The 288,358-nt window shown below is 45.2% G+C and overlaps 1 protein-coding gene and 1 pseudogene across 1 annotated transcript; both read right to left on the bottom strand.

Moving 5' to 3' along the window:
* Nucleotides 1-109,627: 109,627 nt before the first annotated feature.
* On the bottom strand, nt 109,628-273,191 carry LOC147697050 (uncharacterized). The gene is made up of 3 exons (XM_086936103.1): nt 272,029-273,191; nt 133,681-133,780; nt 109,628-110,140 (listed from the first exon to the last, which is right to left on the bottom strand). The coding sequence occupies exons 1-3, from the start codon at nt 273,189-273,191 to the stop codon at nt 109,628-109,630; spliced, it is 1,776 nt and encodes a 591-aa protein (XP_086792229.1).
* Nucleotides 256,064-256,164, bottom strand: LOC147697051 (U6 spliceosomal RNA; annotated as a pseudogene).
* Nucleotides 273,192-288,358: the final 15,167 nt, after the last annotated feature.

Here is a 288,358-nt window from a genome sequence, read left to right as displayed (position 1 = left end):
TCGCGGCGAGAGCGCGCTTTCGCCAGGGCGAGACCTAAAACAGCTGCAGAGAGACGTGCTGCTTTATTCTTTGGATCGGCCTACCTGATAATACATGCTATCGAACATTAAAGACCTATAGTGGGCTTACCAAGAACTTACAGGGGGTTCGAGCCCACACACTGGCTTACAATTGGTTGGCTTTATTGTCAATTTCATCCTCTTGCTTATTTGATCGCTTTCTTACCCATCTTGTGTTGTGTTTGTACCTCCCCTGGAGCATAGCCTCTTTACTATCCTCTTGACTGGCTGACTTGTGTCCTTCCAATGCTAACTTTAAGGGAGCTACTTTTTTTTTTGATTAAGCACTTAATCAGAGTGCATATGTTTTACCCCCCACCCACCTGTGCTCTATGTTTGCTCTACCTCTGCTGTGGCTGTTCACTCCCTCTTCCATGTACTTCTCCACCTCACCCTCCATGCTCCGTATTACTGTTTCTCTTATGTGCTTCTCTCCCTGTCTCCTTTGTGTGTTTTCCACCTGCCCCATGATGTTTTCATCCTGTGTCCCTTCCCACTACCTGTTGCTTTCCTCAACTTGCTCCCCCACCCAATCCTCCCTTGCACCTCACCCCTGCCTCTCTTTTTTTTAAATATTTTTTCTTCATGTTTTTTTAGGGAGGGCCACAAAAGTGCTTTTGCATACTTACAATGTCTTTTATTTTTTTTAATTGACCTATCTAAGTGGTGCCTGTCATCTTTGATCGGTCAATAAAAATTAAAGAAAATGGAGCGCACATCATTCTGTAGGCAGGCATATGTGCATTGAAGCATGCATGTACCTACTGAATGTCAGAACTGCAAGCTGGCACATCATCAAGCCTTTTTTTTTTATTCTAAATAATACCAGCAAAAAGCATTGCTTTTACCGATGCTATTCAGCATTGCAAAAAAACATTGGCAAAGTCAGTTTGTTCGAAAGGGGAGACCTATGGGCTTTGCTGATGCTTGTTTTGTTTATTGGTTCTATTTTACCATCTAGGGATACTTAAATGCCTGAAAGCATATTTCACTGTCATGCCATCTGCTGATCTGCAATTAGAGTTAAATAGAGGCTTTAGGTGAGCTGGGTTATAAATCGGCTGTCTGAGTCTCTAAAATGCCCGTAATCTGAGGAATAGCTGTGCTACCCAACACCTAAACCTGCAAGCTCTCTCTGTCCATTTTGCCATAAGTACAAACCTGGTAAATCTCTTGGCTGGGGCTTGTGTAAGGAGGGAGGTTTCCTGTAGAGCTGATTATAATGTCAAGTGGTCACATTAGGCCCAGGCAGAAACAGCACCATTTTACATTTTACATTTTAAAGTCAACATCTTTCCTAAAACGTTGACATTTGTCACACATTTGCTTGCATGCTTGTATGGATAATGGGTCATGTAACAAGTATGCTTACATTTACACATCTTCCTAGGCATATTATCAGAGCCTTGAACATTCTGCACGAAAGCTAAAGTTCACTGCACAAAATGATGTGGATTATTATCGTTCTCTCATTTTTGTCAGTATGGAATCAATAATGACAGCCTGACTATCACTGTACTTACATGAAAGCATATATTCCATGTAACAGCACAATGTTACCTGTTAACTTGCTAGGTTAGGAGTACAGGATTCAGGCCAACATATCCCAATGGTGTGCGTAGAATCAGTCTTGCACAGTTTTGACGTTTATGTTGTCAACAAACCACAGTTTTACTGAGAAAGTATGAACCGGACGACAATAAGGGGAGTGGGGCAAGTTTGAAGCTGAACAAGAGTATTGCTCCAGGACACTTTGGCAGATCTTGGTGCGAAAAATGCAATGTTGGCTCATCGCTTTCACAATGTCTGTGCAAGGCGCTTTACTTGCATCCCTACTGAGGTTCAGACTCACTTGCAATACTGAGTGGAATTACTAATTTTAGGGTTTTTGGTTCTCTGTTCAGCCCTGCCGTCAGTTGCCTGATCCTGTAAGGTATACATAACTAATAGGACAACTTTACTGTCCAGTGCCAGGACCTATAAACTCTTTATAACCTCCTGACTAATTATCTTCTAAATGACTATAGCTCGTATGATATTGGAAGTCATATGTTTGCTGTCCCAACCCCCTGTCTCTAAGATGATATATTTGCTGCTAGATGCCTGCACATGAAAGGCCTGTTTGACTTCCAAAGGGGTAGATCCGGTGTCATGGGCCTGAGCTTGAAAAATCTGTGAACCCTGAGAGATAGCTGTGTTGTGAGATACCTAAATATACAAAAATTCAGTAATGTGAACGATTGCTCTGCTGTCAAAGGCCAAAGCTGTAACAAATGTGTAGCCCAAGGGTTAAGCATCTGAGCCTGTAAGATGCCATTAACCTGGGGGATAACTCTGTTGTAACAAACCAAAGCCTGTGAGCTTTTTGTAAATAAAGATGTAACTGTACTCTTAAAGCCAGAATGTTAGGGAATGATGTAAACCTAAATATGGTCCTCCCTAAATGCGTCATGTTGTAAATTGGCCGCATTTTTTACGCCAATACTGCGTCACAAAAGTGATGCAACAGTGGCGCAAAAGTGTCGCAAGGGGCTTGTAAATCTGTCTCTGAGTATATTTTATAATTTTTAAGCATACAAATACTTTCTAAAAGTAAAAGCGTAACAGTGATATCCCTTTCAAATTAATTATTTTTTAAACTGCAAGTGCTAGTTGACCAATGTGATGCAGCTCTGTTGTTTTAGAGGTTTTCCAACTAAGGGCCTGATTCTGATGCAGTTAGGAAAGCATTCCCACCTAGGGCCCGATTACGATGCGGTTAGAAAGGCTCCCTAGCCGCATTTGCTCCTTACGAATCGGACCAGGAGTGTGTCTTCCCAACTGAGGGCCCAAATACAATGAGGTTAGGAACATATGCTCATATTGCAGTCAATGGGAGTCCAACCAAATCGTATCTTGAAGCATCCGGATGCATTGTACGTGGTCGGTCAGACTCTCCCGATCCGAGTGGGTCGGAAACCATTTTCAAACTGATTTGGTCAGGAAGCTTTCCAAACAGCATCCGAATCGGGCCCTAAGTGTTAACTAATACGGGAAAAACAGTGCTACCACCTGTGCGGACCAGACTATTTCACTACCCCAGAATGAGTGAATGTTTGATGAAGGAATAACAAATTAATAATGTACGCTATCATGGAACAATTTGTCCTGGCGCCAAATTCCTTAAACTAAACAGTACTCTTTGTCATGTTAAACTGGTGATATCTCCATGGCCCCGCCACCTCTAACCACTTCCTCCACACACTCTGATACCAAATACAACTCTCTTTGCATTCATCCATTAATAAGTCACATGAGACATCGACTGACTGCATACCAGATTTGTTTGTCACCCCATTAAGTCTATTTAATATGAGTTTAACTTAATTGGGCAATAGTAAAACCTATCAGTTACAGGTGATAACTGTGGTGCAAAACAGCATATTAAAAAACAGCTATAATTATTTTTTAAGCATTGCAGGGGTTGTCTGATTTCATTGAACTAATCTTTTTAATTTATTTCGCCCATTCATCAAAATTTTGTAAGGCCATTATTTCAAATATGATTTGCGCCTCTTTAACGCTTTTCCAATTCATTACATTTCACACTGTTTTATTGTATGTGTTGAGTTTCACACTTTCCCTTACAAACGTTTCTCCTAATCTCTGATTGACAGATCGGTCTGTACTAGCTAGGTATGTTTGCGAAAAGCTGTGATTGTCAAACACCTTTGAGAGATCTTCTGCAGTTACTAAACATGGTTAAGAAATGCTGCTCTGTGATTATTGAACGTACCCTACAAAGGCAAAGTTAGCAAAGTGATTTTCTCCAACAGTAGATCACCATCCTCACACAAGCATCTGTCACATAGATACTGAAATTGTTAGATAAACACCAGTACACTCAGGTGCCCAGCACAGTACCAAAGGCATACATCTGACAAAGCGAAGTTCCCTAACAGAACAATGCAGTCTTCACATATTAGACACACATGGAAAATTATCAAATATTAGCAGTAGTGGCTGGCAGGGAACGGGAGTCGAGGGGCGGGTGGGGATCGTGCGGGAGAGGCAGGAATTACAACAACAAAAAAACACTTACCTCCTCGCTGTGTCTCTCCTCAGTCATCTCTCCTACATCGTCCCTCGTCCTCTCTCCACTGAAACAAGGAAGCACACAGCCTCCCTTCCCTAAGCCTATGACAACACTGCCTTGCAGCATTGAGATTGGTCTTAGTGCCATGGCTCAGCGCTAAGACGGGGAATGGGAGGGTAGGCTTGTTCCTCGACAGGCTGTATAATGCAGCCTGTTGGGGAACATGCACCGAGCGCAGGACTGCATTGCCGGCCCGAGAGGGCAGGCCAAGCAGTCCTGCGCACTTTGAAGGGCAGCCACCATTACTCCTTCTGGACATCACTGGAGTCCCAGCCACTCTCAAACTGGCCAGATTTTTTTTTTATAACAACAGAAATAACTTATGCTCTTATCTTGACATTATTTTTACACTGTTCCGCGAGCAGTAGGACGACGCTCCTCCACCTTATCAGAGGAGCCGCCTCTGAATATTAGACAGTCCACCTGGGTTGTATTACAGAACCACGCAATACTCAACAACGCAGTCTAAACAATGACTGGGTCATTACCACGCCTTCCTTTAGCATGCAGTCGTTGCTCACTTTGCCACTGGATTCAAGCTAGCCTGTCTGATGAGGGGTGTTATCACAAAACCGGTCCCAAGATGCTTGTTTTCGGTCCAGGGAAGACCTGGCTTGGTGAGTCGGGCTGGACTGTTCCCATGAGGCTCAGGGTCAAGACTTATTTGCATAAGGCAGGGTCTGAACTGGGGTTGCAAAGTGAGCTAAAGAACGATGATGGATTAAACCCAGATCTGTGACTGGGGTGACTGTCTGAAAAGTTTCAGTGCTCCGTCCATCAACTCCTTGTCTTTGCTATGGAGTATGTGTGCCTGGCAATGGCAAAATGCTCAGGCTGGCCTATCAGTGTCTCTCCAGAGAATGGCCCCTAACTTGCTACCCCAAACAGCTTTAAGGCAGTCACTTTCCCAGCTCAGAAACTCAGGGGTATATGTACAAGGAGTGGCGATAACTACCGCTAACGCGAGTTAGCGGCCGTTTTCTTACCGCCGTGTATCGCTGAAAACGAATGCCTTGTTAGCTACATATTAACAAGATGTAGCTATCTAGCGATAGCTTCAGGTATCAGTGGTGAAAACTGCTGGGAACATTAGCGTGATGGCGATAGGAATTCCGGCGTTAGCAGGCGAAAACTAACAAAAGGCCCATTAGCGGCAAAAAAATGCACGTTAGTCAGCTCAACTTGAGTTTTTTTTGCCTCGATTAGAAAAAATAGCCTATCAGCCGACTTCCAATAGAAAATAGGCAAAAAAATGAAATGCAGAATGGAGCAGCCAGGGGCAAGTGCAGCACATATCAACAACCCCGTCAAGGCGCCCAACATCCAGGATGACCAGGATGAGAGCCTGGATGCCTCGCTGGACCTGCGTCTGGAGCCTGGATGCCTTACTGGACTTGCGTCTGGAACCTGTATGCCTGGCTGGAGTCTGGATGCCTTGCTGGACCTGTGTCTAGAGGCCAGAGTGGAATGCCGAGGAGCTGTGGATTCCATGAGCCGTGGCGGTAGACATTGAGGTGTGACGATCGCCCGTACCTGGTGGTGAAGTCTGGCAAGTTGCATGGAGATACGTTACTTAGCTGTGTGAGAAGACCGTCTTGCGCCTCTTGGAGCTGTGAATGGTATCCGCGCTTCTGTGCACCAACGTTGGGAGGTCTGCATCACATATTATGATCCACCACTACACCGGGATGCACGGAGGGGATTACCAACGCTGGGCGGTGACTCTCTGCAACACAGGCCAGATGATGTTGAGCTGTCAGGAGGCTGTGGAGGGTGCGGCCCCTGAGCTGCACCGAACTTGTGTGGCGGGAGCACTGTAACTTCACGCCTAAGAGGGCCCTGCTGCGTCAACTGCATTGGGAGGTTCACCAACAGACTAGTCGGCAACTGCTGAACCCAGGCTTGTGAAATCCCACCTGGTTGAGGATCCTGCTGGCTGAGTCACAGATTTGGATAGAGTGCTACGGATTGCGCCAGGGTGTCAATGTCCAGGTAAGGAGAAGGTGGGACGTGTAGCGGAGTAGGCCCGGGGGTCAAGTCGCCCAGGCCTAACATCTGTAGATGATGCACCCCGAGGGCGGCTCTTCCGCTATAGCGGAGGAGCGTCACCCCACTGCTTTCAAGCTGTGAAAGAAGAGGAAAAATGAACACATGATGATAACTTCCTGATTTAATTGTGCTATGTTTCATTTGCAGGAGGGAGGGTGGATAGGGCTGCTCCACTCACAGAGCACGGCAGGGGCAGAGTGGCATGCCCACTCAAATGCGCAACGACTGTTTGGTCGGCTCACCCAGGCCGGCCAAAGCAGTCATGTGCACTGTCCTGTTCAAAATGCAGGTTGCATTACAGCCTGCATGGAGAACATGCCTACCTCTTCAATCACTGCTGGAATGCCTTGTCCCGGCGCCATAGACCAATCCCAACGCCGCAATGCAGCGTTGTGATTGGCTTAGGGAAGGGAGCCTGGCTGCCTTCTTCCTGTTCCTGGAAGCAGATTCAGGAGAGCAGGAGCAACGAAGATACGGGATCTGGCTTCGAAGTATGATTTGTCTCATTTACATAATGACAACACCCGCTCATACATACACACCCACGCATCCACGCCCCATCCAGTGTACTTCCCAGCGTTTCCCACCACCCAGCTGCCCGGTCCCCCTCCGCAGCACTTCTCACTGGCAGCTGCTGTGCGGCTCTGCGAAGCGGGTGTACTACTAATGTGCCAAAGGTATGTATGAAGCTCCAACGCATACCATTACATCACATTCCATAACAATGCAAACTAACACTAGGCATATTGCAACAGTAGGGAAGGTGTTGGATAGCGAACATATAAATGTAACTATTCCCAATTCAGTGAGTACAACACTACAACTTACCCTTGCACCCCAAAGCAAACCCTGAACCCAAAAATTCTTCTTTGAGCCCCAAAAACACACCCTCAAATTCATATTTGACCCAAATGCCCACTCCTATTTTCACAAGTGACCCCAAAACACCCCCCAAATTTTATCTCCGACACCCAAAAAGCGATACCCACCCTAAAACTTGAAAATATCCAATTACTGACCTCATAATGCGTTGTAATGTAATGCGATGTACAATCACCTGCATTGTTGAGGATGCATTGTAAAGGCATTAGGATGTAATGCCTGTGTAGTAATGAACGTTTCATGTGCCAAAGGCCAGCCGTAGGCAAGCCCGTCTGCATCTGTCTGCCCCTGGAACGTGCTCAGCACCAAGCACCCTTCCTCTCGCACACTCCACTGCTACAACGCCAGCACCCTCCTTGTCATCAACCCTGGGCGCCACATCGCCTGCCAGGAGCAACCTCTGTACCGGACATCGCCATCACTGACAGCTACTAAACCACCTGCAAGGACCACCCTGACCATCCAGGAGGCATTGTCATCACCTACAGAAGCACACTCCGACTGACCACGCACTCTAATGACTCAACGCTGACCATGGAACACCTCAACTTTCAGATCAGGGCCAACCCCAAGCCCATCCTCTGCGGCACCCTCATCTGCAGGCCACCCTAGGCCATGGACCCCCATTCTCCGATACTATTGTAGACCTCATTGCACCCCAGGCTCTCCCATCCACCAACGACGTCCGACTCGGTGACCTCAAGTTCCACCTTGACAACCCCAGTGACCAGAACACCAACCCCTCCTGGTGAAGCTCCCCAACATCAGACTCAAGCAGCTCGTCACCACACCAAGTCACATAGATGGACACACAGTCGAGCACGTCTCCTCAGCCAGCAGGAACTTCAACTACAGCCACACCTCCTGGACCGACCATCAGTGTCTATATCACGTCTTCACCATGCCCACCGCACACCATCACTATCATCGCCCCCCTTGCAGCTAGATCAAGGCCACCGATGAATGTCTTGTCAACTCCCTAAGCACCACCACTCCGCCAATGCTTACAGACAATGACACAGCAGCGTGCAACCACCACCGGTGGCTCTCCAACTGCACTGACACCCTGGCGCCCCTCAAGAACGGCTCTGCGTCAGTACCTTACGCCTGTCTGATGGCAGGTGTAAGGGTGACGCAGTACCACAGGGATAGGCTGGCCCCATGTGTTGCTGGAGTTGTGTCATGCTTGCGACACAACTGCAGCAATGCATGACTTTAGCGCAGACAGATACGTCAGGATTCCAGACGTATCTGTCATTACTTGCGTCACGGAGCGCTGTCCAGTGAATACAGCATATCCATGGAGTCTCAAGAAGGGCGCAGTGAAAAGCGTTGCAACGCTGTCTTGTCACAGGGCTTCAACACATTTCAAGGCTGAGACCCAGGAATGAGCACTATCTTATTGATGGTGCGCATTCATGCCCTGTAGTTTTGTCACAGTGCAGTGCAGCGACATTGCTTGCAGCGCTGTCCAGCACCAAAACCTGCTGGAATTAGGCCCCACATGTTATTTCCATATTTAAGACCAGCTATTTTCTGGCCTTAAAAAACTCCCTCTAACTGCAGTTAGAGGCACTTTTTTTGGTCCTCCTACCTTCAAGAATTCCCTTGTAAATATCGCGAAGTGGGGTTGGCGGATGTCTTTGCACGGGAACGCCTCCCTTGCATTTCATTTTGGCTAACAGAAGTGGCGATCTATTCTATGGATGTTTTCACCGGAAAACTGCTGCTTTCAAGAGGTTAGCGACAGCTTGTACATATGGCGATAAAATGATTGCCCCAAAACCGTCGAAAAAGTGCTGCTAATGCGGCATTAACTCCTTGTACATATGCCCCTCAGTTTCCCCATACCTGTCTTGTAGTCTTATCTCAGTAAATATGTATTGCACTGTTTGCTGGCAAAGGAACACTTATAAGACAAGGACTCTATTAAGCAGCTTAGGAGGTGCACCATCCAAGTCCTTCTGAAAAGAGGTATTTATAATCTAAGTAAGCTGAGTCTTGTTTCAATTCTTCCCTCCAAACAGACAACCCCTGACAGATGGGTTGATGGGTTTTTGGTTCACGCAAAAAGTGGAACTAAATCTCAAACCTATCAGAAACTCTTTCCTTGTGTCTTAAATAACTCCACACCAGTGGGAAAAAACTTTCCTATTTACTGCGGCATCTGACTAGCATTTCAGTGCAATGAGAGCAAATCAAATTTAACCCCTTCGCTGTGGGGTGTTTCCCCCCCTGCTGTGCGGGGGGGAAGGGGGCCGCGCGCGGCGCCGCCATGCTGGTGACGAGCTCAGCTCGTCATGAGGCGCAGCGGAGCTGCATTCATGACGAGTGGAGCACAGAAGTGTGGCTCAATGGTTAGAGCGGCAGACCCTGATGCAGAGGTCTAGCCCGGGACCAGGGTTCAATTCCCCGCCTCGGCGGTTCTTGGGCTCAAAAATTCCACAGACCTGATAATTCTCGCCTCTGTGCCTATTCCAATCATGGAGTCCCACTCTGCAACTCTGGGCAATAGCTTGCTTAATCTCCACAATGGCCCCCACAATGCTAAGGATGCCTGGCCTCCACCTTGGGGGTGCCCAGGAGTGGACGCCTCACAGGGAAAGCCAGGATGGGTTCCACAGCGGTATTCGTACAAGCGCCTTGAGACCCTTTTGGGTGAGTAGTGCGCTATACAAGTATCAATTTACATTTACATAACAAAGAATTGTGATGAATTACAGTTACAGCTGACAGCAGGGTACTGTGATGAGGAGGGCAGAACCATGAAAGGGCTCTGTGAGTGTAAGAGTGACAGCAGGGGTCAGAGGCGTGACACTGGGGTAGAATTCCAAAGCAGTATGTTTATTTTCATAGTGATGCTCAAAGCTCGTACTGTGCAAAAAGAGACTTAACAGAGTACCCTAATGAAGCATTTTTGCAATGTTGCGTAATGTAAGTAGTTACTTTTTTCAGAGACAAAGAAGTTGTAAATGCTCTTTACCAATTGGTTACTATATTATTTTTTGTTGGGGTCTTTATGGCTGCTATTGAATTTTTTATGCTGCTATACAGATCTCTGGTTGTAATTTCTGCCACAAAAACTGAAGTTGTTTGAGTGAGTGAAAGAAAGATCAAAACAGTATAGAGAGTTTGTGTGGGGTATATTAGGGAGAGGAAAAGTAAGCGGGAGGGGCTGTAACATGGAGCACAGAGGTGTATTTCGAGGATTCAAGATAAAAACAACTAACTCTACAGTATTCCCTTACCCATTACCGAGACAGCACAAATATCCACTGAGTAGTGCAAAAGGCTGCTTTAAAAAACAAGCATTGTCAAAGCCATTAGGTCTTATCTATGCAAGAGCTGTTGGCTTTGACATTTTCTTTTAGCCATGTTGCATGTAACTGGCTGCCAATAGCGATTTTTCTAACTTTTAGCCACAACACATAAAACATGGCTAACATGGCTAAAATACGTTGTCGTAGGCAATACCTTGTTTCCAATTCCAGCCTCATCTCTTACGCGGATGACACTCAACTGATCCTTTCTCTCACCAATGACCCCCAGCACCGCCAAAACTAACCTACACGAAGGAATGAAAGAAGTTGCCGAATGGATGAAACACAGCCGTCTGAAACTGAACTCAGATAAAACAGAAGTCCTCATCTTAGGTACATCCCCCTCTGCATGGGACGACTCTTGGTGGCCGGTAGCCCTTGGAAAAGCACCCATCCCGACAGACCACGCACGGAACCTAGGCATTATCCTGGACTCTTCACTCTCAATGAACAGACAAGTCAGCGCCGTGTCCTCATCCTGCTTCAACATTCTCCGCATGCTCAAAAAAACATTTCGTTGGATCCCCACCGAAACCAGAAAAACAGTCACCCATGCTCTGGTCACGAGCCGACTGGACTACGGAAACACCCTCTACGCAGGTACTACCGCTAGACTCCAGAAGAAACTCCAACGAATCCAAAACGCCTCAGCCAGGATCATATTAGACATCCCGCGCAACGAACACATCTCTGACCACCTGAAAGACCTCCACTGGCTTCCCGTCAATAAGAGGATCACTTTCCGACTGCTAACCCACGCACACAAATCACTCTACGACATCGGACCAGAATGCCTCAACTCACGACTGTCCTTCTACAACCCCTCCCGCCAACTACGCTCTTCCAGCCAAGCCCCCGCCACTGTACCTCGCATCAACAAGACCACCATGGGAGGCAGATCCTTCTCATACCTGGCTGCTAAAACATGGAACTCACTCCCCACTTACCTTCGCCTTACCCAGAACCACCTAGCATTCAGAAAGCAACTTAAAACGTGGATATTTGACAAGTAATCCTCCTCCCCTCCCTAAGCGCCTTGAGACCCTCTGGGTATGTAGTGCGCTATATAAATTCTTTGACTTGACTTGACTTGACTCCTGCCACGAAGGCTCTGATTCACAAAGAGTAAAGGTAAGATAACTCCAGAAGCAATATTTTTCCTCAACTCTGAGTGATCTAGGGGCATATTATCAAGGGGGTTTATCTCCACTTTTTTGGCTTTAAAAGCCAAGAAAGCGGAGATAACATTATCTCCCTATTACCTAGCTGCCGCTAACACCAGTTAGCGACAGCCAGTAGGAGATAGCGACCATCTTGGGCCTCACTTTGCATGTCAGTGATGTTTATCACTAATGAGATGCAAAGTGGGCGTGCCAAGATGTTAGCGACTGAAAACAGTCGCTAACATCGCTATCTCCTATTACCAACTTTTGGAGATATTCGCGCTAAGCGGGAATATCTCCAAAAGCTAACACCTGCCCTGAGCAGTTCTTAGCCATGTTATCCAATGGGAGGTGGATAGCATGGCTAAGAGCATTAGCTCACTAATGCATGAATATCGCTGACTTTTCAGCGATATTCATGCTTTGCGACGATTTTTACCGCATTTGCGTTAAACCTTGGTAATACCAAGGTTTATTTGCGGTAAAAAGTGCTGCAGCGCTGCGGTAAATGTTTGTCTCTAACCAAGCAATAGCGATAATTATCGCTATTGCTTGGTAATATGCCCCCAAATTTGTTCTACAGAAAAAAAAACATCTCCCCGTCATTAGAGCCAAAAATGGTCCTCATGAACTTTTTCTTTGTGTTTCAACAAACCAATCTCTTGCTCTGCACAGAATCACTGCATTTCCTTCGCATGCACGTCTAGCCTTTTCAACAGCACTCGGTTTTCTCGCATCTCTTCACTCTTGTCTTTGCACCAGTTCGATCCACAAAATGCAAGCCCCCATTCACAGAGATTTTAATGCTTTGGCTCTTTCTTCACTTTTTTTTAAGAGGCCAACTCCAGACTAATGCATTAAATAATTTTCCCCTAGGTGTATCACAAGACAGCCACAGTCAGTAAAGCGTGCCACCAAACTAGGTATCAATTGACAGCATTGCATACCACTCTTTCCCCACCATGTTACGGCTATCCTACCACATACAACCCAGCTGTCTTCCAAAGGGTCTGGTTTCAGGTTGTTTGGCGTACCCCCTTATAAAGGATTGCCCCACTATCCAAACGGATCTGATGCTTGCAATTGGACACCCAACATAACCTGCACAAAGGAATAAATTAACCATACAGCTGCATACTGAAAATATCACACCAATCCCATTATACTGTGCATTAATGTACCTCTTGCAATAGCATGACGTTCATGTTCATATTGACCTTATGGCAGCCCTTTCCCCAGTCTGTCAGTGTCAGCATTTATTATTGCCCCAATCCTAAAAGAATGAGCCCCAAACCTCTCAGGTGATAAACTAATGTATATTAATGCCGCCTAGAAAACTTGTAAAACTTGATCCAGGGCCAGGCAACTCTCACTTTCATGCTTATACACCCCATAGGTGAGATCCAGTCTCGAGACTACAGATGACTGCCAAACCCTAACCAGGCACCTGACATTATCTACAAAATGGTGTAAAGGTTCCAGCTTTTTTTTCAGCCGCTTGTCTACACCTCCAAAGTCAGGAGGCTCCCACAGCCTGCACCAGACCTTTCTTGTCCATTTGCTTCCCCTGTTCTTTCATTTACCTACACCCTTCTATCTTTGGCTGTCACCTTCTCTCCAACAAAGTTGAGTGTCTGCTGATAATTCTCAGCTGCCTCAATGCTATCCCAACTCGCCAGTCCCCGCTTCGCCAGCCAGTGAATGTGCTTTGATAACATTAACATATTACCTCATATCTTTTCTCTTCACCCCCACCATAACATTTTCTTATTTCCGCCACTTTCATCCACTTTAGTGTTTCTGAACATACAAATTCCTTCCTTCTAAGGACCACAACTGATGTGTCTGTCTGTCCACCTGCCTCTAAGTCAATTAAATCAGCTGGTGTTTAAAAAAAACAAATTCCTAAGTGCCCCAACCGATTGTCAGGCCTCTTCACTCAGATCAATGCCTTACAGTCATTAAGCTGGCTAATGTCTGCTGGTGGCATACCCTTCACAGCTTTGGTTGGCATGGCTGATGCGAACGGTGGCCGGAAACACCCCCTAGGCCTCCATTCGTGTCCTTGCGTGAGACATCCATGGCGAGCTCACATCCTGACCCTACATTCTCATTGCGGATTCGCACTAATTACTCCGCTGCAGATCCTAACCAATGCAGGCCTTTCACCAGGCCAGCAGTTCTGCCTGCTCCTACTCGAAGCATACAGGTGAGGGAAGTTTCTCATTTATTCCTCATAAATCTTTGCTACGTCCCACCTGGAACTTATCGCTCAAACTACGAACCTCTTTCTACCCACAGTGGTGAGCAAGCAATCATGCCTGACACCACCCTGCCAGACGATCCTCTTCTCAGTCTACAAAGGTTCACCTACGCCTATTATAAAGTGCCCAACGCACAGAGATTTTCTTTTCCTGGCCAATGCGTTTAGGGCCACAGTGACTTTTACAGAATACTTAACACTCCCTAGGTTAGTCCACTAACCAAAATTGCCCACTAACAGCTAAAAATAGTCCTAACACCTACCTAATCTAACCACTAAAATACCACCATCACAAATGGTCCTCCCCGAAATAACTACAAAATATTCTAAACTTCCCCGTGTTCAAACTAACGACATAGAGGTACCGTGGCACCAATCAATCAATGACTCAATCAGAGCATTTGTAAAGCGCACGACTCACCCGTGGGCTTCTCCAGGCACTGGGGGTGTGGGGGGGGATGCTGCTACTGCCTGAATAGCCAGTTCTTGAGTAGTCTTCTGAAGGATAGTAGGTCCTGAGTCTGCCGTAGGAGGATGGGGAGGGTGTTCAAGGTTTAGGCGGTGAGGTGGGAGAACGATCTCCCACCGGCGGTCGCTTATTGGATGCAGAGGACGGTAGTGAGGGAGAGGTCGGTGGAGCGGAGCTGGCTGTGGGGGGTGTAGAAGGTGAGTCATCTGTTCAGGTATGCTGGTCTGGTGTCGTGTAGTGCCTTGTGTGCGTGTGTGAGGAGCTTGAAGGTGATCCTCTTGTTGACGGGGAACCAGTTTAGGTCTCTCAGGTAGGGAGTGATGTGGCTCCAGCGAGGGATGTCGAGGACCAGGCGTGCAGAGGCGTTCTGTATGTTTTGTAGTTGTTTCAGGAGTGTGGCCGAGGCTCCTGCATAGAGGGCGTTTCCGTAGTCCAACCTGCTGCTGACGAGGGACTGGGTGAGCGTTCTTCTTGTTTTGGTAGGGATCCACCTGTAGATCTTGCAGGGCGTGCGGAAGGTGTTAAAGCAGGAGGACAAGACAGTGTTGACCTGCTTTGTCATGGAGAGAGTAGAGTCGAGGATGAACCCCAGGTTGCGTGCGTGGTCGGTGGGTGTTGGTGCTTTTCCCAGTGCGGTCGGCCACCAGGAGTCATCCCAGGCCGAGGGGGTGGAGCCAAGACTTCTGTCTTGTCCGAGTTTAGCTTCAGGCGGCTATTCTTCATCCACTCGGTGACAGCTTTCATTCCTTTAGGGAGGTTGGTTTTGGCGGTGAGGGGGTCCTTGGTGAGGGATAGCATCAGCTGGGTGTCGTCGGCGTAGGAGATGATGTTGAGGTCCTGTAGTCAGGCGACGTGAGCGAGCGGTGCCATGTAGATGTTGAACAATGTTGGGCTGAGGGATGAGCCCTGGGGTACGCACCACTAAAGAACCCCAATAATTCGGCTCTCCTTTTGGCCCTGATTCAGACCATACCACCTACCTGAAAAACACTGGGAGATACATTGTTTACCCTGCACTCTCTAAGGCACCTATGACTGCTAGTAGGGACTTTATCCTGTACGTGTTACTTTGAAGCCTGAGACAATGGTGTATTACAATAGAGAGTTTTGAAATGTGCACAGTAAATGACAGAAAAACATTCAAAACATAGTCCAGACCCATTAAGTCTCTCTCACTTACACCAATTCATTTACCACTTGACCCCTGCAGAGTGTCCTAATATCCATGGATGAAAAAGTTAGCATTTACAACTACAGCTAAAAAATAAGCATACCTCTGGCAATTGATCAGTGAGATCTATCCCGTCCAGGCCTTGGTGTTAATTGCATTAGATCTATTAAAAATTAGGGTCCAGGCGTTCTGGGTGTTGGGGAACCAAAACAGGTACTGTTTTCTGCGGACACAGGAATTAACTGGAAACTCTCTGAAATGTGTTAAATGACAGCCTTGGGTTCACCATTCTAGAGTTCAAACCCAGCACACCAACTTCAGCACACTGTGACATCTTAAGCAGGCTATTAAGAGGGACCCTACGTATTATGTAGAGAACACTGTTAAAAGCAGTTTGGCCACATCCTCTGTCAACATAACAAAGACCCTCCTAGTCCCATGCTGTCCAATGGCAGTTTGGACCAATTGCCTTGCCCTAATAGCAACAGGAAGCATTGTGTCCGTCTGCCAGGCAAGGAGAGTCTCTGCATATTTCCACACTGCTGGTGTTTGCATGGCATATATCAGCAACTGTGCCAGCTGGTAACCCTGTCTTCCAGATGGCAGGAGCGATCGGTGTACCATACCATGAGTCAGGACTGTTAAGGATTTTTTTCGATCAGAAAACCGCCAGTTCGGAAATCTGTACCTGTGTGAGGTCGATGTAGTCATGACACAGGGCCAGCAAGCACTGTTCAACAAAGAAACAACTCAACAAGAGTCATTTCATGAAGTTTTCAGATAGTTGTGCTTCGAGTGTTGCTGTTGAGGTTCTGCATCGCTGTTCTTCTTCAGGGCGAATCAGTGACTTAAGTCCTTGCAGGTGACAACTTCTGTGACTGTAGATCGCAAGGTCTGATTCTAGAAGAGCCAACTTAGCCTACAATCATTCAGAGGTCGGTAAACTGAGTAGCATAAATACCATTACATTGGTTAACAATAACACTATTATTACAGTGCTTACAAAAGCAGAGGTTGCCCTGTGCTTTTTACACTACTGTAGCCTGCTTGGATACAGATTTGTTTATTTATTTATTTGAAGAGTTTTATATAGCGCTGGCTAGACCTGGAGGTATCAGAGGGCTTTACATGAGAACAGATTAGTCAGGCAGGGGTCTCATGTATTCACATTCTTCTCAACCAATTGCAGACTTCAAAACAGTCAGACATCCTACACTCACGGGCACACTCTCTTCACTTGGGACAGCCACATCATCCCAGAAGAGTCTCACTGACACATTACTGTCTAATGACTTCACTGTCTTTCTCCACAAACTGACCATCCACCTTCGGTGCCTTGTCAATCCCTCCCACCAGCTCCATAGATATACCAGCTTCATTATTCTCCACTGCCACACTCTGGGGCATATTTACAAGCCCCTAGAGCCACCGGAGCATCACTTTTTTTGATGTTCCGTTGGTGCTCTATGAAAGGCCATATTTATAAAACCACGCAAAGCCACCCTGCTTTTTATGACCTTCTAAATACGGCCCCTTTTCACGCGTCACTTCGCGGGAAAGGAGCATGCAATGGGTGTTGCTGTGGACGTTCCACCCCAACACCCATTGATTTTTTACGCTGCCCTAGATTTACAAGGATGTGTAAATCTGAGGTAGCGCCAAAAACGAATGCCATAGAAAAGCAGACGTTAGACGTTAGAGTGGCGCAGCGAGGAGAAATCCTGCAGCACACATAGAAGGAGCAAATTGCCTTTCATGATTGCTTATATGCAGGAAGGTATACCTTCCTGCACATAAACCATCATCCCTGTAATGCAGACACCCATGCACCATGGCGCAAGCATGTCTGCTTTGATGCTAGGCAGCTTTTTTAGCTCTGGCACTAAGGAAAATAAAGGGGTGCGCCGTACTCTTGTGAACTCGGCGTGTCCCTGCGTTTATTAAATGGTGTGGCTCTGCTAAATTCCTTGCAGCCCTGCACTGCGTCATTTCTTTGTAAATATACCCCTCTATTTCTGTACAATCCACCTCCACACCAGACCTCTCTCCATCATCCTCCTGCTCATCATCTACGGCCTCTGATGACAACATCTCATACCCAGCAACCAACAATGCTTGTGGGAGTGACCTAGAACGCACCTGCCTTCCCCACTGCCAGACCTTCTTAAATCCAGTTTAGCAGAGTTACAATATATGTTTACAGCCTTGGCTCAGAAAACATGGTCTCACAATTTGGGACCAGCTAAGTGTACTTAACTCTAACCAACTGACCCAGATGTCCATCACACCGTGCAGTAAACATTCCATGAGCAAACTATACCTTTCTAACATACTCACATTGTTCCAATTTGGCTCAACTGATTTATCTAGTTGGCACACTTATGGGGTTCAGTACACTTCCCCTCATCAGGTCAAATGCAAAATACCATGTTATTCTAGTAGTTACTACATAGCATGCTCTCCACATCTTCCTTAACTGCCTCTTCTGATCTCAATGCATCCTATACACAACTCCATTTACTACTCAACCTGTAGATTAAAAAGGCGTAGATCTGTGCACTTAAGTCCAACCCCATTTCTTTCCCCTTAGTTTGGGGTTATATTTCATCCTATTATAAATGACTACCATGTAGATGCAACTTTCTTCAGGACATCCTCCTTCAGAAACTTTATCACAGTTTTGATATTCACACCCTTCACTCCTCCCGGCTCTGGTCATGGACTCCCGAGCAGCGAGCACGGGGAAGTAGGTGAACCGCCTGATCTCGCCCTGACAACTACTATGTTGTTACCGGCATAGCGCCCCCTTCCTGCTTGATGCAGCTCGAGTTGAGCTACAGCACTGTTTTAAAGCACCCTCCATTCTAGGCGTGCGTCCCAGAAGCTGATTTTTCTTCTGGTTGTCCAAGGATTTAGGTCTGGGTGTGTCTTTTAGGGGGCACATACCACCCACTTCCTTGTTTTGGTCCTGAGGAATACCGGAGATTTTCCCCTGATGGTAGAAACGTGTCGACCAACACATAATGTAGAGATAAGTGGACCGTAACTTCCCCACTATTATCTCAACCTTATCTTTTAATTTTGTCCAGTATCTTTTTTATTAAAACTCTATACAAAAGAATACCAGGACATTTTTAACACTCACATTCTTTTTTGTTTGCACCCCACATTTCACTACCAGCTCCACTGCAGTTGCAGGTGTTGAAGCACACCCAAGTGACGCTAGGCCACTTGGGTGGGCCCCGATGATGAAGCAAGTCACCACTAGGTGGTGAGTGAGGGGTTTCCTAACAAAGGAACAATTCTTCCTGAGTTCAGACAAGAGCCTTCACATACCCTCATCGGGTAGTACTCCTCCATTTTGTTCTTTTGATCCTTGACCAGGGAATCAGGAGTATTTCCCGTCCGACGTTCACGGACACAACTCCTTACTCTCCTACTTGTTTTCCAAGCATCTGCTAAAATAGTCTATCAGCATAACTACAAATTTTGGGACACTTCATCCCACTTGGACCATATCTATAACTCTCTTTTCTCACCTTTAGCCAGCTAACCAACCTAACTCCAAATTAAAAATGTCTTCTGCCATATCATCACCGGCCACCAGAAATAATCTCTGATGCCTGTCTTCCTGCACATAATATCCTTGTATCACATAAGACCAAACTATTATGCTTCCTCACAACCCTTGGGTGTAGGCCAATTCCACCATGTTTAAGGGAGAGCCAACTAGCACTTTACTACAGGTGAGCAGCGTTAAAGTGCACAGAGTCAGGAGGGCAGCAAAAATGAAGTTTAGTAATACAGGAGGGTAAAGGCTGTTTGGGGATAACCCTTCAGAAAGCACCAAGTTTAATATTAATAAAAATAATAATACCCACAAAGTCAAACTGATCCATGATTCCTTTCTAGACACTAATCAAAATGTTGATTTAAACAATAGACTGCTGAAGAGAACCCACAACGCCAGTACTCTATCCTATATTGGACCTCTAACAAAGGATACTGATGTAGGACAAATCGGGTTCTCCTGAGGACCCATCTCAAGCCAGAATAAATCATTTAGCCCCAGAGGTGATAGCCGCACGCCTCATGGCCATGTTTAACAACTTGTTCGAAGCTGGATATTTTTCCAATAGACTGGAAGAAAGGGTCTATTCTTCCATTGTTAAAAAAAATCAACCAAGGTACTGCTGACCCTAAAAATTATCAACCAATCACACAACTACCGTTTCCTGCCAAATTGGTCCAAAAAATCGTCAACCAGGAAATAACTATTTTTTTAGACAAAATGAAGAGTCTTGATCATAAACAGTTCGGATTTTGTAGTCATCATAGTACTGAGTTGGTGTTGGTTACAGCTATGGAAGAAATTAGGCAGACAATATATGGCGGTGGAAATGGGGCTTTGGTCCTTCTAGATCTTCCGACCGCATTTGATATGGTTAATCATGCTCTCCTAATTGATAGCTTGTAATCAATCGGGAACAAAGATAATGCACTTCAGTTTATCACCTCCTTTCTAGCTGACTGTATCCAGACAGTCTCTCTCAGTGAATTTACCTCACAGGCCTTCTCCCTGCCTTACCAGGTTCCTCAAGGCTCATCCCTGAGCACCACTTTATTTAATCTTTAAGTTACCCCACTTGCGGCTCTAATCAGGTAGTTTGTCTTTTCTTTTTTTTCCTACGTGGATGACACGCAGATTGTTGTATCTATCACTGACAATCCGGGAGCCACTGCAGCTCAGTTCCACGATTGCATGCTTCCTAGTGGGAAGTGGAAGACCAGTAACTGCATAAAATTAAACTCTTCAGAGACTGAGGTCCTGTTGTTTGGCAATAATCCCTCTTTTTAGTCGAACAACTGGTGGCCCCAGGAATTGTGGATTTTACCTATCCCCAGTGACAAAGCAAAACACCTTGGAGTAATTATTAACACTAAACTATCCTTTGAAGGACAAATAAATCATATCACCTCATCGTTTTTCTTCATTTTGAAAACTCTAAGGAAAATGTTGCCTTACATGCCATCAGGGCTGTAGAAGATGGTATTTACTACTCTTATCTCATCCAAAGTAGACTACTGTAATGCACATTTTATTAATATTTTTTTTTAAATTTACATAAGTTACGAACACTGCAGAATGCCACAGCCAGGTTATTGCTAGGCATTCCACAGTATATATCCACATCTCAAGCATTGATCCAATTACATTGGCTCCCTATAGATAAACACATTGGGGCCGATTCACTAAGACTCAATCCTAAACTTACTACTGTTTTGGTATTCACAGATTGCACTTACTACTTTTGGCATTCACAGAATGCACTTACTACTTTTGGTATTCACAGAATGAACTTACTCATTTTGGTATTTACAGAAGTTAGGTCTCCTAACTTTAGGACTCCTAAATGCCTTCTGTGAATACCGAAAGTCCTAAAATTACGATTTTTCTCGATTTAGTAGTAGTAAAGTTAGGACTCCTAACTTTAGGACTCCTAAATGCCTTCTGTGAATTCCGAAAGTCTTAAAATTAGGATTTTTCTCAATTTAGTAGTAGTAAAGTTAGGACTCCTAACTTTACTACTACTAAATTCAGAAAAATCCTAATTTTAAGACTTTCGGTATTCACAGAAGGCATTTAGGCGTCCTAAAGTTAGTAGTCCTAACTTTACTCATACTAAATTGAGAAAAATCGTAATTTTAGGACTTTCGGTATTCACAGAAGGCATTTAGGAGTCCTAAAGTTGGGAGTCCTAACTTTACTACTACTAAATTGAGAAAAATCCTAATTTTAAGACTTTCGGTATTCACAGAAGGCATTTAGGAGTCCTAAAGCGAGGAGTCCTAACCTCTTTGAATACCGAAATGAGTAAGTTCATTCTGTGAATACCAAAAGTAGTAAGTGCATTCTGTGAATGCCAAAAGTAGTAAGTTCATTCTGTGAATACCAAAACAGTAGTAAGTTTAGGATTGAGTCTTAAGTTCATTCTGTGAATCGGGCCCACACAGTTTAAGGCACTCTGCATTGCCTTCGGACCACAACAAGGAGTTGGCCCTGAGTATTTGACACAGCGTTTCCAACGCGACACCCCAGCATGCTCCATGCGCTCATCCACCAGTGCCAATCTTGTAATCTCTAGATTTAAGAACGCTAACTGGGGTGGGAGAGGATTTATTTTATGTACATCGAGGCTGGGGAACTCACTCCCAACAGAATTAAAACTTAGCTCTTCAGTAAATAACCCTGGCATCTACCAGAGCCTCTCTTGCTGTCCGTGTCCGCTTAGCGCCTAGATACCCGCGGGTGATTGTCGCGCTTTAGAAATACTATTTCCATTAATTTGAACAATAATAGTAAACATAATAATTTAATATTAGCAAAAACAATAATACTAATAATAATAAAAATACAACTACTAATAATAATATTAATCATCGTTATCATCATCATCATATATTTTTATATACCGCTTCATTCCGCACTTCTGCTGTTTCTAAGTGCTGTAAATAGCTGATGGTAATATTACGCATTCATGGCATACATGAAGTACTCACTAGTGAAAAGTGAAGGGTCAGAATGATTCCCAAGGATCCAGCCCAGTTTAGACGCTTAAAGGGAACTGGATTCATAGCCAGAACCAGAAAGAGAAGGGAGAGAAAGAGAACTCTTACCTCCCCAAGGATGAACCTGTTCCTGGCTCCACGTGGAAGCGTATTACAAAAAGGCTTATCCAGTTAAGGACCCTGTACTGAATTCACCTTTAGTAGGAAGCATGCTCTCATTAGGAATGGAAATCATTGAGAGCAATGGACCACAGAGAAAGAGGTCCAACTGCTTTCAAGCACATTTACCCACTGAGGAGAATATCAATGGGAGGAAGGTTTCTGCCCTAAGGGATACCGGCACCTACATGACATTGGTTGAGAGCAGGTACCTCAAACCCGAGGAGATTCTCTCTGAAGCCATTGGAAGTGGCCTGGTAACCAGTGGGAATGACACAGAATACCCGCTTGAAAGGGCTGAAGTCGAATTCAATGGCAATCAAGTCAAGGTTGACATAGGGGGCAAGGGAAACAGAATGATGGCTTCCTGCTAGGCAATTACCTGATTATGGCCAGCTTTGTCCAAGGGTAAGTTGCCAATATGGCCTGAGCAACATCAGCGGTGCTGACCAGTGCACAGGTGGCATGTGAACCTCAGGAAAAGGTTGTGGTTGTTCCTATTATGGAAGGCCCAGAAGAGCATAGTGTAGTGGGACTAGAGTGGGCTATGAGTAAGCACCGGCTGTGGTGCCAATGGCCTCTACTTCACACAGGGATGAGGATAAAGCTCTAGAGATGGGTCATGTGTTGGAGTCTGGGTCACTGCCTGAGCTTCAGGAGCTGTTAGCTGCTGGAGGACTGTCCTGGGAGCAGTTCCACCAGGCACAAAAAGAGTGTCCTATTTCACTGGGCCTATGCAATGTAGCCCAAGAGCAAGTTGCCATATGAGTGTTTGACAAACACAAGATGGTCTGAGACAATGTGCTGATGTACAATTAATCAGAGGATCCAGACCCCAAAGCCAACAAAAGGCTGATAGTTTTGCAAGCAAACAGAAACTTTCTATCATCAATAGTTTATGAGGTACATTTAGCAGGGTCCCTGGACATCAAGAAAACTAAGGACATTTTGGAACTATTGTTCTACTGACCAGGTACAGACAGAGATGTAGAGAGGTTTTACAGAACTTGCCTAACTCGTCAGATGAGTGTCAAGTATGGAGGCCATACCAAGGCCTCATTGATACCTCTATCCTTGTTCTGTGTGCCATTTGAGGGGATGGACATAAACAGAGTGGGCCATTGTGTACCTCACTGCCAAGGTCATAGCAAAGGCCCTGCATGCAATGTTTTCCAGCATTGGATTGCCTAAGGCTGAGGTTTCCAAATGTGGAACTAATGTAATCCCTTCATACATAAGGGTGATGTGGGAGCAAGCTGTATGACTTGCCTATTCTCCAGTGTGTACCACACACACAAATCAATAAAATTATGTGATGCTTCAACAAGAGTCTAAAAAGCATGTTGGGAACTCTATCCAAGAACCTCACAAGGAAATGGGATTTCCTCCTGTCATGACTCATATTCACCTAAAGGGAAATCCCACGTAATGGAGCAGGATTTCAACCCTTTACACTTCTGTTTGGGCATCCTGTCCACTGAATTTGGACATGGAGGGCATGGAAGTACTCCTGAGACCCCAAGCCGTGATGTGTTAGACTATGTACTGGGCTACAGGAAGTTGATTTGCAAGCTAATAAACAAGGCAAAAAAGAATCTCCAGTTTGTCCAAGAGCTGATGAACTAGTATGGCGGAGAATGTAACACCAAATGGATAACAAGAGGGTCTGAAAGAATTGGAGCTTCAACCAATTTTGCCCTTAAAATTTGAAGGACATTTGGACTGGTCCCACCAGAGTGATCAGACTACCCTGAGGGTCAAATGGGTGTACTTGGGGCTCAGTTTTGGGCTTAATAATAATGCTAAGCCCAAGGATACCAGTAGTAAAAAGCTTTACTTAATACAGTCAGAGCCCAGTAACCCCCGTCTGACCTGGAACTCCTAAAAATGTTCCAACCATGCTTGATATTTTGGTGCAACACCCAGTCCTTCTACTGTTGATTAAAATGTTTCTATAGAGGATTTACATGTTGATGTTTTCTTTATAAAGGTATTTATGTGCAACAGTATTCTTTCTTCTGATCTGGATCAGGTCACATGGGCCAAATTTCATATTGAACTGTAGCACAACAAGTTAAAATGTATTTAGTAAACTCATATGGTAAGTATGTTGGCTGGTGAATGTGAGACTGGTCACAAACAATCAATTGATCAGCCAAACAACATAATAAATGAGAATGTTGCTGAATGCACTCCTACCAGAAGAGGAGTTTACAGATGTTCTGAATGCTGTGCAAACTGATAAAACTCTGGGCACAAATGGCCTACCAATTGACTTTTTTTTAAAAAGAGTCATCATAATGAGCCCCACATTTACTGTTATTTTAACATACTGGCACAAAGTATCACCTTCCAGAAATATGAGGGGAGCAACAATTGCTGTGATCCCAAAGTTAGGTAGACACCCTAATAGATGTGCATATCTTTAATAAATGTTGAGATTAAAGTACTTGTGAAAGTTCTCACAAACTGTTTCCACGTAGTATTAGCCTTTCTCATCCATAAGGACTTAAAGAGCTTCATGCCAGGCAGGGGAACTTGACATTGCTTACAGTGTGTATCAAGCACACTGGCACATATCCAAGACATACCTGAATCCGGTGCATTATCACTAATAGATTTCAAAAAGTCTTTCTATTCTTAAGACTGCAGTTCATGCAGAAAGCCCTTTATAAAATGCGTTTCAATCCCATGTTTGTGATCTTTGCACAAGTCCTTTACCAACAATCTTGAGCACAAGTAGGGATCAGTGGAGTGGTGTCCTCTCCATTTACTATTGAGAGTGGTGTCAGGCAAGGTTGCCCACTCTTGCCACTATGTTCACATTGGTGATGGAGCTCCTTGCTGTATGGATACTGGTGGGTGTTTTGGCACACCGAGTTATAGTGGACAATAGAACAGAAGATATGGTTGGCGTGTATGCTGACGACATGCTGCTCTTCCTATATCATACCAGATGGGAAGTAGAGCTACTGGGCCACAGAAGAGATATTCCAGGACTGACACTCCTAAGTTCCAACTGTTTTTCTTAAAACTTTGTTGTGCTGTAATGGTCATGCTTTTTATTTCATTGCATATTTATTGTTAATTCGTTGATATACTTGTCCAAATAATCCATACACTTACAAAACAATGTAAATCCCAAAAATACGGACTGCTATCCTCTCAGGTAATGTGAAAAGAAATGGTTCTTTCACATTCTAAACAAATGCCATTCCCAACACATTTCGGGTAGGCCTGCCCTTCATCAGGGAGAAATTGCTGTAAAACCACACAAAAAATGAAACCAAAATGAGCATGTGAATGCATCTAACTAAGAGTAAAGATCTGGAAAACCCCAAATTAACTCAATGGCCAGCTATACCGAAATTCCTTATGTGCATCCAATACACAAACCCATCATAAATGTTTATAAAAATCCACTCTCTAACCACTAACACCCCTGTGAGAAACCACATCCACCTTACACCTGTTAAAATTTGCATAACCAAACTGTGAAAAATGTGTATAGCAAAAACATGATGATAATCTCTGCGTGTAGACAGTGACTTGACCCAGACAATATGCTGGTGTGTGATATGACCAGGGCCACTGGATTTATGCGGCAGGAGAGTGTCAAATTATGCAACAGGGTTGACTAAATCATGTGGCAAGAAAAGGCATATTATATGGGGTAATGCAGCAAATTTTTTGATAATATTACTTCATTATTTTCTAATTTTTCCACTTCTTAACACTGACGGGGCATAAGTTGTTTAACATTAGTACCAGTTTTAAACCAAATGTTGGAAATAAGCATACAAGCCAGTGGTTAATTTGTAAAAAAAAAATAAGTTTTGGGTCTCTCGTCAGGAGGCAGCTTGCACCAGTCCATTTCTCCTATTAGCGCTACCTAAAACAGAACCAAATACTATCCACGAAAGTTGGGAGAGGATGTGGTATAATGGCCAGAGATGTTGACTTCAGAGCTGGGAAACCAGGTTTGAGTCTCCTTGTCAGCTCAACATCCTGTGATTTTGGGCAAATCACTTAATCTCCCCGTAAATCAACGTGTCTTAACTGGTGCTTATGAAAAGAACCGGTGTTGATGATTAAGTGTCGGTGCTGAGCACCGGAAACCACCGGCTCCAATTAAGCACTGATACAAGTCCTAACATACTTACTTGCCTGAACCCCACTGCCAAGATACACAAAACCACTGTGCATGCCTAATTTGCGCAACAACGCTCTCTGTACTCGCCACAATTTAAACCGCAGTGCATCTAAACTGAGGCCAAAATGGCATCTTATGCTTTAGCCATATTGGCACGCATAAGCTTTATCCAAAGTACGGGGTAAATTTTCAAAAAACTTGCGCTGGGTTATCATCAAAAAACTGACACTAACCAGTGCAAATTGGTTTTGTTTGGAATTTGCTTACGTTTTGCGCTGGAAAGTACCCTAAAAGTAGCTCAAACTGCTTTGCGTTACTTAGCACCAACGGGACATTACATGGGTGGTACATGGCTATTCCCATGCAATCACCCATGCCTTTTAATGTAAAACCTCATGTACAAACAATTGTAGACAGGGTTTAGCACCAAGAGTTAATGCCGCTTTAAAGGAGGCGCTAACGGGAGAAATGTTCTTATTTCTCCTTTCTTTTCCAACTTTGCCAGCGTGCTGCACTGTGCACTACACATACAAATTGGGATATGCTTTAAAACTTTTCTAGGCATGGTATTATGTACAGGAAGAGTACCCTTCCTGTACAAAATCTATGCTAGACTCACACCCTAGCACTAAGGCGCTAATGTGTGTGCATGGTGCTCAGCAGCTGAATTCATCGCCGGCGCTAGGGAGAGAGGAAGAGAGAGCCATACCTCTGAAGATATGGCACTCTCCTGCTCCCACCCTGTCACGCAACTCAGTGCAGCCTCTTTGGGTGCTGGGCTTCGTTGCATGCAATTTTTTTCAATCTGCCCCTACCCCTATGTATTTAGAATGATGTCATCATTCCCCCAATAAAGGTAATAAAATAGAGCTAACAGGTGCTTCATAATGCTCGCAATTCATTGGAGAGAATGCAGCTGGTTCCACATGCAGTGCAGTGTAAGTTTTTGGTAAATTGTGACTCATAAGGGGACTTCTTTGTGATTTTGGCCACATGTGGATTAATTGTGATAGCTGCCGAGCTGTGTAATAGTACTACTCTATGCAAAGGAAGACTCAGGCCCCCCAGTTGCCTATGAACTAATAATCTAGAAATGTTCAGCCTCTGTTTTGTATTGCCTCAGATAAAGGTTTGATAGCTCTAGCGACAGCCCTTCCTCCCATTCCTATGTGACTCTTAGAGTATATCCATTGGTATCCCTTCCTTTTGTATATAGAGATAACTCTAATCACTAGAATATGCAGTAGACCTTTGTACTTTCTACCATTGCTATGCGACTCTTAGAGAATATCAATTTGTATCTCTTCCTTGAGTGACTTTACTACTTGTACATTTGCAATTTTTCTTTCTATTTGTATCTCCTCCTTGTGTGACTTTATATCTTGTACATTTGCAATTTTTCTGTGTGTATCTTTTATGTAACGCATGTAATCCTAAGTCCTTATGTTTTTCAACTGGTTCTTATGTAAAGCGCTCTGACACCTTCGGGTAAAGTTTGCGCTATATAAAATCGCATTTAATAAAATAAAATTTAAAAAAACTTTATTCTACTCCATAAAATCAAATGTAGCTAAGACCACTTTGCAAAGTCTGCTTTGGCTCTAGCTATAAGTGGATCTATATTGTCGGGTATCATTCCCTCCAGCTCTCTATTAAGGTATACTCCGAAAAAGTTAAGTACTTCTGGCTTCCATTGCAGCTTAAATTCAATAGTGGATGCTTCTAGTTGTAACATGTGACATAGGCAACACTTCACTTTTATCCCAGTTAACTTTGTAGCCTAATATGTTGGTGAAGTTTGTGATGATCGACATGAAAGCTGGAAAAGAGCTGTGCAGGTCTGTAATCATGAGAAAGATATAATCTGCATAGAAAAGTAGTTTGGAAGGGCAGCTGCGTGGAAACCCCAACTACCTTTGTCAATTGGCATTTGGCTAGGGGTCCATCACCAGGAGGAACAACAGGGGTGATACAGGGCATCCCTGGTTTGCGTCCCTTCAGACCTGAAAACAATCTTACATAAAAACTCCACAGTTGCCCTGAGCAGTGGGGGCCTCGGAGAGCCAATTGACTTTGGCGATAAATTTGTCTCCTAAGCTAAGCCTTGGTATGGTGTTAAGCAGTAGATCCATTCCATCCTGTTGAATGCCTTTTCGGCATTGAATGATAAAGATGAAGTCCCCTCCGGTACATCTGGAGATAGCCATAGAAGATGTGCCACTGTGCGCAGCTGATTACATGGTGTTCTCTCTTTTACGAAAGCCACTTGTATGTGGTGGATCAGTTAGGAATGACTTCTTCAAGCAGATAGTATCTCTGTCATGATTTTAACAACCGTATTAAGCAGGGATATCGGACGGTAGCTACTACATAACTCAGGGGTCTTGCCTGGTTCTGGTAGGACTGTGGTCAATACGCTGTTAGAGAGGGACGATAGGCAACCAGTCCGTACTGCTTCTTTGTATGCTTAGTACAGGGAGTCTAGTGCTAACTTTTTGGCCCAGTTATACAATTCTCCTCTGAAGCCTTTTTTGCCAGGAACCTAATTTAAGGGGAGGTTGGATATGGCTTCGGCCATCTCATCTTTGGCTGTTTTCCCTTGTAGGAGTCCCTGTCCTCCTCGTTGTGGTGTGGTAGGCCTATCGTAGCAAAGAACATATCCTCTTGTTCCCTGTCCTCTAATACCTTGGAACTGTACAGTTTTATGTAATATGCGTTGAACGCCAAAACTATCTCTTGTGTTTTCCTAAGCAGGTAGCCATCATTATTTCAGATGGCAGGGATAACCATCCTTGCCTCCCTTTGCCTCGCCTTCCAGTTTTCTCTCTGTTTGTATTGATCAGCTTCGAGTCTCTAAAGCAGAATTCAATCCTGGCAGTATAAAAGTTATTAAGTTCCATGTATAGTTTTCTTAGCTGTTGTCTTGTCCTTTCAGTGGGATTTGGGCTTTATGTCCGAGTCTTGGATATAATCTCCTATTCTAGGATGAATCGGAGCTCAGCCTTGCATGTGTTGGCGTTGACAGTGTCGCACGTGATCAGTCCTCTTATGGTGGCTTTGGTCACTGCCCAGAGGGTTTGTGCCAAAATCACTGAGGCTTTATTGTCCTTCAAATAGTTTACATCTTAGGTTTTCAGACACACCTTTTTGGTAGGCATTTTGTAATGAGAACTACTATGGCAGTAAGGGCCACATGCATCAAGGTAAAATTCGGTCACAAACGGGCAGATTTGCAGAATCTGCCCCTTTGTTACCGCTATTTTTGCATTTGGGATGCATCATCCAAATGCAAAAATTGCAATTTAAGTAATAGCAAAATTTGCTATTACTCAAATTGCGAACAGTCATTTCTCTGGCCCTGTTGGGCCAATTTCACACTACTTGGCTTATTTTACTCCAGCCACCAGGAAAATTTTCAACAGATCTCCAGGCCTCCAAAGGGCTCACTTTGCGGGGACCTGGTTTTAGTGGCTCTTTGCACTACTCTTTTCCTCTCCTGGCTCCTGGTGCTCCTCTCTTAGAAAGGGGGGTTTCTTGTGCTGCTCCTCTGATACCAGCCAGAAGGGCACCTACTCCCACACTCCCAAGACCCAGAGCCTACTCGAAGACTCTTACAGAACATTTGGGGTGGCAGTGGAGTCCAGATGTTCCCCCAACTGGTCTTCAGTGGGTGTAAGGGGGCCAGCCCCACTGGCTCTGGAGAGACCCATCTGGTTCTGGGGTCGGCGGCAGATAAAGTACTTAGTCCATCTTTGTAAGGTATCAGGTGGTTTCTCCGCCCAGCTGTCAATGGTTGTGTTTTTGACACATTTCGGGTCCAGGGTCTTATTCACTGTCTCTCCCTTGTGCAGGGGTTTATAAGTGGTGGTGGAAAGTTCTAGAAACCAGGCAGATTTTCAATACACTGCGCAGTTTATTTCCTTTTCTTCCTTGCATCACAGTGTTCAGTTCTGAGGAAATTGCCTACCCCACCAGTTGAGAAAGCCAAGATTCCTGTGACTAGTCCCAGCTGTCTTCCTCGCAGGTGTGTAGAGCTCTTCCAAGTAAAAGGCAAACACTGGAGAAGCCAAACTGGTCAGCTTGCATTCACTACAACGGAAGCTGACCCAATAGCAGTAGGCTTTAGAATCAAAGTCAGCCCTAAAACCTTGGGGGAGCCAGTCAGTACAATGAACATTTCCTTCAGGTATGTCCCAGCTCCATGACAACAAAGATACAAGGCAGATGTCACCCTGGGTTTGTGAACTGGGGTCCAGATGATCACTTGCCCGATCAAGTGCTGTTGCTGGCTGGTGGCTGAAGAACACATGATGCATGCGCTGGACAGGAAGACCATCTCTTTGTTGTGGTTGTGCTGTCATGGGCATGCCCTTGGCACCAGTCTTTGTTTAAAATGACACCTTTCTCACACTACAGACTGCCTTGTTGGACAGTCTGTGCAGAGACTTTTAAGGCATAGGCAAAGTGGGCTCTGGCCCAGGGCCCCAGCATTTGAGAGGGGGGTGCTTAATAGAGCCAGCTCTGTTCTGTAGTGAGTCTTTCCCTGATGACCTTGAATAATTCCTAATCAGGCTGTTTTAAATACTGTTTTACTTTGATTTATTTATAATATGGTTGATGCTTGGCAGCCTTACTACAGACATTTTGCAGAGAAATGTCGCGTTTTTTTCATGCAACATCAATAAAATAGTTTCTTTTGGATCACAATCTCACATATGAGAAAAGGGAGGGGGTCATAGAGATTATGTGCTGTAACAATAGTGAGCTGTTGCTATGTTACAATATTAAAAACACGTCACTATCCCTGAATATTAGATGTAAACACATTTAGAATTTGGACTAATGTGACTGTGCACCGTCAGTGACCAGGCCAAAGATGGCATGAAAGAGCTGCAATAAAATCATAAATTCAAAGCTGGTCCGAATAGGGGCCCCCAAAATCCTTAAGATATCCATGAGTCTGTGACCTGTTTGTCCTGAACAAGTAAGCACAACTGATGTGAATTCTTACTCAGACCTTTACAATGGCTTCTATATAGCAAGAAATGAAGCAGAGGCGGGAAACAGGCACTGAAAGTGGGACAGCAGCTAGTATTACCACTAAAGGTTATGGAGCATCCTACAGCCTTCTGTCTGGGGGAAGGTAGTCTCATCTGTCATGTACCCCTGCACTTCTCATGCACCTCACATACTACCAGGGTGAATTAGAGAGCCAATCATAGTGAGCCAGTAGGCTGTTTCACTATTGGGGTGTAAGTAAAAAAGAAGGCCTGTAACCACATCTGTTAATCCGTTGCCAACAGCTGTGAGTCATGTTATTATACCCTGATCCCTATGATGGAAGTCATCCAGAACAATACAAGTGCTATTTAGTGGTGTACACCATTATTCAACAGTGTCTAGCATTCTGATAGGGAGCAGTAGGAAAAAATCATATAGAGACATTCAAGGCAGAAGTTTCCTACACAGCGAAATGTACTAGGTCAGTCAGAATGACAAAATGAGGAGCAGGTTATATTAACTTGCTTTCTGATTCTTTCCGCAAGTGGCTCGATATACAAATTGAAAAGGAGTGGTGACAGGGGACACTCCTGCCTTGTCCCTATCTTAATTGTTACAGCCTTAGAGAGATTAGCATTTACCAAGATTCTGGCTGTGGGCTTTTGATATCGAGCCACTTGCGGAAAGAATCAGAAAGCAAGTTAATATAACTTCTTTCAAGTACAGAGAATGGGAAAAGAAATGATCCTTATATGCTGACGATATGATGATTTACACATCTGATCTACTTACGGCCATTCCAATAATATACAGACTAGCACAACAATTCGGACAGATCTCAGGATATGAGATTAACTGATCAAAAACTGAATGCATGGCTTGGAACATGAACGTTAGCCTTCCAATCATGAAAAAAGAGATAAGATATTTAGGCGTTAGAATTGCACAAAATATTGAACACATACCCAACACATATCTACGAAGAATTGATAAAGAAATTACAGATTCTTTAAAAGGACGGGCGTACTTACCTCTGACATTAATAGGAAGAGTAAATATAGTCAAAATTATGCTTTTACCAAAACTCATATTCCTGTTCCAAAACATACTGTTAGCTTTTAAGGAGGAGGGTCTAAAGAAAATACAATAAAAAATTAACTCCTTTATTTGGGCTTCTAAAGGTAAAAGAATCTCATGGAAAAAACTACGAAGAAAGAAAAGTAAGGGGGGATTATGTGCACCTGATCTAATTTTTACGCAAGGGTATTTCTAATAAGGGCAGGTAAAATGCTTATGAATCAGCCAGGCGACTCACATATAGGGAAAATGTTTAAAGTGATTGTACATGACATAAAAGGTGGTGATTATGCCTTCACGTACAAATTTGGAGACCCACGCTTCTTCAAGAAGGTACGCCTGAAGACGTTAAGAGATATAGCGACAACCTGGTCCAAAATTAGAAAGCTTTTAAAGTTCAGATATTACAGCGCCATGGCACCTATCTGGGAATCCTCGGGATCTCCGGAGTGGACCAAAGACACACTGCCTATTCCTTTAAATTCAGCCGGGATCGAACGCTGGGCTCAACTCATGCCGGATGGCTCTTTGTTAACATGGCAAGAACTGAAAAATATTACAGACAGTAAACTATCGAAATTTAAATATTTCCAGATAAGAAGTTGGGGCCAGGAAAATGGTGCAAAGGTGGGTGGCTCAAATGACTTGGAGAATGCCTTAAACATGAGAATACAGAATAAGAAAGAGACAGCAAATCTATATTGGATGCTGATTGACCTAGGCGACTTGACTTTACCATCCTTGCTGTGGGGAGAATACTTGCCGAATTCCAGCACAGAAGAAATCTGGCAAGTATCTTTTGGTTTATTAAACTCTACAGTATACGCTGCCAATTTAAAGAGAAATCATCTCTTCTCTCTTAACAGAGTATACTGGTCCCCTCTCAAACTCTCTAAATTCACGAGAGGTCCGATACCATGCTTTCCGAAGTGTCAGCAAGAAAAAGCTGATGATATACACATGTTTTTAAAATGTCCAAAGCTACACTGTTTTAGGACTCGGTCATTGAAGGTATGAAAGCCAGGGTGGTTTTGACATACAGGTGAGCATGATTTTAGTATATTTTGGTATTTTTTTTAATTATGAATTGCTATCCCATGATATAAGTAAGTTGTCTTTTTACCTAATTTTGCTTGCCCTTAGTGAAATCTGTAAATCTGGGATTAAGAGTTCACCCACAACTTTCTTAGAATGGGTAAATTCAATATAATATTCGTTAAAATTGGATAGGGCTATTTGGAAGAATAAAAAAGACTTTTGGCTGCCATGTATGGCCTGGCTTGATAAAATGTGACACTAAAAAACCATCAGTCCAATGATTATGCCTTTGCACAGACTTACAATTCGGGTCAGCTTTATGGGAAACTCAGAAGAATAGAACTGACCATGTACGAGAGGCTTGTGTAAAGTGCATCTATTTAGATCAGAGTTTCTTGCTACGGGTGCCAAACTACCGAATGGGGGCCTGCAGAGCAAGAAACAATAAGTGGACTCTGGGTACATCTAATGGCGTATGAGGACTTACAAAAAGAAAAAGAAAACGAGGAGCAGGTTGTCACACAGCCTCAGACATGTCCATGAGCTATTAATGCTACTACATTTCTTGGTTTACATTTACTGATGCTCAGGGGTGATCTGGAAAGGGTCTGACACACTTCTTGTGAAAAGCAGCGAGTCTTCTAAGACCCCCAATGCTGCCCGGTGCAGGGTTCACCTCTAATTCACTTTGGGTTCGCTATCAAAATAATGAGGCAAGCGCTGGAAACTGGAAGACAAGAAAAGGGTTTATTTCTCATGAGGAGACCATGTCAACTGCAGACACTAGGATGTCTGAGGGAGGTGTTCTGCTGGTATCTCCTTCGGCTCTTCCTTTTATACAGGTTTTACACAATGCATTTGTTTCATCAACATGGTTAATCAAGCTTGGAGTCCCTGCCCTTGGCAGGTTGCCACACAAGTCCAACAGTAATTCTCTTCCCACCCAGGTCAAACAGACAATCTTATCTTGCAGCTGGACCTTGCTTACGGGTCTAAAACATGTGAGACCGGTCAGATCTAAGAGTCCTTTCTGTCGATAAAAACAGGTCCCATTGTTGGTAAAAACAAGTCTTGCTGTTTACAGTGCAATAAATCATGTTGCAAGGGTCTTTTTAGTTTCTGGAACCTGTTTGTGTAACTAGGTGCCGTGAGGGGTAGCGTGTCCAAAGGTTTGCCTGCAAACAGAGATGAATGGAAAAACGCGATTGCAGCAGCAAGTAGCACAGAGGTTTGTCGTGACAATAGAATTTATAGCCCCCAGCACACATATCAGGCTTGGTCATAGGGTCAGAGGGATGCTAGTAAGGGCAGAGTGAAACAAAGGTGACCAACAGAGTACAAAATGGCTGTGATGGATTAAAATGACTGCAGCTTATATGCACATAGAAATTTCCAACAGACAACATGGCGCAGGCAATGTTCACAATTGTCATTTTGCTTTTAACAGTCTGACCTCTGTTTCAAAATGGCCATGGAGTGCAGTATCAGTAACAGAAACCACTCTTGGGAGGTAGACCCATTGAGAGTTGGCCCTCGACAAAGACAGACTGTGCAGCTTCCTGTGTGGCTAAAAACAAAAGGCGCCCAGTTGTGCAAAATCAATACAGTGCACTACTCATATATTGCCTGAAGACCACTGACTATTCATGGAAAACAGAGAGTGGTGAAGGATGTGTGAAAAGGAGGGGTAGATAGGATATAGAGAGGAAGGGAATGAGGGATGATAGTATAGAGGTCTATGAGAGCATGAGGAAGGCTTTTGGAGATAACTTAAAAAGAGAGAACAGAGTGGGATGAGAGGAGAGAGGTGGAGAAGTGTAAGAAAGAGCCACAGCAAGAGTTAGGGCCTATTGGCAAATATGTGTTGAATACACAGGAAGGAAGATGCAGGAAGATTATGGAAAACTTATCTGAAGTTATTTCAAATGAGGTGTGAGGAGCTGGTTTTATTTTGCATTATAGTATTTGTGCATTTGAATTTCCCATCATAAATGCAAAATTACAAAATACCGAATGCAAAGAAAAAGCAAGAACAACATGATGCAAACACACACACCTACCTTAAATACACTTACTATTGTGATAAAGGCATGCATGGTAAAGGCATATTTATTTGTATTTATTTTGAGAGTTTTATAAAGAGCAAAAAGGCCCCAAAGGTATCAGAGTACTGTATAGAATAATAGGCGATTTACGTTCCATACTTAAGCAGAAGAGAACATCTTATCGAGAAGAAATAACATTGCCCGATGATGGATGATGTGACATATCTTATATCAACATTTCTTGACTCTAGGGGCCAGATGTACAACCTTTTTTTGCGGTTGCATATAGATGATCGACCTGTTTGCGACCACAAAATTGGTCTGGCCCATATACAACCTCAATTTTACAAGTCGGTAACCAATTACCAACTCTCAAAATAGGGTTTGTGACTCGTTATTAGTAAGGGGCGTGCCAAGGGCTCCCTTCTTAATAGCGAGTCCAAATGGTATCTACCATTGTTTTACGACCGATTTGGGGTCGCAAAACACTTGCAATTTACCACCTACTTCAAGTAGGTGGTAAGCCACTCGCAAACGGGAAAAGGTCACCAGGGGACCCCTTCCCCTTTGTGAATGGGTGCGAAAATATTTTTTAAGAGCAGGCATATAAGGAAAACGGACTTAAATAAAAAAGCAGTCGCAGACAGGGTGGTCTGCTGACCCCAGCAGGCCATCATCCCTGAGAGTGCTAGCCATTCCCAACGGGGTCGCAAATAGCACCTGCCTCATGAATATTAATGAGACAGGCAAATTGCGACCCCATTAGGATTCGCTAATTGTGTCTGAGACACTGTCTTAAATTGCATTTTGCAAGTCACATATTGACACAATTTGCGACTCGCAAAATGTAAGGGTCGTACATCTGGCTTATGACCTCATCCTCTGATCAAGGTTCGGTTGCAATGATGTTGCCAATTGTGGTCTAAAGTGCCGTGTGATGCTGTGTGGTTACAGTGCTGACTCACGGTCTAGTTCAACCAGGGAGGAATCTGTTAAATAAAATCCTTTTTACCTCCCTTTTGAAAACCATGATCGGTGAGTTCAGTCAAGTCTCCAGTGGGAGAGAATTCCATGTTTTGCATGCCACGCCTGACAACGCATATGGCTGCTAAAGGCATGAATGGTAAAGGCTTTGCGTTGTAAAGGTATTGTGGTAAAGGCATTGCGTGGTAAAGACGATGCTGTAAAGGCTGTCTCCCCGCATTACTTGTGTGTGAATGTATGTTGAACACAAACACACACCCATATATTTGGGTGCTTATGTTGCACAAAAAGTGATGGTACAAAAAGTCCATATTTCTAAGAAAACTGTGAAAAATAAGCAAAATATATCACACTTCCCTCTGCAATACGGATTTAATTATCGCAGTGGAGAAGTGTGGCTCAATGGTTAGAGCGGCAGACCCTGATGCAGAGGTCTAGTCTGGGACCATGGTTCAATTCCCCGCCTCGGCGGGTCTTGGGCTCAAAATTCCACAGACCTGATAATTCTCGCCTCGTGCCTATTCCAATCATGGAGTCCCACTCTGCAACTCTGGGCAATAGCTTGCTTAATCTCCACAACGGCCCCCACAACGCTAAGGATGCCTGGCCTACACCTTGGGGGTGCCCAGGAGTGGACGCCTCACAGGGAAAGCCAGGATGGGTTCCACCGCGGTATTCGTACAAGCGCCTTGAGACCCTTGTGCGCTATACAAGTATCAATTTACAATTTTACATTTAATGGCAGTCTGACAGTCTATCATGTTATGTTGTGTTATGTTATGTGGATTGGTATAGCGTTCACCCACCCAAGAAAGAGTATCCTAGCGCTGTAGGATGTTCCTAATGGGATGCAACTGGACAATGGACATGAAAGAATGGAGCAGAGAAGGTTAGGTCAGCCAAGTTTTGAGCATCTTTTTAAAAATAGAAAAGGAGTCCTCCAAATCTGGAAAGACGGATTGCCAAAGGTAAGATTTTCCCAAACTGCCAACTTGTTGCAGTACGTGCTCTGTGTGTCTCCTTCTCAGTTGCAAGCGCCTTCTAATTCACTTCTGCCTTTCTTTGCTTCGCAAGTCGTTCGGTAACAGGTCATTAATAAATGATGAAGATAAATTGCATATCTGCAGCGAGCACATTATGTATCATTAGCGAACGCCTGTGTGTGGTGGCGGTCACGTCAAGAATGCAGAGACGCGCGAGCTTGGCAGCCTCTGGGAGCTCGCGCCGCACTGCAGGAAGAATAATAGAACGTGGGGCTCGCGGTCTCTCTGACGTCTCCACCCACGAGGGTTGGATAAGCAGGGGTCTCTTTACAAGCCCCATTCGCCGGCCGTGTGTCACTTTTTCCCATGTTAAATAAAGTGAGCTACCGGCGGGGGAAAGGCCTTGTAAGTATTTCTGTGTGAAAACAGGTTTCACATTGCTTAATTTGTGCCGGTGGTGAGCGCCACCACTTATTTTTAGGAATCAGGACCTTATTTTTTTCAATTGAATTTGCCCCAGAGCAAGAGAGAGAAATGCAGGAAAAGGGAGATAGAAGGATTAGAAAAATATAGGACAACTGTGACAAAGGAAAAAAGTCTGAATGAAAAAGAACCGTTAAGATTGTGATAGAAGCAAGACGTATAGGGTGTGGGAGAAAGAGGCTAGAGATAAGATTAAACCGCCTTTATACTTGGCAACCTCTGCATTCGCCGGCACCAGAGGTGGACTCCTAAGAAAAAGTTTGGACCTCTGCAGTTATCTTTTTCTTTTTACAAATTAAGCAGTTCTTATAGACTGACAAACACAAAGGGAGAGAGGAAAAGGTTCTTGGGTTGTCAATTTTTATGTGCAGTATTTGCTCAAGTTGCTTCCCTTCTTTTGTGGGGTTACTTCTTATTGAGTTGTAAATTGTATGTTGAGCTGTGTGTCATCTGAGTTTGTTATTTTATTTGCCTAAAAGTGAGATCATTTTTTGAGAGTTTGATAACCTCGTTAATGCAGCCATTTCTAGGCATTGTGAGTATTCTATGGAAAATATTGTTTGTAGACGCACATCATTGCTTTAATTGAGACCACCAGTCATCTATTTTCTGTACTTTTTACTGCTCCTATGACTCAAGGTAAGGATGCCAACTTCATTTTTAGCCTTCAGTTTCAGATACCTTCAAATTTACAGAGCATTTTAAAAGTTTCAATTTTACATTTCACTTTTTTATATATTCATATGTACTTTATTAATCTACTAATATTATTTATTTTTCTAAACAGTCATGGACCTCCTGAGTAGTCATTACGGACCACCAGTGGTCCATGGGTTACAGGATAAGAACCACTGTTCTTGGCTTCTCACATTCTCCATTTCTGAAAACAAGGACTATCTTTTGCATCACTGATGTCGGGAGCACTCTAGTGCCAAGTCCATCTGTTTTCCCTAATAGAAAATGCAATGCTTAATTTGAGGTAGTTGTTTCTGTTGCTCTGCAGTGGAATTTAATTGAGTGGCTTCTGACACATGGTGGCACTGTTTGTCTAGATTACAGATTAACAATTACTAATTAAATTCACATTTAAATGACTAATGACTGCTTCAAAGCCATTCTTATAGCTTTGGGTGCCTGGAATAGTCTGAACCAGGCGCGCAACACCCATTGGGCTCACGGGGATTCAGCCCCCCCGTCGTGTGTGTCAGCCCGGGCTGACACAGCTTCGTGGGCTAGGGCTGGCTAGCATCTAATTGCAGCCGCACCCGAGTAGTTAACAGGTCTTTAAAAGACCATTTAATTGTAAATGAGGCTTTTGAGAAAGAAAACCCGGCGCAGACCTGCTTACATATTGCAACTCTCTTACAATTAGGAAATGACGTGGGTTAGGCAAGTTCTGCCATAAAAGTGGACTTGTACATTTGGTGAGCTAAACGCATAGTGACGATTTCCTCTTTGAATATGCAGCACATCTTGGTAAATATTTGATGGCGCTTTGGTTTCACTATAGTAGAAGGGCTGACATAGTTTCCTTCGGTAACTGTTTTGTCTTTGGGACATTTTAATTAGAAGACGCGGGGGATAAGGTGTAAATAAATGACAGTATAATCTGTGCTGTGCCTGCCAAAACATCACATGAGCGCAGGAATGTAAAACTTGCAATCTTAGTGGCTGTGTCTGTAGCAGTGAGACATTATTCACTGAGATGATGGGGGTCCATGTCCTGTACCTCAGTCGTGCACATTTAAGTTCACGAGGAGTGGACACGGTAGCAGTGGAATAGTAACATTTCTGAGTCTTCCACGCAGTGCTCAATTTCCCGCTCTGACAACACGGAGGGAATTCTCTTCTATAGCACACACTGCATATTAAGTCACATCTCAGACATTCTTATTTGTATAATAAAAATACTTAAGAAAACATTGGCTGAGAGAAGCTACTTATTGATCTGTTAAAGGTTTTCTAGTGTGCCCTGATGGGTTCGGCCTGGCTCGCTGACTGGTATGTGTGATGTATTCACAAGGCCCTGTGGCAGCAGAAGGAGCCTCATATGCCACCTGAACATAATGTAAGGACATTGGCATTGAAAGAGATCTCTTCCTGTAGGAGAAATTGACAAGTTAGCAGGGCTCATACATTGCCCTGCTTCTTCTCCCTATTCCTACGACTATCTACAGCACTCCAATGCCTTACTAAATAAATGCACAAAACAGAAGAGCTTTAAAATGAACTAAACAAGGATTTCATGATATGATGTTCTCCTTTCTCATAAGCGGTCAGGTCATTCCATATTGTGATTGAATGTGGTATCTCTCACTGCTTGAATCCTGCCTACCTATCAGGCCACTTCTCACACATGCACTTCTACAAAGGGGACTCTTTGCACTGGTCTTATGTGGGTTTGTAACACCAAAATATGTGTTTTTAGTGCCTTCTTAAAGCAAGTTAAGTTGGATGGATAGCTCAGCAATTCTCTGTGAGAGTCCAGATCTTACTGACCGAGTTGATTGGCACTGTCACTCTCCTCAGAGCATCGCAACACTTCTTACTGAAGTAGCTGTGAGAGCTTTATATATGGTCTCAATCAATCAATCAGATAGATGGGCCTGGGGCAGAATAAGTTCTGAAGCCTTAATTTTAAAGTTGACTTGTGGGACTTTCAAAAACAATTTATCCTGAGTTCTTAGATTTTTTATGTTACAGTAGAGTGAGATTCTGCTGGATAGATAGAGGAGGACCAAGTACATATATTTATCCTACAGTAGTGTATACATGTATACATCCACCAGTCAAGTTTGAATAGGATTCCATCTTATAACTGGTAACCAGGGAAGGGATTTAGAGCTGCTGCTGTACCATGATCGCTTCTACTCAACCCTGAGACAGGTGAGACATTTTGGGCCATCTGCAACCGATTGAGCCGTGAAGCTGGAGGGCCATTGTAGATGCAGTTATATTAATACAGTCTCAAGTTAAGAACAGCCCCGCAACTTCAAGGCAGAAGAGAGTGAGTGCATGACGTGTCTCACCTTTACTTGTTGGTAGCAGCAACTCTTAATTACAAGCCCTTGCTTACCTAGAGGCATGATCTGTGTCACATTATGGCCTTAGATACTGTCTCTGTCTCTTACACTAATTGTTTGGGGAAGTTGCGCGGAGGGTGGCTCTCTCCTTGGTTCCAATTAGGATTATAAATGTCTGGGGACACAAAGAATTCACAGCTTTAATGTTCCTTAGTACTAATATACTACATATTTAGGTGCTTTTATTACACAGAATGCAGTAGTATACGAACCCATATTTCACAGGGATTGCCATTGAATATAGATTTCAATTTCAATTCAATTCTTTATTTCGGCTTTGTTGCCATAAAAGAAATTATTCAATACATACAATAAAAACGACATAAAAATGAACAGCATGGAACATAAAAACCAATAGTTAAAAGAATTCATTTGTAATAGAGACAAGTATGCACAACAACTATAGGATTCTGCAGTGTCCCCCCACTAATTGCTTAAAAATTTTTTTGTCGATTCTGTCTCTGGAGTTGATCCCATTTACAGATGATATCCCAGTTTTTTTCTTTGGAAAAAGATACAGTGCAAGAATCTACTAACACTAAATACTATGGCTTGAGTTGTGTTAGTGGATAGGATTCTCAGGGCCTGTGTACATGATCTCACGCCTAGCGCAAGGCATATCGGTTTTATCCATCTTTTCCTGGCTTGTGCATATACTGGACAGAAAAATAGGATGTGTGCTCATTTTCTTTTTGGGGGCCTCCACACATGGGGCAAAGTTCGTCTTTTGCTGGATTTAAAGTATTTGGACCATTGGTCCAACGAGCCAGGGTTGAGGCTATTTGGAGATTCCCATATCTAAATTTTAGAAATAGGGTTTTTGCGAGTGGCGGTTCTATTTCGTCCAAAAAAGTCTCAAAAAGCGGCTCATCTTTGAAAGTAAGGAATTTTGTTGTTAAGGTCCCACCATTTGAGGCACTTTTGATCATGTTTGTAATGTAAGTCCAGAAGGCCCTTTTTAATAATTGTTTCGAGGTAGATGGTAATAGGTCCGGGTTCTCCCAAAAATCTTTCAAACCATTGAATATAGATTTCATCATCAAAATGATATCCACCAAACCACTCTGCGGAGCTTTACATTGTGAAGAATATTGAGAGTATGTGGCTTGGAGGACCACATTATGCAGCAAGGTTATCTAATTTGTGTCTAAAAAATTGCAATTTAGATGGCACATTATATATATATTTTTTAATTTTTAGAGTTTTATATAGCACAAACTAGACCGAGACATCGAGTATCAGAGCGCTTTACATGAGCACCAGTTTTGTTACAGATGTACACATTCATTTTTGTTAGGCAGCGGGAGATTAAGTGATTTGCCCAGAATCACAGGATGTTGAGCATGGTTGCTGAGACTTGAACCGGGTTCCCCAGGTCCAAGGTCCACCACTCTAGCCGCAAGGCTACATCATCATTAGCTAGAAGCAACATTCTTTGTTAATTCTAAAGAATAGGTAGTAAAATGATATGGCAACTGTGGTAAATCTATAATTATGTGGTAAACCCTGCAGCCATTGTATCACATAAATCCGAAGTCCCTCACCATTGCCCACTGTTATATCAACAATTTTTTCATGCAAGTATATAAAACCTAAACATTTTAAACAGGGTTTACAAGCTAACTACCCAACACAAAGATGTAATATAAAACTACATAACACTAATGTGTAATATGTAGCCATCTCTGGGCTCTCTCCCGGCGTGCAACACCCAATGGTCTCAAAGGGCTTCAGCCCTTCCCCCTGTCGTGTGTCAGCCCGGCTGAGACAGCGTCCCGGGCACAAACACTGCCACACCCGAGTACTTCACAGGTCTTTAAAAAACCATTTGCTTGTTAATGAGGCTTTGTTGTTTTTTCACCCCTTTTTAGAGAGCCCCTGCATCTCCACTCTGCATACTGCTGGAAGAATTAGCCCCACCCGAAATTTTTTCTTAGCCCCCCCGAGAATTCCCTCCGTGTTGTCAGAGCGGGAAATGTTTGAGCACTGCGTGGAAGACTCAGAAATGTTACTATTCCACTGCTACCGTGTCCACTCCTCGTGAACTTAAATGTGCACGACTGAGGTATAGGACATGGACCCCCATCATCTCAGTGAATAATGTCTCACTGCTACAGACACAGCCACTAAGATTGCAAGTTTTACATTCCTGCGCTCATGTGATGTTTTGGCAGGCACAGCACAGATTATACTGTCATTTATTTACACCTTATCCCCCGCGTCTTCTAATTAAAATGTCCCAAAGACAAAACAGTTGGGCTGACACACACGACGGGGGGGGGGGGGCGCTGAAGCCCCGTGCGCCCAATGGGTGATGCCGCCTGCCCCCATGAGTGTCCCCAAAAACTGAAAATCCTAAGTGTGACTTTCCATTGCCAACACACTGATCTGGAGATGATTTTTTTCCTATGCACAAGAAATGTGCCCTGGTAGTTTGGGTTGGACTGTTCATCTTGAGGCAAGGTTTATACCGTCATGTGTTTAATCCCACCTAGCATAACATGTTGAAAAAGAGAGGCCTTTCCACTTTAACTCTATCACCATCTTCAGATGGGGATATCTTTTATCTTAGTGGAAACATGCACATCTTCCCAATTCTCTCTGTTAGAGCTTTCTTCTTCTTTTGAGTGACATTTTTTAATTTCATAAAAATATAAACAATATTGGACTGATTCTCTCTTTTAAAAAAAAAATCAATCCCATTTAACTAGTACTGCATTCTTCGTGAAACCAAGTAAAAAATATTATGCTCTAGTTGCCCATATTGTTCTCGGGAGACCATGATACTCCTTCTCTAATGTAGATCGATAATCTCCCCACAATCAGGTTGACCTGCTTCCAAAACAGTTTACAGGCTCATCAGGTTGGCATGAAAAAAAGAATATTGAAGACCTTCATCATATTTCAATGTGTCCCCATTCATAATCCTATGATTATTGGTGTGCTCTATTTGCCCCAGTTAAATTAAATCCTCACTAGTCCAATGATGGATTATATCACCATAATGCTGTAGGATCATGGTCACTCTCCTCATAAACCAGCTTTTCTAAATGATATATTTAGGGCAAATGGTAGAACTAACTAATGTATTACATATCTGCCTTGAAAGGGTCAGAGTGCAACCCATTGGACTCGCTGGAACATTAGTAGGCCATCAACAATTTGCTATGTAAAGATCAGTTTCCAGTTTCCACAGATCAAATTAATTTCATGTCCCCTTATGCTAATTTACCACTAATCCTTTTTGGGTTCCGGAGTAGAGTGCTACTCGCCGAAAAAGCGCTTCAATGCCTCATCAGGGGTAGTAAGCGCCATATAAATGCAATTACAACACAATTACAATACTTTGCCTCTGTTTGCCATCATAGACTGAGCTGACAAGACTATTCTTAATATTCCAGGTATTTTACTCCTGATATCCACTGTGCTATCTTACTATGCAGGGTCCTCTTACATTTTAATATAATCATTGACAATAATGACCAGCACATTTCATGCTCTCAATAAAGGCAGAAGTGCCCTGCTTATGATGAGTTACTGCTCAGGTGAGTGCTATTCAGATACCTGTTCTACGCCACTGTAAATATTCAAAAGATGTGCAACAACCCCAGTCTTAAATACTTGAGTGATAAATTAAACACCAGGACTAGGAAGTCGAGATTTCAAAATCCAGAGACAAACTAAAACAGCATTGTTTGGCACAGTCATCAGCTCACATATTAAGGGATATAAAGATGCTTGCAAATTGGATTAACAACTCCTTCTTCTGAAGGCAAATAATCTGAAACCTAGTCCAAATGATTATCATTAGCAACTTGTTTTGTTGCAAGTTTTACACATTAGGGCCCGTGGCATCATTTCATAAATACTCTGGTGAATCCTGGTTTAGCTAGAATAACATGAGAGCTAAGTACTTGAGAGAGAGAGAGCCTGCTGTGGCAATCGCTTCATGGGGGATTAATAAATGAACTAGCAACACATTGGCAATGAATCCCTGTTGACTCACACATTTGAGACCCATCCATTTCAGATGTAGATGTATCTAAAACATTCATGTCCTCTCCTATAATCTGTTAAGGATATACTTAAATTGGATTTTCCAGATTTATAATTTACCTATTGTCAGAATTGACATTTGAAAATGTGTTTAAAATATGATATAATGAACCAATCAGCATTTGTAAAGCGAAGCACTGTCGCCCTGGGGGTATCTGGGCCCTTAACAGTACAATACCCAGGACGGGAGAGACTTCAGCCTGGGCAACAACATCTCTAGAGCAAGTATTCTCAATAATGTGTAGTGCCTGAGACATTTCCTTCTTTCATTTACTTCTACCTTCTAAAATACTTTTCATGTCTCAGGGACGTTACAGGTTGGCAAACCCCACACTGTTTCTTGTCAGGTTAAATTGTGGTGTAGTAGAGCTTTCTGGTTATTTTTCTGAGTTATCACTTTTCTCCTTTGTTATTTGCTTCTATTTTTTCAATATTATGGATCTAAAATTGTTCAAAATAGATCCTCTTTGCTACTCCGGGAAGTCATGGTGACAATCCAGACGGGTTATACTGCAAACAACGACCACTAGATGGAAAGTAAAAGCCACCTCTTATGGATGCAAGTCTGTGTGTTCAGCTTATGTTTTGTGTTAGTACTGTTATCACTTGGTTTACATGTTAACGTAATTTGTTGTGTAGTGTGAGTTCATTAAACATATTCTTAGTTACCCCAATATGACCTCAGGAAACTTAATTCCGTTTGGTTTCTTTAAAAAATGAACTAGGCTCATGAAGTCATCTATTGAAAGCCTCACAGCAGACATCTAATTCATCATTTGCTCTACTCTCCCAAATGATACTTGGACAGTATTAGCAAAGTCGTTGGTATAGGACACTTTTTCCTTGATTACACATGCCCTGTAATTATCCTTATTGCTTTCCTGCCCCTGAATAACCACTACCGGGCACCCGAGAAAATTCAGGGGTGTGGAAATAATGGGGACCACAAGATATTGAGGAAAAAGATGCTGGATTCCTTGTTTGTGCAGTGAATCTCACATTTTCCTTTGTTTTCAGATGGAGAGTTAGATTGCTTTCAATATCCAAAATCTCCATGAGAAAAACAAAAACATGTAACTTGCAATGGGGCCAATACTCACATTACCAGGCTCATTGGGATTCACGGACCACTTATAATGGCAACTCCCAATAGTGTCTTTAGTTCTTGTATTAAGCTGTTTATTTAACCGCATCGCTGCGGCGGTTATTTTTGCGCTATGTGGCTTTTTTCCAAAAGCCGCGTTACATGACGAACTCAGCTCGTCATCCGCACACGACCACCGTGGCTGATGACGAGCTGAGCTCGTCATCAGCATCGAAGGGGTTAAGCCTGAAGAGGTCTGAAAGGCGAGTGGGCCTCTTGTATTTCCCTGGCATTGATAAAGGGTAGGTTTCCTTACGCTTTGAAATTTCAAATTGAAATATGTTGGAGCAATAAAAATAATAGGGAGTAGTTATGTACAACGTCTACAATACTAATTGTAAGCATCCCTAAAAGATGCATCCATGCAGCTCAAACAATGTTTTTAACCAGATCGGCATCTAGGAAGAACTTCCTTCCAAGATTCAGATCTGTATAAGAAAGTAATTAGTCATAAAAAGCTTCATAATTAAAAGTTAAAACAAGGAAATGCGGAGGGATGGGCACGTTCTACCACACACTTCGGGGGTGTCCCTTGATCCAGATGTTCTGGGAGGTGGTCAACATGGTGGTTGGTGAGGTATGTGGGATTGCCCTAGCGCTATCCCCCAAGATGTGCCTGCTGAATACATGGGATGCCACAGATCTCATAAGTTGAGTATGTATGTACAGCTTTGGGTTCAGGCTATATACAAGGGAGACAAGGATGTTTTGTTTAAAAAATTTTGTTGCACGATCAATTCAAGGTTAAGGGAGCACTGGCTTGTTGGGGGGTGGATTGGTGGTTGTGCAGCTGGGGTGAGAGGTGCACCATGGTAGATAGAGTTTTCAGTTTGAAGGTGGTTTAAAATCGAGTGCAGCTATAGGGGGAGGCAGGCACGTGTTGGCAGTTAAGAACGTGCATCAGGACCATTCAAAAACACGAGAGTGAAAGCAGCTGGATTCATGAACTAACAGCTAGGAAAAGAGAGGAAGCAGCGTGCATATGGAGAGCAGCACGAGGAGGTTAGTTCGGAGGAGGTGGTTTGTTAAGAACTAACAGTGAGGGACATGGTTTAAGAACTGATAGCGAGGGACAGGGTGCAGATGGGGGAAGAGGGAACAAGGGAGGATTAAGATTGGAAATACAAGTCTTTGGTGAAATGGGTGGCATTACGAATCAGGGTATTGGTTGGAGCAGGGTGGTTTAATTTTACAAGCAGCACAGGAATTTTATTGGGTGAGGGTAGGGGTACGGTATGTTACGGGGGTGTGGGTGACTGTTAATTTAGAGTTCCGGGCGTGAGGTATTTTTCACAAGGACTGGATCAGCTAAGCTGTTTATTTTATCTGTTGTAGAAACCCCTGACGAAGAGCCAAAGGATACTCGAAATGCATTGGGTACTGAAAACCATGCGCCTACTTCATAATGCGATTAATTTGCACGTATCGTTGTAAAAAGTCTGGAGTGACATGCAGCCGATATCAGAAGTGTTTAATAAAGATTACAGATTCAATCAGACTGTCTCCGGTGTGATGAAAGAAAAAAGCATATTGGAGTAACAAGGAATGGAATACATTTTGGTGATATTGGATTATTATGGAGTACCTGGATTAAATGGACATAATTGGAGGGAGCTGTTCCCACTTTCTGCAGAGCGGCAGTTGGAGCACTAGAGGAGTGCTCCTTTCTCTGAATTCTTTTGAATTAATTGTGGCTTGAGGCGATCCACTGATACTGACCGCACGCACTCATAATGTTTTCATACATGTGTCTCATTAAGAGGAAGAGTGCATTCTCGCTCATGACTGTTCTATGCCACAGATCTCAACCACATGGTCCAACTATGGGCAGCCACAGGCTTTATATTAGTGAAGCCTAACATTGCACATAAATGGGGGTCTCCGAGCCGCCAACGATAGTTGAATCGGAACGAGATGTTGATTGGTGCATGTTCGCTAAACGAGGGGTCAATACAAATATAGAATGCCCCTAGAAGTAGGACAAGGTATGGGGGAACTGGAATACATATCGAGGCAACATCTGCACCTCCCCGTCAGCACAAGGACATGGACCGGAAATGTTAAGTCAGGAGATGATTCTTAGATGAGGGAGTGGGAGGGGGGCAATACATGAAGATGTCTAGTGCTGGAATGTAATCAGCTGTTCAGGATTTGTTGTGATGCATAAGTTTTGTTGTAATATGTCACTCTAATAAATGCCAGTAAAAGAGTTTTAAAAAAAGTTAAAACAAACAGTTCAGTCCTACAATGTTGAACACATTGATAAGAAAATTCACTTCAATTATGTAGGTTGTAACACTGATTCAGAAACCCAAGAGATTCAATCACACGATAAACACAGATAAAACTTTGGACTTGTCCCTCTCTGCAGGGTCACCCCCAAACTTTTTGCTTTCACCCGCCTGCTTTTTTAACCCATTTTTATTGACTATTAAGACTCTGTGCACTTTACCACTGTTAACCAGTGCTTAAGTGCTTGTGCTCTCTCCCTAAAACATGGAAAAATTGACCTACACCTGATTGGCACAACCAACATTTAATTGATTTATTAGTCCCTTGACAAGTGGTACTTTATGTTTCCAAGATCTACAGCACTTACTGGGCCACCCACCTAAGTAGCCTTTTTAAGCATCTCAAGTTTGCCATTGCAGTCTGTGTGCAGATTTAAACTGCCATTTAAACATGGTAAAATAAACCTTTTGCCAATCATAAACCTTCCTTTTTAATACATATATGTCACCCGTAGGGTAGGCTCTCAGCAGCCAATAGGGCAGGGTGCATTATAGTAAAAAAGCTGGACATGTACTTTTAAGTTCTAAATGTCCTGGTAGTGAAAAACTCTTACATTAGTTTTTCACTACTGCAAGGCCTTCCACTTCCATAGGATAACATTGGGTTACCTTATTATATTTAATATGTGCTAACTTTTGCTTGGGAACAGGTAGAAATACAATGTTTGTTCTCCAGAAAATTGTAATCTAAAACCCTCTTTAATAGTAAAGTTGGATGTTTAGTTACAATTCTGAAAATGCCGCTTTTAAAAACTTGGCACTTTATTGTACTACTGGCAACAGGGTGCCTGCAGCCTGTATCCTGTGTCACATGCCTAAGAGTACTTGGCAGTTGATCTTTGTATATTCCTCTCAGACAGTATCACAAAGGGAGACTGGGTGTTGGCAGCATGGCCAGCCTGACAAGATGGCTTGGGGAGGAGTTGTCACCTACCACACTTGCAATTCAATAGAGACTGCCTCCTACATCCACAAAGAACTTCACACTAGCCTTTTGTCACCCAACCCATCCCGAGACCAGAACAGTAAGGGGGGAATTCCAGAGCTATCTGGGAGGGGGAAGACTCCACAAGTTTCTTCCACTTTCAAAGCTGGCGCCATATATAAAAATAGGACCCTCAGTCCCACTCTTCTGTACACTCCAGGACCTGTGAATACTACAGAAGAAGGACAGCCCTAATGCAAGAGGACTGACCTGCTGCCTGAGGCCTGCCATGCTGTCTGAAAAAGAAGGCTGAACCTGTTCCCTTCATCCAAGTCTACTCGAAGTGCCTCCAAAGATCAGCTGAATGACCTGCTGATCAGAGCTACAGGGACATAAAAAAATCTTCAAAGGCCTCTCGGCAACTACCCAGCTGACCTACTGCAACTGGACCTGCAACTGGACCTGCCTGAGTCCTGCTGGCTCTGCAAGAGTGAGGCCCTGATCCCCACGAGGCATCTCCCCAGGACCAGGGCCCCTGGTTGGCAGAGGAGTGCGTTCCTCCGGAGAAGAAAGATAAATCCTGAAGTTTTGGACTAAATGAAACAACAAACAGGCCAGTTCGTGTTGAGATCTTGCTACATGTGACACCCACCAATGTGATGCTTCAGTGCACCAGACTCTTCATGCTACAGCAACCACTAGCAACTACTTGAGCAGCAGCTTTCCCAATGTGAACGGTTGCAGCTGCCCTAGTTGAGAAAATCTCACCGGGGTGCCATCCTTGCACCCTAAAATTGCACTAGGTGACTCCAATTCTCGCTCGCCAACTTAATGTTGGCGAGCTGCTTCAGAGAAAAACCTCTGCCACGCAGCAGTTGGAGGAGTTTTGCCAGAACGTTTAAAGCTGGGGTTTGGAAGGAAACTCTCAGCTTTTCCCTTCACCTTCAAAAAAAGAAACAGGCTGTATGATCAGTTGGCTCTGGAAGAAGTCGACCTCACAGAAAAGGTTGCTAGAGGGTTGTATGTTCAGGGTTCTCATCAGCATATAGCAATACTAAGATGTAAGATCAGCAGGCATTTTGATTCTGTAGTGGCTGCAAAATTTCAGCAATATATATCAGATTACTATGAATATGGCGAAAATATGGGCGGCTGCTGGCAAAGCGAATTCGGCAGCGAGAAGTTACAAATCAAATATTGGCTATAGAAGATCAGTTAGAACAGGTGTTTGAGTCTCCAATTGATATTCTCAGAATATTTAGGGAATTCTATGAGCTATTACATACCAAAGAGACAGACCTCCCGGAGGATGGGTATAAGGAGATTTTTGGGGATTTGGACACGGCTAAAGTTAAGAAAGAGGAAGAAGCCATGTTAGAAGCCCCAATAATGCTGGAAGAGTTGCAGGAGGCAATGTGCTCATTAGCACATTAGCAACAAGGAAGGCCACGGGTCCTAATAATATTACAGTGGTATTCTAAAAGGATTTTTTTTTTTCAAGAAATCCAACAAGATAAGCTATTGATATTTCTGCAGGCTCAAGCTGGGACAGCTCGTACTTTCTGGGAAATTAATAGCATTATTATTTTTAGGAAAAATGGGAGACGTGCTTCATTACCAGGATCATATAGGTCAATTTCCCTAATCAACTGCAATGGTAAAATGTATGCAAAAGTGTTAGCTAATAGGTTAGGGAAAGTCATTGCTCCTTTAGTTTCATCTCGCCAACCTGGTTTTATTCCAGGAAGAAATACGGATCATGTTTGGAGGGTAATTACGCTATTCGACATTGCACAAGTCAAAGGGTCACCATTTGGCCTCACCCTATTAGATGCTGAGAAGGCATTTGACCGTGTGTCTTGCCAATGTTTGTGGGCGGTTTTACAGTGGAAGTGCTTTGGTGATAAATTAATCAAGGCCATTAGGGCTTTGTATAAGACACCTAGGGCTATCATTCGGATAATGGGACAAGAGTCTGAAGGTATTACCATTTAAAGGAGTACTAGACAAGGGTATTATGTAGACCCTTTTTAAGAAAAATTAGAGACAAGCATGCGCATTACATTTTTGGTTGTTAATCAGGTCGAATATAGGGCCATCGACTATGCAGATGATATAGCGGTCCTCACTACTGATCCATCTACTGCACTTCTTGAGACTTTAGCTAGGCAGTTTGAGACATGTTCTGGGTACAAGCTGAACGAAAGTAAAACACAAATTGTATGCACAGAGAGAATTGTATTTGAGGTTCCCCGGGTGGTTACAGAGGCAATGTATCTTGGTGTAAAACTTACTGCAACCCTGGATAGGATGGTAGAACTGAATCTGGCATTGCTATTGGGCAGTATTAAGTGTAGTTTGGATAGAAAGGATCATCTACAATTATTTCTTTTCGGTAGTAATAAGGCACTAAAAATGACCATTTTACCAAAGATATTATACATCTTTAGCATGGTGCTATTAGAAATTAATAAAATACGGTTATCTAGCTGAGAGAGTATATGTTTTAGATTCTTATGGAGGGATCGAAGACCTAGGAGAGCAGCGAAAGGGCTGATCAGTTCAGCTCTTTAGCTTTATTCGATTTTGGTTTAAAATCATAAAAGCGTACAATTAAAAACAATCATAATAAAAGTTACATACAAAAGCACAACATGGCAAAAAGATAAAACATTTGTCCAAGCTGCAGGAGTACGTTCCTTGGTCTCGTAGGAGAATTCATGGTTTTCCAGACCTATGGCCAATGTGCATTGCTACGGGGTGATTGAAGACAGAAAAAGCCATGGCCACACAATGCACGGATACTTCTAACCCTCGAGTCAGCTGTCTCTGCATTTGGTTTTTGGTCGAGAGGTGTATGCCATGCTTGGATAAAAATTGTGTAGATCCCAGATGGATATAGGGCCATCACCTTCACGGGCTGATCTTGCCGAGTATGAGGAAAAGTTGATTAGTCCCCAGTTTTACTTTCTATTACTGGGCTTCTATGTTACAACATGTGGGTATTTTGCTCACTGATACCCCGGGTGAGACAAACCTGCAGAGATTCCTAATATTTATGAATTTATTTTGAGACATGAAGCTAGAGGTTATCTGGTTAAAAATAGAGAGCCTAGCTATTACAAGAAAACTAGGTTTGAGGTTTTAAAATCTGCATATAAGTTTTGGCTATAAGTTAAACGACAGCTTGTAATCCGAAAGTGACCATATACACTCCTATGACGGCTTCTCAATCATCCCAGCAGTTTTTCAGGATCAAGTATCATCCCAATGGGCACAGAGTGGTGTGACACTCCTGGGAAATCTGTATTTAAAAGGAAAACCTTATTCTGTTGCTGGATTGCAGGAATAATATGGATGGCGGCAGCGGAAAGTGCAGGTAAGTGAGTTGGGACGAGGCGGGGGGATGTCGACAGAAAACGGAATAGGTTGAATTAAATAAATAAGTAAATCCTATTCGATTGTCTGTCGACACCTCCCCCACCCCTCCCGCCCCGCCACACTGGCCCACCACACTTACCTGCACCGGACGCTGCTGATGGATTGGTGAGGAGTGATTTTACGTTTCTAGGGCTTCAGGATTTTCTTTTTGAAAACATGAAGGTATCAAATGCAGTAATCCGGATCCCGCTGGTGGAAGCAATAAAACAGAAAGCAAATATTGGTTTAATATATCAGCTATTGCTACAGGAGTTTCCAGATGACGTGGAGGTACAAAACTGCAAGTGGGAGAATAGATTAGGGGTGGAAGGGGCCTTATATTTATGAATCTTTGGAGTTAGGTAATAGGGTTCTTTTAACAACTAGCCTGAAAGGCCTGCACTTTATGATAGCTTTTAACTTATATCACGCTCCGGCAAAGGTTGCGAAATGGGGAGGTAGGTTTGGAGGTAAATGCAATAGATGTAGGGCTCAGCTGGCGGATTGTCTCCAAATCTTTTTTCATGCCTCAAAGTAGACATTTTTTTACAAGAGATTGGGAGATTTTGGGGATCAATTATAGGGGCACAGATACAAATTACTGTTCTAGTGATGATTTTGGGGGCGAATGATTGCATGCGCAATAATTAAATGGTGATGCATGGGACATATTTATTGTTTGTGGCTATGGCAGTCACAGGGTTATGCATCACGTCTCAGTGGCTGAGTCCAGACCCCCCTACCTTTGCAATGCTCTGAGCCAGGCTATTAGCAACCTATAACATGAAAAGTCTCTTTGTATGATCTCAAAGGGTCTAGGAAAAGAGGTTGGGGACATTGGAATTAGGCCCCAGGATAAAGCCTAGTGGGGAATATTAGATTTGGGGTCATGATCTGGGACTTAATTCCTGCCTATTGATCTCTTAGGTATTTATGGTGTTCGTTTTATGATGTAGATTCACTTACACTTTTGGAGTGTGTAGGTTTTCACTCTTTTTTAACCTATTCCGCTAACCCAAGTATGGCTGGGATGTAAGGAAAGTTTCTACTGCTATGTATGGCATTGTATTAATTAGATATTGAGGTTTTATTATTTAGAATATAAATGGAATGCATTTTGGAGATTCTGCTGTTCACATTTATCTATTTTGGATATTTTGAACTTATATGATTGAAAGCAATGAATAAAATAACACAATAAAATACATGGAGTAGGCAAAGCTCATTGAACTCCACCTGGGGACTGGAATTGATCGCCCACCCCTAGCGGCAACGCATGATCTGCACTTCACACTATAGCATCGACAGTGACTTTTGTGGTTCAGACTGGCAAGTGTTGGACTGTGAATGAGTCCAGCCGACTCTTTCCAGCATTGTGCGAGTTAAGTTTGAATTTGAGGCACCGTTTTGTATTCAGTCGCCATTTTGTACTATGATTGAAAGTAAGCTTATGTCCCATACTGCCTGCCTCAGCAAAAAGCAGCCTTGATTGTTTCTCTTTATTATTCAAGGTTGATCTTCACTGCACTAATGAATAGATCATTCTGTTTTTGCATGCCTTTCCCCGTAGGTAGCCCTGCTCCCATTGTCAGAGAGACGGGCACGGGCAGAGTAACCTTGACACTAAGATAGCATGTACCCGATCTTCGGATGGTAGCTCGTCTTTCTGTACCTCCTTTGTTCATCAGCGCCCAGACTGGAAAATTCCAGTCCTGGTGGGTCTTTAGGGGTGTTGGAAATGCATATCTTGTGTTACCATGTTGACGGGGTTCAGTCCCTCTACAGCATTCTAAGGAGGCTGGTCAGATTGGACTCAGCTCGAGTGTATGACTAATACAGAACTTTGGTTTGTATTCTCTACTGTCTGACCGACTCTTCCTTTGTATGAGAGATGGTCTTGAGGGACCCGGTGGTCCTAATCGGGTCACTTCCTTCACAAGGACTGTGGCTATTGCTTGAGAAGGGCTCACATCCCCTCAACCAACACCTCAATTTTTCACATAATAATACAATATGTCATACAATGAATCAAACTAAAACATAAAGTTAATCATTCTCATTTCTAGCCCCTTTTTAAACTAAGTTCTCATCCCTCTGCCATGAACCTGTCTGACTGGTTCAAAGAGTTCTTTTAGGCAGTCATCCCACTCCCCTTGGCTTGAGGTAAAGCTGAGTGCCTCACTGAGTTCTTCCTGTCACTATCCTATGTAGGTTTTAGGTCAAGCTGTCCAGACTGATGACATCACATTCAGGACAATGAAAAGAAGCTGCACCTACTTTCAGGATGTGTAAGGTGGGGCTATCCTCAGCCATAGATATTGATATGGAAGTCAAGGTTAAGATCAGGAAATATCCTAAATGTCCGCGAGTAGGGGGGTTTGGGTCCAGAATATCAACTCTGGAATATCATGCTACCTTAATATCATAGCCCAAATATTGATGACATCAATATTGACAACTAATGTTATATATATATACACTTTCAATATGTAAATACATGTTCAAGGTATATAGAAGTGGAGTTAAGAATAGTAAATTTATATCGCTCTCTGGGCACTTACCTATTGATATTTTTGTCCTCAATATTTGGGCTATGATATTAAGGTAGCACAATATTCATACTCAATATTATGTTATATAGTCTGGGTTATTTTGTGCCCTTTCTCCTACAGTGTGGGATGCTGCCTTTCACCTGGCTGATGGGTGGGAGATGGGAACAGGTGACAGCATTTTAGCACAGTGAGTATTGCAAGCTGAAGTTTGGACAGCAGGTGTTACCTGCCAGGATAGTAGATAGCTGCTCCTGTCTCTGACAGGGCTCTCTAAAACATACCCCCAAATTCAGCTCACAGCTGAAGATTCTGGGCCTTATTTATGAGGCCCTACCAGCACTATTGTGCTGCACAATGTACCACTGGCCCATTTATAAGGCCACTTAAAGCCACATTACATTGCTTTTCATGGACTTATAACAATGTACCCCTTTCAAGCAGAAACATGTGTGAAAGGGGCGTTCCTAGGGGTTTTGTTGGGGGCATTCCCAGCAACATCCATGGCTTTTTGACACTGCCCCAGATTTACTAGAAATCGTAAATCTGAGGCAGCGCCAAAATTGTGTGGCTCCCCAGGGGAGGCCTAGGGGAGGCACAATGAGGAGAAATATCTTTTGATTGTTTTGGTGCAGGAATGTTTACCTTCCTGCACAAAAATAATCATCCCGCAATGCAGGAAACCCTTCCACATTGAGATGACAGCTACAAGCTGAGATCAAAAGAAGCGCTCTGCAGTTCTTCGCTGTTCTTCACTCCCCCACTTGTCACTTGGGGCTCCCAGGTCGTTTGGGAGGATTTCTGTGTAAAACTCTCTCTTCTGCCACTGCGGAGATGACAAGCCTGGACTTTCATTGGTCATTTAATCGGTGGAATTTTGTCCACTAACCTTCTGACATTCCACCACATGCTTAACCCCCTCGACGCTGATGACGAGCTCAGCTCGTCATGAAGTACACCTCTCGTACGCTCATGACGAGCTGAGCTCGTCATGAACAGTGGGATTTTCAAATCTTCAGCGCACAGCGGTAAAATGTGCCGCACCAATGGTGTTAAGCTTTGCTGTCTCCATATTGCAATTATCCAAATCTATTTGCCTATTTTTTAGAAGCATTTTTCTGCAAGTAGGTTTCTGTTTCTTTATTAGTGTTCATTTGTGTTTTTTACCTCCTTTCAAATAAATGTGGCAGCTGTCAAATGCTCTTAAGGCTTTTACACATTGGGGCAGGAGAAGGGGTGGCAGATTTTCTTTATTTCACTAACAAGTAGAAACATTTAAGAATTGTCACCGTTTATATGCATTTTGAAACACTTGAAGACTTGGTGATTAAAGCGCTGTGGCCCAAGGAAGAGTGTGAGAGACTGGGACCTTAACACTCATTTCAGTTTTGAGGGAGAAATACCAGGACAGGACTGATGTATTACATTTCCCATCATCTACAGCACATATATTTACCTCGTTGTCTCACTCCTTTTTTTTGTGCTGATGCATCTTGTTTGCAATAGTATTCATATAATTTCTCTTTGACAATTACTGCTCTTTTCAACACTGCCCACCTGACTGAGAATGGTACTACAGGATCAACCTAGGATAACACACACACATAATGGAGCACATGCATCAAGCAAAGGAATTGTGATTCCTTAATAATGATTATTAAGGAATTGCTATTAAGGAATCGCAATTCCTTTTGTATGTAGGTTTCGCAGAAAAAATTGTGATTCCTACACATTCCCTATTAGCGAACCGCAAATTGTGATTCTCTGTTAGGGAATGCTTTCCTATTCATTCCTATGGGCCTAGAGGCCCTAAGGAATGAATGGGAAGAATTCGCAATTTGCGATTACTAAATAGGTAATCGCAAATTGTGAATGCAATGCAAGGGTGCAATGGGGCCAAAAGGCCACCCTGATGCACCCCCAAAAAGGGTATTTGTGCACATGTGGTGCACACACATGCCCTAAGGACATGTGTATGTGTCACATGGCACCTAGAAAAATGCAGTTTTGTGCATTTTTCTAAGGAATTGCAAATTACCATCAATTTGAAGTTGATGTTAATGTGCGATTCCTTAATTCAAAGTCGCATTCTGAGAATGCTTCTTGTATTGCATTTAGGGAATCGCAAATAGAGGTTCCCTAACTGCATTCACAAAATAGGTAATAGCAAAAAGTGCAATTACCTATTTTGCAAATGCTCTTGCCGTGGATGCATTCCAAAAGGCTATTTACCGGTCGCAAAGAGGCCAATACTGCGAATCAGCCTGTTTGCAACCGGTAATAAGCTTGATGCATGTGCCCTTTATCCTTTGGTCCGGATACATTGTATATTAAGGGGAAACTATATTGAAGTCGTTGGGCTTTCCAAAGACAATGGGCCCAATTCGCAATTGTAAACGAAGATGAAAGTCTAACTTTACGACTTTCAGTATTCACAAAGGCCATTTACGAGTAGTAAAGTTAGACCTTTGTCTCAATTAAAATGAGACAAAAGTCTTAACTTTACTACTCGTAAATTCTTTGTGATTACCGAAAGTCATAAAGTTAGTTTTTTGTCTCAGTTTACCTTTGTGAATCGGGCCCATAGTTGGCAGTGAGACACTTTTTGACCAAATTCACCTAAAAAATGCAAGACCTTCAATTCTCTGCATACCATTGTGAAAGAACCTTTGCGATCTGTGTAAGGTGGATGTCATATCCTTATCCCGTTATTTTGTGTATTACGTTTTTCTACTTATCATTCTTGAAAATAGTCTTTCCTTTTTTTCTGGTCTACGGTTTTTGTTTTCTTCGATAGGGCTAAGGTTTGGGAGGAAGAATCCCATGAGCTTGATTTCAGGCAGTTCTGATTGGGTAAACCATTTCTCACATCTAGAGATCAATTTCCGAACTTAGGGCTTGATTTAGAGTTTGTTGGACGGGTACTCAGTCACAATTGTGGTGGATGTTTGGAAGCAACCCCTTCGCCAAACTCTAAATCAGGCATTTAATCTTTGTGAGCAGCCGTGCAGGTAAGAGCGGTGGTGCCAGGTGGGATGAGGGTAAGGGGGAAATTCAACAGATGACGACGAGGGAAAATTAATTATTTATTTAATTTTCCCTCGTCATCATCTGTCAAAATCCTCACCCCCGCCTGACCACACCGCCCCACCGCTCTTACCTGCATGGGCCACGGCTGTTTGTGTGCATGAATAACATTTTTATATTGATTTAGAATGTGCCTACATTTTGCGTTCTTGTGGATGAAGGAGAGCTTTCTCTGAACCTATGTTCGGCAAACAAAGCAGGCAAAGCACTGGCAGGGTACCTCAAAGCCAAACAGAGGCAACACTCAGTGGTAGTGATCACGGACAAGAGCGGCAGGACACACACGAATAACAAGGGAATCCTGGAAACTTTCAGGGCCTTCTATAAGGAACTCTACATAGCAGACAACTCGCTAGCAAGTGACGGTGGCGCCAGCCTGCTAGACAAACTAGACCTGCCCAAGCTAACGGAAGAACAGAAAACGGCACTAGAGCAGGACATATCCGGTGCAGAGGTGGAGATGGCAATAAAATCCTTAAACCAAAACAAGGCGCCAGGGCCAGATGGCTTTAAGGCAACCTTTTACAAAAAATTCCACCCCCTCCTAAAAGACACCATGGTCAGGGTCTTCCAAGCATGCGCCACGAGGGGACGCATGACCGACTCGATGGCAGAGGCAAACATCATCGTCATCCCTAAGAAAGGGAAAGACCCACAATATGCAAAGAACTATAGGCCTATCTCACTAATCAACGTGGACTGCAAGATATACGCCAAAGTAATGGCATCAAGACTAAACACTTACCTCCCCCACCTAACACACAAATCACAAGTAGGTTACCTTAAGAACAGACTCTCACAAGATAACACCAGACTCCTCTGCCATCTCATAAACCGCACAGCCAACAGCACGGAAAAAGCAGTAATGATTGCACTGGACGCTGAAAAGGCTTTTGACAGAGTCTCATGGCCATTCCTCAATGAGATATAACCAGAGGGGGGAGAGAGAGAGTCAGTGGATTCAGTCTCCCTTGGCAAAGCGATTAAACAAAGTGGAATCCACTCAGGGAGTGGTGGTGGTCCCTAAAGTGATGGGGAACACACAGTGTTGTTTAAATGCCCCTCACACACCAACAGGCCCCTTGGTGTCATGCTTCATCATCGGGGCCTTCGCACCCCTCTACGGGATGCGGCGTGCTATGACTCACGACTACGTAGGAGCACTAAGCAGTGAACTATGTGAGGGGGTGTGTTTCTAAAGAAAGTGTGAGTGAAGTGAGGTGAAAAAGTGAGTTAAAAAATACCTGGCACGTAGGAAAAAAATAATTTATTATGTCCTCGGCTGGTATTATTAAAAAAAGTGCAAAGTGGGGTTGTAGGTATACGTATTAGGGTATTACAACCACTTCAGAGTGTCAACATGTTTCGGAGCGCAGGGGCTCCTTCTTCAGGACAAGGATAAGCACGTATTCTCACCTTACTCACATGGAAATGTAAAAGTGTTAAAGGAAATTACAAAAATGTGTGACTTCATCGGAGCGGCGTTGAGGGGAAGGCAGGCGACTAGCTATGCAGTAACCGTTGCTTTACTGAGCAGTATGGAAGGATCCCCCCAATACCACGCATAGGCTCATGAGGTTATCAGACTGAGAACAATAAGTTCTCTTCAATGCCTATTGGGCGCAACTGAACTCACCTATACAAAAACATTGTTAGGTACATTACACATTTTTGTAATTTCCTTTAACACTTTTACATTTCCATGTGAGTAAGGTGAGGATACGTGCTTATCCTTGTCCTGAAGAAGGAGCCACTGCGCTCCGAAACATGTTGACACTCTGAAGTGGTTGTAATACCCTAATACGTATACCTACAACCCCACTTTGCACGTAGAGGGGTGCGAAGGCCCCGATGATGAAGCATGACACCAAGGGGCCTGTTGGTGTGTGAGGGGCATTTAAACAACACTGTGTGTTCCCCATCACTTTAGGGACCACCACCACTCCCTGAGTGGATTCCACTTTGTTTAATCGCATTCCTCAATGAGTGCATGCGCAAGTTCGGCCTAGGGGACAAATATAGGGGGATGGTCATTTCTCTCTACCAGAACCCCCGTGCACGAGTGGTGGTCAACGCATCCACATCCGCAACGTTTACCCTACAAAGAGGGACTAGGCAGGGTTGCCCCCTCTCACCTGGACTATTCTTACTAGCCCTAGAACCACTCCTCCACATGATCAGAACCAACCCGCTAATAACTGGAGTTCGCGTAGGAGGTCAGGCGTTCAAGCTAGCAGCATACGCGGACGACATCCTTATCACTACCCACAACCCTAAACCGTCAATAGAAGCTTTAATGTCCACCATTGAGGAGCATGCCCAAGTTTCGGGCTACACACTAAACCGCGACAAATCGGAATGTAAACCGATGAACTGCCACACCACCAGGGAGGTGTTGGTTGAGTCAGGCCTGGCATGGCAGATAAAACGGCTGAAATACCTAGGCCTCCTCTTCGACAGAGACCTAAGGACAACGCTAGACAACAATGAGGAAGCTATGCTTAAAAAACTGAAAGGCAAACTGGAGGAGTGGAGCCCGAGATACATAAACTGGTGAGGTCGTGTAGAGACGATAAAAATGATGATCACACCTATGCTAAACTACCTGCTGTGCATGCTACCGCTCACACTAACTGCGGATTTCCACTGCAAGTTAGACAAAGCACTCAACACATTTTTATGGGGGGGGGGAAGAGCCAGAATCAGCCTCTCAAAACTAAGACTGAAGAAGGAACTGGGAGGGCTCAACCTAACTAATTATAAGGCATTCCAAACGGCTTGCCTTGCGAAACAAGGCATACACTGGATCTCCCCCACACCAGACTATTCGCCAGTATGGATGGAGGTGGAGAGGAACATCCTAGGGGGGGGAAACCCCACTAATGGCGCTAACAGCCAGCAAACACCCAGAAACAGAAAACGCCATCATCAGGAACACCAAGACAGCCCTTCTCAGAGTGGACAAAGAATTGGAGGTCAGCATCAAAAACTCCAAGTGGGAATCCTGGTGGCACAACCCCAGAATAACATGCAGAGGGGCCGTACTAATGAATGAGGGTTGGTGTAGCAAAGGGATCACAACACCGTCACAACTAGAGCTTAACAATAACCCGCTCACTTTTGAGACGCTGCAGGAGACACACTCACTGCACAACAGAGACTTCTACACCTTTCTTAGCACCAAAGCAGCAATCACCAGAGCCAACCTTTTGAAACAAAAACCCTCAATATTACAGTACACACAGAACCTAAACAAAGTGGGACAAAAGACAGCACACATCTACAAACTCATCACCCCGCGCACTACAACGCTCAACAACAAGACGCTAGCATTTTGGGAGCAGGCATACAGTAACCCACTCACCGAAGCAGCTAAAGCCAGACTATGGTCATCGGCCTCAAAAAACAAAGTAACACCCCAGCTTGCCCAAACGAAATACTGGCTGTTGCACAGGCTACATTGAACACCAGCCAAACGAGAGACAGTGGGAGCTAGGGATAACGACACCTGCTGGAACTGCCAGAAAGCAAGGGGAGACCTGGCACACATTCTATACGACTGCCCCAAGGTCAAGGCATTCTGGGGCAAGGTCCATGACTTTATAGACACACTCACGGGCAACCACTCCACACGCGGCCTACCAGGCATCACCATGGCCTTCCTGGATACAACACTCGACTCGAAAGAAAACAGCGACCTGGTAGATGTTCTGCTCACTGCTGCGGCCAAAACTGTCCTAGGCAACTGGAAGGACACGGAAAAGCCTCTTTCAAACGCTGGTTTACTTGGGTAACCTTCCTGAGAGGGGCAGACAATATAACAGCAAATTACCAACCAGCCAACCATACAGCAAGAAGGGGGATGTGGTCGGCCCTAGACGCCCACCTGGAACAATACCCCCCCTTCCCCCCCCCCCCCCATTTCTTCTTTTCTTTTCTTTCCTTTGTATCCACGGTCGCTAAGCCAAGCAAACGGGTCAACTGCATTATTTTGTATATGCAAATTATATTTTCAATAAAATTACTTTGAAATAAAAAAATAAAAAAATAAAAAACCAAAGTTCTTATTACGTAGGTGAACAAGTTTGATGCTCCACCGTTCAAATGACCCACAAACAGCAGAACCCCTCTGTTACACTCTGAGAGTAAGGCACCTAAGCATGCTGTAAAAAAACACACAAACCCTGTTGGGTCATCACAGTATAAGTCAGTAGCAAACAATGACAGTAGGTCTCAAGCAGTGCATTAGCGGAATTCAAGAACAATTTTCAGTGCAATAGACTTATACAAAGAAATCCTTAATTATTTTACCCAGAAAGTTCACAATGATCATTACAGAGAATTGCCGTCCCTCATGGTTTTTTTTGCCCCTAAAGTAAATGCTGTACTCGAAAGTATCCATCTCAGCTCACCAACCTTCGAAAAAACCTTCCAATACTCCTAAATGGTCCCAGAGTAGGGCTGACAACAACTTTGCCTGTGGCACGTATGCATTGCTGTAGCATCATCTACACTGGTTCATCTTGACCTTCTTCGTCAGGCTACAAAGACTACAGAACCAAGAGCCTTGAATACATATAAACCTCCGGCCTCTACAAATGCATCATGAAAGCACTCCCCAGTCTTCCATTTCACTACAGGTTCAAATTTATGAATACATTAACTGATTTAACTGGAAAAGTGCAGAGCATTCTGCTTCCTCCCTAAGGTGGTCAGTTAATTTGTCTGGTGGGGGCTGCTTTATTATGGTAATGGGGGTCTGGTGGCTCAGTGCACTAAAACAGCCACCCAAAGTTAGAGACTCTAATCCCAATGCCTCTACTCAGCACTTCACCTTTCTGGGGTTGATAAGTAAGTACAGTTGAGTGGGTTAACAATATTCATCCATTATAGTTCCAAGATGCCCCTGATAATGATCGTGGCTCTACAAATATGCCAGTTATATGATTTCACATTCTCTTTCTGGAGTCAAGGTCTTTGCCCTAAAGTAGCAACAACTCTTTACTTCCACATTTTGCTACTTAGGACACTCACTTCTGTCTGGTACATATTTTATTTGAATTCTCTCACTGATAAGGACATGGCTGATTAAAAAAGTTGAAAGTTTTGGTCTCTGTGGTGAAGGGATTCCTCTTTCTGTGGCTGGATTTCCAGACATCTCCTTGGTTATGGCTTTATGTAAATATATTAGACACATCAAGGGATCATGCTCTCATCTTCTTTCTTTGGGATTCTTTGCAGTCCAGCTCTGTATACTTGTGAGTAGGGGATGGTGATAAAACCTACCTCAGGATTTTCCGGGTGGTGCACCCGTGCATACGCCGCTTAGTTAGTTTAATGGAAACAGCAGCAGCTTCCCTCGCCCTTTCCAGATCCATTTCTCCTCTCGTTGTCCCTGGGATCGCAGTGTCGTTAATGGACATTATTATCCTGCCCCTCACCTCCGCTGGCAAGTTTATTATTCAGAACGGATTTTGCACTCCAACTTCGCATCAGGGGCGTAACACAGGGCCCTGCAGCCCCCGCAGTGCGGGGGGGGGCCACGCGCTCCAGGGGGCCCAACACTCAGCGGAGCCTTCATGAATGGCGAGGTCAGGCACCTCGCCATAAATTCAATGGTGCACGCAGCCGCGCACACCACATCCATGCGGCCTCTTTATTCATTGAATGGCTGGCGCAGGGGAGTAACACAGGCCCCCCCTCCCTCCCTCCCTCCCTCCCTTCTTGAACCTTGAACCCTTCTCCGTGGTGGGGGCCCCCGGGCCCGTCCTCCAGTGCAGGGGCCCCTTCACTCAGCTGAGCCATCATGAATGGCGAGTTCAGCCATAAAGTCGCGCACACCACATCTAGGCTGCCTCTTCATTCATTAAATAATGCCGAGCGCACGCCCGACGGCCTCTTAATTAATTACATGGTACATGGTTGGCGCGGACGCCCGGGCCCCGGCCCCGCCTCTGAGGCTGTTTATGATTAAATGGTGCATGCGCGGAAGCGCGCACAGTTTTTCCGGCCGCGTTTGCGCCGTCTTCTTTAGGGTAACAGTTAGTGTAGGGCTGGTGACCTGTGACCACGTGTGACTTTTGATACCCATCCCATGACACAGCCAGAGACAGGCCTCTGCTGGTAACTTGCTCGCCTGCTTTGCCCGCCGGCTATCTGCCTGGCTCGTCCTCCACCGGTTGGCTCTCCCTTGTCAATCTGCTTGAAGGGGAGTTCCGGCGGCAGCCGAAAATGTGGAAACCTTTCCCCTCTTCATATCTGGAGCGAGGCCCTGTTGGTTGCAGTCTGTTAACTCCGTACTCTACAGGTGTGACCGATGTGAGCAGAGAGGTGAGGGGGCAGGGGTTCAGACTCAGCTGTGCTGCCCGTGGCAGAGAGCGGGGAGGGGAACAGCGTTTTTGTTGTGGGCCGTGGTGTGTCTCTTATTTGTTCGGTGCTTGGTTTAGGTTTTATTGCTGGTTTTGGGTAAAGTTGACGTAATGACAGTTGTTTCCCCGAGGCAGCAAGTGCTGCTATGGAGTACTTTTTTGGGATGTTTACATGGCACCACCATATTCGAATTCTAAATCCCCTGCTATGTGGTGAATTGTTTAATTCTTCTATTGTGCTTTAATTGAAAAACACACGCACCTCTATACCATATTGCTAGTAATTACAATGTTAGTCATGTTAAATTTTTAATTTCCAGAACTTTGCTTGCCCATACATATAGCTGCATTGTACAACTGCATGTGCCCAGATACTTTGAGCTGCTCAATTGTTAGGACTTTTTGGAAGCGGTTTGTTCTCAGTATGATTGCATTCCATTAGATCCTTCGGACCTTTCAGGGGTCTCAAGAGGCGTGTATTTAGTGGCGCAAAACCAGTGGCAGCAATAAAGCTTTCTCACACCCCTCTGCTTAACTCAAAATACCTGAACCTGGGGCCTGGCTACAGCAACACACAGCCTCCAGGCAGTCCCCCCCAAATAAGGACACTAGTTAAGTGCCCTTTAATTTCTGGTGCTTTGTCACAGTTTGAAGGTTTGTTTAGAGTTTCTCGTTGCACAAATTAGTGTAATTTCTGCTATTTATATGTTTCCCCCATCTTCAATGCTTGATGTTACTTGCATAATCGTTCAATGTCACTCATAATTACATTGACATTATGAAAATGTAACATAGGCAATCTGAAACCTTGGCAGCTATGTATTTTATTTCGGAGCAGCCGGGCCGGCCAACTCGAGGGCACTGGGTGAGGGAAAGGACCCTGCTGCGTCATGCAGTCAGGAGACGGCGGTCCGGTGAGAGGGTGGTCCTCACCTGTGAAGAGTCACGCCTGCTCAGTAAGCCTGGGGGAAGAAGAAGAAGAACAACACAAACCAAGAGGATTGTGGTTTGGGCTTTCAGGAACTGTGCTTCAAGGGATTCTGGGGGGAGAGACGATACGTAAGTGATCAGGTAACAGGAAAGTGGTACATTTTCCAGTAAGGGCACATCAGTGCCACACACGGTGAAATGCTGTTTGCTGTATTTGTAGCAACAGTTGCAGAATGGTCATCCTCACCAGTAGTGGGGGCTGTGTCTGGTAGAACCAGCGGTATGGAACTGTGCTGCTGCTGCATCGGGGTTTCACGAACTTTCGCCCACATCGATGTCTGCTGTTGACATTATGTCACTGTCTGTGTCGCACCTGAGCTTTACTTGACCATTATAGTGGTTCTTCTGGTGGATCACCCATCCCAGACTGGGTTGCTTTTGATTGCAAGCAGACACCTACTGAGATTCTCAGCAGATGGCGCATTGAGTGTACAGCCTTATTTCCAGGTAGGGGTGCGTTGTGCGTTGTACGCTTCTTGAGAGCATGCACTTATCTGAAGGTGGGCATTATGTATCCATAGGTGGCGCGTGTTCACACATCACTCCTCTGGAAGTGAGCAGCTGAGCTCTGCACACATCGCCTCTGTGTACATATTTTTTTTCAGATTGACACCTTGTGTATAGTGAATGCTCCTCAGTTTATGGACACTGTGTGTCCGCAGCACCCTCTGTAAAGGTAAAGTGGGGCGCACCCTCTTGCTAACGAACTCCCTGGGACCTTTTGTTATTCATAGGTGGGCACACATTTCCAGATGGGAACCTTTGACATTGCAGTCATCTGCATATAAGCATGCTGCGTACGCAGCGCTTATTCACAGGTGTCCCACTATCTGTGCACAGCGCCTCGCTACAGCCAGGGCACCTCTACTACAGAAGGTGCATCCTATGTAAACCACAACTCCCTATAAAATGGAACCTGCACCAAAAGGGCTTTAAAAAGATAGGGCACTGTACACCATTTTTCCCTTACTCTAAAAACCTTTCTAAGGTGAAGGAGGGCCAAACATGAAGGATGGGCTCTCTGGGTGCCAGAGAGGGGTGAATAGAGAGTGAGAGGGGGTGAACACAACAAAATGATGGCAGCTACAATTAGACGATAAGTAATGGGGCTTCCCACCCTTGATGGCACCTACACAGACTGGAAGCAGGGTGGCAGCAAAGGAGAGGCAGACTGACCATTGCCCAAGAGGAGGCGGTATCCCCATGCCAGGGAGGGCACATGAAGGTCGTCCGAACTGGGATAGTACAGGAGGAGGGAGATTCAGTCCGAGATTTGGAAGTGTGACAGGTGAGGTCTAGGCCATGCATGCATGCAGGATGGCAATCCATGCTGGTGTGAGTGCAGGCAGGGTTAGTGCATAGTGATGGCACACCAGACGCTGCCGGCAGTAAGTTTCGAAATGTACAAATGTAAAAAGGGATGGGTAAAGAAAAATTGAATTTTGTAAGGTATGGAACTCGTCAAAAGCTGTATGAGGTAGGGTAGTTTGGCTAGAGACTAATGAGGGTCTGCTTGTGCTACATATGTAGGGATTTATTTATTTATAAAGTTTCATATAGCGCACTTGCACATTTGCAGGCCCGGGGATTTTTTTAGTTTGCAATGAACGTTTGACATGCCTGTTTTAATTAAAACATCAGTTTATAAAGCTAACAGTGGTACCCAGAAAGAATGTGTAGTTCTCAGAAAAACGGTGCACAAGGAGACCGCTATATATTCATTGTCGGGTATGAGTGTTTCACGCTGGATTAGAATTTTCTTTGCATTGTGATGTTTGTCATTATACGTACCAAAATGCAAAAAAAGGAAAGAAAAAAACCAGACCAAGGCGAGACACAGTGAATAAGTAGAAAACACTTTACCCCGCCACCCCCACCCATTACAAGGCACTAGGGTAGTGCCCTTTCATTTCCCTCCCTACATCCCCTCTGACTAACAATCTACTCCTGTGTTTCTGGGCCTCTTTTCTCAGCCCTGCATACAAGGTGCTCATGAATGACACTATTAGGCAATATCATGAGAGAGGGGTGTAGGTGGTGTACTGACTTGGAGCAAGGAAATAGAGAAAGAGAAATTAGGGGAAACACCTTGATAAAGGGACAAATAGAAAAAGTGATTATGAGCGAAAGAAAAATTAAGGATGTGAAATAGCAGATGGGTATATAAAGAAAAACTGGAAGGAAAGAAACATGAAAGGAGATAAGGGAGAAAAGGCAGGATGGAAGGGTGAAAGGAATGATGAAATAGTTAATGAATAGAGTAATGGAAGAATTGATAGAGGGATTGTTGAAATGATGGCTGGAAGAGTGAAAGATCAATTGTTTCAAGGGTGAATGAATTGAAGAATGAAGAATAGATAGATGGGGATGAGTGAAGGATGTATAGTTTAAATAATGTGTAGAGTGATCCATGGATATAATGATTGATGGATACATGAAAGAAAGGCTATACATATGTATTTATAAAAGCACTACAGTCTTCCGCTTGCATCAACCTATCGGGGATGGTGCACAGTAGTGGGAGCATGTCCCACTATAAAAATGCAAACAGCCCTGCGTCATGGTCACACACAGAGGAAAGCTCGCATTCTGAGATATAGTTGCCGTAGTAGTTCATTCAAAAGTTTATTCAAAAGACTGATGTGTTTCTACCGGAACGATCTTTGTGGTGTTATTTTTGATATTTATATGTATTGATCGTCTTCATTGCTTAATTTTACTCGCAAGAAAGTGTCACTCATAGTCGTTGAAATGTCACTCACACTGAAATTATGAAAATGTCACACATGGCATTCTGAAACCTTGGTAGCTATGACTCCAGCAGCCCCGTTTTTTAAGCCTCCAGAGGCCCCATCAGGGCTGTAGCGCACACAGGCAGCACTACACTCTCTCGCCGGCATTAGTTGCACCATTGAATTGCCTCATAACAGTCCTACTTCATAAATTGTACATTTACTGCTGTAGTATCAGAATGCATTTCATGAAAAGGAATATAAAGTAGGGTTGCCAAAAGAAAAATGCCATCCATGTGCTTAAAGAACCTGGAAAGACCTCGTCTTGGCACTAAATAGGGTTATAAAAATAAAAAAGTATGCATTCATTTGCAATGTGACTTTTCTGTCTTTGTTCCCCTTAATTATCAATCATGGATCTCGTCATTCAGGCAGCCCCAGAAGACAATTAAAGTGCATTCTATTTATATTTGCTATTAGAAGTATGCACAGATAAGTGCTAAAAATATGGGTTTAAGTGACTGCTTGTTTTTGTTGGTGGGGCAAAGTGGTAGGTGGTGTGCCCGGCCCCTGGGGGGGGGGGGGGGGGCCTCATTGTACTTTGCAGGGGGGCCCCCTCAAGTTTCGTTACGCCACTGTATTGCTTTTCTCTTCAGATGTGATAGGTTATTGATGAAGATGAGAATTTTGTAATCCCATTTTTTCTTATTGCCGGATGAGAACTGTAGCACGCTCTGTCCATATTTACATTCAAAGGGGCAGATTTACAAGCCCCTTGCGCTGCCAGTATGTCACTTTTTGTGACGCACTGGCAGCGCATTTCTCCTCTCCTTATTTACAAGGACAGGAAAAGCAACCGTGTGGCTTTTCCTATCCTTGTAAACACGGCCCCTGGAACCAGACACATTTCCAGATTTACGAGGAATCCTACACCGGGAAATGCGTCGGTATGCTATGCCACCCTAGGGGTGGCGTAGCGAGGCGCAGCAAGAAGAAATGTTTTGATGTCTCTTCATTTTTTTCCACTTTCAATGCATGCGGCATTCTACAGCACGCATTGAAAGAGGAAAAGGCCTGTAGTGGTTGTTTTCGTGCAGGAAGGGGCCCCTTCCTGCACAAAAAGAATCTCCCCATGAAGCAGTCATCCTTGCACCATGGTGCAAGGGTGCCTGCACCAGAGCATGGCAGCTGTTTGTGCCCCAGTACAGGGGAGAGCACAGGAATGCAACATATAATTGTAAATATGTTGCATTCCTGTGCTCTGAAAGTGCTGCAGCGTGGCACAACCAAAGGGCTTGCGGTGCTGCGTTGCAGCACTTTCTTGTAAATCTGGCCCTCAGTCTCTATGGTTAGATTCTGTGTTTGATTTTTGAAAAAAATATATATGTGTTTGTGTACATAGAAATATATATATATGAGGAGAGAGAGAGAGAGGGGGGTAGACAGAGAGAGAGAGAGAGAGAGAGAGAGAGAGAGAGAGATATTCCAAAAGCCAAACTCCAGGCTGAAGGAGAAAGTCACGCACACGCCCTACAGGTAGAATATCCAACATTGTTTATTCAGGCAACACACTCAGCACTTTTTGACACAGAATACGATAATACTTTCATCATGGATATAGCGTTTGATTTAACTTTTTGATGCATCTTTTCCCATTAGGGCGTTCCTGATATGTTCATGATTTATGTATATAAAGTATTTATTTATTTTATTTTGATCCCGTGCAGATTGTTCTCTTTGGCGGGTAATCATGTAATATCAGTTCAACCAGGACCTCTGTCTTATTGAAGTCACTAGGAGATGAAGTACGCAGATAGACATATCAATGTGTTGCACTTGCAACAATGATTTCAATGATGATACTGTATGTGGCTGTTCACTGTGCAGTGCTACACAAACTGATTAGTCACGTCCTGTATGTCATCTGCCCCCTACTTTGTATACAGAGGATTTTAATGGTTGATTATCTGTACCAGTTGGCATGCATTGTGTTGCAAACTATCACGTTATTTTGCTTTTTGACCAGACCTATGATATGATGAACTACATTTCAATATGGCGCCTGCAGTTATATTCACTTAATTGTCCTCTGTTTGTGTTTATGCACTTGACTCTTTATTTAATGTCCATTGTCACTTTTCATTTTCGCTCGTGATCAAGACACTTCTGCGTCAAAACACGTTGAGTGTGTTGCCTGAATAAACCCTGTTTGATATTCTATCTGTTGGGCGTGTGCATGACTTTCTCCTTCAACCTGGAGTTTGGCTTTTGGAATTATTGGGGCTCCCACACCCGGTCACGCACCACTTTTGGGGGCCGAGAGCTCTGTGGGACTTGAAATTGGCATCTATCTATCTATCTATCTATCTATCTATCTATCTATCTATCTATCTATCTATCTATCTATCTATCTATCTATCTATCTATCTATCTATATCTATATCTATCTATATATTACCTACTGGCGGTAGTTATAGTTAGGACCTAGTTTCCATAGTAAAAGCATTTTTCGACTTGGTTATAACTTTGGCGTCTTTTGAAACATCATCATGAAATTTTCCCAAAAAAAGTGTCAAGGTAGGTTGGGGGTGATCTGTACAGTGGGGACTGAGAAATCGGGTCATGAAATAAGGGTACATTTGTAATGTTATTCCCATTGAAACCTTTGCCACGCCTACAGCCAGAACCGCTGAATGGACTTACACCAAATGTGTCAGGGAGGTAGATGTTGGTTCAATGAAGTGCCGTTTTTGTTATTTGGTGTAAATCCATTCAGTAGTTTTTGAGAAATGTAAATTTAAAATTATAGTGATATATTTGGTCATGGATATTTTGCGACAGTTTCGTGATTAATAGCGAATGCACGCATTGGCAGGACGCAACCTGAACAGAAAGTTGCAGCTGCCATTTTATCTATTGAAAACAATTCCCAGAGCTAAAGTTTTCTATGGAAGCAAATGTAAGGCGTCCGGTTGGAAGTACTCTAGCCCAATATTTCAGAAATGTAAGTGTTAGTGACACAATTTATGTGTCCAGAATTGATTTGTTTAATTTGCAATGACGCAGAGATTGCCAGCGCAGCCTCTCGTGTACACTTGCGGGGATGTTGCGAATATCATAGTGAAACAGTAAATATTGGTGGGAATATAAACAAATATATAATTGAATCATTAATACAAATGTATATTACATTCAGATTCTGACAAATGTTTTTCTAGAATTAAGTGGTTGATTAGGATGGCACAGGTGGAGGGACCGACCGCAGGGGTAGCAGCGGTCCCTCCGTAGCAATTAGGAGGCGACCGCCACCCTGGCAGTCACATCCCATATATCTTACATTGCGGCGGGTGCTGCATTGAGCAGCACCCGCCGCAATGTAAAATATGCATGTTTAACTTTGGCATGCACAACTTGGCAGGCACCGCGTGGTGCCTGCCACCTTGTGCATGCCAAAGCAAGGGGGTACCCTAGGTACCCCCCATATGACCCCCCCACCCCCAACAACATGGGGGCTCGCAACGGGCCCCCAAACACAAAAGACCACATGCTTTTCCACGGCGGAAAAGCCGCAGTGGAAAGGCATGTTTCCTCCTGCATCATAATATGGCTGGCGGTGTCTTGTAGACACCGCCACCATATATGGGTACGCACACCGCGGATCAGTGGCGAACGGACTTGCTGTCCACCGCTGATCCCACAGCCATCCTAATGTGGCTGGTGGTGTTGTCGCAGTCCAAGGTGGTGAATCCGCATCCTTCAGGCCGGCGGTGGCTTCCGCTTCCCGCCACCGACATTGGCCCCGCCCCTTTTTCTCTTCTGTTCCCTCCCCGCTCCCGCCTCCCAGCTGCTCCGCCCACCCGCGCACTTCGCCTTAAATGGCGACCGTGCGGACGCGCAGCGGTCACGCGCAGCGGGCGCGCCGATTGTGCGCCGAAGGCGCGCCAAAGGTAAGCCCGTCTACGCCCGTCCGCGACCGGATCGCGACCAGCGCCAGGACCCCTGGCCCACGAAGACCCCGACCGACCCGCCTGACGTACTCCGCCGCCACCCTCACCGCTCTCAACACCGGCCGACTCCCAGAATGCCATCAAGCCTCTCCACGACGTACCCACGGACCCTTCAGCTGCCACGCCTGCAAGTTCACCTGCATCCGGACCTGCCTCGCACCAGCACCCACCAAGCCGAACACCAGCAGTACCCACCTCAAGTGCATCCTGCTCAACACCCGCTCCATCCACAGACATGCCATCGAACTCTGGAACCTCCTCGACACCACAGCTCCAGACGTTGCCTTCCTCACGGAGACCTGGATGAACGCCTCTTCAGCTCCCGACATCGCCATCGCCATCCCAGAGGGCTACAAGATCGTCCGGAGGGACCGAAACGCCAACCAGATGGGAGGAGGCATCGCCATCATCCACAGGAGCACCATCCGTCTCACGACCAGCACCGACAACTCCCTGACCACCGCCGAACACCTGCATTTCCAGATCCACACCAACCCGAACACCACCCTCAGAGGCACCCTGATCTACCGACCCCCTGGACCACGCACACAATTCAGCGAGGACATCGCCGACTTCGTCAGCCCACATGCCCTCCCCTCCGCTGACTACATCCTCCTGGGAGACCTCAACTTCCATCTGGAGAACAACAACGACCGCAACACCAGCACCCTGCTCGACAACCTCACCAACCTGGGACTCAAGCAACTGGTGTCCACCCCCACCCACCTCGCCGGACACACACTCGACGCTGTCTTCTCATCCAGCAAGGACATCAACTTCAGCCACACCACAGAGCTTCAATGGACGGACCACAGCTGCGTCCACTTCACCTTCAAGAAAACAACGACCCACCACCACCAGCAACAGACCGCCCGCAGAAGCTGGAACAAGATCACAGCAGACCAGCTCGCCACCTCCCTGAGCCAGCACCCTCCTGCCAGCTCAGCGAACCCCAGCCAGGCCGCCGACAACCTCACGAAGTGGATCAGCAACTGCGCGGACGAACTCGCCCCACTGAGGACCCCGCCCAGCAGACCCGGCAGCAAGAAAGCCCCATGGTTCACCGACGAACTCAAGAGCTCCAAGAAGAACTGCCGAGCCCTCGAGAAAGTCTGGAGAAGGGAACCGACACCGGACAACAGGACCTCCTTCAAACTTGCCACCCGGAAACACCACCAGCTGATCCGCGCCGCCAAGAAAACAGCATTCAAGGACCGGTTGGACAACAACGCACACAACTGCAAGGAACTCTTCAACATCGTCAAAGAGCTTTCCAACCCCAGCGCAGGAAACAACGACATCACCCCATCGCAAGACCTCTGCAACTCCCTGGCTTCATACTTCCACAACAAGATCGCGGACATACACAACAGCTTCAACAACCAACCAACGCACACCATGACCGAACAACCACCCCCCACCACCACCCTCCGCGCCTGGACCCCGATCAGCACCGAAGACACCATCCGCACGATGAACTCCATCCACTCCGGATCACCGACCGACCCCTGCCCTCACCACGTCTTCAACAAAGCCGACGCTGTCATCGCACCCCACCTGCGAGACATCATCAACACATCCCTCGACACCACCATCTTCCCCGAGAGCTGGAAACACGCCGAACTCAGCGCCCTACTCAAGAAACCAACAGCGGACCCCACCGACCTCAAGAATTACCGCCCCATCTCGCTCCTCCCGTTTCCAGCCAAAGTCATCGAGAAGACCGTCAACAAGCAGATGGCCGCTTTCCTCGAGACGAACGGATCCCTGGACCCCTCACAGTCCGGCTTCCGAGCCAACCACAGCACCGAGACCGCCCTCATCGCCGCCACCGACGACATCCGAGCCCTGATGGACAATGGAGAAACAGCGGCCCTCATCCTCCTAGACCTCTCCGCGGCATTCGACACGGTCTGCCACCGCACCCTAGTACGGCGCCTCAGCAACGTCGGAATCCAGGACAAGGCGCTGGAGTGGATCACCTCCTTCCTCGACGGGAGAACACAGAGAGTCCGCCTACCACCGTACAAGTCAGAGGCCACCGAAGTCATCTGCGGCGTCCCCCAAGGATCATCTCTGAGCCCCACCCTCTTCAACGTCTACATGGGCCCCCTCGCGGCCATCGTACGCAAACACAACCTCAGCATAATCTCCTACGCCGACGACACCCAGCTGATCCTCTCCCTGACCAACGACCCCGCCGCCGCCAGAGCCAACCTGCACGAAGGGATGAAAGAGGTAGCCGAGTGGATGACGACCAGCCGCCTGAAACTGAACTCGGACAAGACGGAGGTCCTCATCCTGGGCTCCTCTCCCTCCGCCTGGGACGACTCCTGGTGGCCTCCCGCCCTGGGCACCGCACCCAAACCGACAGACCATGCACGCAACCTGGGCTTCATCCTGGACTCCTCCCTCTCCATGACCAGGCAAGTCAACAACGTCTCCTCGGCATGCTTCAACATCCTACGCATGCTACGGAAGATCTTCTGGTGGATCCCCACCGAGACCAGGAAGACCGTCACCCAGGCCCTCGTCACCAGCCGACTGGACTACGGCAACGCCCTCTACGCCGGGACCACCGCCAAGCTCCAGAAGAGACTCCAGCGGATCCAGAACGCCTCAGCCAGACTCATCCTCGACATCCCACGAACCAGCCACATCTCCGGACATCTGCGAGACCTTCACTGGCTCCCCGTCAACAAAAGAATCACCTTCCGCCTCCTCACCCACGCACACAAAGCCCTACACGACCAAGGCCCGAGCTACCTCAACAGCCGAGTCAACTTCTACGCTCCCAAACGCCACCTCCGATCAGCCAACCACGCCCTCGCCGCCGTCCCCCGCATCCGAAGAGCGACTACAGGAGGAAGGTCCTTCTCCCACCTGGCCGCCAAGACCTGGAACTCCCTCCCGACCGACCTGCGCCTGACCCAAGACCACCTCTCCTTCAGGAAGAAGCTGAAGACCTGGCTGTTCGAGCGGTAGCGGCTCCCCCCCCCCCAGCGCCTTGAGACCCCACGGGTATGTAGCGCGCTTTATAAGTGTCACTGATTGATTGATTGATTCACCGTCATGCTAATCGGCCCCTAATTTGGCAGTGATTTATTTAGTGTGATGGAAAGAAATAATTATGTAGTTATAATTTTTGAATGTTTTGGTTGCTATTGAATTCCTGCTTTTGCTTTCTGCTTTCACAACGTATCCACAGAGATCGCGAGTACTGACTTCATTGCGATCTCCGGCCTCATTGCAAAAATGGGAAAAAGGTTTTAGAGATGGTTGTTCTAGAAATACACTAGAAAAACCTGAGTTTGAAATGTACAGTAATAAACCCCTAGTGTGTAAAATACTATGATATGTGCGCATGTATGTGTTTTTAACTTTGTGGAAAAGGCTCATTCGCCGCAGTTAAAGGCATCATCGTGACTCCCCAAATAACCGCGAAAAGGGAAAATAGGTCTTAAAGATGGATTTTAAAGAAACCTATTACAAAAACATTAGTTTAAACATGTTTTTAAAGAACCATGTATGTATTAATATGTTTAGCACAATGCTTACAATGGAATTTTCTAGTTAATATTTTTGGATATGTAGGTGGCCGTTAAATGTCTGCTTTTGTTTTGCGATTTTGCAAACGTGTTCATGACCATCAACCATATATAAATACATACACAGATAGATACACATATAAAATAAGGGCTTCCAGCCAGCATGCTTCATTCATTCGTCTGTTGTGTCGTTTACACTTTTGTTCTGCTGCTACAACATATCGCATGGGACAGTATGTCAGCCCTCTTCCATCATTAACTAAGTTCGCTGTGAGATCGATATTAAGGGCCAGATGTAGCAAAGGGATTAACACATTCTGTGTCCATGGGAAAATTCTTTAGTACATATAGTACAGACCCACAGCACATCCACACAAGGTTTTTCATTTCATTAGCAAGGACTGCAATATTAATGTGTGCTCCATAAGGCCCAAAATACTTTTGCTTTTCACCAATGTCTATTTATTTTATTGGCGAGAGACAGTAACTCCTAAAACATTTACAAAAAGTGTGACAAAACAAAAGAACCATTGACGGAGCCAAAAGACTGGACGTTAATGCATGGCCCATTGGCTAGGCCACTCTTTGTTCAGTCATGTGTTTATATATTCTAGAAGTTTGGTTCATACATGATAAAAGGAATGTTTCCATTTTTTGCACCCTACAGGGCAGAACTCGCTCCTTTCTGATGCTTTACTTCTTCATCTTCCTCATTTTTTTTATTGTGTTATTTTTAACAACTTATTTAAGGAGTTTATATAGACAACATGGTAGGTGCAATGGTCCCCATAAAACCAATCTTTAGGTGAAGATAAGACTAATACAATAAACATGACAGCATTGGCAGTTCCAAAATCTGTAGTATAAAAATAAGCTTCTTAAACTTAAGAAGAGTCATTCTTCCCTATTTCTAATGTCCCATGCCTTCATTCATCCATGGGTAATTAGTCTTCCAAGAGAGATGACTTTTCGCAAAACCCTTTGTTTACATTAAAAATTAACTTTACAGTGGTTTCATCAGCCATCTGTCTAATGGTAAGTCTATTAAATGGTATGTGTCTTGAAGGGCTTTATCAAATTTCAGGATTCTATCATGGATCACAGCAGAAAGTTTTTGCATGGTAAGAATCAACCACATCTTAGTCCACCATATACATAGTAGAGCAGGATGTTAAGACTTCCCGAAAGGGGCTATGATCAGCTGAGCTGCTAAAATCATATGCATCATGATCTTGCCCATGGGTGTTGGTAGGGATTATCTTTGTTTCTCTTTTGAATTACCAAACAATAATTCTGAAAGGCTGGACTCTTGGATGAAACCAGTGACCTTAGTGATGAGTTCTAATATTAATTTTCAATACTCCTTGATTTGGGGGCATGGCCACAACATATGGGACACAGGGCCAGGCTTAGAGTTTGGCAGATGGGTAGTCTGGCGGAAATGTGATGGAGTCCTACTCCACACTCTAAGTCAGACCCATAGTTCCTTGCTCACCACATCCCCTGACACTATTAGGATCGAAACATTGTCCTCAGCAACTTGAGTTAACGGGTCTTCTTTTTAAAATTTTTATAAATGTCTTTTTATTGAGAACCAAACAATAGGCTTCACAAACCACGCAGTAATGACATGATGAGGTTACAGCACATAAACAGTTTGCCTTAATGCCTCACAACTCGATTCATTACAGAGTCCATACATATAGGTTTGGCGCTCCAAATGCATTTAGATAAATATGCACAGTACCCTTTTTTACTCTTTTACTATGCGACTGCCCGCCCACTGATAACATAAGCCCTATCCCCTGTAGGCCCTCCAACCGCCACACACCTTTTCCTTATTTTTTAGGGCAGCCTCTTGCTGTGTAAACCACCTATATGCCCTCTGGCATCTGTCTAGGTCCGCCTACAAGTCTTCGACCACCAGTATGGCCGAAGCCCCACATGTTCTTGCAATGTTTCGCTTTGCTTTGCCACCGCCAGTCTTAGCCAGATTTATTTTGACTTGGGCCAGTCTTGTTCCCTTTTTATTCATAGGAGTGACCATTTGGACTCAACAGAGATCTCTACCTCCATCATCCTCACCATTATTGATGTAATCTGGGCCCAGCAGACACTGGACTTCTTTTTTAACCAGTTTTAAAATATGTTATGACCTTCAGAGAGGTACCTTTCTCTCCTTACGCTCTTTTTCATTCAGACTGGTTCTGAAACAAAGCAGGATTAGCTGTTCAGCTAGAGTAGTACACGGGCAGGTGTCACCAAAATCAGCTTCAGCCCATGTAATACTGCCAGGTAGCAGCACAGGTTTGTCATGCACTTTTTGTGATTCCTTAAGCCCTTAAAATCTAATGATGCAAGGGACCCAAAATTAGCAGAAACCAGGTAAAAAAAACTAGCAACTTTAAGTATCTATGAGCGTAAATGAAAACCTGATGCACTCTGTTATATTTCTAATCTTCCTTTATGTCTTTAATGCCAATTTTTCTGATTAATTATCATTCTTTTATTGATTTTTCACAATATAACAATGCTCTTGTCAATATGTGGTTTTTGATGTTAGTCACTTTCCTAAGTCCAAATTGGCATGATCTTCAATTTGCTTGGATCATTCACAAAGGCTTTCCTTGTGTCATGGTCATGATACTTAAAGGTCATCATGCCAATATGTGGAAACGCTATTATGACTGTGACCGATCCACAAATATATTAATTAAAATTGAAGCTCAAGGTTTGTGAGAAGAGTGCAATCTACAGTAGCAACACTTTCTGCGGGCCCCAGCAATCACCATAAAGGCAGTTGTGAATGTAAAACAGCTAACAGCATTGCCAAGAAAACAAGATGGCCTGGTACCAGCTCTTGCTACTGAAGGAAGTGAAACCATTCCTCCCAGGAAGTGACTTCAGAACTACTGTTCAAGCACTCATAGTCTTGCAGCTGGAAGGTGGAAACACGCCTGTTCCATGGCCTCCCAAACTACACCTTGGACAATCTTAACCCCTTCGATGCTGGTGATGGAACCATTCCGTCATCAGTCACGGCTGAGCTGTGCTGATGACGGAATGGTTCTGTCACAACCACACCCAGTTAAGGAAAGTGCAGCACCAGGGGGGAATCGGGGCAGCAGCCATGGTGTTAAAAGCATCCTACATGCCACAGTATGCCTTATTCAGGGCCTGAATAAATATGTTCACATCCCAACTCTCTTGATGGTACTCCATTGGCTCTCCTTACAGGCCTGCACCATCTTCAGAACCAGCGGCATCAATTACAAGGGCATTACGACCTGCACTGTTGCCTTTTTGAATGACAATCTCACCATTTCTTAGCACACCTCCAGTCACGGCATCTTAACACTGAAGACAAAGAAGTGCAGAAAAGAAAAGAATACAATAGGCACCGCCCAAAAGATCCCTTTCCACTGTGGAGCCCCTACAAGGTTCCATACTGATTCCTGTCATTTTGAACTTCTAGATGGATATGCTTGGTACCATAATTACAGATAACAGCATTAAGGGCCCGATGTAGGTAGGCCGTTACCGATCGGTAACGGCCGAAAATACAGATTTTCGGCCCTTACCGATCGGTATACAGCCATCGAGATGTAGGGCAAAGAAAATCGTCCAAACCGATTCGGAATGACTACCGAATCGGAAATAATCCGATTCGGAAATACCCCGATTCGGAAAGATAACGAATCGGTAACATACCGAATCGGAAAAAATACCGATTCGGTCCATGTACCGAATCGGTAGTGACACCGAATCGGAAAAAACCGATTCGCTCCATGTACCGAATCGGTAGTGACACAGAATCGGAAAAAATACCGATTCGGTCCATGTATCGAATCGGTAGAGACAGCGAATCGGAAAAATGCAGAATCGGATAACCTACCGATTCGGTAGAGTTACCGAATCGGAAAATCTCCGATTCGGACAGATAGAGAGATGTAGGGAAGCACAGAAATACCGATTTTGGCTCAAAATCGGTATTTCAAAATCGGTATTTACCATGGATTACAATCAGGTGGTAACCAACTCCAACCCATAAAAATAGACCCAAAATGCATTGCAACTTGCAGGATGGCTGCTTTTTATGTCATTGCAAGGCGGCTACGGCTACAGCAGGAAGGAGAGAGGGAATGGCAAAGAGAGGAACAGGTCTACAGACAGAGGATCACCCTGTTCATGCTCACAGAGGCAGAGATCCTACAGAGGTACAGGCTGGACTCAGACACCATTCTGGAGCTCATCAGGGACCTCAAACCACTGTTGGACCACCCCACCCCAAGGGCACACGCCATCCCAGCGCACGTCCAGGTGCTATGCATCCTACACCTGCTTGCGTCTGGCAGCTATCAAAGTGGAGTAGCAGCGGTAGGTTGGGTGACCCAGAGCAGCCTGTCAAGGTTTTTCCACAAATTCCTTGACGCCATGATACACAGGATGGACCAATACATCTCTTTCCCTGCAACCCACGCAGAACTGGTACAAACTAAAGCTGACTTTTACCAGATGGCACAATTTCCCCAAATCATTGGCTGCATAGATGGCACGCACATTCCGATTTGCCCCCCAGCTGACACAGAATACATATACCGCAATAGGAAGTCTACGCACACCATCAATGTTCAGGTGATCTGCAATGCGAAGTGCACCATCACAGACCTGGTAGCAAAATTCCCAGGGAGTACCCACGACTCCTACATTTTTCAACAGAGCGGCATCTATGCACGGCTGATGGCTGGCGAATTTGGTGAAGGATACCGCCTAGGTGAGACACATCATCAGACCCCCATAACACAAAGTAGCTAAGTGAAATACATGTATGCATGTGAGTAATGTTACCCCTTTTCCTTCTAGGCGACAGTGCATATGCTCTCCGCTCATTCATACTCACCCCCTACCTCAACCCCTCTACACCCAGCCAAAGGAGGTATAACCGGGCCCACAAAAGCACAAGGAATGTAGTTGAACGGACCTTTGGCATTTGGAAAAGCAGATTCAGATGCCTGCACAAGAGTGGAGGTGCAAGGCAGTATACCCCCATCACCTGCTGCAAGATCATAGCTGTCTGTGCAATGTTGCACAACCTTGCGGTAAAGAAGGGCACTGAGGTGGAGTTGTCAGACTACGAGGACCATGACGACGACGTTGCTGTGCCACAAACACAACCTGCTGGGGTGTCTACGCCAAGTGATGGCAGATACAGACGTGAGGAGATTACAGAAAACTATTTCTGAGTGAGTACAGATGCACAGACAGGTAAATGGTTGTGAGGAAAAGAAATTTTTAATAATGTTGCAACACCGTTACTGCACTGATGTGCAACAAAAGAAAATGTTAACGAAAAGTAGTTCAATGTCAATGGTCCGGGTTGCCTCACCCGCCCTGGCAAGCCTATTTTTTGCTGCGCTTAGCAGCCCCACTGGGGTGTGCCTCTCCCCCTTCCGCATGTCCAGCAGCTTCAGCAGAGCGCCTGGTGCTCCGGCGCGGCTCTGACACTGCGCTGGCCGGGCTGCTGCGGCTGCTGCTGTCCCCAGCCTCACCCAGGTCCAGGGCTGGATTAGCCACAGTGTTTGAAATAATCATTGCCTCCATGGCGGTCGTTATGCGGGCCATGCCCCTGGTGACCTCAGCGGTGTTCTGGGTCAGGCTGGCCTCCATATTTGCCCCACGTTGGCATAGTTGTGCGGTAGCAGCAGCAAGGCGGCTTATTGATCTATTGTACATGCGGGCATCCCGGCGGCGAGAGTGCTCGTGCTCGTCAAGTTTGGTACATAGCTGTGTGATGGCTGTGGTCACACGGCCAAGACCTGCAGCAATTTCCTTATTGCTTTCTACGAAAGTCTTAAACCCCTGCGCCATCTCTCCCATTTGCAGGTTATGCTGCTGCAGCTGGCGCTGGCAGGCCATGATGGATTTCGCCTGCATGCGCTGTATCTTCACCATGCTGCCCTCCAGCCCTTGAAAGACGCTGCCCTCCCGTGCCGGAAGTGCAGTGCTGGAAGTTGTACGCCTCCGGGGATTGCTGCTGCCCTGCTGTGTGGGCTGGGGTGCCACTGGTGTTACTGTGTTGGTAGCTGGGGCCTGACCCGCTGCTCCCTGGATGGGGTTCAGTGGAGCCACAACAATACTCCTGGCAGGAGATGTGGCAGGTGCAGGGTGGGCCGTTGTTGGTGAGTTCTCTGGGGAGAACAGCAATGGGGGAGTGCCAGATATTTGGGGGAGTGAAGAAATGTGAAGGAAAGTCCTAGGTCTTCCTCATTTCCCTGGGCAATGGTGTTGTCATCCTCCTCCTCCTCCAGGCCTGCTTGACTAGTGCTTGGCCCTGCCACCGCACTGGAAGATGTTGCTGGTGCTGGTGCCTCAGTTGCTCCTGCTCCTCCGCCTGATGGTGCCCCTAGGTATAAAGAAGCATTTGTGAATTGAGTGCCAATGTATTACAGTCACTACAATTAAAGCATTGCACATGTCCTTTCATATACTTTGATTCTGTTCCACTGTTTTTTTAATTATGCTTCTGCACTGCCATTTTTGCCTACTTCTGCTGACTACATTTACCATGATGCATTTCTCTTGTCTGTTGGTAGCAGTACTGGGCTGGGGTTTGGCTGTGCATTGTGTCTAAAGGGGAGGTGTCTGGTAGGGTGTGTCATGATGCGCATGCTTCTTACCTTTAGCTGTAGCACTGGCTGAGCTATCCAGGTTCCCGATTCCAGACACACTCTCCCTCTCAATGGTGGTCGCCACTAGTTCCTCCAGCTCAGTGAGGGGTGGCGCCGGGTTCCTGCCTCCACCAGTCAGTCCAGCTTGCCTCTGCAGCTCTGCCATTTTGCGTTTTGTTAGGCTGCGGATATCATAGAACCTTTTTTTTAGGTCATCAAGGCTCCTGGGGGTAACACCAACTGAGTTAACTTTCTCCCCAATCTCGCTCCACAGCCTCCTCTTTGTGCTCTCCGGTACAGTGAGGGACAGCCTCCCAAAAAGCTGCCTGTGCACCCTCACCACCTCCTCCACCAACACTTGCAGCTCCATGGTACTGAATTTAGGTTTTCTCTTGTGGCCAGCCTTCTGGCTCTCACTGCTGCTAGCCATCTTTCTCTCACAGTGCTCTGGATCCTGCTTCCACTGCTGCTCACTGTGAATGTTCAGCTCAGGCTGCCTCTCCAGAAAGTTCTTAATGAGCTGCACCTGCCTGGGTAGCCACTCCCTGCTTGGGTGGGGGAGGGTGGATCCACCTCATTGGCTGTTGTCTCAGGTTTCAGTTTGACTAGCTTGCCGATTCGGATTTTACCGGATCGGATTTTACCGATTCGGATTTTACCGAATCGGATTTTACCGAATCGGATTTTACTGAATCGGAATTTTCAATGCATTCCTATGGGCCTTTTGGCCATGGGGGTGTATTGCGATCACCGAATCGGTATTTGCCGATTCGGTATTTGCCGAATCGGAAAATTCCGAATCGGTGGTAGCCGATTCGGTACATTCCGATTTGGTGGATGCCGATTCGGTACGTATCGAATCACAATACCGATTACGACCGAATCGGTATTTTTCCGATTTTTTTTTCCTACATCTCGTTTTCCGATTTCAAAATACCGATTCGGTGCGATTCGATATTTTCAAATCGGAAAATGCGTTTTACCTACATCGGGCCCTTAGATTCACCAATATGCTGGTGATAGACAACACTACGTCTCCTCTGTTTTAGGCAGACAACTCTCCACACACTGCCTGCACATCCTCTAAATCTAAACACATCCAAGATAATTCTTGTTATTTGCCAAGAACAAAGAACAGTACAAGGCGGTTCAATGACATGAATCTTTGTGGCTTTGAACCCCATCGTTCGCTGAATGACAAATCTCCTGGATTTACTCTGGATAACAACCTTAGCCTAAAAAAACACAGAAAAACAAAGTAGGCCGGGTACCAGCTCTCTCTTCTAAAGAAAGTTAAACTGTTCCAGAGAGTGACTTCAGAACAGCTGTTCAAGCCCTCGTGGTCTTGTTTCTTGATGGTTTTAATTAGCAGTCGGTGTAACTCACAGAGTTTGCCTCCGCAGAATTCCGTCAAGTTACACAAAAACTCTGCGATATTCCGTAGAGTTTCGCCAATGGATGGAAAATAAGCATGTCGTGCTGTCCGCACTGCAATTTAGCACTGGTAGTACGAGCAGTGTTGAAAAATCAGCACGAAGGGCACCATGCGGTGTGCAAGAGCGCGTGGTCATTCAAGTTGATTTTGCTGCAGTTCGAGTAGAAAAACTACCTCAGCTCCAGCATGTCTACTCGAAATGCAGCCCTCTGACTGCGACCATGACTGCACGCATTAGAAAATTGTGCTAAGAGACGCCAAATCTTACTCCAGCTCACATGTTGGAGGCTTCATGGAAAAAAATCAGCCACATAGCGATTGGCAGAATTTGGCCAGCAATGCGGAGTCAACAAATTCTGCCAATTCATCCCACCCACCCCTAGAGGTAATGCCATGCAACATAGACTCTCAGACTCCACACTCACACCCCTTAATTGCAGCCCACACACAGCAGCATGTCTCATCCAGGTCCTGCAGAATAATGATTATATTCCTGCATTCCCATTAATATGGAACTCCATTGGCTTCCCTTATCAGCCAACACCATCTTCAAAACCATTTACACCATTTACATAGCATTCATCCCCAGCAACCACGCTTAACTTGCAGACAGGATTCCGTCATCCGGCAACTAGGTGGTGCTCATGCAAGTCCCGTGAGGTCCTCCCTTTAGGCCTGACCATGCCTTTACATTCTCCAACACACAGCATATCTTGTTCCACGTTGTATTCTAGCCCTGATTTTCCATTTACTATCCCGGTGCATTGTGGGACATGTAGTCTCTTCTGCTGCCAGACTTGCCCCGATCATGTACTGTTGGTAGAATACAGTTTTATTTTCGTAGCATGATTCCTGACTCCTATAGATACACTGTCTCATTCATACTTGCCTCCTATAACTGTCGCACTCTATTCCATTCAGTACTTCTTTTCTGCTTTCCCTGTTGCCCTCAATGTGCCTGCTGCCTTCCATAGTCTTCACTTCTCCCAGTTCTTGTGTAGCCTTCCTTTCATTGGTGGTTCTCTGAATCCCTGCACCTGGTCTATGTCTTGCACCTGGCTCAGTCTATGCACCTGCACTTCTCCCCTCTGCTTTCAGCTATTATCCCGGTGAGCCCAGTAAGAAGCTGGTCGAAACAGTCTTTCTGAATGAGCCCCACTTTTTCTGGTTTGGTTTTGCTGCTCTAATGAAAGGCTTGTTCATTGATTCACTTGTACCTTGGTTCCCATTTAATTTCTTCCTCTCTTCTCCCATCTTTATTACCTTGCCTTACTGGTTCTGTTTCTTGCTGCTGCCTCACAGCCCCTCCTTGCTGTGTTTCTAGTTCTGTCGATGCACCACCAGGCACGGCCCGTGCAGGGCGTTATACCGGGGTGGTGACATCAGAAAGGGGAGGGTCAGGGTGGGGGGTTGTAAAGTGCAGGATATGGACCATTACAGGTAAGTACCGAAAAAAAAAAATGTTGTTGCCTACGCTGCATCACCAAATGTGACCACAGCAGGACCACAGCTGTCCACCCAAGCAGTATGCTGCTTAAGGACTGCCACACCACTGCCAGGGAATGGAGGTTCCCTGGTGGCGGCGGCAGTGCCATGCCAGTCCGACCGCCATAGTCATAATGGGGCGGTCGAACTGCCGGGCGGTGGTGGCTGGAATGCCACTGCCGCGCCCTCATGAGTCTGGTGGTCCTCGGATCGCCAAACTTGTAATTAGGCCCTTATTCTCCCCATACCTACAACAATGAATGTGTCCTTGTGTAAAGGAACTGGTGCTAATATAAACCGCTCCAATACCTTTGGGGGTGTTAGCACCATATAAAACTGTATCAACAAAAAAACACACTCATTACCTACCTAACCCAAGTTATTGAGGGTCTTTTACTCAAAGGGGAAAGGGGAACCATAGAGTTTTGTTTTAAAGAACCCTCACTCACCAAGCAAGTTGGTGAAATGCTTCATCGTTGGTTTCCCACCGTGGCTGCGAATGCCTCCAGGGTGTGCTTCGATGCCTGATTACAGAGGAGCTGGATTATTTGTGAAGTGAAAGTGTGAGTGATTTATAATTGACTCAAGGCCACCTACCTGAGGAGACATTTTAATACTGGGGCCTTGGCAAGTTCTTAAAACAGTGGGGGATACCTCTGAGACATTATTAGTCTCCTGCACCTGTTATCATTTTCAGCATGTTTCAGCCATGCCTACTCAGTGCCCATATGGGTCAATATGGCTTTCGTCAGGACTGAAAGGAAAGGCTGCATGCAAGCTATGACATGTGGAGTAAGCTTACATTCAAACGTACAGTGAAGGAATCACATCTTGCGACAAATGTTGTTGTGTAGGAATTCTTCACAACATGGGTTGCTCCAAAGGGGTGAACCCTGTTGTCACACTTTTATAAAGGTGTCTCACCCTCCGATTAACCTCGTACTCATGGGATGAGGAGTACGAATCAGAGAGTGAGACGCCTTGATCAAACAGTGGCCATTGGCGCCAATATGCATTATATAGAATTTTATTTTCCCAAAACGGTTTTCCCAGCTCAGCCAATGCATTTTTTGTATTGTACAGGACTTCATTGTCTATCTCAATATCAATGTTGTGGTACACTTCTTGGGATTAGATACAGAAGAAGTATATTCTTTTGAGATATGGATTGGGCTGTACTTAATATATGGAGATGTCGAACACAGTATTGATATTGAGATATCTTGTGGTGGATTAAGGTAGATTAGGATATGGGTGGTAATGGTGTTTTTAGGGTTAAGGTGTGGGTAAGGCAACAGGGTCATAAGGGTGATTTTAGGGATGGGTAAAGGTATAGGGTGGTAAGGGTGATTTTAGGGTTTAGTAGTATAAGGTAGTAAGGGTGATTTTAGGGTTTATGAGTGGGTAAAGGGTATAGGGTGGTATGGTGATTTTAGGGTTTAGGGGTGAGCAAGACAGGTCTCGACAAATCTAATCCCCCACTCACTATGACAAGTTAGATATTATAAGGGCGAGCAATATTTAGGGCCTACTCAACCGTTCTGGTGAGCTGACAAAGACCAGGTGCTCGGTTCATTCACAAAGTGAAGGAGCACTAAAGATGTATTTTTATCTTGTCACATTTATTCTATGTTTAGAGACAGAGGTCAAAAGTCAATTTACATCTACAGTTACTTTCCTTTCTCTGACTGCAAAACTGCCTGACAAACATGCTGTACAAAAAGTGTGAAATTAAAGGCTGTAGAATGTCATGTTTTATTCTAACATATAACACTTAAATAGCTAAAAATGTAAATGTACAAACATTTCAAAATAAATTTCAGTAGCTATGAAACCCCTTGTTTTGTAATTCTGTGTGATGAAAGCAAATATTGAATAAAATGAAAACAAATCAGAACACTTTAATTGGTGATGCGCAAATGATAAATATTTTTGCTGAAACCCAATTTCCACAGATTATTGTTTATGTGCTATATCATTTTATAAGTAAAGCTGCATGTTGGTGGGAACGTTTTTGCCCATTTCAATGAAAAATATGCTGTCTTTAAATGACACTGCATGCTTTAGTAGTATATTTATTAAAAGTGAGTTTTTAAAGATTACCTGAGAAACATTCCTGCCCCTGCCCTGAAGGCAGTGCTATTAGTGAACTAAGAGGCAAGTCAGGGGTCATTTGTACCCTATATTATATTCTTATTAATTTAATTGCGGGTTTCTAACGCGCTAGAATCTACTCCCAAAGGAGTATCTCTGCGCAATAGACCGCTGGGGAACCCATCCTGGCTTTCCCTGTGAGATGGTCCCTACTGGATATCTCCAAGGTGAAACCAGGCATCCCCGGCATATGTGGGGGGCCGTTTTGGATATGAGGCAGGCTAATGCCAAGAGTTGCCGAGTGTGATCCTGGTTAGAGTTGGCACCGAGGTGAGAATTATCGAGTCCGCTGACCCTGGTCCACGACCCTGCCGCGTCGGGAATTGAACCCTGGTCCCAGGCAGTCCTCTGCTCCCGGGTATGCCGCCTCTAACCAGTGAGCCACACCACTTCACATGCACGGAGAAAACGTTTAGTCTATCAAATTAAAAAAAAGTGTTTTTTTGTACAGCAGAAATGCTGAATTCACATATTGGAAGGTGCTCTTATATGTTATAATGAAGAAAAAGCTGGCTCTGTAAAATAAAATATTTGCCTAGGATGACATAATGAGACCAATTAATTGGTCAAATAAATTACAGTTAGGTCGAGTTGACTATTTACGTTACTAGACCTGCAGATCCAGTAAAATGTTTATGATTTTTCAAGGTCTGTAAGGGTTTAGGGTGGTAAGTGTGGTTTTAGGGTTGGGGGTGTGTAAGGATATAGAGTGGTAATGGTGATTTTAGGGTTATGGTGTGAGTAAGGCTATTGATTGGTAATAGTGTTTTTAGAGTTTAGGACTGAGTAAGGGAATAGGGTGGTAAGGGTATTTTTAGGGTTTTGGGGTGGGTAAGGGAATAGGGTGGTAAGGGTGTTTTTTTGGGTTTAGAGTGTCATTAGTTCCTTTAAATCTATATAGAACATGCATGTTTAGACAACATAAACTGTGGGACTGGTGTCCAGACTGATTCCAGACACCCCCACAGGATATGTTCGCCTGTATACCAGCTCACAATGCCACTATGAACTCTTCTCACCAAGGAGAAATTAGTTTTGGGCAACTATCAAACATGACAACCCTGACCCCTCAGGGATCGTGGAAACAGTACAGTCCTTTTCGCTCAGTCACTCATGCCCACTTTGTCTCATAAAGATACACAGAATAAACCATGGGGACGTTTTTATTGAGCCAGAGTCATTCTAATGTAAAACATGTGTGCTGCAACAGCCATAAGTCAGCTAGGTGAGAGGGGTTGACCCACAGCAGGTTAATTGGTCCAGATAGTTGACTTTTTCTTCTTCTAGTATCTCATCTCTTAAGAAGTGTGCAATCCAAGTGATGAAGGCCAAACGATCCGACAAGGACTGAGGGCTAGATGTAGGTAATCACAAATTACCGATTCTTAAATACCGAATTTTACCGATTCAGTATTTAAGAATCGATAATTGTGATGTAGGAAATAATTCGGTAAATTTTACCGATTCAGTAAGATTCCTTATTACCGAATCGGTAATACCGATTCGGTAATAAGGAATCACCTTCCCATTCATTCCTATGGGCCTGGAGGCCCAAAGGAATGAATAAGAAGCCATTCACTATTACCGATTCGGTAAATACCGAATCGGTAATAGGGGGAGCATATTCAAGGGTGGCAGGGTGTCACATTGACACCCTGTTGCACCCCTGAATGGTGCATGTGTGCACATGTGGCGCACATACATGCCCTAAGGGCATGTATGTCTTCCACATGGCACTTTTAAAAAATCACAAAATTGCTTTGTAAAAGGTATTCGGTATTTACCACCAACTTGTAGTTGGTGGTAAATAACGAATCCTTAAACCAAAAATGCATTCATTTGAGTGTTCCCTACATAAGATTTAAGGATTCAGTAATTTACCGATTCCTTAAATTAAGGAATCGGTATTTTACTGATTCCTTAATTTAAGGAATCGGTAGATTACTGAATCCTTAAATCCAGCCTCCTACATCGCAAAGGGCTAAATACCGGTCGATAACGGCAAATTTACCGATTTTCGACCGTTACCGACCGGTATTAGCCCACTTACATCTAGCCCTCAGTTCCTTATGTGATGCCAACTCCATATATTGTTCTGTCTAGAGCGATTGTCCATCCCTTCGCATTTTTGTTCTAGATTGAAGTAATAAATATTCTGGTGTTCACCTCTAGAATTTGGGCTTCATTTCTCAAGTTTGGGACTCTATCTGGACTGCAGGGTTAATTGTGCTGATTTTTTCTGTCCGGCAATCTACCTTTTCATTTAATTGTTCAAAATTTTGATCATGCTCCCTCTGAGTTGTTTTAATTTCAGAGTCTTCCTTGAGGGTGAGCTTGAGCATTTCCTATGCTGTAGTGATATTGGGCTCATGTTTATCTAATTTAGTTAGACAGCTTCAAATTTGGTTGCACCGATTTGCCCTGTTGTGTATTAGCCTTCAGATACTTGTAGATTTTACTAGATTGCCTATTCAGGTCCGATTCTTCCTCTATTCCACTGGTACAGATGGAGTCACTTAATTGGCACAGTGGTCTATACCATGAATCTGCTTGGAGCACATAGGTTGGATAATGAAGTGGTTGTTGTTGGACTAGCTTCCTAGCGTTGTTGGATAGATTACATGCATCTGTGGATCTAGCCATTCATCTACCTGTTTGATCAGTCAGGAGTAACAAGGGTGTTTCTTCTTTTGATTTACACATGCCTTTGTCTGTTTCCATTGTCAGGCTGGCCCAAACAGTTAATATCATTGTTGTGGGTAGTGTGGGAGGCTTTGAGTGCATAAGAACCAACAGGGAGCAGTGTTTCAGCAGTGACATTTGTACTCTAATCCTCATTAGCTGGTTTCTCAACGCTATTGGAGTCATCATTGCTGGGTCAGAATGAGTTATCTCTTTCAATTGTAACATCTGTGGGAAGTTCAGTAGGGCACGCCCACTCAAACCTAATCCTTTGCGGGACCCATTGCCTCAATTGCCAGTGTTGCCACATTTATTGCCGTATGGGCAAGGGCATGGAGGGTGTCCGGCTGAAGTACCTTCCGATGCAGCATGTCTGGGTTTCTATCAGGTGTTTGTTCATTAGTATCTCTTGGAGGTGAGCATGCCGGTTGCTTGCTGGCCATAGGTTTATCATATACCAACATACTAATACTGGGTGGAATTTTCTGAGGTGTTTCCTTCTGTTGATTGGTTTAAAAAGGTGGCTCAATTAACCTAAGTGAATGCAAAGTTTTCATCTGTTTCGTACTCAACCCCCCTCGATCCGAGGGAGGTTCCGCACCTGCCCTGTGCTGCCCCGCTTCATCTTGGTGCATATCACTTCCACTTTGGGGTGACCCATGCGGATATTCCCTAATTGTACCTAGCTGTCCTGCCTGTTTTATGCTTTATCGCACTTGACGTGATCCGTATTTCTTTGCTTCTACCTACTGACTCTTGTTTAGTTGTATCTCTCCTTCCTTGCCCCTTCCCTCTTTCAGTTACATCTCCCCTTTTTTCTCCTTCGGCTCCTCTATCCTACTTTCCTGCAAGTCCCTTTTGTTTCTTACTCTGTTCTTCTTCCTCCTCTTTCCACTCCTAGTCACCTCTTCACCTCCTCTCCTCACCCCTTTCTGTGCTTCCCATGTCTCCCTTCCCTTCACGTCCCTTCTCTGCTCTTTACCCCTTCTATTTACTCTGTTGCCCCCTTCCACCCTTAACTCCTTCTCTAGCATCTTCGCCCCTTCTCCTACTCCTCTAGCCCGCCCACTATTCCTCTGTTTCACTCATTCCTCAGATTTCACCCACTCATCACCCTTCTTGGTCTCTGTCTCTATCTCGTTCTCCTTGTCCATCCCCACATCTCCTTTCTTCTCCTCCTGTCCCCCCTCCTTCCCTTCCTCTTCCTATCTGCTATATTCTCCATCTCCCTTTATTTAATGTACTTTCTCTCTCTCGATTTACTTTTTGCCAGCAGCTATGTGAAAAATAGGATAAAAAAACAGGCTGCCAGAAAGTTATATCAAAGTATCTGGAAAAAGTAAAATAACAGAAAAGTGAACACAATGTCGCTTTAATTCTCAGCTGGCTCACAGCAGGCACAGAAGCATGAAAACGAGCACACTCCCACTGCCAGTCTCACTATAAGAGCGTTTGGATCAGAATACCTGAAAAGAAATAGTAGAAGAATCAATGGAAAGCAGCCTTACCTGCCAGCTACAACGCTGTGCACGGCTCCGGCATTCATGGAGAATCCCTTTCATGTACTCTGAAGTCCTTATGTAATGTAACTGGTTCTATTGTAAAGCGCTCTGACAACTTCGGGTAAAGTTTGACTGTGGGAAAACGCATAATTAAATAAATAAATAATCCCACGCATCGGTTCAGGATGAATTAACAGGGATGCGCGGCAGTAGTGAAAGTGAGCGACCACAGGCGAGATTACACGATCAGGCGTTGAAGGGGAGGGGGAGGGGGGGGGGGTTGTTGGGACCATTACGCCCTGCTTTCTCGCAGTGTGGGAAGCAGAAACATAAAATGGTATTATAAATACCATTTTATGTTTCTGCTTCTCGCACTGCGAGAAAGCAGAAGGGTTTGGTTGGGGGTGGGCAGTCCTGCTCCAGGGCAGGAGAGGAGTGGCTTGCCCACTGTTGTGGGCGCTGCCTGTTTGGTCGGCCCCAGGGCGGGGGAAACAGTCATACGCGCTCTCCCTTTTCTCTGTGTAGAAAGTGGCCCCCCATTAGACGCCTGTGCGGTCGGCGTTCCAGCCAATCACAACGCTGCCATTGCAGCGTTGTGATTGGCTTAGGGGAGGGAGGCTGCCTGCTTCTTGTGAGGAACAGGGAAACGCAGGAGGGCACGACGCAACGCGGGACGAGACCGGTTCGACGAAGGTAAGTTAACTTTTTTTATTTTTTTATTACACCCCGCGCGACCCACCCGCGGAGGTGGAACCGAAGGTGTGGAACACCCACAGCGGCAAATGCTCACCAGCACACAGTCTCCTGCGTTTACCTTCAAAGTTCGAGCATCATCAAGCAGGATACGGGCTTTCAGAAGAGAAGGAGGAGGTGGTACCCATACATGGGCGTCCGCAGGGGGGGCAAGGAGGGGCACTTGCCCCTCCTGGAGCGCCTCTCCTTGCCCCCCCTGCACACGCCCATGTGCACAAATGCACAGACACCTATTGTCTGTAATTTTAGGCTTTGCAGGGAACAGAGCTGTTCCTCTGCAAAAGGCCTCAGCTCCCTGATGGGGCAGCCTAGCACTCCTCTGAGCACAAGAGCAGCCCCACCCCGCCCATTATCATTCTGTGTGGGGCTGATTGACACATACAGAATGACAATGGGTCAGTCTGGGCTGGCACAGCATGTGGAAGCCTCCTCCAGCCTCAGTCCAGGGCAGGGCATTCTGTCACATGGAAGTGCAAAAACACCCATGTTGCTGCTAGGTGAGAAACCAGTTTGCCAAAGGAAGGAGATGAAAGAAGAAGGAAAGGATTAGAGTTATAGTATAGCAGCCATGGTTGTTTATTTTATGCAACTAACAACCATTGACAAAGCCAATAGGTCTGGCTTGTTGTAGGTGGAATGTTACTTGTTCTAAGTGTAAATTACTTGTTGTATTATATATCTAGATGCAATGACAGAAGCAACAAAAATACCAGTCGGCTGGCACATTATATTAAGCAGAGATTTTTAGCTTATGTGTTTTAAGCCACGCATTTTATTACATCATACACCCTTTTGGAAAGACCCCCTAGTTTTTTCATCCCACTTAAAGCTCTGGAAACAATACCATGTCACAGTCGCCCCACGTCAAGGCACTGTGCATCATGCATGACTCAGGCCTTCCACTTTTTCAGTTTGCCTATGTGCAGGGGCATAGTGAACCCTGCTCCACTCCACCCCTTGCTTTAGGAACTACAGCGAGGGTGGAGTTCTTGATGGGTCTCATAATTAACCTCTCCCATGCTCATGACGAGCTGAGCTTGTCATGACCGTTGCGCCGCGCCCATGCGGGGATAATTCCCCTGCTGTGCTGGGCGTTCCATTGGAACGGGGGTGGTCATGACGAGCTCAGCTCGTCATGAGCACACGGCCACCGTGGCTCATGACGAGCTGAGCTCGTCACGAGCACCAGGGCGCTGCACACACCCCGCTTCCCCACAGCACAGCGGTGGAATTAGCCCCGCAGGGAAGGGGTTAATTAATGTCAAAAGGTGAGTGAGTAAGTAAGTGAAGGGATGGGTGGATGGATGGATGGCTGAATAGATGAGTGAAATGATGGATGGATGGATGGATGGATGGATGGATGAATGGATGGATGGATGGATGACTGGATATATGGATGGATGGATGGATGGATGGATGGATGGATGGATGGATGAGTGAAAGGGTGGATGAATGGGTGGATGGATGAGTGAAATGATGGATGGATTGATGAATTCATAAGTGTAAGGGTGGATTGATGAATTGATAAGTGAAAGGGTGAATGGATGGACGGATGAGTGAAAGGGTGGATGTAAGGCTGGATGAGTGAGTGAAAGGGCGGGTAGATGGACAAAAGGATGGATAAATGAGTGAAGGAGTGAAAGGGTGGATGGATGAGTGAAAGTATGGATGAATGAGGTTCAATGGATGGATTCATGAGTGGATAAGTAGATGGATAGGTGGATGGATGGAAGGATGGATAGCTAAGTGAAAGGGGAATTGAAAGAGGAAGGGGGATGGGTAGCGTTCAGTTTTTGGGATGCCAGTGGGGTAATTTTAGGGTTCAGGGTGGGTATGGGTTTTGGGGTGCCAGGGCAAATGTTAGGGTTCAGGGTGGATATGGGTTTTGGGGTACCAGGGGTAATGGTAGGGTTCAGGGCGGGTATGAGTTTTGGGGTGCCAGAGGGACAATTTTAGGGGTCAGGGAGGGTATGGGTTATGGGTTTTGGGGTGCCAGGGGGCTAATTTTTGGGATCAGGAATGTATGAGTTTTAAGGGGCCAGGGGGGTAATACCAGGGTTCATATGTGTGCTCTAATTGTTGTCCAGTTTGAAATGTAGAATTCACCACTTTTTTATCTCAGCTTGGCCTGAGCATTACCCGATCCTGATTGTCTACCATTTTAGCCCCGCCCCTATTGATTAACATTAGCCACGCCCCTTTGTTTGCCAGGTTAGCCCCCCCCCCCCCCCCTGGAAAAATTTCTGCGGATGCCCATGTACCCACAGTCAGAATTTAGAAGGGATCGGCAGTTAAACCTTGAGCAAGGCACCAAGTCACACATATAGGAGGCCCCAGCGGTCAAGGGGCCTCCTACGGGGCTTCCGGATTTAGCCTAGATCAATCAATATCTGTGAGAATTATGTGGGAGAATGAGGGCCCCCTCTTCACATTCGGCAGGGTGATGCTCCATCATTTAGCCCTAATAGCAAGCCACACTTCAGCAACCCTAACTGCAGCCATCCTCCTCCCTGAAAGTGGCTCAGAATATGCAATGATCTTTGATCCACCTAAGAAAAAAAAATACTTTTCAAACTCATCTATGAAAATATTTTGAGATATTAAAAGTTTGCATGAGAATCAAAGCAGTACTAATTCACTTGCTAGTAAAGGGGAAAGGAGAAACGATTGTCATCACAGATAACCCAAAAAAGCAGGGCTTTAAGTGGGCCGGGTCTTGTCAGAGCTCAGCGTGACAGTTTTTAAAACCAGCTACCACAACAGGTCCCTAACGGGCTCTCCATTTTTACCCTCAGGGTGAAAAACAAACAAACCCTTAACTCTGCAATAGTACCACTAGTCATTGCCTTTGATGTAACTACAAACAGACTCGTTTTCCTGTTTTATATAGCACAAACTTGGAGCGCTTTACATGAGCACCTGTTCTATTACACAAGGGCATATTCATTTTTTGTGAATCACATGACCTCAGTCTAAAAGCTGTTTTCTTAGCTTAAAGATCGGCTGCTCTAGCCTTAGCCACAACTTCGCCCACAAGACTGAGTAGCATCTTCAATATTATATACAACGAAGTGATAGTTGTTGCCTATCCATCTTAGGCAACTTAAAACCACTGACAAAGCCAATAGTCCTGGCTTGTTGTAGGTGTAATGTTGCTTGTTGTGTTCTATATCTGGATGAATGGACAGAAGCAGCAAAATACCAGTGGGGCAGCACACATGCTAAGCCCAGATTTTTAGCGTAAGTGTCTCACCTCACTTAAAGCCCTGCAAAAAAGGCAACTTCAATACAAAAACAATTCATGTGTCTTCTGTCACTACTGCACATCTAATATCTAACATGCAATATCTAGCATTTCTTGAAAGAACACCAGATATAAAGATTTTGGCAAATGACTCCACCATGCATCATAAGCATCCTCATTGTCCGCCCGCATGCCCTCCCCTCCGCCGACTACATCCTCCTGGGGGACCTCAACTTCCACCTAGAGAACAACAACGACCGCAACACCAGCACCCTGCTCGACAACCTCGCCAATCTTGGACTCAAGCAGCTGGTGTCCACCCCCACCCACCTCGCCGGACACACACTCGACGCAGTCTTCTCATCCAGCACAGACATCGACTTCAGCCACGCCACAGAGCTTCAATGGACGGACCACAGCTGCGTCCACTTCACCTTCAAAAGAACGACGACCCACCACCACCAACAACAGGCCGCCCGCAGAAGCTGGAACAAGATCACTACCGACCAACTCGCCACCTCCCTGAGCCAGCACCCTCCGGCCATCTCAGCAAACCCCAGCCAAGCCGCCGAAAACCTCACGAAGTGGATCAACAACTGCGCGGACGAGCTCGCCCCGCTGAGGACCCCGCCCAGCAGACCCGGCAGCAAGAAAGCCCCATGGTTCACCGACGAACTCAAGAGCTCCAAGAAGAACTGCCGAGCCCTCGAGAAAGTCTGGAGAAGGGAACAAACACCGGACAACATGACCACCTTCAAGCTTGCCACCCGGAAGCACCACCAGCTGATCCTGCGCTGCCAAGAAAACTGCATTCAAGGACCGGCTGGACAACAACGCACACAACTGCAAGGAACTCTTCAACATCGTGAAAGAGCTATCCAACCCCAGCGCAGGTAAACACGACATCACCCCATCGCAAGACCTCTGCAACTCCCTCGCCTCATACTTCCACAACAAGATCGCGGACATACACAACAGCTTCAACAACCAACCAACGCACACCACGACCGAACAACCACCCCCCACCACCACCCTCCACGCCTGGACTCCGATCAGCACTGAAGACACCATCCGCACGATGAACTCCATCCACTCCGGATCTCCGACCGACCCCTGCCCTCACCACGTCTACAACAAGGCCGACGCTGTCATCGCACCCCACCTGCGAGACATCATCAACACATCCTTCGACACCGCCACCTTCCCTGAGAGCTGGAAGCACGCCGAACTCAGCGCTCTACTCAAGAAACCCACAGCGGACCCCACCGAACTCAAGAATTACCGCCCCATCTCGCTCCTCCTGTTCCCAGCTAAAGTCATGGAGAAGACCGTCAACAAGCAGCTGGCCGCCTTCCTGGAGACGAATGGATCCCTCGACCCCTCACAGTCTGGCTTCCGAGCCAACCACAGCACCGAGACCGCCCTCATCGCCGCCACCGATGACATCCGAGCCCTGATGGACAACTGAGAAACAGCGGCCCTCATCCTCCTAGACCTCTCCGCGGCATTCGACACTGTCTGCCACCGCACCCTAGTGCAGCGCCTCAGCAACGTCGGAATCCAGGAGAAGGCACTGGAATGGATCATCTCCTTCCTCGACGGAAGAACACAGAGAGTCTGCCTACCACCGTACAAGTCAGAGGCCACCGAAGTCATCTGCGGCGTCCCTCAAGGATCCTCGCTGAGCCCCACCCTCTTCAACGTCTACATGAGCCCCCTCGCGGCCATCGCACGCCAACACAACCTCAGCATAATCTCCTACGCCGACGACACCTAGCTGATCCTCTCCCTGACCAACGACCCAGCCGCCGCCAGAGCCGACCTACACGAAGGGATGAAAGAGGTAGCCGAATGGATGACGACCAGCCGCCTGAAACTGAACTCAGACAAGACGGAGGTCCTCATCCTGGGCCCTTCACCCTGCGCCTGGGACGACTCCTGGTGGCCCCCCGCCCTGGGCACCGCACCCAAACCGACAGACCACGCACGAAACCTGGGCTTCATCCTGGACTCCTCCCTCTCCATGACCAGGCAGGTCAACGCCGTCTCCTCATCGTGCTTCAACATCCTGCGCATGCTTCGGAAGATCTTCTGGTGGATCCCCACCGAGACCAGGAAGACCGTCACCCAGGCCCTCGTCACTAGTCGACTGGACTACGGCAACGCCCTCTACGCCGGCACCACCGCCAAGCTGCAGAAGAGACTCCAGCGGATCCAGAATGCCTCAGCCAGACTCATCCTCGACATCCCACGAACCAGCCACATCTCCGGACATCTGAGAGACCTGCATTGGCTCCCCGTCAACAAAAGAATCACCTTCCGCCTCCTCACCCACGCACACAAGGCCCTACACGACCAAGGCCCGAGCTACCTCAACAACCGAATCAACTTCTACGCTCCCAAATGCCACCTCCGATCAGCCAACAACGCCCTTGCCGCCGTCCCCCGCATCCGAAGAGCGACCTCAGGAGAAAGGTCCTTCTCCTACCTGGCCGCCAAGACCTGGAACGCCCTCCCGACCGACCTGCGCCTGACCCAAGACCACCTCTCCTTCAGGAAGAAGCTGAAGACCTGGCTGTTCGAGCAGTAGCGGCACCCCCCTCCCCCCAGCGCCTTGAGACCCTACGGGTAAGTAGTGCGCTCTATAAATGCCATTGATTGATTGATTGATTGATTGATTGTTTGTTTGGTTCCTCAATGGAGCAGACGGACGGATGGACCACTGAAATGGATTAATAGCCTCAACCTTCTCTGACCCAGTCCTGTCAACTGTTGACGTCAAAGATCCTAACATTGTAGAAGCCCCAGTGATGCTCTTCTCCTCTTACAACATTCCACCTATTTATTAAATTCATAACAGGTTTTTGCTAGTGGTGCATAGGAATATAAACATGGGACATATGAACAAAATGATAAAAACAACTAACACATTAATTGTTTTGAACTGGAGTGAATGAAGGACATAGAGATGCCTTGAAGAAAGTTGTAGAATGTGAAGAGAAGAAGGGGGGATGAGGTATCAATTGGGGGATGCTAAAGTTTGATTCATTGGAACTAAACTCTGGAAGCATGAAGGACACATGGATTAAGAGGTGCAATGAATTCAGGGTGGTTGATATGAGGTATGGACAGCAAGAGGGGGCATTATGGAGAAATGAGAGCACACCAAAACTGGAAACAATGCCCACATGCATCAAAGTCAATTGCATTCGCGAACGGTGCGAATCGCAATTTTCGGCCGTTTGCGAATGGAATTGACTAATTTGGAATGCATCATGCATTTCGCAATTTTAGGAATCGCAACCATGTTGCGATTTCTAAAATTGCGATTGCATTTAAGAAATCGCAATTTCAGATTTCTTAAATGCAATGCATGATCATTTTTTTAATTGCGAATTCGCAATTTGGAAGTGGTAAATTAGCAGGAAGTTGAACTTCATGCTAATTTACTAAAAACTTTCAAATATGCACAAATTGCATTTTTGAAAGTTTTAATTTACACACACACATGCCCTTGGGGCATGTGTGTGTGTAAATTGCATTTAAAGTTACATTTCAGGGGTGCAGGGAGGGGTTCTTTGGACGCCTCCTGCACCCTTGAAATTGCATTCACATTTTGCGAATTGCAATTTGAAATTCGCAAAATGTGAATGCCTTCCCATTCATTCCTATGGGCCTTTTGGCCCATAGGAATCAATGGGAAGGGTTTTCCTTAATTGCGATTCGCAAATTGTGAATCGCAATTAAGGAAAAATACCGAATCGCAAAAATAAATGCGAATTGTTCATGCATTGCAGTTTGCGATTTCTAAATTGCGATTCCTTAATTTTCGCAATTTAGGAATCGCAAACGGGTGCAATGATGCATGTGGCCGAATGCCACAACTGGATTTAAGGATGAGATGTTGAAAGTGGAGTTTGCTGTGAAAGATGTTGTAACCAATCCAGGGAAGCAGTTGCTTGGGTTTTGTGGGAGACCTATGCAAGCTATAGAATAGATTGTCTGCAGATTTGTGAATGGAATGAAAGAAAGGGAGTTTGACTAAAATGAATGGGCATTCATCTAATTTAGGAAAATTAAAGAGTCTGGATAAGTTGTTAAAAGCTGACAAACACCTAAAAGAACGGATTCAAAATGTGAAACTGATGAGAGTGGGAAATAAAGCCACTGTGTGTGGAAAAGTTAAAAATCCTCCAAAACGTAATGTATGTAGTGTAAGCAAAAAAGAACAGAAAGAGATAAAATGAAGAACAATTAGTAACATTTTCCATTTGGTGTTATTGAGCTGGAGAAAAGGTGAAGTCGTTCATATAAGAGAGACAATCACAGAGGTACCAATGAAGAGATGGGCTGAAGATGGGAAAGATGAGACCACCTTGGAATCACCTTTCTGAACATAAGAAAAGAAACTAAATGCGGAGATGCACCATGAGAAAGAGGTAAAGCAACTCGGCAAAATAAATGGTTTAAGCACTGGCTCCGTATGGGAAATGACAGAGCAAAGCAAAGTTTGGGAAAAAACAGCCCAGGCAGAACACATACCGATGCAACCTAAGATCAAACCTCGAAGTGCCCAGAAAAGAAAGACTGTCACGAAGAATAAGATAAACATTCAAGTCAAAGGAGATAAAAAGTGAAGGAGAATAAGGAAAGTGAAGAGTTTGAAGATGGAACCAAATGTCAGGTGCTGGTGACACACACTAGACGGCTTCTGGAAAAGCTTAAGTATAAAAGCTAGATGGAAATGGTTGCGATAAGAAAAGAGCATGAAAGGAACCACTATTATGGGAAGTTGAGACAAAAATTGGATCAAAATGCCATAGCATGGAGGAATGGGTCCAACAATGTTTTCTCTTGGAGAACATTAGTATGTTCAAGACATGTTCAGAGAGATTATATAGAGAGAGGTAGTCAAAGTTAGGGAGGAGAAGTCCCCTGATTGAGAGGCAGTGATCAGAGGTTGCAGTGATCAAGCATTCAGTAGTTTGTCTAATAAAGAAGGACGACAAATTGAATGCTTCTGAAAGCAAAAATCAGGTTACAAGAGCAGAGAATGAAAAGGAATTGAGATCCTGATGGTGATAGACCACAGTGATACTGTAGCTGTAGAAGAAGTGTCATATGGTTACTGCGTTTCTATATCTTGTGTTAAGTTAGCATGAGTTTATTAAATGTTTAAACGACATATTTTCCTTCGGCTTCAGTTTACACACGACACCTAATTGTTATTGTAGCTTTCAACCTAGACGAAAGATGTGATTTATTTGAGAATAATATGTTATTGCTCTGATATCAGTCGTGCTTGGTACAACTGTCTGCACACTGAGAACTGCACCCTCTAAGAATACCCTAACACAAGGTTGCTGAGAGCCTGATCCTCGCACCACATTAGACATAACACAAATAATGTTGCTGCCAACATTGGGCTCTACGCGGGTTTAAGATAGAGTTACAGGGAATGAATCAACACACTTGATGCTTCGCATGCAGAGAGCTGGTAGCTGTTGATGTGATCTGCTCCTACTGACCATTAGAGGTATGGGCCCGCCCTGCTAAAAACCCAAATGAGACCTTCTTAGATATAATATAATATGCTGAATAGGGTGCGCGAAATATAGGTGATACAAACTTTATATAGATTTTGCATTATAATATGCTATCACCGTTCGCTTACTATGGACTAGTGACTATGCTGTTAACTCTAGTTTTTATAATATGTATGTTGATATTATATAAGATACTGCGTTTGAGAACCTTGCATTGAGAAATAAATATTTCAAACTTGCACGTGTGTTCTTTGACTCCCAGTTTTTGTTTGAAATGATTATATAGCGAAAGAGTGTTCATGTGTTCCACGATACCTGAGGTACCCTAAGTTCATGTTCTGGATTGTCTAATTCATTGGGAAGTTGTTAGTACCAATGAGACACTGTAGCTAGCTTGGTAAGGGGATTTCTGATACCAAAGTGAGTTTTTGGGACACCCTAACTCACCCGGTTCTAGATCTCTGTGCACAGTTCTGTGGGAGAACGGAAACCCTGCTACAGAAGGTGAAAGGGGGGTGTGGGGAGAGGTAGAGTTAAAAGACAGAAGTAGATGATCCAAGAAGGATGACCAGAAGTGAGCTGTTGGTGAAGAGGAGGGTGTTAAGGAAATATAAATTCAAAGACAGAACCAGAAATGCATGTTGAATAAGAGTTGGTAACAAATATATAAACGAAGAATAAATAAGAATGGAGACAAGGGGTGCAAGATGCAGACAAATGCAATATTGACTCCACCTTGGTATATCATGTTACGTACTACAAATCTGACCAATGATGTTCTACCTTCCTCATCTGCATCTTGGTTGTATGCAAAAACTTGTAGATTACACAAAATAAATTATATTTTAGATTACTCTGAAGGGTAGGAGACTTGGTACCAACCTTAGGCCACATCACTGGTGAGATTGAATTCAGATATTTGCTTTAAATACTTGTTACTTTATTTGGTCTCCCTTGAATTCTATTTCACGTTAACACTACAGTGTGTAGATGGGTGCATAATGTGGCTTAGGGGGGATTGGTTATTTACAACAGGTCATCCATCCTGTGACATCTATAACTGTCTGATGCAAGAAACATACATTTCATCTGCATCACCACTCCTACGTTTCGTGGACTCACTTTTAGATATTTTTGTAGACCAAGCTAATAAACAAAATGAAAAATAGCTATAATTATTTCTAAAAATTCCAAGTGTTGTAAATTCCCAAAATTAAATTGGCAGCAGTAGAGATGTCAAGATGGGATCACTGACAGAACATCGACAGACAAAATATCGAGAGGAAAAAATATCGAGGTCAAAATATCGACTACAAAAATATCGATTTCCTATCTTCAAACAGGTAAGTACAAAAATATCGACTCCAAAATATCGAGTGTAAAAAATATAGACTGCCAAAATATCGAATTTTTTAAATGTCTTAAAAGTAAATTAACAGTAATATAATAATAAATTAAATTAATTTAAACTTATTTCAAATACTTAAATAAACGTAAAATTGAGAAATAATTAATGTAACTTTAAAAAATATATATATTTTTAATACATATATATATATATGCATATTATTTACAAAACATATACAATATTTTTACCGTAGGAAAGCGAAAAGGTTACATTTACTGTAACGACTTCAGTGCGTGCAACAGTAGGTAAAGTGTTGGATAGCGTAGGTGTAAAAATTACTATTCCCACTCCAGTGAGTGCAACAATAGGGAAAGCGTTGGATAGCGTAGGGGTTAAAATTACTATTCCAACTCCAGTGATTGCAACAGTAGGGAAAGCGTTTGATAGCGTAGGGCTAAAAATTACTATTCCCACTCCAGTGAGTGCAACAGCAGGGAAAGCGTTGGATAGCGTGGGGGTAAAAATTACTTTCCCACTCCAGCGAGTGCAACAGTAGGGAAAACATTGGATAGCGTAGGGGCAAACATTACTATTACCACTCCAGAAAGTGCAACAGTAGGGAAAGCGTTGGATAGCGTAGAGGTAAAAATTACTATTCCCACTCCAGTGAGTGCAACAGTAGGGAAGCGTTGGATAGCGTAGGGGTTTAAAATACTATTCCAACTCCAGTGAGTGTAATAGTAGGGTAAGCGTTGGATAGCGTAGGAGTAAAAATTACTATTCCAACTCCAGAGGGTGCAACAGTAGGGAAAGCGTTGGATAGCGTAGGGGTTTAAATTACTATTCCAACTCCAGTGAGTGTAACAGTAGGGTAAGCGTTGGATAGCGTAGGAGTAAAAATTACTATTCCAACTCCAGAGAGTGCAACAGTAGGGAAAACATTGGATAGTGTAGGGCTAAAATTTACTATTACCACTCCAGAGAGTGCAACAGTAGGGAAAGCGTTGGATAGCGTAGGGGTAAAAATTACTATTCCCACTCCAGTGAGTGCAACAGTAGGGAAAGCGTTGGATAGCGTAGGAGTAAAAATTACTATTCCAACTCCAGAGAGTGCAACAGTAGGGAAAACATTGGATAGTGTAGGGCTAAAATTTACTATTACCACTCCAGAGAGTGTAACAGTAGGGAAAGCGTTGGATAGCGTAGGGGTAAAAATTACTATTCCGACTCCAGTGAGTGCAACAGTAGGTAAAGTGTTGGATAGCGTAGGTGTAAAAATTACTATTCCCACTCCAGTGAGTGCAACAGTAGGGAAAGCGTTGGATAGCGTAGGGGTTAAAATTACTATTCCAACTCCAGTGATTGCAACAGTAGGGAAAGCGTTTGATAGCGTAGGGCTAAAAATTTGTATTCCCACTCCAGTGAGTGCAACAGCAGGGAAAGCGTTGGATAGCGTAGGGGTAAAAACTACTTTCCCACTCCAGCGAGTGAAACAGTAGGGAAAACATTGGATAGCGTAGGGGCAAAGATTACCATTACCACTCCAGAAAGTGCAACAGTAGGGAAAGCGTTGGATAGCGTAGACGTAAAAATTACTATTCCCACTCCAGTGAGTGCAACAGTAGGGAAGCGTTGGATAGCGTAGGGGTTTAAAATACTATTCCAACTCCAGTGAGTGTAATAGTGGGGTAAGCGTTGGATAGCGTAGGAGTAAAAATTACTATTCCAACTCCAGAGAGTGCAACAGTAGGGAAAGTGTTGGATAGCGTAGGGGTTTAAATTACTATTCCAACTCCAGTGAGTGTAACAGTAGGGTAAGCGTTGGATAGCGTAGGAGTAAAAATTACTATTCCAACTCCAGAGAGTGCAACAGTAGGGAAAACATTGGATAGTGTAGGGCTAAAATGTACTATTACCACTCCAGAGAGTGCAACAGTAGGGAAAGCTTTGGATAGCGTAGGGGTAAAAATTACTATTCCCACTCCAGTGAGTGCAACAGTAGGTAAAGCGTTGGATAGCGTAGGGGTAAAAATTACTATTCCAACTCCAGTGAGTGCAATAGTAGGGCAAGTAAATACTTAATATTTAAATATAAATAATATAAATAGTAACACCAATTTCAAATTAATTAAAATATTTTACAATTGTGTAAAATATATTAAATAATCAAAGTAAAATACAAATAAAAATTATTTAATAATACAAATTACCTACTACTAACAATTATTTACCTATTAAAAATAAAATAATTAACAATTTTAAAGTATTTTTAAAAATTAACTCAATAAATTAGTTAATAAAACATGTAATTACTTACAATTAAATTACTTCACAAGCTATTCCCCAAAAAACACACAACCCACTACAGAAATGAATTTATTAAAAGTAACATAATTATCAATTAATCAATTACAATAAATTTATAAATATATATTAATTAATTACAAATTAATAATTAATTTACGATTAGTTCTAAATAAATACCAATAATTAAATTAACATATTTAACCCCTTAACTGCTGCCGACGGCCAACGGTCGTCACGAGCACTACCTCCCCAGTGCTGCGCACGACCGTTGGCCGTCGAGCCAGCATTCGTTCTTCGAATGTTCAGCACTGGGCACTGAACGTTCGAAGCTCTGATGAGGTTAAACAATTATAATTAAATTACTTCCCACCCTATTCCCCTATAAACCCACAACCTGCTACAGAAAATAAATTACTAAAATTAACATATTAATCAATTAATCAATTAAAATTAATTACCAATTATATTTTAATTAATTGCCAATTCATAATTAATTAACAATTAATTCTAAATAAATAACTATAAATAAAATAACATATTTAATTAAATTACTTCCCACCCTATTCCCCTATAAACGCACAACCCGCTACAGAAAAAAAATTACTAAAATTAAAATATTTATCAATTCATCAATTAAAATTAATTACCAATTATATTTTAATTAATTAACAATTAATTGTAAATAAATAACAATGAATAGTATAACATATTTAATTAATTATAATTAAATTACTTCCCAACCTATTCCCCTATAAACCCACAACCCGCTACAGAAAATAAATTACTAAAATTAAAATATTTATCAATTAATCAATTATAATTAATTAGCAATTATATTTTAATTAATTACCAATGAATAATTAATTAACAATTAATTCTAAATAAATACCAATGAATAGAATAACATATTTAATTAATTATAATTAAATTACTTACCACCCTATTCCCCTATAAACCCACAACCCCCTACAGAATTATATTACACAAAAAATAAAAATGAATATTAACTTACCTTAAATTCGATATTTTTGTTATCTATATTATGTCTAGTCGATATTATGTCCAATCTATATTTTCGATTCGATATTATGTCTAGTCGATATAAAAAACTCGATATTTTGTCTCTACCCCGTCAAGATGATCCCAATAATGAAAATCTGTACGTTTTGTTTTTAAAGAATTGCAGTTATTCAGTTTAAAGTTTAACTGGCTTAGAACTGAACAGAAAAGGTCATTCATCTTGGAAAGATCAGATTTGCCGGGGCGATTTATACTGTGATTAATCTGTGAAATAATAAAATAGCTAGTTCTGCAGTAGCAAGTGGAAAATTTGATCAAATTGCCATAAAAAAAGAAATGTTTCAATGAGTATGCAAAAATGATTTTCAAAATATCAGAAAAAAATCATTATCAATGTTGTGAATACGTTCTGCATAAACCAGAATTTTGGCTAATCAGAAATTGGCGTGCACTTACCTAAACTAGTTACCCTCCATTGTTACAAATTCCCTATTACTTACAATGTCCTAGAAACAACTCAAATAAATATATAATCAACAAATTACATTATCTTATCTTTCAGAGAACATAAATTTCAAGGTAGTACTCGTACACATTTGAAGGTGTCACATTTGTGGTGACGGTGGTCACCGGGGGAAGACGTAACCCTTGGCCGCAGGAGTGGGCCTTCACTAAGTGAATAACAGGACACAGACACTGGACCTACTATTCTGGGCCGAAGACCCCGAGCGGTCTCGCAACCCTTTATTTATTCCCTCGGGCGAGCCCACCCTCCGGATGGGTGCGTGCGTGTGTGAACGGGCCGGGTGGCTCCGTTATTACATCCCTCCAATCTTTCGGATACATAGGTTCTTCTCTGGGGAGCACTCAGATCTTGCGTGCACACCACGCATAGTCTTTCAGTCTCTGGCTGGGGGTCGGATTCGGCTAGAGACCATACTTATGGCTCTGGTAGTTCTAGCTCACTTCCGATCCTGCAGGCTCCTCGGGGATGGTCTCACACACCGCAGGATCTTCCCTGACCTTGGTCGCTTCTGGTTCTCTCCGAGGTTGTGTCAATGTTTCCTCCTGTTGACTCCGTGGGATCTCCACGGGGATGGCTTCTTCTCCACACTCTAGCTCTTCGGCCGGTAGATCATCAGTCCCCAGGTCCCAGGGGACTCTCTTAAACCAGGATGTGTTTCTGGTGACCACCCGGGTGCCTTGCACGGCCGATACCATGGTCCCTTGGGTGTTGACTACTTCCCACACTTCAGGTTCGTATGCAGTGCGGTACTTACAGTTTAGATGACGGTCTTTTATTATTACTTTGTCACCAACTACAATGTTCATTGGTTGGGCTCTTCGAGCCTGGCTCGCCTTGTCGTTGGACGACTTCCTACTTCCTTGTGTAGCAGTCTGATCCAAGTCCGGTGGATTCCAGGACGGGTCTGCCGGCACACAGTCCCTGGGGGCCTTTCGAAACAGCAGCAGGGTGCACCGGGTAGTACAGTGAGGGGTCTGGCGATAGGTGCTGAGAAACTGTGCGTGGCACTCCTCGGCATCATCTCCTTTGTCTACCCCGATCCGGAGGGCCCGGTTCATGGTTCGCATGAACTGCTCTACCTCGCCATTGGCTTGGGGCCACTTTGGGGTGATCTTTCTGTGCCCTATGCCACAGGATGCCAGGTAGATCTGGAACTCTCTGCCCTGGAACGGTGGCCCGTTATCTGACCGGACCTCATCGGGCAGGCCTACCATTGTGAACGTGCGATCCAACACCGCCTTTACGTGGGAGAACGCCGTCGATGGCACCACTTCCACTACCCGAAATCTTGAATGCTGGTCAACGAGCACCAGGGTGTTTCGTCCATCTAGAAACAATCCGAAATCAATGCTCAGTTTGGACCATGGGTCCTGGCAAGGGGTCTTCGGTGATCACCGGGTGCGGCACCGGGTCCATGATTGTCCCGCCTTTGTAAGGACACAGATCGGTTCAGATATGGATGCCAGGTTGGGGACGAACCGGCTGTAGTACAAGGCCATCCCCAAGAAGCTCGAACTTCAGTGGCCTTTGTAGGTCTTGGGGCTGAACGGATGGCTTCACCTTCTTGGGATCTACGCACAGCCCATCCCTGGAGAAGATGTAGCCAAAGAAATCCACCGACTCCCTGTAGAAGGAACATTTCGCTCGGTTTAGAGTGAGTCCATTGTCTGCCAGGCGTTGCAAAGTGGCCCGGAGGTGTGCATGGTGGTCTTCAAGAGTCTTAGAGAACACAGGTATGTTGTTGCTTAAGTTGATTATTCCAGGCAGTCCGGAGAGCGTCTCCCTTATGGCGTTTTGGAACACCTCCGCCAACGACGAGATGCCGAAACTCAGCCTTTTGTAGCGACGTAGACCAACGTGGGTGGAAAACGTGGTGATGTTCCGGCTGTTGGGGTGGAGCTCAAGTTGGTGATACCCTGCGTTAAGATCCAACTTCATGAACCATTTTGCCCGGTCCAATTAGCAACGATGTCATCCATCGTAGGCGTGAGATGATGCTCCCTCTTCACGGCCTTGTTTGGTAGGCGCATGTCGACGCACAGTCGAATGGCCTCTGGTTGTTTCGGTCTTGGAGCTACCATGAGGGGGGAGACCCATGGGGTCGGGCCAGACACCTTTTCTATCACCCCCAGGTCTTCAAGCTTCCGAAGTTCTTCCTCCACCTGCGGCTGCAGGTGGAATGGCACTCTCCGGTACCTCAGCGCCATGGGCCGGACTGTGGAGTCCACGTGCAACTTGAATGTCTTCCCTTTTAGACAACCTAGGCCTTTGAACAGCATGGGGAAGTCCTTGAGCATCTCACGTGCATGCAACTCGTGTACCTGGTTGGCAAAAAATACAAGCTCCAAGCCCTCTGCCATGTGGCAACTAAGGAGGGTTCCTCTCTTTCCTTCTGTTATGTGGAACCTTGTGCTCCGACTCCGGCCATCGCTGGTGATCTCCACCTCCATGACTCCTCGCAGAGGGAGCAGCTCGTCGCTGTCATACGTGTATATTTTTGCTTTGGATGGTAAGAGGGGTGGACGAGGTACGAGCTTCTCATATTGAACGCTGTCCATCACATTGACCCAAGCCCCAGTATCTATCAGCGCATGCACCGGAGATCCTGCCACGGTGATGTCGCACATAGGCAGCGGCCGTCTCCTGGAGCCCTCTCTGCCAACGAAAGACACGAAGAAAACATCATCTTCCTCCGTCTCAGGGTCGAAGCTTGTCCGTGTGTTGTCACCACAGGGGCCGGGGTCCTCCAGTGTCAGCTGTCGCACGCCCGGGGCAAGCCCGCGCGGGCTAGGGATGTTTCGCCACCCTCCTCAACTCCTACAGACTTTGGTGAAGTGGTTGAGCTTGCCACACTGTGAGCAAGTTTTTTTACTCTCGCAAAGCATTTTCCTCCCGTTGGGTGGTCCATGCACAGTTGCTGCGCATGGGAGCCTGTGGAGCTCTCGCACTCCCTTTGGACTGGGGAGGCCGCCTTCTCCACCTTCTCCACCTTAATCATGGACGTTCGCTGCGCAGCTGTGGGTCGATTCAGTGCCGCTTCCATCTCGTCCGCTGGGGCATTGGTCAGTTCGTGGGACCTGGCGAGGACCAGTATGTTGTCGAGGGAGATGCCCGGCTGCCGTAGGATGAGATGCCTCAGTGGAACTGACCGGCACCCTTGGATTAGTTGAGCACTTATCTCCAACCTTTGATCGGGCAGTGTGCAGGAGGTGGCAAGTTTCCTTAAACGGGCATAGTAGATATCTATTGTTTCCCTCTCGTTAATCTGGAAGTCGAAATGGCAGTTCAGGGCTGCGACCGCCCCGCATAGTCATTGTCACCACCCCTGTCCGGCATGGTCTCGAACAGGTCATAGAGTTCAGCTCTGCCATAGCACATGAGGAGTGATCTCTATACTCTCCCATCTGTCTCCCTCACACCTACAAAGTAGTGGTCCAGACGACCGATCCAGGAGCGCCATCTTGCCCCGGCGGTGGACGGGTCAGAAAGCTCACTAAATGGCGGATGAGGGACGGCCGTGCCGTGGCCGGGGTGGAGCAGGAGCATGTTGGGCAGCCAGGAGCGGAGCATGAATCTGGTGGGCTGCGTGTTGTGGAGCGGGGGCCTGGAGCGCGGCTTGTAGAGGCGCCGGCGCCGTCGAGAGGGCACCTCCGCTGGCGGCGGCCGATCAATCATTGTTCCTGGGTGCAGGCGGGCCTGGCACAATCTCCTCGATGTCACGGTCGTCGTCTGCGCAGGCGTACTTGGCGCAGGTGCAGGCACGTGCGACTTTCTCATCTTAGTGTGCGCCTCTGGGTGAGGCCACGGGGCTGTGCGCAGTTGCCGGCGTGTCTCGGCACTGGACAGATGAGGGCCGTCCGGGTAGGCCTCGCTGTACTCTCTATGGGCGCACCTGTCTTTGGATCGAGGGGTGAGGCGTGGTGCAGGCTCGGGCAGTTCAAAGAGCTGGGCGTGGCCTCGCCGCTGGGCCCATGTGCAGTTGAGGCAAGCCACAAACGTGGTGGCAGACAGGAGATCCCCCGATCCCCTCTGCAATGGGGAAACGCTGCTGTGTACTATGCCCCTTCTCCTGAGGTCGACGTGTTGAAAGCAGCCTCCAGGTGTGCGCGTCGGTGGGGGCGTGAGCCTGCAGGCAGGCCCCAGCTCGTGGGGGCCTACAGCTTCCCCGTCCAAGCTCTCGCTCCAGATGCGCTACGTCGAGCCCGTGGCTCCAGTCACCGGCTTCGCAACGTATGAGTGGGAGCACGGCCGGGCAGCGGGACAGTACGGGTCCCTGTAAGCAGAGGCGGTGCGGCACAAGAACGGCAGCGCGCACGATCGCCTGCCTCCGCTTGTGACAAGCCTCACCTTTGCGCCGTTCCGTGAGCGACGGGCTGCACATCCTAGGACCTGCACCCGATGGGGTGCAGGCAGTAGCAAACTCGCGGGCTGGCACCAGCAGCCAGGTGAATGTGGCAGCTCCAGCACGGACAGCGCGCACCGTGGACACAGAGACCTGAAACCACCGTGCGTCCGCCGGGTCGAGGCGTGGGACAGACCCGCCTCATCGCCAGTGTGGTGACGGCGGTCACCGGGGCAAGGGGCAACCATAGGCCGCAGGAGTGGGCCTTCTCTAAGTGAATAACAGGGCACAGACACTGGACGTACTATTCTCGGCCGAAGACCCCGAGCAGTCTCGCGCCCCTTTATTTATTCCCTTGGCCCTCTGGGTGAGCGCGTGCGTGCGTGTGTGAACAGGCCGGGTGGCTCCGTTAATACATCTTTGAATTAAAACGAAAGTTCCTTCAAGTTCCAGAAATTCGGATATTTCCGATATCTACAAGTCACATCACAGATAATTCAGTTTCTTTTACTCGTATCCTTTCTGGTGATGTTATGAAACTTCAGCTCCCCTCAGGCAACACGTGTTTGGTGGCTATGCCGCATTATCAAGGTTTAAAATCAGTGCCATATTTCTTGGTCAATTGCTCAATACTTAATCACAAAAAGTCCATGTTTGCATTACCACTTTCCTAATTACTTTTATATGCAGCTATTTAGTCTCTCTATATTGATATGATAACACGTTTCTGTCTACTTTGTTTCCCATGACGTCATAATTGTTATCCACAACGTTTTCCAACAAGCCCCAGAAACCCTTGTTAACCGCATGCGCGCTAGCTGGTTTTCCCGCTGCGCGCTGAAATTTAAAAATCGCGGGTTATGTGACAAAGCCAGCTCGTCATGCGCGCAGCGCAGGTAACGCCCATGACGAGCTGGCTTTGTCATCCGCCTCGAAGGGGTTAAAACCTTTCTGGTCCACCAATACTTTGAGAGACATTTGGTCTCATGCAGATTTCCATGGCTGCCATCCATAAAGGGGCACAAAGCATAATTGTGTTTAAAGGCTTGGCTGAAGAAAAGATGGACTTGCATAGAATGAGCCACTTTGAAAGACTAGCTGACTTCAAACATGTCTGGGAACCAATGTCCCCTCTAATGTTTTCCTTTATGTGCGGCAACAACGGTGCTTCGTGCACTACAGTCAGGGCTACGTGCACTGAAGACAAACAACAGCGTAATATGCAAGTATATGCAGCATGCAAGCTACCAAAATCAGTGGCATAGCAAGGGTGCCATCGGCCCTAATCTAAGCCAGAAAAAAATTGACCTCCCCTCACCTTTGGGTTGGCATTAAAAGACACCCATTACAGGGGCGCAATGGGCTCCTTGCCCCTCCCACCCTGGCGACATTGAATCTTATGCCCCAATCATTCTACATATCATTCCTCTTGCTTCGCTATCTTCCTGAATCACTTCTCTTCTCCTCGCACCTTTTCTTATCCCTATCCATTTTCACTCTATCTATTGTCCTTATCTCGTTCCTCCCTTTTTAAAAGTTTTTGTCTTGTCTCCTTTCACCTTTTTATCTCCCCCACTTTTCTTTCTCCATTTCCACTCTCCTCTACTTCTTCCACATCCTGCCTGGTCTCTTCAATCTACATCCTACCATTCTCTCTTCCCCAAACTCTTTCTAATCTCCCTGTTCTCTCTCTCATCTCCCAGTGGTTGGGGTTAACACTACTAAAGAGCTTCTATTTCCACTCAACAATCCCTTTTCAGCAACATTAAGATAATTGAAGACCGAGAAAAAAATCATAACGTTATAACCTATGCCATGCAGTTTGCAAGCAGTTTTTTGATAACAGTTCATAGGTCACGGTGCTATATTAGGATTGTAACTATAGGGAGTGGTTGGCCTGTATTAGAGGGGTGGATAATCCGGCCCTAAACTCATCCCCATGGCACACTACAAGCAAGAGACTCTGGTCTTCATTGGACGCGACCTCTATTTCTTTCGAACCACCATGAGGTCCCTTCAATTATGTATGCACATCATATTGCGATAGGCAGCCCTGGCAAACGCATTGTTTGTTGAATCCATTCTGGTTGCACAACTAGGCTCGTAAGCTTTACAGGCGCATCAGTACAAAGTTGGCATATAGTCTGTATAGTTTCTAGAATTGATTATCAATTTAAGCCCACACTGTTATCATAAACATGTTGTATTGTGTTATTGCTTTGCTGTAGCTCGGCAATGACCCCATGACCAATCATTTAACACTTTACTTATAAACCCATATCTCAAATATCAATGTCAAATGTATGACTGTCAAATGCTAATCAATGATGACGTTGTGGATCTGATCTCTCTTATTTTTAGTTTGTTTTCTTATTTTGCTATTTTCTTATTTTGCTATTTTCATACTTTCATATTTTCATATTCTTCTTATGTTCTTTTTCACTCATTGATTACCGTAATGTACCCACATGACTGTATCGCATCAAAGCCTGTACATTTGCTTTCTGTTTAATGAATAAAAATGATTTGAACACAAAAAAAGGATTGTAACTATGAATTGCAAGCAACAAAAGGATCTCAGTGACAAAAGCAATAACCCACCAAGCTGGTCCACATAAATACAATTCTATGATTTGCATCATACACGTTTTTTGCAGCAGGCATGTTAACCCTCTGCACTATTTTATGATAAATTAAAACAGTCACTAGAGAAAGATCCATCTCTATCCTGCAGGAACATGAGTCACTTTAGTTATCTTTACATTTTTATTGGTGCCCGAAAACAGCTGAACTCACAGCACAACCCTAAAACCAGCCTTGCTTGATAGGCATCCTCAGGGTTTAAATTAAAAAAAAAGAAGTGGGGGGACTAACCAAGTTAGGCAGAATGGGTGTGACATCAACTGACATGACATCACATGAAGTGACATCACTGTGGGTAACATCACAGGAAGTGACATCACGACCCGTGAAATCGCATGTTGCATCACAGAAAGTGGCATCACAACCCATGACCTCACAGGAAGTGACAGCAGATCTTAAGACCTCACATATGTTTAGCAGGTCTATCATGAGTACATTTGAGCACATTACAATATTTAACAAATTCGATTTTGCATTGGGGTTTTGCCAAAATATGAACGCAACCCAGACACAAAATCTGGGCCATAACTTATACATGTTTTTTAAAACCCTGCCACAAAGAAATTGGCAGCAAGGAGAAATGTTCAAAAACACAGGAGCTTAGAGGGTAAAGCTAGTCGTAGGTCGCCCTCCACTCATAATACCACATACGAATACAAGACCCAGACCTGTTAGGCACATAAAACCCTATCCTTCTGTAAAGGACATACCAATTATCGCAACAATATTGCAGAAAAAACACTCCCCTATCCTTAATTATTTGGGGTAGTAGGTATAGCCCTGGACGGTGCCTTATTTAACAAACGCTTGTTCCAAAAACATCAATTCAGTTGTGAGACACAAACACTTCCACACTTTAGAGTCACCCGTGTTACATAAATGACAAAAAAATATGAGTGAGAGCGAGAAAACACCTCACGGGCGCACCACCAACGGGAACCTGGCAGGTACTCACCAGGATTGCCCTGTTATCATCATTGGTGTTTTCAAGCTCAGAAAAGGAAAGGAAAAGTGTCCAGAGCACACAAAGAATTTGTGTAAAAGAAAATATGCAGTGAAAAAAGAAGATCAAAGTAGTGATCTACACAGAGTCCAACAACATGTAAAAACACATAACACACAGCAACACAGATATATCACTTTATTCTTTTTCTTGTGTTGGGTGTGAAACTCTAAAAATAGTAAGTGAGGTCACTAACTATCCAACCATCACTACTATACTTGCCAAGAGATCCTGAATTCATATATTTGAAGGAGCTCTTGTATGCGTTAATAAAACCAAAAGAGGTAAACAAAGTACTTGCCAAGTCTTTAAACAAAATAATTCAGTTCAACCAGTTTATTTCACACTCCCCTGGATTGGCCTCCTGAAATGCTCCATTCTTAAATTAAAGGAAGCAGCATCCCCTTTGTGTTTGGTGCGGGTCCTGGGCATCCTGAAGCGCAGCCTGCCACACAGGAAAGAGGAGTGTTCACCCCTGCCAAAAGAGTTTTCACACCTGCCATGTGATATCGGCAAAATGTCCTTTTATTGTCCCTTCTCGTCCTGCAAGTGGCCAGGGCGCCTTCAGAGACAGTCTGGGCGCAGGAAAAGGCAAGGCGGTGCGCGTGCATGCGTGCAGCCTAAAGGGAACATAGCTGGGAACTCAGGGCTGCATCTGAGAGTCAGGGGTTTTTGTGTTTTCAGAGTCTCTGCCCTTTGTATTTCAGGCATTTATTGTTGTGCCGAGCAGGTCATGAGTCTGGGGTCCATTCACTGGCTCATGGTGTTGCAAAATTCACAGGATGGGGTTCACCTCAGCTTCAGCAAAGTGGAAAGCTCTGACCAGGCACCCATTTGAGCTTGAGCAGGTCTAGTGGGACAGACACCTGGGCCTGAGCTCCCTGAATCAGTCACACATTGCTCAGGAAGGGGTTTCGCAGACAGGGAGCGGGCTCTCCTCCTCTTACAGTTCAGTGGAAATCTCTCACATCAAATTCAAAGTTTCCCTTGCAAGCTTATGCCCTTAATTAGTCAATTGGATGAGGAGAATGATGGAGCCGTCCTTGCAATGACCTAAAGTAACAGATGCCAAATGCAGATTGCCAACATGCTGGACTAAAGTAGAACGCTAGCGGAAAACCAATGTATGTAGATCTTTTTCAGGGCCTGTGAAAATATTGAAGGGACCACTGTAAATTCTTGCGGTAGAAGATTCAGGAAAGTTGTGACCCTCCGAATGTGAAGGAGAAGAGATACTGACTTTCATGAATGGGGATGCAGAAGAAAGCAGAACAAAGATCAATCATGTACAACATTGGGCATTTACGGGCATACAAAAAAGGATGGCGGCAAGGTTGGGGACCACAGGGAAGCTTAGGATAACCACATTATTAATGACTTAGGGTCCTATATGAACCTGAACATGTTTGCCTTCCCCGCCTTGCATATTGAAAGAATCGAGGTATTATATTTACTAGCAATGGGTAATAAAACTGCTTGCTTCATCAATTTGCTATTCCAAAGCGGATCCCTTCCTGTGCCAGGTACTGGGGTAATCTGAGATGAATCTTCTGAGGGACAACCTTCACTGGTTCCAATAATGATATGAACCCCACATCGTTGGCCCTAGTGGACCACAGAATATATGGTAACTGCCAAAGTAGCTCAGTTTAATCAGGAATCATGTCAGTTTTAACTATGGTACAATTTAGCTAAGACAGAATGCCCTTGCCTCATATATTAGTTGGGGAAGTTGGGCTGAACAAAAAGGAATGTTTATTGCTAATGAGTCCTAAGAAATATAGTGAGGAACTTGTTGTTTGAAAATACTGAGTACGTCTGAGGACATGCCCGAGAAAGGCAAAGAAGGGGATTCAAAGGTTTTTAGAGCTGACTGAGTAGCCCCTTTGTCAATGAGACAGGTAAAATGCATTCAATTAACAACACAATCTTTTCATCAACCAGGATTAAGGTATTCATGGCACAGTCAAAACCTCGTGGGCTGTCCTAACATACAGGATAAGATCTTTGAGCGATTTGAAGAAATCCAGACTGATCTTGGATCAGTCAGAGGGCTGGTGCATTAGATGCAATGTTAGGATTGTTCTGTTTCCAGTACCCAATCTGTCTGCAGACAAAACGTGACCTGCCTGCTCCTGAGGCCTAACCTACCTCTCCTCCTCCTTTTTATTTCTCCTTTTGTGGGACCTCAACCCACACTCTAATGATTCTACAACTTCAGTAGCATCAGTTTTGCTTCTACACTCTCTCTCTTCTTCTTTTGTGATGCTACACAATGGTTAGCAACCGACACCAAATAGCGAGTTAATTAGTCTGCCATCTCATGCAGATCTTCATCAAATGGCTCCAAGCATTTGTTAATAAGCTTTGCTAAAAAGGCAGCGCCAACATCTTCCTAAGCCATCACTGTAGGATGGGCTATGCCTAAGTATCTCTCACACACATCCTTAACTCTGCCTACATACTCAGCCAGTGCTTTGCCTTTTTGTGCCCACAATTTAAGATCTTAATGCAATCAGTTTTAGCAGGGCACAAATGTGCAAGTGCATTAAACTGCACATCCTTTGCTTCACACAACTCTCCTTCATTAGGAGGGCAACTCTCGGCCATGGCAACTTCTCCACCAATCTTTCCCTCACCTCGCTCGGCACCAACAATTGCAACAACTGATTGACATTTTCCCCGTTAGGTCTGAATACTTAAAACCCACTGTGCAGTTCCTCTCAGAAACTAGTGGGGTTTTTCAAGATGTTAGGGAATTGTTTCTTAAAGCTTAATAAATCAGAAGTGATCCAGGGGACATGAGCAGTAATTTTCCCCTGGCCTGGTTGTGGGGTAGTCCCTCAAGAGAAGAAGGATAGGGGGTGTGGCTTCGGCACCGCTAGAGATGGCCGCCTGACGGAGATGCACTGCTGCACTGGGACCCGTTCTTGTCCTGCAGGTGCGCTCTCCGCTTCAGGAACCGTCTGAGATTGCAGCAATCCATACCGGAACATGTCCGGACTCCGATGAAATACTTTTTGTCCTAAAGCGCGCAGCACTTCAATTTCTTTTTGTCGCGGACGAGTTTACTTCAGCGCGTCCGCCATTTTAAACAAACGCTGCAGAACGCGTTTCAACATACATGGAGGCAAGTTTTCTCTCAAGTCCCAGAATGCTCTGAGCTTTACACCAATACTTATGGGGCAGTGTCCCGGTTATAACAAGAACATTTGGAATTAATATATCAAGGTATGCTGAACACCTTTTTTACTACGTTATTCTCCTCAGAATACCTGCCATGTTCTTTTGTTTGGGACTTCCTTTCATTTTTATCCAACTCTTTTGCCTATGGACACTAACTCTCTCTTAAAACCTGGCATTAAATGCATGCGCCTTATCTAAGGTCCATATACCTTTCTGAAATAGAGCGCTCCTTGCTGTTTCTGTTGTTTCCTGCCAAGTTATTATGCCTATTTTAGCTGCAGTCTTCAGAGCTCTGCTACTATCAATTCCAGAGGTTTCTTATCAATCCAGCCAGGTCACTCCTTCAACTGACTGATTATTGATTACTTCAAAAATCACCTGGCTTTGTGAGACAAGATTGGTGATCTTCGCCTTCTCCTGCACATACCACGGCTACATTTCCGATTTTTTCAGCACGTGGTTAATATTTTAGCTTCTCCATTGCCTGTTCCTCTATAATTTGTTGGTGATACACGCACAACTCACTGTTAGTCAAATCATTTGCTGATTCTTTTGGAGAATTTTTGATCACAGCTTTTACTAAGCTTGTGCATCGTTTATTCTACTATCTGAGAGACAGTTATTGCGCAAACCGAAATTTGTTTTATGTTTCCTCACAAGATAGTCCATTGGTAACTCCTCCATCTTTATCTACACCAGACTCCTCTTCTACTGCATTGGAGATGGCTAGAGTAACTTCTAATCGCAGCTCCTCATCACAATCTGCTTCAAATAAATCTTCTCCGTTTACCTTGTGGGGTGGTGTGGCTCACTGGTTAGACACGGCAGACCCGGAAGCAGAGAACGGCCCGGGACCAGGGTTCAATTCCTGACGCGGCAGGGTCGTGGACCAGGGTCAGCGAACTCGATAATTCTCGCCTCGGTGCCTACTCTAACCAGAGATCACACTCGGCAACTCTGGGCATTAGCTTGCCTCATCTCTAAAACGGCCCCCCACATTTGCCGGGGATGCCTGGTTTCACCTTGGAGATACCCAATAGGGACCATCTCACAGGGATAGCCAGGACGGGTTCCCCAGCGGTCTACAGCGCCACGATGCCTCAGGGCAGCAGTGCACTTTACAAGACACATACATTACATTACCTCCACATCGAAACGTTTGAAGTATGACCCTCCATCTCCTGGCAAATCTTCATCTTCCATCTCTATGGAGTTACTTTTGGAGGAGATACGTGCTTTGCGCCCATTTGTGGAAGAAACCAACAACAAAATGCAATTTCTCGAAGAAAAATGGTCTGCAATGGAAAGTAGAGTGTCTTCAATGGAGCAACAAGTTTCAGAGATACACGACAACTCTCAGCGACTCTCATCTTTAGAAAAAACAGTCCAGAGCCTTCAACAACATACTGAAGATTTAGAAAATAAAAATAGGAGGAACAATCTTCGTATTTATGTTTTGCCTGAGTCTCTGGAAGGTGACGACCCTGTATCTTTCTTCTCCTCCTTTCTTCCAAAACTCCTGGATGGGAAACATCCTTTACAACGCAACTTTTACCACGCAGTGCTTTTACATCGCAACTTTCACAACGCAAACCATTACAACGCATTGCGCTGGGGGGCGCTCTAGGATAGGGAATAGATTTAATTTACTATCCAACACCTTCCCTACTATCCACGGAGACTGGAGTTGGAATAGTAAATTAAACTATTCACTATCCAGCACCGCTCAACACTATGCGTTGTAAAGGCATGCGTTGTAAAACTTGCGATGTAAAAGCATGCGATGTAAAAGCATGCGTTGTGATGTCATACATCCCTCCTGGATATGCCATCTACTACTTCACTCAGCATTCAAGGAGCTCACAGGCTCGGTCCTCGTCTGTGTCTTTCAACAGCTCCAGTTAAACCACGTGGTGTCATCCTTCTCTTTTTGAAGTTCACTGATCTGCTTTCAGTTCTCTCTGCAGCTAGATCTAAAAGACGACTCTCCTGGCTTGTTCAGAAGGTGTGTTAGACCTGTCTGGCTTTTTGACGTAGTCCCTCCTATTTATTATTTATTTTGTCCCCTTTTTGCCCCTCATACCCTTGATAATTTTTCGTCCACTGACTTTTTATAGGTGTTGGCCAGGGGGATAGGTGTTCTTTTTCCCCCTCATAATTTTTCACCCCAGGCCCAGAGGCCTGTTCTGACAGGAAAGTTGGAACCACACAAAATGGTGGCTACCAACTGCCCTAACTGTCACACCCAGAACTTGGCCATAGCCTAGCATAGGGCGTTCTAGAACCTTCTGGTCCATTCTGGACCACTGAGGGTCAGCCTATATAAGGCGGAATGCGGGGCAGCCATTTTGTCTACCTGAGAGAGTCAGCTGGAGGACAGGCTGTAGCTTAAGGTGGGGGTAGGATAGTCAGAGATTTGGGACCTATTGATTCATCGCCCTTCCTTCCTTGGGTTACTTGGCCTGTCCCTTCTGTGTTGGATTGCGGGAGACCCTGGGCGCCTGACCAACCCTTAGTTTGAAAAGTAAGGGGTGTAAGGAGGAGAAGGAGACTGCAGCGCTGTGGAGTGCAGTCCTCTGCCCAGTGGAGAAAGACTCTGTAAAGACTTTGCGGTGTGTGGCTAAGAGGAAGAAGGGTTCCCCCCTAGCCTTTCCAAACAAACCTCCACCTTCTCTCTCATAATTACTTTCCCCCCCCCTCCTCTGGTAAAATTCCACCAGTTGGTTCCAAGCTGTTCGAGGACCTTAGCAGGGGAAATTCTGCTCCAGGACGTCGTGGGAAATAGTGCCACCAAGCAGCCCGTCTCCCAACTCCCTCTCCTTACCCTCACCCAAGTTGGGAGCCAGCGTGTATTGAAGGAGGCTTTCGCGCCCCTGCCGGGTGCCCTCTACCTTCGCCTCGGTTGTTCCAAGACTGGCAGCGGAGGCGCTAAAGGAGGCCGCCGTGTGAAGTGGATTAATTCCGCTTTTGCGCGGAAGAGTGGGAGAGTAGCGTTCCACCCTGGCGCCAGTGCATTGAGGGCAGAACCGAGGGGAGTGTCCGGAGCCCTGAGGAGAGGCGGCGACTGCAGGAGAGCTCCGCGCAGGACCGGAAGAGGAGTGCGTCCTTCGTTCGTACTGCGGTGAGCTGAGGGGAAGCGTCTCAGAAGACGGTGAGGTGAGCGCCCCCAGGAAGTTAGGCGGGAGGAGCGATAGATCGGCGACGGGAGCGGAGAACTCCCTATCGCCGCTTACAGTGACTGTGTGGCAGGAAGTTAGGCGGGAGGAGCGTCGGATCGGTGACGGGGGCGGAGAACCCCCCCCCCCTATTGCCGGTGACATAGACTGTGTGGCAGAGACCTCGGAGGAAGCGGAAGCCCTTTCCCCTAACTGAAGCCGGTTGTCTGAAACAGTAAGGAGGAGGGAAAGTATAAAAGTAAATCGACATTTCGGTTGGGCCTTGTTTAGAGTGGTGTTTCACTCCTCAGGCTTGGAGTGGGGAAGACTTGTGCCCGAAGGTAAAGCTGCCCTTACCTAGCCAGACTGGTGAGGAATTAGGAGCCTGTCAATAGTTGATGTCTGGGGGAGGTTGTGGGCATATCACCTGCTTAACTTTGGGGAACAGCTGTGGTTGTTATTTCCCTGTTGAATAATGCTGCAAGTGGTAACTGGGGATGACATATAGCTCTGTTCACAGGTGGAAGGTGGGGAGTTGGAGTTGAAGGTCTGAAAACGTTCGCCTGTACCTGCATAGGGGCCAACTCTAGAAAGTGATCCCTTGTGCTTCGCTTTATTAAGAAAGTCAAGTCCAACTAAATGCAGTCTTTGTTAGCTAAGAACTAGGAAATGTGATGTGGTGCGAGTAAGCCGAAAAGTGAAGTAACTTGACATCTGTAAGGAAATTCATAATTCTACTGTGAGATGTAATGCAATGAAATGTCTTAACTCAGCTAAATAATTAACACAAGAGAGCAAAGAAATATTATTTTTATAAAGCAGTAATTATTTTTCCACATTTTGGTGTAGCGTTTTCCTTTTTGTGTGCTATTGCGTGGTTTTACTGTTGGGTGGTCTCCAACCTTAACACTGTGCCTCTGAAATGTATGTCTTGCCCTAGGCCAGGCTACCCCAGGTTCTAACAGATTGGTGCCTAGCGGTGGGATACTGACTTGGTTGCAGCTACTCAATAGTAATTCAACGTAATACACTAAACCTACACCAGGAGTTTTCTCCTTGCGGCCCTCCTAATTTGTCTTTTTGATTTTTCCAAATTTGTTCCTGGTGGTGGGTGGAGGTGGCTTTAGGTTGCCCTTGCAACTCTGAAATTTCTGGTGTGTTATCTAGGTTTGCCTGACTCAAAATGGAGTTCGCTTTGGAAAACCTAGAGGTCTATTCCGTGTCACAGCTGAAAGTGTTCTGCCAGCAAATGGGGGTATTTTTCAAGCATGGTGCCAGGAAGGGGGAGCTCCAGACCAGTCTCAGGGCTTGGGTGGAGGCACACCAAGAAAGGAAGGAGGAGGATGAAGAGGCAGACCAGGACACGGTGGGGGGGGGTAGAAGGTTTATTCCGCTCTGAGGGGGAAAACTTACTCCCAGGACCAGTGTCCTACTCCAGAAGGGGCAGTAGCGCCTCTGGGGGAAGCTTAACGGAAGCCGAGCTCACCGATAGGAGGGAGAAAAGACAGTTGAGATGGGAGTTGGCCAAGTTGGAGCAGGAGAAGGAGGAGATGAGGATGCTCCATGAGTTTAGATTGAAGGAACTGGAGCTCCAAAGCCTGCGAAGGGGGTCCTCTCCTGGAAGGAATGGTGGCAGCGAACCAAAGGAGACAGCCAGGGAGTCCAAACCCTATTTACCGAAAGACCTGATAGCGAGCTTCAGTCAGGGGGACGATATAGCTAAGTGGCTGGCTGCTTCTGAGGTCTCTCTAAGGGTTCATGGGGTGCAGGAGAAGCACTGGGGGGGTGGTTTGTACAGGTACATGCCTCCTGCTGGTCGGGACACCTTGCTGTCCCTGGAACCAGAGGAACAAACTAACTACCCCACCATGAAGCTGGCGTTGTTAAGGAAGTTCGGGCTTACCCCAGAAAGGTACCGTCAAAAGTTCAGGGGGAGCCACAAATTAAGCACCCAGAACTGGGTGGACTTCCTTGACTACGCCAGAAAGGCCTTAGAGGGTTGGGTCAAGGGCAGTGAGGTGAAAGATTATGAGGGGCTGTACGATCTATTTTTGAAAGAACACCTCCTCGAGAAATGTTTTCCCGAGCTGCGCCAACACCTGGTGGACAGCAAGCTGACCAATCCCCGGAAGCTTGCAGAGGAGGCGGACATCTGGGCAAGTACCCGGGTGTCCTCCAAGGGGACTGGAGGGGATTCTCAGAAAGCCGGACAGGGCGCCCCCCAGAAGAAGGAGGGGGGAGATCAAAAGAAGGAGTTCTCCAAAGGTCCCCAAAATAACTTCCAAGGGAAGGGAGCAGGATTCACCCCTAAGGCGAACCCACCCAGAAACCCTAATCCTGGCCAAAGCCAGCAGCCAAGGGTTCTCCACTGTTTTGAATGTGGTGGTGTTGGACATTTTAAGGGGGATGTCAGATGCCCAAAGAGACCACCCCCTCCCACCGGAGGAAAGTCACTGGGAGTAGCTAGTGTAGCGCTCGGGGAGGAGCTGCCCTTAGATAAGGGGGGTGAGTGGGCGGGTGTCACCTTAGTGTCCCTGGGAGAGCGGGAGATGGTTCCAAAGATCCAGGTGCCCCCAAATACTACAAAGTATGGGCAATGGGTCACCATCAATGGCCAGAGAGGGGAGGCTCTGAGAGATACAGGAGCCAGTATGACTATGGTGAGAAGTCAACTGGTGTCTCCAGAGCAGGTTGTTCCTAATGTACTCCACCCCGCCGCGATGGCTGACGGCAGAATGGGCCACTATCCAGTGGCTGAGGTTCCCTTTGAGTGGGAGGGGGTTGCAGGTTCACTTTGAGTTGCCGTAAGCCCTGCCGTGCCAGTCGATTGTCTGTTGGGGAATGACATGGAACACAACACTTGGAGAGAGGTGGAATACCGGACGCATTCTGCGATGCTGGGTACACCTGACTGGGCCTGTGCAAGCACACGGTCTGCGACTGCCCGGAGAGGGAGTTCGCATGGGTTGGAGCCTGGAACAATGGCCCAACCCGCTGCTAAGAAGGGACAGACCCGGAGACAGGAAGAGCCTGCTCCGGCTTCCACACCCCATGTGACAGATCGGCCACCTGCGGTGGTGGACCAGGAGTCCGTGGAGGGGGAAGTAGACTCTCTGGAGGATTTACCCATCCCTGCTGAGTGGCATGTGGAGGGAGGTCCTACCAGAGAGGAATTCTGTAAGGGGCAGAGGGAGTGCCCCACCCTTGAGGGACTGAGGCGACAGGCTGAAGCCCAAGCAGCAGGTGATGTTACGGGACACTACCATATTTACTGGGAGGATGGACTCCTCTACAGTGAACCCAAGGTACCCTTGCCTGGTTCATCAAGGGCCTTGGTAGTCCCTCAACAGTACAAGCCTTTCTTTTGGAATTGGCTCATGCCATACCCCTGGCAGGACACTTAGGCCAGGACAAGACCTTTGCACGGCTTGTCCTCCACTTTTACTGGCCTCAGATGAAAGTGGCGTCCAACACTTACTGTCGGACATGTGTAACCTGCCAGGCCAGTGGGAAAACAGGGGTGAAGCTAAAGGCTCCCCTGGAACCACTTCCAGTCGTTAGCACACCCTTTGAGAGGGTAGGCATCGACATTGTAGGGCCTTTAGATCCACCAACAACAGCTGGTCACAGGTTTATACTGGTTCTGGTGGATCATGCCACACGGTACCCAGAGGCAATTCCTCTGAGGACAGTCACTGCACCTGTAGTGGCAAGAGCCCTTATGGGAATCTTTACCCGAGTGGGATTTCCCAAGGAAGTTGTGTCTGACAGGGGAACCAACTTCATGTCAGCTTACATGCGGGCAATGTGGAAGGAGTGTGGAGTGACCTACCGGTTCACCACTCCTTATCACCCCCAGTCGAATGGACTGGTTGAGAGGTTTAATAAGACCTTGAAGGGCATGATCAGAAGTCTGCCCGAAAGCCTGCGGAGGAAATGGGACGTCCTCCTACCCTGTTTGCTCTTTTCCTACAGGGAAGTGCCCCAGAAGGGAGTGGGCTTCAGCCCCTTTGAGCTTCTGTATGGGCACCCTGTACGCGGTCCTCTCAGCCTGGTGAAGGATGGTTGGGAGAAGTCTCCCAGGAAACCCCCCCAGGATGTGGTGAGCTATATGCTGGCCTTCAGGAGCCAAATGGCGAAGTTGTGGAAGCAAGCTTCTGACAACTTGGAGGCCAGCCAGGCAGTCATGAAGGAGTGGAATGACCACAATGCTCACCAGGTGGAATTGGAGCCTGGACAGAAAGTGTGGGTGATGGAGCCTGGAGAGCTTAGCGCCCTCCAGGATCGCTGGACAGGCCCCTTTGAGGTGTTGGAGAAGAAGGGTAAGGCCACATACCTGGTGGACCTTAAGACCCTCGACAGCCCCTAAGGGTGCTGCATGCCAACCGTCTCAAGCCCCACCATGAGAGGCCCGAAGTCATGTTGATGATGGTGACTGACGGGGAAGAGGAAGCGGAAAGCGAACCTCTCCCAGATCTATTCTCGTCTCAAGAGAAGGATGGGTCAGTGGAGGGAGTGATTCTCTCTCCTACTCTAACTCCTGAGCAACGGGAGGACTGCCGCCAGATCCTGGAGCAGTACTCTTCGTTGTTCTCCCTTGTCCCGGGAAGGACTCACCTGTGTACCCATGACGTGGACACAGGGGACAGCCCACCAGTGAAGTCGAAGACCTACCGGCTGTCCGACAAGGTGAAGGCTAGCATCCATGGAGAGGTTGCCAAGATGCTAGAGCTGGGTGTTATTGAACCTTCCAACAGCCCTTGGTCCAGTCCGGTGGTGCTCGTGCCAAAAGCCGCACCACCAGGCACCACACCTGAACTGAGGTTCTGTGTGGATTACCGAGGACTGAACTCAGTGACAAAGACTGATGCTCATCCGATCCCTAGGGCGGATGAATTGATTGACCGGCTAGGAGCTGCCCAATACGTGAGTACCTTTGACCTCACTTCAGGGTACTGGCAGATCTCCTTGACAGATGGAGCAAGGGAAAGGTCAGCCTTCTCCACGCCTGAGGGACACTTCCAGTTCTGTGTGATGCCCTTTGGGCTCAAGAACGCCCCTGCCACATTTCAGCGGCTGGTGAACCAGGTCCTCTCTGGATTGGAGAGTTTCTCTGCTGCTTACTTGGATGACATTGCTGTCTTCAGTAGCAGTTGGGAGGACCATTTGCAGCATTTGCAAGCAGTTCTCCAGGCCCTGAAACAAGCTGGATTGACCATCAAGGCCAGCAAATGTCAGATTGGACAGGGGTCGGTTGTGTACCTTGGACAATTGGTGGGTAGGGGGACTGTGCAGCCCCTGCAGGCAAAGATTGAGGCAATCATGGCCAGGGAACCCCCCAAGACACAGACTGAGGTCCGAGCTTTCCTGGGCCTCACAGGCTACTACCGTCGCTTTGTGAAGGGGTATGGTACTATTGTAGCGCCCCTCACAGAGCTCACCTCCAAGAAACAACCTCGACGGGTAGTTTGGACGGGAGCTTGTCAGCAAGCTTTCGAGAAATTGAAGCAGGCGATGTGTGCGGCACCGGTCCTGAAGGCCCCAGACTTCTCCAAGGAGTTCATTGTCCAAACAGATGCATCAGAACATGGCATTGGGGCAGTGTTATCGCAACTAAATGAAGAGGGCCTGGATCAGCCTGTAGTCTTCTTATCCAGGAGACTGCTTCCCCGGGAATAGAAGTGGAGTGCCATTGAGAGGGAAGCTTTTGCGGTGGTGTGGGCTCTGAAGAAGCTGCGGCCATACCTCTTTGGCTCGCACTTCCTGGTTCAGACTGACCACCGACCCCTTCGTTGGCTGATGCAAATGAAGGGGGAAAATCCCAAGCTGTTGAGGTGGTGCATCTCCCTACAGGGAATGGACTTCCGGGTGGAACATCGGCCTGGAGTGGACCACGCCAATGCAGGCGGTCTCTCCAGGTATTTCCGCCTTAGTGATGAGGACTCCCAAGGGGTTGGGTAGTTCTCCCCACTTTCAGCTGGGGGGGACGCGTGTTAGACCTGTCTGGCTTTTTGACGTAGTCCCTCCTATTTATTATTTATTTTGTCCCCTTTTTGCCCCTCATACCCTTGATAATTTTTTGTCCACTGACTTTTTATAGGTGTTGGCCAGGGGGATAGGTGTTCTTTTTCCCCCTCATAATTTTTCACCCCAGGCCCAGAGGCCTGTTCTGACAGGAAAGTTGGAACCACACAAAATGGTGGCTACCAACTGCCCTAACTGTCACACCCAGAACTTGGCCATAGCCTAGCATAGGGCGTTCTAGAACCTTCTGGTCCATTCTGGACCACTGAGGGTCAGCCTATATAAGGCGGAATGCGGGGCAGCCATTTTGTCTACCTGAGAGAGTCAGCTGGAGGACAGGCTGTAGTTTAAGGTGGGGGTAGGATAGTCAGAGGTTTGGGACCTATTGATTCACCGCCCTTCCTCCCTTGGGTTACTTGACCTGTCCCTGCTGTGTTGGATTGCGGGAGACCCTGGGCGCCTGATCAACCCTTATTTTGAAAAGTAAGGGGTGTAAGGAGGAGAAGGAGACTGCAGCGCTGTGGAGTGCAGTCCTCTGCCCAGTGGAGAAAGACTCTGTAAAGACTTTGCGGTGTGTGGCTAAGAGGAAGAAGGGTTCCCCCCTAGCCTTTCCAAACAAACCTCCACCTTCTCTCTCATAATTACTTCCCCCCCCCCTCCTCTGGTAAAATTCCACCAGTTGGTTCCAAGCTGTTCGAGGACCTTAGCAGGGGAAATTCTGCTCCAGGACGTCGTGGGAAATAGTGCCACCAAGCAGCCCGTCTCCCAACTCCCTCTCCTTACCCTCACCCAAGTTGGGAGCCAGCGTGTATTGAAGGAGGCTTTCGCGCCCCTGCCGGGTGCCCTCTACCTTCGCCTCGGTTGTTCCCAGACTGGCAGCGGAGGCGCTAAAGGAAGCCGCCGTGTGAAGTGGATTAATTCCGCTTTTGCGCGGAAGAGTGGGAGAGTAGCGTTCCACCCTGGCGCCAGCGCATTGAGGGCAGAACCGAGGGGAGTGTCCGGAGCCCTGAGGAGAGGCGGCGACTGCAGGAGAGCTCCGCGCAGGACCGGAAGAGGAGTGCGTCCTTCGTTCGTACTGCGGTGAGCTGAGGGGAAGCGTCTCAGAAGACGGTGAGGTGAGCGCCCCCAGGAAGTTAGGCGGGAGGAGCGACAGATCGGCGACGGGGGCGGAGAACTCCCTATCGCCGCTTACAGTGACTGTGTGGCAGGAAGTTAGGCGGGAGGAGCGTCGGATCAGTGACGGGGGCGGAGAACCCCCCCCCCTATTGCCAGTGACATAGACTGTGGGGCAGAGACCTCGGAGGAAGCGGAAGCCCTTTCCCCTAACTGAAGCCGGTTGTCTGAAACAGTAAGGAGGAGGGAAAGTATAAAAGTAAATCGACATTTCGGTTGGGCCTTGTTGAGAGTGGTGTTTCACTCCTCAGGCTTGGAGTGGGGAAGACTTGTGCCCGAAGGTAAAGCTGCCCTTATCTAGCCAGACTGGTGAGGAATTAGGAGCCTGTCAACAGTTGATGTCTGGGGGAGGTTGTGGGCATATCACCTGCTTAACTTTGGGGAACAGCTGTGGTTGTTATTTCCCTGTTGAATAATGCTGCAAGTGGTAACTGGGGATGACATATAGCTCTGTTCACAGGTGGAAGGTGGGGAGTTGGAGTTGAAGGTCTGAAAACGTTCGCCTGTACCTGCATAGGGGCCAACTCTAGAAAGTGATCCCTTGTGCTTCGCTTTATTAAGAAAGTCAAGTCCAACTAAATTCAGTCTTTGTTAGCTAAGAACTAGGAAATGTGATGTGGTGCGAGTAAGCCGAAAAGTGAAGTAACTTGACATCTGTAAGGAAATTCATAATTCTACTGTAAGATGTAATGCAATGAAATGTCTTAACTCAGCTAAATAATTAACACAAGAGAGCAAAGAAATATTATTTTTATAAAGCAGTACTTATTTTTCCACATTTGGTGTAGCGTTTTCCTTTTTGTGTGCTATTGCGTGGTTTTACTGTTGGGTGGTCTGCAACCTTAACACTGTGCCTCTGAAATGTATGTCTTGCCCTAGGCCAGGCTACCCCAGGTTCTAACAGTGTTGTTATCTCAAGATGTCTCCAATGCCACAGCCTCCAGAAGGAAAGAATTTCTGAATCTTCGTCCTCCTCTCTGAGCTATTGGTGCTAGATATGGTTAGTTTTACCCATGCATCTTCAAAGTGACATACCAAAACCAAACATGGACTTTTCAAGACCCTGCAGAACTTAAGAATTTAATTCATATTCATACTACCAATGTTATGGAGACCTCTAACTCTTCAAATGGTTGAGTATTTAATCTCTTTTCTTTGAAGAAGTTCCTGTCGATGTCTTTTCACTGGCTCTGTTTGTTAAGTAGTAGTTTTGTTCTCTGATATTTTTAGATGTTTCTTACGCAACATGTATTCTTCATGTTTGTCATATTTCTTGTTACACGCTAGCTAGTTATATATTTCTCTATATATTATTTTAATGTTAATTGTCTCTTTTGTTTACTCAAACAGATTGGTTTCTGTTTCTTCAACTCGTATGCTCCCTTTCCTATTTCCCTCATCCCAATGCGGTTGGACTCCCCAGGTTCGGGGGGTTTCATCTTGTCGTGCGTTGTCCCTGCCCCGTTATCTGTTTTTTTGTTTCCCTCAGGTATGTTATTTTCAGTTATCCTTTATGGATATGTACTGTCTCTTGTATTTTTTCTCTCTTTCCTTTTCCCTTTTCCCTTTTTTCCTTCCTTCTACCTTTCTTCTAATGGTCATACTCTTCTTTTTTCTTCCCTTGTTCAATTCCTCTCACTTTACATATGAGATTTTCATCTGTTTCTTCTCATGTTCCTTCTCTTCCCTCCCTTTTTTCCTCCTCCTTCATTATCCTTTTTCCCTTTTATTCATTTTAATTCTCTTGATGTTCCTATTTTTGTAGATTCTGTTTCTTCTAGATTTTTAATGTTTTTACATTCAGAGTTATCTCCTGGAATGTAAAGGGTTTTATCAATCCTATTAAAAGACGGAGAATCCTTTCCCACCTCGCTTCTTATAATCCTGATATAGTACTCTTACAGGAGACCCACCTCACAGAAACGGAATCACTTAAGTTAAAAAGAAACTGGGTGGGTACGGTTTTATTCTTTCCATCTACTAATAAAAAAAATGGTGTTGTCATTCTATGTCATAAGAAATTGAAGTGTAAGTTTTATCGCAAGAAAATGACATGGAAGGTAGATGGATATTAGCTAAATTGTCAATTAATTCTGTTTCTTTAACTGTTTTTAATATTTATGGTCCTACACAGCCTGATTGTTCTTTTTGGCCTTTGATTACGCAAAAATGTATTCAACTTCGAGATTATTTGTTTATTCTGGGTGGTGAATGCAACCAAATTGTAGACCCTTTTCTGGATCGCAAATCTACAGTCCGTTTTATTCCCAATAAGACTCATAAGCACTTCCTTGACACTATTTCTCAAACACATCTCATTGAGTCTTGGCGTCTTTCTCATCCTGATACTCTTAACTATTCTTTTTTCTCTCCTCCTCATGCATCCCTTTTCCCCTCTAGACTACATCTTTCTCTCAAGCTTTGTCTCAAAATTCAGTGTCTTCCTCTATCGAACCTATAGTTATCTCTGACCACGCTCCAATTGTAACAGACCTTGATTTACTCCCTCCACATCCAAAATCTACCCGATGGCGCTTCAACAATTCCCTTCTAACTGATCATCTATTCTCCTCCTCTTTTCGTTTCTTCGTTAATGAATTCTTTCTTCTTAATTCTGATTCTAGCACTTCCCCCCACATTATCTGGGATTCTTGTAAAGCTACTGCACAGCGTTTCATTATAGACTTTTTCTCTAAGAAAAACAAACGCTTTCTTCAGAAACTGAAAACTGTATTAGCTCAAATGAAATTTTTGGAGCATGAATTTTATACATCTTCACAAAGTTCCATCTCACCAGAATTGATACGAGCCAAGCTTGAGTTTAACAAAACTTCTACCGACAATGCATCTTCAATACTCCTTCGTAGCAGTGCTCGTTATTATGGCGGTGGTAATAGGGCAGGGAAACTTTTAGCAAATTACCTTAAAACACGTAAAGAACGTACTCTTATTGATTTGATTTACTCCTTTGAAAATTCCCTTCTACATAAAGATCAGGAAATACTTGATGAATTTAAACTTTTTTATCAAAACCTTTACACACCAGAATCTCCCCCCACTCCTCTCATCCAGACTTATCTTGATAAATTCCCTACTCCCTCTACTTTCCATCTCAACCTTCTTGACCTTGAAAATGATCTTTCCCTTAATGAACTTTCCAAAGCTTTAAATACCCTCACTAAAGGGAAAACGCCTCTACCAGACGTTTTTTCTGTTGTATTTTACCTGCATTTTTCTGACTTGTAACTCCCTAAACTTTTAATGCTTTTCAACTAATTTTACTCAACTGGTAAGACAGAAGGCACCTTTCAAGAGGCAACTATCTGCCTCATTCCTAAAGATGGTCATAACCCTCAATTTTGTAAAAATGATCACCCGATTTCTTTAGTTAATGTTGATTATAAATTATTTGCTAAGTTGCTTGCTTTACGTTTAGATCCTCTCATGCCCCATCTTATTAGTAAAGAACAATGTGGTTTTGTTAAGGGCAGACTCACTTACAATATTTCTTGTCTTTTTCTCACGGTTTTAAATAAAGTTTCCTCCCTTTCTATGCCTCTGGCTGCTATCTCTGTTGATGCATAGAAAGCTTTTGATAGAGTAGATCGGTCCTTTTTGTTTGCATCGTTACGCTGGCACGGTTTTGGTCTTAAATTCATATAACTTATCTCCTTATTATACTCTGCTCCTAAAGCCTCGGTCCTAGTTAATGGTTGCGTTTCATCTTGTTTTCCTCTGCAAAGTGGCGTTCGTCAAGGCTGTCCCATTTCCCCTCTTCTCTTCGTTCTAGCCCTTGAACCCTTTTTGACTTCTGTCCGTAATAATGATTCTATTTCCAGTTTCCCTTATGGTGATCACCAATTGAAAATTTCTGCGTATGCAGACGATATTCTTTTATTCATCTCTGCTCCTGAAACATCTATTCCTCCTTTACTATTTGAATTTAATTCCTTTTTGCAGGTTTCCGGTTACAAGATTAATTCAGACAAGACTGAAATTCACCCTCTCACAAAATTCTGTCTTCCCCATTTCTTCTCTTCCACTGGATTTGCTTGGAATAGCAAAACAAATTAAGTACCTAGGCATATGGTTCTCCATTTCCATCACCTCTTCCATTAAACTTAATATGTCTGCTGCCTTATCTCGAATTGAGAAATCATTCTCCTCTTGGAACCCTCTTTTTCTTTCTTGGTGGGGCCGATTGGATTCGATTAAGATGATGATTGCCCCAATTTTAATTTATATCCTCTCCATGGTCCCCGTTCACATCCCCTCTATCTATTTTAAACGTATTGATTCATGCCTTTCTAGATTTCTCTGGAGGAATAAAAAATCCTGAATCGCCTTATCTTCTCTTCGGAAATCAAAATCTAATGGTGGTGGTCTTTATCATAAATCCTTCTTCTTGCGTCATGCCTCAAGATGGATTATATCAGATCCTTCCCCATTTACTCCTCTTTGGCTCTACGTTGAAAAAATCTTAATATTACACTTTTTCTTCAAAGAAGTTATATGTTTTTCTGCTAAGACGTCTCATACTTCCCTCCCCTTATTTAGACATACTTGTTCCCTCTTGAAACCTTTGGTCCACCCCACTACCATTTCCCGTGAATCTTTCTTAGACTCTCATATTGGGCATAATTTGCTTATCCTCCTCAATAACAGACCCATTTTTTGTAACGTGTGGAGATTAAAAGGTATTTTATGGGTAAATCAGCTTTTTGATGGAGTTTCACCTTGCTCCTTTCCCCGATTTCAATCCTTGTTTCATTGTCCTCGCTCCTTTTTGCAGAAGTTTACCACTCTTATGGCGATTATTCTTGATATATACTATTCCCTTCCCCATTCATCTTCATCTGATATCCAAAATCCTATTCTCAAAATACTTCTTACTCTCCCCAAAAGTTCTCTTATATATACATTATTTTCAGCTCCCAATCCAGATCACGCTACATCTAAATTGGAACTTTCTTTGGAATCGGATCTAGGATGCGACTGATCTATCATCTTTTGGGATAACCTTTGGTTCAGATCTTTAAAAATTTCTCGCTCTGCTTCTCTTAACCAATCTATGTTCTTCCTTTATCACAGACTTTATCTCACCCCTGCTTCCCTAGCACGCTTTTCTTCCTCTGCTGACTCTAACTGTTAGACTTGTGGTTCTTCTAATGCTGACCTCCTTCATCTTTTCTTTCTCTGTCCTTCAGTTTCCAAATTTTGGGAGAAGTTTTGGTCTTACACCTGTCGGCTGTTTACAATTTTCATTTCTTATTCTATACCTCTCCTCTTTGCTGGAAGCCTTTCTGACTCTTTAGATCTTCCTCCACATGACCATGGTCTTTTTGACCTAATGCTTGCTTTGGCCTTTCAACACATCTCCTTTAAGTTGAAAAATCTCACAAAACCTTCCATACAACATTGGTGGAATACTCTCTGTCATTGCCATAGACTTGATGTTGCTTTCGCCTCTTCTTACAAACCAATCATGAATAGGGATCTCTTTTGATTGCCCCTTACCACCTATCTAGACCGAATTGTTTTAAAAAATACTTCTCATATAACTTCTGAAAATATGAAACCCCCTTGAAAGATTTTATCTCTATTCTTCATTATCTATCCTGTTAAGCTAAGATATATATTTACTCATTAGATGATTGATACTTCTTCATTTACAGTATTTTACCTAGTATGTTTTTCTCTGTTTTATTTCTTTATACCATAGTATTAGTATCCCCTCTCCTACCCCTTCTTTCCCCTCTTCTGCCCTCCCTTCCCTCTTCCCCTTATTTACACCTTATATAAATCCCACAAATTGCTTTTTCTCTTTTCTTCCAGATATCAGCCAATTCCTTGGTTATATTGTTGTATTTGAATTCTTTCTATATATTGCTGATGTCTTTATGTATTAATAAAATTGCTAATAAAGTTTTTCAAACAGAAAAGAGCAGAAGGATAGAGGAGTAAGGGTCCTCATCATCAGTGTCACCTGAATGTACAGAAAGGAAACACCTTTTAGAAAACTGTTCTGCAATCTTTCTTAAACTTTTGAAAATAGAAGTAGTGCTTTGGTGTCATGCGATCTTAATGCCAAGGGACAGACAGTGCTGTGGTCCTATACTGATCTTCAGAATTATATCAGCACCTTGTCTGCTTGCTTGCACCCCTCTACTGGGATCTTTAGTGACAGTCAGTCTTATTGCTGCGCTCAACTGAGTATTAGTTCTTTGTGTTCTACAGACTGTTGATCCCACAAATGCTGCTCCATTTCCGGGTGCATCCGCGATTGCATTGGCACCATATCCAGCAGATCCTTCTGTCATTGATCATCATTCTCTTTCTCTTTTTCTGGTAGTTCAGTGGTCTGGTCACTTTTGGATCACCCTAACAAGGGATGTAATTATTCCTTTGGTGCCATAGGGGGTCATCATATGAAGTCTGGTCCAGAGCTCACCTGCCTACTGCTTGAGGTGTTGATTTTCTGCCACCAATGCACCATCTGTTAAAATAAAACACAACATGTTGGGAGGCCAGCCTTCTAACTTTTCTTTAATGCAAAAATAGCCAGCACCACATATTAAGTAATCAAACGGCAATTGACATTTCAACCAACCGGAGCGCATAATGCTAAAATAAATCGCATTTAGTACAGTTTATATAAGCCTTCTCTCACCAGAAGTCTATGGAACCTAATCACGTGACAAGCACTTGTCATATTAAGTAAAGCTTATCTAATGAGCAGATGGTAGGCTCTGCTCCTGGATGAAGTGTGGAACGTCCTTGAGGAGATGATATAATTCATGAATACAATACTGAGATCATTATTCTCTGTGAATCCGGCTTCAAGTTGACAAAACTAAAAATTAGGTTAAACTTTGAAAAAATGTGCAAATGTACTACCACAAATAAAATGGCTTCTTTACCTAGTAGAGCCATGCAACTTAACAGCAAGTATAATTGAGGGTAAAGACCACTTCAGATCAAGAAGAAATGACTTCCACATTTGACTATAAAATATATCGGTACACAGAGGGACACACATATTTATATTTATAAAAAAATAACATAAAACTACTTAAGATCAAATAATTATGTCTTCACACCAAGCCAAAGAGAAAGCAACTGGGAAGAATGTTTTCATTAATCAAGAAAGAACATTGGAGAGTCAAAGACAAAAAGATGCAGTCATACTTCTGACCAGAAACAATGCTGGGTAGAGATTTGGTGGTGCTATTCCCATGATCTGCAGAAAAGCTTCTGGGAAAACAAAGAGTAAGTATGGTTTCACCATTGAAACTTAAAGGAATTGATGTAGGGGCACTACTAGGAGTGGAGCCTGGATTTCATTTTACTCAACAAAGGAAATCTCACATGGCCCAGACAAGGACAGAAATGCCGGAACGTTTTCTTAATTCTGTGGTTGGTGGTGCACAGTTGTTCTTAGCTATTGAAGCGATTTGTCTGGCTAACTCCTCCATGCTAATTAGCTATGCAACCCACAGTGGTTGGTGTTAAACTTCTTAAAGGGACAAGTGGATTTCAGTCATACAATATTGATCAATAAGAGTTCTGTGATGCCTTTAGATGTCTCAGGTTGCACATGTACAATAGTGAACAGATTAGCGTGTGTCTCCCCTTCGATGACAGGTGTGGGAAACCCACTGAACCCCAATCATGATAGATATTGGGGATTGCATTATCCATGAATGAAAACATCCCAGTAAGTGTGGGTTGGATTATTTCCTTCACCTTTATGCAAACAGCCCATCAGTAGTTTCAACAGGATAGTTTAGAGAGGTCCTCATATCAGCCCTGCTGGTGTTGGCAATGGCCCTGGCAGAGTGCAGACAACATGAATAAAGAATCTACATGAAGTAAAAGTCATAACAAGGTTTTTCTGTAGGTGAATTTGTAGAGGGATCATTAATAGACGACCCTCCAGATAGAACGCAGGCACAAGGCCTTGTCTTCTCAGGTATTGTTTAGTGGAGTGCTCATCGGCTGGTGGTTGCTCGAGCAAGGAATGGTCAAGGAAGAGCGCTTCCCCAGGCAACCTGACTGAAACCTGAGAACCAGGGCCACAGGTAGCTCAGTGATCTCCTTCCAGTGCTGCAGGAGCAAACATGGTAGAGCGGTCTGTCAGCAGAGGTATGTGGAGGAGACCCTGGCTGCCGGGCCGTGGCCCATGCCTGGGAGGGGACCAGTGTGATAGGAAGTCATCCTGAAATGGAACCCACACTCAGACAGCATGATTCAAGGGAACTGTATTGATGTAACTTCCGGAGCTGGACCCAATGGTCCCCTTGCTGCCTAGTCCCTCCTTGCACAATCCTGACTTGTCTGGGTTTTGAGTGGCTGAGGAACAGCCCACCCTGGATGGGAAGGAGCTGGAGCATGAGGGGACCCCTGCTCCTCTCAACAAGGACACTATGATGCTTGAAGAGCTCCTGGTGCAAATCCAAGCAGTTGAATATGGTGTTGCATTGAGGGGTGGGAGGATAGGTGTCCTGGATGCTTTGGCTTCCATGCACCCACTCCAGCAGTATTCATCTGAGTCACTTTGACATTAGGAAGAAACCTGGATCCTCCGGCATCTCCTAATAGAAGGGGAACACTGCTCACCTGCATGGATTGGGCTGCCATTTAGGCAGGTGACTCTTACCCAACATGTAGGGGTCATGTCCAGGCTTCAACCAGATGTGGTGTTGGCCAACTTGCAGGCAGAGCAGCTCTTCCTTTGTTGTCAGTTACTTGTGTGGCTAGGAAGGAGTTTAAAGACTCATCCTGCCAACGTGTGCATGCCTGCTTAGGTGGACTGTGCAGAGCTGCCTTCCTCTGCTGCCAATGGGACTGCTTGCCTGCCTGGTGCCATGGAGTGAGCCTCCCTGGGCTTAATTTGTAAAGAAATAAGTGTTGGGTCCTCATCTGGAGGCCACTGCAGTTTGCACCACACATTGCCACTGTACTTACACAACTACTAGCCATCACACTGAAGTGTGACAATTCAGACTGTTTGAGGCCGCCAAAGCTTTAAGAATGGCTTAGGTGGTAGGTATTAGTTGGTTCTCCTGTATACTGAATTGACAAACAGTACACAAGAATACCACCAGCATTCATGGTTTCCCTCTTACATAGAGGATAAACGACCAACCTGTCCTAGGGGTGAAATCCTGGGGCTCCAGACTGAATGCCACATGGGACTGTCTGCAGGGTGCCACAGCTGCCTGTGCGCATTGTCCTCGGTGATGCTTCTGTGACTGGCTGTGAAACTAGCCTATACCTGTAGGGTGTGGGCCTGGCACAGAGGTGCGCCGCTGGCATGCATGATCTCCATCTCATGTGGTAGGCAAGAACCCTGCCATTACAGGGCACCTGGCCATGTGTGGCTGTCTGTGGCATCCCACAGGTGCGCTCAAGCACTGCCTTGGGCTCTCTATCTGTGAGCACAGCTAGGATGCTGCGCCGCTGGCATGCATGATCTCCATCTCATGTGGTAGGCAAGAACCCTGCCATTACAGGGCACCTGGCCATGTGTGGCTGTCTGTGGCATCCCACAGGTGCGCTCAAGCACTGCCTTGGGCTCTCTATCTGTGAGCACAGCTAGGATGCTAGCCATCCCTTGTGGGGTGTGGTCTTTGCACAGATGTGCACCTTTGGTATGCCTAGCCTCTCTCTCATGAGGACATCTGGCACCAGGCCCATCACAAAAGTGAGACCCCTGAGCACCTAGCGATGTGCTGCTTATGGCTGTCTGTGGTGTCCTAGGCTGCCTGTGAGCACTTACTTAGTGCTACTTCTGTGGCTAGGGCTTGGAGGCTGCCCAGCCCCAGGGCTTCAGTCTCTGATCCGTGAAATGGCATGCTGCCACAGCCCCTTGGTGTCCTCCATGGCCACCTCCACGTAGACTATGTGTGACCTCCACCCTGCACCAAGAGCAGAATGGTGAGACACACTCTTTTTGCAGATCAATATGATGATTCAGCGACCCGAGTGTGCACTGGCGGAGCCAAGCCAGTTGGTTTCCCTAGGGCCTTGGGAAGTGTGTTGAGCAGCTCCAGTGGGCCAGTGCACTCTGATCAGCAGCTCCAATGGGCCTGGACTGTCTAGTCAGTGGCAGGCCATGAACATCTGCTGGTGGCTGATTGACCACATGGCTGATGGACCAGCCTGCATGGTTATCTCCAACTTCATGGTCCTCCTAGGTTGTCTAAGCCCCCCAAAAGGGGGTCCCCATAAAAGAGGAGGAAATAGTTACTTGATTTTCACAGAGGGCATAGGAGTCTTAAACCACCTCGGCCTGGGTTTCAGGAAGGGGATTGCAACCCAATCATTCAGACCATCTCTAGGCACAGAATCAGTATAAGCACATATAGTAGAACTCGTGTTACCCTTGATGAACAACAGTAAGCAGCTCTGAATCTTCTTCACTACTCAGCTGCCTACCATATGCGGAACCACACTGCCCTTCACTGCCGGCTCAAGAAATGGTACAGCCCACATGGATCCAGGGAAGTGCAGGCCAACAGCAAAACAGTATGACAATAGCCCCCAAAACGCCACTCAGGGAAGCTAGGACAGGCAAAGGGTCAAAGATATAGAAAAACATCCTGGTATCCCAAGCCAATTAGGGAAAGCGCAAGTCTAGTCCACAGGAGACACATGAGGAAGGGCATGTACTCAGAAACAGGTCAGCATCCATCAACGAAGGTTCATAGCAACATCAAGGAGAGCAGCTTCACGCCCAGCCTCCAACCCTGTAGGGAGGAGGGAAGAGCAGGCCAATCACCACAACCAACATCACACACGGCTCGCAGCAGTCTCAGCAGGGCGCAGTGGTTGCACCCACTGCCACCCAAGCCTAGGCCAATAGACCACAGTGGAAACAAAAAACAAAAGGATTCTCCATCCAGAAATAAGAAGCAGAGTAGAACTAACTTCAAAAGGAGACAGACTAAACAAGCATTGGCATAGTCAATAGGTCTCGCCTTTGGGAACTTATGTGTTTAGCCAAAACTTTTGGCTATGTTGTAGAGCATTGTGGCTGCTGTGTATTATGTTGAAAAGTTATAATAAAAAGTGTTAAGCATTTTTGTTACCTTTATACAAACGAAGACAACATTATATACAACTGGAAAAACTGAGTAAAAAAAGATTTTAACATTTTTCCTTTTTTTGTACTTGCACTGCTGGCAACTTCTTCCTGCCTGTTCTCATGCTTGTTTGTTATGGGGGAGCGGGACATAAATAATGGGGGAGTGGAGGTTGGAAAACAGTAATTTAAATAGAACACGAGCAGCAGACAGACAATAAGGGAGAATCAACAGATGCCAGATTCCAAGGGCAGACTGACGTGATACTTAGGTGGTGCGCTGATGCAAAATGGTGGTGGTGAATAATGTTTGGTGGTCAGGTGGCGACACTATATGGTGTGGATTGGAGGTACTTAGTGGTTTGTGGAGTTGTGAAGTTGAAATATGTTGTTTGGTGTGTAATTATGCGGTGTGTATTGGAAATGTGTGTAGTTGAATTGTGTGGCCTGGAACTGTGGTGTTGAGTAACATTATGCTTAGTGAAATTGTGTCATGGTGTGGAGTGCATTTATGTTGATTGGTGGTATAGAGTGCATTTATATGGAGTGTATTTATGTTGCATTGAGTGCAGTGCAATTATGTGGCGTGTAATTATGTGGCACTGAGTGGTAATATGTGGAGTGTATTTATGTTGCATTGAGTAGAGAGTAATTATGTGGCGGTAATTATGTGGCGGTAATTATGTGGTACTGAGTGGTATGTGGACTGTATTTATGTTGCATTGAGTAGAGAGTAAATATGTGACATGTAACTATGTCACACTGAATGGTATTTTGTAGAGTGTATTTATGTTGCATTGAGTAGAATGTAATTATGTGGCATCTAATTATGTGCCACAGTGGTATTATGTGGAGTATATTTATGTTGCATTGAATAGAGTGTAATTATGTGACGTGTAATTATGTGGTACTGAGTGGTATTATGTTGAGTCTATTTATGTTGCATTGAGCAGAGTGTAAATATGTGGCATGTTAGTATGTGGCACTGAGTGGTAATATGTGGAGCGTATTTATGGTGCATTGAGTAGAGTGTAATTATGTGGCTTGTAATTATGTGGTACTGAGTGGTATGTGGGGTGTATTTGTTGCATTGAATAGAGTGTAATTATGTGGCGTGTAACTATGTCACACTCAGTGGTATTATGTGGAGTGCATTTATGTTGCCTTAAGTACAATGTAATTATGTGGCCTGTAATTATGTGGCACAGAGTTATAATGTGGATGGTATTTATGTTGCATTGAATAGAGTGTAATTATGTGACATGTAATTATGGGGTACTGAGTGGTATTATGGGGAGTGTATTTCTGTTGCAATGAGTAGAGTGTAATTATGTGGCGCGTAATTATGTGGCACTGAGTGGTATTATGGGGAGTGTATGTTGTATTCAGTAGAATGTGATTAAGTGGCGTGTATTTATGCGGCACTGAGTGGTATTATTTGGAGTGTATGTTGCATTTAGTGCAGTGTCATTATGTAGCATATAAGTAAGTGGCACTGTGTGGTATTATGTGGAGTGCATTTGTGTTGCATTGAGTAGAGTGTAAGTATGAGGCGTGTAATTATTTGGCACTGAGTGGTATTATGTGGAGTGTATTTATGTTACATTGAGTAGAGTGTAATTATGTGGCGTGTAATTATGTGAGAAATCACAATTGTCAGACTCTACAGAAATGTATACATTCTCGTACCTCATGCCAAGTGCCTGTGGTCCTCCTCTAACTGGGCTGGGCTAAGCTGAACTCAGATTTTAAGGGCCAGTGTGGTGCGACACAACGGTACAACAGTGCTGCAGTAAGATTGCTGTACTAGCCAGGTGCTGCAGATGAAATGAGGGGTGCACGGGCTGTAGGATGTGGGGGTGTGGACTGCACAGCCACGTAGTCTGGGGGCAGCTCGAGCGGCTCAAGCTGCCCTGTCCTGTTCTGGAGATGATGGCGACTTAAACTACCCCTTGGGCTGGCCCGAGACCACATGTAAGCAGACTTCAGGGCACCTGGTTCTGCGCAAGCAGACAGCTAATACCACAGCCGATGACCTAGGGGCTGCAAACAAGCTGCGGGCGTATGGGGCATAATGGGCTAATAGTGGCTGGTACCAGCGAGCTTGCCTAGTCAACTTCATTACCCCCTAAATCAACAACCTTGAGGTGGGGAAAGGGCACAAACACTGCCGAACATTCCAGCCAACCTCTGACACAGCCTCGACAAGGCTCTGCGATGCTCCTCCACAATGCTGCTCCGCTGCTTGCTGGTGCACGTGTGCCTCAGTAGAGCATCAAACACTAGTTTGAACAAAGCATCCATTTCAGATAGCTTACTGGTGAACTGTCCCCAAAACAAGTGCCGGGCTCTGATGCAATGAAGTGGGTCGCTGCTAGGAAAACATAAGTGCACCAGGGCCAGTGTGACCACCATCTGTTTCCAATTAAAGCGAACGCGAGACAAGGGCGCGATAATTGGAAACAGACGGCGCAGCTGATTACTCCCGAGCACCCTAGGCCAGGGGAGAGAGAAGGCGGGACATGCACTGCCTTGGGCCAATTGCGTGCTGTCTTTCTTAGAAAGACGCATGCAAAGGCCAATAGCTAGAGATTTTTTAAAAAGCACACGCACAAGTGTGTGTTTCGAGTTTAAAGCCCTTACTAAAAGCCTCGCAGAGCAGCGCATGCACGCTGGATCAGGCGAGACCTAATAAGGAAGATTCAAGGTAAAGGCGACCTCGCATTTTTTTATTCACCTGGTATGCATATTTTAAAGATGTTCTTAGCACTTTAAGGAATTGGTTCATCTTCTTGTAAAGAGGAACAGGTTAAGCATAATCAGCCCAAGCATCTTGATCAGAAAGGAGGAAAGGAGAGAGTGGAGGCAAATAGAATGTAGAGAGTGTCGCTGGTTTGTGATGTTCCCCTGCGTGGTTTCAGGATTAGCATTCTTTGCATATCTGGGTTGGATCATGATGTGATGAACTATAGGATATCTTAAATTAGTGGAATGCAAACTTTCTCTGTGAAGATCAAGACGTTATGGATGGACGAAATTGATATGGTTAGGTATGTGATGTGCAGTCAGGTTTTTCCTCGTTATGTATCTATTGTATGTTTCCTTATTTCAGATAGGTATGATGTGTAGGTACATTGTTTCTTTAGTGAAGGATTATTCATAAATGTAAGAGGTCATGACAGGTCTGCATCCTAATGGGTTGGTCACACCCAAGCAGATATTGTTCTCGCTCTCTTTGGGCCACATGTAACAACCAATTTTGCGTCGCAAACAGGCTGATTCGGAGAATCGACCCATTTGCAAAAGCAAAAAAGGATTTTTACATGTATCAAATCTTATTTTGTGATTCGGTAACCTGTTAACGAATCGCAAAATGGGTTTGAGATTCGGTATTTGGAAGGGCCGTGTTTAGGGTGTCCCTTCAAAATAATCGCAACGGTATGCAAGAACATTTTATGACTGTGAATGCAGCCGCAAAACATTTGCAATTTACCACCAACTTCAAGCTGGTGGTAACCCATTTGCAAATGGGAAATTATGGCGAAAACGTTTTTTAAGAGCAGGCAGAGATCCCATGGATCACTGCCTGCTGTTAAAAAAGGAAAAGAATACTTTTCATTTTTGTTTTTTAAACGCTGTATTAACCCTTTCGCTGCGGCGGCTATTCCGCCACAGCGCTAAGTGGGCGGGGCGGCCGCATGCTGGTGACAGAACCGCTCCGTCACCAGCCGCGGTTGAGCTGTGCTGGTGACGGAGCGGCTCCGTCATGACCCGCCCCGCTCATTAAAACTGCCGCGCAGGTGCGAAATCAGCGCCGCGCAGGTGCGGCGGCCGGGCCATGGCGGAACCGCTCCGTCATCAGCACAGCCCAACCGTAGCTGATGACGGAGCGGTTCCGTCATCAGCAGGGGAGGGGTTAAAAAAATATGCTAACTTTATTTACAAGCAGTCACTGACATGGTGATCTGCTGACCCCAGCAGGCCACCATCCCCGTGATTTTAGCAATTCTTAGGGGGTCGTAAATTGCGACCTACCTCATTAATATTAATGAGGTAGGTCGATTTGTGAGCACCTACGAATCGCTAAATGAAACTCTTTGAGTTTCATATATTTGGAATAGTGATTACCTAATTGCGATTAGCTGAAAATCGCAATTAGGTAATCGCTATTCTAAATCTTGATACATTTGGCCCTTTGTTTCTTGTATTTTGGGATGGGTGTGGTGACTAGGCAGACTTTTATGCTGGTGTCTCTATTTATTTAACCAAGTATGCATGGAAAAAAGAGGTGCTGGAAAAGACCTGCTGGCTGTGGCCAATCTCACTTTGTCATTCCACAAGGTGCGTTAAATGTAGTACAAACTGTTGAATTCTGGTGGTTGTGTATGTGCAAAAAGTAGCATGAGGTTATGAGTCAGTGCAGAATCAATGTAGTAGGCGATCAATTACCAAGCAGGGAGGAACAGTGCAAGAGCTATTGGTGCATCAGGCAAAAAATATTTACCTGTGGGGCAATCTTTACAAACTTAAATAAGGTAACTCCTTTGAACTGTTTCAGTAATTTTGAGCCAGCACCAGTTGACGCCAGTGCTTAAATTGAGCGGGTGGGGGCCACCGGCAGTGATTTTTTGGACCTGGACTTAAATTTCTGCATCAGACATGTGAGAGGGAAAAACTGTCATAAAAGGAGAAAGCAGGAACCTGCAAAAGTGAGATAAAAGGGTAGGGTCACAGGTCTTAATTTGTTTTAAAAAAATATGTGCTCGGCTCTCGTCAGGGGGCCACTTGGACCCCCCACTGCGGCTATCAGCACTGCCAATAACAGTACCAACACAACAACTAACCATCACATCCTACAAGTGTGACAATTCAGACTGTTCCCGGCCCCCAAATCTATAATAAAGGCTTGGGTGGCAGGTTTTAGTCATTTTAGTGCACACTGAATTAATAAACAACCGCTGGTGTGCTCATACCCAAATAAGACACACAGTGCCACCATGTGGCAGGCTGCCATAAGTGCGGGTGCTGAGAATTATGTGCCGATGCAGAGCACCGGAAACCACCGGCTCAAATGAAGCACTGGAGGGAGTGTCTGGTAATGGATTAAAGAAGCATGGGGTGGATGCAAGACTATGCAACCTTAGTACTGGGTGCGCTAATATTACGTTTTGGGCACCGACACTCGTTATTCTTTTACAAATTAAGCACTGGTTTGGGACCATGAAGCTGCTGACCAACCTCGCCTTAGGAAAGAGACGGCCTGTGGGGGGAGGGAGAGCGGTTGGAAGAGAGTGGCCAGGGTCAGAGTGAGGAACGGAAAGCAACATATCATAGGACCAAAGTTTATTGTTTCCAGGCAGGTTCTTATTGATAGGATTACCTTCATTAACTCAAAGCCGAGGGAGCAACAGCAATAACCCTGTAACCCTCGAGGAGCTAACGCAAGATTGAATTTCCAGCTTGAATTTAAAAAAATCAAAGACACAATCCTCTTATCGTTTGGCTTGGAACAATTTCAACTCTTGATGAACTTGCCTCCTGCTCAGCGCACATGCAGGTCTACGACTATCCATAGTTACCTTCTGTGGGGACATTAGAATTAGAATTCTAATGCATAGGGTACTAAACACTGTGAATTACACCATTTAAACAAATAGAATGATCCTATAAAGAGAACTCAAAAGGATAAGCCTGGGTATTCGTTCCAATGTTGATCACACAATTGCTAATAGGATTTTAGGAGGTTCCATAATGTCCATGGAGGGGAAGTAGGTGAGTGGAGGGATACAGTGAGGCAGTGGAGGGCTCTGGGCCAAGTCCAATGGGGCTGGAAAGGGTGATGAGGGAAGGAAGCACAGGGAGCAGAGAAGCTGAAAACCAACAAGAGGAAGGGATCAGTGGAGTTAACAGAGCACTGAGGCTTCGGGGGGAAGAGGACAAAGTTGGAATCCAAGGAGAGCTGGGCAGGGAGGCCCGGAGTACATCACTTCCGGGAGTAAAAGGATGTAATTGCAAGTTCTGCCAACCATATGCTTCTATAAACTGCACTGAACACCTCAGACTAAACCTCAGCCAGTTGCTGTTGCATACATTACAATGGGGTCATTGGGACCTTAAAATGCAGGAGATTAAGTGTAGAAATGCAGCAGGTTTCTTTTTATTTATTTAGAAAGTTTGATAGAGCGCGAACCAGACCCTTGCGGATATCAGAGCGCTTTACAAGCAATGAAATTTATACAGCAACAGTACACAATAACAGTATATATTAAGCGGTAAGAGATATACAACATAATAAAGAAGTACACAGTACAGAAATACAGACATGTGTGGATATAGTGTGCATAAATAAAACAGACAAGAGAGGTAGAGAAAAAAAAAACTGAATCCTAAGTTGAGCTAAATGGGATACAGAGAAAGGTGCGGGCCGAGAGAGCCAAAGTGCCATGTAGATTGTCTGTTTGCATCTATATAGGTCGTGAATTTCAGTGAGGCTAATGTGAATTTTTCCATGAGAATCGCCTTTACTTCCTTTTTGAACAGTACAGTAGATGTGGTAAGTCTGGTTGCAGTGGGTAGTGCGTTCCAGATCCTAGGGGCCATCCCTGAGAAGGAGCGTTTGTAAGTTTTCGCCTTATTAAATCTGTGTGGTTTCAGTAATAGGCTTTCTGCACTTCTTGTGGATCTCTTGCCTCCCGAGATAGACAGTTTCCGAGAGAGATATCTGGGTGCTTTATGGTGAATGGCTTTGTGGGTCAGGCATGCTATTTTTAGGTGAATTCTGGCTTCCCATGGTAGCCAGTTCAATGCTTTTAGGTCGGGGGAGATGTGGGACCTTTTTTTTGAGCCCGTGATGAACCTGGCTGCAGCGTTGATGGTGGCTCTTAGAGGTGCTGTTGTGGCTTTGGGGAGACCGCAGAGAGAGACACTTCCGTATTCAATCCTGGGGATAACTAGAGCTTGAACTGCTGTCTTGAAGTCGTTTTTTGGCAGGAAGGGTTTAAGTTTCCTTAGAATATTAATCTGAAAATGTGCTCCTTTTGTTGCGCTGGCAATGTGTTTATGCATTTTGAGGTTGCCATCAAGGGTGATACCCAGAGATTTAGCTGAGTCAATGATTTTTGGTCGCATGTTGAATGCCGTGAGGTGTTTGAACCAATCCTGGAAGAGGGGAGTTTTAGAGGGTGGAGCTATAAGTAGGAATTCAGTTTTGAGTGCGTTAAGCTTGAGATGGTTCTCAGTTAGCCATGTTTGGGTGTTCAACAGTGTTTGATTGAGTAGTGTGACATCTTCAGGAGTATGAATCTGCAGATAGAGTTGTGTATCATCTGCGTACATGTGAAATTGGACGTTGGATGCTTGCAACAAGACAGTAAGAGGTTCCATGAATAGATTGAAAAGTGTGGGAGATAGAGCGGGCCCTTGTGGGACTCCAAGAGTTACTGGTACTGGTTTGGAGAAGGAGTTATTGACCTTGAATTTTTGGGTCCGGTTATGAAGAAAGGAGGTAAACCAATTGAGCACTGACCCTGATAGACCCATTCTGAGGTTCAGTCAAGTTCTCATGTTTGACCGTATCGAAGGCAGAGGAGAGATCTAGCAAGATGAGTAGGCATGATCCATTCTGGTCAAGTACTTGTAGCGCCTCATCGATAATGTGAGTCATGGCTGTTTCGGTGCTATGCCCTGCTCTAAAGCCAGATTGGTGATTGTCAAGGAGGTTGAAGAGGTCCATATGTTTTGTCAATTGTTGGAGGACGCATTTTTCCAAGAGTTTGGCTAGGGTAGGGCTGTTCGAAATAGGTCGATAGTTGTTAAGATCCATCGGGTCAGCTGTGTTTTTTTTTAGGATGGGTGTGACTTGCCCTATTTTGAGGATGTCAGGGATGCACCCTTGATGTAGAGAGCTGTTTATGATCCGGGACCAGAGCGGCAGGATCAGAGGGGTTAGATCTTTAACTGCGTTAGCAGGGAGAGGATCGGTGGTATGATTGGCTGGCTTGCGGGTGCTCAGAATCTTGCCTACAGCTTCTTCAGTGTATGAGTCGAAGGAAGACCAGGCTGCATCATTTTTTAGTTGGAGTTTTGATGTTATTTGTTGTGGTGGAGTTGGAGAAGAGGGAGGTATTGTAATAGGAGGGTAAGACTGTAGGACTGTGAGGTCATTGAGAAGATCCCTCTTGATGTTTTCTGTTTTGGTGTTAAAGAAAGCAGAGAATTCTTCACAAGTGGGTTGAGTGCCTGAGGTCTCTTGTAGTTGTTTAGGTTCGTCTCTAGATTGTGATTTGATTAATTCAAACAATTTTTTGGGTCTATTTCTTGCCTGATCTAGTTGGTGAGAGAAAAATTTGGCTTTAGTGCGTTTGATCTTTCTGTAATAGTCTTTTCTCTTCCTTCTTAGAGTTTTCAGGTGTTTGGCAGAAGGGGCTGATCTCCAGAGATGTTCTGAGGTTCTAAGAGAGCGTCTATCATCGTTCAGCAGGTCATTGAACCAGGGTTTGGAGTTTTTAGAAGGAACTCTCTTTAGTTGTAGAGGAGCGGCTTCATTCTAACCGTAGTCATTGTGTTAAGATAATGATTGGTGAGGTCATTTACGGAGGAGAGGTCACCCAGAGGCAGGAGTAGTTTATGTGAGTGAATAGGCAAGGTGATGGGCTTGAGTTTTTTCAAGTCTCTTTTCCAAATTTTTGGTTTAGCAGATTGGGCTGCGTTAAGTTTCACTGTTTCCCTGATGAAGAAAGTGATGATGTGGTGGTCTGACCAATCACAGGGGAGGATTGAATCCAGCTGGATGGAATTGTTTGGGGAAAATATTAAGTCCAGGATTGCACTTTTTTTGTGTGTGGGGCTGTTGCAGATTTGGGCGAGGTCAAGCGCGTCAATGAAGTTTTTGAGACTGTTGACCGTTGAATCATCGTTGTCATTCCAATGGAGATTGAGGTCGCCTAGGAATATTTGGGTGTTTTGACGTCCGATGATGTATGATGTGCAGAGAGCAAACTGGCGTACCATTACTGGTGATGTCGATGCACATGTATTCACAAGAGGAGAATGTGGGGGATTTGGCTCTGTTTACTGATAAGTTGCTCCTGTGTATGCATGCTATTCCTCCCCCCACTTTTTCACTTCTGTCAAGTCTGATGATGTCATAGTTAGGTGGTACCAAAATGTCCAGAAGGGGTGAGGAGGATTCAGTAAGCCATGTCTCAGTTAGCACAATAAGGTCCAGCTCGTGAGAGATGATAAGGTCGGCGACATCTACTGCGTGTCTAGCCGCCGATCTACAGTTCAGGAGGGTGCATTTGAGAAGGGGTGTCGTGAGAGAAGATGTGGGATCAGGTGTGAGTGTGATTCTTCTAAGGTTATTATCACTGATTCCTCTATTGTTGTGAGTGGCGGGTCTGTGTGGATTAGAGGTGATAGCCTTAATCGTGTGTGTCGTGGTGCTAGGGGAGATGTGAAGGGGCTTATAGGAGAGTAAGAGGGAGCAGATATCTTTCTCGGAGAATGGGTTAGTGCACCGGATAGGGCGGGAAGGGAGGTTGGGGGATGGGATGGAGTTCCAAGAGAGGCGATTGTGCTTGGGAATGTGTGAGATGTGAATAGGGGGATAACTTGATCTAGCCTTGTACACCGATCTGACGTGCGTTGGTTGTCTAGCAATCATCTTTTTGACAGTGTGGAGTTCTTCTTTGATTTGTAGGAGTTCAGACATAATCCTATTGAGACTGATACTTTCCGTTGTGTGTATGGTAGGCCCAAGAAGAGTAGTGGGTGATGTTGCATGGATGGGTGGAAGGGAAATTAGTGTGGGTACAATAGGTGATATGGGTGGTTGTTGTTGGTAAATCGCAGTAGTAGGTGGAGCTGGGAGCGGAGTGAGGACAGGAGGGGGGGTGCGTTTGGGATCGGTGTGGGGGAGAGCCGATGTGTGTGCCAGACAGTGTGGTGCGGCCGGGGTGTGATGAGTGTGTTGGTGGATGAGGCGTAAGGGGTTGGGTGGGAAGTGAGGGTTGATCTGAGGGTTGGTAGATAGCGATGGGTTGGGGTGTGTCGGGGGAGATGGTAATCTGGGAGGTAGGGGCGGGTGGGTGCGATGCCTGAGTAGGGAGGGAATGAGGTGGGCGATGGGTGGATGATGGGGATGTGTGTGCCAGTATTCGATCTGTGTGTTGGGGTCGGGGTGTGTATGAATGTATTGGTGGGTGGGGAGTAAGGGGTTGGGTGGGAGGTGAGGGATGAGGTGTGGGTTGGAATGTCATGGTGGAGTGGGATGTGTAAGGGGAGAGGGTAGTCTGGGAGGTAGGGGCAGATGGGTGCGGTGTATGAGGGGGGTGAGGATGAGGTGGGCGGGGGTGGATGATGGGGATGTGGAGGAGGCGTCATATGTGTTGGCGGAAGGGGTGGATTGGGTAGGGGGGAGTGTAGGGTGGAGGTAGGGGGATTGAATACATGATCTTTAATGATGAGGAAGATCTTCTCGAGTAAATTTATACTGTGATTCGTGGATTGCATGGGGATAGTGCCATTATTATTGATAGAAATTGTTGCTGTAGCTTGGAAGAACTGTGAAGGTGCGAAAGAGATAGCTTGCCCATGTGGGGATTTTCTGGTGGAGGAGATCGAAAGTAGTGTAAGGAATGCTTTGCGCCATTGGACTCTGCGTTTGGTGTGGAAAATTATGTTGGTTGTAATGTGTCCCTTGTGCTGGGAAAAGTAGGGGTCAGCGAAGAGGAGTTCAGGGTGAAGTTTTAGGAAGTTATGTTTGAAGCGTTTAGAGGCTTTTTGTGAGAGGTGTGGAGGGTAAATGATATTGAAAGTATGTATGCCTAGGGGTTCCATGTTACGTGTAGAGCAAAGATAGTAGTTATGTTATGTTATGTTATGTTATGTTATGTTATGTTATGTTATGTTATGGGTGTCTTATATAGCGCTCGGCTACTCCAAGGAGTGTCCCGGCGCTTTCTGACCCATAGCTGAAAACAAAGAAGAAGATAAGAAACAGGAAACAAACCGATCATTGAGTATACAGCCAAGTTTTCAAACCCTTTCTAAAGGCCAGCAAATTTGGGGTGCAACGGAGTTCCAGGGGGAGGGAGTTCCACATCTTAGGAGCAAGATGTTTAAAAGAGCGTCCCCCTATCCTAGCTTTCCTAATGATGGGAACAGTTGCCAGACCAAGGGATTCAGACCTGAGGGATCTTGTGGGCTTATAGAAAGTAAGCCGTTTCTGAATGTAATTGGCCCCGACAGCATGAGGTGCCTTGTGGGCCAATGTAAGTGCCTTAAAGATAATTCGTTTCCTGACAGGAAGCCAGTGAAGGGTGAGTAACAGCTCCGGTGTTCTAGCATGGCGAGAAAGGCAAAAAATGACCCTCGCAGCTGAATTTTGGACCACTTGGAGTTTTTGCACCAGGTAGTCCGGGAGACCCAAATATAGAACGTTAGAATAATCGAGCCTGGAACAAATTAAGGCCTGAACCGTTATCCTCCGATGGACCAGAGGAAGCAGAGGGAGGAACTTTCGTAACATTTTCAGGAGACCGAAGCATGTGCCCGTAAGGCCTGTTATCTGGGACTGCAATGATAGATCATTATCAATTTTAACCTCGAGATTTTTTGCCACAGAGGAGGAAGATGACGGAGGAAACATATTCACCGGCCACCAGTCCTGCCAAGGCGGGTCTGCCTGACATCCAAAGAAGAGCACCTCTGATTTATCAGGGTTGCACTTGAGGCTGCTTCACTGAAACCAGTCGAAGACAGCCCCAAGGCAGCCACGGATGCTCTTTCCGTCGAACTCAGCACCCTTTTTACAGGTGAAGAGAAGCTGGGTGTCATCGGCGTATGATATGATCTGGGCTCCAAAAGACTCCGCCAGTACCGCCAATGGAGTCATGAAGATGTTAAAAAGGGTCGGGCTAAGCACCGACCCTTGAGGAACTCCGACCTCCAGCGGCGGCACTTCGGCGGAGTACGGGGGGGCCCAGACCACCTGTCGACGACCCGCTAAATAAGATCTAAGCCAGCTCAACACCGTCCCTCTAATACCGATCTCATAGAGTCTGCTCAGGAGACCCTCATGAGGGACGGTGTCGAAGGCCGCCCACAGATCTAACATCACCAGCATAGCTCTTCCACCTGAGTCAAGAACTTCCTTGATGGCTTCATTTACTTCGAAGAGAGCGGTCTCAGTGCTCAGATTGGAGCGAAAGCCTGACTGGGTGGGGTGAAGCAGACCGTGAGTTTCCAGGAAAGTGGAGAGCACAGAGTGGACGTGCTTTTCCACAATCTTTGCCAAACCCGGTAAAAGAGATGTTGGCCTATAGTTTGCATTCTTCTCAGGGTCAAGACCAGGCTTTTTCAGAAGTGGAACAACCATTGCCTGTTTCCAGGCCAGGGGGACAGTGCCACTCGCCAGAGATAGATTGAGAACAGGATTTATTAAAGGGTTCAAAATCTTGGCGGTACTGGCCAAAAAGGTAGCAGGACAAGGGTCCAGAGGGGAGCCTGACTTGATCTTGAGAAGGAGATCTAGAGAGGTGGAAATAGACATAGTTGGAAATTCCGATAAGACAGGACTGGACTCAGTGGCTAAAGTTGATGGGTTGCTATCATTGAGAACTGTACTAAGGCCAGCGGGGGGAAAGGAGTCCTGAATCTGTTTAATTTTTATAGTAAAAAAGTTGGCGAGCGCAGTGACCCATGGTTCGGAAAACTCGTGCTGAGCTGCACTAGCTTTGGGAGAGACAAACTCCTTAACAATAGAAAAAAATTCTTTACAGGAGTTGGATGCTGACTCAATTCTAGTGGAAACATAGCTCTTTTTTGCAGCAAGAATATCGGCATGATATAGCTTAATAGATGCTTTGTAAGCGGCCTTGGCTTCCGCATCATATTGCTTGCGCCATAGTCTTTCGGCTAACTTACAGTTGCGCCGGGACAAAGCCAAAGACTCGGAAAACCATGGCGCCGAGCTCCGCTTGGTAGATGAACGAGCCGTAGAGAGTGGGGCGAGTTCATCTAACTGCTCAGTCAGCCATCTCTGTAGCGTATCGAGGTCGCTATCCAAATTACCTGAAAGAGTGCAAGGGTGTTCCAGACAGGCTTGGGCCAAACTTTCAGGAGTGACCCTATGGTATGGTCTACTGGGGTGCCTGAGATGGTTGGAGTTTATACAAGATGATTTGCTTCTACCCTGAATTTGAAAACAGATCAAAAAATGGTCTGACCAAAGAACAGGGATGGGGCAGGTCATGGCAAGGGGGACAGTGGAAAACACTTGGTCCTGACTGTGACCCTTATCATGAGTCGCACCCGACAGATAGGGAGTGAGACCTAGGGGGGCAGTGATGTCATTGATTTTGATAGCATCACCGTCCATCTCATCGTCCATATGAATGTTAAAATCCCCTAGCACTATGCAGTGTTCTACCTTCAAGCAGAGTGTAGTAATTACTGACTGTAACTCGTCAAAAAAGGGACCCCGCAGGCCGGGAGGTCTGTAAATCAAGAGCCCTGAGAAGGATTGATGGGGGGACAAGGTGATGGAAAAGACAAGGGACAAGGGTAGTGTGGGTGCCTAGGGTCGTCGTGGGATAGGTTGTGTGTGCCCGGGACTTAGATGAGGTGATAGTGATCAGATCAAATCAAATAGGTTAATTTGATTTTAAATAGTGTAAGCATATAACCATATAAAGTCTATATCATAAGTTTTAACAATGTAGTAGTGAGTAATGATGATAGTGGAGAAGTGAGGTATGAAAATGAGAGGAGAATGAGGGTGGGCGAAGAAAATGAGAACAGTTCAAAATGGCCGAATCATTCGTATGACTTGAAGCCTAGGAATGTAGTCCTTTGTTAATGTCCAGGACTTGTGAGTCTGAGGTTCCGTGAATTCTGAACCTGGGTCATAATGGTCGTGGTTCTGTTACGAATTTGGTAACAGCGAACCGTAAACAGTGAGTTCAGCAAGTATGAGTGTTTTTGTCATGTTACACCGATGGATTCCCTGTATATTTGAAGATTTCGTTCTGTACCCTCGGGTTCCATTTTGTGCATGGCAGCCATTTTGTGGTTGCCCTCACATAGGCTGATGACTGTGGCCAAACGAGTCTTTTGGACACATACAACTTAGCTTGAGTTTGTGCTGACTTCTGTTTGACCTGAGTGAACTGACCCTGTTGCCTGAAGCTGACCTTGCCAAACCAGTTCTTGCCCTTTAGCTGATCAAGATTAAGGATCAGAGCACAGGACATCGTAAAGTTTTACCACACACAGACATGCTGTGGTTCTGAAAATTCCAGACCCCGCCATAATGGTGTACCAAGGCCTAAACTCTCGTGCAGAAAATATCATCATACCACGACGAATTTGGTATCAATAGACCGGTAATGATCAGGACATTATGCCTGTGTATTTGTGTCACGATCGAGTGATGCTATCACCCTTAAATCACTGTTCTTGTCCTGAGCCCACGGCATCCATCTTGTGTCTTGCCCTCATATAGTCTATTGAATAAAGGCTGAATATTGATCCAAAGGACACGTCCACCTTTCTCTGACTTCTCCATGACCTGAACAGGCTGAATCTGCCTACGTGATGTTGGCCTCACCAAACCAGTCCATGCCCTCTAGTCAATCTATATTAAAGATCTGAGCAACTTGTTGTGTACATTGGCCTGAGCAAGATTAGAAGGCCGAATACAGTAGCCATGCCTGTTTATGACCCACAAGCATCCCTTATCCTACACTTCTATCTTCCACACCTGGCTCTGTTTCTCTGCTCCTGGGCCTTTACAATGGGGAGGTGACTGTTTATATGATGGGGAGGAAACCAGTTCTATTGTGAGTTTCTCCGGCCTGCACAGGAAAATATGTGAAGTTTGACATATGTTCATGATGGAAGATGGGTTGGTCAGTTTGGGCAAGTAGAATGGAATTCATAATTATAGCCTGCTTTGTTATGGTACCATGGGAGCGACCTACAATGATGTGTTTCACAGCAAGAATGTGAGCCTAGGGCCAAACTTTTTGTATAAAAAGCCTGCCTGAGAAAGCTCAGGCAGGCTCCCTCTTTCAATTGTAAAACTACGGTTGGACGACGAAGCCTCATAATTAATTATAATAAAGATGTCTTTTAATTTTACAGATTGGCTGTCAATTCCTTTGCTGCTTTATTATGCAAACTGCTGGATAGATCCCTGGTGGGAAGAGTGAGTCATTTTCTACTTTTCTTCAGTTGGCTGCCCAACTCGGGGCCTTATCATGGAGTGGTTATCTGCAGGAGTGTTTTGTCAAAGGATGGAAAAACTGCTGGGGAAGACAAGACAGAATTCTACCAAAAAGAGGTACTCTGGGCACAGGGTTTTCTGGGGAATTATCTGTCTCTGTGGCCCAGTATGTTTTTTTGATTTTTCTGACTTAAAACTCTCCTAAAGATGTCACTCCTGACTAAGGAACCCATTCTTTTTTTTGCTGTAAGTAATTTTTTTTAACAGACTGTTAGTGCAGTGGGGGAATTGACAGTTACAATTTGGATAAATATTTTTGTATATGCAAATTGCAATTTGTATAGGCAGTTGAAGAGATATTTTCTCCATCTGTTTTAGTTAAAGAATAAAAATGGGTTGCTCCCAGTCCTTTTTGGTTCTGAGTCCTTAGTTATTTATTGGTCGCGGAAATGTGACACAGTCCTTGGTTATTTATTGGTCGCAGAAATGTGACGCAGTCCTTAGTTATTTATTGGTCGCAGAAATGTGACGCTTTGGTTTGGGTACCGGTACATTTGGTTCATTTGGTAGGCCTTTGGTTGCTGTGGTTCAGATTATCGTTGGATAATCTTCCTCAGTATTGGTTCCTTAGTTTTATTTGAACACTGCAGTATTCAAAAACCGTGGGTCACGTACATTTGCGTGTATATCGTTGGAGATAGCCCCATGAAGTTTGAAACCCGACTAGTGAGCGCAGATGCCTGGTCGCGGTATTTTGTTTTGTATTAGTATTGACTAGGTTGCAACAAAGGATTCCCGGTTGGAGGATTCGCATCTGATACCTCCGGTTGGAACTCCAATTTATGAGCTCTCTCTAAAAGGTCTGTGAGGCTGTCCCTTTTGCAGCCTTCTGGAAATCTGTTGAAGAATTTAAAAAAAAAAAGAGAAAAATAGGAACTAAAACGTTTTTGTTGTAAATATGGTTTACAACTAGTATTGGCAGGTTATTTTTTAACACAGTCTGTAGGCTGTTCCTTGTTCCTGTCCTAAGTGTTGACCTACGGGTTAAAATGTGTGTTTAAATGTCTATGTTGTTTATGGGTTTTGTTGTAAATTGCGACGGCGCTATGTACAAGAACGGCGCTATGTACAAGAAATGGTTAGAGCGCGCTGTTTTGTGTGTCCTGAGTGTTTGACCCCCCTTCTGTTTTGTGTCTGGAATGAGCTCAATGTATGTATGTGTATGGGTCACGTTCAATAGATGTAAATAAGGCTCCAAAGAAAAAAAAATGAAAAAACGAAATTGCCTGCTCAGTAATCTCACGCATTCCCAGTTAGGCAGCTGCACCTAGGCTTGTGTGTTAAAATATATCTAAATAATAGGCTAGGGATGTAGTGAGCGTTTTATATGTAGAACAGTCACAAATAGCAATGATTAGGCTTCATTAGGAGAAAATAATTATTAATTATGAAACATAATTATTAAAAACAAGTGCTACAACAATCGTTTTTTAATATTTGTGAAGCTTAACACTCATACTATGACCCCCTAGCATTAAAATGTTTGATTTAAGTTATGTTGTACCACGAAAATGACCAAACACTTCTGTGCGCAATTTCCCTTACCCTAGGCGCAAACAAGCTCATTTCTATAAGGTAAAAATAATTATTTTCAAATGTATGACTCATAAATTAGGTACTATACATTCTAGTAATACCCATTATGCAAAAAAATTGTAGGATATGTATTTCTTGGTATCTAGAATACCAAAGTCGATTTTCAGATAAATAGACTGTTTTGAATAGTTTCAGGGCCCCTTTTTAAAGTGTCTCTTTAGTAAATACATATATTTAGATCTTAATATATATGTTTGCAGGTTGTGCCTTCTTATGATTCAGCGAGTCAATGTGTCATAGAAATTGTTTTAAATATAGTGAAATATTGCAGGTTAAACCTACTGGCCTTGTCAGCTTCAGTTACCACGAGCAGGGGACTGGCAGAACCTGTATAACGTGTTCCAGCAGTAGCGGCCGAGATGCTATCTTGTAAGGCTGTCTTGTTGACATTTGTGACCTTTTAATTAGGGCCTCGCCTGTGGAATGCAGCATGACATGGTTAAACATGCATCTGATGCTAACTTCAGCTGCCTCTTTGTATTTAAATCCCTGCCCCTTGCTCCGATAAATTTAATTCCTGCTCATGTTTATAATTTAAAAGTATCTTCTTAGAGCGTTACAAATATGACATTAGCTGGGATGGGATTTTCGTTTTTGGGAACTAAAATGAGCAAAGGATGCAGGGCCATGTACAGCAATGATGATTGCATTTTAGCCAAAGAATAAATAATAGCTCCAGCATGTTTCCCACAAAACGCTTGTTGTTCGGTAAATTATGTCATCAACACATTTATCTCAAATTAGAAATACGGCAGGGCTGACACAGCATTGCATCCCGCTAATAATAATAAAAGGAACACTATTTAATTTGTAAAACTGCAGCCTCATTTGTCAGTGCCCTGAAGGATTTTAGAGCCCACACGTGGTTTGCATAGCTCCCAGTTGCTTTCAAAATGCTGCACACAAGCGCTTTATATGAGATGTAGTTGATTGTATATGATTTAAATCTGTAACCTTCATTCATTGCAGGCTGGCTTGTTCTCATTTGCCGCATTCACATTACATCTGCGTTAAAAGCGCACATCTGAGATAATAAACAAATAGGAAAGGTATTCCTCATGCAAAATTGTAGCACCTGCACTTCATGTCTTACAAATTAAGCACTGTGTAAAATGAGGGAACATGATTTCAAAAGGGCAAATGCAAAAGTGATTTCTTTGAAAAAAATCAAACATTCTGCTAAATGATCTGTAGAACTGGTATATGTGTGTCTCCATGCTAGGAACTAATTTTTTTTAGTTAAGTTTATTTGACAAAAAGAAAAACGAAGTGTTACATTAAGTTTTAGATAGGCAATAAGTAGAAGCCCTTCCCCAAAATTCTGCAACTTAAAGGCCTTAGGCCTGAGTGAGAATGGGCGTTTTTGCAAGGTACATGGACAAAAAGTTACAGGTAAATAATGAAAAGTTTTTTTTGTATGTCACATTGTGTCATGTTTTGTAGTCTGATAAAAAGGGTTATAATTGATGTTGTATTATGAGAAATGTGTGTGTTGTGTATCTTTTCTGCTTCTTCCTACAGATAATTCATGGATTAATTCACAAGACACGTGAGTTGGCTGGTTGAAGAGAAATGTTTTTTTTGCGTAATTTCTTCAAGAAAAAATGTGTGTGTTTATGTTTCATTTATACATTTGGTCCACTGAAACGCGTTATTTGACACAGCGACATTATATTTTACAGCAGAGTATCAATTACCTGATGCCCTGCTGTCAAAAGAAGGGAATACTTGACAATTGAGATTGGGCTGCAGGTTTATAGTATACAGTACATGTGCCATGGTATTATGTATGACCGTTTTTTCATATATGCTGTTTGTTTGTCTGGGCTGTTTTTCCTTGTGCTTGATATACAGCAAGTATATCTTATGGCTTGAGATGGCTTGATATGTGTATTTTTTTTAATTTTTGTGTGTATGTTCTGTTCTATGGTGCTACTTTGAATTACAAGTTCCCCTGTGTTGTGAAGGAACGCATATGACGATATGCATTGTTTCACAATAAATTGGATGAATATTGTATTAAGATAAATTTCACAGATATGGACCTCATACTGTGAGCGAGTAAGGCAGCAGTTTTTCCAGTGCATGCCTAAATTTGGCTGTAATGATTTTTTTAAGAAAACTAAAATGATATACTGTATTAAAGTGTGCTATCCATTCTTAGTCACTTACTGCCTTTTTCCTTAAGGACAGGCAGCTCTGCATTTATGTATTCTTGATTGGGCCTAAGGATGGAATTATAGATCCGTGACTAAAGGTGGCCTAATTTCGATATCGCATTTTTTTTTTATCGCACTTTTTGATTCCTGAATAAGCCTATGGATTCATTTTTTCCCTGAAGAGACAACTGAACATTAGTTAGAATTACCGTGTAGGGTATAGATTGTCAGCGGTAGAGTTAAATTGGTGTAACATTGGTCTTTCATGTATCCCTGTGCTCTTGGTGCTGTGTCACATGCCTTAGGCCACCCAAGCAAACTCTTGTCCTTCCTATAGATTTTTCTTTTTGCTTTTTTCCTGACCAATGTTGCATCATGTTTAGTTATTGAAGATTTTTGTTGTGTTCTACTTCCATTTTCCCTTCTCCATCTTCCTTTCACCAGTCAGCCCATTTATTATTATGGGTGTATTGTTCATGTTCACACTTTTAGACTGCAGTGATGTATTAGGAACCCCCCTTATGCTACATACCATTCCCTTTTGTGTGACCAGACTAGTTTTCGAGAATTTTCTTTAGGCCCACTTCAAATGTCTTTTTCAGACTGACTGTCAGGGTAGTGATAGCCTGGTTAATTGACCCAATACAAGTTTTCCATCTCAATAGGAGATTTTCCATCTCAATAGGAGATATCTCAAGTTTACATTCTTTTTAGTACGGCATATTTTTATGTCTATTTTTAATTTTTCAGTTCCCTTCTGTTTCTGCTGTTTCAATTTTTTAATAAGATGTGTTCTAATCATGCAGATACCAGGACTCTCTAGTTCTTGTCCTCTTGTCTGCACAGTTGATCATTAGCCTTTGTATTACATAGCGCACTTGATACACATTGTTTTAAAAAGGGACTTTTCTTCATGTCCTTGATAATGTGTATTATGCCATTGCTCTATTTGAGATGTTCTAGATAAGGAGTTTAGGAACACCTAGGCTTCATCATTAAGGAGAATATGTATTTACCCCATTAAATAATGTATCCTATTAGATAATGCCACTGTATGAGGGCATCCATTTAGGTTCCCATGACGAATTGCCACTCCTTTGCAGATTGCAGGCCACTTGCTTGCAGCCCTCTTGTCAAAAAGCCAACCCATGAACTGTTTTTATATCTGACTTGAAGGAAACTAACAATTGTGTTACACTTCCTATATCACTAGGTTCTGCGGGAATCTTCCAGAGTCAAAAAGGAAGAATGTTACCCTGCAGACCGGTGATCAAAAAAGCCTGGTCCCCATCAGTAAACATGGCAGACGACTACAGACTTCTTGGCCTTGCAATTCCTGGCAGCAATCAGCAGCATGAACAGCAATCAGCAGCGTGACAGCAATCAGCAGCGTGAACAGCAATCAGCAGCGTGAACAGCAATCAGCAGCGTGGGCAGCGGTCATCAGCATGGACAGCGATCATCAGCGTGCCTCCAGTGGTACCTCCTAAGCAAGCCATTTGTTTCATCAGAAGGCGTTGTAAAAAGAAAAGAAAAAAGGAGCTGATTTTCTGTTTTGCCTCGGAAGTTCAGTGCAAAGATGCGAAGGATCCCTGCTTTTAATGGCAGGACTGTCATCCACTTTGTTCAACTTGTTCAAACTGTCATGTGCTTGAACCTCTGGCAGCGCGCGGTCCCCTGACCCCCTTGGCCTGAGTTTTTGGCCTTTCCCCACACACACCTCTTTTCCCTTTGCTCCAGCAGAAAGGCAGTGCACCTGAGAATCCAAGTTTGGAAAAGGCACTACATTCCGGTGCCCATGAGAAGAGCAGCTTGATCGTCCTCTGACACTAAATGATGAGTGTTGGAGTCTGAAAGGAGCTACTGATCTTGAGAGGTTGATTCTCAGTGGTGCTTGTTTCTGCACAAGATGTTTTGTGCCCTTGATCAATGAAGAGCACATTTCCTGAGGTGTCACAGAGAAGAGACACTGGTGCATTTGTTTTAAGACATTGAGACTTTGAATGAACTGTGGGTGTTCCAGGAGGGCACTCCTACTGAGCATGAAAAGGCCTGGATCAAGAGGCCCAACGCGAAGAAGACACTGGAAGCGGATTTGATGGATAATAGAAGCCTGCCAGGAGAGGCTTTGACGGACTCTGGGTATTTTCTGTGAGCTTGCATAGAATTGGAGTTTGGAAACTAATTTTTACTGCTTTGCTGGCATTTGTTTTAAAGTACTATTCTGTTTAGTAAAAGCAGAATGAAGTCTCTCTGTGGAAGTGTATCCCTTTTTCATCTGAGAGCATTGATCAGGAACGCCACTGTTTCACTTGAACATATAATAGATTACTGAAATGCATAGGAAGCTATATAGGATGTTATTAGATAATTCTAGGATTTGCCTTCTGTTTAGGATTGTGGAAAATTATGATTTCATTCGTAATAAGGGGCACTACGTCCTCCCGTGGTCTATATGTTCACAAACGTGTTTTCTAGTGTTATTCTAAAATGACATTGTCTTTTATGGGTGGGATTGTTTTTGTTGCTACCCAATTGACATCTGTACCCACCTCCCAACCTATGTCTCTTCCTACTATTACTTCTTTGCATTTGACTTTTGCTTTTCCTTTTCTCTCTTGCTTTTTCTGAAATTGTATTATGGTTTTCTGTTAAATTTCTTGATTGGTTACCATTTGCCAGTTGCAGGGTCACGTAGGAGTACAAACGGTTCAGTTTGTGACCTGAGTAGTGGCAGTAGGCCTGCAGGACTTGCAGTGTCCCTATGACCTGCTAATAATCACAGCTGAAGTACTCTATCAAGATTGCGTGAGCGACATTAGAAAATGGAGATTGTATTGAGGAATGACGATAAAAAGCAAGAGATGAAAAACAGACATTATAGAATATTGTTCTCTAAGTGCGGTATAGCTCTATCTATTTTAATACTTTTAAGTATTTTATTGGCTACTATATTTTGGTTTGTTTCTTCTACACAATTGACGTCTGCACCAACTTCCCAACATACTCTTTCTTTTTCTACTGTTTCTTCACATGAGTTTCATATTTTACCTGAACATACATTGGTTAGGCCAGAGTTTACTGATAGACCCTTCTGTACAGCTTCTACATCAACACTAGAACACCACTAATTGTTGGGTGGGTGATCTTATACCACATACTACAGATAGAGGTGTTCACTATTTGGTCCTGCCATATATGGCCTTTGTACCACTACGTGTGTAAGAAGACTTGTCCCGAGAGAGTTGCTAAGTAGTAAGATAATACTACAGCAACCCCTTGATGATCTGATAAGTATAGACCTAGATTCAGACTGACATGGGTTTAGGTTATTGCCTATATAAGGGCAAAAGGAGCGTCTGTGGTTCTGAAAATTCCAGACCCCGCCATAATGGTGTACCAAGGCCTAAACTCTCGTGCAGAAAATATCATCATACCACGACGAATTTGGTATCAATAGACCGGTAATGATCAGGACATTATGCCTGTGTATTTGTGTCACGATCGAGTGATGCTATCACCCTTAAATCACTGTTCTTGTCCTGAGCCCACGGCATCCATCTTGTGTCTTGCCCTCATATAGTCTATTGAATAAAGGCTGAATATTGATCAAAAGGACACGTCCACCTTTCTCTGACTTCTCCATGACCTGAACAGGCTGAATCTGCCTACGTGATGTTGGCCTCACCAAACCAGTCCATGCCCTCTAGTCAATCTATATTAAAGATCTGAGCAACTTGTTGTGTACATTGGCCTGAGCAAGATTAGAAGGCCGAATACAGTAGCCATGCCTGTTTATGACCCACAAGCATCCCTTATCCTACACTTCTTTCTTCCACACCTGGCTCTGTTTCTCTGCTCCTGGGCCTTTACAATGGGGAGGTGACTGTTTATATGATGGGGAGGAAACCAGTTCTATTGTGAGCTTCTCCGGCCTGCACAGGAAAATATGTGAAGTTTGACATATGTTCATGATGGAAGATGGGTTGGTCAGTTTGGGCAAGTAGAATGGAATTCATAATTATAGCCTGCTTTGTTATGGTACCATGGGAGCGACCTACAATGATGTGTTTCACAGCAAGAATGTGAGCCTAGGGCCAAACTTTTTGTATAAAAAGCCTGCCTGAGAAAGCTCAGGCAGGCTCCCTCTTTCAATTGTAAAACTACGGTTGGACGACGAAGCCTCATAATTAATTATAATAAAGATGTCTTTTAATTTTACAGATTGGCTGTCAATTCCTTTGCTGCTTTATTATGCAAACTGCTGGATAGATCCCTGGTGGGGAGAGTGAGTCATTTTCTACTTTTCTTCAATGCCTTATCCTACTTCTATCTGTTTCTGTTTCCTTCCTTTATGGTCTATTTATGATGTGGGTTGTGGTCCTTTTTATTATGGGTTTGTCCGGCTTGTCTAAAGAAGAATGTTTATCTTGGGTTTGTTTAATGATTAATTATGGGCTGGACAAACTGAAAAATGGGTTTGTCATCATGCAATGCTTTTTGTCGTGGAAACATGTGAGTGGTCAAACTGTAAATAAGGACTGTTTGCCTGAAGCACAATTTTTTGTATAAAAAGGGATGGCTTGCTTTGTAAAGTTGAGCAGTCTCCAGAGAACATACACCGTGTCGTACTTCTAGGACCTCTGTTACTGGCTGCAGCTAATAAATTTGATCTTTGACGCCACCAAGAAGTATCCCGTGTCTCTGTATTCTAAGACAGGTGAACCCGAAGACTTTGGGCGTGCCCCTGGCGCCGCTGGGTTTAAATCCCGGTTCTTCAGTTGGCGCTTCCAACGTGGGGCGACTTCAGTGGTGCCGGTCCAAGCCTGAAGATGGTGAGGAGCTTCGTGTGAAAATTCTGGAGGAAGGCCTACCACTTCATCGACCCCTGTATGTCGTCGTGGTCTGAAAGTTTTTGCTGCGAGGTTCCCCGCTTTCCGACGGCTACGAAGGACTGCTGCCCTGACTGTCGCCCTGTCTTGGAACCTTTTGATGATTTGTATGGCGAGACGATAGATGGGTTTTCTGGCGACGTCATCGATACTTCAGTTAAGTATGAGTGGAGCGTCTCCCAGTCCTTAGCTTTTGGGTATCCCTTGGGATCTTTGATTTGGGACTTGCAAGCTCCAAAGCCGAGGGACTCGTGTATTCGCGAGGCTATCGTATTCGATATTCCCTTGAAGTTTGAAGCTAGACTAGTGAGCGAAGATGCCTGGTCTTAGCAGACTTGGAAAGATATTTTGTTGTGGTTGTAAAAGGGATTCCTGATTGGAGGACTCGTGTCCGGTGCCTCCGATTGGAACTCCGACTTATGAGCTCTATTTGAAACATGGCGTGGGCCCCATCACGTATAATGAAGTGTGGATTCGCTACACTAGAAAGGACGGTGTCCTAAAGTGGCCCCAATATGGTAGTTATGATGCGGAGATTTTAGTTAATCTAGAAGTTAAACTGTTCAAGAAGAAAGCCCGGCCGGCGATGTTTGACTCTTTCCACCTCTGGCGAAAGGAAGCCAAACAGAAAGAAATTAAATTAGCAAAAAGAAATAAAAGAGAGAAGGGTATCTCGATAATGCAGGCTGCTATACAGTTTAAAGATATTGAAGAAGAACAAGCGAGTGAGCAGTTGCACAGGCAACAAAAAATGGCGATTGATAAGTGTTATCCAGCTTTGCCACCTCATCAGCAAGGTGCAACAAAGGACCTTTAGAAAGATCCTTTGATGTCACATTTGTTGAGTTCGCCACCCCCTTATGTGCAGAGTGCTACAGCACCTCCGCAACCTTTAGTTGCGCAACCTCCGGTTGCTTTGCCTCTTGTTGTCCTACAACCGCCAGCTCCTCTTCAGTTGGCTCCTATTCCTTTGGCGCAGCCTTCTCAAGGGCCGCCGACTTAGCCACCTACTCCGCCTCCAATTTCTACGACTTTTTCTCCTGTACTTGCTACTTCTTCTGTTACTGTTCCTACGTTGGTTTACTCTCAGTCTGCTTTGTCTCCTGTTCTCTTGTCAACTTCTCCTTCTGTTCGACAGAGAATGACTGATACTGTTACTGGTCTCTTTTCTCCTTTCTTTGGGTCATTGAGTGTGACCCCAGTTTTAGCGCGTAAACAGTTGCGTAGCCAATTGCCTGGTCCCGATGAGCGGGAAGTATTGGATCATTTAGCGCGTAAATGGGTTACCCATTCTTTAAGATATGATTTAGAGTCCGTTATGGATGTCTTCCGTCAATGGGAAGCACCGAATCAGAGGTATGTTTTTAATAAGATGTGTACTTTCCTTAGTGAAGAATGGGAAGATGGTGATCTAGGACAGACTCCGTCTGAGTTGTTCCGTGTACAGTCCGAGTTTGCGAAAGAAACTATAGTGGGTTTTGATGTTGAAAGAGCAGTTGCGACATTGTTGTCGTTTAGGAGCGAGTCTCCTTCTCAGTCGTTGTTTGAGCCTGATACTTCAGTTAGGAGAAAAGTGCGACAATATCCAATGAGAGAGGTTCCCCCAGTTTGGAGAGCAGGAGATGTAGCCGCTAATCCACCTATTCTGCCTCATTTTCAGCGTGTTTGGGTACATGTTCCATGGAAGCGAGCTGAAGTTTTGGCCCTTAAGCAGACTTTGCCTGATCCTCGAAAAAATCCTGCGGGGTACTATAAGGAATTATCACAGACTGCAGATTCATGCGTTATGAATTTAACTGATATAGACATGTTGTTTGGAAATGTAGTTCCTCAGCCTTTATGGGGATTGATTTGTCATACGGATCATGCGCAAGAGTTAGGTGATACATGGAATAATATTGGTGCCGCAGATGGCCGACAAGTTGGTGGTGCTAAACCTGAGCCTTTAGTTGCAGAACTTCCTGGTAGGATTATTAATTATACGAAAACTTTGATGCCTGCTATGCGTGTAAATTGGGACAAATTGTCTGCATGTAAGCAGAAGAAAGACGAAAGTTTGTCTGATTTCTTCACTAGGTTTGAAGAGACGTTTATCGACCATAGTGGTCAGGACATGAGTACAGAAGGTGGTCAACGGTTGTTCGTTGATAAGTTTGTGCATAATTTGCTTCCCGGGTTGTGTACGAAGTTGAAGGATTCTGAGAGTTCATGGGCTGTTTCTTCGTCTGCACAGATATTGGCTACTGCACAGTATTATGAGAATAGGGATAAGGATGAGAAAGATAGAGCCGACAAGAAGACTAAAGAGTTGAAGACGAAGGTTCTTTTGCAGCAAGCGTATCCGCCTCGTAGTAATCAGCGCGATTATCAGCAACCTCAAAAGTTTCAGAGAAACTCGCAAAGGTTTGAGTCTTCTCAACAGCGTTTTCCTGTGGGCCCTAATCAGTGTGCGTATTGTAAAGAAGAGGGTCATTTCAAGAATAGTTGTCCGGTTCTGTTACAGCTCGCGAATGGTGCTTCTGGTGTGAGAGGTCGAGGTGTTCAGCAAGCTCCTAGAGGTAGAGGACGTGGTGTGTTCCCCCAGAACGCGCGTTCCTTGCCTCCACAAAATTCAATGAATTGTTTTGATCAGCAGAATGGTGCATCTGGTAGGACGACTCAGTACTATGCGGACGACTACTGTGTCGAAGGTGAGAATATGGACGGTAATAATTGCTAGGACAGCCATAGACAAAAAGAGGGAGTTGTTTCAGTTCCAGTAGATCAGAGTGGACCTTATGTTGAAGTGATTACATCAGGTGTGTCAGAGCCTTTTCTGTTGGATACTGGTGCTGCGAAGAGTTCTATTATGCACTTTAAACTCCCTGGCGCACCTTTGTCTGGCTTGACGAATGTTTCAGTAGGTTTTTCAGGCGCCCCGGTTAGTAATCCGATTTCTAGTCCTTTGCCTCTTTCTGTTGGACCTTGTGAATTTGAAGCACCCCTTATTCTGATGACAGGTTGTGGTGAGAAGTTGTTGGGATTGGATTTGTTGAAAAGATTGTATGCAACACTACATTGTTCTCCTTCAGGAGTACAGCTTACATTAGGTAAGAGAGTGATCTCTCCGATGTATTTATCTAAAGATCGACTTCCAGTAGAATTGTCTTCTCTTCCTGATTCTCTTTGGGCTACTGGTCCTAATGATGTGGGTCTCCTGGAGATTCCACCATATGTTGTAACATTGAAAGCGAATGTTAGATTGCCTCGTATTCCCCAATATCGGATTTCCAGTGATGGTGAAAGAGCACTTTTAGCGATTATCTATGGTCTGATTGAGAAAGATGTGACTGAAGAAACGAGAGGTAATGTGTGCAATAGTCTGGTTTTGCCTGTTTTGAAACGTACTGATTCTTCTCAGCCGCCTGTGTACAGGTTTGTAATCGATCTCCGCGAGGTGAATAAGATTGTAGTTTCGCAATTCCCAGTTGTGCCAGATATCACTGCTTTACTGACTTTGATTCCAGCTTCTGCTACTTGGTTTTCGGTGATTGATTTGAAGAATGCTTTCTTCAGCATCCCGATTGCAGAGGAGAGTAGAGATATTTTTGGTTTCTCTTTAGGAGGCCGAAGTTTCCGGTTCAAGCGCGCTCCTCAAGGCTATTGTGAGAGTCTATCGATCTATAGTCAGGCTTTGAAAACACAGCTTGATATGATTGTCTTACCTGATGGTGCTGCCCTTATCCAGTACGTCGACGATTTGTTAGTGGCTGCTGATAATGAGGAGATTTGTAAAGAGGCTACTTTGTCGTTGTTGCGTCATTTGTCTGCTTTCCACCATAATGTGTCTCTTTCGAAGTTGCAGTATTGTCGACAAGAAGTGACCTACTTAGGTCATCTCTTATCGAAGGAGGGAAGAAGATTGACCCCAGAAAGAATTCAAGCGGTTGCGAAAATGAGTGTTCCAACGACACAGAGAGAAGTGCGTGCTTTCCTGGGTATTACTTCGTATTGTAGACAGTGGATCCCGAATTTTTCGCTTCTTGCGAAACCTTTGATAGATCTTACTGTCAAGGATACCCCGAATCCTCTTCCATGGACTGATGAATGTCAGAAGAGTTTTTCTGAATTGCGTGATGCGTTGTGTTCGGCTCCTGTGTTGGGTACTCCCGACTACAGTAAGCCTTTTACACTCTATGTCCACGAGAGAGAGGGATGTGCATTGTCAGTTTTGACACAGCAGTTCGGCGATAAGCAACGTCCATGTGCGTATTTCTCGTCGACTTTGGATCCGGTAGCTAGAGCGTTGCCGAGTTGTTTGAGAGCTACAGCGGCAGTGGCTGTCTCTATTCGACAGTCCGCTGGTTTGGTGGTGGATAATACTTTGATTGCAATGGTTCCACATGCAGTGGATACCTTGTTGAATAGGACCAAGACACAGCACTTAACTAGTGCTCGATTGTCAGGTTATGAGTTGACACTCTTAGCGAGTCATGTGCACATAAAGAGATGCAATATGTTGAATCCAGCTAAGTTGTTGCCGATTTCAGTAGAGACAGATGTTTCTGAACAGCATGATTGTTTTCTTAGGACAGAGGAGGAAACGAAAGGGAGAATAGACCTTAGGGACACTCCTCTTGCGAAGTGTGATGGTACCTTATGGGTGGATGGTTCGTGCTTTAAGCTTCCGAATGGTGATACGACTGCGGTATATGCTGTTACGACTTTGCATACGATTCTTGAAGCTGCACGTATCCCACATAATTCAGCTCAAGCAGCAGAGTTGATTGCATTAACAAGAGCGTGTGTGTTGTCGAAAGGGAAATGAGTGACTGTATATACCGACAGCCAGTATGCCTTTGGTGTGGCTCATAGTTTTGGCCGCCTGTGGAAGGAACGTGGGTTCCTCACGTCTCATGGAACTAAGATTCAGCATGGTCAGTTGGTGAATGAACTTCTTGAGTCACTTACCTTGCCGCTGCAAGTTGAGATTGTGAAATGCAGTGCACATAAGAAGGTTACCAATGACGTTGGTCGTGGTAATGCGTTTGCGGATGAAGTTGCGAAAGAAACGGCGAGAGATGTGATGAGTCGAATGTATGTTGCGGGTCCGGCGAGATGGGTTCCGGATAGAAGTATGTGTGAAGATACGATAGAAAGTGTGAAGTCAATTCAAGCTGAAGCTACAGAGAAAGAGTTGAGCGTATGGAGAGAGAGTACGGGTAAATTGGATTCAAATGGTTGTTGGGTTGAGTTGTCAGAGCATCAGCAATGGTTGTTACCTGATGCGTATGTGCTTCCAGTGGTTACAATGGCACATGGAATGGCTCATATCAGTGCAAAAGGGATTTGGAAGTTATTAGCTCCAGTATGGCAAAATGCAGGAATTCCTAAGTGTGCAGAGAACTTGGTTAAGAATTGTATGGTTAGTTTGATGTACAATCCTGGTAAGGGAACTCCAACTCCAGCTGGTCATTTTGTGCCTCCGGAGTATCCGTTTGAGGTTTTGCAGTTAGATTTCATCCACATGGAGAGGTGCAACAATTTAAAATATGTGCTCGTGGTTGTTTGTGCCTTTTCGAGATGGGTAGAAGCATATCCCCTGAAAGATAACACTGCCTTGTCCACAGCTAAAGCCCTTGTTAAGGAATTTTTCCCTAGGTATGGTTTGCCGAGAATGGTCTGGAGTGACAATGGGAGTGCATTTGTGAGTCAAGTGATGAAGAGAGTGTGTGATGGTTTAGGTATCCAACAAAAGTTTCATGCTGCAAATCACCCCCAATCAGCTGGTTTGGTAGAATGCTATAATGGCACCCTTAAGCTAAAATTAGCCAAGATTCAGGCGAGCTCCGGTCTACAATGGCCCGATGCCTTGCCGTTAGCACTTCTGTCAACGAGGATGACTGTACCTTCACGAATGGGACTTAGTCCGTACGAAGTGGTTTTTGGTCGCCCGGAAAATATATGGGGAGTGCCGCGGCCGACCAAATTTCGTGAAATAGAGCACCCAGTATAGCTTGATTACCTTTACGAATTGACGGCTAAATTGCGTGTTTTGCACCAACAGGTACATGATAAACTGCCACAAGCATCTGAAGATCCAGGACATGCTATCGAACCTGGCTCTTGGGTTTTCGTGAAAAACTTCCAGCGGACCAAGAACGATCAGCCCCGCTGGAACGGACCCTACTTGTTGCTACTGTCCACACGATCAGCAGTGCGCGTAGGCGCGGTAAAAAGAACTGGTAGGCGCGGTAAAAAGAACTGGATCCACGGTGTACATTGTAAGAGGGCCCCTTTGCCTCTGCCGTACGACCGGTGGGTCCAGGATGGTATTCCAGACTCTGAGACTGAAACCGTGCCTCGTTTTCTGACTTTCAGCGATGCACGTTTGATTGGGACGAACTCTAAATGAGAAAGCGACGATCTTCTGCAAGAAGCTGTGCCTCCGTCGAATTGTTTGGACACTTCCGAACCTGAACTTTTGTTCCGTGATCAGACATTGCCTGGCAAAGGCCGTTATAATTTGCGACCAAGAGTCGTGGGACAAATAAAATGAAATTCTTTCTTTGAACTTATGTTCTCTCCTCCAAGAAACTGTTTTGACTGATTTTTGTTTTTCGAACCGCCATCCTGGTTCAGCTGTAAGGTCGCGGTGTAAAGACTTGGGAGTGCAAGCCGAAGACACTAGGTCGACGGTTCTGGTTGGTCTAAGGGCGTTCCCTGGACTGACAGACGCATTCCTTAGCACGGAACACCCAACCGCCGCGAACAGCACGGTTAGAGGATGGAGTTTTTCGAGATAGAGAGACCTGTTGAAAGAATGAGCTTCAAGATCAAAATGTGTACAGTGATGCGCAGAAAATGTTTCTTAATATTATGTTTGTTGATGTTATTTAGTTTAATGATGTTTCTGATGGGATATATAATATTCTCTTTTCAAGTGACGTTTGTACCCACTACACAACCTATGCCTCCTCCTACTGTTTCTTCGCATTCTTTTCACCCTCTGCCCGAACATGAATCTGTTAGAAGATTGGAATTCGCTAATAACTCCTTTGTTCAGCTTCTGCACCAACACCGGCTAGTAGTGAACATGACTAATTTTTGGGTGTGTAGTCTTATGTCACATACTACGGATAAAGGTATTCCTTACCTGGTCCTGCCGTTTACCTACAATGGTTCTGTGTGGGCATACAGAACGATGTTCATCTATGCTCGTGAAGTCTACCCCCTACGTTCTGTGAAGGATTGTCCAAAGAATAGTGCTCTAGTCAAGGGTATAGTCGATATGATTCGAGGAATTAGTTCCTATGAGACTATCCCGAGAGATGAGACACAAGCATATATTGGATGGAACGTTACTGGATATGGAGTTAGTCTGAGTGAGAACCAGCGAGCAAAAAGATCCTCTCCGATTTGGATTGTGCCCCATCAGGGTCACTATTGTCTGCAAGGTAATGACAAGAATCCGAGAGCTCAGTTAGGGAAGAGTGTCTGCACTGAGACGTATGTTTTTGCGTCCCAGACTTCCCCATCGTTTCTAGCAGCTAAGGGTACCTACTTTGTCTGTTACGATAGAGCGTATACATGGTTGCCCCCTGATTTCTCAGGCACATGTTTTGTTTCGTTCCTGTTGCCTCCTACGTATACAGCTGCGGCAGATTACCACAAGACGAGAGTTGTTAGAGGTGTCTTCAGTAAGGAAGATACTGCAGGACAAGAATTAGGAGATTTCTTCAAGGGTTTTCTGCCGTTTTGGGGACCTATGGCTAACAGCAGGAACATTCGACAGTTGACGAGAGTGGTTGAGTCCACCATAGTCAAAACTGCCGGTGCCCTTAGTAACTTGGCTGCTGAGCTCCAGTCGGATCGCCTTATGACTCTTCAGAACAGAGTTGCGTTAGATGTCATACTTGCAGATAGAGGAGGGGTATGTAAATTGATTCAATCGCCCTGCTGCATTTTCATTCCAGACAACGCTCCGACGGTGTACCAAGCCATTTCCAAGCTACATAAGATCTTCGAGTCTGTACATGTGGACGAAGGAGATTGGTCGTTAACTAGATGGTTTTGGGAACTGTTATCCACGTGGGGATAGAAGATTCTGACGGTCATTGGTGTGGCTTTAGTGATTCTTTTCTCGTGTTGTCTTTGTGTACAGTGTGGTCCCGCCATATGTGGCCTTTGTGCTACTACGTGTGTAAGGAGACGGCCTGTCTCAAGAGAAGTACAGAGAGATAGGATGATGCTACAGCAACATCTTGATGATCTGATGAATATAGACCTGGATTCAGACTGACGTGAGTTTGAGTGATTGCCTATGTAATGGCAAAAGGAGGGTCTGAGGTTCCGTGAATTCTGAACCTGGGTCATAAAGGTCCTGGTTCTGTTAAAAATTTGGTAACAGCGAACCGTAAACAGTGAGTTCAGCAAATATGTGTGTTTTTGTAATGTTACACCGATGGATTCCCTGTGTATTTGAAGATTTCGTTCTGTACCCTCGGGTTCCATTTTGTGCATGGCAGCCATTTTGTTGTTGCCCTCACATGGGCTGATGACTGTGGCCAAGCGAGTTTTTTGGACACATACACCTTAGCTTGAGTTTGTGCTGACTTCTGTTTGACCTGAGTGAACTGACCCTGTTGCCTGAAGCTGACCTTGCCAAACCAGTTCTTGCCCTTTAGCTGATCAAGATTAAGGATCAGAGCACAGGACATCGTAAAGTTTTACCACACACAGACATGCCTTATACTACTTCTATCTGTTTCTGTTTCCTTCCTTTATGGTCTATTTATGATGTGGGTTGTGGTCCTTTTTATTATGGGTTTGTCCGGCTTGTCTAAAGAAGAATGTTTATTTTGGGTTTGTTTAATGATTAATTATGGGCTGGACAAACTGAAAAATGGGTTTGTCATCATGCAATGCTTTTTGTCGTGGAAACATGTGAGTGGTCAAACTGTAAATAAGGAATGTTTGCCTGAAGCACAATTTTTTGTATAAAAAGGGATGGCCTGCTTTGTAAAGTTGAGCAGTCTCCTGAGAACATACACTGTGTTGTACTTCTAGGACCTCTGCTACTGGCTGCAGCTAATAAATTTGATATTTGACGCCACCAAGAAGTATCCCGTGTCTCTGTATTCTAAGACAGGTGAACCCGAAGACTTTGGGCGTGCCCCTGGCGCCGCTGGGTTTAAATCCCGATTCTTCAAGTCCTATACCTATGTTTAGTTGTAAAGGCTCTGATCCTCTCTCAGTTTTGTTGCACAGATATAAAGGTCTTTGTTTGTGACCATCACCAGAAAGTCCTATTTCTATGTTTAGTCTTTGGAGAGGCTATGTTCCTCTTTCAGTTTCATTAGAGTAAAGGGAATCCCAACAAAACATCAAAACAAGCGGCCATTTTACAACTATGTAGATAGGTAGGTTGGGGAGACATCAGCCACCATATAAACACATAGGGCCATCTTGGTCCCCGATGCCCGGAATAGTTCAGTTAAATTGTAAATAAGCAAAAGACCTGATAACAGCAGACCGGTCAATATACAATCTATGAAACATAAACTGAAGGACAAGAGAGGGAGAAAAAAAGGAGAGTTAATCCCTACAGTTCAGGATCTATCTCAAAGAGGAGAGAAAGGCAGCGTAGGGGGAGGGAAGAAGGATTCACTTGCCTTTGCTAAAGTCGGAGACTCCTATTTTGTGGGAATGTGGAGACAGTACTGCTGTGCATCAGGCCCGGAGCGTGAGTGTTGAGCTCATTAAGCCGTCAAGCGTTGTCCACAAAGGTCAGGACAAACTGAGGAGGGAGAGCTTGTCTTGTACAGAGCGTATGCAATGTTCAATGTATGAAGTACCCGAAGTAGGGTCTGTCTCCGTACTTAATGACCAATATGCAATTTATAAATTAGTGTCCCTGGGTCTCAAAATGACCCATCAATGCTTAATCTTGTCCCCACAATGGTCTAGGTACCCTGTGCCTCGTGTGGACCAAGTTCGTTGGTGCTGGTACGCTTCGGAGCGCCTCGATATGCCGTTCACAGCAGGCCCTACTAACTCTCAGGCATCCCGCGTGAGACGCATACACCTTCAGCAATGCTTCAAACAGTGGTACGGGTCATATCCAGCTTGTGCGGCTCGTACGGCGGGATGAAATCAGCGTACTGAGTGCTGCGAACCACATGAGGCGTACCAGCAGCCGGGTCGCAAGCGCACAGTTCTCGTGGCAATGTCCTCTTAACTTAGTTACAGTGAACTGTAACCTGTTGCTATGGGGCATTTAGTAAAGGAGCGACAAGCAGGTAAATGGGCAGGCAGGCAGAGCGACCACAGCTCGTCCCTGGTATTAACTTTGACGAGCATGGCCACCATTTTGTGTGCAGGCGCATTATCCCGTGTGTGCTGGGTGAGCCTCACCACAATACAGGCAGATCCGCTTTCCTCCGAGTCAGCTTTGGGCTCTGGTGATCCTCGTGAAGCCACAGAGGTGCAGGCGGCGTAGCGCGGTTTCAGCGTTGTGGGGCCGCCGGAGTCTCGTGCGGGATAACATGTCGGCAGTAGCAGTCATTCGAAAATATAGTTAGAAATGAGGATACAATTATTGTATTTTTATAGAAAAGATGCTGTTGCATGCCTCCAACATCCAGGGTTCACACTCTTCCTCTTTAAGTGGACATGTGAAAGGATAGAAAGTGGTAGATACCCTTTATGCAGTGCTTATTTTGTGCCGGTGTTTGTAAGTGGCTCCCACCCACATTCATTTTTGCAGATCGGGGCTTATTTTTCATCGGACTTTGACCCAGAGCACGAGGGAGAATTCAGAAAAGGGAGAAAGAAGAGAGAGATAAGTAAATGGTGACAAAGGGAGAATTGTTGAAAAAGAACCTACAGTAACGAAATAAATAGAAAGGGACTGGCGCTCCATAGAAGGAAGTGGCATGAAGTGTAATAAATACCAGAGATCCTTGGCCTTTGGTAGTGCAGTTGGAGGGCTCCTATGAACTACATTCGGCCCCTGAAGGTATTTATTTATTTACTATAGAAATGAAGTTCTGTCTTCAAGTATAAGACAAGCAACAATAAACGTACGTTTGGGAGAAGGGTCCAAAGGCTAGATTAACGACCCATACAGTCACGTGCCCTAATACTACGTTTTATGACAGAAAAAGGTGTCTGTGGGGCAAACAAAAGTTAAGGATTCCACTGTGTGTACTGGAATGTGGCGCAACCAAGGAAGACTAAGTAAGCAAATGGTGCAAGGGTGTGCAACAAACAGCACTCAATTCCTGAATTTGGAAAAAGTGCCCATCAGTTCCCACACGGTACCGCCCTATTCATCATCTGGGCTCTCCTTAACCCAGGAGAAAGTGTGGTCTGTCATTAGATATTGTTATGACAGACAGTCACCTCAAGGTAAATAAAGAGTTGTGTGATGGGTGGGACCGGAAAAGGTTTTGTGCATCCGGGTACCTGGATTGCAGTGCATAGATGTGTAGTGAAAAAATAGTGTAGTATTATAAAATTGGGTAGAAATTGAGTAGAGATAAAAAAATGTATGATTTCTCTCAACTCTCCCAACAATAAAAATGAGTGATGAACTAGCAGATTTAACAAAATATCTGCAAACCAGTAGGGTCAACATGTTTCAGCATATGTGACTATGGATGCGCCACTGCTTTCTTCAGGACCTAGATTTTAACAGCTACTGCAAAAGAAATAGAAAAATATCACCTGTATATTTTCAGGTCTTGCTCAGTCTCCTCCAACGTGCTAAAGAAGAGAATGCGCCCAAACAGGAAACACAGAGAACCACAAAGAAGTTAACAATTTGAACATAAACATTTGGTTCAACCATTTATAGTGTCATTACCACTGCATATCTAAAGAATGTGGTAATTAATTCCACTATCCCAATTCCAGCTCGCTTACCTATTTTGTAGGAGGAAATTACATCACCTCACCTGGCTGCAGCTCAGGTGTGTGGAGCACCACTCTGGTGAAAAAACAAGACAAAACACACAAGACTCACAATCACATATCACATGTCGTGTGTGGCAGCCCGGGATGAGACAGATCCCGGGCACACACACAGCCAAACCCGAACGTTTCACAGGTCTTTAAAAGACCATTTGAATGTTAATTAGGCCTTGATGTTGTTTCACTCCTTGTTGGAGGCCCTGCAGCTCCACTCTGCCTACTGATTAAAGGTTCAGCCCCCCCCCCCGAAATTTTTTCTTAGCCCCCCCCCCCTAAAATTTGGCTCTAGTTGCACCTCTGACGTACCATACAGATGTGACAAATGCATTTTATATGGATAGCTCAGTGGGTTAGTGCTTTTGCCACAGAGATCCTTTTATTTTTTTTTATTTATTTATTTATTTTGAAAGTTTTATATAGCGCGAACAAGATCTTTGCAGATAACAGAGCGCTTTACACAGGCAGGTGGAAGGGTAGGGGAACAAGGGGGGATAGTAGGGAGGTAGATCATCAAGTTCATGTACATAGCAAAAAAACACATTACGTATAGTACAGGTATGAGGTAGCACGGCCTAGATGGAGCGTAAGCAATCAAAACGCTGTGAATAATAACGACATCGATAAAAATCTGATATGAAGTAGCAAGGATCTAAGCACTTTAGACTAATATAAGTCCAGACACACGTACATAGGAATATATAGGCTGTATCATAACAGAATACTGATAATACTGTTCGCAATGTAAATCAAACAAATTGTTCAAGTGTATTTAGCCATAAGGATACTTTTGACTTCTTTCTTAAAAAGAAGGGAGGAAGAGATGAGCCTCGTTTCAGGAGGAAGTGCGTTCCAGATCCTGGGCGCCATTCCAGAGAAGGAGCGTTTGTAAGTTTTTTCCTTCCGGAATCTTCGCGGTTTCAACAGAAGATTGTTTGTGCTCCTGGTAGCTCTGGACCCACCGGACATTGTCAACTTATGAGTGAGGTAGCTGGGTGATTTCAGGTGTATAGCCTTGTGCGTCATGCAGGCAATTTTCAGCTGTATTCTGGCTTCAAGAGGCAGCCAGTTCAAGGATTTGAAGTCAGGGGAGATATGCGAATGCTTTTTTGATCCAGTGATGAGTCTTGCCGCCGCAATTAGTGACGCTCTGAGGGGTGCAGTTGTCGTTAGGGGGAGGCCACAGAGGGCCACGCTGCCATAGTCTATGCGAGGGATGACTAGAGCTTGTACTGCTGTTTGGAAGTCTTTTGCTGGGAGGAAGGGTTTCAGTTTCCTCAAGGTATTTATTTGGAAGTTCGCCCCCTTAGTAGCCTTGCTGATATGCTGCTGCATGTTGAGGTTGGTGTCGAGTGTTATGCCTAGGGATTTTGCTGAGTCCACGATGGTCGGTTGGACATTAAGTGCTGTTAGGTGCTTAAGCCATGTTTGTGCGGAAGATATTTTCGTGGGAGGTGAGATTAGGAGGAACTCAGTCTTCATAGCATTGAGCTTGAGGTGGTTGTCGGCCAGCCAAGATTGGGTGCTTCTGATCGCTGAATTCAGACTCAGGATGTCTTTGGGGGATTGTAACTTGAGATATATTTGCGTGTCATCAGCGTACATGTGAAAGTGTACATTGGATGCTTGTAGCAGGGTGGTGAGAGGTTCCATAACAAGGTTAAACAGAGTAGGGGATAGGCAGGAACCTTGCGGGACACCTAACGATACCGGTACTGGGGAAGACATCAGGTTTTTGCTCTTGAATTTTTGAGTCCTGTTGTGTAGAAAGGAAGTGAACCAACGAAGCACAGACCCAGAGAAGCCCATTCTTGTCTTAAGAAGTTTGAGTAAGTTCTCATGTTTCACTGTGTCAAATGCTGAAGAGAGATCAAGAAGGATGAGGAGGCAGGTATTATTTTGATCTAAGATTTGGATGGCATCGTCAATTATGTGAGTCATCGCGGTTTCAGTACTGTGCCCTGCTCGGAAGCCTGATTGGTGTGGGTTGAGGAGATCAAACTGCTCTATGTGCTTTGTCATTTGTAGTTGGACGCATTTTTCTAAAAGTTTGGCGAGAGTGGGAATGTTGGTAATCGGACGGTAGTTGTTTAGGTCCGTGGGGTCGGCTGTTGGTTTCTTCAATAAAGGTGTAACTTGTCCAACTTTGAGGGAGTCCGGGATGGTTCCTTGTTGTAGTGAGCTATTGATAATTTTAGTGCAGAGTGGGAGTAGCAGAGGGATGAAGTCTTTTACGGCGTTGGCAGGAAGAGGGTCAGTCAGGTGATTGGATGGTTTTAGGGTGCTGAGTATTCTGTCAATTTCTCCTTCAGAGTAGGTGTCAAAAGATGACCATGTCGCATTGTTTTTTAGTTTATTTGGTGTTGAGCAGTTGGGTATTGAGTATAGGCTTGCGTCAATGAGGAGGTCGCTCCTTATATTGACGTTTTTTTTGTTAAAGAAAGCTGAGAAATCTTCACAGGAAGGAGTAGTGCTCATGATGTCGACAGCTGGGAGCTGTTCCTTAGATTGAGATCGGATTAGCTCGAACAATTTACTTGGACGGTTTTAAGCTTGGTCTAGCCGCATTCTGAAGAACTCTGACTTTGAGCGTTTTATCTTCCTGGAGTATGCATTTCTCTTTTTCCTCAGAGTTTTGAGATGCAATGTCGAGGGAACTGCTCTCCAGGTGCGCTCTGCTGTTTGCATAGCCCGTCTATCTACATTGAGACTCCTGTTGTACCAGGGGTTGGATATCTTAGTGGATACTCTTTTCAGTTGCATTGGAGCGGCCTCGTTGATTATTGAGGCCATGGAGTTGAGATAGTGGTCAGTTAGGTCCTGAACGTCAGTAGCATCGGTAGGGGGGAGTAGGAGATTGCAGCTGTTGGGGGGTAGAGAGTTTGGATTAAGTTTCCTCATGTCTCTTTTCCAGACTTTGGGCTTGGCGTATTACACCGGGATGAGTTTTACTTTTTCCTTGATGAGGAATGTGATAATATGGTGGTCTGACCAGTCACAAGGTTGTATTGAGCCAAGTTGAGTGGTGCCTTCTTTGGAAATGACCAGATCGAGGATAGAGCCTTTGTCATGTGTCGGGGTGTTGCAGATTTGAGTGAGGTCCGAAGCGGTAAGGAAACTTTTGAGGCTATTAACTACTGCGTCACCGCAGTCATTCCAATGGAGATTGTAGTCACCAAGGTAAATTTGTGTGTTTTGCCGCCCTGCGTTGATTGATATTGTGTCCATGAGTTGTTGGGAGAAGACGATGTTGTCCCCCGGGGGGTGGTACATGATGTGTAGTGAACATACAGGTTTGTTCTCACTGGTGACATCAAGGCAGAAGTATTCACAGGAGGTAAGAGAAGGAGCGGTGACTTTGTTAATAGATAGGTTGCTCTTATAAATGCAGGCGATTCCGCTACCTGTCTTGTTGTTGGACCTGTCAAGTCTAGAGATGCAGTAGTTGGGGGGGACTTGGATATCCATGATAGAATTGGAGGCTTCAGTTAACCATGTTTCAGTTAGTATGGCCAGGCCAAGGTTCCTAGACAAGATGAGTTCAGCGACCTCCATCGCGTGTGAGAATGGAAAGGAAGGCCTCTAAGGGGAGGGGCGTCCTAATAAACGAAAACACTATCTGGACACTTTTGGGCATATTTACAAGGAAGTGGCAGAGTGAGGAGTTAGCCGTCATGGCTTAACGCCTCACTTCACCACCTCAGAAACGCAAGGCTGCACCATATTTACAAGAATATGGTGCAGCCTTGCGTTTCCCCCTGCGCTGGGGCTACACTTAGCAGTGTAGCACCAACGCAGGCACCCTTGTACCATAGTGCAAGGGTGCCTGCGTGCAGGGGAGGTTTGTTTATGTGTAAGAAGGTGTCCCTTCCTGCACATAAACAATCTGGAATTCCCTTTTGTCACATCTATGTGTGCTGCTTAATGCAAGGCGTTTTGCTTTTTCCATGTATGCTCTACAAGGCAGCACATATGGTAAAAGCAAAAAATAGAAGTAATTAAGTGTTTCTCCTCGTTTTCGCCAACTTAAGACCAGGTTTTTCCTGTTCTTAATTTTGGCACGGCCTCCTATTTACGCTGCCCTTGTAAATAGGTGGCAGCGTAAAAAACAATGGGTGTTGCGGTGGAACGCCCACGCAAGACCCACTGCCCACCCCTTTCATGCTAAGCATAGCTTGAACGGGGGCCTTATTTACAGGGCAGCGGTAACCCACGTTAAGTGGTTTAACGTTGCCTTGTAAAAAAGGTGAGGCCCCTATCGCCAGCACAACAAGACTGAAAGTGATGGTGTGGTGGTGATAGGGGCTTGTAAATATGCCCCTTTGTGAGCTAAACTACTAATGCCTGCTTCTCACAACCATCATGTTCTAAAAGCTTTTAAAGTGTACAACCATGGAAGATTACATGAGCTCCTTAATCATTTTAAAGAAAGTAGATTCCCTTAAATATCCTTTGAAATTGAGCCATTCGTGCTCACAATCATGCTTACATTAATTCTGTGTCACTAGAACCATCTTCTGCTTGGAGGCGTGCACGTGTCTCCATTTTCACTTCTGTCCTTTAATGGTTATTGGAGCGTAAATTCACTATAGAAATGGAAGCATCTTAGGGGCATATTAACAAGATGTGCGTTAATAAAAGCACATCGCACATTTCCATATCGCCGGCTATCGCCGGATTTAATCGCCGTGATAGCGCGTAATTATCAATGCGCAACACGTAGGCGAAATTAAATCCAGCGATAGTCAGCAATAGGGAACATTAGCGCATGAAAACAAGCGTTGTTTTCACGCTCTAATGTGTGCCTTGATAATATGGGGGGTGGATTCAGCTTTATGATCCACATCCCCATCTTATCAATGCCTAACACCTGACCAAAGCGGGTGTTGGGAGACCTGCGATACACGAGTTTATCGCAGGTCTCCTTCTCCCAACGCCTGCCTTGATAATAGGGTGTTAACACCTCCAACCACATTTTACATGTGGTTGGACGTGGGAATGCCCACCCTGCATCCCATTAGCGTTATCTATCGCCCCCAGCGCGGAGCGATAGATGACGTCAAGAATACGTCTCTAACTCAGGTTAGAGACGTATTGGGAATAGTGCGATAAAAAAAGGCGTTAGCGACTTTAAAAAGCCGCTAACGCATTTATCGCGGGCTTGGTAATATGCCCCTAGATTTTAGAGTATCTAGACCAACCCTGATAGGGTGACCACTCGTCTGGTATTTTCACTGACAGTCCATATTTTCACACTGAAACCTTTTTTCTGTAACTATGACCATTGTGGTGAGGTGTGGCAAAAGTGATCTAGCAATTAAGTGCTCAGAGATAGTAGAGAAGAGGGCCCTCCTCTTGGACTCAGCTGAGTCTGGCCTTTAATCCTCTGAACTGAGGCGGGTTTGGACTGCCTGGGCCTTACTGCTCATGCATGCAGTGTAAGTGCAGGAGCAGTCATGGGAAGAGAAAGCCACTGGAGAGAGGTGAAGGATGAGAGAGAAAGAGAGAAAAGCGAGTGAGAAAAAGAGTGAGTAGGCCAGATTTATCAAGGCTTTGCACTAATGCTAAGTCACAAAAAGTGGCACAAGCAAGCCCAAACTCTTGGTAAACTTTTGACTATGCAGGGATAATCATCCTATGCATCGGAAAGAAGACCTAAAGTACAACAATTAGAAGTATGCAACGCTTCATTTGAGCCGGTGGTTTCGGGTGGGACCCGCCAGCATTAATTTTTGGGGATCAACACTTATTTTTCCACATCAGGCTTTCAGCCAGAGCAAGAGAGAAAAACACCCTACAAAAACAGGAAAGGTAAAGGAAGAGGAACAAGCATTGGCATAGCCAATAGGTCTCGCATTTCGGACCTTATAAGTGTTTAGCCATGCAACAGTTGGTGTTGTTGCACCAAGGATATTCTGCTGCATAACTAAATACTTATAGGGTCCAAAAAGTGAGACCTATTGGCTATGTCAATGCTCGTTTGTTTTTTATTGTTGTTTTGTTTATGTTGCCAGATCTACAATAGCTGGACATGTTTTTTGTTAACAGTTCTTTGCATCAAATGAACTTGTTTTCATTGCTCTGAATGTTGCTTCCATTCTGGTTGTAGGAAGCAGTCATTCCAGGGGGTGTGGGAGGCTGCCTAGCTGTGCGCATGCGCCGAACTTTGCAAATGAGAAAAAGCCTGGTGCAGGCGCAATTTACAAGTGTGAAGTGAGTGAGCCCCAGGCAGCATGACTCACTCACACAGGAGTTCATGCACTGCACCTGCATACTCAGGATGGTTTAAGGAAACTTGGCCCTCTCCCTCCCAGGCATCGAACACATATTTACCAAGAAACCCTGAGAAGAGCCTGCCTGCTGCACTGACGGCTGGTGGTGTGTGTGCCCGGTGGAAGCATGCACTGACGGCTGGTGGTGTGTGTGCTCCGTGGAAGCGTGCACTGATGGCTGGTGGTGTGTGTGCCTGGTGGAAGCGTGCACTGACGGCTGGTGGTGTGTGTGCCCGGTGGAAGCTTGCACTGATGGCTGGTGGTGTGTGTGCCTGGTGGAAGTGTGAACTGACGGCTCGTGGTGTGTGTGCCTGGTAAAAGCATGCACTGACGGCTGGTGGTGTGTGTGCCTGGTGGAAGTGTGCACTGACGGCTGGTGGTGTGTGTGCCTGGTGGAAGTGTATACTGACGGCTGGTGGTGTGTCTGCCCGGTGAAAGTGTGCACTGACGGCTGGTGGTGTGTGTGCCAGGAGAAAGCGTGCACCGACGGCTGGTGGTGTGTGTTTGCCTGGTGAAAGCGTGCACTGAAGGCTGGTGGTGTGTGCCTGGTGGAAGCAAGCGCTAACGGCTGGTAGTGTGTGATGGCTGGTAGTGTGTGTGCCTGGTGAAAGCGTGCACTGGAGGCTGGTGGTGTGTGTGCCCGGTGGAAGCGTGCACTGGCGGCTGGTGGTGTGTGTGCCCGGTGAAATCGTGCACTTACGGCTGGTGGTCTGTGTGTGTCCAGTGAAAGCGTGCACTGACGGCTAATGGTGTGTGTGCCTGGTGAAAGCGTGCACTCACAGCTGGTGGTGTGTGTGCCTGGTGAAAGCGTGCGCTGACGGCTGGTGGTGTGTGTGCCTGGTGGAAGCATGCACTGATGACTGATGGTGTGTGTGCCTGGTGGAAGCGTGCGCTGACGGCTGGTGGTGTGTGTGCCTGGTGAAAGCGTGCACTGACGACTGATGGTGTGTGTGCCTGGTGGAAGCATGAGCATTCACAGTGATAGAAGACACAAATTCAACTGAGGAAGAGGCATGGGGAGAAGGGAGGGGGAGTGCAAGCAGAGGAGCATGATTCACAGATAGAAGACACAAATGAAGCTGACCAGGAGGGAGGGGGAAAAGGGAGGGGGTACTGCAAGCAGAGGAGCCTGATTACAGCAATAAAAACGCAGATGGCAGCTGTGCACGTGCACGAGCTCGTGAACACAAGCTGTAGGCCAGCAAAAGCCTCTGGTGGCACTTTTAAAAGCCACTTACTAAATGTCTTGAAGAGACAGCAAGTGCTGTCTCAGGCGAGACCTAAAAATGGCGAGGCAGTGACACTGGGTGAAATCAGGACTGTAGAAGAACTTGCAAGAGTAGATAAATGGGGAGGGTGTGTCTCGTGATGGATAAAAGAGGCATGAGATGGAATCACAAATCGCACCATATGTATTGTGCACCCCCAATATTTGTAGCATCAGTAGCGGACTTCTGACCAAAAATTTGGGCCCCAGGCAGTGCTTAATTTGAGCCATTGCTTTGCGGCGCAGTAGGGTATAGAGTTCAGCAAGAAGAGGAGCTGACCGGAACTGTGCGCAGGTTTGCAAGTTCTTTGTTGCGTAAGGAGGTGGAGGCCTGTGGAAAGGACCGTGATGCCAATGGAACCTAGTGAGTGCTGTAAGGGGATTGGACTGTAACCAGTGCTTTAAATGGGCCAGTACTCACCGGTACGGAGTACCTGCACTTTTTAAATTTCGCCCCTTGAGTACCGGAACTTTTCCTAGGACAAGGAGAGTACCTGTACTCATAGGGGCCTTGCTTAGACACAGGTGGTGCTCAGTAGCGTCAGTGGTGGGAGTAGCTGCTGGGCGGTGACGTGGGGAGGGGCAGGGTGGGGGTTGTAATCTATGGATTACGGAGGATTACAGGTTAATAAACATCTTTTTCTTGTGCTTCGGCAGCACTTTTCACGCAGCTCGCTCTGATTCTGCATTCCTGAGCTGAGTTGCACAGGAGCGCCAGAACAGAAGTCTTGTTGTGCTTCTCTGCAACTCTTAAGCAGCGTGGGGCGGCAGGGTGTTTTGTTTACCCTTTGATCCTGCACAGTAGGAGCTGAGAGTCCACCATAAAACTAATGGACCAGGGCGTGGGGCGCATTCTTCAGGACAGTACTGCTTTTTAGCATGCCATTGTTTTAAATGCCTGTAAATGTGAGTTCATCAGCTATTTAAATTAGGCATTTTTACTTGAATGTAAATCCCTGCCCTTGCTGATAATTTTACGATTACCCTCAAACAAAAAAACACTTTAACGGCAACACAGTTTTTTTGGGTTTGCTGCATTTAAACTGCTTGTTTAGTATTGAAACAGAGTTTAACCCAAATGTGACAGTCCGCTCCATGGAATGCTTTAGACTTTCGGACAGTTCTAGATTTTAGTTGGTAATACTTTTGCATGCTGGGACGCGTAGTTCTCTTTTCTCATTAGAAGAAAGGGTTTCAAAAAATTCCAGAATGTAAAGTTTTGATGGTAAAATTCAGAGATGATTTTGAACATACCCTTATTATTATTAGGGCCATGACCATAGAACAGATACTTTCGATTTTTTTTTACTTTACACTTGGATTTCTTGCATATAAAGTTTGGAAAGGTTAAAAACCTAGTCCAGCCCCTGGCTCCGCTCCTAGACCCGCCCAACACTCCACCCCACAGTCCACTGCTCATTTTGGTGAGTACCTGCACTTATTTTTGTCCATTTAAAGCACTGAGTCTGTAACAATGCTGTTTGGGTGGACTGGGACCCTGCGGATGAGGATTATAGCAGAGTAGAACACCACGGTAGAACCACTATTACACCAAAGGGGCTTTGGAAGTGGGAATGAGAGGCCTCGTGTTTCGGGAGGGGGTCTGGTGGAGGTGCTCGTGCCCGGGAGGCCATGCCGTGAGTGGAGGGAGAGGCTTGAACGAAGGAAGATGCTCTTCTCCCCTGGTGTATTCCCCCTATCGGCTACGAGATATAGGTACTGCAATTGGGATTATAAAGGATCCTGACGGTGGCGACCTCCCCCCTTCCACTTTTCCATCATGGGGTGACACCCTGGAGGAACTTGAAGAGGGGTTTGTATTTCTTATGGGTGCCTACCCCTTATCACTCCACATACCACCTTCGTCAGGCGGTGAACCGACATCGGCCGGCTCGGGATGAGGTGTCCAAACGATATTGGAGCGGGAGGAACCAATCCCATTCAGCAGTGTCATAAGGATAGGGGTTGACTGACGCAGGGGATACAGAGATGGGGTGCTTGTGCTCGAGGTTCTATCTGAAGGGACGATTAAGGAACTGGATACATGTAGCTAGCGCCTAATTCTGTATCACTGTGATTTACACACTATGGAACATATTGGTGGCGGCCCGGGATGGAGATACAGTGTTCGAAGGCAAAAGAGGGCACCTAGGGTGCTGCGTCAAACCCCGCTACCTGTAGGCCCCCCTGAGAGCAATCGTAGCGCGATTATTTAATTTTAGAGACTAGGGGCCGGATGTAGGAAGCCTAATACCGGTCGGTAACGGCCGAAATTACCGAATTTCGGCAGTTACCGACCGGTATTAGGCTTTTGAGATGTAGGGGCCTAATTTAAGGATTCGGTAATTTACTGAATCGGTAATTCAAGGAATCTGTAAATTACCGAATTCTTAAATACCGATTCGGTAAATTACCGAATCCTTAATGTAGGAAGCACTCAAGAGAGTGCTTTTCACTTGTAAGGATTCATTATTTACCACCAACTACAAATTGGTGGTAAATAACGAAAACCGTTAAAAAAGCAACTTTGTGCTTCTTTAACAGTGCCATAGGGCATGTATGTGTGCCACATGTGCACCCATGCACTATTCAGGGGTGCAACAGGGTGTCAATGTGACACCCTGCCACCCTTGTAGGTCTTCCCCCTCTTACCGATTCGGTATTTACCGATTTGGTATTCCCCATTCATTCCTATGGGCCTCCAGGCCCATAGGAATGAATGGGGAATACCGAATCGGTAAATACTGAATCGGTATTTACAGAATTTTAACGATTCGGTAAAAATTACCGAATGAATACCTACATACCATTTACCCGGTCTAAAATACTGCATCGGTAAAATTCGGTATTTTAGAATCGGTAAATGGTATTTACCTATATCTGGCCCCTAGGACACACGTATGGCCCATGGACCATAGAAGGACAACCATTCAATATATACCTGGACTATACAGCACAAGTTCAGCAACAGAGAGAGACTTTTATCCGAGTCAAACAACACCTCAGATCCCTGGAAATCGGATACACTTTATTATTTCCGGAAAAACGAAAGATCATTGAAAAGGCCCGTACTCATTTCTGTACCTCTGTGGCTGAAGTCTGGGAATGACTTGAACAGTCAGAAGGAGCACTAAATACCAACTGGGATGGGAGAAGTTGCTCTGCCTCAACCTTGGAAGGAACAACAAAGGTGTAGTAGAAAAAAGACTCGACTGCAGGCAACACTGATGAAGCCTCAGGGAGAGATTGAGAGGGCAAGAATGGTTGCTGACTCGAAGGGACTCCATGGGCAGAGACAGAGAATAATTGGGTGTCACTGGCAGAGATATCGCTGGAATATACAGATGAGTGGGAGTCCTGTGAGGGTGACTCAGAAGTTGGGATTCTGCCTCGCGTCACACCCATGACGGATTAGGTCCTCTGAGATGTGGGCTACTGGTCGCAGTAGCGTTGAATCATGGACTACAATGGCCACCATGTGACTGCCACAGAAGATGTAAAGATGCCACGGGCAGCGCCCTGCACAGAATAGGAGACCTCTATATATAGTCACCTAATGTTTGTGTTATACTCGTTTAACATTCAACGACACACCATGAATTGGCGGAGGGTAACCAGTTCAGGGGCCATAGCATGGTAAGGTAGGGAGGGGGGTTAGCTGGAAATATTCAAAGTTTAAAGGTTTGCAATGATACGGGGTTCCCCCTCCGATGGGAGGGCCATCTAGAACATGACGGGATACCGGTCACAGGGAGGGGGTAGTACAATGTGAAGAATTAAATGTTATACCCTTAACTTGTTGAGTTGGAACGTGAACGGTCTAGGGTATACGTTGAAGAGGGACTTGGTGCCCAAGGCATTGTCCAGATATGATGTGGGCATAGTCTTCTTACAGGAGATGCATACCAAAGGCACCAGGGAGGCAATACTGGGAAAGTATGTCATCCTTAGGCAGTTCTCCCTCCAGTGCAAGGGGAGTGGCAATCCTAGTTAATAAATTGGTGGCCTACTACATACAAAGATATGGGAGGATTAGCTGGGCCGCTGTGCAGTAGTATTACAAGAATGGGAGGGAGAACAGCTCACCCTGATCAATGTTTATATCCCACCGTGACTCCAAGTAGACACATTAGCATACTTAGGCAACCTGATGAATAGGTTGCCACAGGCCACTACAGTGATAGGGGCTAATTTTAACATGGAGTTGGATGCCCGCCTAGACACTCTGAGATCTGCACCGAGCGAGCAATTGATTCATGAACTGACCGTCCTTTGATGTGAATCATTCACATTACCTCATAAGAATCCAACCCCTGGTGGAGTATGCTTTGAAGACTTCTATTGGCATTCAATACCACCCTTACTGGCCGTCTCCCCGTCTCTCTGTCTGGAAGAAGACCCACCGTGACTCCATCTTCCATCACACACTCTTCTGGGTCAAAACGTCGACGTGCCTGCACTAAGCATGGGCGAATTTTGCGAATCTCGCGTTCGCGAATTTTGCGGATTTGCGAACTGGCAATCCGCAAAATCCGTGAATTCTCGCGAATTTGCGGATTTTTTTTTGTGTTCGCGCGGGTTTCTGCCAGTTCGCGAGGGTTTTGTACAATTTCGCAAACGCGAACTTACCTATCGGGTCGCAAGTTTTGCGAACTTGTTGTTTCTACGTGTCCAGCCTGTTTGGGACACTCTTCTTCATCACTGCCACTCTCTGTCACCACTGCCACTCTCTGACTACTCATGCCACCCTCTGGCCCACCCATGCCGCCCTCTGTTTCATCACAGCACCCTCTGGTTGTCCAGTCAGTGTACATTATTGTGGCAAAGCAAAGCACACCTTCCCTGCCTCAAGTGACCTGAATTAATTTGGGGCTGATTAATGTGTCACAGAATATTTTTTTAGCTGGCACCTGCTTCCTTAGTGCTTCCTGATTAGTGATCTTTTGCACTTGCTAAGTGCTTTCATTGTTGCAAAATTAGTTACAACACCTGCCCTGCCCCAACTGACAATAATGAATTAGGGGCTGATTAATGGATTTGAACTTCCAGCCTGGCTCCTGCTTGTCTCCCTTAGCTGTAATTCAGGACCTTTGTGGCATATGTGTAACTATTCTGAGGTTCAGAGCAGGGTCACATAATAGTTGCAACTGGCAACTGAACTCTGGAGGGGCCCCTCAGGAAGCACTACAGGAAATGGCTACTAATGATGAGCCTGAACTTTTGAACCTGGTAAGTAGTTTCAGTTTTGCTAAGATCGTATTTTTGCAATTTAGCGCTTATTCGCGGGGCGCGAAGTTGTACTGGGAAGCCGCGAACTCACGCGAACAGTGCGAGCAAGCCATAAAATCCGCTGCTCGCGGATTTGCGGATTTTGCGGGAGATTCGCGAATCTCGCGGATTGCGAATTTACCGAAAATCCGCAAAATCCGCGAGCGAAACGGATTTTCCGCCCATGCTTAGCCTGCACAATCCATACCCTACTCTCTCCACTCCTCGTGAAAGACAAAATAAGGCCTAGACGGACTGGAGATCCATGTGCTTAGGGATGGATGTCCACTGAACTTAACATTGTTAGATACCTTTTGTACAACACTGAATATAGTTGACTCACTTACAGCACCTTGTCACTTCTAGATCACCTAATCACCCATAAGTTATCCTTGTGCTGTTATTCAATGAGTTTCTGATTGCTTGTGACAGCCATACTATGTTCTTACCACACTAACTGAAAAATGGAAAAAGCAAAAAATGATTAAGCTGTCAATATCTTGTCATTTGATCAATTCATACCCAGGTTCTGAGGGTCACTAGGTCACCCCATAATACTTGATGTAGACAGAGCCCAGAGCAGACAGGCTCATCAGGGTTTCATGGGAGTCTCGATGATTTCCTCCAAGCTATGGAGATTGGAGATGTCTGGAGAGAACTACATGGGCCCGGAGGTGCTACTCCTTTTTTTCAGGAGTGCACAATACAAACTAACTCATTGACTACTACTTTGCACCTGCAGGGACCTACACGGATTTGTAGAGGCTTACTATAAGGCGAGAGTAATCTCTGATCATTTCCTACTTACCGCAACAATGTCACCAATATCCAATATGGACTGTCCTGCTCACCTCAGAGGCGGGGCTTGGGTGAACAGAAGAGGACAGCATGGAGACTCACAAATGAGAAGGACATAGCCAGATTATGGGAACTCACAACCATTACTTCAGGGAAAACTCAGAATCTGTGCGAGAGGCGATGACGGTGTGTGAGGTATAAAAAGTCACCATCTGGGAAGTGATTATTGCTGGTGAGTTAGGAGATAGGCATAGAAGAAAGGAACGCCGTGCTGACTTAGAGAGGGGCCTACATCTCCTCTAGGAGGAACAGATACAGCACCCTTCAAAAGAGGTGAAGTTGTGCCTACTTTGCAAATTGGACGAATACTGTTCACTGGTAACAGACATGTTTAAATTAGAATACATAACACAAGCGAAGCGCATATATGAAGCTGGGTACAAGGCGGGAAAGATGTTGGCATGGGTCAGCAGATAAGACCAGGCCAGCAAACGCATAAAATACATCCAGGGCCCAGAGGGAGAGCTGGTGGTGGGATCTGAGGCTATTGCAGAGGCAATGGTGGCCCATCTGAGAGATTTCTATGGGAGTAAGTTGGGAGTGGACGGGGAGGACCTCTGTGAGTTTCTGCTGGGTTGCCCATTCAGGCGGCTGGAACATCAAAAGTCGCTGGCCCTGGTGAAAGACTTGACTGTGGAAGAAGTGCTATTAGCATTGACCCAGCTACAGACTGCAAAGACACAGGGCCCCAACGGGTTACCTGCAAAATTCTTTAAGAAGGTGGCGCACAGCTATTAAATGTATGTAGAAATACATCAACGGGGGGAATCCCTGGAAATTCTAATCTAGCGACCATAGTCTGAATCCCGAAACCCGGGAATCCACTGGAATGGTGGACTCATACCGTCAAATTTTACTGCTTAATTTGGATGCCAAGATACTTTCTATGGTACTGGTAAATCGCTTCAGGCAGTAATCTTGGATTTAGTAAACCAGACCAGAATGGTTTCATGCTGCATAAATCGACAAGGCTTAATATCCGCCGTCTTCATAATAATGTTGCAGAATGTGTAACTCCCGTGGGTGATGGTGTCCCTAGATGCGAACAAAGCATTTAACTTGATAGAGTGGCCCTTACGTTTTGCACTGGTGGAAAAAGGGGCTCTGGACCCAAATTTAGACATTGGGTTGGACTCCTCTATGGAGCCCCAAGGGCTCTTGCAGAATGAATAGATCTCTCTCTCATCACTTCCCCACGGTTGAGGGACTAGACAGGGCTGGCCCCTGTCACCAATGCTGTTCACCTTGGCTTTAGAGGAGCTGGGGGAATGGATTCGGTGTGACCCACAAGTCTGGGAATGGAGATGGGGAAAACGTGGGAGGAGAAGATATTGTTATATGCCAGTGACGTGCTGTTGTACCTGTCAGACCCGGAGATCACTCTGACCCAGGGGTTAGACATTTTCAGGATCTATGGGGTATACTCAGGATAAGGCGCGGTTCGTTCATTGGGGCGTGGGGGCGTAGCCCCCCTGCCCGAAGCCGCCCGCAGCTCCCTCGGCGTCAATCATGTCAATGAATCAACATGACGTCAGACCGCCCTGCCCCTTCAGAGTCTGAAGGGGTGGGTGGTCTGGCGTCATGTTGATTGATTTAAATAAATGTGCAGGCGGCAACACAAGTGCGCATGCGTGGGGACGGAGGGTGAATTTTTACCCGTGCCCACGCATGCGCACTTGTGTTTTTGCGACGTTGCGCATGCCCATTAGGAGCCCTAATGGGCGCGCTGCGGGCGAGAAGGTACCTGTGCCCCTGGCGCGAGGATTGGCCAGGGGCGCTGTGAGCCTGTGACGTTTGGGGAGCAGAGCCTAGAGGTGGCGTGGACCGGGACCGGCAGCAAGGTAAGTGTGTGTGTTTTTATTTTATTTTAAAGTGTTTGGAGCGAGCGTGCGTGTATGCATGAAAGTTTGCTGGAGAGTGTTGCGAATCGATGTGTTTGTGTGTATGTGTGTGTGAATACATTTCTTTGAGTGTTGTGTATGGGGAGGGGGGGGGGTCGCTGCCGGCCTGAGTGGCCTGGGGCCCGCACTCGCAAATCAGTTTGCGCCACACCACTTGAAAATTACACCAGCCGCCCCTGCTCAGGATTACGCATAAATTCAGAGAAGTCACCTCTATACCGCCTGAAAAGATGGGAGGCTAGCGAAGATCTCGCTGTGCTTCTCAAGGTGATACAGGATCGGTTCAGGTACATGGGTCTTTGGATGTCTGGGGATGGGCCGCCTCACTTTGAAGATATCTTGGCTCCCCTTTTACATAGACTAGAGATGGACACCTCCCTTTGGAGGGTGCTACGGCTCTCACTATTGGACAGAGCAGCACTGTTTAAAATGATTGCTTGTCCTAAACTTACATATGTACTGCAGGACAGTCCATATTGGATATTGGTGAAATTTTTCCGCAAAAATAGATAGTTGTGTGCGGTCCCTATTGTGTTTGAACGGACTGCCATAGGTAGCATTACACATTCTTCAGATGTCTACATATAATGGCGGAATAGCTCTATCTTATTTATGTTTGCAAATATTATGAGGCTGCGAAGGTTAGTCTAGTAAACAAGTGGACATATACATCATTAGATGACCTTGCCTATCGCCATGACTGGGATTCCTTGGGGGCAAAGAGGTATCGCCATGTCCACTATGGAGACAAAATCCGCCCCAATGGCCCGGAGGCAACTAAAACAGTATACAGAATCTTTGAAGGCCCTCCTGAAGGAAATGGGCTGGGGGCAAAGGCTGACTGCTAAGACTCCGTTATGGCTGGGAACGAAATTGGGTACAGTTCTGACCCGACCAGGATTTTGAGAGTGGGAATTTATTGACCTATCCACACTATAGGTTGTATGGGACGTGAATGGTATGGTGCATTCACCCATCTGTGAGAGGAATATGATATGGCACCCTCACAGTTTCTCAATTATTATCAGTTGAGGCATGCACTACGGGAGAGGATCACACCAGTGGAGAACACTATGGAGGAGTCCCCCCTTGAAAGAAGACTCCTTAACGGCTATATGATGACAAAGGCAATCTCACTTACTTACTAGACACTTATAAATAACAAGCAGTCAGCACACCTATGGGGAAAATGGCTTCTAGAAGTGGGTGGATTGGAGGACGACGAGTAGCATTACTGTTTCAGAGAGAAGTACCATACAGGCCAGATACCATCTTATTTAAATTAAAATCCTCCAAAGTATTTATTACAGTAGGACTCTCCTACATAAAATTGGTAGAGTGAAGAATGATGAATTCCTGCAGGATTGTGGCAGGAGAGGGTTTTTTTTCTATACACTGTGAGACTGCCCTGGGATCAGTAGATTTTGGGAGGGATGGACAACTCGGATTATGGCAGTAGGGGCTGCAAAACAGGAACAAGCCTAGCATTTGCTGCTGGAGATATGGGGGATATCCGACCTCAGCTCGTGTCGCCCGAGTGTGGGAAGGATGGACCATAGGAGAATAGGGAGAAGTAGTGAAGAAGTCATGGAGGGACCTCCATTAGACAGTGGGCAAGGGTTGAATATTAGGAATGGAAGCTTGGATATTGCTACTGAACTACCTTGACCTGTGGCTCTGGACAAAATGAATCCTTGTTTCACCCTGAGACAGGTTTCCCTGTCATGAAGGGGGAAGGGCATTGGGGTGGAGGGAACAGGCATTGGTGCATGTTTTTCTTTTTTTTCTTGGTCTTTTGTTGTTTTTTTATGGAATAAGTACTTTAAAAAAACCAATAAAATGTGTTTACAAAAATAATAAAACCCTGACATTGCCGTCCTTGACATCAAGAGCAGCAGTAGAGATGGGACCAAAAGACAAGCTTCTCAAGCTAGACTTCCAACATCTGTACTAACATCCAACCCCCCCCCCCCCCCCCCCCCCCCAGGATATTGCAGCATAGATGTGCAAATTTAGCGGCACAAAAATGGAAATTTTGCAGCACAAAAATTGAAATTTGGCAGCATTATTGTGGCTCTTTATTTTACTCGTTATCATTCATTTTCAGCCTTAAATCAATGTAAACTGATTCAGTAGAGTATTCCACTGTGAAATAGGTATGTTTAAAGTGTCTGCAGCTCTATGAAAGCACAGCTCCAATCTGCACCTCGTGAGAGGGGGCCCTATTTCTCCCTGGGGTGTTCTAGCACCCATGTATGCACTCTTGCCGGGCACCTCTGCCTCCTGGACCCGTCCATAATGTGCTACACCTGTGGGCCAAGAGGAGTGTTTGCCTCAGGGCCAGGGTGAGCGTTCTTCTATGCCAATCTGCACGTCTCCATCTACATGTTACTTGGATGTGGAATGAAATCCGCAATTAAGTATCAACAGAAGGATATGTGCAGGGCTTTAAGTGGGATGAAAAAACTGGGGGTCTATCATAGGGGCATGCCCGATGTAATTAAGGGTGTGACTTAAAACACTTAAGCTAAAAATCTGCACTTAGCATAGTGTGCTGCCCTGAATGGCATTTTGCTGCTTCTGTCCATTCATCCAGGTATATAACACAACAAGTAATATTACACCTACAACAAGCCAGGACTATTGGCTTTGGCAATGGTTGTAAATTGCATAAGATAAATAAGCAACAACAATGACTTTGTTGTATATCAGTTTGAAAATGTTTCAGTTCTTGTTCGCGAGGTTGCGAAATACGGCTAGAACTGCTGCCTTTTGAGCTGAGAAAGCAGGTTCGAGCCTCATGTCAGCTCAGAATCCTATGTATGATTCAAAACATGAACCAGTGCTTGTGTGGTGGAGCTCATGTTAAGCACTACAAGGTTGCTCTGTATAAAAAAGAAAAACAAGTTTCTTTAAACTTACATCTAAAGCAGTGATGACTGCAGGATTTTTTCACCTTGAGGGTAAAAATGCAGAGCCTGATAGGGACCCGTCTCGGCACCTGCTTTTAAGTATGCACCATAAAACCTAAAAACACTTTAAATTCGACAATTACTCTCCCTACAGGGCATTGGTTGGAAAGAGTGGGGGGGGAGCTCTAAAGGTAGTATGGCCTATGTAATGAGGTCGTGGATTAAACATTTAAACTACATTTCTGTGATTTCAATAGTGCGCCACCCAAACAGTATTTTGATGCCTCTCTGAGCTTTCAGTTAATGTATCCAGATATATAACACAAAAACGTATGTACACCTAAACCCACCCAGGACTATTGGCATTGTCATTGATTTTGTGTACATAATTCGTATTGAAAATGTTTTAACTATGAGACGGTGAATTAAATATTACTAAGGTCTGTGAAAAAGATCTTCAGAGTGTCTCAATCCCACCCATTTTGTTCTCTCAATGCTAGACATGTGTGCCTCTTTTCTCTCCACATCTTCCCCATTCATAAGTCACACCACAAATCAACTCTTCATCAGCCTTTTTTTAAATCCCTCCTTACTGCACTCACTCGAATCTCCTGACTTCACACCCCCCAGCATACAACACACCTACTGTCCTCTAAGCACTGAGGGGCGTATTTATAAAAAAGTCCCACAGTGCAGTGCAGCAAGTCACCTTGCTGCGCTACACTGCGTGACAGGGAAAGGGCAGGCATGTTCCGTATTTAACCTGTTAACCGCGGCGGTAATTCCGCTGAGGTACGGGCGTTTTCGTGCGCGGGCGGGACCACGTCGGCCATTGGCCGACTGCAGCACTGGGGAGGTAGTGCTGCCGTCGCCCAATGGCTGACGGCAGCAAGGAAAGGGTTAAGGCAATAGGACGCATATCTGCCTTTTCCCCTGCATTGGCACCCTTGAATCATGGAGTAAGGGTGCCTGCCCTGCAAGCAGGATTCTTTTTGCACAAGGGGCATCGTCCTGCACAAAAACAATCCTGAGAGGCATTGTGCTGCAGAATTCTACATACAAAGAAGAAGCCATGAGGAGAAATAAAGATATTTCTCCTCATTACACCTCTCCGGAGCAGGTGTATCTTTTTGGCTCATTCCCAGGTTTGCCAGTTCTGGTAAATCTGAGAATGCGTCATAAACCATGGTAGTTGTGTGGGTGCACACACAGAACACCCATGGAACGCATCCTCAGGGCAGACCAAGGCAATGCAGCGATTTCTGCCGCTTTGCTTTACTCCAGATTTATGAGGCCTCTCACGGCCACGCAAAGTGGTCTTGCGCGGCTTCAGAAATCTGACTTACGGTTTACGTTGCTCTTGCACCACATTGCATGGTGCAAGAGCGATGCAAACTACCTCGTAATAGGCCCCTGAATTTTCTTTTACTTTCACCTGGTCGATATCTTCACACACATTTGCACAGAATCAAAATTGCAGCACGAATATGTGATCATTGCAGTGTGAGCTCCGCGGTGAGGTCAAGGATTGGACAAGCATTTATTCTGAATACCTTTATGATCCACTGACAGGCACTGTAAAAAACTTGCACTGCCTTCAGCTTTGTAAACGGCTGGAGGCAAAAGGTTTACAGTATGCACGATACAAAAGTAATAAGCTACATGGTAAAATACAGAAACACATCATCCTGGAAAAAGAAAACACTCTTAGGGAATGCAAGATTAAGGTCAGGATTAAGTAAAATATGTGAATCTCAAATAGGAACTGAATCACTGATTTGGATTTTTTTAACGTTTTTCACATTCATTATTCAGTAATCACTCAGGGGCATATTACCTACAAAGAGCGATATTTATCGCTAAGTAGGGTTAGCGGCAAAATTATTATCGCCGCGCTTCACCGATTTTTATCGCTGAGATAACTTGCTATTAGCAAGGTTTATCTCAAAAGCGATAAAAATCAGGCGAAATGCGTGAATATCGCTGACAATACAGCAATATTCACGCAGTAGCGTGAAACAGCTCTTAGCCATGTTATCCACCTCCCATTGGATGACATGGCTAAGAACTGGTATTAGCAGGCGTTAGCTTTTGGAGATATTCGCACTTAGCGCGAATATTTCCATTGCTTCGCCTTTGTAGGAAATAGGCGATAGCGATGTTAGCGACTGTTTTCAGTCGCTAACTTTTTGGCACGCCCACTTTGCATGTCATTAGCGATAATTATCGCTGACATGCAAAGCGGGCCCCAAAATGCCCGCTATAGCCTATAAGCTGTCGCTAACTGGTGTTAGCGACAGCTTGGTAATTGGGCGATGAAATTTTCGCCACTTTAGCGGGAAAAAGTCCCGCTAAAGCGGCGAAAAGGCCCTTGGTAATATGCCCCTCAGTGTCTATACCAGGAGAGGTCAGCACATGAATATCTGGTTTCTGTTTTTAATTACTACCCGGTGTGAGACCTGAACGGATGAGGCCCACTTAAAGCCTTAGGGGCTTATTTACAAGCCCCTTGTGCCGCCCTTACGTCACTTTTCCCATGTTAAAAATGACGCAAAAGTGGCTCTAGGGGCTTTTAAATCTGCCCCTTAGTACCAACGCAAACAACTCTCCCCTTTCTTAAACCTCCTTAAGTTGCTCGGGCTCTCTGGATTTGCTTTCTCACAAAGTAACACTTATCCCCAAATTTTACACTGCACCACTTTCAAATGTCACCAGCTGCCACTATTACTTACTAGGTGATTGCCTACAAATGTGATGATTGCCTACAAATATAAAGGTAATAACTCAGGAGGTGATTGTTTTTTTTAGCATTTCACAATTCTGCCAAGCATTATGACATATTATGCCATCAGCCATTCCTGGCGGTTCAGTCAACAGCATGTTGCACTGTGGGGCTTTCCATCACTGTCAAGAGCCACGCATCACGAATGAGACTAACGCATTTCAGTACTTGTACCCGGTTCCTTGCACTGAAGTGCATCCCTCACACAATTAGAGCTCTCCCATTGCTCGAGGCGCGGTCAGGCCGGTTGTGCATTTAAATTCAGTGTAAGCTGTCAGTCAGGGCCGGCTCTAGTGCTGCTGACGCCTGGTGTGACAATCAGTTTTGGTGCCCACCCATGACCGCCTCCTGTGATTCCCTCACTACCACTGGAAAAAGTGCCACTTATCTCTCCTTAGCCCCTCTCTCACATACTTTTTATTTGTTTTAAAGCACTGTTAAAGGCTGGTTTTACTAGCAAGAAGGTATATTTACCCAAACCAACCCTTTGTAGCAACATTAGGAATAGATAATGAAAGTCTGTAGAAAAGCATTACGTCCTAACTATTTTATGCAGTTTTGCATGCAGCTTTTTGATGACAGTTCGTAAACGGCACTGTTCTACATTAGGGATGTATCATATGTACTGCAGTACCACAAGGATCTCTGTGAAAAAAGTAGTAATCCACTCAGGTAGCCATCCAAAATTCAGATTTGTGATCTGCACTGTATGTGTTCTTTGCAGCAGGCATATTAACCCTCTGAACTACTTTATGCCACTTGACAAGATTTCTCTTTCTAATAGGAACATTAACCTCCTCGGTGCTCAGGACGGCTCCCAGCCGTCATGAGTCACGGTGGGCGTGTGCTGATGACGGCTGGGAGCTGTCATGACCACGCCCGCGATCGGAATGTTCAGCACCGGCGCGGAATTCCAGCCGCAGTCAAGGTGTTAATAACAAGTGTTATCTTGGCATTTTTATTGCTGCCTGAAAGCAAGATGCACAAGGAAATCTGCAGAAGGTGTTTTGAAATCCTAAGTTATTGCTAAGCACAGTCCCACCCCCTCCCGAGGTCAGCACCCGCTCTCCAGATCGGCACCCCCGCCCCAGATCGGCGCCCAGGGTGGCTGCACCAGTCACACTGCCCTAAAACAGGCCCTGCTCTCAGTTTGCAATGATGTGTGAGCCCCAGGCGCGGCCGGCACAGGTAAGAGCGGTGGTGCAGACTGGGGGCAGGGGGTAGGGAAAGTCAACAATTCAAAATAAATGAAACCACTTACCTTGTGCTCGCCGCATGCGAGCGCTAGGAAAGTGGGTTTATTTATTTTATTTAATTTTACCTATGCTGCCGTCTGTCGACTTCCCCCCACCCCACTCTCCCGCCCCACCCCACTGCTCTTACCTGTGCCGGCCACACCCGTTGGTCCCAGCAGTCAGAGAGTGCAGGGCAGAGGAGAGGTGAGGCTGGCATAGACATCCACCCATAGTTTGTTGTGATCCCTTGTGGCTGGTGCCTTCTGCAGGGCGCTTTGTGTTTTTTGATACGGCCGCACAACACTTATGGAAAACACGAGCATCAGGCGCGCAACACCCATTGGCCTCAAAGGGCTTCAGCCCCCCCTCCGTCCCCCCCCCCCCCCTCGTGTGTGGGCAGCCCGGTATGGGACACTTCCCGGGCCCGCTCACAGCCTCACCCGAGCACTTCACAGGTCTTTAAAAGACCTTGTGCATGGTAATGGGGCTTTGTTGTTGTTTCACCCCTTCTAAGAGCCCCTGCAGCTCGACTCTGCCGCTTGCCCAAAGATTCAGCCCCCCCGAAACTGTTCTTAGCCCCCCTCCCCCCCCCCCCCGCATCGAAATTTGGACCTAGTTGCGCCTCTGATGAGCATTCTCTTGACTGTGCTGCTCAGAGACAGGCCTAGCCCTCTATGGCCTGAATCATAGTGAGCGGTGACCTTCATTCAATAATGAGGCACAAGTCAGAGAGTGGCATTGCCACGTACCTTTTCCTTGGCATCTGGTAGCAGCCTGCTTGGGAGGGAGTGGGGGGGCACGGAGTTCTGCTACAGATACCAAGCAGCGTTTATATTCATGGTACACTTTGACAGCACTTTGAGGCTTGAAAAGATAATAATATCTAACTTACACAATCGGCTGTCTGGGAATGACTGTGTGGGGAATGCTGCCCAGTCCAGCAGACTTGTGCCTAAGGAAGGCTTTTTTAAGCTCTAATCTTCTGAGCCCCAGAATAGTGCAACCACCTTCATGAAGGCTGCTGGGAGAGGACTTCACTTTTCTATGGGCAGCAGTCTGTCATAGTAGGGGAGTAGCTGTTAATAGTGCAGCAGTTGCACGTGGGCAGAGGGGCTTGTGAGTGCGCAGGGCATATTATTATTGTATTTTATTTCCCAAATGAAGACTAATGCAAACGAGCGAACTGTCCTTCATTTGGGAAATAAAAGACAATATTAATATGCAGTGGGCCCTCAAAACCCCTCGGCCCAAGCGCCACATTTCTGGGCCAGAGATTCATAGCAGGAACCAAAAAAAGCCCATATATACTGACTGTAGCGCATTAATAAATCCCTAATATACAGGTTGTATGAAATTTAATATCAAATATCTCTCTGACTTTTTAAATAATCTCAGAGGAAGTTTGCATTACTTTCTTTAGCAGAATGTAGTTTACATATTTTGACAGGATAGTTTAGCAGGCGGCTGCCCAGTAAAGCAGATCATTCCATGTGAGGAAGCCACCTTCTTTACAGCTGGCCTTTTCGCTTCATACCTGTTGCACTCTGGGAACTGTAGTCTTGGTTAACTTACATTGGAAAAAAATGAACACGCCTGAGGTCGGTTTATCAAACATGAGAAATGTGATCATGGTATCTTGGCAACAGCCAACAATAAACCTACCTTAACTGAGCAGCAAATTAACTACTGTCAGTTACAGCATACTGTTCGAACAAAACCGATGAAATTCACCAGTCATAGTCATCTCAAGTACTATAACTTGTGGCCTAAATTAAGTATTACTTGCACACCATCATGCACGGTGTTGTCATCAATTACGTCATTTCAGATGTTGCATTGATGTTATCAAAGGTGTCAGAAAATGTCATGAGTGATATAATATGTGAGGTAATTCGCAGTACATGGCGAGAGCATGATTTACAGTTAATTTAGGGCATGAGTTTTAGTTACTTTAAATAACTGTAACTGGTGAACTTCAGTGGTTTTGTTAATTTAAAATGGCATGTTTTAACTAACATTTTCCCCTAGGTATAACGACCCTTTGACATGTTTTTTGTGAATGTCTACGTTTTTTTAAATACAAAGTAAAATATTATGACCATACCGAACTCTAACGTCACTTTAAACTTTTTCAGTGAATTTTCTTTAAATTTCTAGTTTTTTCAATGTTAAGTGATATTTTATTACCATATGCAAAACAAACCCACATCCCTCATGGCTGATGCAATTGGCCACAGGCCAGGCCCTGCGTCCAACCCACTGCGGGCAGTCTTTGGTCGTGTGGTTGCGCGTGGCCGGAGGCCTGGCCTTTGGCCAAGCGTGGCTACAGGCAGCTTATGCTTCGCTGTGCTAAACCAAAGGCTGCATGGCCAACAAGCTGTTTGCAGGATCCCATCGCTGAAACTTAGACCCAGCCCCCTTTTTTAGTCTCAGCGGTGTCTTGCGAGAGCCAGCAATGGTGCTGCGCTCCAGTGGCACTCCTGCAGGAGGCCAGATACTTTGCTGGCTCCCGCTGGACACCCGAAGGATTGCAGAAACCCCCCCAAACAAATCTTTAAATTTGGTCCCCTAGGACCCTTCTGAATAGTCCAGGTGGCCAGGGCATCCCTACCCTGTCACCTTAAACTATGTCCTGAAATGGCAGCTGCAACTTTCTCTCTATGTTACGCCCAGCCAATCACAGCGAGTGCTCCCAAAGGAGCCCTTGCTCCTGCAGAAGCAAGACCGCTGATGAGCAAGACGGCCCATTGGCCAATCAGATGGCTCTATCTATTGAACAAGTTTACACCAAATCACATAAAGCATGCTTTCTGGACTAAAATCTAGCTTTCTGTAAAATTTGGTGTAATTGTGTTTAGCTACTTCACCAGTAAGGCTTTCCCAATATCCCTGTGGAATTGGTGTGGCGAGGTGTGGCGCAGCGGCCAGGGCAACTGACGCCGGATGCTGGGGATCACGGTTCGATCCCCGATACCAGTGGCAGGTCAGCCCAGCACCATGTGACTCTGGGCAATAGCTCGCTTAATCTTCCCAACAGCCCCCAGCGCCGGGATGCCTACAGGTAGCTGTGCGCTTTACAAATACTGGATTTACATTGCATGGAGAAATTGTGTTTTGGGTCAACCCCCCCTTTTTCCCTGCTTGAAGGATGAGCCTGAAACTTCCCAGGAAGAAGTTCAGGTAAAAAGAGCATTATTTTGAAAATTTTCATGAAGATTTCTCAAAAGTGCCAAAGTTATTAGCAAATCAATAAATCTATTTCCCCATGGAATTTTTTTTAACTGGTGGTTCTTTACCAAAATTTGAAGAACAGGATGCCTGTCTCATCTATCAACGTTTCACACTCAAATATTGCCTCTAATCAATGTTGCGCCTTCCTTAGGAATATAGGTATCTTATATGCAAATGCACTATATATATATATATATATATAGTGCATTTGCATATAAATATATATATATATATATATATATATATATATATATATATATATATATATATATATATATATATATATATATATATATATATATATATATATATATATATCCAAAGAAAGTTTCCGCTCTGAACCCCTGCCCCTTGCAACGGAGGGCCTGGACGGGGTAGCGACTCCCCAGAAATCCAGAAATAGATCCCACTCGGTAAAGAAGGAATGTCCAGGCCAGCTTTGCAGTTTTAACGAGCTTTAATGTTCAGCTCCTACCCAACGCGTTTCGAGGTACAACCTCTTGATCACGAGCCCTAGAAAAAATATATATATAAACCACGCTATTTACAAGGGTTTGAGAGGAAACACACCGAAAATACAATGATATAACAATGCTCATGTTATCATTCAATATTAATGAATCAAATTTCAAAATTAGATTTCGGTTTTCGTATTACAGTCTGTAGTTGCAACAATGAAAATAAAGTGCAAGTGCTCATGATTATAATCATAATGATAAACATTATTTTTCTATTAACGATGAGTCTTTTAACTAGGTAGACAGGCATGTAAAACAACGTGTCCTCTATAACAACCGTACTTCCAATCTATGTCAGATAAAATTGGTAATCACGCGTGTTCGGTGTCAAAAAAAGTGCAAGTGCTTAAAAACAATTAAAGTGCATGGTGATTGCGCAATATTTATAAATTTATAATAAAAAGATAAATGCAACCAATCATCATAAAAATGATCAAAATGGCAAAATGTGCGCTAATATTCCATATATATATACACAGATGTAAACACTGAAGCATAGAAGCTGATACAAAGAACCTTAATATATATATATATAATCCAACAAAATGCCCAAAGCATCTGGTGGCGCACTCACAGCAAGCAACATCCATCCGGTTTCACTTGAGAAAGTTGCACCATCCGGCGTTTCTTTAAAAAGGAAAGAACATGCAAAGTTGCTTCTAGGTTGCTTTATTTTAGACCTGAAGTGTTTCGAAGCACTTGCTTCTTTATCAAAGGTCACAGCTGAAATGGCAGTCTCAGGGGGCTCTGTTGGTCATTAGTTTTGACCTTGCCAACTCCGCCCGTTAATATTTGGGTAATTGGACGAGTGCATGGGTACTGCCTGAGTGATTGAAGGAGTGCATAAGTAATTCTTCAGTGATTGCATGAATGCAAAGGTAATGTTTAGGTGATTGGAGGAGTGCATGGGAAATGCCTGGGTGCATGGAAGTGTGCATGAGTAGTGAGTTGTTGCATGGGGGTGCATCAGTACTTTCTGGGTAATTGGAGGAGTGTGTAAGAAGTACCTGGGTGATTGCATGAGTGCACAGGTAGTGTCTGTATGATTGGAAGACTGCATGGGCACTGCCTCAGTGATTGTAGGAGTGCATGGGTAATGTGTGGGTGATTTCATGAATGCAGAGGAAAAGTCTGGGTGATTGCAGGAGTGCATGGTTAATGGCTGGGTGCACGGAAGAGTGCATGGGCAGTGTCTTGCTGCATGGAGGAGTGCATGGGTAGTTTCTGTGTGATTGGAAGAGTTCATAACAAGTACCTGGTTGATTGCATGAGTGTACAGGTAGTGTCTGGATGATTGGAAGATTATATGGGTAGTGTTTGAGTGATTGTATAAGTGCAACAGAAGTGTAAGTGCATGGCTAGTGCCTGAGTGGTTGTATGAGAGCATGGGTAGTGTCTGGGTGATTGTAGGAGTGTCTGGGTATTGAAAAAGCACATGGGTAATGTCTGGGTGATCGCATCACTGCATGATTACTGACTGGGTGATTGAAGGAGTGCATAGATAGTGACTGGGTGATTGCATGACTGCAGGGGTAACACTTTGCGGAGGGGCACAAGTTTTGTTACACCACTGATTGGGAGCTGCTTTGAAGACAAGGGGGTGGCAGGGTGGCAATAATGGCTGGTATAGACTTGCTTGACTGTCTTACTGGTTCTCCCTTTATAAATGAGGCCACACTCCCCTTAGCAGATGAAATGTTCTAATAGCATTATAGCCCTTTTGGCTAGTGAGACAATGGATGTTAAAGGCCCTCTTGTGTGGTATAGGCCCTCACCTGCAGTTTGGGCCTTTCACACACGTAGAGAGCTTTTCATGACCAGGGTAGCCCTTTGCAACCAACTATGAGGCTGTGTTGCTACAATTACCAGAAATCTCCCTAATACACGCAATTACATTTACCTTTCTGTAAAATGAGACTCAAGAAATTAGTCTGAACGGCCACCTGTAAAGATCCATTCTGGAGTTGGCAAATTATGTGACTGACACAGCGCTCAACGGTATCAGAGGCGCTATCTGAAGGTGTATTTATTCTATGGCTCCATATACGGGCCAATTAGATTAACGTCATCAAAAGCGAGAGCAAAGTTTGCACAAAAGGAGCATGGTCGAAATTTGATCATTGTATGTTTTACCATTTTTCAGGAAAAACATCCGGCGTGTACATTTTTTGGTGGTCTTTGCAGTTATCCCAACGCGTGTGAGGGGCCTGAATCATGCAAGGCCAGATATAAACAGTCAGCTCCTGGCTGGTGCCTCGTGTGCCAGGGCCGGTGGGTGGGACAAGACGGAGGCAGAGGAGGGGAGTGAGGGTCCCCACAGGAGCTGGGGAGGGAGGGTCCCCACAGGAGCCGGGCTGCATTCCTTCACACACAGGGCATTCGGCTGCACGCTCTGGTACAAGGCTTTGTGGAAGACAGGCTTGTGGTGTCAGAGGCTCTGTGCATCACCCCATTCGGTCCGTGTTTGTTACACCTCGTTGAGGGCACCAGCTCTCTGTATGGCTGCAAAGTTGTGGACTGCGGGGCTCCTTTTGTGCTTCGGGGTGCTGCCAGTCGCCCCTTCCCGGCGCAGGGACCGTGAAGAAGGTGCCAGGGCAGAGTTGGCACAACAGGTCTCCAGAGCCAGGTGCCTGTCCCGCTGGCTGGCACTGCACATGGCGCACCTCTCCGGGGCCTTCAGGTACTTCCAGGTAATAAACAACGCAATGATTGTATTTTTTAAGGTGCGCACACATCATCATTGAATGGCTCATCAGCATTTTGGTGACACTCACTTGTCTGACTGCCTTATTGAGATAGCGCCCAGCAAACGTCATTCTATCTTCTGTGCACTGTATATAAAAGTGTACACTCTGCTTTCAAACAATAAGGTATTTTATGAGGACAGTGCAACTCTTTCTCTCCACGTGTGTGTGTGTATGTGCGTATTAGCATCTCTTGAGTGCATGTATGTGTTTGTAAGTGAGCATGACGTTTCTGTGTGCCTTCCTATTAATAGCATATGTGTCTTTCTTTTGTACTGACACTGTGCATAAAGCATCAACTGTTGTTTTTGCATACTGCACATTTGCAGCACAATTGTGTGTGTGCGTGTTTGTGTGAGAATGTGGTGTGTGCGTAAATGTGTGTGCGTGTGTATTGTGTGTGCGACTGCATGTTTGTTGTGTCTGTATGCTGTGTGTGTTTTGTGTGCCTTTGTGTGTGTTCTGTGTGTGTGCATATGTTGTGTGTGTGTTTTGTGTGTGCGTGCCAGCATGTGTGTGTGTGCATGTGTGTTTTGTGGTGCATGTGCCTGCGTGTGTGTCGTGTTGTGTTTTTGTGTGTGTGTGTGTGTTGTGTGCATTTATGAGCACGTACTCTAGATCACGCTCACCCTCAAGTTTGACCGCGGCCCCTACTACCATGATATCTTCCGTTTGTGCTCTGGTTATTTCACACCGACCTCACAAGGATGAACGTGCGACCAGCAGGGTCTCTAGCCAGGGATCGGTGGTGTTCACTAATCAATCCTTCCTTCTTGCTGGATATTACACAGCAGCACGTGGTTCATTGTAAATGACCTGTGGACGCTGCTGCTGAGAGTTTGTTTTCGGTGACGGTGTTGAAGGGATGTCCGTCAGACCCTCTCTCCCCCTGTCATGCTTTCCTTAGCCGGAGTTGGTCTATGTTTGTTAACACGCTTCTGCGGAGTAGCCGCAGGTTTGTGCTTTGCTCAGATGCACTCTGATACCTGGCCTCTCACATCTTGAATTTAGAGTGACACTAATACTTACATTCCCCAGGTTAGTTGATTAAGCCTCCACTCTGATGCGTCTTCCAGTTTGGAGACAAGATGGCCTCCCTTCACTCTCTCATATTCCACAGGTGTCTGAGTCGAGTGCTCCCAGAAGCACTTCACATACATAATAATTATTGCCCCTAGGACCTGGCCCACCTGGGGGCTTACAGATAAGGAAGTGCGGATATCAAAACTTATTATTTTTGAATTTTTCAGGAACTACTGAACGGATTTACATCATTTAAAAACAAGCATTTACAATGCAATGGTTTTGCCTTTGTTAAAGTTAGAGCTATTGGCATTGCTCTTGACATTATTTTTATTTATGGTTTTTTTTAAAAACATAAATAAATGGCATTGTCATTTACAATGCAACTAGTTTTATCTCTCGCAAATGACACCCACAAACACCCACAGAGAGCCCCCCACACACACACACAGAGCCCCCCCACACACACACAGAGCCCCCCCCCCACACACACACACACACAGAGCCCCCCCCCACACACACACAGAGCCCCCCACACACACACACCCACACAGAGCCCCCCACACACACAGCCACACAAAGCCACCCCACACACACCCACACAGAGCCCTCCACACACACCCACACAGAGCCCCCCACACACTGCGACCCCCCCACACACACTGCAAGCCCTACACACTGCGAGCCCCCCCACACACTGCGACCCCCATTTCAATAGATGTGTGATGCTTACCTGGTACTAAATTGGTCCCTGCATAGCTGAAAGGTTGAAATGGTGCAGGAGGCAAGGGGACAAATGTGAGCATGGAGAGAAAGGAGTATAAGTTTGAGATTAGTGACTGGGTGAAAATAAAATCAGGAAGGACACAGGGTGGTCTTTCCAAATTAGATGGTCTATTTCAGGTAGAAAATGTCAGTAGGTTCTTTGTGTTCTTGAGGGGGGATAGGTCCAACCGGCACCATAATCGGACGTTTATTGTTTATACCCATTCACAACAGGCAACTAGGCAGGATGGTCGTCTCAGAGCCCAATCAGCAGTGAAGCAACAAGGTCCCTAAACCTCCGTAAAAGCATGTATAACACTGAGGGGCCCTCCTCACCACACACAGGGCTGGATAGAACTTAATTAGTTCCATACTGACAATTATTGCCAGACCAAAAATGTGTTTAAAACAGTAACATACACACTTGATATCTAGGAGAGCTCACCGTGTAGCACTGCAGACCCCAATTTTACCCCCATTTTTGCCTGCACACCCTAAAAACGACCACATACAACATGTATACACTTTACGCGTTTAATAGCAGTTGACTAGGAAGTTCAGAAAGCTTTTTACAAGCAAGTAGTCCGCCTGCTCACGTTTTTCCTGGGTTTTCCGCTGCTCGAGTTCGCATTTTTAACATGAAAAGCAAAAGGAAAAACACAAACAGACTCGATGGGCTACTCAACATATCTAATAATATACAACCGGATATTTGCGTGTCTAAAGTTAAAAAATGGGTTATGGCAACTTCCAACTGAGCGTTGAAGGGACTGACTGAGAAATGTGTGTCTCCGAGGCAGGGTGACAGTGTAAACAAGCATTTACAATATAATGGTCTCGGCAATATTAAAGGTAGAGCTCTTGGCATTGCTCATGACATTTTTTTTGGGGTGTTTTTTTTTAAAAATCATAAATAAATGGCATTGTCATTTACATTGCCAATAGCGTAATCGCTAAATAAATGGCCTTGTCATTTACAATGCCAATAGCTTAATCGCTCGCAAATGCAAGACCTATTACATTTTACACCCACACAGAGCCACACACGTAAAGCCACCCACACACACAGAGTCACCCACACAATCTAAACTCTGAATCTGCACTCTGCACTCTGAATCTGCACTCTGAATCTGCACTCTGAATCTGCACTCTGAGTCTGCACTCTGCACTCTGAGTCTGCACTCTGAGTCTGCACTCTGAGTCTGCACTCTGAGTCTGCACTCTGAATCTGCACTCTGAATCTGCACTCTGCACTATGAATCTGCACTCTGAATCTGCACTCTGCACTCTGAATCTGCACTCTGAATCTGCACGCTGCACTCTGAATCTGCACTCTGCACTCTGAATCTGCACTCTGCACTCTGAACTCTGAATCTGCACTCTGCACTCTGAATCTGCACTCTGCACTCTGTACTCTGCACTCTGAATCTGCACTCTGCACTCTGAATCTGCACTCTGCACTCTGAATCTGCACTCTGAATCTGCACTCTGCACTCTGCACTCTGAGTCTGCACTCTGAGTCTGCACTCTGAGTCTGCACTCTGAATCTGCACTCTGAATCTGCACTCTGAATCTGCACTCTGCACTCTGCACTCTGCACTCTGAATCTGCACTCTGCACTCTGAATCTGCACTCTGCGCTCTGAATCTGCACTCTGCACTCTGAATCTGCACTCTGCACTCTGAATCTGCACTCTGAATCTGCACTCTGCACTCTGAACTCTGAATCTGCACTCTGCACTCTGAATCTGCACTCTGAACTCTGAATCTGCACTCTGCACTCTGAATCTGCACTCTGAATCTGCACTCTGCACTCTGAATCTGCACTCTGCACTCTGAATCTGCACTCTGAATCTGCACTCTGCATCTGCACTCTGCACTCTGAATCTGCACTCTGCACTCTGAATCTGCACTCTGCACTCTGCACTCTGAATCTGCACTCTGCACTCTGCACTCTGCACTCTGAATCTGCACTCTGCACTCTGCACTCTGAATCTGCACTCTGAATCTGCACTGTGCACTCTGAATCTGCACTCTGCAAAATCGAGTACGTCTCATCAGAATTAAAGCCTTTAAACGCACAGTCATTTGTGAAAAAGACCTCTCGACTTTAATATCTATATCGTCAATTATGATAAAATCATCTTTCGCACTCTGAATCTGCACTCTGCACTCTGACTCTGCACTCTGAATCTGCACTCTGAATCTGCACTCTGAATCTGCACTCTGAATCTGCACTCTGAATCTGCACTCTGCACTCTGAATCTGCACTCTGCACTCTGAATCTGCACTCTGTATCTGCACTCTGAATCTGCACTCTGCACTCTGAATCTGCACTCTGCACTCTGAATCTGCACTCTGAATCTGCACTCTGCTCTCTGAATCTGCACTCTGCACTCTGAATCTGCACTCTGAATCTGCACTCTGCACTCTGAATCTGCACTCTGAATCTGCACTCTGCACTCCGAATCTGCACTCTGCACTCCGAATCTGCACTCTGCACTCTGAATCTGCACTCTGCACTCTGAATCTGCACTCTGTATCTGCACTCTGAATCTGCACTCTGCACTCTGAATCTGCACTCTGCACTCTGAATCTGCACTCTGCACTCTGAATCTGCACTCTGCTCTCTGAATCTGCACTCTGCACTCTGAATCTGCACTCTGAATCTGCACTCTGCACTCTGAATCTGCACTCTGAATCTGCACTCTGAATCTGCACTCTGCACTCCGAATCTGCACTCTGCACTCTGAATCTGCACTGTGCACTCTGAATCTGCACTCTGCAAAATCGAGTACGTCTCATCAGAATTAAAGCCTTTAAACGCACAGTCATTTGTGAAAAAGACCTCTCGACTTTAATATCTATATCGTCAATTATGATAAAATCATCTTTCACAGTTGTACGAAACAGTAAGAACCTCCATATTCTTCTCGGTAAAATCGAGTTTATAAATGGGTCTGTAAAAACATATTACAAGCAACTCGGCCTGCTGCCACGTTACTATCCTGACAGTCCGTTTCTTTTGATGACCTTCCGTGGAGCAAATCAGAGAGAGGCGATTCATGCCCATTATTCTGAGCAGGGGGTCAACGGTCCAAATTGTGAAAATTTATAGCATGAAAATGCAAAAAAAATTCCTTTGAGCATTCATTGCAAACACTTATTTCATCTTTAATGAATTTCTAATCTGCCTCCCGTCACTCCTCTGCATATCTTTGCCGATCAAGTTCAAACCGCAAATTAAAGTTTAGAGTTATGACAGTCACATTTTAAAAGTCCACCCAAATGCACTTCATGACAGAATTAAACTTTTAACAGAACGTGAAATAATTTATGTAAGCTCACAAAGCTTTCCAGCGAGTGTTTTATGGAGCAGGGTTCACTCTATTTAGAAGCAGGCGGCATTTTGGTAAGAAGGGAATTGGGTGAAAGACAAAGGACTCTGCCCAAGATCACACGCTTTCGGTCAAGTGAGGGAGCAGGGGTTAGCGCCGAAGTCTCCTTGTTTTACAGTTAAGTAGCTACGAGCGCCTCTTCGCTTCATTGGGGAGAGGAAGGTATAGTGCTGTAATGTGAACTGGGTGTTCTCTAGGCGCTGTTTTAAAGCAGCACCCTTCCTCCAGCGGACCACAAAAGGGTGCGTCTGAGTTCCGATCGAGTTACCGTCCAATGCTTTCCCCGTCCGCCCCCCTAGTGCCAAGTGAACTTTGCCCTGGAGATGATGTGCTTTAAGGTAGCGCTTACAATACATTTCGGCGCTGCCATCACTGGACTTAGACACTACACCCCAAACCAGTGTTCAGCTGAAGCGTCAAGAGCTCACACCTTCAATTCTTCAAACACTTTAACAACACACACACACAGCTGCGCCCCCTCCTGCTTTGAGGGGGGGGGAAAGGGGGGTCTTTCCAAAGAGACGTGGGAGCGTCCTCTGTGAAGCACCAGAACAAATACTGCTTTGTATAAAGGGCGTGTAATGTTTTCACTGTCTGCCTTGTAGCTTAGTGACGCTGTATCAGCTGTCCTCACTTGTGCAGAGCTGGCAACTGGCCCCGTGACGTAAGCGGTAGCTTGAGCCTTCCGCGGGGTTGTAGCTGAGAGTACGGTGCATTCTGGGAGCTGTAGTCCCACGCGTCATTAAATACATACAAAATGCATTGAAGAGTCAAGATACCACGGAGATGGTCAAGATGCCAAGGAGAAGGAGACCCGACACGTCACGGCAGGATCAAAATTCCACCAATGAGCAGCCACGGAGAAGGAGACCCGACACGTCACGGCAGGATCAAAATTCCACCAATGAGCAGGAAGGCAGGTGCCGGCAATGCCGGACCAGATTCGGGGGCGTTCCCGGCTTTTGGCTGACGTCGCGTGACGTAGCCAAAAGCCAAAAATTCTCGGGAACGCCCCCGAATCTGGTCCGGCATTGACGGACAGGCCCGTCTTCCAATGGCTAGCCTCCATTTATGGAGCTAGCCAATGAAAGACGGGGGCCGTTCCTCTCTCCCGTATTTATCTCAATAGGTTTTCGCCTGCGCGAAAAAGATGCGCGGAGCGCATCTTTTCGCCAGGCAAAACCTAAAAAGGACTCTTTCTGAACAAAGGGCTACCTTTTTGCCAAATGTGGTGTAACTCCGTTCAGCAGTTCGGGCTGTAGCTTTGTCTAAAGATTTTATGGAAATTAACATGGGGAAAACACGTTTTGGCCCCCCCCCCTTTTTCTCAGCCCCCGCTTGTCGAATCACCCCGAAACCTTTAAGACCGGAGCTGACCATAGCTGATCACTAGTTTTGAAAAATTTCACGAAGATTCATCAACCGGCGCCAAAGTTATTGGGAAAAGAAAAACCGCTTACCCTATGGAAACTAGGTCCTAACTATAACTACCTACTGGCGACCGTCAGTAGGTAATATATATATCCTTTGTTCTTTTCTTAAGATTGGGCAATAACAAAGGGAAAAAACGTATTCTAGAGCATGTACACCTTAGGCTGAAACAGTGCAAGCCTCCCTCCTTCTCAGGACAGATACAACTAAGGCAGCAGCATCGTAAGCTTTCCCCATCGCAAGACAGGTACAAATTGTACAGCAGTAGTGCAAGCTATGCTTCCTCATGGAACAGGTACAGTATGACAGCAGCAAAGCAGTCTTCTGTCTCTCTCAGAAGGCAGCAGGTGCAGTCTTCCATTCCTGGCAGAGCAGATCCAGCAGGGCACACTAGTACAGGCCTCCATCCCTCACTGAACATATCATAAGGCATGATTGACATGTGGCATACAGACAGCTCTCTGGAGCGTATGCTTAACACATTGAAAGGAATGTGTAGGTGGGTGAGTGAGTGAATATGCAAGTTCTGACACCATTCTCACTTAGGTGAATTGCAGGTTATCATTCTCAAAGTCCTTCTGCTGACAGTCAGAGACCTGCTGAATGTGTTGTTTCTTTCGTTTTACATTTTGCGAAGTAGCTGTTACCTAGTTACCTAGTTGGTCACTCTTATTTGGAGATGTCCCGCCTAAGCCTAAGGAATTGTGCTCTAGATGGGCACACAGGTACCAACCTCTTTGGAAAGGTTTTGAATTCTGGCGCACCAGGCGTGCAATTGCAGCCTTGGTGCTGTACCTGTTGAAAATGTTGAGGGTCGCCAGTGCTGCGGAAAATGCCTTGTGCGCCTCAGAACAGCTGCAGGCGTTGTTTTCTGCTGCCCACCAACCATGCAGTCGCGAGGGTTCGGATTACAAATCCCTTGAATCACTGATCCTCCATCTTGCTGGCACGCATGGCTCTCCTGATGAGGTTGGCTGTTAAATAATGCATTTCATCCTCTGTTGTTCGGTGCTGCTTCCCATACTTTTAGTATATAATGCTGTGAGGATAATGGTTCGCTGCAGACAGTAAAGCAAGATTGCCCCCATGTACATCTTTCATTCCTACATGAGTGGGTGATCATCTCTGCAGTTTTGCTGGCAATATTGTCACGTGATGGTGTTACTTTCAGAGACTACAGAAGCAGCACATCTGGGATATATTTTCACAATAGCAGGGGAAACAGCATACATAACAGCAATGAGAAATCCTTCAAAATTGGAATACATTATTCTAATTTCATTATCTAAGGGTTTCCTTGCTCAGGGGTTTAATGCTGTTCAAGTCTTAGTAGAACATGAAATTTTATGTCAAGTGGTACAGCATGTTTCCATTTTTTTTAAATTATTTTTTTGTTTACAATGGCGTCAATGTTGAGAGACAATTTTCTATGCTTGAGTCCTAAGGGCCAGCTAGATGCATTCGGATGTATGGTGAAAGTTTGAATGTAAAGTGACCTAAAATCAGTGGTCGAAGTGGGCGGGATCGGCCGGGCATGGCGTGCCCCTACTTCTTTAACTTAATAGATACAATTTCTCTACTTTTAACATTTTAAACACGTGTCCCAGGATGGCAGAAAAAACCAGGGCCTATAGATAAGACTCGGCGATCGTGGCCATTCGAGGATGTTCGGGGGCAGGCGGGGCAGGCAGAGAAGGAAAAGGACTCTTGCCCACATGCATCAAACTCCCGTTTTGCGTTTCCAAATTTGCGATTTTTACCGAATCGCAAATAAGGAATCGCAAAACGGGATGCATTATTGAAAGTGCTTAATATTTGCGATTAGGTAAAAATCGCAATTGTTACCGAATCGCAAATATTATGCGAATTCAAAATTGCGAATTTGCAATTCCCATTGATTCCTATGGGCCAAAAGGCCCATAGGAATCAATGGAAATTGCGAATTCGCAATTTTGAATTCGCAAATGTTGATGCATTCCATGGGTGCAGGGGGGGGGTCCAAAGGACCCCCCCCCTGCACCCCTGAAATGTATTTTAAAATGGATGTTTCACACACACATGTCCTAAGGACATGTGTGTCTGTAACATGACATTGTTTAAAATGCAAATTAGAACATTTTAAACATTTTTCGCAAATTACCACGAGGTTCAACCTCGTGGTAATTTGCACTTGCAATCTTTGAATTCGCAATTTGTTTTAAGAATGATGCATTGCATTTAAGGAATCGCAAAATTGCGATTCCTTAAATGCAATCGCATTCTGGAAAGTCGCAAAATTAGCGATTTTCATCAAAAAATAATGATGCATCTCAAAAATCTTTTTGGGAATCGCAAACGGCGATTTTAAGGAATCGCACCGTTTGCGACTCCAAAAATGCTTGATGCATGTGGGCAAGTGTCTTTTCCTTCTTGCCCAGAGAAGACAAGGACAGTGTCCACTGCTCCTTCTCTGCCGCTGGCACCTGCCTCCCTTCACCCCCACCGCTCTTTCTTACTCTTCCTCCCTCTCTTTCTGTCTTGCTCTTCCTCCCTTACTGAAAACCATGACTTCATGAAGTTACTCCTTCTTTCCTCTCCTTTTGTTTATTTGTTCCTCCGTAAAATGGATCCTAAAACAAAATATACTTTTGTGGAAATGTCGTCTTTTTCTGACATTTTTCTATTCCATAGTGCAGCCTTGGGACAAAGAGAAATAAAAGGTTCAAATTGTGAAATATAACGAAATAAAACAAGATAGAGTGGTTGCAAAGTGGGGAAATTAATTTTATTTACACCCAGACACATTAGCGCACATTACAGAGTTTGCCAGTGAAGCGCTACTTTTGTTTTCTCGTCTTTCTTTGAACAACGTTGTTTTCACTGGGTGGGGAAGTGCACCATTCCTGGTGGTACTGTGCAATACATACTTGATGGGTGGATTGGAAAACAAATTGTGTACAGCGGCTCTGAACAGTGTTCAGGGATGTAGACTTTTTAAACCACGCTGCTTACATTTTGTAAGGATATAAGCAAAAGTCTTTAAAACGGGCCCCTTCTGGACCCAGTAATCACTTTAGGCAAAAACACTAATTGATTTGTGAATAATGAGTGTAAAAGCTTTAAGGCAGTGGTCTTTAAACTTTTTAATGCTGTGACCACCCAGTATGAAAAATAAAATAATTGGGGCCCTCCCTTGCAATTCTTCATAATTATTATATTCAATTGCAATCTTTACGAATGTCTAGACTTATTTAAACACTTGAGTTATGTTAAACCTTTTAAAAATGGCCCATTACAGAGTTGCTGACTGCTGATCATTTGTTTTCAGCTTAAAACAAAGCACTGCTATCAGCAAGATGCTTCTTTTGATCAGAGTCTGGCAGCCCCTGGGATCAGTTGTTAAGGCTCCCCTAGGGAGCCCTTCCCCTGGCTTGAAGACCCCTGTGTTACGGTCAACATGTTGTTTCTTTTTGCATTTCACATGCTTCTCTTAATCATGCATTCATTTGAGTGTTTCCCTTTTCCAGGATGTTGTTACTATTTTTTTAGGGAGCATATTGCACTTGTCTAGTGCGTCATTTTAATTGAGTCGCATCCAGGTGTTAATAGGGGGGCACAATTGGGTTGTGGTTGAAGGCAGCGTGAGATTCTCTCAGTGGGGCAGTATGGTCTTCAGTGGGAGAGAGGATGTGGCACTATGGCCAGAGCTGCCGAATTTGGAACTGGGGAACCAGGTTCAGCCTACATGACCAGTCCACAAGTCTACTCTCCTGAGGCAGCATATTCCTGTGCTAGACCTTAGAGGGCCCTGCAAGACCATAGAAGTCCTGGAGTCTTAGCACCAGCAGGGGGACCCTAGCGCCGGCAAGTGTGAGTTAACCTTGAAGTCCTGTCAATAACAATCCATGCGGAATTTCACCTTCAGTCTTGCGGGCAGGCCTAAGAAGCAGCACTCCCTAAAGCACCGGTCTTCAAACTTTTTGATGCCGAGATCCCCCTATCAAACTTTGTTAGGCGTGAGAACCCACTTCTTACAAAAATTTCTAGAACTTGGTACTCCTCATCATTGACAACTAACAACAACTATACATGCCCCCAATTCCCACAGCCAATCGTTTTTACAGTGGGAAGTAGTATTAAAAAGTGTTTAGCAAACCAAAGGTCAATGAGCGTGGGGCGTGCTCAAAGGTGTGGCTAAAAACAAAGGGCCTCATTTATGAGGAATTGGCATAGGGCAGCGCCTCAGGTCTTCTTGCTGTGCTGCGTACCCCAATGTTAAAGGGTAGGAATGCATCATATTTATGAAATATGGTGCATTTCAGTCCTTTACCCCTGCATTGGTTCACAAATTGCTGCCTAAAGCCAACGAAGGCAGGATTGGTTTTGTGCAGGAAGGTGCCCTGAGAGGGGTCTCCCTCTTTCTATGTCTGCTGCAGAATGCAGCACAAATGGAAAGAGGAAATAAAACGAGGAGACATGAAAACATGTCTCCTCATAACGCCTGCTGTGGGGAGGCGTAAGGTCTTGGCGCTGCCCCAGGTTTACATGGTATTGTAAATCTGCTGCAGTGTCAAAATTCATGGGTGTTGCGTCGGAACATCCACCGCAATGCCCATGAAACTCCTACTTGACAGACTAAGGCAAAGCAGTGTGACTTTGCGTCGCCTCATAGATACAATTGCGATGCTTTTGCCTCTGGAGCTTAAAGAAAATGACGCCCCGGCGGTTCAATCCTCTCATAAATCAGCCCCATAATATTTTGCCAGTTTTTATTTAGGTCTTTCACCATCAGGTAGCTGCATATAAAATAATGGGTAGCTTAAAGGAAAATTACATTTTTTAAAGTTATTACTCAGTGGGAAATGCACTGTAGTAGATTAGGAAACCTCTTTTAGTTAATGCACTGCAGAGGTCGTGTGTGTTACCAGAGAGCTACAGCATTACATTTGGTTGGGGCAGTAGGGAAGAGTGGCGTGGATTGTTGGTGCTACGAGGTCACAGCCTGTGATAGAAAGCACTATGAAAGTGTAAATCATTATTTTATTCTTGCATTCACACATTATAATCGTTTCATAGTGCTTTCTGTCACAGGCTGTGACCTCGTAGCACTAGCAATCCAAGCCACTATTCACTAGTGCCCCAACCAAATGTAATGTTGTGGCTCTCTGGTTACACACAGCAGCAGCTTACAAAATGTAGATTTTCGTAATACCAGAGCATAAGTAATGAATTTTATTTTTTTGAATAACTGTCCCTTTAACGCCTCCTTAGAGGTACTTAGCGATTAAAAGCATGCACTTGACAGCCAAGTTGTTCACTGTTCTTACTACCACTAAAAACAAAAATAAAAAAATCTTTGCCATCACAAAGTAATTAAAGCCAGAACCGCTACCAATCACCATTAACTTTTGAAGATTAGCTCAAAACGCACATTTGCATTTTATTCAGGCAAGCAGGCACCCTGGCACCAAGGATTGTTTCACCTGTCTGCCAACCCTCCTCCTTTAACAGAACAGGAGACTCCACTTCAGCTGAAGCATTGTAACGACCGGAATGAAGCATCCCTGTTTTCAAAAATAAGGGCTCATGCTTTTGATTCCAGGCAGAAGTGACACCTGGGAAGGACACCTGGAAATGCGTGACCCCCTTCCCAGGACTCCACGCCCCCCCCCCCTCCCCCCCCCCCCCCCCCCAGGGGTTGCGCCCCACAGATTGGAGACCTCTGCCTTAGAGCAACAGTGACTCTGGCACTGAGGTTACAGGTTACAGGACCCTTGAGCAGGGCGGCTCTAGGGCGATGAGACGGCGATCACAATCACACCGGACGCTGACTTCAGGTGGGGGTGTCTGTCATGTTTGCACTTATATTATGCTTCTAAAAGAACATGCTACCTTCTTCCTGGCCTCCAGCAATTTTCAGCAACAATAAAAATGTAATGATAACGCAGATGATTAATGTTCTACCTAGAGAGAGATGGAGTTTTGTCAAGTGGAAGATTTGACTCAAGGAAAGGTAACCAGAGGGTTAATGTGCATGCTGCAAAGAACATGTACCATGCAGATCACAAAGTGCACATAATGTAACCAGGTCAGTGGGTTACTGCTTTTGTCAGAGAGATCCTTTTGTTACTTGCAACGTATAAGTCAAAATCCTAACATAGAACAATGAGCTATTAACTGTCATCTAAGAGCTGCATGCAAACTCCAAGGTATAAATTAGAGCGTTATGGTTTCTTCCCTAGTCTTTGATTATCTTAATGTTGCAAAAATGGTTCATTTGGATAGAAATCAATTCTGGTTATTAAAGAGATCCCCCAACCTTGGTTTTAAGTTATAAGTTTGTGTTTTTCCAGACCAATCACTATTAAACTACACTGCCTACTAGTATGTTTGTTATGTGACTCCTACACCCTGTCATCCTTTGTCTTATGTAACATTTTCTATCAGTGATTTACACATGTGTGATGTAAAGTGCTCTGACACCCTACACTGGTATCAGTGGCACTGTAAATCTAATTAAATGCATCTGAGCAAGAGTGTAGTTATGGAGACTTGAGAAGCACTGTTAAATGGTGGTAGTGAGGGAAACCGTGGTAGAGGGAGTCATTGGGGGGCACCAACAAACATTGTCGCGCAGGGCTCCCCCAGCGCTAAAGCCAGCCCTGCCCTTGAGGCCAGTCCGCCTCACCCATTGGTAACTTTATTGGCCTTGTTTCAGCAGTAGTAGCACGCACACCAAACTAAGGGGTCTATTAGGATGGCGGATGGATGGCTGCCGCCGGTCCATTGGTGGTATCCGCCGGGCCGGCGGCGGCCATCCGTCCGCCATCTAAACCCAGAAAACCGCCTGTCCCATTAGCATGGTGGGGATGACCGTGGCGGTATGAAATTCCGCCAGCCACTTTTCTGCCAGTAGCTGTCCGCACGCACGTCTGGCAGGTGGAGCTGGAACGCTAAAATGGGGCCGGTGCGGGACCAGGCTCTGCCCGCATGATTATGATGCCGGTGGTAGTCAGCCTTTCCGCTGCCGTAGAACCGCCATGGAAAGGCATGCGGAGAATGTTTCCGGGGGCCCATTTCGGGCCCCCAATGTGTTGGGGGGTGTGGTTGCACTGGGGGGTACCCATGATACCCCCCCTACATGTCCATGTACAAGGTGGCAGGCACTGTGCAGTGCCTGCCACACAGTGCAGGGAAATGCAGGACATGCTCCTTTTGACATCGCGGCCGTGCCGCCGGAAGCAGCAACCACTGCAATGTTGAAGGCCGCGATTGTACCGCAGTGGTTGGTTTTCAACTGCGGAGCATACTAATTGTATTGGGCCAGCGGTTATGCCGTGGTCCTGGCGGGCGGTCTTTTCCCGCTACCATGGTGGTCGGGTAATTTCTCGACCGCCATCCTAATCGACCCATAAGTTCACAAACTTCACGGTCTCTCTGCTTCATACACAAGCACTTTTAACATGTGCTGCCTGCTTTGGGGCCACTGGAATAATTCAGCATTGGAGGACATAATTATGCAGCAGTGTTGACTAAATTATGCAGCAAAAAAAAACCTGCAGCATAATGCGGTATATTTTGCACATGATAACAGTCTGCAAAGATTTTGCCTTATTAGTACCAGTGTAACATACAAATGCAGAAATGCGAAAGGAGATCAGTCAACTTTTGCAAAGGGCTGTTCACTTTGCAGAAACACATGTCACATGTTTTTCTAACTTTTGATCCGTGTGAGCTACAAACAATTTATTATTTGGAATCGTCAAATTATGCAGCAGATGATGCACTATGTGGCAAACATTGCAGAGCCATAATTATATTGAAAACATTTTAACCTAGGATATTTTACCATTCATGTTTGAACTACTCATGCGGAAAAAGGGAGAAGTTCTGATGACAGAATCTCCATGGCTCGGAGACAATGGCTTCTGCTTTCACTTTTAAGCGTATCTGGGATATTCTGTGATTGGAAACAAATCCCACTTTGTGAATGTATTTTAATGTCAATAACTCATATTAAACCTTAAGTAAACGTGTATCCATTGGTTGAATTAACCCCTCCCCTGCTGATGACGGAACCGCTCCGTCATCAGCCGCGGTGGCGCTGTGCTGATGACGGAGCGGTTCCGTCATGGCCCGCCCGACGTGCCTGCGCGGCGCGGATTCCGCGCCTGCGCTGGGCGTTCTATTGATCGGGCGGGGCCATGACAGAACCGCTCCGTCATAAGCACAGCGCTACCGATGCTGGTGACGGAGCGGTTCCGTCACCAGCATGCGCCCGCCGCATTTCCGCCCCGCCCCCTTAGCACTGCGGCAGAATAGCCTTCCCAGTGAAGAGGTTAAATAACGTAATAAGCTGTAACAGGGTAGTGAAATGCCAAACAAATACTAAAAGTTAGATAAATTTGCTTTTTCTGGCCACACCTCTGACTATGCTCCACTGACGCAATTCCCGCCCTCTGATTCTCCGCCCACAGTTCCCCTACTTTTTGTCCCCCACTTCCACCACTGCCTAAAGTGTAACGAGAGCTACTTTTCCAGACAAAAGTTCTACGACCCCTTGAATGCACTTGTTCACATTTTGGTCTTTGTCTTGCTTACCTCTATGGGGCGAGGGGGAGGGAGAAAGAGTGAAAGAATTCTAGCAACTGCTTGCCACTGAATTCCTGTTTAGGACTCCCCCACATGACAACAAAAGCCCACTGTGAACATTACCCTTATGTAGACAGGGCTCAGAGTCAGACAATTGGAGATCACTGTTGGCTTTCTAGTCAATCTTATTTATTCTCTGATGCTCCTCCGTCCCTCACCATTCAGTCGTGTTTTTTTTTAAGTAAAATGTTTCTAGAATGTATTATGATGGCTCGGAATCATCATCAATTTGCTACCAGGCCGCTTCTTTGACTAAATGCCCTAAAAGTGCACCTTTACTTCTTTTACTTTGCCATTCCAAGATGGACATGTGCCATCCTGGAACGATAAATTTAAAAAGGAACTCAAGAAAACCATCATGAGATATATTCACACGCGTGGTGAAGTATGTGCACGCATATGTCATTGCACTGGGTTGGATTATGTCGATTTTTTTTTACATTCAGCATTGGCAACAAGCATTATTTGTTCTTTTAAGCTGTTTAACATTGGCAACAAGCATTGGCAAAGCCAAAAGTTTGGTTAATACATTTTAAAGGCATGACCTGTTTTGAAATCCTTCAACTTCAGGTTTCAGTTTGGTGGATTAATATTTCATGTCCTGAGTGGAGGCAGACTGGACTGTAAGGACATTTTTTCACAACACACAAATGACTCCAAAAGGCTGGCAGACTGAGGAACACCAAGTAGATGTAAGGAGCCACCTGACATATAATTGACATAATTGGCTTAATTTCTGGAATTTCGAGGTAAACTTGCTAAAACCGTTTCCTGCAAAATGATAGTGAAGGAGCATGGGAACAACGTGCACAATCAGAACGCAAGCAATTTTTGTTTGCAGAAATTGTGTTTTTTCATACTATTTTTTGCCAGAAAATGCAGCCTCTTGTCAAATAACGGCATGACACATTTCCCACTATAATAGAGCGCTAAATGCAGATTTGCATTTTACATAATTATGAGAAATATAGCACAGATACACGAATTTTGCACCCCCATAGTTCTGATCGCAGGTCTGCAGTGCTCAGTATTATATTGTGTTATGTGTTGTGTTACCTTGTAGTTTTTTTTTATCCCCAAACATATATTTATGGTACCTTGTGGCTTTAACAGCAGGTAACAGGATAGTCACGAGAGCAGAGTGCTTGTGTTTCTCGCGCGCGCTACTGCTGCTGGAAAGGGCTGCACCTGCATCATCAGCACCTCCTGTAGAGTGACCAGGGAGAAAAAACATGGCTTTTCTATCTTTAGCTTAGACAGCGGCCTGCTGATTTCACAGCAAGGGGAGATGTGCGTCAAGCAAGCTGTTAACACGCAGCAGGAGTCTCCAGTGGAAAGAGCATGTCTAGCATAACAGAAGAGAATTTACAGCATCTGCCGCGTTTTATTTTTTTTAATGCACTCTGCCAGTCTGGTCCGACACTGGTGCAAATTCCAGTTGAATCTTGGAACTAATTTCCTATGACAAATAGTTTTGAGAGGGAATTTTATTTCGAATTTCGGAGATAACCTACAAAAATTAGGAGGTCAAACAGTGTGAATCACTATTTAGAACATCTCTGATTAAAAGAAAACATGAAGATCTTGGGGAAGATGTACGACCTGCAAAATAGCGCATCGCAAATTGCCGGTCATTTGCGACTTGCAATTTGTGTGGCACTATTTTGCATGTACCCCAGCGATTATTAAGGAATCACTATTAAAGACTCGCAAAACGGGATTCATGTAGAAATCGCGATATTTATTGCGATTTCTACAGCTTCCTTATTTGCGATTCGCTAATTGCTAATCGCAAATAAGGAATGACTCCCCATTCATTCCTATGGTCCTACAGGCCCATAGGAATGAATGGGGGGCCATTCCTTATTTGCGATTAGCAACTAGCGGTTAGCAAATAAGGATGCGATTTCAAGGGTGCCAGGGTGTCCAAAGGACACCCTGTAGCACCCCTGAAATGGTAATGTACACAGGTGTTGCGCACACACATGTCCAAAGGACATGTGTGTGTGTAACATACAACTTAGAAAATTGCACTAAAGTGCATTTTTCTAAGTTTTCGCTATTTACTACGTAGTTACACTTTACAGTAAATAGCGGCCCCAGATTGCGAATTCGCAATTTTAAAATGGTTCATGAATTGCATTTAAGGAATCTCAAATTGAGATTCCTTAAATGCAATTATTCGCAATTTAGCGAGTTTTAGAATTGCGATTTTTGCATTTGGGATGATGAATCCCAAATGCAAAAATAGTGCTCGCAAAGGGCCGGATTCTGAGAATCTGGCCCTTTGCGAGCCGATTTCGGCTTAATGAATCTGGCTGAGTGTGTTTAACACTGTTTGCGATTCCCAATGGGGTCGCAAATTGCGAGGCTCATGAATATTAATGAGCTTCTCTCAATTTGTGAGCCCATTGGGAATGACAGGCCCTCCCAGGGAAGGTGGCCTGCTGGGCTCAGCAGACCACCATGTCTGGAACTGCTTTTTTAATAAAGCAATTTTTTTATGCAGTCCGTTTTCCTTAAAGGAAAACGGATGCATTTAAAAATGAAAAATGAAACTTTTCAGTTTCATTTTTTTAAGGGCAGGCAGTGGTCTCTGGGACCACTGTCTGCTCTTAAAAAATATTTTCCAACATACTCACAAAGGGGAAGGGGTCCTCTGGGGCCCCTTCCCCTTTGAGAGTTGTTTACCACCTACTTGAAGTAGGTGGTAAACTGCGAGTGTTATGCGACCGCAAATGCGGTCACAAAACACTAGTACATAGCATGTTGACTCGCTATTAGGAAGGGACGCCCCTTCCTAATAGCGAGAGTCGCAGTGACACGCAAAATAGCATTTGTACATGCTATTAGCCTTTTTCGCAGCCGCAAACGGGAGGTTCTCCCGTTTGCGGCCGCAAAATAGGCTTGTACATCTGGTCCTTTGAGCGTAATTTCCTATTCTGAGGTCTGCAACCAGGAATCGAGTTCAGCTTTGCATCTGCTGGTTGAGGCATCTTGCCCAATCGATTGCTGGCAGATGTTAATTTTGCCTCTGCGATTGAGTCTTGTTTGTATGTTTTATTATTTCATAAATCTTTTTTGACTTACTTATACTTTGATCATGCATAGCACTTTTTGAACATGTATGTGGGTTTTTCACCTGCTTTCTTAACTTAGGGCCAGATTTATAGTTTGGCCGAGGACCTAGACAGTCAATCCGTCAATTGGTCCACTCTATTTTGAGTTTGGACTGACCATCAGGTTTTCGACAGTGGCGAACGGCTGGTTCCACAGTCAGCAAGCTCATACTGACAGCTTTACAGAGTATGGGTCATCGGTGTAAGAAAACAAGACTGTCTTCCTACTATTCAGCAGAACTTCTGATTTTTTTTTTGTTTGGGACTGCCAGGGAAAACCTGGTGACCTCGAACAGACAAAATACGAATGATGGCCTCCCGCTGGGAGAAAACTCTAAGGGTGTCATGGTCATTAGTATTTTGTTTTCATTCTCTCACTTAGAAAGATTGTTTATGAAAAACTAAAATATTTGGTGAGTGTTATAAGGTCAATTTCTCTCTTCTTTCTTTACACCTACATTCTCCCTTCTGTTCAGCCAGATTGGTGGGAAAATGTTGAGTGATGTGATGGAATGTTGGTGTGAGGGCTTGGTGAGAGTGTCAGTTGGAGGATGAGAGGCTGAGCAGAGGAAGACTGCTCCTGGTGGGGCTACTCTATTATCTTACTTCCATCTTCTTTGCCTAAAATATAGAGGCAGCTCACCAAACTTTCTGTGCCTTCTCAGAAGCACCCATGGTGGCAGTGTAAGAAGGACGAGGACTCACCATGGGCCTGGTGGTGATCTCACAACATGAATGGCAGTAGGAAATCTGTCCCAGTGGTGGCCGCCAAATCATAAACCAGGCCCTTAATCGATAAGGCGAATTTACAACATTTTAGACTGCTTCTTTTTGGTCAGTAAAAATATTTTCCTTAACAAAAAATGATTTCCTGAATATTTGCTGTTCAATCACGTTTGAGAACTGGTCACCGTATGGAGAGAAACCTCAAGCCCCCATCAAACCATTTGACAATGGAGACTTGCATACTTGGATTAATTGATTTATTCTCTGCATTCAAGACTATTGATCATGCCATCTTTCTCACTCTTGAACACATTTGACATCTTAAGAACACAGGGCCATATTATCAAGAAAGGGCGATACGTTATCGCCGCTTTTATCGGTAGGAAACTGCCGCTAAAGCGGCGATAATGGGCTTGATAATATGCCCTTGTGAATTCCCATAGAAGCCCAGGTTAACACCAGAACCTGGGCTGCTATGGGAATTCACAAGGGCATATTATCAAGCCCATTATCGCCGCTTTAGCGGCAGTTTCCTGCCGATAAACGCGGCGATAATGTATCGCCCTATCTTGATAATATGGCCAACAGTGCTATGCTGGCTCAGAACCTACCTCCCAAACCATTTCTGATAAATTAAAATTGCTGACTCAACACCAAATCTGTCCCCTTCATTTTTGGCAGTGGTTCAAGGTACAGTCTTAGCCCCTATGCTAGTCAACCTCTATGTCAAATCTCTAGGGGAACTGCTAAAAATATTGTATTTCCTTTTATCGCTATATGGATAATACACAACAATATCTAAAAATAGCCTGGCAGGCAGCCTTTAAACACTTATTTCCTGCATTTCTGATATCCCAGCTTGGCTGAAGGACGTGAAATTAAAACTTAAGTCTCAAATGGGGGTGGCTGGTATTCAGGGGTGTAAGGAACATCATCCTACCCGCAGGGGAGAAAGAAGAGCGCAAAAGGCACAAGGTGAGGAAGGAACGGATCTGGCACTGCAAGCAGCTCAAAACAAAGACTGAAATTGCTGGGAACTGTGGGGCATATTAGCAACAACTTGTGAAAATTTTCGCAAACCACCCTTAGCACGATTTTTTTTATCGCCTCATATCGCTGAATTTTATCGCGGAGATAACGCAGTATTACCTACGTTTATCTCCTCGGCGATAAAAAAATCCAGCTATAGCGGCGAATCCCATCTATAACGTGAGATTTTCAGGGATAAAAGTCCTACTAGAGGCTCAGGGCAGAGTATTTTTGTCAGGATGGTGGGCACAGCTGACTTGCAGGCCACTGGGTTTGTTTCCGGGCACTGCCTGATGCGGCTCAGGGCAGGGTAAGCAGAGTACCTAAGAGTTAAATTTGTATTTGTATTTTGTATTTGTAGGTGTACTTATAGAGCGCGGTTCTGTCACCCAGAGGGCATCCTGGAGCTTAAGATTTGGTCAACAACACTTTTCGCTGCTCAGACATTTCTAGGAAAAAGATGCGTTTTTAGGGCTTTCCTAAACGGGAAGAAGTCCCTATGGCTTCTCAGAGAAAGTGGCAGGGATTTCCAAAGTTTGGCCGCTACGACACTTAACGAGCGGCCACCCATCCTGACTCTCTGGAACCTCGGGACCACAAGCAGTTGTGCCGACGAAGAGCGAAGGAGCCGCGGCGCAGAGTACCAGGCGAACATATTCTGCAGGGGCACTGGGCCCTGTCGATGTACTGCCTTAAACACCAGGCACGCCGCTTTATACAATACACGCAGGTGCACCGGCAGCCAGTGTAGGTCCCTTAAAGCTAGAGTGGAAGAGCTGAAATTAGGGCGAGAAAGAGCCAACTTGGCGGCCATACTCTGCACCCGTTGTAACTTCCCCAACAGATTTTTTGGGGCCTCCAGAAGTAGCGCGTTACAGTAGTCTAGACGACTCAGTATGGTCCCGCGAACTACTTCCGGCCTGGCCTGTGCAGGGAGGAGAGGCAGGACTTTACGCAGCATGCGTAGCAGCATCATGCACAAAGAGATGGTCTTGTTGACGTGCATTTCAAGTTGTAAATTTGGGCCGAAGATCACCCCCAAATTACGAGCTGACTCCGCAGCCGACACTGGCTCGGGGAAAGTGGCAGGCCAAAAGTTCTCTGGGAGTGTCCGCGGGATCCGGTCCATGGAGCAGTGAAGCACCTCAGTTTTTGTGCTGTTAAATTGTAGGGAATTGGCCCGCAGCCAATCTGCTGTGGCTGCCATACAACAATGGAATGTCTCCAGCTGGACCGCGTTATTTCCTTCCAGAGAAAAGACCAGCTGGGTGTCGTCGGCGTAGTTAAAAGCCGAGATACCGAAAGATTTTATAAGCTGGACCAGAGGGCAGAGGTACAGATTAAAAAGTATAGGGCTGATGGCCGAGCCCTGTGGAACCCCCTGCCCTACTTTCCGTGGCTCCGATCGAAATGGAGTAAGTGCGACCAACTGCTGCCGGTTGCTAAGATAGGAGTTAAAGGACATGGTATTGCTGGCTAGTGGGGAAATGTAAGTATGACTGGACTGAATCTCATGAACAACGTTCAGGCTCCTCCTCCACCAACTGCTAGTTTGCTTGTAGTTGGCAGAGCTTATAGTTCCAGGTTATTAACCTACCCAAGGTCAGATGCATGCATGTTTAAAACTTTGTAGGGATGTGCGGGTTTACCACAACAGGACTTGTTTATTGATGCTACTGGACCACTACTGTGGAGACGAAAAGGTGGCTGGTGTCACATTTGGTGCCACGTACACTTCTGCATAATTTATTTCCAACCAGGCACCATTCTGCCGCAGCAACATGGAACACACCTGCACTCGGCTCACTAGGTCCATAGTCAGGTCATCGCCTTCGAGTCCCACCTTATTGGACTTAATGAGGCCTCACTTTATAGCCCCCCGACTGCCTGCAGGAGAACTGAACGTGGTTGCCTACTCCTGACTGCACTCGCTCCAGGATTCATGGTCAGCACCACCTCCATTGTCCACGAGGGGCGTAGCTTCCACTGGTGCAGCAGGTGCAGTGGCACCAGGGCCCAGAGGCCTGAGGGTCCCCCGGAGACCTTATCATTGCTGTAATTCATAGTTCAAACAGTGGCCAGGGAGCTAATTTCCTTCCATGCACTAGGGTCCATGACACACTAGCTATGCTACTGGGTTGCACTCTGGCCTCTCTTTAACAGGAGCCCTCCTTGACAGTGACTGGACTCAACTCACTTGGCCCGGAAGCCGGGCAACAGTAAGAGTCAATTCATCTCGCCCCCATCTCTATCCGCTCTCTCTACTCTTTATTGCTCCCTCTCACTTTTCATCCCCTCATCTACTCCCTCCCCTCCTCTGTGACATCGCTATGTCTTCATCCTTCCCATTTATCGCCCTCCCTCATACTCATCCACTGACCGACAGAGCGGCCCTTATTCTTTTGGACCTCTCTGCCGCATTCGACACTGTGCCCCACCTCCAGCTCTTATCTAGGCTGGAGGACATAGGCATCTCTGGCACGGTCTTAGATTGGATTAGGTCTTTCCTATCTGACCGTACCCAACAGATTTGGCTTCCCCCATATCACTCCTCTAACAGAAGGGTAGAAACTGGCGTACCACAGGGGTTGACCTTAAGTCCCCTTTTATTTAACATTTATTTAACTCACCTGATCCGGCTGGCAGAGAGCTGGGGTGCCAAGATAATGGCTTACGCCGACGACACCCAGCTTCTCTTCACCTGGAAAAAGGAGAACTTGTGCACCTCTGGAGTACGCCAAGCCTTTCCTCTGTATTTGCCTGGCTAGCTAAATCATGCCTCAAATGCAACGAGGATAAAACAGAAATCCTGCACTACGGCCAATTCCCCACTGACTTTAAGGAGTCTATTTGGCCCTGTGAATCAACATGCCCAACGGGAGAGAGCGCCGAGAGCGGGATTGCCAAAAACCTGGGCATTTGGTTCGGAGCCGACTTATGTTTCCGTGACCAGATCTCACGCTTGGCGGGGACGTGTTTTGGAACCCTAACCAATCTTCGCAAATTCTTTCCCCTCCTTCCACAAACGGCCAAAAAAACGGTAGCCAGGGCTCTGGTACTCTCCCGTCTGGATTACTCAAACGCCCTTTATTTAGGGGCTCCTGACTATATGATCAGAAAGTTACAGGTAGTCGAGAATGCTACGGTGAGACTCATTTTCAACATCCCCAGGAGACTCAGCGTTCGCAAACAGTTGAAGGATCTTCACTGGCTTCCTGTGGCACAACGAGTGCGCTTTAAAACTTTGGTCATCGTCTACAAAGCCCTCAATGGACCGTGCCCTTCCTATCTAGCCAAAAGGTTCACACTCTACCTCCCGACCCGTCAGTTGCGATCTACCTCCAAAAAGCAGGTGTGCGTCCCCAGATTTAGAAGAGTCCGCCTGGGCGGACAATCCCTTACGGTAAAGGGAGCTCAAATGTGGAACGCCCTGCCAGACGCTCTTAGACACGCTCCCAATCTGATCAATTTTAAAAAACTGCTTAAAACTCACCTCTTTCAAGTTCATGAATAGCATACTCCTTTTTCCACTCTGTTTCAGTTTCTTCACCCGCGCCAGGACAGTCTTGACTATCGGAGCGTGTTACAAAACCACATATAACATATATATATAACATAACATAACCTCCACATTCACTCTCTACCATCTCACTCCTTTCTATTATTTCTTCTCAATACCCCTCTCCCGCCCCCTGCATTTCCCTACCATTTCTATCCCTATCTCCAGCTTGTTTCTCTTTCCCCTCTTCACCTTTCCCTCATATAATCTCTCTGCCCCCACCTCTCAATATTCCTATCCCCTCCCCATCTACCACTCCTCATACTCCTGCCTCCCATCTTTTCTTCTCTCTCTCTATCACAGCCCCTCATCCTCTTATCTACAACCTCACATCTTCTGCAGCTGGGTTCCTCCTGGGAGCCTGCTCCATTATTTTCTAATTAGCTTCTGCCTGCTGCCTGTCTCTCTCCTCCACGCATTTTGAATGTATATCTCGGTTTTCTCCAATGCTGTTGCTATTTTCTTGTCAGAGACAGGCTTAGGAAGAAGGTCAGGGGAGAGAGTTGCATTTAGGCAAATAGGAAGAGAGATGGGTAAACAGACAGATGTGTGGAGAAAGTGGAGCTGGAGCTGGAGAAGTCGAGGTAAATAGGGAGAGGTGTGTTAGAGCAGAAAAGAGATGGGGGAGATGAGGAAAAGGCAAAGAAGAGATGAGAGTGTAAGAGAGACCAGAAGAGAGGAAGCTGTGAAGGGGACAACAGCGTTAAAGAAAATGAGGATAAAGTGGATGAGAAAATGGAGGCAAATGGAGAGGGTGAGGTGATTAGAAGAGGACACTAAAGAGATACAATTGAGAGAAAGGAGTGGAGAAGAAGCAGGAAAGAGGGTGGATTGAAATAAATGTAGAAAAAGTGAGATAAGTCCAGCGGACGAGAATGGAGAAGGCGAAAACGACTACAGGACACTGAAAATGTGGGGCTTGAGGAGTTGTGGCAAGGACTGCAAAAAGGAAAGAAGAGAGTAAGAAAATAAGGGGAGAAGAAATTAAAATCGAGGATAAAGGTCGGAGGGCTAAGAGTAGGGAACAGGTATGTTGAGGAGGAGGGAAGCAGAAGGGCGACTGAAGCATCTGCCTTGCCTCCAACTGCACTCTGCATAGGAGTCGCCATCAGCACCTCCTGTAACCTGGCATCTTATTAACACTTATGCCACCCACATTGAAGAAGCCCTCCGACTCATCCAAGTACGGACTGCTGTCTATGGGGCTGCTCTACTGCTGCCACTATCTGTGTATCTGCCTCCCCTGTCCGAGTGCCCACATGTCAGAAATAGCCAGTCATTTTCAGTCCCCAGCCCAAACCGTGACCACAGGGCAGTTGGACTGTAACCTCAGAATCATCCCACCTCCAGTGCTCACACAGGGGGACATTTGCATAGAAATGGCATGGCTCTGCATTCAATTTAGCAACGCCATGCTACAGCGCTTAAAAAACGCTGGGATGAGCCACATTTACAGGGTGCAGGGACAGAATATCGATGCAAAAATATCGAGTTGCACAAATATCGAGGTAAAAATGTCGTTGGTCAGAAATATCGACAGACAAAATATCATGGTCAAGAATATCGATTTTAGGTAAGTAATATCGATGTTTAAAATATCAAAGTGTTTAATATCGTTTGTTTGCAAAAATATAGTTGTTAAAAATATCGATTTTTTATTAATGTTATGTATTTTAGTATATATTTTATATGTTTGGGATGTATTTTTTTGTATAAGAATTGTTTGTATTTTTATTATATGTGTTAAAATTTTAGTAGTTATCAAAAAAATTATATTTGAATTTTGTGATTTTAGATCTGTAGCTAAAATAGGGTTTTGTAGGGGAATAGGGAGGGAAGTAATATAATTATATAACATTTAGAGATTATTTTTAGTTGTTATTAATATTTTTTTATTTGAATTTTGAGTTTTTAGTTCTATAGTGGGTTGCGGGTTTGTAGGGGAATAGGATGGGAAGTAATTTATTATATTAAATGTATTGAATATTTTTCATTTACTAATATCTGTTTAATTGAGATGTTATAGTGTTAAAATTGACCCACACTAGGGAGATACCTTGGCTTCAATATGTAAAGGATAACTTTTATAAGATTGGTTTAAGTGACATTTTCGATTACCCTGAGCTAATCGGCAAGGATTAAAAAACAAAGACCAAAATTGCTTTCCGCAATACTCTGGGCACTCTAATTCGTAGCAAGCATGCAATGTATGTAAGGGGTAAACTTCAAAGGCCCCTTTACCAAACCTACATTATTCACACACAATGGCGTTTTTATTTAACACGTTTCCATCTTAACACTTTACATTTTCTTTTTGCTTTCCCAAAACAAGGTGGGTGGTGTAAGAACCTACCGCCATGTCCCTGTAATACTATAGTTACTCAAACTACTGTGCATCTAACCCTTTTTTGTGCTTTGTATAAAGTTCCCAGAAGCATATTTATTAGACCAGTGTTGGTCTCCTTTGGATCCCATTGTTACAGAGAGTGCTATGAGCACTTACTATCTTTGTCAACCCCTCCCATTTGCAATGCAGTGCTGAATTTTATTAGATCGGCCCTCGTGATTAGAAACCGATATTAAATATAAAAAGGGAATAGGATATTAGTTAAGGGGAATTTTTCCTGTCAATGAAATGAGCCCAGTGATGATACTCTTCCTACCGGACTAATGTTTTTTAATGTATCTTGTTTTAACTGTAGATATCAACTGTGAATGTTGTTTAATTTTTTTTATTATGCATGTATACCTTTATGACTCCTGCTTGGAATCGAAATAAAGTTGTTTGAATTTGATTTGAAATGTCTAAAGTAATTTATTATGAATGAATTAATAATTTGTTGTTAATTAATTTTAATTTAATAATAGGCAATTAATTATGGTAATTGTGTGGTTAGTATTAGGTGTGTGTTGTAGTGTTTATAGGTGTAAATGGTGGGAAATAATGTATTTTTAATTTATGAATTAATAATTAGTTGTCAATTAATTTAAAATTATTATTTATGGTCATTGCGTAATTAGTTTTAAGTATGTTTTGTGGTGTTTATAGGTGTAAATGGTGGGAAGGATGGGAAGTGATTTATTTTTAATTGATGAATTAATAGTTAGTTGTTAATTAATTTAAATTAATTATTAGAAATTAATTATGGTAATAATGTAAATAATTTTAGGTGAGTGTTGTGAATATTATAGTGTTAAAGCATGTTTATTTGTTTTGATTTTTTTGATGACTTTATTATTTTTCTATTAATATTTTTTTATTGATTATTGATTATGTTAATTATAGAAATACATTTAAAAAACTTTTGGAGTGCTTTTTTATTGGTGTGGTGTTATAGGGTAGGAAAAAAATACATTTATGTTTTAAATGACTTTTTAGTTTGTTAATATTTGTTCCTTTTAAAAAATTAATGTTTATAAATGTATTTATTATCTATTTTGTATAATATTTGTACCTTTTTGGTACATGTATTTTATATTATAAAATGTGTTCTTTTAATATGTTTAATATAATTAATCGTATATTTTTTTATATTGTTTATTTATTTTTATGATTTTTATAATTGTTTCTATTGTTTAAATGTTTTTAGTAATTTGTGTTTCTCTGCTATCCAACACTTTTCTTAATGTTGCACTCACTGGAGTGGGAATAGTAAGTTTTACCCCTCCACTATCCAGCACTTTCCCTACTATTGTACTCACTGGAGTGGGAATAGTAATTTTTAACCCCACTGCTATCCAACACTTCCCTACTGTTGCACTCACTGGAGTGGGAATAGTAATTTTTACCCCTCTGCTATCCAGCACTTTCCCTTCTGTTGCACTCACTGGAGTGGGAATAGTAATTTTTACCCCTCCGCTATCCAGCCCTTTCCCTACTGTTGCACTCACAGGAGTGGGAATAGTAATGTTTACCCCTTCCCTATCTAACACTTTCCCTACTGTTGTACTCACTGGAGTGGGAATAGTAATGTTTACCCTTCCGCCATCCAGCAATTTCCTAACTGTTGCACTCACTGGAGTGGGAATAGTAAATTGAATTCCTCCGCTATCCAACACTTACACTACTTTTGCCCTCACTGGAGTGGGAATAGTCATTTTTACCCCTCCGCTATCCAACACTTTCCCTACTGTTGCACTCTTTCGAGTGGGAATAATAGTTTTTGCCCCTTCGCTATCCAACCCTTTCCCTACTGTTGCACTCACTGGAGTGGAAATAGTAATTTTTACACCTTTGCTATCAAGTACTTTGCATACTGTTGCACCCTTTGGAGTGGGAATAGTATTTTTTTCTTCTCCGCTATCCAATACTTTCCCTACTGTTTGTTTTACTGGAGTGGGAATGTTAATTTTTACCCCTGTGCTATCCAACACTTTCTGTACGGTTGCACTCACTGGAGTTGGAATAGAAAATGTAATTATTTTGCTATCCAACTATTTCCCTACTGTTACATTTATTGTATTGCGAAATGTAAGTTTTACTTTTTTTAAATAATTCAATGTTTTAATTTATTCTAGAATGTTTTTTTTATTTTTAATTATTAATATAGATATATATATATATATTTTAGTTAAATATATGTATATGTATAAATGATTATGTTTGTGCGTTTCTATTTTTTTTCATTAGGTTTATTTATTATATTTAGTTAAAATGTATATTAAATGTCATTTATTTTGTTAAAAATAATATCAATATTCAATATATTTATTTTAATTTATTTTATATATAATATTAAATCGATATTTTTTACATCTATATTTTTTCACTTCAATATTTTTGTACTTACGTGTTTTAAGTATAGGGAGTCGATATTTTTGCATTCTATATTTTTTCATCAATATTTTTGTTATCGATATCTTGCACTAAAAAAAAGCTGCCTAGCGCCAGCACAGACTTCCTTGTGCCATAGTGCAAGGGTGCCTGCGTTACTGGGAATCATCCCTTCACTGTACGCACCCTTGCACCATAGTGCAAGGGTGTCTGTGTAGTAGGGATGATTGTTTATGTGCAGGAACGGACACCTTCCTGCACATAAACACTCTTTAAAGGCAATTTGCTCTTTCTATGAGTGCTGCAGAATAGAAAGTTGAAAAATTAGGAGAAATAAAAGTATTTCTCCTCGCTGCGACACTCTAACGCCTGCTATTCAGAGGCGTTAGTTTGAGGTACTGCCTCAGATTTACTGATCCTTGTAAATCTGGGCAACATCAAAAAGGAGTGGGTTTTGCGATGGAACACTCACAGCAACACCCTTTGCTTGCCCCTTTCACTCAGATACCTGCGTGAAAAAGGACGATATTTACAAAGCGGCGTTAAGACATGCAAAGTGATTTAATGACGCTTTGAAATGATGAAGCTTGGCAATGCACCACCGGAATGTTGGGAAAAAGTGATGCTCGGGTGGCGCAATGCCCTTGTAAATATGCCCCATAGTGTTGCACTGAGTCAGGTAGCAGGTCTTAGGATGCAAGAAACCCAGGGGACAGGCCAGACCACCACACACTGCAACTCCGACAGGTCATCATAGGGATTGACTCAGACACAAGGACACCGGCTGCACTGATCAACAAGACCTTGAGACTACATTCTGTCCCATGTGTATCTCACCTGCCAGTGTGCCCAGCAGTCAGCCAGTGCCTGCAGAACATCCATAACTAACCTGCTCCATTTTCTCTAGAAATGTAAAGCAATGTATTCTGAATATATATAGAGTTGGTTTTCCGGGTAGCCAACATATATTGTGCCTGTGTGTGTGGGTTTGAACTTGGCGTGAATGTTGTAGGGCATTTTAGAAAAAGACTAATTGGATTTTATACCCGGAGATTTTTTTGTGTGTAAAATGTACCATTTTAACCCCTTATCTTTGATTTTGTAATACATTTTCTTCATATTTATTATGTAAAATGCACCATTTGAAACCACGTTTTCTAAATTTTCTTGTGGTGGACACTGCCTCTCCCAGTAACCTCTTCTCTCACTTTGCGCTTGCTCTGTTTTTGCTTTTATGATCGACTTGGATCATGACTTCCATCCTACCACTTTTAGAATCTGCAGAATTTCTTATTCTCTCCTCAAAACATAATGCAATTTTTTTAATGGACTAATCTCCTCAGTTATCTGTGTATCGCAGTCAAACTCGTCATAGCAGCAAAATCTATGGGTTTCAATCTAGCCTTCAGTCTAAAATTGGGCTCTCCCTCCAAAGGAATAGGAAAAGATGCCAATAATCAACTGAGACAAAAGTTACATTAGACACTTCCTTTCCAATGAAGATCGAAAAAAGCCTAACCCAGGTCTTGGTCATTTAAAGAATGGTTTATGAAAATGCTCTTCTCATCAGCTTCCTTACGACCTGTGGACCTCCTCCTAAAGCTATATTTTACATTACCACCATATAATTTAAAAAACCAAGAAATTCGTACATAACACACCTGTTCTTCCCTCGATGAGACAGCTGCCTCATGGAGCACATGGCACCTAAAGGTCTCGCAGAATCACCTACAAAGCACTGCTGACAAAACTCCAGACTACCTGGCACATAAACTTGTCATGACTAAAAGAAACAAAACTCTAAGAAGAAAAGTGTCATTTGGATTTGGAATTCTTAAACGCTAGAATAAATTGACTATGAAGCGCCCTTTCTCCAGAAATTCACCAAAACTTGGCACTTCAGCCCAATAAATGTTTTCCTGGCTGCCTCCATCACAGAGTTAAAAATAAAACTGTTAGCCTCCGCTCTTGTAGAAGCACCCAAAGAAACTCCCCTGCTCTAAATTGCACTGTTTGCTTTATTTCATAAATGTATGACCACATCCACACATTTGGCCATGATTATGGTACAGTTGCACAGTGACGTAATTGGGGGGGCGGGGCGGGCGTCACTTTTTGGGGGGCGCCGGCGATCCACGAGCGCAAGGTAAGTTTTGTTTTTGTTTTTTCTGCATTGTCCTTTGTCGCCGCTCCCGGCTCGTTGCCCTATGTCGTCCGCCGAACTCCCCCACTCCCCTCCCTTGCTTGTTGTGGTCGTTCGCCAGCAGCCCCCACTCCTGCTTTTATCGGCACTGGGGGCGGCAAACGGTGGTATCGCACCGGGCGTCAAAACTCTAGCACCCCTCTGCAATTGCACTGTTTATTTGACCCATAAAAATGACTTTGTTCGTCTGTGGCCCATTACATACACGTGTTCACAAGGCCATAATCCACAAGTGGATCTAATCCAAATAATGCTGGAAATTGGAACATGGTATAATGTGGGCCATTGGGAGGTGGCATGGAATGGGAAGAAGCGGATTTGCTATACCTTTAGTGGAACAGTATCAGCACTTCTCGAAAGGTCTGCTATACTTTTTGTGGACTAGCACCAGCACTTCTCAGCAGGGCTGCTGTATTCTGAGTGGAACTACATCAGCACTTCACAACTTGTCTGCTATACCTTTAGTGGAACAGTATCAGCACTTCTCGAAAGGTCTGCTATACTTTTTGTGGACTAGCACCAGCACTTCTCAGCAGGGCTGCTGTATTCTGAGTGGAACAACATCAGCACTTCACAACTTGTCTGCTATACCTTTAGTGGAACAGTATCAGCACTTCTCGAAAGGTCTGCTATACTTTTTGTGGACTAGCACCAGCACTTCTCAGCAGGGCTGCTGTATTCTGAGTGGAACAACATCAGCACTTCACAACTTGTCTGCTATACCTTTAGTGGAACAGTATCAGCACTTCTCGAAAGGTCTGCTATACTTTTTGTGGACTAGCACCAGCACTTCTCAGCAGGGCTGCTGTATTCTGAGTGGAACAACATCAGCACTTCACAACTTGTCTGCTATACCTTTAGTGGAACAGTATCAGCACTTCTCGAAAGGTCTGCTATACTTTTTGTGGACTAGCACCAGCACTTCTCAGCAGGGCTGCTGTATTCTGAGTGGAACAACATCAGCACTTCACAACTTGGCTGCTATACCTTTAGTGGAACAGTATCAGCACTTATCAACAGAGCTGCTATACTTTTTGTGGACTAGCACCAGCACTTCTCAGCAGGGCTGCTGTATTCTGAGTGGAACAACATCAGCACTTCTCAACTTGGCTGCTATGCCTTCAGTGGAACAGTATCAGCAAGTATCAACAGGGCTGCTATACTTTTTGTGGACTCGCACCAGCACTTCTCAGCAGGGCTGCTGTATTCTGAGTGGAACAACATCAGCACGTCTCAACTTGGCTGCTATTCCTTCAGTGGAACTGTATCAGCACTTCTCAACAGGACTGCTATACTTTTTGTGGACTAGCACCAGCACTTCTCAGCTGGGCTGCTGTATTCTGAGTGGAACAACATCAGCACTTCTCAACTTGTCTGCTATACCTTTAGTGGAACAGTATCAGCACGTATCAACAGGGCTGCTATACTTTTTGTGGACTCGCACCAGCACTTCTCAGCAGGGCTGCTGTATTTTGAGTGGAACAACATCAGCACTTCTCAACTTGGCTGCTATACCTTTAGTAGAACAGTATCAGCACTTCTCAACATAGCTGCTATACTTTTAGTGGAACAGCACCAGCAGTTCTCAGCAGTGCTGCTGTATTCTGAGTGGAACAACATCAGCACTTCTCAACTTGGCTGCTATACCTTTAGTGGAACAGTATCAGCACTTCTCAACAGGGCTGCTATACTTTTTGTGGACTAGCACCAGCACTTCTCAACAGGGCTGCTATACTTTTTGTGGACTAGCACCAGCACTTCTCAGCTGGGCTGCTGTATTCTGAGTGGAACAACATCAGCACTTCTCAACTCGTCTGCTATACCTTTAGTGGAACAGTATCAGCACTTATCAACAGAGCTGCTATACTTTTTGTGGACTAGCACCAGCACTTCTCAGCAGGGCTGCTGTATTCTGAGTGGAACAACATCAGCACTTCTCAACTTGGCTGCTATACCTTCAGTGGAACAGTATCAGCACTTCTCAACAGGGCTGCTATATTTTTTGTGGACTAGCACCAGCACTTCTCAGCAGGGTTGCTGTATTCTGAGTGGAACAACATCAGCACTTCTCAACTTGGCTGCTATACCTTTAGTGGAACAGCATCAGCACTTCTCAACATAGCTGCTATACTTTTAGTGGAACGGCACCAGCAGTTCTCAGCAGGGCTGCTGTATTCTGAGTGAAACAACATCAGCACTTCTCAACTTGGCTGCTATACCTTCAGTGGAACAGTATCAGCACTTCTCAACAGGGCTGCTATACTTTTAGTGGAACAGCACCAGCACTTCTCAGCTGGGCTGCTGTATTCTGAGTGGAACAACATCAGCACTTCTCAACTTGGCTGCAATACCTTTAGTGGAACAGCATCAGCACTTCTCAACATAGCTGCTGTAATTTTAGTCGAACAGCACCAGCACTTCTCAACAGGTCTGCTATACTTTTTGTGGACTAGCACCAGCAGTTCTGAGCAGGGCTGCTGTATTCTGAGTGAAACAACATCAGCACTTCTCAACTTGGCTGCTATACCTTTAGTGGAACAGCATCAGCACTTCTCAACATAGCTGCTATACTTTTAGTGGAACAGCACCAGCACTTCTCAGCTGGGCTGCTCTATTCTGAGTGGAACAGCACCAGCACTTCTCAACAGGGCTGCTATACTTTTTGTGGACTAGCACCAGCAGTTCTCAGCAGGGCTGCTCTATTCTGAGTGGAACAACATTGGCACTTCTCAACTTGGATGCTATACCTTTAGTGGAACAGTATCAGCACATCTCAACAGGGCTGCTATTGAGACATTATTTACAAAATAGCGTGATGTTTAGGTTTGTTTTTGAATACACTGATACCAGGTGAACACCTATTTTTCGCACTGTATAATGCCTATCTGTTGATGATACCCTGTCTGCCAAAGTCACAATGAAAATACATTACCATAATAGATTATCAGCCTAATTCATGAAGCTGAATTCGGCTCGCAAAGGGCCAGATTCTGAGAATCTGGCCCTTTGCGAGTGAGATTTTTGCATTTGGGATTCATCATCCCAAATGCAAAAATCGGTAATTGCGTTTTCGCAAATTTGCGATGGATTACATTTAAGGAATCTCTATTTGAGATTCCTTAAATGCAATTCATCATCCATTTAAAAATTGCGAAATCGCAATTTCGGGTCGCTATTTACCGCGAGGTCAAACCTCGTGGTAAATAGCGGAAACTTAGAAAAATGCTTTTAAAAGCATTTTTCCGAGTTGCATGTTGCACACACACATGTCCTTTGGACATGTGTGTGCGCAACCCCTGTTCATATTAGCATTTAAGGGGTGCTACAGGGTGTCCTTTGGACACCCCTGGCACCCTTTCAATCGCTATCTTATTTGCGATTAGCTAATTGCTAATCGCAAATAAGGAATTAGTAGGAATCGCATTTTTTTTGCATATTCCTACATAAATCCTGTTTTGCGAGTTCTTAATAGCGATTCGCTATGAATCGCTATTAGGGGCTCGCAAAACAGGAGTATGATGAATCAGGCTGTAATATCTTCGTATATGCGATGAACACTTATGTGCGTGGTATTTGTGTAGCACAAACTGGGCCAAACTGTCTGGGGATTGTTGAACCAGACGCAAGAACTGAAGTGAAAACAATACATTTTTCTTTCTTCCCTAGCTCATGCACTGGTCTCTTTGTTTTGTTTCTTCCATAGGCCTAAAAGCTATTACGACCGATTCACAAAAGCAGGTAAGTGTAGTACTTCAGTATTCCTCTTTTACCTATTCCTTGATGCCTTTCTGAATTGGCCTGAAGCGTCTAAGTCCCTAAAAGTGCAAAAGGGCATAGTTCTTTTTATGTGTAATATGTATATAATATTATGACAGAAATATATATTCCTATTTTTCTTTTTGCTGACTAACTTGGAGAGGCATGTAAGAGAACGCAAAAGAGTGAGTACTATTTATGCAGGGCTTTAAGTTGGGGGAGAACAGGGGGGGGGAAATCTCTCATAGGGGCGTGGCCGCTACAATTAAGGGCGTGGCTTGAAGCATTTACGCCAAGCTAAAAAATCTGTGCTTAGCATATGTGCTGCCCCGACTGGTATTATGCTGCTTCTGTCCATTCATCCAGAGATAGAACACAAGTAACATTACACCTACAACAAGCCAGGACTATTGGCTTGGTCAGTGGTTGTAAGTTGCATAAGATGAATAAACAACAACTATCACTTCATTGTATATAATATTGAAAATGCTACTCGCTTGTGGGCGAGGTTGTGGCTAAGGCTAGAGCAACAGACCTTCGAGTTGAAAAAACGGGTTTGAGCCTGACTTCCGGTGATTCAAAAAACATGAAGATGGCCTTGTGTAATATAACTGGTGCTCATGTAAAGTGCTCCAAGTTTGCACTATATGAAACTGAAAAACGAGTCTCTATGAACTTACATCAAAGGCAGTAACAAGCTGAGTTAATGGGGTTTTTTTTCACCCTGAGGGTAAAAATGGAGAGGCTGATAGAGACCCCTCTTGGCACGTGCTTATAAAAACTGCCAGGGCTGAGCGGTGATGGATTAAACCCAGATCTTTTGACTGGGTGTGAGTGTTTGATTGATTCAGATGCTCGTCCATCACCACCCCCTTTTGTACCACTTTTGGCCGCCATAAGTGTGGCAGGGTATGCTCAGACGTGAGTCCCTTGCTCACTTTGCCACTGGATTCAAGCAAGCCGGGCTGAAGACGGATGGAATGCCAGAAACCAGTCCTCGGAAGCTTGTTTCCGGTCCAGGGAAGACATGGCTTGGCAGTTCGGGCTGGACTGTTCCCATGAGGCACAGGGTCAGACTGATTTGCATATAGCCATGTCTGAACTGGGGTGGCAGAGTGGGCTAAAGAACGGTGATGGATTAAACCCAGATCTTTTGACTGGGTGTGAGTGTTTGATTGATTCAGATGCTCCGCCATCACCACCCCCTTTTGCACCGCTTTAGGGCTGAGCACCGGCAGGACCCGGCCCACTTACTTAAAGCCCTGTACTAATGTACTCCCAAATGATTTAGAGGAGCATCCCCTGTTTATTTATTCTTTCAGTTATTTATTGCTGTTCAGTCTTGGCCCTGTGTGGGCAGCTCCCAGTTAAAGAAATGCACTCTGAGATTCGTAGACTCTACGGCACAAATAAGCTGTAGAAGCAGGAATCGCTTGATGACGCCAGCGTGGAATTTTCCCGCCCTTCTGTGACCCTTCAGGGCCTCGCGACCGTCTCGTGGAGTCCGCGGCTCGGCTGACTTGGCACCTGCGAGCTGGGGGTGAGGCCAGCCGGGGAGCTGTCAGCGCTCATTATTAATATCCTGCTGTTAATATTTAATGTCACTAAACGGCAGCTCCCTCCGCAGCGCAGTCATCAGACACGCAGGGGTCACACCAACTGCAATTCGCAAGGCAGCAGACGCCATGTCCTCGACCACGGATGTTCGTACCCAGGATTTCGAAAGCGCGAGCTGTAGTGTGAGATGCCGCGAGCATCTTTTTCTTTGACCAAGGTGGCTGCTTTTCTAGCCCAACTATTTCTTCTGGGTTTAAAGGGATCGCAATTCCCGGAGTTTAAAAAAACTGTGCATGTCACACCATGCAAAGGGGAGGATAGATTACTATCTGTACTGCAAAAAAAAAAATAATAACAGAACAATGTTTGTGTCTGACCTCCCTTTGATCTTTTGATTCTTCCAACACGAGATTATTTTAAACCATTTTTGGACATAGCTTTGAGCCATTTAGGCTCTCATTAAAAGATGGTCAGAATTTACTGACCCCTGTGAAACTCCTGATTGGGCAGAAATGAGAATTTCAAAATGTTGGCAATAGCGGCATCCTGTAATTACCAGGTTCAGTAAACATCACAGTTTCAGTGAAGCACGTTTTTCCTAGAAATCGGGTCCTAGTCCCCTTTCGCAGACCTGCCAAGTACTATGCATCAGGCGTTAGACTAACGCATTTCAGTATGGTGGTCCGCATCACCCCACTGAAATGTGAAGTCACGAATAAAGCGCCTCCTCAGTTGTGCCTGTCAAGCGGTCCGGAGAGCGCTGGTTGCTAATTATAATGACACCTTTGGTTTGCTGGACTCGAGTGGCAGGCAGCACGCGGTATGAGCTGCTCGGCAGACTTGGGAGCTGGCTGAACTCATCAAGCTACTTGCTACTATATAATAAAATACTGTGGATTCAATTGCCCTGCAGAGGCGTGGCATAGTGATAGATACATTTCACTGACGTCAAGTGCATTGCAATGAGCTTGCTGCGCAAATGAATCCCGCAACCGAATCCAGAGCGGGGCCGACGGCAGGCAATGGCTGAACAACGACTCTATGCGGCGGCCGGATTGGTGGTTCGTTCGCAGCTCAGCTGCCCAGAGCACCAGGACCCCTGACTGTGTAGCTAGCTGAGCCGTGCAAGCCTCATCATGCACGGCGGCCGGCCAACGGGCACAGAGAGGCAAGCCAGGCCATGTTAATTGAAACTACCTGCTCTCACTGGCCTTCAGCCCTCATGCAAAAATAAGTGTGCCTAGCCCTGGAGTAACACATGCAAAAAGAACAATTGATGGACAGAATGCAGAACAAAGGCATATATTCACCCCAGTCCAAGATCTGTTCCTAAATCCATCATTTGTTTGCTCCCCATGCTATTCCAGTTTGAACCCAGCCATATGCAAATAAGTCTTCACTCTGCGCCCAACAGGAACAGTCCAGCCCGACCTGCCAGGCCAGGTCCTCCCTGGACTGGTAAAAGGCATCCTAGGACCGGTTTTCGGGGTTTCACCCCTCATCAGCCAGGATAGCTTGACTCCAGTGGCATAGAGAGCACGGGCCCACGTCTGGGCATACCCGTCCCACTCGGGGTGACACATGCAAAAAGAACAATTCACGGACAGAATGCAGAACAATGTCATACATTCACCCCTGTACAGAGATCTGGGCCTAAATCCTTGTTTTTTTTGCTCCCTATTGAGGTTCCGTGACAATTGTAAGTGGTGTTTTTGACTCGCACGAATATGGTCGAGTCTGGTATCTATGAACCGCAAATGACGAGTTTAGTAAGTGTGCGCAGTTTCGCTGTGCTAACTTAAACCGTTCGTTTGCTATGTGGATTTTCCATCTGTACCCACGGGTTCCATCTTAGATACGGCATCCATTTTGTCTCTTGCCCTCAAGTAGCCAGCGAACGGACGTTGTCCGCTTCGCGACCCTGGGACTCCCAGGATATTTGCGGAAGACACATGTTCTTTGAAAGTGTCTTTATGACGAGGGGGTTGCTACTGTAAGGCAGATGGCGCCGCTCGAGGCTCATCTTGCCGCATGGACTTATTGTCTCAGCCGTGCATCTCATTAGGCACGTCCCTTTGATGCCTGTATCTCGTGTTTCCTGATACCTCCCCTTTTACACCCTTTCCGATCTCCCCACTGTTTCCGTCTTCCTCTGCACCTGTCTTTGTTCCTATTTCGATCTGTTTTACTGCTGATTGGAATTTGCTAATGGTGGGAAGATGGGTTTTTACAGTTGGGAACCGCCAAATGTTTCCGCACTTATGTTCCTAACCTTGTGTGTTTCAAAGTGACCAAAGCGACCCCTCTGGGGGATAATTGTGGGAACCGGGTTGTAAACTTTGGTGTATCATGTTATCCTATGAGTAAAAACTGTATAAAAGGAGCGATCCACAGAACCAATTTGAAGCAGTCTCCCCGAACTACACTCGATGTACTTCCTGTGATTTCTGTGTTCCCTGCAGCAAATAAACCTTGAATCTTTGACGTCGAAGGAAGTGTCCCGTGTCTCTGTGACTTGTACGCCGGAGCAGGTTACCCACGAAGGTTTCAGGTGTTGTGCCCTGGCACCGCTGGGTCTTAAAGAACCCAGTCCTTCAGTTGGCGCCCAATGTGGGGCTGCATCAGTGGTACCGGTCCAAGCCCGACGATCGTGAGGAACTTCGTGTGAAATCTCCGAGGGAAGGTGCACTCCGCTTCATCGATCCTGTTGTCGAAATAAGTGGCCCGAAGACTTTTCCCGCGAAGATTCCCGCCTCCTGACGGCTGCGACGGACTGCTGCCCTGACTGTAGACCTGTTTTGGCGCCTGGCGTAGACCTTGGTATGGCGAGACGATTGACGGGCCTTCCTGGTGACGCCATCGATCTTTGAGTTAAGTATTTGTGGGTCGCTCCCAGAGTTCTTGGTTGTTGACACTTTAGCGAGTGTCTTTGTTGTTCACGCTGTGTGGGTGTTTTTGTCGGTGACACTTTGCTAGCGTACTTTGTTGTTGTATTATTTGACGACTGCAGCCGCCAAAAACCGAGGGTTTTGTTCTTTGCTGGGACTTGGTAAATCCCGTAACCCTTGAAGTTTGTGAAACTCGGCTAGTGTGCAAGATGCCTGGTCGCAGTACTTTGTTCAGTTGTTTTAGACCTTGTGGTGCGGATTCCCGACTGGAGGATTCGTGTCCGATACCTCCGGTTGGAACTCCTACTTATGACTTGTATAGTAAACATGGGCTAGGCCCGATTACCTTTAACGATTATTGGGTTAAATATACAAAGAAAGACGGCGACCTTCGTTGGCCACCTCACGGTAGCTTCGAGGCGTCGATCTTAGACAATCTAGAAATAAAGTTGTTCGAACGTAAATCAAGGCCGGCCATGTTTGATGCCTTTCGGTTGTGGCGCAAGGAAGCCCGACAGAAAGAGATCAGACAGAATAAACGTAGTCAGCGAGATAATGTTGCTACCATAGTAAAGAAAGCTGAGCAGTTCCAGCGTGATAAGGAGGATAAGGATAAGGAAGTGTTTGAAAGACTACAGCGTATGTCCATAGATAAATGTTATCCGTCTTTGCCTACGGAGTCGGATAAGAAAGAAGAGGCAGTTGAGGATCCTTTAATGTCCTATCTTATGAAGTCGCCACCTCCGTACGTACAGGGTACCGCAGCTCCTGTGGTCCCTGCCGTACCTGTTCTTCCACCTATTGTTCCTCCGCCTGTTCCTCAACCTGCATCCGTTCTTCCGACTGTTCCTGCTCCTTTGTCTGTTTCTATTCCTACTGCTCCTCCGCTTCCACATACTCCTGTTCCCGCTACTGTTTCTGTTACTGCTCCTGTGCTGTTAACCCCTGTTGCTGCTACTGTTTCTACTCCTTCTCTTGTTAGTCCTGTGTCTTATTCTTCTCCCTCTACTCGTAGTCGTAATTCTCCTCTTGCAGCTAGTTTCTTTCAGTCACTCGGACCTGTTCACGGGTCCGCTGGTTCCGACGGTCCTCAGAGGCGTAGTCAGCTTCCTGGAAACAGAGAACGCGTTGCGCTATATAATATGGCGATGGGTTGGATGGTAAACCCTCTTAGAAATCCACCCCGTGTTGTCCTCGAAACATTTAGTCAATTCAACATACCAACTCAGAGATATGTGTTTGACGAAATGTGCAAATTCCTTCATGATCAGATAGCGGCCGATGCGCCTGACGAGGTGCTGACCGCCCTGTCTGAGCTTCGACTTCAGTTCGCTAATGGACTGATAGTCGATACTAACGTCAGATGTGCTATTGAGCGGTTGCTATCTTTCCGTCCCGCTCCAATACCTAATGCATTGTTCGTTGAGGACATTGAAAAACAATCAGACGAGTCTGGCCAATATCCTATGCGTGAAGTGCCGCCAGTTTGGATGCCAGGTAATCCTGGGGCAAACCCCCCGGTTCCGCCATTCTTCCAGAGAGTATGGATACACCTCCCATGGAAAAGATCGGAAGTATTACAGGTGAAGCAATCTTTGCCTGACCCTCGCAAAAATCCTGCAGGGTATTACAAAGAATTATCGCAGCTCGTAGATGCTACGGTAATGAATCTTGCTGATATCGACATGTTGTTTGGCAATGTCGTACCGCAACCGGTATGGGCTAAGATTCGTCAGGAAAATCACGCAAACGAACTAGGTGGTGATTGGGCGGCCATTGTAGCGGCAGATGGGTTGCAAGTTGGTGGCGCTAAGCCTGAGCAGCTGATTACTGCTCTTCCTCAACGAATCATAACGTTAATGAAAACGCTTATGCCAGCCATGAGAGTCAATTGGGACAAGTTGTCAGCCTGTAAACAAAAGAAAGATGAGAGTGTTTCGGACTTCTTTACGAGGTTCGAAGAAGCATTCATTGACCATAATGGACAGGATATGGGTACTGAGGGTGGACAGAGGTTGTTTGTGGATAAATTCGTGTCGAATTTGTTGCCCGATTTGAGCAATAAATTGAAGAATTCAGAGAGTGCATGGGCCGTTTCTACCTCAGCTCAGATATTGGCTACGGCACAATATTATGAGAATAGAGAGAAAGAAGAGAATGACCGCGCTGACAAAAAGACGAAAGAACTAAAAACTAAAGTGTTGTTGCAACAAGCGTATCCGCCGCGTTCCAATCAGAATGCGCCCCAACAGAATAGATCGCAGCCACAATCGAATCGATCGCAGCCACGTAATGACTCCTCCTTCCAAAGATCCTCGTTAGGGTATAATCAATGTGCTTATTGTAGACAGGAAGGGCACATTAAATTTGATTGTCCTGCTTTGCATGAACGTAATAGTGGTAACTCGTCTAAAGGAGGCCGTGGTGGTACACAGCACGCATCACGTGGTAGAGGTCGTGGTGCTCAAAACGATCGCTCAAACAACTCGTCTAATTCTAATAACTGTTTTGATCAACGTGGATCATCGCAAGGACGATCTGCGCAGTACAATGTAGACGATTATTACGTCGATCAGGGAACAGACGACAGTAATTACTAGGACAGCCAAAGACAAGGAGAGGGAGTGGTATCAGTTCCGGTTGATCAGAGAGGGCCTTACGTCGCAGTTGCTACATCGGGCGTCGTTGAGCCTTTTCTGTTGGACACTGGTGCAGCGAAAAGTTCTATCATGCATTCGAAACTCCCTGGCGCACCTTTGTCTGGCTTAACAAATGTTTCCGTTGGATTTTCTGGCGCCCCCGTTAGCAATCCAGTTTCGCGCCCTTTGCCCCTTCAAATTGGGCCACGTGAGCTAGAAGCTCCGTTGATTTTGACTACTGGTTGTGGCGAAAATCTTTTGGGCCTGGATTTGCTTAAACGTTTGTATGCAACTTTGTATTGTTCTCCTGCGGGTGTAAAGCTTACGTTAGGAGAGAGGGTAGTCTCTCCCATGTATTTGTCCCTCGATAAGCTCCCACCGGAATTGAATTCTCTTCCTGCGTCTTTGTGGGCAACAGGTCCAAATGACGTGGGCCTGCTTGATATCTCTCCTTATGTTGTTCAGTTGAAATCGAATGTGCGATTGCCGCGTATTCCCCAATATCGTATCTCTCTTGACGGTGAACGTGCTTTGTTGGCGATCATCTATGATCTGATCGAGAAAGATGTTATTGAAGAGACTCGGGGGAACGTGTGCAATAGCCCTGTACTGCCCATTCTCAAATGTACAGATCCTACCAAACCGCCTGTTTATCGTTTTGTTATCGATTTACGGGAGGTAAATAAAATTGTGGTTCCTCAATTTCCTGTTGTGCCTGACATCACGGCGCTACTGACTCTGATTCCAGCTACTGCATCATGGTTTTCGGTGATTGATTTGAAAAATGCGTTTTTCAGCATCCCGATTGCCGAAGAGAGCAGGGACCTTTTCGGTTTCTCTCTCGGTGGACGTAGCTTCCGGTTCAAACGCGCTCCTCAGGGCTACTGTGAAAGTCCCTCTATTTACAGCCAAGCCTTGAAGGGTCAACTGGATGCGTTTCGGTTGCCGGTTGGTGCGGCTTTGATCCAATACGTCGACGACTTATTGGTGGCCGCTGATACTCAGGACATTTGCAAAATTGCGACAGTGTCGTTGTTGCAACATCTCTGTGAATTAAACCACAAGGTGTCACCTTCTAAACTCCAATATTGTTGTCAAGAAGTAACCTATCTAGGTCACTTATTGTCAAAGGAGGGAAGGAGATTGACCCCAGAGAGAATTGCAGCGATTGCACGAATGGCTGTGCCAAAAACCCAAAGAGATGTGCGTGCCTTTCTAGGTATCACATCGTATTGCAGGCAATGGATTCCTAATTTTTCATTGCTGGCGAAACCATTAGTGGCTCTCACGTGTAAGGATGTTTCGACTCCTTTACCATGGACGGAAGAATGTCAGAAAAGTTTTTCTGAATTACGTGATTCATTATGTTCGGCTCCTGTGTTAGGTACCCCTGATTACAGTAAGCCGTTTACGTTATATGTTCACGAGAGGGAAGGTTGTGCTTTGAGTGTTTTAACGCAACCTTTTGGTGGTAAACAGCGTCCATGTGCATATTTTTCCTCGACCTTAGACCCAGTAGCTAGAGCATTGCCGAGTTGTTTAAGAGCAACTGCGGCAGCTGCGGTCTCTATCCGACAATCAGCAGGATTGGTCATGGATAATATGCTTACGGTGATGGTTCCGCATGCAGTCGATACTCTTTTGAATCGTACGAAAACTCAGCACTTGACGAGTGCGAGGTTGTCTGGGTACGAATTGACGCTCTTGGCAAGCCATATTCAGATAAAACGTTGTAATGTCCTAAATCCGGCAACTTTGTTACCAATTAGTGCAGAGTCAGATGACGTAGCAGAACATGACTGCTACTTGAGGACTGAAGAGGAAACGAAAGGTCGAGTCGACCTTAAAAACACCCCATTGGAAGATCCGGATGGCACTCTGTATGTGGATGGGTCATGTTTTAAGTTGCCGAATGGTGATGTGACTACTGCTTATGCTGTTGTAACACTGAACACCGTTGTTGAAACCGCACGGTTGAATCAGAATTCTGCCCAAGCTGCGGAGCTGATTGCTCTTACTAGAGCATGTGTGTTGGCGAAAGGGAAACGTGTGAATGTGTACACTGATAGTCAATATGCGTTCGGTGTAGCACATAGTTTTGGACGTTTGTGGCGAGAGCGTGGTTTCTTGACATCGCACGGTACGAAGATACAGCATGGCCAGCTTGTGAACGACCTTTTGGATGCATTGACTTTGCCTATGCAAGTTGCGATTGTTAAGTGTAGTGCGCATCGTAAAGTGACAGATGATGTTGGTCGTGGTAATGCGTTTGCGGATGAGGTTGCTAAGGAGACTGCCCGGAACCTTAGCACTCGAATGTATGTGACGAGTTCGGTTAGGTGGCCTACAGAATCGAATATGTGTGAAGACACTATTGAGAGCGTGAAAGCAATTCAGAATGAGGCCACTGAGATTGAAAAGACGAAGTGGAAAGAAAGTACGGGAAAGTTGGATGCGAATGGTTGTTGGATTGATTTATCGGATCAGAAAAGATGGATGTTGCCTGATGCGTATGTGCTGGCTGTTGTGACAATGGCACATGGGTTAGCACATATTAGCGCGAAAGGTATTTGTAAGTTGCTGGCTGTTGTGTGGAAGAATGATGGTATTACGAAATGTGCTGAACGTTTGGTGAAGAATTGTATGGTGTGCATAATGTACAATCCTGGCAAAGGAACCCCAACTCCCCCTGGCAGTTTTGCTCCTCCTTCATGTCCCTTTGAGGTGATTCAATTGGACTTCATCCATATGGAGCGATGCAATAACCTGAAATACGTTTTAGTCGTGGTTTGCGCATTCTCTCGATGGATCGAGGCCTATCCCCTCAAAGACAATACTGCTTTGTCTACTGCGAAAATCCTACTGAAGGAATATTTTCCTCGGTATGGAATGCCTAGAGTCGTGTGGTCAGATAACGGAAGTGAGTTTGTTGGAAGTGTGATGAAGAGTGTGTGTAAGGGCCTTGGAATAAATCAAAAATTCCACAGTGCCAATCATCCCCAGTCAGCTGGATTAGTTGAAGGGTACAATGGCACCCTTAAACTAAAGCTAGCAAAGATTCAGGCTACGACTGGTCTTTCGTGGCCTGACGCTTTACCTCTAGCATTACTGTCAACTAGGGCGACTGTACACTCCCGAGTAGGGCTTAGTCCCTATGAAATAGTGTTCGGCCGTCCTGCGAATGTGTGGGGGGTTCCTAGGCCAGGAATGTTTTCTGATCTTGAGTATCCTATGTTGATTGACTATTTACATGACTTGACTGCTAAACTGAGGTTAATTCACCAACAGGTTTACGACGCATTGCCGACGCAGACGGAGGGTCCAGGCCACCAGCTCCAGCCCGGAGACTGGGTGGTAACACGCAACTTTTCACGCAAGAATAATCTGGACCCAAGGTTTACCGGACCTTACCAGGTGCTCCTGGCCACGAGGACTGCCGTTCGTCTCGAGGGACGGAAAAATTGGGTACATGCTACCCATTGTAAGCGAGTCCCTATTCCTTTGCCGGCAGACCCGTGGGTAAGGAAAGGCATTGCGTCAACAGAAACAGAAACATTGCCGGCGTTTGTGCCTTTCAGCGACGCACAGCCTGTTGGAGAATCCTCGGCGCAGCCGAAAGCCACTGTTGAAAAATTGTTAGCAAAAGACTCAAGACCAGAACAATCAACTGATCAGCAGGACGCTGTCTCTTCAACGGATCCTTTGTTCGACGAGCAGACACGTCCCGGGAAACATCGATATTCTTTGCGATCTCGCACTAAGGACAAATAAAATTTTTTCCTTGCTTTACTGAAATTGACAACTGCATTATCCTCGTTTCCCGTGATCAGTTTTGAACATTCGTATCACTGTGAATTGTGTACATATATATATATTGAGTTTCCTTGTTTGTATCTTTTTACTTCCACAGCTGAGAGACATTGTGCTTGTACATACATATTGTGTATTGAAGGCCGTAGGGCCGCGCGCGTACTTCCTTCTGGACAGTAGGTCTTGACGCTAGGTTAAAGGCCGTCGGTTCCTAGGAACTCCTGGGGATTGACTATTGCTGTACAGAACGAAGTGCGTCAAGAAACGTTGCGGACGGTCATAGGGAATGGCATTCTCGAAGCTGAATGATTTGGAAGGGACTCGATTGGACAGAGCTATGCTACAGCAACATCTCGATGGTCTGATGAATATCGAGTATGATTCCGACTAGTGCTTGCCTACATGAGGGCAAAAGGAGCGTCTGAGGTTCCGTGACAATTGTAAGTGGTGTTTTTGACTCGCACGAATATGGTCGAGTCTGGTATCTATGAACCGCAAATGACGAGTTTAGTAAGTGTGCGCAGTTTCGCTGTGCTAACTTAAACCGTTCGTTTGCTATGTGGGTTTTCCATCTGTACCCACGGGTTCCATCTTAGATACGGCATCCATTTTGTCTCTTGCCCTCAAGTAGCCAGCGAACGGACGTTGTCCGCTTCGCGACCCTGGGACTCCCAGGATATTTGCGGAAGACACATGTTCTTTGAAAGTGTCTTTATGACGAGGGGGTTGCTACTGTAAGGCAGATGGCGCCGCTCGAGGCTCATCTTGCCGCATGGACTTATTGTCTCAGCCGTGCATCTCATTAGGCACGTCCCTTTGATGCCTGTATCTCGTGTTTCCTGATACCTCCCCTTTTACACCCTTTCCGATCTCCCCACTGTTTCCGTCTTCCTCTGCACCTGTCTTTGTTCCTATTTCGATCTGTTTTACTGCTGATTGGAATTTGCTAATGGTGGGAAGATGGGTTTTTACAGTTGGGAACCGCCAAATGTTTCCGCACTTATGTTCCTAACCTTGTGTGTTTCAAAGTGACCAAAGCGACCCCTCTGGGGGATAATTGTGGGAACCGGGTTGTAAACTTTGGTGTATCATGTTATCCTATGAGTAAAAACTGTATAAAAGGAGCGATCCACAGAACCAATTTGAAGCAGTCTCCCCGAACTACACTCGATGTACTTCCTGTGATTTCTGTGTTCCCTGCAGCAAATAAACCTTGAATCTTTGACGTCGAAGGAAGTGTCCCGTGTCTCTGTGACTTGTACGCCGGAGCAGGTTACCCACAAAGGTTTCAGGTGTTGTGCCCTGGCACCGCTGGGTCTTAAAGAACCCAGTCCTTCAGTTGGCGCCCAATGTGGGGCTGCATCAGTGGTACCGGTCCAAGCCCGACGATCGTGAGGAACTTCGTGTGAAATCTCCGAGGGAAGGTGCACTCCGCTTCATCGATCCTGTTGTCGAAATAAGTGGCCCGAAGACTTTTCCCGCGAAGATTCCCGCCTCCTGACGGCTGCGACGGACTGCTGCCCTGACTGTAGACCTGTTTTGGCGCCTGGCGTAGACCTTGGTATGGCGAGACGATTGACGGGCCTTCCTGGTGACGCCATCGATCTTTGAGTTAAGTATTTGTGGGTCGCTCCCAGAGTTCTTGGTTGTTGACACTTTAGCGAGTGTCTTTGTTGTTCACGCTGTGTGGGTGTTTTTGTCGGTGACACTTTGCTAGCGTACTTTGTTGTTGTATTATTTGACGACTGCAGCCGCCAAAAACCGAGGGTTTTGTTCTTTGCTGGGACTTGGTAAATCCCGTAACCCTTGAAGTTTGTGAAACTCGGCTAGTGTGCAAGATGCCTGGTCGCAGTACTTTGTTCAGTTGTTTTAGACCTTGTGGTGCGGATTCCCGACTGGAGGATTCGTGTCCGATACCTCCGGTTGGAACTCCTACTTATGACTTGTATAGTAAACATGGGCTAGGCCCGATTACCTTTAACGATTATTGGGTTAAATATACAAAGAAAGACGGCGACCTTCGTTGGCCACCTCACGGTAGCTTCGAGGCGTCGATCTTAGACAATCTAGAAATAAAGTTGTTCGAACGTAAATCAAGGCCGGCCATGTTTGATGCCTTTCGGTTGTGGCGCAAGGAAGCCCGACAGAAAGAGATCAGACAGAATAAACGTAGTCAGCGAGATAATGTTGCTACCATAGTAAAGAAAGCTGAGCAGTTCCAGCGTGATAAGGAGGATAAGGATAAGGAAGTGTTTGAAAGACTACAGCGTATGTCCATAGATAAATGTTATCCGTCTTTGCCTACGGAGTCGGATAAGAAAGAAGAGGCAGTTGAGGATCCTTTAATGTCCTATCTTATGAAGTCGCCACCTCCGTACGTACAGGGTACCGCAGCTCCTGTGGTCCCTGCCGTACCTGTTCTTCCACCTATTGTTCCTCCGCCTGTTCCTCAACCTGCATCCGTTCTTCCGACTGTTCCTGCTCCTTTGTCTGTTTCTATTCCTACTGCTCCTCCGCTTCCACATACTCCTGTTCCCGCTACTGTTTCTGTTACTGCTCCTGTGCTGTTAACCCCTGTTGCTGCTACTGTTTCTACTCCTTCTCTTGTTAGTCCTGTGTCTTATTCTTCTCCCTCTACTCGTAGTCGTAATTCTCCTCTTGCAGCTAGTTTCTTTCAGTCACTCGGACCTGTTCACGGGTCCGCTGGTTCCGACGGTCCTCAGAGGCGTAGTCAGCTTCCTGGAAACAGAGAACGCGTTGCGCTATATAATATGGCGATGGGTTGGATGGTAAACCCTCTTAGAAATCCACCCCGTGTTGTCCTCGAAACATTTAGTCAATTCAACATACCAACTCAGAGATATGTGTTTGACGAAATGTGCAAATTCCTTCATGATCAGATAGCGGCCGATGCGCCTGACGAGGTGCTGACCGCCCTGTCTGAGCTTCGACTTCAGTTCGCTAATGGACTGATAGTCGATACTAACGTCCGACGTGCTATTGAGCGGTTGCTATCTTTCCGTCCCGCTCCAATACCTAATGCATTGTTCGTTGAGGACATTGAAAAACAATCAGACGAGTCTGGCCAATATCCTATGCGTGAAGTGCCGCCAGTTTGGATGCCAGGTAATCCTGGGGCAAACCCCCCGGTTCCGCCATTCTTCCAGAGAGTATGGATACACCTCCCATGGAAAAGATCGGAAGTATTACAGGTGAAGCAATCTTTGCCTGACCCTCGCAAAAATCCTGCAGGGTATTACAAAGAATTATCGCAGCTCGTAGATGCTACGGTAATGAATCTTGCTGATATCGACATGTTGTTTGGCAATGTCGTACCGCAACCGGGCCCAATGGGAACAGTCCAGCCTGAACTGCCAGACCAGGTCCACACTGGACTGGAAACAAGCATCCTAGAACCGGTTTCGGGGTTTCACCCCTCATCAGCCAGGATAGCTTGACTCCAGTGGCATGGCGAGCAGGGGACACACGTCTGGGCATACCCATCCAACTCAGGGTGACAAATGCAAAAAGAACAATTGATGGACGGAATACAGAGCAATGTCACACATTCACCCCAGTACAGAGATCAGGGCCTAAATCCATCATTTTTTTCCCCATGCCATTCTAGTTTGAACCCAGCCATATGCAAATCAGTCTTGACCCTGCACACAATGGGGCCTGGAGAGGCATAAAATCATTCAGTTGCCGACCTCCAAGGTATAATGCTGGCTGCTTAAGTTCCAAATGTGCTTGCACACATACACAACAAAGCGTTTCCTGACACCACCAGCGCTGACAGGCTAGAGGAAAGGGCTGCTCTTTAAAAGCACTCAGGCAAGTGTGCTGCTCTGTCAGAAAAGACCTGAAAACTTGGTTATTCTTAAATTAATTTTCTCCCGTTTCATTCCCCAGGGCTTACGGTAAGGTTTAGCGCCAAGACACCTCCGGGTATTCATGCGCTTAAAAAGTTATATTGACATAATATAACAGAGTGCACTGCACTGACTGCACACTGTTTCATGCTGCCTAGTACAGTTGTTGATTTAAGTTCATTCATGGCAGAGGGTTGCGCGGGGCTGGTGACTCAGCTGTGATGGCTGCATTGACATTCATTATCTCTTCAGATGCGAAGGCTCACTCAGCCCGCGCCGGCAGCATCACGTGACACAGGGTCACGTCACAACAATTACACTGCGTTCATTTGACAACGAGAAATGATGAGACTGAAGTTAGCTTCTTATTTGGCCACGAGCAGCAGTTGTGTTTCTCCGCCGTGCCGCCGGTTTGGTGCGTGCGTGCCTCATCATGCACGACCATTAGGAGACCCGAGAGAACGCACAGTCATGCTGCGGGGGCAGGCGTGATGTTTACGAAAGACCGCACTGCCTAAGTTACGATACGGCGCTGCAAGTCTCGTCTGCCCCTCAGGTCTGTGTGATCACTGGCATGTTGATTATTTATATCAAGAACGTTATAAATATATAATTTAATTATAGCGGTCTGAGCCTGCAAGCAGTGATGCAGGAGATGATTAGCCCAGAGGCGGTAGTGCATAAGGAGGTGGCAAGCGCGTTTTTTTAGAAAAGCCCCAGTGTGGTCGGTACAAGGTGTTTGGTTTTAGAAATATGGACTCTAACGGGGAGATTTACTTAGCTTTTGCGCTGTGTTTGCGTCACAAATGTGGAGCAAAATAACGGAAAATATTTTTGAGGGAATTTACTTTCCAGCGCGAAATTTCCGCTGCTTCGCGTTACTTTGCGCCATAGGGGTGTACCAAGGGTTTCTCACGCTAAAACCTATTTACTGAAAACAGTAGATTGGGTTTAGCATGAGAAAACTGTGCCTTTTTCAACAAGGCGCAAGGAAGGAGAAATGCTTTAATTTCTCCTTCGTTTTCCGACTTTGCAGCACGCATAGATAGTGGGAAAAGCTTTCCCTTGTGTCTAGCATAGTATTTTGTACAAGAAGGGGGATCCCTTCCTGTGCAAAACCTATGCTGGAATCATGCACACACCCTAGTGCTGAGGCGCTAAGGTGTGTGCATGGCGCACAGCAACTGTAAGCAGCGCCGGCGCAAGGGAAAGGGCAGGAGATAGATATATCTTTGAAGATTTGGTGCTCTCCTGCTCCCTCCCTGCAACGCATTGCAGACTCGTGGGAGGCTGCGCTACGTTGCGTGAATTTTTAGTAAATCTCCCCCAGGATCTGTCGTTTTATTTTTCCATTTTGGTTAATATATACCTGGACAGTGGGCTAATGCATGATAGTGTATCAACTCGACTTCATTTATTACATACATTTAGGGGTAGATTTTCAAACCCTTTGCGCTGGTTTAGCATCATAAAAGTGACGCAAACCAGCGCAATTTTTTGTTGTTGCTATTTTCTTTCCAGTACAGCACTTGTTTTGAGATGGAAAGCCCTCTTGAAGTAGCGCCAAGCAGCGCGAAGCACTGTTTGCTTTACTTTCCGCCAAGGGGGCGTTACATGGGTGGTACATGGGCGTTTCCATGCAACCATCCATGCTTTTTGACGCAAAACCATATTTACAAATATTTGTAAAGATTATTGTGCGCCAAAAGTTAACACCTCTTCAATGGAGGCGCTACCAGGAGAAATGCTTTTATTTCTCCATGCTTTTCTGACTTTCCATGCCTGCTGCACTGTGCAGCACGAATGCAAAGTGGGAAAAGCTTTACATTGTGCCTTGCATAGTATTTTGTAGAGGAAGGATACCCTTCCTGTACAAAACCTATGCTGCACTCACGCACACACCCTAGCTCTGCGGCCCTAAGGTGTTTGCAGGGGGTGTGCATGGCGCACAGCAGCTAATATCAGTGCCGGCGCAAATGAAAGGGGAGGAGAGAGCCCTATCTTTAAAAATCTGGCACTCTCCTGCTTTCTCCTTGTCGCGCAACACGGCGCAGCCTTGCAGGGTCTGCGCTGCGTTGCGCAACTTTTTTTAAAATCTCCCCCATAGTTGCTGAATTTGAAATGGCTAATCAAAATGGTCATAGGCATTATTATTTACGACTTGTCTTGAGGATCATGAAAATCTCGAAGCTGGGAAGATGTGAGGGTGTGTCCACAGGACGGAGCTTGGATTTTCCCATTGCTCAAATGGGTGTAATTTCTGATAATTATGTTTCCCTCGTCTCCATTGCTTGAATTTTTGCTCGAGAGAAAGTCTCACTCATAGTTGCTGAGTGTCACTCATAATTACACTGAAATTATGAAAATGCCACACGTAAGTAATCTAAAACCCTGGCAGCTATGCTTTCACTTTCACTGTGCAGCTCATATCCCAAGACATTGACACTGAGCAGCGCTAGTCTAGATTTTCTGAAATTGACTTTGTATCATGCTTCTTCTAGAGTGCTTATTATTCTGTGTGCAGAGTGAAGATGCTTTTTTACGTCTCAACCTTGCACAGGGGCCATGCTAATCTTCTCTGTATCGTTCCAATTTTAGTATATGTGCCGCTGAAGCGAGCACAAGGATGCTTTTTTAAAGCAACGTAAAATATATGTCATTGACATATGAGAACACTTCTGGATCTGCTTCCAGGAATCGAATAACTCTAAAAGAGAAAAGACCTGAGCTACTCTTGTAGCTTTCTGGTTGACAGATGAAAGCGAATTAAAACCGTGCCATGATAAAGGTGTTAAATATTGTGATTCTGGTGCTGTACGTTGGCTACAAAATATTTTTGGAATGCCTAAATCTGTTTTTCAGTTTGCCAATCACAAGCTAACCCAGTGGCCATTTCAGGAAACTGCAATGGTCAAAACCAGAAACATTACTCCATAAAACATATAGCTACAAAGGTGGCCATGTTTGAAGAAGCAAGTTCAATGCCTACTACATGGAAACACTTTTAAAATAGCACATTTCTCAGCATTTACACCCCCAAACACTATTTTCAACGTTCGCACAACACAATCTGCAACATTTACACCAAAAACGAATTTGGACAAAAAAAGCACTAAAACAACATAAAAATACTACACAGAAAAACATGTTTAGCAACCAAATAAAATGTATATTTCTCTTTTTGAAGAGCAATTAGCAAAATATGCATAGTTATCCAATGAAAAGGTGGGAGCAGGGAGATCTCAGCAAAGATCTGAAATGGAAATTATCAAACGTCTTGTGGCGGCCCCCTCCACCTAACCCTGTTCACCGGGCCCTTATATCACCTTGACCGCGAGCTAGCGGTGACTTGACTAAGTGGTTTACCCTTACTGCATTGGCACTTACATGTTTTTTCAGGAAACTATAATGTTCTATTCTGAAATCTATTTAGACTCTAAACTTTGTCAGGTCTTCATTGACACTGGTGCCAAATTACTGGATTGTGTCAAGTTCTTGTATTTGATATGGGTACAGTAGAGGGCTTGGAAGGGAAGAGACCATATCTCATTGGTAGAGGGGTGGCCTGGGAGGAGAGGTACGGCTTCTCGTTTTGCCCCCCACTAAATTCTCTGTATGGCCAAAATATTCCCTGCAGCTCTCTGAATCCCAAATAGACTATTTCAAGATCGGTGCCTTGCAGTAAAAGCCGCCTGGCCTGTGAAGCATGGGAAGTAATAGACAAAACAGTGATTTGTCAGGGAAGCAATAATGGTATCCCGCCGATATAGATTGTTTAATGACTATAAGAGCATATGGGTGGCACATAAAGTGGCAGGCCGCTGTCATTTAGGACCCGCTGGCAGGCATGGCCAGCGCTGCTGTCGGAGCACTCACCGGTACTTTTACGAGATGCCCACTGTGAAATTGGACGAGGCTTTTTTTCGAGCAGTAATGCAGACCTTTTCAAGCACCACAGCAAGGAAAAAACTAAGAAGTCCAGAAAATGATGGGTCTGTTTGGGTGGAGCAGGGCATCTCCAACACGAAGGGCCCTGTTTGGTCCAAAGTATTTGTATATCTCTGAGCTAAGAAGTTAAGCAGCCCTGGACCCGGGACAGCAGTCAGGCCCCAGGAACTGTGAACATTTTTCTGTAGAAATTAATTATTTATTCAATATTTCCTCGTCTTCGTCCGTCGAAATCAAGCCCGTCCCCCCCCCCCCGCCCCCACCCCACCCCACCAGACCCCACTTCTCTTACCTGCAAGGGCCGCAGCTGCTTTCAACACATGGATGTTTGGCCCTTTCTTGATTCATGGTTGCTGTGTTCCTGGGTGTTTGCCAGGAAGTAATGATAGCACACATCACAAACTCACTTGTTTCTTGGTCTTTAATTAAAAGCTCTAATTATTACCCAAACCTAGGGTACTCATTTTATCACCCTGAGATGAATTATATGTTAAGTTAGACGTGCAGGGAGTCAGGCATATTATTACATGTAGGACTTTGCAGCAGGGTGAACTTTCCAGTGAAGGATTGGGATGTGTGACCTGCAGTTCACACCTGGGGCGCAATGGGGGTTTGTACCCGCTTTGCACGCTCCCTCTGGGCACTTTGGTATTACAGAAGAGGCCCCAGACGCTAGTACGGCCCATTCTGTAAAACAAATTGTGATGGCATCCCTCTGAAGGGGGTCAAGGGACCGCCCCACAAACATCCCCTTGCAGGTGGGTACAGTCACTCACAGGACCCGACTGCAAGGGGATATCTCCCTCCTCTTAAACATTCAGGGGGGATGCCACCTGCACAGTGAAACACGGAGCAGCTGCTTCAAAGCCAATCTGTATTTCACTTGAATATGCTGCCCGGAAACTGGTCCCACAATGCTTGTGTGAGAAGTTGGCCTGTCATATGCTGTCCACTATTCTAGTGGGCGCCTTGCACCGGTCTAAACGACCCTGATTGATGGTAGCTTTAAAGATATGTATCACACAAATAGACCGCTTCTAGAAAACCTATATAACTATCCTAGTCGTAGCTGTGGAGAGCAGCCTTCAGGCTGAGTCTTGAAGGAATGTAAAACAGCTTGTTTTACCAGTCTATATTCTCATGAATGACCAAATGTAAGGAAAACCACACCAGGTATATATATAAAATATATGTATTTATTCTAAACACACTCCTCTAGTCTCTTTATGAGGCAAAAGTACATCAAGTAAACTTATTTAGCACACAGTAAATTAGCACAGTATACGTTTTGCCCTAGGGGCCTCACAAACCATATACTAAGAAAGTGGCATAAGAACCACAACTGACATTGATACAAGGCCTAGAGCCTTTAGAACTGCTGGGGCCCCCAGGAACCACCCAAGGTAGTGACACAGGGGACCCACGGGGGACGCGTGGAGTGTCTAAACACAGCCACGAATCACCATTAACTTCTATGGGGAAAGTCGCGGTTGGAAAATTACAAGTTAAGGACACTTAGAAGAAGACTTGGAGCAAACCCCTTTAGAACTAGGCAGTTCTAGAGTCAATACCCACGGGAGCACTGGAGTACTCAAGTTACCTCACCCAGGGAAGTGCATAGGTGTCTTTTGGTGTCGGGTTAGTCATTGTTTCCAATGGCGAGCTGCTGAAAAGTGCTGCAGGCGACCAAGTCGAAAGTGTCCGGATGGATCCAAGACTGGATCAGAGTCGAGAAGAACCTGAAAGCAGAGGGGAAAGTGTCTGGGTTACTAGCCAGTGACCAGGAAGGCGATGAAAAGATGCCAACCAATGTCGGATGATTTCAGCTGAAGAAGGTGAAGCTTGACTCTTCAGCCACGAGGTCCAGGAAGCGTCGAGGAAGATGAGGAGCTGGATTCCAGTTGTCCCATAAAAGATGTTGAGTGCTGCAGTGTCGGTTTCCGGATTGGACCCAACAAGCCTTGGCAACAGCAACCCACGCAGAAAGCAAAGATTGGCTTCGGTGCAGACCAGCAAGGTCTGAGGGACTCACCCCTTGGAGGGAAGTCAGGGCACGTCTGGAGCAACCAGGAAAGCCCAAGAAACAGAAGAGTTACCTTCACGGGGACCCACCAGTTGACGGACCAGGGATCACAAAGGAGCCTCAAGTGAAAATGCTAGAAGCAAGCCCACGGAACACTCGTGGAGTGTAGGCCCACAATCTTCAGTGCAAATGGTGCTCGGGATTTGGACTACAAGTAACCCAATGAGCAAAATGCCCAACTTCGGGAAAGCTCGGGAAGTCAATGCACTAGTGTTACAGCGGGATTTTTGATCTCTTATCAGATCACTATTGATCTAGATCCCACTCAGGTCGACTGAACCTTTGTTACCTGTCATAGAGTAAAAAGCAATCCACTACTAGGTTAATCAGTTCAATACTTTACACAACTCTGAAGAACCACTTACTACGAATAAGTTTTAAAGTTTTATTATAAAGCCAAAGATAACTGGAGATACAAACATCTCAATATAAGGTTCAAAAGATACACTGGCATCAATACAAACATGAATTCTCTAAATGCTCTTAGGCGACAGAAGAATATCACCTAGACTAATTCAAAGATCAGCAAGTTTACAAGAATAGACACAAGTTGTCACTTGAGCGTCATTTACAAAAGGAAGAAAAATCCAGATTAGACTGTCCCTACACTAGACTAAGTGACATCCCTACTTAGCAAGATCTTAACTTAAAAAGGTGTCAGCCGTGGTGACTTCCAAAGAAGATCACTCACTTTCCCTTAGTCTTTGTTGTAAATCTGTGCATCGCAGTTATGCCCTCTCTGCCTACCCATCCGCTCTCTAAGGTTACTCAGTCCATCTGCTCTAACTCCACCCAAGGGTGCTGTCCCTAATACAAAATCACAATTACAGTTGAAACGCCCCTCAGAGACGCCCCTCACGTACACCCCTCACGTGGTGTCGGTTCTGGCTTTTTCCATGCTGATACTCCTCTGGGCTCCTTGTTAGCGTTGACCTTGCTTCTCAGGCTTTTCTCCGGCAAGACGGTACCCCCCAGGAAATTCCTGAAGCCTCCTCCAGGCCTGTGCCTGTCTCCCAGAACAGAGCTCTATTCATCACTCTCTTGATTGGAACCCCCTCGCACCTGCAAACAGACACCCATGAAGTGGGCCCCAAATTCCGACCTCCAGCTTATCTCACAAGTCGTAAACCTTCGAGCATGGTCCACAATTTATGCTTAACACAACCTGATTTTAACTAGCACATGCAGATCAAAAGAAACAACCTTATCTCTCCAGGCCTACTAGAATTACATGAAACAGGCCTGTGCACTCTATGAACCTTTATTTCTCAGCCTAAAACAGTATTCTAACTTATTACACACTGGTTATAGGAAACACTTCTATAAAACATATATTTTCAGTCTATGATCAATAATACTTTGAATTATAACAACAGTAATCCATCTCATGTGAAATTGTAAAGGCACGTTTTCTTTCTCAGTGAACTGCCATGAGGCCTACACATTTCTACGTTTGGTAGCATTACATTCTCCTCTGCAACAGCCACATAACATGGAATTTAATATCATTCTAATATCTCTAAACGTTACTACATTAGCTTTTCACACTGATATATGCACTCTGTATTAATTAAACACTCTTATATGTATGCACTCTATAAATTCGACACTCTTATATGTTCCTTTAACTAGACTTGTGTAACATGCTTGTAAATATGGTGCACTTCTACATTTTACTTGATTTGTGCTCTCTCAGTTCCCCCCTTTGATGACCTTTAGAGGTCATCACCATCACAACACCATCCCTGAGGGAATGAATTGAATCAAACAGAACTCGTTGCAATGCTCCCTCGCTTCATCATTTCTAGAGCCCTCAGACTCCTGTACTGGTTATCCTGCATCACAGCTAACCTCTGCTCCTGCTCTCTCATGGATCTTTGCAACCTATTTGACCTATACCATTGATACAGCCTCGCCAACCCCCACAATGTGATTACGCAAATCACTATTATGATGATAGGTTTCAGTATGTACCAAATGAAACTCTTCCCTAGATTGGCAAACCAACCTCCAACTTTACCCATTCCATGACCCACTTTTTCCCACACATTCACCTTTGTCAGATCCTCTATCTCATGATGAATTTCAGTGATATTCTGTATATACTTCTCAAGAGGTTTTGAATTGTCTGGAATGTAAGTGCAAAATTCCTGGACCTTCAAAGCCTTACAGACTCCGCCCTCTTTGGCTAACAGAACGTCTAAAGCAAGTCGGTTCTGGAGAACCATTGCCCTTATCGATTGCATCTCTCCTTCTACCAGCATTAATGATCTAGCAGTACTGGCAGATAATCTATCTACAACTGTTGCCAATCTCCTAATCTTGACATCATTCAGTATTAACCCTAAAAGAGGGAACATGGCACCAAATACGTCTCCAACTACCTCATCATTGCTTGCATCCCTTCTCCCTCTGGCTTGAGTTCTTCCCTCTATGATTTCTAGATCCTTAGCATGATATATTTTGGGGAAGACAATTGCTAAATAACATGATCCATACCAATTATCCGGTAGTTTCACGTATGCATTTCTTCCACAGACAAAATATACATTCGGGATCACCTGCATTCCTTTCAAGAAATCCTTTGTATAGTATTCTATTTGGAAAGCATGTTCACAACTTACTTCTCCCACAAACACATTCTCATAGTAGGTTTTACCCCTGTATATACATAGTTTCCCTCTTTGCACTCGATCTAAAGCTATTGGACCATTACTACCCTTCCTCTTGTGTGACTTTTCCTCCTCGGTCCAATCTGTTTTCCATTGGCCCGAAGCCTTTAGGATCTTCTGCCTCCTATATCGATCATCCACCTGCCCTATAAACTTTTTCTCAATTTCTGACACTTTACAGGTCAAATTATTTCTTGGGCATATGAAGTATCTAACGTTCTCCAAGGAATGAAAAATTTCCTTAATCGATCCTCACTCTTATAATAGTCCCACTTGTTCATATGCTTGTAGGCCGGGACCTCTGGTAAAACAGCGTCAAAGTTTGAAAAAGAATACTCAAAGCTATCGCGTTCATAAAATATACTAAGCAACAAAGTACATGTAATTCCATAAGTCAATGGAAGATGATGATACCTAATACCTTCGTCTACAGAGGCAGGCAATTGCATGCAGACGTAGCAGTACTTTGCCTCCATAGCATCAATGTATTCATAAAGTAATTTAGCATATGCATTTGATTTTAAATTTCCTTGTGATTCATCTATGTGCAACCTACGAGCTTCTGCTGCTAGCAAAGCTTTATCTTTCTCTGTATTGTCCCCCTTTTTACCAGCAGTAGTAGGTTTCAATGTTACTACAACTTTTGCTTCTTTTGTTGCCTTCTCTTCATTTTCATGTCCCACTATATATGATACAGTAACTACTAGAACTATAAAAAAAATTACTCCCACTAAAAGTGTGCCCACTATGCATTTTGCTTTGCGGTTCGGGTTGCCGGCCTCCATGATCTCAAGACAGTGTAGTTCTAATTTTCTGCCACAACACAAAGTCTCTTTTCTTTGCTCCTTCAACAGTTTTCTTTGCTTATTCAGTCTTTTCGAACCACACCTGGAAGCTGACAATCCCTCTTGCAAGATCAGTCTTTTGAATTATAGCAACAGGCAACCCTAGCCCTTCTCCATCCACTAAATGGAAGAGTCCCTAAATTTCTTCTTCCACTTGGCGCTAGGTTATCTTCTTAATCTTGTTTATTTACAAAGTCTTTAGCAGTCTGTAATCATGCGTGTTCCAGCAGCTCTAATCACGTATTCTAAAATTTCTAAGCGAAGAATGATCTCCTCGAGTGCTGGCATCGTTGGACCAAAAGTTGGAAATTCTACTCTGTTTAAAACCAGTTCTCTTATTCTGCTCAGATAAGGAGGATTGGGGACAGTGAGTGTCAGCAACCCTTCGATCTCAAGTCAAGGTACCAACAACACCAGTTCCAATGTTATGATTGGGTCAGTACTGGTCACTGTCACTTCCCTCACCCTCCCGGATCTCCGTGCACTAGACATCTGCTGCTAGGTAGGTCCACTCAGGAGTGGCGTATCTTCTGCAGGGCACGCGCACCCTCCTTGATCTTCTTGGACCCTCCTGTTCTTGATTCTGTGCACCTTCGTCCAGATCTGAGTCTTCGGATATAGGAGCAAGGGTTCTTCCTGGAGTTGGCTTTAAGTATGGGCAAATTTTGCGAATCTCGCGTTCGCGAATTTTGCGGATTTGCGAACTCGCAATCCGCAAAATCCGCGAATTCCCGCGAATTTGCGGATTTTTTTTATTTTTTATGTTCGCACGGGTTTCTGCAAGTTCGCGAGGGTTTTGTACAATTTCGCAAATTGCGAAATTGTACAAAACGCGTGCGAACTTGCAGAAACCCGTGCGAACACAATGTGCCCAGTAGGGTATGTGCCTCTTGTGTGAATAAAAGGTCAGAGAAAGATCAGTTCATCAGATGAAGAGAAAGAAGCTCCTGGTCACAGGAACAGCACGGGTATTGCGCTCGTGAAAGTCAAGGATGCAAAGCCTATCCAGCATCACAGCTGATTTTCCACGGTAGATTTGGGAAGAAGGCACACCTGTCCAGCCTCGACGACGCTCACGATTGTTTTTGGGCTAATGAATGAGTCATTGAATTTGAGCATCAACTAGTTCGAGCGACCATGTGTGTGTTACTATGCAATCGCCCCGAAGGGCGCAGGGGTCCCTTGAGTGAGCTGCAGACCTGTGCCCAGCCATGCAACTATTTTACAATGGCGCTAGCAAGCTGCCAGCGCCGTTGTAAAATATTTACAAAGTTAGCTTGCACAGGAAGCACTTAGATAAAATAAAGCAGCACCTGCTTCGTTTTATCTAGTGGTTCCTGTGCAAGCTAACTTTGTAACTATTTTACAACGGCGCTGGCAGCTTGCTGGCGCCATTGTAAAATAGTTGCATGAGTGGGGGTTCAACTTTTGAACCCGTTACGTTCGTGGTTTTTTTTTTGCTGATTTTGCGGGAAATCCGCAAAATTCGCAGATTGCGGATTTCCCAAAAATCCGCAAAATCCGCAAGCATAACAGATTTCCCGCTCACACTTAGTTGGCTTCAAACTCAGCCTCTTCTTCCTTTCAGGCCAACTAGCTTCTCCAGCCTTGTTCTCCTATTTCTTGTCCTCACACTCGATTCTTGATCACTTGTGGCTTGATCAGTGTCCGAGCCATATTCACAGCAACTTTCTCCTTCTGTGGCAACGTCAGTTTCACTGTCGTCCTGTCTTTCTTCCGCTTGATCTGACGCACTCCCAGCATCCTCCGACACCCCCACAGCTTGACTGATCCCCTCTAGTGGTTCGTCGTCCACAGCTGGATTTTCATCTGTGAGAGGAGCTGTTTCTTCCAGGGGTGCTGGAACTCTTCGAGTGTGGGAGGCGTGAATCCAATTTGGCAGCCCTCCACACTTTACTGCAGTGTTCGTTGTCAGAATGATCTGGTATGGTCCCTTCCAGCGCACGTCTAGGCAATTCTTCCGGACGTGCATCTTCACCAGCACCCAGTCACCAGGGCACAGGTCGTGACATAGGTCTCTGGAAGATGGAATTTCAGCAGCCTGCACCTGAAGAGACACAGAATGAATGAGATCAGAAAGTCCCTTGCAATAATCCAGGATCAGATCATCTGTGATATTCAACAAAGCTGCAGTTGGGACAGATGGAAGTCTCATTGCCCTCCCCATTAAAACCTCGTGTGGGGAGAGGCCTGTTCTCCTGTCTGGTGTGCTATGCATACTCATGAGTACCAATGGCAGGGCATCAGGCCAGCTTAAGGATGTCGATGAACACACTTTGGCCATTCGGGATTTTAAAGTTCCGTTTATCTGCTCCACAATCCCTGAAGCCTCTGGTCGATAGCTACAGTGCAACTTCTGATCAATATTTAATGCAGAGCAAAGCATCTTCACAACTTCACTGTTGAAATGTGTCCCTCTATCTGATTCCAAAGAGGTCGGCACCCCGAAGCGTGGTATTAACTCTCTAAGCAACAGTTTTGCTACTGTGAGTGTGTCGCACCTGCGTGTAGGGTATGCCTCGACCCATCTGGAAAATATACATACAACCACCAGAACATACCTGAGGCGGTTGCATTTTGGCATCTCAATAAAGTCTAATTGCATCCGGTTGAAAGGCCCACCAGACCTCCCAATGTGACTCAATGTAACTGGTCTCCTTTTCCCCACGTTCAATTGCTGACATGTTACACACCTCTGACACACTGCTTCTGCGGCTACTCTAAACTTGGGATTATACCAAGTCTGCCTAAATACCCGCAACATGGCATCTCTTCCTAAATGTACTGGACCATGTATCTGTCTTGCCATTGGACTCACTAATTCATTTGGTAATACTGCCCTTCCATCTGCTGAAATCCACAAATCCATTTCACTTTTTACACAACCTGCAGTTTCCCATGTCTTTTTCTCAAAATCTGATGCGTTCTCTTGCATGCCTTTTAAATCATCCCAAGTATCAACTGTTTCTAGCATCATGTTTAACTCTGTCTTTTCCTGTGTCCCACCCACTTCCACTTCCGTGAAAGAGTATCCTTGCTCTGCACAGTAACGAGCAACCTCGTCTGCATACCGATTTCCTTGGGACACAAAATCTGTACCTTTGGTATGTGCTACGCATTTGACAACGGCAATTGCTGCCGGACCTTGTAACGCTTCTAACAATAGTCGCACAAACTCCCCATTTCGAATAGGTGAACCTGAGGAGGTCATGTAACCTCTCCGAGACCACAATTGCCCAAAGTCATGAACTATACCGAAACCATATTGGCTATCCGTGTAAATGGTGACTCAAATTTTGCTACCTGCTAAACAGGCACGTGTCAATGCAATGATTTCAGCTACCTGAGCGGAGTGTACTCCTTCCAGGCAAGCGGCTTCTACAACTCCAGTAATGGTGCAAACAGCATAAGCTGCTCTCAACTGACCAGTATTGTCCCTTACACATGAGCCATCAACAAAGAAAATTTCATCAGGGTCGGTCAACGGCTCATCCACAATATCTGGTCTTGGCTTGGTGCATAGTTCAGTCACATCAAGGCAATCGTGATCTTCACATTCCTCGTCTTCCATATCATTAGGGAGTGGCATCAAAGTGGCAGGATTCAAAACAGAGCACCTCTTAAGGGTCACGTTCTCCGCAGCCAGAATAACTTGCTCGTAGCGCGTGAGCCTATTATTGGTCAAGTGCTGTGTCTTGGTCCTGGTCATTAACAGTTCTACAGAATGAGGTACATACACCACTAATTGGTGTCCCATTACAATACTTTCACACCTCTCAATGCTGACACCAGTTGCAGCAACGGATTTGAGACATCCGGGCAACGCTGCGGCTACAGGGTCTAAAGTAGCCGAAAAATATGCAACTGGTCTACGGGCATTTCCATGAATTTGTGCTAGGACTGACAAAGCACAACCTTCCCTTTCGCAACGGTAAAGTAAAAATGGTTTTTCGTAATCTGGCATTCCCAAAGCTGGAGCACGACACAAGTCCTCTCTCAGCTGTAGGAACGACATCAAACAATCCTTGTCCCATGGTACCGGATCACTCACCTCCTTGTGCGTCAGTTTTTGTAAGGGTTTTGCTTTCAGGGAAAAGTTAGCTATCCACTGTCGGCAATAACCAACCATTCCTAGGAACATCCTGACCTCTCTTTGTGTCGTAGGCAAATTCATCTTCATGATCACCTCTATCCTGTCTGGGGACACTTTCCGCTTTCCTTTTTCAATTCGGTGACCCAAGTACTGTACTTCTGTCAGACAGTACTGTAATTTGCTCGGAGACACCTTATGTCCATTTTCAGCTAAATGGTTCAGCAAGGTGATGGTGTCTATCTTACAAGCTTCCTCTGTTTCTGACGCAACAAGTAGGTCGTCTATGTACTGAACTAGAACCGAGTTCTGTGGTAGTACTAGACTTTCAAGATTTTTCTTCAGCAGCTGGTTGAAAATCGATGGGCTTTCTGTATACCCCTGTGGGATACGACACCATGTTAAGACGCGATTTTCCAGCTTAAATGCAAAAAGAAACTGGCTCTCCTCATCTAATGGAATTGAAAAGAAAGCCTGGCAAAGGTCTATCACTGTGAACCACTCAGTTTGGAATGGTATCTGAAACAATATCACTGATGGATTCTGTACCACTGGACAACATGAAACAACTATGTTATTAACCTTTCGGAGATCCTGTACTATTCTGAATTTCCCGCTAGGTTTCTGCAAACCCATAATCGGGGAGTTGCATGGACTACCCACGATTTCCTTCAGTATTCCCTGCTTAATCATGGAGTCGATCACGGGTTTTATTCCTGCAATCATCTCCGGGGTCAATTTGTATTGAGGCGTTCTTGGATATTCAAGATTTGGTTTTATCATGATTTTCACTGGTTCTACTCCTTTATTCAATCCTATCTCTTCTCCCGTGAAATCCCATACTTCAGATGACACAGTATCTCTTAAGTCCCAGGGAAGCTCTTCCACCGTCAGGGTAGGATACAGTTCTACACATACTTTTGAATTGGCAACCTTAAAGGTGGCATCATCGTCGTTAGTCTGTACCTCTACTCCCTGAGGCGTGCAGTATATGGTGCAATTTAGTTTGCACAATAAGTCTCTTCCTAACAGACACACAGGGCTAGAATCACATACTACAAACTGATGTTCATCGCTGTAGTTTCCTATCCTCACTAGCACTGGTTCTGTCAATGGGTTAGTCATTCTCCTATTTGCGACTCCTACCACTTGAATTGTTTCCCCCGACATTGGCAGGTCCGGTCATTGAGAGAATGGACACATGTAAAAATGTACAGTAGATTCATCGATGATGTGTTCCTGATTTGGGATGATACACAGGAAACCCTTGCACAACTGATATGCTCATTGAACCAAGTGGATGCCAGAATCCAATTCACTCATAAGATAAGTGAGGAAGTCATCGACTTCTTAGATGTCAGAATTACCAAAACATCACAAGGCTTTGAAACTGCGTTATATACTAAGCCTACCAACCGGAACAGTGCTCTTGACTATACGAGCTTTCATCCTAAGAGCCTTATTAAGAATTTACCAGTGTCCCAATTCATCAGGATAAAACGAATATGTTCAAATGCACAAGTCTGTGAAATGACACTAGCCAAACAGGTACAAAAATACAAAGAAAGAGGATACCCAGCTGATGTACTAGAAGAACAATTAAACAAAGTACAACTAATGAACAGAATGGATCTGCTGAAATCAAGCAGTAAGAAAAGACATGCAGGATGGTATTTGTAACCAAATATACAACTTTATCAACGAAAATCAAACAAATAATCAACAAAAGATGGGAACTATTATCTGTAGAACCAGACTTCCATGGCATTTTCAAAGAACCTCCCGTACATGCGTACACAAGAGGACCAAACTTGAGAACAAGATTGAAACACAAACAACATCCTACGCAGACAGCGGAATACAAGGGAACAACAAGATGCTTAAATTGCACCAATTGCAACAATGTGATTACAGGCAGCACATGTACACATCCAACTACTGGCAAACTAATACACCTAAAACACACCAGCGACTGCAACACACAAAATGTAGTCTACGCCATCAAATGCCCATGCGGTAAAATGTACATTGGCAAAACGGAACATAAGGTGAAAACACGTATAATGGAACACAAGAGCAGAATTCGAAATCAAAATCTCACGTCACCAATAGTGCTCCATTGGAGGGATGAGAAACACACAATTTCGCAGTTAAGATTCTTTATCATTGAAAAAGTACAAATCCAACAAGGTGCAGATAACCACCAAAGACTGCTGCAACGTGAACTGTTTTGGATCAAACACTTTAAAACCTGAGCCCCAACTGGCATTAACGACAAATATGATTTATCATGTTATTTGTAAATCACATTGAACTCAGATCACAGTGAAATCCATCCTAGGCCTATAATAAACTTGCAAATAACTCTCCATGAATTAAAATTATGACCGGGGGTCACAAGCTATGAATACCAGCTAGTAAACAAATATAGTAAAGGTTCGAGAGAGCCATCACCTTCGGTTCCAAGGGTATAAGGAGAAATGACTTTTATGATTTACTAATGTATACCATGTGTAAAGTATATAAGAAACATGAGACAGTAATAAGACACTGCATGGACATATGTGGCCAATTTTAATAATTGTTAAAACAACAGATTATTATTATGTATACCATCAGCATATATGATTGCCAAATGATTGTTTCATATATTAGTACACGATCATGTATACACAATTGTTGAACATCACATCAACATAAACAATAATAGGGCTTTAGTGGGTTTCCCCATACAAGTAAGGAACAGAGGATCGTTTTTCTACTTGACATTCGTAGGCACAGCAAGTCCCTATTACCACGATCACCCGTCTATTGCACACCAGATTTTTGTAAGTGTCTTTTTCATTGGTTTATCATCATATGGTCACTTAGCGATATGGTTACATTCGAAACAGTCCGCAAGGGCAGAACTTTAACTAATGAATTACTCGCATTTACAAGGCGCGAGCTTCAGACCGGGAATAGTAATTATCAATATGATCCTTTCGTGTCTATCGAAAGCTCACTTCTAGTTACAGGAATTCTTTTTCTTTTTCTTTATACCAAGAGCATTATGACCCAGCGCTTAGCATTCTCAGTAAATAGTTAGCCGCAATCATCAATAAACAACCGTTTCAATATGGCGCCTGCACTGGAAGGTAAACAGAGTGCAGAAGACGAGAGTAGTCCGTCGTTAGTTATTACCACTCCGCAACCATGCGGAGCACACGGAGTTCTTTAATGGAGTCTTTCTAGTACTCGGGTGAACACGGCACACACAGGGCTGCGGTTTGTTCGTATACGGAGTGAACCTTTGGCATACCAGGTACGGAACAGTTTGAATAGTGGCGTTAATTCGAGTCTTTAGCTGGAACCCAGAATTATAACATAGAAAATATTTTCTTTCACCTTACAGAATTACAGAAGTGGTGAAGATAAGGTAGGGCACTCAGCATAACATTGCTAAGTTGCACAGTTCTTATTATTCTCGCGGCATCAGTGTAGTTCTGATCGGCTTTACTTATTTTTTCAGAGAGCACAGAGAAATCTTACAAGGTATGTTCCTTATGGTAGCACAGGCACAATTTCATTAATAATTAAGGTGTGTATACAGTTGACCACGGATACTTATTATTATTTCTTGTATTGATTTATACAGAGAATTATATATTGAGGCGATCACATAGGTACAACTACAGCAATAGCAAACAGGTATGACATTCACATATTCCAGTACATACCCCCATGTTCTATCACAGTAATGATACTTACATGATGCATATGTTTTTATTTTCAGAGTCGCCCCTGATGAAGGCACCACAGAGGTGCCGAAATGCATTGGGCTCTTTTGTAAATACATGACAACTGTATGGATATATATATGTTATGCCAAAGTATTGAAAATGTAACAATGTTTGTATAACTAAGGAAATGTAAGAAATCTTTTTTGTTATGAACAGTGAAAATAACAATCAAGAAGGTTAAAAACAAGATGCAATAACGAAAATAAAAAAGTTAAAAGCAAAGGTACACCATTAAGTGTGTTAATAATATGTTGAAAGTTTGAGGTGCGGAGCACCAGGTGAACAGTGCACGATTAGGTGGGTCTAAAAACCCATCATAACTACTAGATACGGAACCACGGCTGATCTCAAAGTTGATCGGGTAGCTCCGGTATCTACTAAGAATGTCGTAGGACACCCCGCCACCTCAACCTCAACAAACGGTCCTCTTTGGTCCACTTCTAGAACTGCCCCGAGGGTACAGTCCTCTTCTCTACTCACACGCCGTCCAGTCAGTGGATCAACGTAGTAACACTCTTCTCCTCCTACTAAAAGAGGCATTTGTCTATAGATCTTGCCCCCTGTCGTAATCTTTGGTGGCTGCGGGAACTGGGCTCGAGGAGCCGAAGTCCCCTCTTTGGCCATCTTACTCTTAGGTACTGTCACCCCTTGTACTGGAACGGTCTGAACTTCTTCCTCCTCTACTTCCAGTTCTCCGTTTTCAGGGTTATAGGGACACTCGCGTTTCCAATGTCCCACCTGGTGACACTGGTGACATTTTGTCGTCCTTTTCAAGGTAGCAAAGTCTACTCTAGGTCTCGGATTTTCCTCGTTGTCCCTATTCTGATTATTTGATCTCCTTCCCATCGTCCCTGTTCCCTGTGGCTGTTGTCCACCCTTTCCAGCCGACTGCATCTGAACCATCATCAACTTCTCCTTAAGTTTCTTTGCTTTGGAATCTATTTCATCACTGCAATACCTTGCGTATCTCAAAATTTCATCCAATGGTTTGTTTTGCCAGCAAATTAAGTGTTGCTGAATCATCAAACAAATATCAGGTCTCAACCCCAAAACGAACTTCGATACAAACTGTCCTATGTCTTTGGGATCCATTACATCTAATCCACTGTATTGTTTGAACGTTTTCAGCAATCGCTCATAAAATTCATGGACTGTCTCCTTGGGTTCCTGTCTAGTTCGGTCTATTTTCACCCAATCTATATCCTGCGGTGGCACCTTCTCTTTCAGCCATGTCATCACCCTTTCATATTTTTCCATTACTCTTTCTGACGGTCGATTAGTATGAGCATTTCTTTCTGGTTCTGCTGTGGGCCATTCAACACTAACTTTGCATGATGTCCACAAGTCTCCTGGGACCACAATATCAAATAAGGTGTTCAAATCAATCCACAGTACTTTCGAGATCTTCACAAACCTCTCTACCTGTTTGTACCATTCTACAGGATTCTCTCTTAACTTTGGAAATGAATTGGTAAACGCAGCCAAATCTCCCCTACTCCAGGGCACATGTACATAACTCCCATTCGCTATTTCTCGCAAAGGGTATGCCTCCATCCGCAGTGGCCCTCCCTCCGGGGACATCACAATCGCGCTCCGCCTGACAGTCCCTTTCTTGGACCACCTTTCTTCCCATTTATCCAGATCTCTCCATGCCCTTATTCCTGTGATCAGTTCCCTTATGTGTGTTTTTAATCCAATTGTCCTCCTCTCGTCCAGATCCTGATCTGAATAATGCAACCTATGGTTACCCTGTAATGCCTTTGTTCTCGACAAGTCTACCATATATTTGTCTGCCAGTTCAGACAATTTCTCGTGAATTGCTCTTGCCTTCCGAGTAACATCCTTTGCTATAAACAGCACCTCATCTTGCTCGTACATATCGATCCTTTCTAAAGGTAACGTACCATCTATTATCTCGTCCAGATCAGATTTTAAACTGGTCACATCGAGCCTTTTTGCCTTTATCACAGCTTTCAGTGTGTTGTCTCTAGAGGGCCCATTTACGTCTCTCCCATCACAGCTCTGAGTCCTACGTCTGGGCTCAGGCGTGTTATGGGGAGTCCTCCCATGCTCCCATCTCTCCAGGTCCCATGCAGTTCCATCCTCTCTTGGTGTATGGTGAAACACTGCTCGATTCCCCATAATCCCACATCTCCCATTCTGCCTGGTGTCTCTAGGTGCATGGTAAGACACTCCGTTATTCCCCATGCTTTCGCAACTCCAATGCTGTCCATGATCGCTCGACGCATGGCAAGGCCCTTCACGGCTCCCCATGTTCCCGCGATCCCGCTCCTGCCCATGATCGCTTGACGCATGGTGAGACACCTCGTGGCTCCCCATGTTCCCGCGATTCCAATGCTGTATGTTATCACCAGGTGCATGGTGAGTGCACTTAAAGCTATCCCTGTACTCTTGCGTCCTTCGGTCTCTCTCACTGTGAATGAGACGAGACACCCCTCCATACTCCGTACTTCTACCTTTTTGCTCCTGCCTACTTCCACCGTGGATATGACGGGTAGCTCCTCTACTCTCCTGACTCTTACCGTCCCACTCCTGACCGCTTTCGCTAGCCCCACAGTGAGACAGTGTCCCATCGCCTCGACTTCCCCATTCAGCTTCCGCTCTTGACCTGTTACTCTGTGTTCCTGTGGCAGCATCCCATTCCCTCAAGTCAGCCCTCAACTACTTAAAGGACTTCGGCCGTGGACCTCTCAGATCCATCGGTCCTCTCTGACCCCCTGATCTGTTATGGGATCCACTGCTGAATCCAATGGGGTGCTCCATTTTGTCGGTCCTGGCAGTTGCCTCCAGGCATTTGTCATGTTGTTCCTTCTTTCCATTTCTGCTCTTTCTCTGTCTAACCGTACCTGTTCCTCCTCTCGCACTTTCTCTGGGTGATAAACTGACACTATATGACCTATGGTAACGGGTACTTGAAGAGCATCTGGCAATCCATGAGACTCAACGCACTCCGTTGCTGGCACCTTCTGCACCACAAACCTTCCGACTACCCTCTGTACTGGACTAAGTTGTGGTGTTTCCTCACCTCTGGTAGGTACTAGGTCCGCTATAGGGAGTGATCTATTCTCCTCTATGCCAACCCTATCTTCTCTTGGGAGCTCGATACCTTCCATCTCCCTATTGTACGGAGGCGGTCTATCTATCAACAACCTATTTATTAGGCTATCCTCTGCCTCGCTCTCGTCATCCTCCTCTGGGGTTCTCTTTTCTCCTGTAACCTCTATCACTGGGTACAACTTATCCACTTCAATAGTCTGTACCCTCCATCTCTTGGTTAACGCATCCCATTTGGCATCTTGTACTGCTCTTACCGATCGTCTCACCCTTTCTTGACGTCTGTTCTGATTCCTGTCGTTCGCCGCCCTAATCCACGCATTAAGGGCCTCAAACTGTGTTGGTCTAGGCAAAGGTCTCGATGAAGACATAACAAAAACACTACGGTGGAAGAGGACCTGGGGGAAGTTTAAAGACCAAGCTCTGGATACAATCCCCAACGGAACCTGTAAACAACAAAAGGTACCAGAGGGTCTCAAGAGATGTGCCCAGAAGTATAGAGAAGCCAACCAAACACCCGAAACTCTAAAATGATGTGGCACAGAAGGCTCTCAAAGGATGAGGAAAATACCCATCAGTCACCATACGGATCCGCCCTTCATCATTTGGGATTTTATCCGAACCACCCGTCTGAGAAGATCGGTGCCACAGTCAGAGGTCAACCCGGTGGTGAGGGGGTTCCTCAGAAGGTATAGGCACCAACAGTGTGGTCTACCACTCGATGTTGATGAGTGGCCAGAGACATGGGACTGGGGTGTGCAGTGCAATGAGAAGTGAGTGAGGGGAGAAACCAAGAAAAAGAGTGTATTAAAATTGGTTTAGAAAAAGCACTAGACAATGTTTATTCTACGTGTGCCTAACATACCAACATTAAAAATAAGTGCGACCTTAGGCAGTCTGATTATGTAGAACGCCTGAGGTAGAGGTGGTCGATATGTTTCTGCAATTCAGGACTATTGCGTCCTTGCATTCATCAGGACAAAAAAGCAAAATAATTAGAGGCTACTGCACCAAGTGAAATAAGTGAAGTGAAAGGTGACACCAGGAAATCAAAAACAAGTGCTCACGGTCACCTGAATGCTCCGAGTGCCCTTACAGTCTGTGTCGATCACTGTGAAAAGAAAAGGGGTAGGGTAAAGCTATCAATATCTCATGGGCTAAAAAGAAAGTCCCTATTGTGTGGATCAATCTTAAAATCCCACTCAGGGTGTTGATCTAAAGGCACTTAATATTAATATAGCCGGATGTCAATACATTTGGAAAGAGAATTCATAAGCCAAATGTCATTCAGTCCTTACCTTGATCTGTAAGGTAGACTAACCTCACCCCACCTGGCAGCGGCTCAGGGAAGATGAAGCACCGCTCTAAAAAACATGTGGAACACATGTCAGACACAGTATGCACACAAAATGACAGTTCCATTCCCGCCATCGATAGGCGATTGTGAATGGTATTTGCATCTTCAAATCATGATGCCGTTCTCAGCAGTAGCGGAGAAGAGACTCCGTCTAAGATGAAGAACCCATTACGGAATTGAGCAGCATTGTGGAGAAATGGCGGGGCTCTTCTTACCTATCCGTCGGTACTCCGGGGCCGGCGTCCTAGCCGACTGGGGAGGTACCGGACGGAAAGCGCGAGGCTGTTAATAAACCGCGCTGCCGTTGGTTGCGTAGTCACGTGGGGCGCGCTAACGCGTCTTGTCATTGGTTCAAGCTGGATTGAACCAGCGCTCTCATTGGCTACCAGACAGAGGACCGGGAGTGGTCATTGGTCGAGCTGGTAGTCAAGGAGAAAGAAGTAAACATAAACAAACGCAACGAGAGCGAGGGCTTGTTTGGGCAAAAGGCTCGGGGAAGAAAAGAGGACAACGTTAGTCCCGAGTCGCTAATGGTGGCAGCTTACGAAGCTTTAGGTCAGTACCGCCAGGTCTGGTGCAAATAAGTAGACTGCCCCGTGGGGACGAGAAGCTGCAAACTGCGTTGTCGCCTAGGTATCCCCCATAAGAGATGTCGCCTAGGTATCCCCCATAAGAAATGGCAGGTACAGAGCCCTAATTGGGGAAAATACTCCAACCAACCAATATATTTATAACGTCAGGCTGTAATGAATTCAAAATAGATGGTATTAAGGGGAACTGCAGAGTCAAGAATCGAGGGAGAGTATCACAGCAGTATGATGGACCAACCCTTTTGGGTATATTCTATAGGACCAGTGTGTTTATGTTATGAAGGACAAGTGTGTATGTCTCCTACTGTTAATGTAGGTATGTCCCAACAAGAACACGATGTGTTAGTGACCTATTGATATCCAGAGAGACATTACAGTGTAGACCAAGGGATATCATCGTTTAAACCCTCTTTACGTGTCTTCAGTTTGAGTACCCATCTTTGTTCTTTCTTCATCAGGTACTTAGCCACATCTGCTGTATGTGTTGGAATAAAAGGTTGTTCCAAAACAGTCCATTGGAATTCAGTGGCTAGGTGTTTTGCCTCCAGAAAATGAGCAGTTAATTTAGTGGCTTGTCTGGCACACCGGATGGTACTCTTATGCTCTGATATCCGTATGCGAACCTTCCGTGTGGTCATGCCCACATACTTGTAGCCACACGGGCAGGTGATGAGATAGATCACATGATCACTATTGCAATTAGTGAATTTTATCTGCTTCCAAGGTCTTGCAGTGCCAATATCAATTTCCAATGATTTTGTAGTCTGCGCACATACCTGGCAATTGCCACAGGGATGGTGTCCCTGGACAGGAGGGAGATTCCACAATGAACCTATTGCTCTTGGCAGATCTTCACGTGGCCTGGTGTGCACCAGTCTATCTCTCAGGTTTGGGCCCCTCTTGAATGAAACCAGGGGGCGAGGAAGGGTTAGGCGTCCAGAATTCAGTATTGGCCAGTGTTTCTTGACCATGCTTTGAATGCTGTTGGAAAGACTCCCTAAGGTGTGAACAAAGGTGAGGCGATCCAGATCAGGCTTGGGAGGCCTCGGTTCCAGCAAAGCTTCCCGATTATTATTCATTGCCCTTTTCATGGACCTTTGTACAAGTCTAGGAGGATATTTGCGAGCCACCAACTGCATGCTCAAATCTTTAGAATGTTTCTTGAAAGCTGTCTTAGTAGAGCAATTCCTTTGAACCCGTAAGAATTGGCTGAAGGGGAGACTCTCCTTTAATGCTTTCGGGTGGTTGCTATCAAATAGTAACAAAGAGTTCCTTGCAGTGGGCTTCCTGTAGAGCTCAGATTGTAGGCCCTCCGGTCCAGCAGTGATTAAAAGATCAAGAAAAGCCAATTCGTGTTGACCAATTTCGATGGTGAACTTAAGATGGTTATTTCTACTGTTCAACCAACCCAAGAATTCTAAGCAACTGTCACTCGACCCTCTCCACACCACAAAGACGTCATCGATATACCTTTTCCAGGTCTTTAGGTTATCGATGAAAGGATTCACATCATTCAGTACATGATTTTGTTCGAACGAGTGAACGTAAAGATTCGCTAAGCTGGGGGCATAAACGCTCCCCATACTTGTGCCCGATGTTTGTAGAAACATTCTAAAGATTTGAGCATGCAGTTGGTGGCTCGCAAATATCCTCCTAGACTTGTACAAAGGTCCATGAAAAGGGCAATGAATAATAATCGGGAAGCTTTGCTGGAACCGAGGCCTCCCAAGCCTGATCTGGATCGCCTCACCTTTGTTCACACCTTTGGGAGTCTTTCCAACAGCATTCAAAGCATGGTCAAGAAACACTGGCCAATACTGAATTCTGGACGCCTAACCCTTCCTCGCCCCCTGGTTTCATTCAAGAGGGGCCCAAACCTGAGAGATAGACTGGTGCACACCAGGCCACGTGAAGATCTGCCAAGAGCAATAGGTTCATTGTGGAATCTCCCTCCTGTCCAGGGGCACCATCCCTGTGGCAATTGCCAGGTATGTGCGCAGACTACAAAATCATTGGAAATTGATAATGGCACTGCAAGACCTTGGAAGCAGATAAAATTCACTAATTGCAATAGTGATCATGTGATCTATCTCATCACCTGCCCGTGTGGCTACAAGTATGTGGGCATGACCACACGGAAGGTTTGCATATGGATATCAGAGCATAAGAGTACCATCCGGTGTGCCAGACAAGCCACTAAATTAACTGCTCATTTTCTGGAGGCAAAACACCTAGCCACTGAATTCCAATGGACTGTTTTGGAACAACCTTTTATTCCAACACATACAGCAGATGTGGCTAAGTACCTGATGAAGAAAGAACAAAGATGGGTACTCAAATTGAAGACACATAAAGAGGGTTTAAACGATGATATCCCTTGGTCTACACTGTAATGTCTCTCTGGATATCAATAGGTCACTAACACATCGTGTTCTTGTTGGGACATACCTACATTAACAGTAGGAGACATACACACTTGTCCTTCATAACATAAACACACTGGTCCTATAGAATATACCCGAAAGGGTTGGTCCATCATACTGCTGTGATACTCTCACTCGATTCTTGACTCTGCAGTTCCCCTTAATACCATCTATTTTGAATTCATTACAGCCTGACTTTATAAATATATTGGTTGGTTGGAGTCTTTTCCCCAATTAGGGCTCTGTACCTGCCATTTCTTATGGGGGGATACCTAGGCGACATCTCTTATGGGGGATACCTAGGCGACAACACAGTTTGCAGCTTCTCGTCCCTAAGGGGCAGTCTACTTATTTGCACCAGACCTGGCGGTACTGACCTAAAGCTTCGTAAGCTGCCACCATTAGCGACTCGGGACTAACGTTGTCCTCTTTTCTTCCCCGAGCCTTTTGCCCAAACAAGCCCTCGCTCTCGTTGCGTTTGTTTATGTTTACTTCTTTCTCCTTGACTACCAGCTCGACCAATGACCACTCCCGGTCCTCTGTCTGGTAGCCAATGAGAGCGCTGGTTCAATCCAGCTTGAACCAATGACAAGACGCGTTAGCGCGCCCCACGTGACTACGCAACCAACGGCAGCGCGGTTTATTAACAGCCTCGCGCTTTCCGTCCGGTACCTCCCCAGTCGGCTAGGACGCCGGCCCCGGAGTACCGACGGATAGGTAAGAAGAGCCCCGCCATTTCTCCACAATGCTGCTCAATTCCGTAATGGGTTCTTCATCTTAGACGGAGTCTCTTCTCCGCTACTGCTGAGAACGGCATCATGATTTGAAGATGCAAATACCATTCACAATCGCCTATCGATGGCGGGAATGGAACTGTCATTTTGTGTGCATACTGTGTCTGACATGTGTTCCACATGTTTTTTAGAGCGGTGCTTCATCTTCCCTGAGCCGCTGCCAGGTGGGGTGAGGTTAGTCTACCTTACAGATCAAGGTAAGGACTGAATGACATTTGGCTTATGAATTCTCTTTCCAAATGTATTAACATCCGGCTATATTAATATTAAGTGCCTTTAGATCAACACCCTGAGTGGGATTTTAAGATTGATCCACACAATAGGGACTTTCTTTTTAGCCCATGAGATATTGATAGCTTTACCCTACCCCTTTTCTTTTCACAGTGATCGACACAGACTGTAAGGGCACTCGGAGCATTCAGGTGACCGTGAGCACTTGTTTTTGATTTCCTGGTGTCACCTTTCACTTCACTTATTTCACTTGGTGCAGTAGCCTCTAATTATTTTGCTTTTTTGTCCTGATGAATGCAAGGACGCAATAGTCCTGAATTGCAGAAACATATCGACCACCTCTACCTCAGGCGTTCTACATAATCAGACTGCCTAAGGTCGCACTTATTTTTAATGTTGGTATGTTAGGCACACGTAGAATAAACATTGTCTAGTGCTTTTTCTAAACCAATTTTAATACACTCTTTTTCTTGGTTTCTCCCCTCACTCACTTCTCATTGCACTGCACACCCCAGTCCCATGTCTCTGGCCACTCATCAACATCGAGTGGTAGACCACACTGTTGGTGCCTATACCTTCTGAGGAACCCCCTCACCACCGGGTTGACCTCTGACTGTGGCACCGATCTTCTCAGACGGGTGGTTCGGATAAAATCCCAAATGATGAAGGGCGGATCCGTATGGTGACTGATGGGTATTTTCCTCATCCTTTGAGAGCCTTCTGTGCCACATCATTTTAGAGTTTCGGGTGTTTGGTTGGCTTCTCTATACTTCTGGGCACATCTCTTGAGACCCTCTGGTACCTTTTGTTGTTTACTCGATGAAGACATAACTGCTTTTAGCTGGTGCAACACTTCTAATCTAAACGTTCCGTATTTCGGAAAAGTCAGTTCCTCGTTCCCTTCTGTAATCTTACTCCAAGTGCTAAGCCACAATATAGTATGCAACCCAACATTCGTAGCCATATAATGAGCTGGTGTACCCTCTGGCGGGGCCTCTTCCCCGTAATACGATTCTCTCCTTTTTCTCTTAAAGATCGCTCTCAAGCATTTAAAACACTTCATGTTCAAAATCTACAATGTTTTCCTATTTCCCTGCGTTCGTTTACTTCCTGATGACAATCCACCAATCCCAGCGCGGTTCTCGCTAACCGACCTATCCCAGCGCGGCTTCACACCAACCGGCCTATCACAGCGCGGTTCGCGTCAACCAGCCTATCACAGCGCGGCTTCACACCAACCGGCCTATCACAGCGCGGCTCTCTCTGACGTCACTCGTCTCCCCTTCCGCAGCAGTTCCCCTCCTCTCTCAGCTCGTCTCCCGGTCATGCGTGCGTCCCATTCATACCCTGAAAAATGATTACTTTCGACCAAGCGATCACTTTCCTTGACTGTACGCCCACAGTCTAACTGTAATTGTCACCTTAACTGACGAAATGTCTTTCCGTGAACGTCCAGACAATCGCCTTGACTGATAGGTTACTTAACTAACACATGCAGATCAAAAGAAACGACCTTATCTCTCCAGGCCTACTAGAGTTACATGAAACAGGCCTGTGCACTCTATGAACTTTTATTTCTCAGCCTAAAACAGTATTCTAACTTATTACACACTGGTTATAGGAAACACTTCTATAAAACATATATTTTCAGTCTATGATCAATAATACTTTGAATTATAACAACAGTAATCCATCTCATGTGAAATTGTAAAGGCACGTTTTCTTTCTCAGTGAACTGCCATAAGGCCTACACATTTCTACGTTTGGTAGCATTACATTCTCCTCTGCAACAGCCACATAACATGGAATTTAATATCATTCTAATATCTCTAAACGTTACTACATTAGCTTTTCACACTGATATATGCACTCTGTATTAATTAAACACTCTTATATGTATGCACTCTATAAATTCGACACTCTTATATGTTCCTTTAACTAGACTTGTGTAACGTGCTTGTAAATATGGTGCGCTTCTACATTTTACTTGATTTGTGCTCTCCCACTAGCAAATGTGCACGGTGCCAGGGGTTCTGGTTCCACGTCTCTCGTGATGGCTGCGGGTCTCAGCTCTGCTGTGATCTCGTGTCAGCCTCGGAGATGTCTGGAAGTCTGGGTCCTGTGTTGCAAGTCCTTCTGGATCCTCCGGGAGCCTCCGAAATGGAGACCTGGAACATGCTTCTTTGGTGCCTGTTTGAACAGGGGAGTCACTCCTTGACCCGAAAGGAGATTTTTCCGTCTTCTAGTCGAAATAGAATGTCGACGTTCCAGGATATATGTTGCAGAGTTTCTTTAAGGACAGGGTTCATATACTTATACTAAGTTTAGGGGTTGAACGTACTCTAAGGTCCCACCAATGGGAGGACCTGGGAAGGGGGTGGTTACACCCCTTCCCCTTTGTCCAGTTTCACGCCAGAGCAGGGGCTGAGTGCCCCAGCAACCGGTTTGAACTGGGATATGCACAGGGACACCGAGTGTGCCCCCAGCACTGTCTAAAAAGCCTTCTCTGAATACACCCACCCAGCCCCAATACACTAAATTCTGTCTGGGAGGTGGTTATACCTCCCTGTGACAGGAAACCTTTTGTCCAGGCCTCCCCTGCCGGAGTTCCGTTCAGCAGCAGGAGGTCAGACCCGTGTCTGTGGCTGTGGCATCCATTTTGTGATGCCAGGGCTCTTTAAAACTATTACCGGTTAGACCAGTGTGAACAGGTCTCTCCCTCTAGAAGGGTGGAATTCTACCCCCGCCACCAGGACTGGCTGGGAGGGGGGTAGGATTCCAAAGTGTTTGACAGCAAACCATACATGTTTCCATGCAGCCATTCCAAAGTTAGCATTAACAGCGAGGTTATAGTGCACTTAAGAGTATATGGTCTGGCTGCATCACAGAACAGCTACAGAGAAGTAATTCTGAAAGCTGCAGAGGGGTCCTGCTCATGCATGGGCACCCCCGCACACAAAACCAAGCACTCTGCCTTCAGGATTGTCAAGGCCTGCCATAGGAGTGACTTATAGGTTTGTATGTGTCAGTGATAAAAGTAGATATAGGTATCCTATATTGTAGTAAGGGGTGCATGCACCACCTTACCCAAGTCAAGTCAAGTCAAGTCAAAACATTTATATAGCGCACTACATACCCAGAGGGTTTCAAGGCGCTTAGGAAGGGGAGGTGAATTATTTGTCAAATATCCACGTTTTAAGCTGCTTTCTGAACTCTAGGTGATTCTGGGTGAGGCGAAGGTAAGCGGGGAGTGAGTTCCATGTTTTGGCAGCCAGGTATGAGAAGGATCTGCCTCCCATGGTGGTCTTGTTGATGCGAGGTACAGTGGCGAAGGCTTGGCTGGAAGAGCGGAGTTGGCGGGAGGGGGTGTAGAAGGACAGTCGAGAGTTGAGGCAATCTGGTCCGATGTCGTAGAGTGATTTGTGTGCGTGGGTAAGCAGTCGGAAAGTGATCCTCTTATTGACGGGTAGCCAGTGGAGGTCTTTAAGGTGACCGGAGATGTGTTCGTTGCGTGGGATGTCTAATATGAGCCTGGCTGAGGCGTTTTGGATTCGTTGTAGTTTCTTCTGGAGTTTCGCGGTGGTACCTGCGTAGAGGGTGTTTCCGTAGTCCAGTCGGCTCGTGACTAGAGCGTGGGTGACTGTTTTCCTTGTTTCGGGGGGGATCCAGCGAAATGTTTTTCTGAGCATGCGAAGAATGTTAAAGCAGGAAGAGGATACGGCGCTGACTTGTCTGTTCATTGAGAGTGAAGAGTCCAGGATGACGCCAAGGTTCCGTGCGTGGTCTGTCGGGATGGGTGCATTTCCGAGGGCTTCCGGCCACCAGGAGTCGTCCCATGCAGAGGGGGATTTACCTAAGATGAGGACTTCTGTTTTGTCTGAGTTCAGTTTCAGACGGCTTTGTTTCATCCATTCGGCGACTTCTTTCATTCCTTCGTGTAGGTTAGTCTTAGCGGTGCTGGGGTCCTTGGTGAGAGATAGGATCAGTTGAGTGTCATCCGCGTAAGAGATGATGTTGAGGTTGTGTTGGCGGGCGATGGCCGCGAGGGGGCTCATGTATACGTTGAAGAGGGTGGGACTGAGTGAGGATCCTTGTGGTACGCCGCAGATGATTTCGGAGGCCTCGGACTTGAATGGTGGGAGGCGGACTCTCTGGGTTCTTCCGGTGAGGAACGAGGTGATCCATTCCAGTGCTTTACCTTGGATTCCGATGTTTCTGAGGCGTTGTAAAAGGGTGCTGTGGCAGACTGTGTCGAAGGCTGCAGAGAGGTCGAGGAGGATGAGGGCGACTGTGTCTCCATTGTCCAGTAGAGTTCGAATGTCGTCTGTTGCTGCGATGAGGGCGGTCTCAGTGCTGTGTTTGGCTCGGAAGCCAGATTGTGAGGGGTCGAGTGATTTGTTGTCTTCGAGGAAGGCGGCGAGCTGGTTGTTGACAGCTTTCTCGATGACTTTGGCCGGGAATGGAAGAAGCGAGATGGGGCGGTAGTTTTTGAGTTCGGTGGGGTCTGCTGTTGGTTTTTTCAGAAGGGCGGTGAGTTCAGCGTGTTTCCAATCTTCTGGGAAGGTAGCAGAGTTGAAGGAGCAGTTGGTGACGTCTCGGAGGTGCGGAGCTATGACGGAGTCTGCTTTGTTGAAGATGTGGTGGGGGCATGGGTCTGTGGGGGATCCAGAGTGGATGGAATTCATCAGGCGGATGGTGTCCTCAGTGGAGATTGGGTTCCAGGCGTTAAGGGTGTTAACGGGGGGAAGATGGTCAGTTGATGGTGGGGTGGGTTGGCTTCCGGGTTGGTTGTCAAAGCTGTTGTGGATGTCAGCAATCTTGTTGTGGAAAAAAGAGGCTAGGGAATCGCAGAGGGTTTGAGAGGGGGTGATGTCGTTGGAGTTGGCCGAGGGGTTGGAAAATTCCTTGACGATGTTGAAAAGTTCCTTGCTGTTGTGGGCGTTGTTGTCAAGTCGATCTTTGAATGCTGTTTTCTTGGCTTTTCGGATCAGTTGGTGGTGAGTACGGATGGCGCTTTTGAAGGCGTCCTTGTTGCTGGTGGATGGGTCTTTTTTCCAGGCCTTTTCAAGGGAGCGGCACAGTTTCTTGGATTTCTTGAGGTCGTCGTTGAACCATGACGCCTTCTTGATGCCAAGTTTGTGTTGACGTTTTTTCAGTGGTGCTAAGGTGTCGGTGGTATTGGATAACCAAAGGGTGAGGTTGGAGGCGGCTTCGTTGGCATTAGAAGAGAGGGCTGGGGAGGTTTGAAGGAGTGATGTGGAGATCTGCTCTGTGGTGATTTTGTTCCAGTTTCTTTGTAGAGTTGGTTGGAGGTGGATGATGGGTTTCGGCTTGTTGTAGGTGAAGTGAACGCAGCTGTGGTCAGTCCAGAGGAGATCTGTAGTGTGGCTGAAGGAGACATGGTTGCTGGAGGTGAAGATGGGGTCGAGAGTGTGACCTGCGATGTGTGTGGGGGAAGTGACCAGTTGTTTAAGTCCGAGGTTGGCGAGGTTGTCTAAGAGGGTGGCGGTGTTGCGGTCGTTGCTCTTTTCAAGGTGGAAGTTGAGGTCTCCCAGAAGGATGTAGTCTTTGGAGGGGAGCGCGTGTGGGGTGATGAAGTCCGTGATGTCTTCACTGAATTTTGCGCGTGGTCCTGGTGGTCTGTAGAGGAGGGTGCCTCTGAGTGTGGTCGTGGGGTCGATGTGGATCTGGAAGTGAAGGTGTTCGGAGTTAGCGAGGTTGGCGTCGGAGCTGGTGGTGATGCGGATGGATTTCTTATGGACGATAGCGATTCCTCCTCCTGTATGGTCGGTGCGGTCCTTGCGAGTGATCTTATAGTCTTCAGGGATAGCAATGGTGATGTCTGGTGCGGAGGAAGCATTCATCCATGTTTCCGTAAGGAAGGCGACGTCTGGAGAGAAGGTGTCTAGTAGGGTCCATAGGTCAATAGCGTGTCTGTGGACCGATCGGGTGTTGAGAAGGATGCATTGTAGGTGGTTGGGGTCGGGAATCTGTGGTGTGGTCATAGCAGAGATGTTGTCGGTGCCGCTGAATTTGCAGGAGTAGCAGGAGAAAGGTCCATGGGTGTGTCCAGGAGCGGCTTGAACGCAGTTGGGGGCGCGACCGGGGTTAAGGGCTAGGAGGGTGGCGGCATCGTAGGTAATGCGGGAGGGCTGGGGAGCGCGAGGGGCAGGGGGTCTGGCGGTGGGCGCGGTCCAGGCGCGGACGGGCGTAGACGGGCTTACCTTTGGCGCACCTTCGGCGTGTCCGAAGCGCGTGGACGCTGCGCGTGGGGGCATTGGCCATAAAAGGATGGTGGGGGGGCGGAGCGTGGGAGGGGGAGCTGGGAGGCGTTAGCGAAGGGGGAGGGACGGGCTGCAGGCACAACAAAATGGAGGGCTCCCAAATAACAACACGGCGCTATGCGAAGGCTGACGAATGCACAACAAGTAATGCGAGCAGCAGCGCTATGCATACAGGTGTCAGAAATATTAAGCCTGAGAAGGACAACTGCAGTGACGGCGCTGTACACTTTGCACAAAATACACTATTAGCTGAACTGAACTACGCAAATGCGGAGCGCTACGCTGGGGGCTGGGCGCTTAAACACGAGTGAGTCAGAAGCCAATTGAAATATGCTGCAGTAAATAGTCAGCGCTACGATACCATAGGGCGCTTGTAGGTCGGTTGGGAGGTGGGCAGGAGCAACCGCTTCACTGGGAGTTCAGCTGGTCACAGGGGTTTCTCAGCCGAGTAGTTCCAAGTGCTTCGTGGGTGGGAGGGGGAGCTGGGAGGCGTTAGCGAAGGGGGAGGGACGGGCTGCAGGCACAACAAAATGGAGGGCTCCCAAATAACAACACGGCGCTATGCGAAGGCTGATTGAATGCACAACAAGTAATGCGAGCAGCAGCGCTATGCATACAGGTGTCAGAAATATTAAGCCTGAGAAGGACAACTGCAGTGACGGCGCTGTACACTTTGCACAAAATACACTATTAGCTGAACTGAACTACGCAAATGCGGAGCGCTACGCTGGGGGCTGGGCGCTTAAACACGAGTGAGTCAGAAGCCAATTGAAATATGCTGCAGTAAATAGTCAGCGCTACGATACCACAGGGCGCTTGTAGGTCGGTCGGGAGGTGGGCAGGAGCAACCGCTTCACTGGGAGTTCAGCTGGTCACAGGGGTTTCTCAGCCGAGTAGTTCCAAGTGCTTCGTGGGTGGGAGGGGGAGCTGGGAGGCGTTAGCGAAGGGGGAGGGACGGGCTGCAGGCACAACAAAATGGAGGGCTCCCAAATAACAACACGGCGCTATGCGAAGGCTCATTGAATGCACAACAAGTAATGCGAGCAGCAGCGCTATGCATACAGGTGTCAGAAATATTAAGCCTGAGAAGGACAACTGCAGTGACGGCGCTGTACACTTTGCACAAAATACACTATTAGCTGAACTGAACTACGCAAATGCGGAGCGCTACGCTGGGGGCTGGGCGCTTAAACACGAGTGAGTCAGAAGCCAATTGAAATATGCTGCAGTAAATAGTCAGCGCTACGATACCACAGGGCGCTTGTAGGTCGGTCGGGAGGTGGGCAGGAGCAACCGCTTCACTGGGAGTTCAGCTGGCTGCAGTAGCAGACGTGTGGTGCCATTTTGGGAGGCTTCCCAGGGGTGGCATAACACATGATTCAGCCCCTGGTAGGCCTCTGGGGTACTTATGCCCTTAGTACCTAAGGTACCATATACTAGGGACTCACAAGGGTAACCCAGTAACCAATCTGGAGTGTACCTACTGTACATGCAATCAATATATAGAGGAACGCAGATAGGCTGGGGCCCTGGTTAGCAGGATCCCAGCCAAACTAAGTAAAAAACCATCAAACACCAGAAAAAAAGTGGGGGCAACCATGTAGTCAGATTCCACCTTCCTACAGCTTGTTTCTGGTCCAGGGCAGACCTGGCCTGACAGTTCAGGCTGGACTGTTCCCATGGGGGGCAGGGTCCAGACTGATTTGCACATGGCTGGGTCCAAACTGGGGTGGTGTGGTGAGCAACAAAACAACGGATTAAACCCAGATCTGTGACTGGGGGTGAATGTTTGATTTGTTCAGCATTCCATCCGTTATTTGTTGTTTTTGCTTTTGTTGTCCTCTGCAGCACATTCATCCTGATATGGAGCACTCTCCTTGTTTGCCCAGGGCGCACCTTATGAAAGGTTCACCCTGACACAAAAAAAGAAAAATGCACCATATTTGTAATACAGCCCCTGAATCTCTACAACAAATGCATGAACCCATTGAGCTTTTTTAGAAAAGTGGAGTATAATGAAAGTGAGGCTGAATAGGCTTCACTATGTAGTACCAAAGATGGTCATTGGATTCACAATAATAAAGCCTTAGCTCAGTCCTGGTAGTGTGGCAAAGATCAGTTAGGCTTTACTAGAGGAACATGTGTTAAGCATTTCAGAGTATTAACATGGACGATCAGTAATTGACACCGCTCAAAAGAAATCCGACACTCATTTATAAAAAATAAAGCAGATTTTGATATAAATATAGACAGCAAAATGAAGACAATCAGATAAGTATAGTCGGAGTTATGAAATTTGAAGGAAAAATAAATCAGTGCAAATCAATACTGCAAAACTATAGCATTGCAATCAATGGTAAAAAGCACTGCTGACAATTGTCACTTGCAGGTCGAGTTGTGTGGAGCCCACTGGGGGTAAGGTGATTCGGGTCCCAGGACCAGGCCACGATAATCAGTTTAATTTTACATGGCTCGTAGGGCCCGGATGGAGTTGATCTGGCTGTCTGTGGTGCTGAAGCAGGACCCACAGGGAATCTGGTTTTGCCATTTAGACAGTGCTAGGGAGGAAACAAATGCATAAAGGAGACAACAGGGCCACTGTGGTGCTCGATTGAAGATGC

The sequence above is a fragment of the Lissotriton vulgaris genome, chromosome 8, assembly GCF_964263255.1.
Source record: "Lissotriton vulgaris chromosome 8, aLisVul1.2, whole genome shotgun sequence".
Lineage (NCBI taxonomy): Eukaryota > Metazoa > Chordata > Amphibia > Caudata > Salamandridae > Lissotriton > Lissotriton vulgaris.
This window is presented reverse-complemented; position numbering and strand designations above follow the sequence as displayed.

Bases quoted from the DNA above. Each gene is read 5' to 3' on its own strand.
- LOC147697050 (XM_086936103.1), bottom strand. From the start codon at position 273,191: ATGGGGAATAACGGAGTGTCTTACCATGCACCTAGAGACACCAGGCAG. The intron at 133,781-272,028 runs GTTGAGACCTGA...TTCAACTTAAAG, and splicing joins GTATCGAAGTTCGTTTTGGG to GAGATGTGTTGAAAGGCCAA. The intron at 110,141-133,680 runs GTATAGAATAAG...TTCGACTTCCAG, and splicing joins GCTTCCAGCAAAGAGGAGAG to ATTAACGAGAGGGAAACAAT.